Below are 275,239 nucleotides of genomic sequence, written 5' to 3' on the forward strand. Positions count from 1 at the left end.
TTCTAACAGCAGAGCTGTCTGCTGTCCCACGACAGAGACATGTGAGGGACTCTTTGTGGCATGGAATGGGCTGCCTGACACTCAGTTCCCAGGCAGCAGAGGGATGCAACCTGGAGCAGTGCTTGCTGGAGTCACACTATGAAATATTTAAGCCTTAACTGAGATGTGGGGGCATGGGACTGGTTGACCTTGTGACCTAGGAAGTTACCTCCAACCTGAAGTTTCCAAGATTCTCCAAGGTCAAAGAATTCTGGGAAGATCTCAGCAAACATCGAGACTGGCTTCCTTCTTTAATTGATTCAACAAAATGTATTGATAACACCCACTGTACAAGGGGCCATACCACATATACAAATTTATAAATTGTCCCCCTTTTCTGACAAACACTGAATTAAATAGTCTGTCTCGGTAGACGTTCCCATTTCCAAGGGCAATTAGCTCAAGTGCGAAGTGTGGCCATAAAACAATGTGACTGTTATTTCAAAAAAAACAAAAAACCACTATACTAAAATTTATATATTCAAAAGCTTGTCCCAAGGATGTTCATAGCAACATCATTTGTTATAGTAAAATACAAATGCCTATAAATTAAAAATTGGGAGTTCCCGTCGTGGCGCAGTGGTTAATGAATCCAACTAGGAACCATGAGGTTGCGGGTTCGGTCCCTGCCCTTCCTCAGTGGGTTAACCACCCGGCATTGCCGTGAGCTGTGGTGTAGGTTGCAGAAGTGGCTCGGATCCCGCGTTGCTGTGGCTCTGGCACAGGCTGGCGGCTACAGCTCCGATTAGATCCCTAGCCTGGGAATCTCCATATGCCGTGGGAGCGGCCCAAGAAATAGCTAAGAAGACAAAAATAAAAATAAAAATAAAATAAATAAATAAATAAATTGGCCAAATAAACTATGGTAAATCCACACAGTGAAATATAAATGAGGATATTAAGAAGAATGACTCACAGCAAAAAAAAAAAAAAAAAAAGGAGTTCCCACCATGGCTCAGTGGTTAATGAATCTGACTAGGAACCATGAAGTTGCTGGTTTGATCCCTGGCCTTGCTCAATGGGTTAAGAATCCGGCATTGCGTGAGCTGTGGTGTAGGCTTGGATCCCGAGTTGCTGTGGCTCTGGCATAGGCTGGAGGCTACAGCTCTGATTAGACCCCTAGCCTGGGAAACTCCATATGCCATGGGTGTGGCCCTGAAAAGCAAAAAAAAAAAAAGAATGACTGGGAACCTTCCCATTAAAGAAGAGAGCAGGACAAGAGGACAAGATAGCTTTGTTGGTGAATCTACCAAACATTTCAGAATTAACACCAACCCTTCTCAAATTCTTCTTAAAATTTCAAAAGGAAGGAATATTTCTTAAATATTTCTACAAGCCCAGCATTAGCCTGATATCAAAGCCGAACATATACAAGAAAATTACAGATCTATAGTCCTTACAAATATTAATATTAAAATTCTCAACAAAATACTAGTAAACCAAATTCAACAGCATATTAAAAGGATTATACACATGATGATGTGGGATTTATTCCTGGAATGCAAGGATAGTTCAACATATGAAAATCAACCAGTGTAAGGTACTGCAGTAACAGAAAAAAGAGAAAAGCCCTCACAATCAACTTCATTTACAAGAGCATCTACAAGAGTAAGATACTTAGGGAGTTCCCATCGTGGCTCAGTGGTTAACGAATCCGACTAGGAACCATGAGGTTTCGGGTTCGATCCCTGGCCTTGCTCAGGGGGTTAAGGATCTGGCGTTGCCGTGAGTTGTGGTGTAGGTTGCAGATGCAGCTCGGATCCCTCATTGCTGTGGCTCTGGCGTAGGCTGGTGGCTATAGCTCTGATTAGACCCCTAGCCTGGGAACCTCCATATTCCGTGGGAGTGGCCCCAGAAAAGGCAAAACAAACAAACAAACAAACAAAAAAGAGTAAGATACTTAGGAATAAACAATAACCAAGGAGACATGATTTATACATTGAAAACTACAAAATATTGCTGAAATAAATTAGACTCAAATTGAAAGACATCCAGTGTTCATTGATTGGAAGACTTGATATTGTTAAGCTGTCAATACTTCCTGAAGTGATCTGTAGGTTCAATGCAGTGCCTATCAAAATCCCAACAATTTTTCTAAGATATAGAAAAATTCATTCTATCTAAAATTCATATGGAATCTCAAGGGACCCTGCATAGCCAAAACATCTTGAAAAAGAACAAAGTTGGAGGGCCTTGAAACTTACTACAAAGCTACAGTAATCAAAACAGTGTGGTATTGGCATGAAGACAGATACATATGTAGATGGAATAGAATAGACAGCCCACAAATAAATTTTCATTTATATGGATAAGTGGTTTTAGACAAGCTGGAAAGGACAGCCTTCAGCAAATAGTTCTGGGAAAACTAAATATTCATACGTAAAAGAATGAAGTTGGATGCTGACCTTATACCACATATGAAAATTAACTCATAATGGATCAAAGACATAAAACTGAAAAATTCTTAGAAGAGAACACAGGGGATAACATTCTTCACACTGGATTTGGCAATGATTTCTTGGATATGTCACCGAAAGCACAGGCAATGAAAGAATACATAGGTAAACTGGAGTTCATCAAAATTAAAACCTTTTGTGCATCTAAGGACACTATCAACAGAGTGAAAAGGCAACCCACAGAGTGGGACCTCTGGAATTTTGTGCCAAGTATAATACCTATCCAGATACATTATTATTATTTTTAGCATGTCCAGTTCTCAGTAGTCCCCAGGGAAGTCTAAACTCTTACTCCAGTGGTGTTGCCTGCTTAAAACATGCTTTGGAATGCTCCTCTGTCACCTGCTTTCCAAGCCTCAGAGTGTTGTTTTGCTGCCCTCCATGGTAGCAAATCCTCAGGGGTGGAACCAAAATTTGGAAACAGCTCCAAGTGGTTCAGAGCCAGGTCTGGTAGATGTTGATTTTGACTAGAGAATAGATGGCATAATTTATTTATTTGTTTTCTGCCTCATTTCACCAAGGAACTGAGGTCTCAGGCTGGTCCTGGGCAATTTTCTGGCGACTTTTCACAGAGAAGTGTCCCCAAAATGTTCTGTTCTCTCTCGTGTTGTGGAAATGGGTGCACAGTCTCCTACAGTAGATTAGTCAGGATTGTTTTGGTTATAAGTGACAGTAGCCAATACCAAGTGTTTAAGTTAAAAAAAAAAAAAAAGGAAGGAAGAAAAAGAAAGAAAACTTTATTGGCCCCCAAGCCAGGAAGGACACTTGGGGAGCTCACAAAATTGAGAGAAGAGCTGTAGAACCAAGGCCCCGGGGATGGGATTTAGGACTTCCGGCTCCTCATTCTCCTCCTCTGTGGGTGTCTCTGCTTCCCCCGGTATACAGACCTCTCTTCCTCCACCTGAAAGACCTCCCCAGCGGGCAGGAAACATGGTTGCCACAGGCTCCAGTTTAGTAATCCCAGTTCCATCTATAAATTCCAGGGTAGGTCTCTGATTGGCCCTGCTCAGGTCCAGGCCCACTCCTTGAGCCAATCACTGCAGTCACAGGGATGCAGTTATAAGACTGGCTGCACAAGCTGAGTCACCTGTCCACTCGTGGGTGTGTGTGTGTGTGTGTGTGTGTGTGTAGCATTTGTTAACAAAAGAAGGGGGTGAGAAAGGAAGCTTGCAGGCTACATTGAACTAAAACAAGGACAGGGCTGCCTGGGATGTGCTAAGGATCCACATGGTCCCCCAAATTCTCCAGGAGCCTACCATCTAGTTTGGGAGGCGAGACACTAAAATAACCAGAACACAACAGCTTGCACTGACTCGAAGCCTGGATAAGAATATCTGGAACTCCCCACCCACCTCATAAGCTTGTCTCTTGGATAAGAATTAGAAACTGAATGTGAAAGGGTTTTGCAAAGACAGCAGCTTTGACAAAGCCCTTTGCAATTCACCTGGCACCTTCACACCCACCCTGGGGGCAAAGCACAGGCTCTGGTGTCGGACTGCCTCAGCTTCCTGAGCGAACAAAGGGGAGCATGGAACCAGTTCCCACCTCAAAGGGTTGTGGGAGAACTGGGGCTCATGGGTGGGGAGTGCTCAGCCCAGTGGCCCACAGTGGGAAGGAATTATTATTTGCATATTGTTACCTGAGCCTCACCAAGCCCCTCTTGGGGAGACATGACCTGGCTGACCAGTCCCACTTTATAGTCGAGGACACAGAAGAGGAGGACTTGCCTGCTTGTAGTATGTCTGCTGGTGATGGCAGAGCTAGCGTGCAAGAGCAGCCCTCAATTTCCAAGCTTTGCATTCCAAAAGGGTCAGGCCCAAGAGAGGCCTGCAGAGTGCCAGGTGGAGGTGTCCAGAGACAGCCAGGATTCGTGGAGAAGTGGGAATGTCCTTAGGGTCAGCCAGCGCCTTGTCCTAAGGAGCCTGTGGAAGACTGGTCAGCCCTTCTGGGGCTCCATTGCTGCTGGGGGCTTGGAGCATTATGGGGGTGCAAAGCAACTGGGGCTCATCACCCCAGCCTTCCTCCACCATCTGACACTCAGGTACCCGGCCCCCACCCCCAGAGCGCCTCTCCGGTGTGCTTTTTTTCCCCGCCTGATGCATTCTCCTCTATAAATACCAGCTCTGGTATTTCGGGTTGGCAGCTGTTGCTGCCAGGGAGATGGCTGGGTTGACATGAGGCTCCTGACAAAACACAAACCCCTAGGTGGGTGCGGGTGTGGGTGGTGTGAGGAGGGGCATGAATCAGAGGCGGGAGGTGGGCTCGAGGGGGAGGAAGCCAGGCAAAGTTAGTGGCATGGGGGTGAGAGTATACAGTTATAATTGTCATCATTGGAAACTGAAAGCCTTCTAGCCCCTTTCTGGAAATCACTGTTGTCTATAAGCTTGAGGCCCAAGCCCAGAGGGAAACTGAGGCTGGAAGGAAGCTGGCACCCCGGTGCTAGCAGACATAACCCAGCAGGCAGGTCTGGCTCCCATTGCTCCTTGCCCCCGGGGAAGCCCTCCCAGCCTTCCCGCCTGTCCAGAGACCCTCCTCCTCTCAGCCTGGCTTCTGGACTCCTGGTCTTTGCCTGAGCCCTCCTAAGTGCTTGCCACTTTCAGAGAATCTTGAGAAAAAACGGGTGATTTGGAGCCTTTCTTTAGAAACAGGCCTTGCTCGACATGACCCAAAATCTCTCCTGGGAGCGAAAACGAGTCCCTGTAAGTAAATATTAGCCTCTCCCCGATCACCCCCAGGAGGAAGCCGGCACCCCAAGGGCTGAGAGGGGGCCCCCCTTGGGGTTCCAGACGTGCTTGAGCCCTGGCCAAGCGCTTGGCTGGCCTGCCCATCTTCTGCCCTTCTAGGTCCATCGTCCTCTCCCACACCCTTCAGGGGCCCCCCTACCCGCCGGCCGAGGGGGCACAGGCCTCTTGCGGGGGAGCTGGCCTCCCCGCCCCCACGCCAGAGGCCGCCCTTTCCTGGCAGGACAGCGGGATCCTGCAGCTGTCAGGGGAGGGGCGGCGGGGGCTGATGTCAGGAGGGATACAAATAGTGCCGTCGGCTGGGGGCCCTGTCTCCCCTCGCCGCATCTACTCTCCAGCCGGCCGCCCGCCGCCGCCGCCGCCGCCTCCTCCTCCGCGCCGCCCAGCCAAGCCCGCGCCGCCACCATGAGCCAGGCCTACTCGTCCAGCCAGCGCGTGTCCTCTTACCGCCGCACCTTCGGCGGGGCCCCGAGCTTCCCGCTCGGCTCGCCGCTGAGCTCGCCCGTGTTCCCGCGCGCGGGCTTCGGCACCAAGGGCTCCTCGAGCTCGGTGACCTCCCGAGTGTACCAGGTGTCGCGCACGTCGGGCGGGGCCGGGGGCCTGGGGCCGCTGCGGGCCAGCCGGCTGGGGGCCACCCGCGTGCCCTCCTCATCCTACGGCGCGGGCGAGCTGCTGGACTTCTCGCTGGCAGACGCCGTCAACCAGGAGTTCCTGACCACGCGCACCAACGAGAAAGTGGAGCTGCAGGAGCTCAATGATCGCTTTGCCAACTACATCGAGAAGGTGCGCTTCCTGGAGCAGCAGAACGCGGCACTCGCCGCCGAGGTGAACCGGCTCAAGGGCCGCGAGCCGACCCGGGTGGCCGAGATCTACGAGGAGGAGCTGCGCGAGCTGCGGCGCCAGGTGGAGGTGCTCACCAACCAGCGCGCCCGCGTCGACGTCGAGCGGGACAACCTGCTGGACGACCTGCAGCGGCTCAAGGCCAAGTGAGGACCCGAAACCCCCTCTCCATGGGCTGGGGCTTGGGAGGCTAGGCCTAGGACTGGATCCAGTTGTCAGCACCCAGGGAGAGGAGGGTTGTTGCTGTGTTCCCCGAGGGGGAGGGACGCCTGGCCTTTCCCTTTGCTCGCAGTCTGCAGAGGAGGAATCTTCTTGCAGACATCATGAGGTGGAAAGGCGAGACAAGGGAAGACCAGGTGCCTCTTAAAAAGCATCTTAAGATGCCGGGATGATGTTGCAGGGAGTCAGGTATGTAGGTGGAGAGAGGAGGCCCAAGTGCAGTCGGAGAGAGACTCTCAGCCCATCTGTGATGAGGCCCTGGGGCTGGGGGTGGAGAGGGGATCTTGGCCCCTGGGCCTGGCTGAAGCTGTACACGGGGACTGGATAAGCTAGAGGAAGGGGGAGAGTGCCTGGGGGGTGCAGCTCTCAGCAAGCTTGGGAGGACTAGATGGTGGGCTCCACCAGGCTCCCAGTACATAAAGGCAGCAAGTATAGAGCAAGGACTCATGGGTCCTGCTTTTGGTGGCCCAAGAGAACAGAGTCCCTGTCCTTCCACCCAGGTCACAAATGTTAAGTGAGCACCTACATGGGTCAGGCTGGGGCTGGGGCCTGGGAACACAGAGGTGGATAAAATAGACACAGTTCTTAATCCCAGGGAGGTCACAGTCTGGTGGGGACAGAGGCTTCCAGGGTGTGGCTCCAGGGCAGCGATTGGGCCACTTCCTGTCCCCTCCCTGTGTGGGCAGGGCCTCCTGCCTCTACCCAGCAGCCATGCCTCCTCCGTGCTAAGCCCGTTCCCTGGGCAGCCCCCAGACAGTCTTCTTCATTGCCACTTTTATCCCTACCGTCTGTCCTTCTGTCTGTCTCGGCCAGGCTGCAAGAGGAAATTCAGTTGAAAGAAGAAGCCGAGAACAATTTGGCTGCCTTCCGAGCGGTGAGTCCTCTTTGGTCCCCCAGAAGCCTTGCTCCTTCTGTCCCCTGCTGCATGGGCTCTAGTCTCCCTCTGCCTTGCCAGGCTGATCAGTGACCCTGTCCCTCCCACCTGACCCCTTCCAGGATGTGGATGCAGCCACTCTAGCTCGAATTGACCTGGAGCGCAGGATCGAATCTCTCAACGAGGAAATTGCGTTCCTTAAGAAAGTACACGAAGAGGTACGCCCTGGTGAAAGCAGGTGGAAATGATGGGAACAGTGCTGGGCTCTGGGAATCGGGGTGTGAGGGTACGTTTGGGGCTTGGCGGGGGACTGAAGCCCGGCCGTACCCTGCAGGAGATCCGAGAACTGCAGGCCCAGCTTCAGGAACAACAGGTCCAGGTGGAGATGGACATGTCCAAGCCAGACCTCACCGCCGCCCTCAGGGACATCCGGGCTCAGTACGAGACCATCGCGGCTAAGAACATCTCGGAAGCCGAAGAGTGGTACAAGTCGAAGGTGGGACTCTGGCCCCTCCGTGCCCCTCCATCCCAGTTTGGAGGTGCTTCCTGTGGCTCCATCTATGGGTAGGAGGGTGAGCCTGGGGACTCTATATTCCCTTGCTCACCCCTACCTGTGTCCTGCATCCTCCCTGTCATCTCAGGACCCCTCTCTCTGCTCTTAGGTGTCTGACCTGACCCAGGCAGCCAATAAGAACAATGATGCACTGCGCCAGGCCAAGCAGGAGATGATGGAGTATCGCCATCAGATCCAGTCCTACACCTGCGAGATTGATGCCCTCAAGGGCACTGTGAGTCCTTGGCCACCTCACCTGGCCCAGCCCGCACCCTCACTTTGTGACCTCAGGCCCATCACATCCCCTCTCTGGGCTCTCTCTCCTCAGATCTATCACAGGGGTGAAAACAGACAGGTGGATGTCTGGTGGGGCTCCTGAGTGGCCAGGAGAGGGGGGTGTGTGAACAGCCGTGCTCCTTTTTATCAGTTCTGTTCTCTGAGTTTCTACATAAGTCTTCTTTTGAGTTCAGAGTTCCCTGGCTCAGAAGAGTTTGACAAGCCCTAGATGTGGCCACCATCTGGGGTTACCTCCCAGCCCCAAGCTGGAAATTTCCCCATCCTGGGCCCGAGTGTCCCCTCTGGCCACAACCACAGCCTGTCCTTGACCCTGGGCGCCCCTCCCCTGCAGAATGATTCCCTGATGAGGCAGATGCGGGAGCTGGAGGACCGCTTTGCTAGTGAGGCCAGCGGCTACCAGGACAACATCGCACGCCTGGAGGAGGAGATCCGACACCTCAAGGATGAGATGGCCCGCCACCTGCGCGAGTACCAGGACCTGCTCAATGTCAAGATGGCCCTGGATGTGGAGATTGCCACCTACCGGAAGCTGCTGGAGGGCGAGGAGAGCCGGTGAGGGGCAAGGCAGGGGCTGGCCGTGGGATCCTGGGGGCGTGCTGGGGGCCCTTTCCTGCCCCGGGAGGCTCAGGATCACCTCCACAAGATCTGGAAACAGTATTATACAAGAGGCCACCCCTCCACTAATTGCAGAGAATTAACCCAAGGCCACCTGGGTAAAAAAATGATTTAATTAATAGCTTTAGTAAAAAGAGATATGTAAGTATTCCCACATCCACCTTCAAAACTGGCATAAAACCATATTCAGCAACCAGTCATAAAACATTACTGCCAGTCAAGAGAGAGATGGGAGCAGAGAGAATGAGGAGGAAGGAGAGGGAGGGGGCAGATAGAGACAAACAGAGACAGAGGGGCTCGGACCCGGACATGATAGGCTAAGAGAAATGGTGCAGAGACTCATGCTCTGAACACATCACCTCTAGACACAGAAAACAACATACAGCCGGACGGGGACACCAGGGAACCTTCTTGGTTGGTGGAAATGTCTTAGGTCTTGATTTAGGCTGCTGGTTACATGATAGAGACATTGATCAAGACTCACTGGCTTGCATTTCGCTATGTCAACATCAATTCAAAACAGGTCAATTACTCAATAAAATGATGGCCATTGATAGAAAAGTGGTAAAATCTGATATTAAAAAAATCGGCAGATATATTTAGATACCACTTTACACAGAGAAAGATTTCAGGGGTCATAGAATAGCATCTGCACATAAAGATCCCTTACGGGAGCTAAAGCTGCATTGCACTTTCCCAGCACCAAGCGTACATAGCGGGGCTGGGGTGGTAGCTCCTGGAACTTGCCCTCAAGTGAGCGGGCCAGAGGCTCCCAGTCTGGCTGAGGATGGGTCCACAGCTGCTGCTGATACATTCTCCAGTTTTAAGAGCAAGAAGGAAATCCTGGTGCAATGGAAGGTCCAGTGGGGTTGGGGGTCCTGGTGTCATGCCAGCAGGTCAGTGATGGAAAGGGTGATCCTTCCAGAAGGGACAGTTCTTGGGACAGCTAAAGCTGGCCTTTGGCCCCATGCCCCAAGCAGCGCTGAAGTCGATGGGACTGGGACAGCTGAGGATGGTGTTGACAGTGGACCAGGGCAAGCTTTGAGGGGTGGTCACAGAGAGAGATGGAGGGTCCTAATCCATTGGGGGCTTGGTGTCTCCCCTTTCAGGATCAACCTCCCTATCCAGACCTTCTCTGCCCTCAACTTCCGAGGTGAGTGAGTGTTGGCAAATGGAGTCTGGGGGTGGGGTGGGGGAGGAGTCCAGCATGGCCACTGCCCATGGGCAGCCAGGAAGGGAGGCTAGACCTGTAAGGACAGGGGGAGAAATCGGGCTGCTCTGGATGGGTGGGGGAGTTTAGGTAGAGGCACCTCCTGACAGAGGAAGCCTTTTATTTTATTTTTTATTTTTTCATTTCATTTCATTTCATTTCATGGTGTTATACTGGCCATGTCCTCTGGACCTTCTGGGAGTACTGAGTGGCCACCAGCTTCTGTTTCCTAATATACCCCAACTCCAAGGTACCAGGGGTGTCCTTGGGGACTTGGCATCAGGAGCATCTAGAACCATATGCCCTGGGCTACGAGGCACCCCACACCCATTACCTGTTTGGAAAGTTGCCAAGCACCCTCGCTGCTCCCCAGCTGCCTGTTGAACACCTTCAGTTTGCTAGAGCCAGCCACCGGACGCATGTTTTCAAAAATGAAGCCAAACCTTAGCAAAGCCAAACAATTCAAAGAACGAACTCCTAGGGCAGTCTGCCATCCTGACATTAGTAATATGCAGATTGAGTGGCTTTCCAACCCCAGAGAGCAGAAAAACATGCTGTAATGATACATTACGAAAGCAAGTTGGAGTCCTTGGCAGCTTCGCCTTTCCTAGATCAAATCTTTTTTCGATGTTCACTTCCATCAGGAAAAAATACATGCTGTGCTCCACCGAGTTACAGTGTTCAGCACAGGCAGGTTGCCTGCTAAGGAGATTCGTGAACACCAAACTCATAATACTGAGGACCTAAATTTGACCCTTCCTATAAAACCTCTCTTTCCAGTTAGTTTATGCAGATACCAAGTGTGAGCCTTGCATGTGAAATCGCTTAATGCTTTTTCAAGTCAGTAGTTCTGAACCACAACAGGGCAAGTACCATTGTCACCATTTCACACGGTGGGGAAACCGAGGCTCGGAGGGGCAAGTGACTGGCCACCAGCACAATGAATTAGTGACTGATTCCTGTCCATTCCTCTCTCACTAAGACATCAAGGTGCTCATCTGGAGTCTTAGGGGGGCTGGGTCCCATGAGCTCTTCCGAAAGAGTGTCTTGCTTCTGGCTTTAGGGTCCTGACTGTCAGTGTGCAAATTCATGCAGGGCTCTCCTGCAGCCCAGGGTGAGGAGGTATGGGGGGGGGGGGGAATGCTGGGTGGCCTGGGCCTTGGGGATCCCCTGCCCTCCTGGACGCCCCTCACACACACCTGGAGCACCTCTGTTGGCTCCTGATCTTACCTTGGCTGTGGCACAGGCTGGGGTCTGCAGAGCCACCTCGAGGACAGGTGATGAGGTCTTGCTGAAAAAGTAATTAATGGGTTCATCTAGAGGGTGAGGGTGTCTTCTGGGCTCCACCCCGTGGGACCAGGGACGGACTCCCAGCCTCGGGAGCAGCCCAGGCCTGGCCTTGATCAGGCTGAGTGTGTGCGTGGATCCTGTTACAGAAACAAGCCCTGAGCAAAGGGGTTCTGAGGTCCATACCAAGAAGACAGTGATGATCAAGACCATCGAGACCCGGGATGGGGAGGCGAGTTGCATGCCGGGTCCCCTTCCCCGGGGCAGGGGAGGGGGGAGCCTAGGGGGTGCATGCGGGGGCTATCAGTTACGTGCCTTCCATCAGCTGTGCTGGTTCAAGCTCTGGCCTGGGGGCAGAGGGGGTCCTGCTGTGCTGGGGTGGGGGTGGCCCAGGGCCATGGCCCCATTCCTTGGCCAGCACCAGGTCGGACTGTGTTTCTCTTCCTCTCCAGGTCGTCAGTGAGGCCACACAGCAGCAACACGAGGTGCTCTAAAGCCAGAGACCCTTCTGCCACCAGAGACCGTCCTCAGCCCTACCCTCACTGCCTCCTGAAGCCAGCCTCCTTCCATCCCAAGGCACCACACCCAGCCACAGTGCTCCCCTCACAGCCTCCCACCCCTGCTCACTGACCACCCGTCACGGTCCCCACAGGGGACATGGCCCATTCCCGCCTGGGCACAGGGAGCTCCCCCCCCCCCAACTGTGTGAGGTCTGGATGTTGGAAGTGAGTGAGCCTGGCCCTTGGCCGCCCTTGGAGTGTGCTGGGCAGGGCTGGGATGGAGCCGAGCACAGCAGTGACCCTGCCCCTCCCACCTTTGTGGCCTCAGGCTCTAGCCTCTGGCTTTGGAGAAGGCTCCAGAGCAAGGTGTAGGGACCCCACAGAGTCAAGTTCAAATCCCGCGGACCTCCCCGCCCCCCTTGCCCCAGTCTGAGTCAGAGAGAAAGGGCAGAGTCTTCAGCAAGCCAGGCAGGTAACTGGGGACCTAGCCACCTACCATGGAGACCGGAGGGCTTGAAACTGACCCATGGTCCCTTACTTTCCCAGGGTGGGCTTTGAAAGCAGGGGCTGCAAGAGGGAATCCCCGAAGGTGCCAGATGTGGGAGCAGGACAGTCAGAAGGAGACAGGGTGGGCGAGACGCTGGAGAAGAGAGAGGAGAGGAGAGGAGAGAGCAGAGAGCGGTCTCAGGCAGGTGGCAGGGGTGCGCACCTCCCCGGACCTGCCCCTCCCCCACTGCAGGGGCTCTGGACAGAAACAATAAAAAGATAAGCACAAGCCTAGCATGTTGTCCCCTACTGTCTTGACTGCCAGGTCTCCTCCGGGGACCCGTCGGGCCCTGTCGCACCACTTCTTGAGATGGCCTGTGAGCTGCCCTCCTGCCTAGCCACTCTGTCCCCCAGGGCCTGTCACCCTTTCTGTTCCCAGAGCCTCCCAGGCTTGCTGCATGTGTGAAGCATATGTGGGGGATGTGGGGGGAGCTGTAGTCCCTTCCCTGGAGAAGCTTACACTCTCTTCCCACTAAACCCGCATCTTTTAAGCCCAAAGGCTGATCCAGGAAAAACAAGTCAAGGAGTTCCTGTTGTGGCGCAGCGGTAATGACCCCGACTGGTATCCAAAAGGATGTGGGTTCGATCCCTGGCCTTGCTCAGCAGGTTAAGGATCCAGCGTTGCCGTGAGCTGTGGTGTAGGTCGCAGACGCGGCTTGGATCCCGTGTTGCTGTGGCTGTGGTGTAGGCCAGTGGCTATAGCTCTGATTAGACCTATAGCCTGGGAATCTCCATATGCCACAGGAGCGGCCCTAGAAATGGCAAAAAGACAAAAAAAAAGCAAAAAAACAAGTTAAGAAAAATAGAAAGCTCTATCTTGTTCATGGAAAAGGCTCAATACTCTAAAGACGTCAGTTCCTCCTATGTTAATTTATAATTTCAGTGTACTACAATCTCAATTAAAATGCCAAAGGGAGTGCAGAGGGTTAAGGAGCCAGCGTTGTCACTGCTGTGGCTCAGGTTGCTACTGTGGCATGGGTTTGATTTCTGGCCCTGGAACTTCCGCATGCCTAGGAAGTGCCCCCCCACCCCCAAAAAAACCAAAGGGAAATTCAGGGAGAATTTGGGAAGATGGGAGAGGAATGTAGGAATGAAAAAAAGAAAAGGACATGATGGAATGAAACATTAACAATTTATGCTAAAGTTTTCTGTTGGGCAACCTTAATTATTCCATGTAGGGCATGGGGGCATTAGGGTAGCCAAGGTGTGGAGGTGGGGGAAAGGAGTGAAAGCTGTTTCTCTTTCACTCCTTCCAAAAAATAAATTACAGGTGGATCAGACATTTAGGTAGCTTGTTGGATCCTTGTAGGTCTCAGCCTTCCAGCCACTCCTCAGATTTAAGGGATTACCCTTTAGAGGTGGGACACATGATAAATTCAGAGTCTGTAGGTGAAATAAATCTAATGGGGTCTTAGTCTTTTTTTTTTTTTCTTCTCTTTTTGGCCACACTCATAGCATGCAGAAGTTCCCCGGGCCAGGGCCAGGGATCGAACCCACTCCACAGCCGAAACTAGAGCCACAGCTGTGACAATACCGAATCCCCAACCCCTTGAGCCGCAAGGGAACTCCTAATGGAGTTTTTAAAGTCCCTAGTGTACCTTTCCTAACTGGTTCTTTCCAGAAGCTTCTGAAAGCCTTTCTGATGTCTCTTTCTTCCCCTTCTTGGGTACAGCCCTCACTCTAGAGTTCCCCTCCCCCTCTAGCTTGTGCAGTCCCTCCCTCCAGGAAGGACCCCCTCACCCACCCACACAGCGTGCTATTTATCCTTCACCTTGCCCTGGGAGCCCCTGGGGCTACACCCCATCTCCTCACCCTCTGCCAGTGGTGACTCATGATCTGTTCTTTCCTTCCAATCCTCCGGTGAGCTAAATCCTGCAGTCCCCAGAACACCCCCCATTAGCGGATGGTGGAACCCCAACTGAATTTAGAAGTAGCTTTTCCTGTGTCACACACTGAGATAAAGGAGGAGGGAAGGGTGAGGGGTTTCTTATCCCTGAGCCTGTTGGGGGCCCTGGATATGAGCTCCTCTCTCTATGGGAGAAACACCTGGGTGAGGTGGGCCCTGGTGGATAAGAGGTGGTTTGGGTATGTGTGAGTAATTGCCAGAGCCTTCCAGCTCTTTCTTCTTTCCTCTGAGGGAATTCTGTGCACTCATCTACCCCATAAAGAATAAAGGGGCACATTGGAGTTCCCGTCGTGGCTCAGCGGTTAGCGAACCCGACTAGCATCCATGAGGACACGGGTTCAATCCCTGGCCTCGCTCAGTGGTTAAGGATCTGGCATTGCCATGAGCTGTGGTGTAGGTCACAGACATGGCTTGGATCCAGCATCGCTGTGGCTGTGGGGTAGGCCGGTGGCTAGAGCTCCCATTGGACCCCTAGCCTGGGAACCTCCATATGCTGCAGGTGAGGCTCTAAAAAGACAAAAAGACCAAAAAAAAAAAAAAAAAAGAAAAAGGAATAAAGGGCCACAGAGGAGTTCCTGACATGGCTCAGCTGGTTAAGAACCTGACTAGTATCCATGAGGATGCAGGTTCAATCCCTGGCCTCGCTCAGTGGGTTCGGGATCCAGCATTGCCATGAGCTGTGATGTAGGTCACAGATGTGGCTCAGATCCCAAGTTGCTGAGGCTGTGGCGTAGGCTGGCAGCTGCAGGTCTGATTTAACCCCTAGCCCAGGAACATCCATATGCAGCAGGTGCAGCCCTAAAGGGAAAAGAAAGAAAGAGAAAGAGAGAGAGAAAGAAAAGAAAAAAGAATAAAGGGACACGGAGGTCAGAGTGGGTCTTAAAGGCCCACCTTCCCCGAATAGGCTTAGGTGCAGACTGGTTGCTAAGGAGAAGGGGGATAGGAATCTTAGACTCTCACACTCAGACCTCAATGTCCCCCAAGCAGCGACCTTCCTGATGCAAGAAATCCCCTCCCCGGCCTGGCCCTACCCCTTGATGAGCAGTCCGCAAGCTCTGCTTGAGTGTTGTGGGGTCCAGGAAGACACTGCCTCCTTAGCTCTGAAGATGAAGATGAAGATGAAGATGGCTCTGAAGGTCAGAAAGGCCTTCTGAAGGTCAGACAGTCACATCTGTCCCTGTGACTGCTACCCACCTGTCCTCAGAGAGAAGGCCCGAGGGAAAGCAGAGCATTCCTGGGGCTAGAAATTCTGGTTCTAAACTCTCTGCTTGGAGTTGCTGTCATGGCTCCTTGGTAATGAACCTGACTAATATCCATGAGGATGCCAGTTCGCAGAGGTGACTCAGATCTGGCATTGCTGTGGCTGTGGCTGGCAGCTGCAGCTATGATCCGACCCCTAGCATGGGAACCTCCATATGCTGCAGGTGTGGCCCTAAAAATAAAAGATAAAAAATAAAAAATAAATAAACCCTCTGCTTTGTGTATCTCTTTGGGAGCTGGATGGCGACCTGGGAATCTAGGGCAGGGGAGACGGATGTGGTACTTCCAGACAATGGACAAAAATAAATCAAAAAAAGACCAAGGAGTTCCCGTTGTGGCTCAGCAGGTTAAGAACCCTACATAGTGTCCACGAGGATGTGGCTTTGATCTCTGGCTTTGCTCAGTGGGTTAAGGATCAGGAATTGCCACAAGCTATGCAGTAAGTCACAGATGCAGCTCAGATCCAGTGTAGCTGTGGCTGTGGCTGTGGCCTTCAGTTGTAGCTCTGATTTGAGCCCTAGCCTGTGGGAACTTCCAAAAGGAAAAAAAAAAAAGACCTGAGTCTGATGTGGTCACACACACACAACCAGACCATGGCCAAACCTCTGCCTGCTCCTCGGGACACTCTGTTGTCTTCCTCTTCAAGACTCAACACTAAGAAATAAGAGGGCTGAGAACGCTGACCCCTGGACCAAGGGGACTAGTTCCTCCATCATGTTCCATCACAAGTGATCAGATACAGTTCCCTGGGCTATACCTGACCTGAGGAGGTGGAGTAGGAAGAATCATAGAGGCAAATATGTCCCTAAGGCAAGAACTGAGGGCCCAGCAGGTACTTCCCCACCCTGTCTGTCCACTCTGGCTACCCTGTCACCCTCTGCTCCTGGAGGCAAAGCCTTCCACCCATTCCCTGCCTCCCTCATTCCCTCTCTGACCACCAGCCTGCCCAGGACACATAGGCAAATAAAAACATCACTGACCTTTGCTTCAACACCTAAAATGTCAGCTACCCAAGGGCAAGGTTTCATTCATTTTATTCACTACAGTATTCCTGGTACCTGGAAGGGGGTTTGGGTCCTAGAAGGTGCCCATCAAATATTTAAATACTTGTTGAAGGAATACCCCCTGGGCAGTTTTATTTTTAAATTTTTTTTATTATAATTGATTTATAATGGTCTGTCAATTTCTGCTGTACACAAAGTGACCCAGTTGTGCGTGTATATATATATATATATATTTTTTTTCCCCCCATATTACCCTCCATCATGTTCCATCAAAAGTGATCAGATATAGTTCCGGTCTATACAGCAGAATTTCATTGCCTAGTCATTGCAATAAATGCAAGAGTTTGCGTCTACTAACCCCAAACTCGCAGTCCCTCCCACTCCCTGGGGCACTTTTATTTATTTTTTTCTAAATTAAATATTTACCAGAGGTTTGATGGTCTCCTCTCATTCAAGGATTCAATGAACATTTACTGAGCTTTTTATTACCATGTGCTAGGCACCTGGTGCCTCATTATAACTCAGAGGAAACTCCCCACAGCCCAGAGAGGTGGGGTGAGCTGCCCAGATCACACAGCATAACCGTGGCAGAGGAGGATCAGGCCCCCTGCTCCTTGGCTTCCAGAGCCCAGATTTCTTTCCATGACACCACAGGCTTGTGATTGCAAGGCAGGGCAGACTGGCAGCACACACCCAGCCCGGCGCCAGACCACGGGGCACTGTGGGGCCATTCTGAGGGACAGATGAGCGCCTCGCAGCCAGCTGCCCTGGGTGAAGGCCCTGGCCAGGGCCTGACGGATTTCGGAGTCACAGCTAGTGCACGCTCCTCCGGGAGAGGGCGCCCGCGACCTGCAAGGGCCTGTGGCCTCCCTACCCAGGCCCAGGCACTCCTGCCCACACATCAGTAAGTGGACATTATGGACATTTGAAGAGGAGACGCACAGGCCACATCCCAGGCTCTGTGCCAGGCCTTTTTAAATAGTTAATATTCATTTAAATATTTAATATAATAATTTAAAGCCATCACAACAATGTAAGTCAGATCATGTAATTTCTCGGCTCAAAATCCTCTGAGATGACTTTCCGTTTCACTAGGAATAAAAAAGCCACGGCCTACAAGATGCCAGTTTATCTGGACCCGCTGCCTGTCTGACCTCATGTCCCTCCACTCTTCCCCCTTCTTCCTCCAGCCCTGCTGGCCTCCTGGAGCTTCTGGAACCCACAGAGCATATCCCATCTCTGCCTGAATCCATTCTGCCCAGACTTCTGCACTGTTTGCCTCCTCCCCCCTTTAAGGCTGGCTCCATTGCTCCCAGTGTGGCCAACTCCTATTACCCAGTTCGAAAATGCATGCCCCCATCACACTCCCATCTCCCTTCCTCGGCTCCATTTCCCCACAATATCCATCTCCTTCTAATGGTCTCAATAATTTCTGTATTTCTTTACATGTGTTTGTCTTCTTCTTTGAATATAAGCAACACGGGGGCAGGAATCCTTGTCTATTTTGCTCACTGCTCTATCCCTAGCGGCTAGCACAGTGCCAGGAATGTGTGTTGAATGAATGAATAAACCCTGAGTTGGGCTATCCCCGTTTTGTAGATGAAGAAACTGAGGCTTTGAGATGTTAAGTGACTTGATCAAGATCACACAGTTGATTTATTCAACCAACCAGCCAACAGGCCAACCTTTGCAGGCTGCTACCACATCCCTCACTAATGCTGAGGCACAGTGCTCTGAGGCTTTGGGTTACTGGTTTTTAAAAACTGTCTCAAATCCTTTGACCTTGGTGTTCCATCTGCTTACAATGTCTTCTCTCACCTTTTTTTTTTTTTTTGTCTTTTGTCTTTTTAGGGCCAAACCCGTGGCACACAGAAGTTCCCAGGCCAGGGGTCAAATCCGAGCTGCAGTTGCCGGCCTATATCGCAGCCACAGTAACGCCAGATCCGAGCCGTGTCTGCAACCTACACCACAGCTCACGGCACACTGGATCCTGAACCCACTGAGTGAGGCCAGGGATCAAACCCGCAACCTCATGGTTCCTAGTCGGATTCATTTCCACTGTGCCACAATGGGAACTCCCTTCCCCCACATTTTTACTTTTTAGGTTTCAATTCAGCAGCAGAGGTTGCCTGGGTTGGCAGAGGGGGTGTGGTTGACTACAAAGGGGAGGCTCAGGCCGATTTTTAGGGTGATAAGATTGTCCTGGGGTAGAAGATCCACAATTGTCTGCCTTCATCAAAACCAGGAGAACTGCACATCGCAAAGAGTAAGCTTCAATGTTGTAAACAAAAGCCAAAAATTTCATTCCTCTAGGCTTTCGGTCCCTATAATACAATGTTTAAATGGTTTCTTCTCTGTCTTCACACAAACACAGACACAAGCACACTTTGACGTGGGTCTTTCAGAACAACGATGGGGGATGCGAATACCTTTCTCCATCTCCTAAGGAAGGGCTCCTGGATCTCCCTTTGGGTCCTCTCTGCCCTTCCCAGGCTTCATCTCTCAGGGCTCAAGGTCAGGCCTGGGTCTCTCACCTGGACTTTTGAAAAATTTTTTTAACTTTTTATCTTGAGACAATTGCAGATTCACATGCAATTATAAGAAGGGATACAGAGAAATCCTGTATACCATTTGCCTGATTTCCTCCCATGGTAACATCTTACGTAACCCTAAGTACAATATCACAACCAGGAAACAGTCATTGATACAGCCCACCACCTTTCTCAGATTTTACATTTGTGCATCTGTGTGTGCGCATTTAGTTCTGTGCAATTGTATTACATGTGTCAATTCACATGACCACTGCTAGAGTCAAGATACAGAACTCTTCCATCACAACAAGTGTCACTGGGACTTTTAAAAGCAGTAATGTCCTATCTTGATGTTTCTCAAAGTATACCTTAGATGCATCACAGTCCCTGGGCAACTGTATGAGGATTTCTGAAACCTCCCAAAGCCCCACACTGAACCTGCATGTCAGGGAGCAGACGCCATACTTTGAGAACCAAAGGTTTAACTGGCCTCCTGCTCCCCCATTTTTTTTTTTTTTTGTCTTTTTGCTATTTCTTGGGCCGCTCCCGTGGCATATGGAGGTTCCCAGGCTAGAGGTCGAATCAGAGCTGTAGCCACCCGCCTATGCCAGAGCCACAGCAACGCGGGATCCGAGCCGCGTCTGCGACCTACACCACAGCTCACGGCAACGCCGGATCGTTAACCCACTGAGCAAGGGCAGGGACCGAACCCGCAACCTCATGGTTCCTAGTTGGATTCGTTAACCACTGCACCACGACGGGAACTCCTGCTCCCCCATCTTAAATCCACCCTCCATACTGGCTGATAGAGGGATCCTTCTAATGCTTTTTTTTTTTTTTTTTTGCATTTTAGGGCCACACCCACAACATATGGAGGTTCCCAAGCTAGGGATCCAATTGGAGATACAGCTGCCAGGCTATGCCACAGCCGCAAGCAACATCAGATCTGAGCCATGTCTGCAACCTACACCACAGCTCACAGCAATGCCAGATCCTTAACCCACTGAGCGAGGCCAAGGATCGAACCCAAAACCTCGTGGTTCCTAGTTGGATTCGTTTCCGCTGCACCACGGTAGGAACTCCAGATCCTTCTAAAATACAGCTCTAACTATATTATCCTACTGCTTAACGCCCTGCCGTGGCCCTCAGAGGCCATCAGGATAGACTCCTTAGCAAGCAAAGCCCTCTTGTCAGGCCCCACCTCTCACCTCCACTCATCTCACCCCAGGGTGGCCCAGCGCCTCCAAACTCCTCTGATTCTCAGCACACATCATCTATTTTCATCCTGCTCTGATTTTGGTCTTGCCGTTCCCTCTGCCTGGACCAGCCTTTCCCTCTTCTCTGCCTGTTGCAACTCTATTCAACTACTCATGTTTACAAATGATGAATTAGAGGTTGAGAACAGTTTGTTGTCACCCAGCAAGTAAGGGCAGGAGCCAATCCACCGGACTCAGTGCTCCTGGTCTTACTGTTCACCAGGGGCTGTCATGGAGCATGGGGGCGGCCGCGGGTCCCTCTTTCCCAGGCTCTGTTCACCTCCACTTGGGCCTGCCTGTCCATCTCAGACGGCTCATCCAGGACCTCCTCTTTCTCTCCCCCCAGCCGCCTGGGACTGGGAATCCGGGGCCTGAGAGGAGGGAGGAAGGGAAATGGGATGGAGCCCAAGGGTAACCCGACTCCATGAGTGGGTGGCGGGGGGGCGGGGCACACCACGGGGTAGGGGGCTTGGAACAAGTCCTCAGGGAGCCCTTTAAGCCAAGGCGGGCAATGGGGGCTCCTCGAGGCGGGGGGAAGGTGCAAAGTGGAGTCCAAGTCCCCTCCTCGGCTGCCCCCTCCCTGCACAGCTCCCTCGCAACCCGAGCCGGGGGGCCTAAAAATAGCCCCCGAGGCGCAACCGCCCGCCGCCCCGGTGACCTTCTGGGTAGCACAGGCCGAAGGCGGGCGGGCAGCAGGAAGGCAGGGCGCCGGCCCCCCAGGACTCATCTCCCAGGGCAACGTCCCCCGGGTGCCCCGCGGCCGTCCAGTTCCAGCGTCCCCCGCAGCCCAACTCGCAGAGGCCATGCAGAAAGCCCGGGGCACGCGAGGCGAGGACGCGGGCACGAGGGCACCCCCCAGCCCCGGGGTGCCCCCGAAGAGAGCCAAAGTGGGGGCCGGCGGAGGGGCGGTGGCCGGGGCGCCGGTCTTCCTGCGGCCCCTGAAGGACGCGAAGGTGTCTGCGGGCAGCGATGTGCGGCTGCGGGTGGTGGTGAGCGGGACGCCCCAGCCCAGCCTGAGCTGGTTCCGGGATGGGCAGCGCCTGCCCCCGCCGGCCCCCGAGCCCAGCTGCCTGTGGCTGCGGAGCTGCGGGGCGCGGGATGCCGGCGTGTACAGCTGCAGGGCCCAGAACGAGCGGGGCCAGGCCTCCTGCGAGGCTGTCCTCACAGTGCTGGAGGTCGGAGGTAATGGGGCGGTGGGGGCCGAGCCTGGCGGGGAGGGGAGCTCAGAGGTAGAGAAGGGCCCCCTGGGCCCCCTGGGGGAGGTACCTGTTCCTCCAGCCTTTTCCCCAGGTGCTCTGGCTTCTCAGCTATGCTGACCTCGAAGCGCCCATCAAGAGGCAAGTGCAGGGAGAAAGGGGTGTCAGGGTAGAGAGGCTCCCCACGGGAAGGTCAGAGGTCAAGGGTCAGCCTCTTGTAAGCAAAGCCTGAGCCCCCTTCATGCCTCTCTGGGAATTCCATAGTGGGACCCCCCTAGTTACCCTGTAGGGAGAGGCCTCCTGGGGAAACTGTTTTCATCAGCAATTATTTCATCAATTATTTCATCAGATAATTTGGACATGAGCCCCTTACAGGGGCCTGCATGTCTGAAGGAGGAGGGTCTGGCTGCCGTGTTGAGGGGATGGGTCAGAACTCTTTGCAGTCCATTGCTGAGGCAGGTTGGTGTGGTCAGCACTGGGCTGGTTGCAAGAGGCCAGTGAGTGGACAAGTATGAACAGGGTGTAGAGCATCAGAGGGTAGAGCTAGGATGGGGGGTGTACAGAGGTGAGTGTCTGAGAATTCAAATGCAAGAGAGTTCCCATCATGGCTCAGCGGGTTAAGAACTCCATGAGGACGCGGGTTCAATCCCTGGCCTCACTTAATGGGTTAAGGATCTGGCATTGCTGTGAGCTGTGGTGTTGATTGCAGATATGACTTGGATGGATCCTGTGTGGCTGTGGCTGTGGCGTAGGCTGGCAGCTGCAGCTCTAATTCGACCCGTAACCTGGGAACTTCCATATGCTGCAGGTGCGACCCTAAAAAGCAAAAAACAAAAACAAAAACAAAAAACCTACAGGCAAGCATGCCCGTGTGTACATGCCCATGTGTGCACATGCAGGTGCCTGTACAAGCTGTGCAGGGGTCTGACGCTACCAGCTGATGAGGGACAGGGTTTGTGGAGTTGGTATGGAAAGGGCATGAGCCATGCCTCCCTGAGGTTCAGAGGACATGGCAGGGGGATGTTCAGGCCAGTGTTTGGGTCCCTGCCTGTGTGTGTGAGGGAGTGGTTGATGGTCCGAGGCAGAAGGGGAGGGGAAGGAGACGGGGCCCATTTCTCACGGTCCCTCTGGGGCTGATGGGGTGGCCAGAGCTGAGTCTCCTTGGGTCAGTGTTGGGGCTTCCTTTTTGACTTCCTCAGTCCCTAAGCCAGTTCTTCTCTAGGCTGAAGACAGAGCCTCGGCAGACTGAGTCTTAAGAAATGGAATTCTGAGGAAACAGGCTGCAGCTGGGGGAGGTGGCAAGGAGCTTGGGGTCACTGAGTCCTGGACATTTTTGGGTTTTTTGTTTGTTTGTTTGTTTTTCTTTTTGGCTGTGCTTGTGGCATGTGGAAGTTTCCAGGCCAGGGATCCAATCTTTGCCACAGCACCGACAATGCTGGATCCTTAACCCACTGTGCCAGCAGGGGAACTCCTGTACTGGACATTTTCAAGAAGGAATTCTGACTTCGGCTGAGTAGTGTCAGGTAGGGGTACCTCCTTGGGGGCTGAGGAGGAGGCCCAGGGATGAAGGGAAAAGAGCAGCTGGAAGGCAAAGAAGGCCCCAGAGTGCAGCTGTGTCAGGAGCTGGAACAGGGGCTCAGCCTCCCTCCATCAGCATCCCCACTCTCTCTAACCCTGCCCTGCCCACCTTCCTCTTCAGTGACAGAGAGGGCCAAGGCTGGCTTCTCTTGGTTGGCCTTATACCTGGCCAGGTACAGGCTTTCCCAGCCCCAGAGTCAGGGAGTGGGGCCCATCCTGGCAGAGTTCTGAGCTGGGGAAGGATTAGACTCTTTGCTATTCCTCTTTGCTCTGCTGGCTTCTGGGGCAAAGGGGACTGAAACCAGAACAGGGCCCAAAAGATAGATTGATGAGAATAAGACTGGGAGGACAGAGATACTGGGCAGAGTGAGGAAGCACTGAGAAGGAGCATGGTGGTGTCATGATGCTTGTTTGGAGTCAGAAAGGACCACAGAGAACCACAGGTTCAAAGGCTGCCTTTTGCAAGTGAGGACACTGTGGTCCAGAGCAGAGGAAGCGGCCATAACTAGCTGTCTGCCCAAGGAGAAACAGCTAGTTATGACCATCCCAGAACTAAGAACTTTGTCCTTTTTTTTTTTTTTTTTTGTCTTTTTGCCTTTCCTAGGGCTGCTCCCGCAGCATATGGAGATTCCCAGGCTAGGGGTCAAATCAGAGCTGTAGCCACTGTCCTACACCAGAGCCATAGCAATGCAGGATCCGAGCCGCATCTGCGACCTACACCACAGCTCACGGCAATGCCGGATCCTTAACCCATTGAGCCAGGCCAGGGATCAAACCCGCAACCTCATGGTTCCTAGTCAGATTTCTACTGCGCCACGACGGGAACTCCAAGAACTTTGTCCTCTTGATTTGGGCTCTGGGGCTTTTTAGCACTTCAGTTCTGGAGGGAGGAGAGAGAAAAGGGGGTGGGAGCTGTCTGCTGTACAGAGAGTAGGCCCGTTATGGTCTTTCTGAAGATAAGCACCGCCCAGCCTGCCTGAGTCTCCTAAAGTGTGGAGAGTGACAGGATGCTAGGGTCCCCAGCCCCTCCGTTACCTGGGTGGCACGGTGGGCAGAGCTGAGCCCTGGATGGTCTCCAGGCTTCTCTGGTGGAACAGGACCCTGGGTGCTGGGGGACTGGATTGGGGACCTTTTGCCAGTCATGTTAAAACAGGAAAAGGGTTGGGCTGCAGCAAGTCACATCTGAGAAGGTTTTCATGCTGGTAACTCTCAAGAGCGGCTTTATAATGAAGATTAATTGGTAATAATTTCTAGTAGTAATTCATAGTATTATGAATCGCTACTATGCTGTAGTTGCCAGGCAACCTGCTATCATATCCTTTGCTGTATGACTTAAGTCCCACAGCAACCCTAGGGAAACTGAGGCCCAGAGGGATGAAGTGAAGCATCTCGGTTGTACTGATGGGAGGTGGCAAGCCAAGGCTGGAAGCCTGGGTCTGTTCCACTGCAAAGAACCATGTGCTTAACTACTACGCCCCTCCCACGTGACTGGCCTTTGCTTTGGTGATGTTGGGGGACTGACTGGGTGAGTCTGGCTTCCTCCTCTTCCTATTGGCTGCCCTCCACCAGTCCCTGCCCATTGACAGGTCCTGGTCAGGGGCAGCTGGGCCAGCAGCTCAGCTTGGCTCAGCCTTACTCATGGAAAACTTTCCTGGTTGGGATCAACACAGGAGGACTTCAGGGTTCTCGAGGAAGCCCAGCCAGGACCTGGCTGCAGAGGGAAGGAGGCAGTTTCCTGGCTGGGATGGCTGCCTGGCTCGGCAAGACGGGGTGATGCTAAGGTTCCTGGCACTCCTGAAGTCTGAGATGTTGGCTCAGGGATGGAGGGTGTTGGCGTGGCTTGGGGATGCTGGGGCCTTAAGACAAGTGGACTGCAGCTCGAGAGTTCGGAGAGTGGGAAACAGGAGGGTGGGATTTGGGGTGCAGAAATGAGGAAAGAATAGAAATAGTGAAGATGGCAGAGGTGCAGAAGACTTGGAGAATGTGTAACATGTATAGAGCATCTGGTCTCATTTCAGTATTTAAACTTCTAAGTCTCAGGTTACTGTTATGACGTCATACATAGGAGAAAACTGGGGCTCAGAGAGGGAGCTTACCCAAGGTCACGTGGCTAGGGAGGTGGCAGAGCCAGATCTAAAAGCCAGGTCTCCAGGTCTAGGACCACAGTGCCTGTCCTCAGAGAGAGAAGCTGAGGGCGGGGGCACAAGCAGGGTTTGTCATCATAACCATCCTTCCATCAATGTCCCCAAAGCTGTCTTTTTCCCCAGTCTCCAAGATTGGCAGGCATTCCTCTTTCTCAAAACATCAGGCTCCCATGTGCCTGGGCTCAGGAGCCACGTGCCAATCGAGTGACCAGAACAAGCGCCACCCTCAAAGCTTGGGGCTTGTGTGGCTGGAGGGGGAAGCCTGCACTGCAGGGGAGGGGGTAAGGAGGAGAGGGCACAGCCAAGGGAAGATGCAAGCTGATGATGCTCGCCGAGTTTGGCATTTAGAAGGCTCGTAGCCAGGATGGTGCCAATCAGAAGGGCCAAAGGTCAACCAATGATAGCGACTTGAAGGCATGGAGAGGAGAGATTAGAGAGAAGGAGAGGCATCAGTTTAGCAAGGGCGAAGTGGGAAACACACCAGGAATGGCGTGGAGGGAGATGCTGCCCTTGTCATCTTTTTCACCTGGAATGTGCAGAGGTCCAGATGCAAAGCCACAAGGAAACAAATATGAAGCTGGGACTGGCTAGTGGAGCATGTCCCATCCCGTCATGCCAACTCCGACTCAGGGAGAGGAGGAGGGGGCAGAACTGGAGCAGTGGGGAGCCCTGGGAGGCAAGAAAGGGAAGAACAGGCCATAAAGTCAGCCAGGACCCAGGCAGGAGAACTTTCCTGAAGCCAGGCAGGCCCTCCCAGGAAGATGCCAAGTGGAAAGTGAGTCACTTCTCCAGCTGTTTCTGGAAAGGGGTCTGGGTCAGGAGAGAAGGGAGGAAGGCTGGAGAAGGAGCTGCTCCAGGAAGATGTACAATCCCCATCGCCACCACCCCTCATCCTCCCCGGCCCCAGCTCTGTCACCCCCTCCCATGTGTATTGAGTGTCCCCCTCCATCCCCGTCCCTGTCCCCGTGCCTGTCACTATGCTGGACACTTGAGATTTATAAGGGGAGGCCATTCTGGTGAGGGTACTCAGGTTATATGTAGTAAACATAATACGTATGTGAAAATTATATAATACGTCAGAACACAGAGCAGGGTGGGCAGGAGGAAGGACCGGAGAAGACTGAACCGAGGCAGGAAAGAGAGGAGAGCGGGTATCTGGCTCAGAGGTGGGTGTGCGTAAGTGCTGAGACATGGCATGATTTGGGTTTTTCTCTCTCTAAGGGGAAATGCTGGCAGGGCAGAAGGTGGAAGTCAGGTTTGGGGAAATGGCAGGGGGGGCCCAGCTGCCCAGCCTTGGAGGGAGTTGGGGGCATCCTGGGGCCGGCTGAGGGAAGCCCACCCTGAGAGCCTACCCCAGGCCAGCCCTGTGTGGGTGAGCAGCTCAGGCCCCGTGCAGGAACCCAGAATCTCATGGGCCTCTTCTCAGCCCAGCTGTCCCATCACTCACGCCTGCTGCCCATTGGTTATTTTTGCTACGGAATGTGCCAGCCCCTCGGATTCTCCTGGGGAACAGGGGCTCAAGTTACCCCCTCTCCTCAGCTCCCCCATCTGTGAGTGGGTGTGTTTGGGGGTGGGCAGGGAAAGCGCCGGTGCGTGGCCACGGTCCTCTGGCTGGAACTGACATGGACACACAAGTGTACCCTCTCGTTGCACGGCCCTCGGCGTGGGTCTGTAGGTACAACCTCTGCTTCTGGGGGTCTGGAAGACAAGACCACCTGTAGGCACCCAGAACGTAAAAGACATGACCTCAGACTTTAAAATAAAGGGCCACAAACTCTTACAAACTCAAATAACTTCAGGAGCCAAGTAGGAACAAAATGATCAGGGTGCTGTTGTTAGCAGCAGAATCTGAGTGTGCATGCTCCATTTACAATATTGTACCGCCCGAACCAAACTCATTTGTTGGCTCTGTATTTATTTTGGACCCATGCTTTAAAGAAATTAAGTTAGGGGGACTTGGTGATCCATCTGCACATGAGACTTAATGGCACAGTGGCCAGTAACTCGGCCACAGTGCCTGGGTTAGAACCCCAGCTTTCCCATTTATTGGCTCTGTGACCTTGGGCAAGCAACCTCTCTGTGCACAGATTAAGGGAGTTCATTCATATTAAGTACTTAGCACATTGATCAGTACCTACTAGGCATGCCCTCGGTGTTAATGGCAATGATTTAGTTGTCACATCTCAGAAACCAAGATTGACACGACTTGTGCATTCTGGGGTGGGAATTCGGATCTGGGGTACATGCGGGCACAGAACCTGCGTGGCTTTGGCTACATGATAGGACCTCTCTGAGCCTTAGACATCTGCCAATTTAATGGAGTCAGTTCATAAGGGTTTCAAGCTCACGGGGTTGTTGTCGATGACGCAACATTTATAAAGTATGTGGCACTTAGTAAATGCTTAAGAAACTTAGTTATAGTGATTGTTGGCGGTGGGTATGTACAGTTTTGTGTGGGCAAAACGCGCACGATACCAAATGTGAGGAGGACAAAAACGTTTGGTGAGCGCGCTTATCTCTGAATGAGATGGCGGGTGGTATTTGCGAATAATAAAAGTGGCACTTTAGCTCGTGTGTGTGTGTGTGTGTGTGTGTGTGTGTGTGTGTGTGTGTGTGTATGCCAGGGTGCAGGGACAGAGTATGGAACTCAAGGGCCCTCTCTGGCTTTCCAGAGTAGCCCGGAGACTTTTGCGTTCTGGGTCCTTGTCACCAGGAGGACCCTTGCCCTGTGTGTGACCTGGGCGCCCCCACCCGGCGCCATGGCCCTGCGGAGAGTTGGGTACTGCCTGGCACCGCGAACGCGTGCGCATGTTTGTGGAGTGAGCCAGTGGAGATGCGGCTGACCTTCCAGAGCCGCCCCGAGGGAGGCGGGAGGGGGTGGCGTGGACGCCCGCTTTAGGCGGCCAATGAGAGAGGGGCCCGAACTCTCCTAGGGGCCACGGCACCCTCCTCTGTGCCTCAGTTTCCCCATGTGCCCGGGGCCTGGGAGGCAGATGCAGGGTGGGGGGGCCGAGAGGAAGGTGATCGCCGCCCCAGGGTGCGCAAAGGAGCGGACGAGGGAAGGGGCGCCAGGTGGGGTGCGGGCTGGCGGGGGAGGGGCGGGCTCCGGCCACCGCCACCGCCGCCGTCGTCGCCGCCGCCGCCGCCGCCTTCCCCCTGCCCGGGCTCCCGCCGCCCCGAGGCTCCTTCCGCCACCGGCGCCGGCCCCCGCCCGCTCCCCGCCTCGCCCCCGGCCCCGCCTCCGACTCCGCCCCGCCCCCGCCGGTCCCCTCCTCGCCAGGCCGCCGGCGCGGCCCCCTCCCCCGCCATGAAGAAGCTGTGGGTGAAGAAGCGTTTCCAGGTGAGGGCTCCGGGGGCGGGCGGCGCCGGGAGGGGGCAGGAAGGGCTGGGCGCCCCGGAGGGAGGGCGGGTCGCCGCGGCCGGGCCCCGGCTGGGGGCGCCGGAGCCGCGCCTGCCCCACCCCGGCAGCCCGGGCCCCGGACTGGGCGCGCTCCGGGGGGCTCCTCGGCCTGCGTCGGGCCCCTCCCCGAGCCCCAGGGCAGACCCTCCCAGCATCCGCGATCCCCCGCGACCACCCGGGAGGGCCCCGCGGCAGCCCTCGGCGTGGAGCGCCCACGGGCTTCCTTGCCATCTCGTCTGCTCTCGCCTCTGCCCAACCCCGGGCCCTCGCCCGGCTCGCCCCAGCCCCCCGCTCTGGAGCCTTCCATCTTCCGGAGCTCCCGAAAGCAACGCGCAGGGATCCGCGCTGAGCTCAATGCATTCCCCAAGCCCTGCCCTGTCCTCCGCGGACCTGGGCCTCCTTCCAGCCTTCGTGAGGCTCTGGCCCTTTGGGGGACCTTGCCCTCTGCCCCCTCATCACCCTCCCTGCCCGCTTGACACCTATCCCAGGTATCTGTCCTTCCCCCAGCAGAAATCTGTGTCCTCCTTCTTCCATCTCCCAGTCATCCAAGCATCTTCCCCCCCCCCCCTCCCGCTTCACATCAGTCAGCCTCTATCCTGGGGGTGCCACTCAGGTCACCGGTCCTCTGTCCATTACAAGTCGCAGCGTTTTGACCCTTAGTCCTCTCTCCTTCCTCCCCTGCTCCTCCCTAGAGCCGAGCTGGAGCTCCAGCTGGGAGGGCTGACAGGCAAGGAAGAGCAGACATTCCCTAAAGGGGAAGCTAGCTGCCCTGGGTCTCTGTCCACAACCCCCACCCCCGTTGGCCCCTGGAATGAGCTTCTGTTTGATCTAGAGGTTTGCGCCAGAAGTATAGGAGCGAGCCTTCCCCTCAACAACTCATTCTGGCTTTTCTCTTTCAGAAAACCGGCCACTCCCGCCGGGCCTTTGGCAGACTCACCCATGGTGCGTGGACCATGGGCTCTCTGCTCTAGCCCATGAGCATTCCTCCTCCTGGTCCATGTCCCTCCATGAGGCACCCAGGCCTTGAAGACAGCCCATGAGATGGGGGAACCCCACATGCCCACACCCACCCACCCACCCACCTAAGAAAGCCCCTCGTATCATGTAGCAGAGAAAGGACCTAGCAGTGGGGGTGGCGGGTCACTGGCACATCCCATCACGGGCCCGGACTTACTGTTCTCCATCTGTGGGGCCAGGAGGGGGTGAGATCGTTGCCATGCTCTGGCAGCCAGTCCATGGCTCTTGCTTGTCATGGCACTCAGGGAGAAACTGAGGCACAGACCCTGCCGGAATCGGGGAAAGTTAAAAAAGGTGCCCAGGGAACTTTGCACGTAGCTTGACCACTGGGCATGTTTGAGGGCCATTCAGCAGTAGAAGAGAGGGACTGGGAGGAGGGTGCCTGTCACATCATGATGCACAACAGATGAGGAGGTTTGAGGTCCAAGCACAGTGCAAATATTCTAATAGAGAGTGGGCCTGACCCCTAATGGGGGGCCTGGGTCTGTGGCTGGGCCAAGCCCAAACAGGGGTGTGTGTGTGTGTGTGTGTGTGTGTGAGTGTGTGTGTACACATGTGTGGCCAGTGAGAGCACCAGTGAAAGTGCCAAGGTACAGAATCACTGGGTGGTTGGAATAACCCACCAAAGTGCGTGGGCTCCCAGGGGGAGCCCACAGGCAGTCAGTGAATGAGAGATGCTTTGCCTATCCCAGGTGTCTCCCCACCACCACCTCAATCCCATCCCCACAGGATGTCTCTGGGCACTGGGTAGCCTCATGGTCCCTCTGTCCTGCCTGCCCACCATCCCTACCCCGCAAACGCTCTGATAACAGTCTGTCCATATCTCTCTCCTGCTGCTCCTATGGAAGCGAAGTTTTCCGCTCCTGCAGAAAGCAAAGTTACGGTAGGAAACTGGCTCCTGCCCTAGCCCTCCATCCCCCACTTCCCTGCCCGACCCCGGCCTCTCCTCACCCTGCCTCAGCTGCACCCTGATGTGTTCCAGCTGGTTTGGGGTGGAGGACAGGCTGGCCCTGCGGCTGGTCGAGTGCCCTGACAGTACGACTCTGAGGTGACTCCCCTTTGTTCTTGGGGTACCGGAACCCATATTGTAGAGCTTTGAAACCTAGGACCTTGCTTTCGGGGGGGGGGGGTCTGCACAGAACTTAAAGCGCTCCACTGACAGGGGAGGAGGGGGAGGGGCTGTGGCCCTGCAGTTCATAAAGTGGCCAGGAGGGGGTACTATTGGTAGCTTTGAGGGCACTACCAAGGAGGCAAGGGCGAGGAGTCAGGGGCCTAGAGATGGAGCTGGGGGGACCGGCACGGGAGGGGTTACCCTGAGCTGCCCAAGATGGGCAGCGGGATGTGGGGAGCAAAAGGAGGGGAGGAGATAGGTGCTGGAAGCCCTCCCGGTGGTGATCCGGAGCCGGCTGTGGAGGAAGCAGGAGGTGACAGAGGGAAGAGTTGGAGGCAGAGGGAGCAGAGCCCTGCCCACACAGACCCCTTCTCCTCCAGACTCGGAGACGGGCGAGGATGACATCAGCGATGTGCAGGGGACCCAGCGCTTGGAGCTTCAGGATGACGGGGCCTTCAGCACCCCCACGGGTGAGCTCTCTGGGGCGCTCTCAGAGCCAGCAGGCAGCCTGCCCACGAGAGGTGCCTCGCTTCACCGTGCTCCTTTCTCTAGGGGGCTCCGACACCCTGGTGGGCACCTCCCTGGACACACCCCCGACCTCCGTGACAGGCACCTCAGAGGAGCAAGTGAGCTGGTGGGGCAGCGGGCAGACCGTCGTGGAGCAGGAAGCGGGCAGCAGGGGTGGCACCCGCCACCTCCCGGGCAGCCCAAGGCAAGCACAGGCAACCGGGGCCGGGCCACGGCACCTGGGGGTGGAGCCGCTGGTACGGGCGTCTCGAGCTAATCTGGTGGGCGCAAGCTGGGGGTCAGAGGATAGCCTTTCGGTGGCCAGTGACCTGTATGGCAGCGCCTTCAGCCTGTACAGAGGACGGGCGCTCTCGATCCACGTGTAAGTAATGGCCTCACCTGGGCCCGCACTGTCCCACCTCACCATGCTGTCCTGCACTGCCCCTCACCGCTCGTCCGCCTCCACCCCATGTCCCCGGCGCCATCCATCCCTCTGTGCACTTCTTCACCACCGCCCCTCCCCCCGGCTTCTACTCCTGGCCCCAGCTACCCACTCTGTCTTCCCACATGGCTCCATCCTCCTCCTGTGCCATCACCACCCACATCCTTCTGCTCCCACCTGTCCTGGCTCCCTGTGCCATCTCCATGGTCTCATGGAGCCCTCTCTCCCTTCCTTGTCTCCTCCAAGATCTCCAGTCTACCCCCGGGCCCTCTCCCTCCTCGCCCATTCAGGCTCCAGTTGTCCCCAGGATCCCCCCCCACCCCACCCCCCGCCTCGGGGGCCCCCTCCGTGCCTGCTGTCTCAGCAGCTGCTGCCTTTTCATCTCTCTGCACATTCCTGTTCCCATGTGGGCCTTTTTCTGGGAGGAACGGAACCTTTCCGCGCAGCAGCTCCCGGGAGAGCAGGCGGGAGCAAGACCACAACCAGGAGACAGAAGAGAGCGAGGTGGTCAGGGGGTAGAGGGGGCCAGGGGCCTGGGAAATGCGGGGGTAGGGGGCGGGGGCAGGGAGGGATGGAGATGGAGCTGGGGTGGAGGCAGAGGGCTTGGAGTGGTGGAGGTGGGGGCATGTGAGGATCTTGTGGGAAACGCCCGCCCGAGGGTGGGGTTGAAGGTTGTCCTGGTAGGGGGTGGTGAGGAGCGGAGGTGTTGGAGTGAAGCTTTGGAGCCATTTTTGGAGATTTGGGGCTGGCAGACACGGCAAGAAAGGAGTGCTCTAGTGGAAGAGGGGAGTGGCTGCTGAGAGAGGTATTGGGGGGCATTTGGGGAGCTGAGGGGGCCTGATTTGTGATGGGCATGGTGTGTGGGGGGGGAGTACCATCATGGAGGAGAAAGAAGGGGCCCAGTGCGGGGAGGCCTTTTCGAGGGTGGCTGAAGTGGCTAGAGGTAGGCAGGGGAGAGGCCTGGGGCAGGCCCGCAGAGGCGCCTTTGCTTTATCTGGTTGACGGTAGCCAGGCACTCCCGTGCCCTGGACTTGCCTTTTCCTTCTCTGCCTTTCTTTGCCAGGCCTCAGCCTGAGCCTGGGGTTGCTATGGCAACTTCCGAGGAACCCATTTCCTTAGTGATGTCTGTGGTACAGAAGCTGGCCTGGCGCTCAGAACTGCCAGCAAGAGGCCTGCTCTGCTGTCTCCAGTTTATCTCCATGCCTCGCCCAGCTCCCACAGGCCATTCCTCGGGGACTTTGATGTCCCTTCCCTAGAGGAGACTCTGTCTCCCAGCAGGTGGCTGGCTGAGATTGCATCTTCCCTTGTCCCCAACCCCCAGTCAGAGGCGAGGTCTCACTCTAGGCAGTGACCCAGGTAGTTTAAAACATCCTGACACCTGGGGCGCCCCTAGAACTTCTGCTCGTGGCTGGTACCCTACTATTTCTCCTTCCTTCTGTGCCCCCAGAATCCCAGAAATTTTGGAGGGAACAAGGGCTCAGGTGTCAGACTACCTGGGTGTTTATTTATTTATTTTTTGGCCATGCCTGTGGCATGTGGAAGTTCCCAGATTGAACCTGCGCCACAGCAGCGACCCAAGCCGCTGCAGTGACAACACCAGATCCTTACCCTGCTGTGCCACAGAACTCCCTACTGGGATTTTTAATTCTAGCACCAACAATTTCCTAGCTGTGTCACTTTGGAAAGGTATTTCGCCTCTTAAGCCTCAGTCTCTTCACCTGTAAATAGAGATAGTAACAGTCCTAGCTCAGGGATTGTTGTGAAGATTAAATGACTCAATGCATTTTAATCATTCAGTACAGGTTTGGCACACAGTAAGTACTCAGTGAGCTATTTCATAAATGTTTATTAAGCTCTAACGTGTCAGGTATGAAGCTAATATCTCAGAGTCCTTTTCTTGTTAATCGCTATGTCTGATGTGCCCCCAAGTGTTCAGATGGGGGAAACCGAGGCCCAGCTCTGAGGCACCAAAGGTCTGGAGGTGAGAGAGGCCCCCTGGGCTGAGCAGCTCTCCTCTCCACCCCGCTCTCCTCCCACAGCCACTCTTCACAGCCACAAAGCAGTGGTTTCGAAGCTGAGTTAGTTCTGAGCGTACCCCTATGGGGAGCTTGTGTGTTTCACAGGGCAGTTTCTAAGCACTCAAGGTAACTTTCCCAGGGGCCAAAGTCAGAGGCCTTTACTGGGGACAGACTGATCAAAGGGAACAGGAACCCAGGTATCCTTGTCTCCCACCCGAGGGACCCCAGCTGCTACTTGCTGCGTCCTGTCAGTACTGGTGAGGGGCTCAGGGCTGAGGAGGTGCTAGGCAGCCCCAGGGATAAGGGCCCTGCTCCTGGAAGACTTGTGTCTGTTCTTCCGGGGGCCACAGTGAAAGGGGTATGTCCTGCTTTGGATGGGCAGGGCTATGGGGGCCAGCTGGGGACAGGAATGAGTGGGAGGCTGCATTCCTGAGAGGGCCCCTCCCCATCCAACCTTCCTGCCTTCCCTCACCACTTCATTCTTCAGGTCCCAAATCTCATTCTTTTCTCTCCCACCCCTCAGTTCTGTTTCTGCTGTTTCCCAGCTTCCAGGGCTGGGGGGAGGGGGCTGGCCAGAGCCCCTGGGGCTGCGTCTGTACCTGGACCCAGCCACCCGTCCGATCTTCCCCGGGCCAGAGCCGCCAGCCTCTCCCCAGCACCTGCTCTGGCTGTGCCTTCCTGGTGGCGGGGAGGGGGCGGAGGGTCTGGCCCATGTCACCCCCAAGCCTTCCCAGCATGTTCACCGCCCAATTCCCGCCACAAGCCGAAGGTCCTGGAGGGGAGCCGCCTGAATTTTCTGCCCTTCGTCTCGGTCCTGCAGCAGCGTCCCTCAGAGCGGATTACACAGGGAAGAGCCTGACCTGCAGCCTCAGCCGGCCAGCGAAGCCCCCCGTCGCCCGGCCCTGCCGCCTCCCTCCAAATCCGCGCTACTGCCCCCACCGTCCCCTCGGGTGGGGAAGCGGCCCCCGCCGGGACCCAGCGCCCAGCCCTCGGCCACTCCCACGCCGCCCCACCGGCGCCCTCGGGAACTGGTGCCGCCCGAGGACGCCGTCGCCGAAGAGAAGCGAGGGAAAAAGTCCAAGTCGTCGGGGTCCTCGCTAGCGGGCACGGCGGAGTCCCGGCCCCAGACACCCCTGAGCGAGGCCTCGGGCCGCCAGTCGGCGCTGGGCCGCTCGCCGAGGCTGGTGCGTGCCGGCTCTCGCATCCTGGACAAGCTGCAGTTCTTCGAGGAACGCCGGCGCAGCCTGGAGCGCAGCGATTCGCCGCCGGCGCCGCTGCGGCCCTGGGTGCCCCTGCGCAAGGCCCGCTCGCTGGAGCAGCCCAAGTCCGAGGGCGGCGGACCGTGGGGCACGCCCGGGGCCTCGCAGGAGGAGCTGCGGGCGCCGGCGGGGAGCGTGGCCGAGCGCCGCCGCCTGTTCCAGCAGAAGGCGGCCTCGCTGGACGAGCGCACGCGGCAGCGCAGCCCGGCCTCCGACCTCGAGCTGCGCTTCGCCCAGGAGCTGGGCCGCATCCGCCGCTCCACGTCGCGGGAGGAGCTGGTGCGCTCGCACGAGTCCCTGCGCGCCACTTTGCAGCGCGCCCCGTCCCCTCGAGAGCCCGGCGAACCCCCGCTCTTCTCCCAGCCCTCCACCCCCAAGACCCCGCGGGCCCTGAGCCCCGTCGCCGCCCAGCCGCCCCCTCCGAGCGCCGCGGGGAAGCCCGGGGATGAGCCAGGGAGGCCCCGGAGCCGCGGGCCAGCGGGCAGGACGGAGCCGGGGGAAGGCCCGCAGCAGGAGGTTAGGCGCCGGGACCAATTCCCGCTGACCCGGAGCAGAGCCATCCAGGAGTGCCGGAGCCCGGTGCCGGCCGCCACCGCCGATCCCCCCGAGACCAGGACGAAAGTCCCCCCTGGTCGCAAGCGGGAGCCCCCGCCCCAGGCCGTGCGCTTCCTGCCCTGGGCCACGCCGGGCCAGGAGGGCGCTGCTGTGCCCCAGACCTTGGAGAAGAACAGGGCGGGGCCTGAGGCCGAGAAGAGGCTGCGCAGAGGGTCTGAGGAGGACGGTCCTTGGGGGGCCTGGGACCGCCGAGGGGGCCGCAGCCAGGGCAGAGGTCGCCGGGCCCGGCCCACTTCTCCTGAGCTCGGTAAGGCCTCGGGGAGGGTAGAGAAGGTGCTGAGACCCGAGTGGGAGAGCGTTTGGGAAGAGAGGGTGCGATTTCCCAGGGGCAGCAGGGACCCAGGTTCCCGCCTGAGCGAAGGATTGTGAAAATTCCTTGTGTAGAACCTGCCGGCTGGGGAGGCAGAGCGTGAGAGTGCTTTGATGGAGACTGCGTGGCGCTGAGGTTTGAGCAGAGACCCGGTCCCCTGTGCCTGCTGGGCTCAGTGGCCTGCTGAGTAATTGGGTCAAGAACCTAGTTCCCGTCGTGGCTCAGTGGTTAACGAATCCATGAGGTTTCGGGATCCATCCCTGGCTTTGCTTAGCTGCCCAGTGAGCTGCAGTGTAGGTCACAGAAGCATTTCAGATCCCACGTTGCTGTGGCACTGGCCTAGGTTACCAGCTACAGTTCCGATTAGACCCCTAGCCTGGGAACCTCCATATGCCATGGGTGCAGCCCTAGAAAAGACAAAAAAAAAAAAAAAAGAACCTAATGTTGCTTGGAGCTACTGGTGGAAACTTAAGGAGCCCCTGCATACCCCACCTCTCTGTGGGGAAAGGGAGGGAAGTCTGGCTAAGTAAATAATTGGTTAGGGAATTCCCTGGTGGCTCAGAGGATTAAGGGTCCAGCAACGTCACTGCTGTGGCTTGGGTTACTGCTGTGGCATGAGTTCAATCCCTGACCCCGGAACTTCTGCATGCCTCAGGTGTAGTCAAAAATAATAATAATATGATAAATGATTGGTCAGGTTTTTGTTACAGGTGAGCTTTGGTTCAGCCAGCTCTCAACTCTGACCTCCTTATCCTGGCATCATCCCTTGACTCATTGTGGCTTCTAAGATCTGACCCCACCTCCCTTTGGCCTCCTCTTTCCCATCCTTGAGTCCCCACCCTGCATGGCTGAGCTGACTCTGGTCACAAGGCAGCCTATGTGTTGTCCTTCAGTCTTCCCGTGGGTGGTGGCCAGTAGCCAGAAGGCCCCTGCCCCTGACTCTGCTCAACTGAACATCAGCTTGGGGCTCAGTCCTGGAGCGAGACAGGGGAAGCCATCCTCGGTTCGCTCCCACCCCTGCTGCTTCCCCAGGCCAGATACCTCTACCCACGGTTCCCAGGACACTCTGTCAGTGTCTTTGGTTGCAGTTACCACCTTGTATTTTTTTCATCACATTGTTTTTCCCTTAGTGTTACTGCCTCAAAATCTTTAGAGATGATAAGACACCTGTTCATCTTTCTGCTAGCCGCATTATTGGGTATCCACAGCTATGTCCCAGGCATTGTGTTAACTGGGTACTTAGGGATGTCACTTTATTTTAATCTGTATGCCAGCTCTGCAAGATGTTGGGTGTCATTTATCAGTTCCATCTTACAGATAAAACTGAGACGTGGAGATTATCTAATTTGCCCAAGGTTACATAGCTAGAAAACTGTGTAATTGGGATCCTCACTGCTCTTTTGGCTGCATCCGCTGTGCTTTGTCTAGCTTATAGAATGTCAGAGTTAGAAAATACCCAGAGACTGGGAGTTCCCGTCCTGGCACAGTGGTTAATGAATCCAACTAGGAACCATGAGGTTGTGGGTTCAATCCCTGGCCTTGCTCAGTGGGTTAAGGATCTGGCATTGCCATGAGCTGTGGTGTGGGTCAAAGACGCAGCTCGGATCCCATGTTGCTGTGGCTCTGGGGTAGGCCGGTGGCTACAGCTCCGATGGAGCCTGGGAACCTCCATATGCCGTGGGAGCTGCCCAAGAAATGGCAAAAAGACAGAAAGAAAAAAAAAAAAAGAAAGAAAAAGAAAAGAAAAAAGAAAATACCCAGAGAGAGCCACGCCAGTGGAGCTTTATGATCTCTTTGTGTATACACGTATTCTGTAAGCGGGGACTGCATCTTCCTCTTATCCCCGGTACCCATAGAGAGTATGCAGCAAGTGCGGCGTTACTCTTTGGTGAATGGAAACAATCAAAGCTCATCATGAGGCCTCTCGGATGGCTACCAGAAGCACCTGCTGCTTCCTCTTTTGAATCCAGGGGCATCACTAATTTGACAGTTCACCATGTGTTGCTTTCATGTGGTGACACTATCATAGCTTAAGTCTTGGGTTGCTACTGGTTTGTCATCTGTCTGGAAGCTTGTAAAGTCTTTTACCTTTCAGAGCACCTTGAGCAGGCCTGATCTCCCATCCTCGGTGGCTAGTTTGTATAAAGACACATGCAGCACAGTCCCTGTCTTCCTCCAGAAACATAAACTACTGTAGATTCCCCGCTGCCCTGTCCTGTTTGAGAACCCTTTTCTGTCTTCCTTTATTTCCTATCTTGGGACATTCAGGAGAGAGACCCTTGGCCCCCCAACCCCTGCCTTCTACAGCACCTCCCCCCCCCCAGTTTGCCCTCTGAGTCATCCCCACAGGAACCATGTCCCCTTACTCTGTCACCCATGTCTCTGGCAGAGTCTTCAGATGACTCCTATGTGTCTGCTGGAGAAGAGCCCCTGGAGGCCCCCATGTTTGAGATCCCCCTGCAGAATGCAGTGGTGGCTCCGGGGGCAGATGTGCTGCTCAAATGTATCGTCACCGCCAACCCGCCGCCCCAAGGTGAGCTCCCCTGAGGTTGAGACAGGGAGGGGAGGTTCCTAAGTGGGAGGAGGAGGGTGGGGTGTCGGGAGGAGATCATGTGCTCCAGGGGGCTGGAGAGACTCCTGTGTGTGTGTTAGGGGAGCTTTCCCAGAATCCCCCCAGAGAGGGAAGGGCAGGTTGCGCCTAGGTGACTGAAGGGCAGTCCTCAGGATTCCCTAGGGTGGGGAGGGGAGTGCTCCGGGCTTGGTGTCGGGTAGGGGGAGATTTGCCCCAGGGGCAACCCTGTCACCTCACTCCCTCCCCACAGTGTCCTGGCAGAAGGATGGGTCCTTGCTGCGCAGTGACGGCCGCCTTCTCATCCGGTCTGAAGGCGAGCGGCACACCCTGCTGCTGCGGGAGGCCCGGGCAGCCGATGCGGGGAGCTACACGGCCACCGCCACCAACGAGCTGGGCCAGGCCAGCTGTGCTGCCGTGCTGGCCGTGAGACCTGGTAGGGAGCCTTCGGGCCCTGGGGGCCGGGTGGGGTGAGGAGTGACCCTTCCCACTCCCATTTGGGAGCTCCAGCTCTCAACCAGTGTGCAGTCTGTTCTCCTGGGCCTGCTGCTCTGGTGGAAGCATTTTAAACGGCCCTGGCCTCAGGGCAAGGGTCAAAGTCGCAAGGCGCACGCCAGGCCGGCCAATTCATGAAGTCATTGAGATTTGTCTTCAGACATCCTCTAAATGCCATCCTCCCGTGGTGTTTCCCTGAACAGGGCAAATTATCCGTTAGTCTTGGAGAAAAAGAATCTCCCAGCCCAAAGGGCTTAAAAGCCATCACGAGTCTTCTGAGGGCACTTCCTCTCTGGAACAGTCAGCCTCTCCAGTAAAAGGAGATGATTTTAAATGCCACAGGCCTCCCCGACTCCCTCGCTTCTTCTGTTGAACCCGGAGCCCTAAAGAAGGTGTAGCTTAGAGGACCTCTCTGAGGCCGAGGCTGCCTCGTTTTCTATTTTTATGAAAGTCGTCTCTTAGTGTCTCCCTCCTTTCTTTGGGTTTAAGCCCAGTTTCTTTCAGGTTCAGGGCTGGGCTGGACCGGTGTCAGTGTGCATGGCCAGTTCAAGTCCTTCAGGGTGCTGGGCCTGACAAGGTTCTGGTCCTGAACAGTGGGGGTGGAGGGAGGTGAGGCTGGGTAGAGGGTGTTCCAGAAGGAAAGAAAAGTCGCAGGTCCGACCCTGGAGGCTGTCACACTGTTGGATGATGAACGTAGCTCAGCAGACCTGGGTTGGAGGACAATGCAAGGCAGATAAACCCGGTGCCAGCTGAGTGGTCAGTCCAGGTTGTGGGATGCTGGGCTGAGAGACATCGGAACCCCGAGGAGCGTGGGAATGAGACCCGCGGGGGGAGGGGCTGGGCATGCCTGGAGGGGGAACAGCACACACTGTTCTGTACCTTGCTTTTGGCTCAGTGCTGCCGGCAACGCGATTACAGAGCCTGCTTTGCTGTGGTCCCCGGGGCCTCGGCACCTTCACAGTCAGGGAGCTGATGCTGGTATCTGACCCGAGGCCCCAGCCTGCATTCGATCCTTTGGGCTGCAGGTGTCTGGCTTTGCAGAACTGTGGGTCTTCACCTTCCTTAGCTTATCTAGCCCTCCCAGGAGCCCATGTGTTGGGCTTTCTTTTCCTGCTCGCTTCTCCTAGCACGCTGAATCATACCGTCCCTCTGCTGCGTGCTTCCGGCCTTCCATCACCTCTGGGATCTGGCTTCTGACTCAGCTTTCAGCTCCCCTCAGGGGGCCCAGGCCTGGCTCCAGGACTTGGGTCAATACCTGGCTTGGGCTGAGATTTGGCAAGGGGTGTGTGTGGGGGGTGCCCCAATACTGGCTCGGGGCCATTCGGGAGCCTTTTAAGGTTGGGAAGGAGACTCGGGGCAAGGCAGCTGTCAGCACTTGACTGGGAGTTCTGTGTTCCCCACGCCGAACCTCTCTGCACTTCGGCTTCCTCATTTGTAAACCAGAGACAATTATACCCTCCTCGCGAAGGAAAGCAAATGTGTGAACGAGCTTTATGAACTGTAAAGCTGTAGACAAACGTTAGCTGTTGGCGTTATTGAGGGGTGATGTGCACAGGAGCGAGGGCTTCCACGAGCCTCCAGGGAAGCTGCCTCTTCCTCTTCTGCCCTTTTTCTTCCAACTGTCTGTGCCTTGGGGACTCCTGCCCTGCCCTTGCGGGGTCTGCCGCCCGCGGCCCCTCCGTCTTTCCCAGCCCCTGGGTCCTCAGCCCATCGCAGCATCTCTGTGCCTTCTCCACCCCAGGCAGCCAGAAAGGCTCACCGTATTAGTCAGTGGCACCAGGCGTTTCAGCCAGAAAACAGCTCCCGTAAGTCAAGCCGGCTGGAGGGCCCCAGGGCTTGAGGGGCAGGCACGTGAGTCTAGACTGGCTGTGGTGGAGGAAGCAGATTTTCTTACCCTACAAGGCGCTGTTTGGTCCACAGCAGCTGGATGGGGGCCAGTGGACCCAGAGAGCAGCAGGAGTGGGCGGAACCAGTGGGTGGCACGGACATTTGGCAAGGGAGGGGGTCCCAGGCCTGGAGTCTGCAGGGAGTCGGGGGGTGTGGCTGAGGGTGGGGGCGGGAACCCGTTGAGGGAGGGAGTATGTGGCATCTTTTGAGGAGAGGCTTCGTGGAACCACCTCTTTTCTTGCTCCTCATGGCGCCCTGGTAACTCAGTGCCCTATTGGGGTGCACCCCCCCGCGCCCCCCCCCCCCCGCCATAGGGCAAGCTTTTTTTTTTTTTGTCTTTTCTAGGGCCACACCCTCAGCATATGGCGGTTCCCAGGCTAGGGGTCTAATCGGCGCTGTAGCCGCTAGCCTACACCACAGCCCACAGCAACTCTGGATTCTTAACCCACTGAGCCAGGCCAGGGATCGAACCCACAACCTCATGGCTCCTAGTCAGATTCATTAACCACTGAGCCACAACGGGAACTCCCAAGGCAAGCTTTTGAGAGTCCAAAGATGTCAGTTCCTGGTCGGGAACTACAGGAACAGAAGTAACTAGAAGATGTAGTTCCCTGGGTGCTGGGATGCAGGGGGGCAGTCTGACCTCACTGTCTCCGGCAGCCCCACCCTAGCGCTGGTCCCCCCCATCCCACCCCATCTCACCGAATAACTGCGGAGACCGTGGTCAGGCTCCTGAAGCGGGTATGCATTGGGGCAGGTGGTTGGGGCGTGTGAGGGACGCGCTAAACCCAAGCTAAGCATTCTCAGGGCTGCCCGCGTCCGTCTCGCAGCATTTCTCGAGTTCCAGAGGGGTGCCAGGCGCAGTGTCTCTCAGCAGTTTCTTGTGTTTGGAGGGTGCCAGATGCTTTTTTCCAAACCCTTTCACATTCCTTCCCTTACTTGAGCTATGACAGGCCACGCCGTGTATACCCCTTGGAGAGGGACATCTCAGGTAGTAATACTCCCATTTTACAGATGGGAAAATGAATGTGGAGAGTAAAGTGGCAGCACAAGGCCCGCAGCCTTTGCTGAGCATCAATCACCTGCCTCAGAATGTTGATGATTTAGGGTGATGGAAGAACTCTCACAGGAAGCAGATTACCTCACTGTGGCAGCATAAGGTAGCGTGATTAGTGAGCATGCACTGCTCGCTCCGTGTGTCCCAGGCCCTGTGCTGACTGGGTTATCACGGCTAAGCCTGCCCTGGGAGGTAGGTTGCCTTATCATACCCACGTTATACATGAGGAACCTGAGACTTGGAAAGCTTTAGCAAGTTTCTCTAGAGCATCACTGACCAATAGCACTTCCTGTGATGGCAGAAACATTCTCATGGGCACCGTCTCATAGGGTAGCCACGAGCCGCACGTGGCTGTTAAACACGTGAAATGTGACTCGTGTGACCGCCGAGCTGACGTTTTCATTTTAGTTCATTTTCATTCATGCGCACTTAGTCTCAGGCAGCTAGAGGCTACCCTGTTGGGGGGCTCAGCTCTAGGAGCGGAGGCCCCTGGGATCATGGTTTGAGCTCTGTAGCTGGGTCTCCCAAGCCTACGCTCCTAACCGCTGTGCTGTGCCGGCCCCTTTCCTGCTCCTCTGAAGGGGGTCCAGGTTCAGGGAGGATTGTGCTCAAGAGCTTCTGGAGCTGGGATGCGGGGTGGGGGCAGAGACCGTCGCTGCCCAGTGTGGTGGGTCAGCCTGGCGAGGGAGGGGGTTCTCTCCTTCCTCTCTTGACGCCCCACCTGCGCCGTGGCTGTGGCGCTGCTTTGTTGCCCTGCGTGTCTGCTGTGCTCGTGCTCAGCTCCCCTCCCCTCTCAGGCTCTGCTCAGGAGGAAGGGGATCGTTGGGGGTGAGGGGGGTCATCCACCAGACCTCCATCCTGCTGCCTTCAAGCCTCCCCTCGAGCACAGGTCTCCTATTATTTGAGACCAAGTTTCTAGCATTTGCTAGCTAGAAACTTCCCCGGAGCTGGTCTCTGTGTTCTCATCTACAAAGCCAGGGTCATGATAACTCCTGTGCGACATCCTTGATAAGATTTGTGAGGCTCTGTGGGGCTGGTGATTTAGCTAAGGACATTTGGGCCAGAGGCTATGGCTTATCAAAGCTCATTCTGGTCCTACCAACACCACCATCTCAGAGAAGAGGTGGTTTATTAGAGGTCATGAATATTAAAAAAAAAAAAAAAAAAAGGCGGGGGGCGGAAATCACGGCATCAGCACCTGTCCCCCCTCTGCTTCTGGCGCCGGTCTTGGCGGCTGCTGCAGAATTACAGAGTGTCCCTTGGGAGGGCGGTGGCTGCCCATGGAGGGGATCTCAAAATGTCACTCTGTCCTGTTCTCCATCCCTGACCGGCATTTGGACAGCATCTAAGAAAGTAATGTGGTCCCTTGACCCGACTCAGCCTCCCTCCCTGCTCCTATCTACTCGAAGCAGGTCAGCCCCAATTGGGGCTCCCCGCCAAGGCTGCCACCTCAGAGTGGGGGTCACCACGTAAGTCATCAGAAGAATGGGGACCTAATCTGCCGTGGTTGCCACTGTATCCAAACGTGGAGCAGCCCCAAGTAACACACACAGGGAATGAACCTCTTCCAGGTTCAGGCTGACCGTGTGTGTGACGTTCTCTCTTCTTCCTCGTCCGTTTTAAGCCAAAACGGAAATATTCTCAGCATGACCCTTCTCCTCTTCCAAGGGCAGAGAGAAATGGCAGCACCTGCAGAAATTCCCAGCTGCAGGCCTGCTGTGCCCTCCATCCGTCATTTGCATAGCAGGCGTTTAGAGAAATGGCCTCTAGGGGACCTCCTGGGACAGTGCATGTGGAGAGCGGGCTGTGACCTCCTTCCTCAGAAACCCCACGGAGCTCCCCTGGGCCTTCCGAGTGAAGGCCACACTCCTGGGGCCGGCCTCGACCACCTGGACCTGTGGATGACCCAGGGTGGCCGGAGGCACCTGCTCCGACCCTGTCACGTCCCACTTTTTTCTTCTTTCCCCAGTTCTGAGCCCGAAGGTTGAGCTATAGTTCTCTTCACACACCTTCTGCCTTGGAGCATTTGCTCAAGTGGTTTCCTCTGCTGGGAACACTTCTTCCTGCTTAAACCAAGCTCTTAATTCTAATACCACCCTTTCCTCTGTGGTCTCTTCTTCCCTGTGCCCAAAGCAGTGCCCTGCTCTCTGTACTCGTGTGGCTCTTATCTGCCCCTCTCTTGCCACCCTCTTCTTGCTTGCTGATACAGTCGTGTGTGTGTATTTGGCTTGTCAGTCCAACCATCCGGTAGGTTCCTGAGGACACCACCGTGCCTTTGCCACTCTCAGGCCTCCCAGCCATACCTGGAGGCCCTCCCAGACAGTCGGGGGCTGAGTGGGACCGCAAGGACTGTGTGTGAGGTGGCAGTGGGGGAGAGACCTTCCAAGCCCCTGAACAACCTAGGTCACGTGCAGAGGCTGAGCGGACCTGCATTTGCAAAGGGTGGTGAAGATCTGCCTGAGAGTGGAGGTTGGGACGGCCGGGGAGACCATAGAGCCATGGCCCTCAGCTTGTGGTCCCCAGACCAGCATTGCCATCACCTTGGGATTGCGTTAGAGATGTGTGACATCAGCCCCAGCCAGACCTACTGGATCAGAAACCTGAGGGTGGGGCCCAGTGAGCTGTGGTTTAAGGGGCCCTCCACGTGGTTCTGGTGCAGGGTGGACTCTGAGAAGCCCTGCCCTGAGGCAGGGACCTTGTGCCAGGTGGGAGGCCAGGTGGTGCTGTGGGAAGCACGTGGGCTGTGGAGCCAGACCTCCACGGTTCAGAGCCCGGCGTCAAAGTTTGGTGGCCAAGTGAGATGGAACTTGGTGATACCACCTCTTGCCACCAAACCTTTGCATGTGTAAGAATCGCCGTGGGAAGTTCCCATTAAGAACCCGACTAGCATCCATGAGGATTCAGGTTCCATCCCTGGTCTCGGGCTAAGGTTCCGGCATTGCGGCAAGGGGGCATAGGTCGAAGATGTGGCTTGGATCTGGCATTGCTGTGGCTGTGGCTGTGGCTCCAATTTGACCCCTAACCTGGGAACCTCCGTGTGCCACAGGCGTGGCCCTAAAAAAAAAAAAATCACCTGTTGGGGAACGCATTCTAACAAAGCAGTTTCCTAACCCCTATTTCAAGAAATCTAATTCTTCAGGTGTGAGTAAGGCCCAGACACCTTTTTTTTTTTTTTCTTTTATGGCCGCCAGGGATTGAATCCAGTCCGCAGCTGTGACCTACACCTCAGCTGTGGTAATGCCCAATCCTTTAACCCGCTGCACCAGGCCAGGGATCAAACCAGCACCTCTGCAGGGATCTGAGCCGCTGCATTCAGATTCTTAACCCACTGCACCACAGTGGGAACTCTCAGAAATTTATAGTTTAAACAGTCTCCCAAGCAGCCCTGATGCCGGTGGTTCAAAGACCACAGCTGATGACAGATCATTGATCAGCCTCCTTGGCCATGCAGTTCTGGGGGTACACAGGGGTGAGGGGCCGCTGCCTTGTTTTGAAAAGACCTAGTCCTGAGTGTTCTCCCTGGGCTGCTCTGTCAGCCCCCCTCTCTAAGGAACCTAAGGAACCTCCAAATCCCTTTGTCACAGGGTGTCCCTAGGGTGCTATTCCCCCAGCCACCACCAGGGGTCTCAGTCTCCCTGCAAACTCCGCCCTTCCAGCTTTAATCTCTGCAGGCCCTCCCTGGGCCCTTGCGCTGCCTCAGCATTGTCCATCCAACCTGGAGGTGACCCCAGACGTCACCACACTCCACAGCGGGGAGGGCACATTTGCCTCCAGAGGCCGTGCCAGTGATCTCAGCATCGGCTAGTGGCCAAACCCCGAGCAGGTGCTTGCCATGTGCCATCCTGACTTCCCTCTCCACCCCCACCTCAAGCCAGTCTGAATGGTGGACCCTCCTCCTTCATTGGCCATGCTGAGGAACACAGGTCACTGCTTGGGAATGTGGCCCCGGGCGGGCGTGATAGAAGGTGGGAGAAGGCCATGTGACCTCTCTTCAACAGCTCTGCAGCTCTGCTGCTGTCTCCTGGCGCCTTCCCCACCCAGTCCAGATGGGTGCTGGTTGTGAGGGGTCAGTGTGTGGGGGGGTGGACAGCCTCTGTCCTCCTGACTGTTGGCCCTGGTGGCGCTGACAGGGTGAGGGACCATTGCCAACAGAGCCTGTAAGAGGGGGGTTGGGTGCAGGTCCGGTTCCCCACGTGGCTGCGAGGCCAGACCTGCCATGGCAGGAACAGGAAGGTGGAGGGGGGATTCTGGGTCCTGCAAGTTGAGGGGGCATCTTTGCGAAGGAGGCCAAAGGTCCTGACAGCTGATTCGCAGCACCAGGGAAGACTGGGTGCGGCCCGACTCTGTAGTATTTGAGGCTTGTCAGTGGATTCCAGCGTCAGGGATCTTGGCTGTTTGTGCAGGGAAAGGGGCATCATGGGGGCTGTTTGCCATCGTACCTCCTCTGCTGGACATGCCGAAACAAGTGGGGCAGCACAGGCATCTTGGCTGCTGCAGTGCAATGCCATCCCCATCTTCCCCTGGGCACTGAGGCCCCCGCCCTTTGAGTCGAGGCGCCGTTGAGGTGGCTTTGCATTTGTCAGGGTCCAGAAGCTGTAAGGAGAGAAAAGGCAGATCCCGCGGTTTGGGAATGAGCAGGGTGGCTAAATCCAGCCGGCGCGCTCTGCCCCTCCCCTCTCCTCCCCTTCACTCCAGGGCCCAGGCGGCTTGTGGTCTCCGCAGGCACCACCTCCCCAGCCAGCTGCCTGCCTGCCACCCAGCCGGTCCAGGCCTGGCCAGCCCCCACCTCCTCCCTCCCCCTCCTCAGGCTCCCTCCCCTCCCCCAGGACCTCGTGCAGCGCCTCGGCAGGGTCAGCAGAGTAAGTGGGGCTGGGCAGGCTGGGCTCCTGCTCCCTGGGGAGCCGGGCGGGGTGGGCAGTGGGCAGGCGGCAGGAGGGCCCGGTGCCAGGACAGATTCTTCAGGACAAGTGCAGGCCGGGGTCTGCGTGCAGAGTCTCGGGGTGAGTTGGGGGGCAGCCCGGCCGGGGTACAGGGCCAAAGGGGTTTGGGGTGGGGGACTAGGAGGAGGGGCCAGGGGGCTGTGGCAGGCTCATGTCTGTATTTGGCAGTCGGATAGGAGCCAGCTCAGTGAGACTGGGCCCCTGGCCAGTTGCAGGGGAGGGCCTCAGGGCCCTGGGGACACCCCTCCCCCAAAGCAACGCCGGTGCCCCCTCCTCTTCTCCAGGCTGAGCTGCCCTTCTCTGTGGATGACTCAAACTGCTTTTCCAGCCCCTGAGAGTTTTGGGGGAGGGTGGTCTGTGCTGTAGGACTGGGGCCAACAGGTGCCCCTGGGGTATCTGGAGCGGGAAGCTGAGAAGGCAGGGGAGGGCTGGCTGGACAGTGCCGCCTCATTGGCCCTGGCACTGAGGTCAGCATGGGGCTTGTCTGAGGTGTGTGTTCCTCTACACCAGGCTCAGCTCACCCATGAAATGGGTGTCCTCGTTGCGCCACACTCTGGGAGCCTGGCGTTCTGTGCCAGGAATGTGGGTTTCCTGCTCCAGTGGCATTCCAGGACTCCCACAAGGCCCAGGAGTGGCCCCTCTGCTGCTTGACTCCTTTGTCTCAGGCCAGTCCCTTGATTCCCCCACTGAGGAGGAGCTGTAGGGTCAGGGTTGGGAGTCTGTGACTCCAGGGGCTCCAGGACAAGAACACCTGGGGAGGGTCACACGACAAGTGAATGGGAGCCCCGGGAAATGAAGTAGGACAGGGCTGGCCTATGGGAGCTGATTCAGCTCCTGGCCTCTGTTGACATTGCAGACCTTATCAGGACCTTGACCACAGGCTAATTCATCTCACCCTCAGTCTTTCTGCCCCCCATTCTCCTCTGGCATCTCTCTGTACCACTGTCTCCTTTCTGTCTTCTCTCCAGGAGGGTCCACATCCCCTTTCAGCAGCCCCATCACCTCTGACGAGGAGTACCTGAGCCCCCCAGAGGAGTTCCCGGAGCCTGGGGAGACCTGGCCACGAGCCACCACCATGAAGCTCAGTCCTGACCCGAACCGCCGTTCCTCTGACACTGGCTCCAAAGCGCCCCCCACCTTCAAGGTCAGCCCCCTGAGGCCAGCCCTCAGCCCCCTGAGGGCCCATTTCCCCATGTTCTTGGGGCCACCCCAGGTCTCCGTCAGACCAGTGTGGAAGAGGCCTCGGTCCCAGATCCACCCCCAACTCCCAGCCCCCAGGAGCCAAAGCTGGGCCCTGTCTCCCCTGACACTTTGGGGTCCCCCTTCAGGTCTCACTGATGGACCAATCAGTAAGAGAAGGCCAAGACGTCACTATGAGCATCCGTGTGCAGGGCGAGCCCAAGCCAGTGGTGTCCTGGTGAGTAGCAGCCATGACCACCACCTGTCAGCCTTCCCCTCTGCCCTGGCTTTGGGTGGAGGGCAGTGCCCCCTTCGCGGACCCCTCCACAATTGGCCCTGGAGCATCATCCCAGGCATGGCGGTGCCACTCCCCAGACATGCCCCTGCCCCCTGCCTGGTGTCCAGGCTCATTTGGGGCCTCTGCTCTGGGGACCGGTTTGGGTAACAAGTGGTCTGCTGTCTGTCTGCCTGGCGTGAATGGCCAGCAGTCATCTCACTCCTGGAGAAGCCGACCCCCGCTACCCCCGTCCCCGCCCCCGTCAGTTGATAGTAGGGTGTGTTTTGAGGCCTCTTCTGCGCCCAGCCCTATGCTTGACCCACACATGGCAATTTGTTTCAGAGCTAAACCTGGGCCTCTGCTGCAGCGCTTCACCCCAGATGCCTGAACTTTGATTACTCATTGGGCTTAGCTTTCTATTGGTTTGGGTTCTGATTTTCATTTTTAATTGATTGTCTCATCCCCAGTGTCATTCTTTAACATAGCAAATTAATTCATATGCCTTTTGGGGAGGGGGAAAGCCATCCGTCCATTCAAAGAAATAAAAACGAGACATGAAATCTGGGAATTATTGCGAGCTGGATAGCTTGGTGGTGCTTTCAGTGTGGTTGGAGCCCAAGAGGGGAGAGACCCGAGGGCAGGGGAGGTCTGGAAGCTCCTGGAGCTGGTGGGATGTCAAAGGCAGGGTGAAAACCTGGCGCCAGAACCCAGGGGAGCCCACGGTCGGCGGGACAGAGCTGGGGAAGGGAGGCCTGCGTGGCTCTGGAGCCCTGCTTCCCCGTGCCTGCAGGTCAGGACCTTGGGACTCAGTTCTTGCCCCTCTGACAGGCTGAGGAACCGCCAGCCCGTGCGCCCGGACCAGCGGCGCTTCGCCGAGGAGGCAGAGGGCGGGCTGTGCCGGCTTCGGATCCTGGCAGCCGAGCGGGGCGACGCCGGCTTCTACACTTGCAAAGCGGTTAACGAGTATGGCGCCCGGCAGTGCGAGGCGCGCCTGGAGGTCAGAGGTGAGTCCCTGACCCGCTCCACCCATCGCCCACCCTGGCCCCGCCTTGTCCCTGCCCGGTTGCCCACTTTCACCCAAGCTTAGTTATAGGAGGCCAGACCTGGAAGGGCCTTCGAGGGCCCCAAGTTTAGCTGCTCCTGCTGTAGTTGAGTACACTGAGGCCCAGAGAGGGGAGGTGATTTGCCCAAGGCCACACAGCAAATTGTTCAGTGCTCAGCCCCCTACACGGTACTACCTACCCTCTGCTTAGTCATGCCAGCCAGAGAGACCCCGCGTCCTGTTGGCAGCCAGCCTCTCCCCACACTCTTCTAAGCCTTCGTCACCTTGCCCAGTCCTTTGCTCACACCTACTCCCCCCGCTCCTCTTGCCTCCTCTACTCATCCCTCTGCTGTGCGGAAGATATTGTGGTTGGGGTGGCAGCGGGGAGACTCTGACAGTTGGACCCGTCCGCAGGGGCCCTTGGAGGGCTTGGGGCATCTCGGGGACCCCAGGGGGGCCAGGGTGGGTGAACCTGGGAAATGTGGAGAAGCCTGGGTTCCTAGAGACCAGCGTAGGGGCAGGCGGCCCTCCAGGCATTGGGCTGGCAGGCCGGGGACCGGCTGCCCTTGGGGGCTCACGGTTTTCCTCCCTCCCGAGGGCAGGCTGTCTGCCTCACCTTCACCCGCCCTTCCCTGGGGGCGGTTCAGGGCCTCCACACACTCAGCCACCACCCCTCCCTTCTTGGCAGAGGCCAGATCTAAGGGTACACCCGACCCCCTGTTGGAGCCTGGATCCTGAGAGTCTTGGTCACCTCCCTGGGCCCCACCTGCCTCAGTTACCCTCCCCCGTGCCTCCAGTCCCCGGGGCCGCCCCCGCCTCTATCTCTGAACTCTTTGGCTTTCCCTCCCTGCCCTGGCCCCAGCCCCAGGTCCCTGGCCCGCTCCTTCCGCTCCTTCCGCTCCAGGGTCTGGCCCTGCCTTGCTTCTCTGTGTTAACCCACGTCTCAGTGCTTCTCTCTCTTTGGGATTCCTCCCGACATCCCCCAGGCTTTGGGGCACACCTGATGCCGGCGTACACCTCCCCCTTGGTTGTCCAGGGCCTCCGCCTGCCCAGGAATCCCAGAGACCTGGACTCTGGCTGTCTGCCGGCCTCCCAACCCTGGGGCTGACCCTGGGGGAGCTGAAAGTGGCAGTGCCGCCCTGGCAGTTTTAGAGGGGCCCTAGCCAGGTCTGCGTGCGCGTGCGTGCGTGTGCGTGCGTGCGTGTGCTGCACTAACCTGCCGCTTGCTGACTGAGGTTTTTGTCTGTACACAGGCGAGTGAGCTCAGGGGGCCGCCTGCGCTCCCCCCGCTGCCCTCCGAGCCGCGCCCCTGTCTCAGGCACCTCTCGGACCTCGCTGTGTTTCACTGCCTCCTGCCCACAGACCCTGCCGGCCCGGACCCTGTCCCAGCCTCCCCCCCACCCCATGCAGCGTCCTGGGATAGCCCATGAGCCCCCATGGACCCTCCCCCCCAAGTGGACACATGGCTGGGCAGGCTGGGACCCCCCACACGGACTGAGTGCCAGGAAGGGGCGGCCACGAGGGGTATCGAGATCACCCCCCAGTCTCTCCCGGAAGGGGAGCACCCAGCGAGTGCATGTGCTGCCGCTGCTACAGGCCCTGTCTGTCTTTCCGTTTGTCTGTCTGTGTGTCTGTGACAGTCAGGGAAGGATGCCTCCAAGCTGGTGTGGGATGAGGCTGAGGGGGACAGGATAGGACATGGCATCGGTACGATGGAGGGGCCCAGAGGGCCAGGGGGCTGTGGACAGGGAGCTCATGGGGCACTGACCATTCCAGAAGAGGGGGGCCTGGGCACTGACCATTCCAGAAACGGGTTTCAAGTGGCACAATACTTTTTATTTCACGAGACACCACAAGCCAGAGGCCCCTGAGCCCTGTGCTGATGAGGAGGCCTGGCTGAGGCCTGGCCCCGGGCAGGCTTAGGGCCCATCTGGGGCTTCCTTGTTCACTGTCAGGGCCAGGGGTGCTCTGTCTGGGAATGAGGGAGTTAGCCAGGCTTGGCGCAGGAGTAGAGGCCTGTTGTAGTGGGTGTGGACATATTCGGAAATATGTTTCTTAGCTCAAATAATAAAGTCCAGTTTGTACCCAGCTGGTGTGCTGTGTTTTCTTTTTCCGCCGCCGTCTCTGCCCCTGTGTGGCCCTCTCAGCTTTCCGGCCCTTGATTCCCTCCCGCTTCTCCCGAGGTCACCCTCTCTGGCTGGGGTGGGACTGCCATCCTGAAGCCAGGCCTGGGAGCTCCTTGCTGTCCCGGCCTGCTGCGCGGGCGGGCTTTCCGTCTCCAAAGGAACAAAACGCATCTCTCTCTCTGTGTCTGTCTGTCTCTCTGTGTGTGCGTGTGTGTGTCTCCCTTGCTCCGTGTTTCTCTGCTCCATGCGTGCCCCCCGTGGCCGCTGTCCCCTCAGCACACCCTGAAAGCCGGTCCCTGGCCGTGCTGGCCCCCCTGCAGGACGTGGACGTGGGGGCCGGGGAGATGGCGCTGTTTGAGTGCCTGGTGGCGGGTCCTGCCGACGTGGAGGTAGACTGGCTGTGCCGAGGCCGCCTGCTGCAGCCCGCACTACTCAAATGCAAGATGCATTTCGATGGCCGGAAATGCAAGCTGCTGCTCACCTCTGTGCATGAGGACGACAGTGGTGTCTACACCTGCAAGCTCAGCACGGCCAAAGGTAACTGCCTACCTGGGCCCGAGGGCTACCCTGGGCCTCTGAGAGCTGGCGGGAGGGGAGTGGAGGTGAAGGAGTGGGGTGCAGAAAGAGACAATGGGGCTCATTCGGTGGGGCTTATTCAGACAATGCAGAAAATGGGGCTCCATCTCCAGGGAGAAGAGCAGAGGGGTGGGAAATGGTGCGGCACCTGCCTCGAAAATCAGCACTTGTCGTAGCCCCCGGGGGCAGAGTCCATGTTCGCACTTGTTCCTGTTGGGAGCCAGGTGCTGAAGGGTAGCAGCCGCACCTGGACTTGGACTTGGGTTCCAATTCTTGCCCTGCCACCTACCAGCCACGTGACTTTGGACAAGTCACTTCAACTCTCGAAGCCCTAGACTATTCACCTGTAAAAAGGGATCATGATAAAACGTACCCTGTAGGGGGACTGATAGGATTAATGAGACAATGTTCGTAAAGAACGAAGCACAGCACCTGCCGAAGGGTGGCACCTAATAAATGTCAGCCATTATTATTATTAATGACATTGCTGACCTGGTCCCTGTCCTCATTTGAAGAGCTGAGACAATGCCTCATCCGACTGTGGTGATGAGCACCTAAGGTGACACTGGAGGGGCTTTGTAAGCAGGAATGGAGCAGGTCAGCGGAGGGGGCTCTTTCCCCCAGAAGATTCTGTGTGGGGTGGTAGAGTGGGCAGAGGGGCATTTGCTCTGGGTCTGGGATGGGGGCGAGGGAGTGTGGGCACGACCCAGGAGCAGAGGAGAGTTCCAAGGGTAGGGGGACGGGGGCTGGGGCTCAGCTTCTAGGCCCTTCTCTTAGAACTGAGCTGAGAGTCATCCTGGGTGGGAAGGAGGAAGTGAGGAGGGGAGAGCCAGGCCGGGCTCTGGCCTCCCATCGTGTCCCCAGCCACCACGGTCTTCAGATCTCGCCTGAGGCTTCACTCTGGTGTCCTGGGACCTCACTGGGTTCTACCCAGGTTCCAGCCTCTGGCCCAGCCCCTTTTATAATCCTGCCCAGCTCGAGGGCAGGACCCACGGGTTGGGGAGCCTGGGGCTCCATGGTCTTCCCTCCCCATCAGATGAGCTGACCTGCAGCGCCCGGCTGACGGTGCGGCCCTCGCTGGCGCCCCTGTTCACACGGCTGCTGGAGGACATGGAGGTGCTGGAGGGCCGCACGGCCCGCTTCGACTGCAAGATCAGCGGCACCCCGCCCCCCTCTGTCACCTGGACTCATTTTGGTATGGCCCTTACCCTGCAGATGTTGGGGGACCCCCAAGGGCCAGAGGGCAGAGTCCCGGGCTGAGGCTGCTCTGCATTCCCCCCTCCGTCCACAGGCCACCCCGTGGAGGAGAGCGAGAACCTGCGGCTCCGGCAGGAAGGGGGTCTACACTCGCTGCACATTGCCCACGTGGGCAGTGAGGACGAGGGGCTCTACGAAGTCAGCGCCTCCAACGCCCACGGCCAGGCCCACTGCTCGGCCCAGCTCTACGTGGAGGAGCCCCGGACGGCCGCCACCGGCCCCAGGTACTGCCTGGGGCCCCTGACACTGCCCCGCAGGGTGGGAGGTGCGGCTCTGGGCCTTGGGCCAGCTGTGTGGCTCTTTGCAGCTCAAAGCTGGAGAAGATGCCGTCCATCCCTGAGGAGCCCGAGCAGGGCGAGCTGGAGCGGCTGTCCATGCCCGACTTCCTGCGGCCGCTGCAGGACCTGGACGTGGGGCTGGCCAAGGAGGCCATGCTGGAGTGCCAAGTGACCGGCCTGCCCTACCCCACCATCAGCTGGTTCCACAACGGCCACCGCATCCAGAGCAGCGACGACCGGCGCATGACACAGTGTATGTGTGTGGGAAGGGACCCCGAGGGCTGTCCCCTCTAGCACCCTCTTTGCTTGCAGGACCCGCCCCCTCTGCCCACCCTCAGGCCTTCCTTTTCTAGCCTGGTCAGGGAGGGGGCCTGGAGGAGGGGAGCCGAGAGGCCCTGAGTCGCTGCCTTCTCCCTCGAGTCTGCTTGGCACCCATCAGCTGGGTCACCACTGTGGGCCTTGGCGGCCCGTCAGCACTTACCGGACTAGCAGTGCAGCTGCTACTGACTGTGGGCATGTTACAGAACCCCTGTGGGCCTCAGTGTCCTCGTCTGTGGTAGGCTTGCCATGAGGATTGAATCAGTTAAGACACGGAAAGCACTTAGAGCAGGGCCTGGCAAATAGCAAGGAGTCAGTGAGCATTAACTCTTACTGCTGTTGTGGTTGCCATACACCATCATCCTTGTCGACCCAATGATGCCACTCACACCCTCCTGGCGAAATCCCAGTGAAAAGCTCCATGTGGGTAGTATCTGGCATCAAAAGGATGCTTGGTCCGGGACTGTTAAATAGCAGCTAAAGAAGCAAGAGCGGGGGAAGTAGCGTACATATTTGGGACCGTGTCCTCGCAGCCTGAGCTATTTTCTCACAAAGTAGCTCAGTTCCATCCTTGAAGGAATCTGAGTCTCATGTGAAAAGGTCGACCCATGCCCCATCAGACCGTGTCACCCCGTGACCCGTGATGGACTCCTCTCATGGCTGCAGCATGACAAACCTGGCCTTTATTGAGCGCTTCCTGAGTGCCAGGCCCTGCTTGCGAAGGGCCTGCGTGATGTTCTCACCTTTCTCACCATGGGCCTGTCAGGCAGGTACTGCTATCCCTGCTTACAGATGGGGAAACTGAGGCTGACAGAGGGACGGGGCCTTGCCCAAGGGCAGACAGAAACCGTCTGACTTCCTGACCAGGATGTCCCCTGTCACCCATGCCCCACTCTCCCTTCCCATCTCCAGGTGGCTGTGACCCTCCTCTGAGCCCCCTCTGTGGCTGTCTTTGCTCAGCCCACAGGCTTCCTGTCACTCCTTCTGCTCTGGGGCCCCGGGTGGGTGTCTGCTCTGAGCCAGCGCTTCCAGTTCTGTCTGTATCTGGGGTCAGTGGAGCCCTGGGCTTCTCATCCTTTATAAATAGTGGCAGCAGAGATAAATGAATGGGTGGCGGTTCCGTGCGGAGATAATTGCTGAGAAGGGAGGGATGTTGGGGACAGCTATGACGTCAGGAAGGAGGACAGCGCAGGTCTCGTCCCCTTCACCTCCCACTAGGGATGGCCTCTTTACCCTCATTCTGGAAGCACAGTGTCAGGAGAGAGCTTCAGAAACAGAGGGAACCAAGTTCAAGTTGTGGCTTCATTGTTTGTTAGCGTTGTGACCTTGGACAAGCCCATTCATGTCTCTGAGCTCACTGATAAAATGAGGATACTTTTGCAGGGCTGCTGAAAGAATTATGGAAAAAATGCGTGTCGAGTATCTGGCACGGGCTGGGCACAGTGCAGGCAACTTACTATCATTGATAGTCTAATGTATTTGGCACTTACGCGTGCAAGACATCAAGTTCTGGGCCTGGCAAGACCAATCAACTGTGTCTTTAAGGAGCTTCCAGGAGGCATGCCACTTGCAAGAAAAGAGGTAGGCCCACACAAAGCTGTGTGGGCCGGGTGCTGGAGGTTCTGGGGAGGGATTCAGGGGTAGAGGTGCAGAGGGGACCAGAGGTGAGGCATGGAGACGAGGCTTCTCAAGACCCACTTGAACTGCATCTTGAAGGAGAAGGGGGCTTTAGGTAAGAGAATATTCCAGAAGGGAGGAATTTTGTGAGCAAAGACCTGGAGGTGCACCTAGCATGGCTTATTCAGGGACCTGATGGCAGGTCAGGGTCAAAACGTGGAGGAATAGCAGGTGACAATCTGGACAGGAGTTTGGGTTGAGGGCTTTGGATACCAGCTGGTCGGCAGTGGGTGCCTTAAGGTCTGCAGATGGAGATCACGTGATGCTGCTGGTGGGGTGTGGACCGCCCATGAGTGGAGGCTCTTGTGGGCTCTGTGCTGGCAATGGGACCAGCAGTGGCCACGGAGATGGAGAAGAAGGGACTTGGGCACAAAGTCTTGTCGTGAACCCCCAGAGGTGAAGCAGTGAGGGGCCATCAGCAGGGTTAGAACCCACAGAGAGGGAACAGATGTGGGAAGAAGATGAGAAGTGACTGGGCCTGAAGGGCTGGAGGGCAGGCAAGAGGGGACTTGGTGGTCCGGACCTATCTGGAGTTTGCTGCTCGATGGACACCTTTCTTTTTGGTCTTTTTTTGTCTTTTCAAGGGCCGCTCCTGCAGCATATGGAGGTTCCCAGGCTAGAGGTCTCATCGGAGCTGCAACCAGCCTATGCCAGAGGCATAGCAACGCTGAATCCGAGCCGCAACTGCAACCTACACCACAGCTCATGGCAATACCGGATCCTTAACCCACTGAGCAAGGCCAGGGATCGAACCTGCAACCTCGTGGTTCCTAGTCAGATTCATTAACCACTGCACCACTCTTCCCTTCTTCCCTGTCCTTCCTTTATGGGCACCTTTTTTTGGCATCTGCCCCACCCTGTAGCGGGTGGGAGTGAAGGACCAGGACTGGGTGGGGTGGGCCCACCTTCTAAAGTATCCTCCTAGCTCAGGCCCAGTGTCACTGTCTCCCCCCCCCAGACAGGGATGTGCATCGCTTGGTGTTCCCAGCTGTGGGACCTCAGCATGCCGGCGTCTACAAGAGCGTCATTGCCAACAAGCTGGGCAAAGCTGCCTGCTATGCCCACCTCTACGTCACAGGTGAGGCAGGTGCCCTCCCGGTCAGCTGCAGTCAGTCTAGCTTCCGGCCTCCCCAGGGGCCTGGGTGAGGGAGGGGCCTCCACACCAGCTCTCTTCCCCTTGTACCCTGGGGAGCCACCTGGCCTTGCCCCTGGCCGTGGGGCTGTGCCCCCAGCCCACTGCCCCGATACTTGGTGGTCCCATGGGGCCATGGAGCCCTAAAGGACCCAGCAGATGTCTGACCCGTGGCTTTCAGATGTGGTTCCGGGCCCCCCAGATGGCGCCCCACAGGTGGTGGCTGTGACCGGGAAGATGGTCACGCTTGCATGGAACCCCCCCAGGAGTCTGGACATGGCCATTGGTGGGTCTGGGCTGCATGGCGCTGTGGGTGGGGATGGGTCGTGGACAGGGTGGGCTCAGGCAGGGGCACCTAGGGGGCCAGGAGGGGAGGGCAAGGCCCGGGGGGCATATGGGTAGGGGTGGGAGTGGAGGGAGCCCTGGGAGCGTGGCCAGGAGCAGCTTTGCTGTCCCCTCTCCACGGTGGACTAAGCCCTGGCCGTGGGTCAGGAGAGGAGACGAAGGGGGACTTCTCGAGGGAATGGGTGCCAGGGTCGTAGCGCTGGGGAACCCCTCTCCTTCCCTGTGCATGCCCCCTTCCTGCTCTGTGCCTCAGTCTCCCTACCCGAGGTAGCAGCAAAGAGTTGGGACTAAGTCAAGCTCCCTCCATGCCTGTAATTGGACCCTACACTGACACCTCATTGGCTCTGAGCTTGGCCAGGCCTGGGGCTGGGCAGGAGCAGATGGGGGACAGACAGAAGCAACAGGAGACACTGAGGCAGGTCCTCAGAGCAGACTGAAGATGAGTCCCTGCGTCCTGAGCTGGCTGAACTGGGGCGGGGGACACCCAGCAAGGCCCCCCACTAGCAACCGCCTCCCCACCAGACCCGGATGCCCTGACTTACACCGTGCAGCACCAGGTGTTGGGCTCGGACCAGTGGACGGCGCTGGTCACGGGCCTGCGGGAGCCCAGGTGGATGGCCACAGGGCTGCGTAAGGGGGCCCAGCACATCTTCCGGGTCCTCAGCGCCACCATCAAGAGCAGCAGCAAGCCCTCGCCTCCTTCCGAGCCCGTGCAGCTGCTGGAGCGCGGTGAGCCTGGGGCTTCCTGTGGGGTGGGGGTGAGAGCTGCTGGGCGGGAGGAACTGGGTGTCCATGGAGGAGGCTCCAGGCCTGGTATGGACACTGTAACTACTGAGGGTGTGGTGTGGCTGTGCTTGACCCCTTCCCATCAGAGTGGTCCCTTCTCACTCCTGGAAGCAGCTGGGCCAGACAAGCTGGCGGTCCGATCCTGCCCCTGCTGCTCCTGGCTGAATTCCCTAGACAAGTTGCTAAACTTCTCTGAACCTTGGCTTCCTTGTCTGTAAAAATGGAGCTCACCTGGGGAATGCGGGGCTCAAGGAGTAGTGGGTGCTAAGAATCTGCACAGCGTCGAGCCAGCCCTCTCCTCCCAGGCCCGCCCCTGGAGGAGGCGCCCGCCGTGCTGGACAAACCAGATGTCGTGTATGTGGTGGAGGGACAGCCTGCCAGTGTCACCGTTACCTTCAACCACGTGGAGGCCCAGGTCGTCTGGAGGAGGTGGGGCCCCATCCTGCATGCCCTGTTCCTCACAGGAGCCAGCGTGGGCTCCAGCTGGCCGGGCCAGCCTCCCTGGGGCTGGACCCTCGGTGACCTCTCTGTTGTGTGTCCCTTAGCTGCCGAGGGGCCCTCCTAGAGGCCCGGGCAGGTGTGTACGAGCTGAGCCAACCAGACGATGACCAGTACTGCCTTCGGATCTGCCGGGTGAGCCGGCGGGACGTGGGCGCCCTCACCTGCACTGCCCGTAACCGCCATGGCACACAGGCCTGCTCGGTCACCCTGGAGCTGGCAGGTGGGTGACAGCGGAACTCCTTCCCTTTCCTTCCTCTGAGGCTCATAGTCCTCTCATCACAGCCTCAGGCTGCCAATCCTAGTTCACCTGCCAATCCTAGTTCTCCTCTCTCAGGCTTGTCCATCAAATGGCCATAATAATAGCAGTACTAGTAACAACAATGGTGATAGTACTAATAAGATATGTATTGAGCACCTAGTATGTGCCAGGCTCAGTGCTAAGTACCTTACACGCGTCACCTCATTTAAAATAACCCCGTAAGAAGAAGTCAGCTATTATCCCCATTTTACAGATGGGAAAACTGAGGCTCAAAGAGTATGCTAAGTAACAAGCCCAAGGTCATACAATCTAATAAATCAGGAGCTGGGATTCTAGCCCAGAGGCCCTATTCCAAAGCCAGACAGTCCTCTTAGCTCCCGTGTTAAACACAACAAGAAACAGTATCTCAACAATAACAAGTTTGGGGATGGGGGGGGTCAAGTCAGTTTTAAAAAAAGAAGCCAAGCGAGCGCATCTTAGTGCTGGACTCCCAGCTCTGGGGGTCCTGCCTGCTGCCCTTTTGCACAAGCCTGTTTGACAGAGCTGCGCAGTCTTTGCAGTGAGGACCATTTTTATAATCTCCTCTCAAGATGTAGTCTCAGACCGTAGCATGCTTTAGGTAGTAATTGTCTTGTTTTCCGGTTTGTTAATTAACTCCAGACATATGTAACTGCCACTCAGAGCTTCGGATCAGCATGAGCTAAACAGTGTTACCTGCTGAGTAGATAAGATTCCAACTAAATGCAAAGAAAGTGACATCTTAGTTAGCACAGTCCATCTTATCGTGGGGTAATGTACATTTTCTGGTGCTTTAAAAAAATTGTTGAAGTTCCCTCGAGACCTTCTGATCCTTTGACCTTCATAGACTGACCCTTGCCACAACACCCCACCCCAACATCCCCACTAGACTAGGAATCAGATTCCTAGAGGGCAGGCCAGGCAGCTTTAAATTGGAAGCGAGGTGGCAGTGGGGTGTGTGAGGGGGGGATACGGGGACCCTACTGGCCCCAGTGTGGATGGTGGTTGGGGTGGGGCCACAGCTGATCTGGGCCCCTGGTTCCCCTTTACGTGTCCTTCCCCTTGCCCAGAGGCACTTCCTATGCGGCCACCACTTTGCACCTTGACCGTATCTCTGCGGGATTCCTCTTCCTTCCCAGATATAGGAGGAGCCCTGATGTTTGGGGAGCCCTGGCCACTGAGAGCCCCGCAGCCCGCCTGTCTGGGACAGTGACTGAGGGAGATCCTGACCCAGGTGCCAGGGCTAGAGCAGGTCTGGAGCTTGGATCTCCATCCCCTGCCACTGTTTCCCACCCCCTACCCCCTAGGCAGGTGGAATGGCCTCTTTCCACTGATGATGGTGCCACGATGCATCGTCCCCAGCATGCCCACCACCTTTATCTGTATACAGGTTGAGCTGTGTGTCTGAGCCAGTGGGGGCTTCCTGCCCAGCCCCCTCCGACTCCCCTTAAAGCCGAGACCCTCAAACATACTGGAAGGAGGGGAGGGCACCAAAAAGTCACAGGCTTCTCTGAAAAGCACAAGCACATTGGAATATGTATTTAATTCCATCATGCGAATTAGAAGCTGCTTTACCAGGAAATGACACGACCACATGATATGTGTGGAGAATAAAATCAGTCACATGTGGGAGAACTAAACTGAGAACTGGCACCCGTTTATTCATCTCGCCATCTCCCAGATGGTAGAGGGCCCCTAAAATATTTAAATAAGATTCAGAGAAAACTTCAAAATAGAGGCAGTGCCATCCGCGAACCTGATTCAGTGTCACAGACTGAGCCTCCTGCTGGGCCCCGATGGGTAAAGGCATAGAAGCCCGTGGTAGGACGGTGCCAAACGGCCACCACCCACAGGGGGCAGTGTCGGGCCACTCCTGGCTGGCCCATTAATGCAGCGAGGGAAGCAGCTCAGGACAGCCAGTCCTGATTTTCCAAAAGAGGCAGGAAATCCAGATTTCTTTTGTGTGTGAAAACCTCCTAATTTCAAAGCTGGCAAATGAATACTGAGAGCCGAACAAAGCCAGCCTGCATTCCCTGGCTTAGGTTTCCTGAGATTTGGAGAACATCAGGTTTTGGTTTCCAAGGCAAGGAACTCTGAGGTTTCCAGGCCAAGTTTGAGAGCCAGGGGCGGGGGCTGGGGCTCTGGGAGGTGGGGTGGGGTAGGGGGTCTAGTGTTCTGCCTGAGCCAGTCGCTGCCGGGAGAGGGTTAGAGAGGGGCTGAGGAGGCTGGCCCTGTGAGCCCATCTTGTCTCCCTCCCTCCCCCCCCCCAACCCCCGGGTTTCAGAGGCCCCTCGGTTCGAGTCCATCATGGAGGACGTGGAGGTGGGGGCTGGAGAGACCGCTCGCTTCGCCGTGGTGGTTGAGGGGAAACCGCTGCCGGACATTGTGTGGTACAAGGTCAGAGGCTGATGAGGGCCTCCTCGGAGCCCTGGCACGGGGCTGGCGGGGCTGGCGGGGAGTTGGGGAGGAAGGGAGGAATGATGGCCTGGAGCATGGGAGGAACGATGGCCTGGGGCACGGGAGGGGCCGGGGAGCCTGGACGGAGAGCCAAGGACTTGCCGGAAGTGTGATCAGGAGGAGGAAGCGGGACCCAGAGTGCTGGTGACACTGGTGGGAGTTTGAGGAACCTGGGGTCTAATGGGGGGTGGGGCATTTAACAGGATTCTTTGTAGGAAATACAGAGGGAGAGATGGAGCTGATCTGGGTCTGAGCAGGGCCCCTAGGGTGGGGGTAATGCTGGGCCCTGAGGGAGGGATGAGACTGGGTCTCTGATGTGGAGGTTAGAGCTGGGCCCCAGGTGGAGATGAAGCTAGGCCCCCGCCAGAGGTGACGGCCACCTCTGCAGGATGAGGCCCTGCTGACCGAGAGCAACCACGTGAGCTTCGTGTACGAGGAGAACGAGTGCTCCCTGGTGGTGCTCAGCGCCGGGGCCCAGGACGGAGGCGTCTACACCTGCACGGCCCGCAACCTGGCTGGTGAAGTCTCCTGCAAAGCAGAGTTGGCCGTGCACTCAGGTGGGCTGGGGTTCAAGGCAAAGGGCTCACCCAGGAATCCGATGTGAGCCCCCAAGTGGGAGTCCCTCGGGAGGCCCACTTCACCTCTGACCACCCCATCCTCCAGCTCCAGCTCTGCTGCCTCGGCCCCCCCGCGTTCTTGCCTCTCTTCTGTGTCTTCCATCTGCCCTCCCTGCCCAGGTCTCTGCCCTCTTCCGTCTTGCCCTGCCCCGCTAACACCAGGCATCTCTTCCTCAGCTCAGACAGCTATGGAGGTAGAGGGGGTCGGGGAAGACGAGGAGCAGCGAGGACGGAGACTCAGCGACTTTTATGACATCCACCAGGAGATCGGCAGGTGTGGAGCTAGGAGGGCGTGCGGTGTCCGGGGGCCAAGAGAGGCTGGGTCTGAGGCTCAGCAACGCCTGAGTCCCATCCTCTCCCTGTGTCCTTACCCAGGGGTGCCTTCTCCTACCTGCGGCGTGTAGTGGAGCGTAGCTCCGGCCTGGAGTTTGCGGCCAAGTTCATCCCCAGTCAGGCCAAGCCAAAGGCATCGGCGTGGCGGGAGGCCCGGCTGCTGGCCCGGCTTCAGCATGACTGTGTCCTCTACTTCCATGAGGCCTTTGAGAGGCGCCGGGGACTGGTCATTGTCACCGAGCTGTATCCTGGGACAGGCTGGGTGGGTGGGGGACACGTGGCCTGAATGCCTGGTGCTTGTAATAGCCAGTTAGCAACATGTTTTACCCCTTACAGCGCGGTCCCCTTGGCAATTGGGAGTTCTTAAGGCATCTTATAAATACTTCACAGAGTGGAGTCTGGAGACGTTATGTGAAAACCAACTTTTTGTTTGTTTGTTTGTTTGTTTGTTTTGTCTTTTTGGGGCTGCACCTGCGGCACATGGAGGTTCCCAGGCTCGGGATCCAATCAGAGCTGTAGCTGCCGGCCTACACCACAGCCACAGGAACTTGGGATCTGAGCTGCATCTGTGACCTACACCACAGCTCACAGGAATGCCAGATCTTTAACCCACTGAGCGAGGCCAAAGATCGAACCCATGTCCTCATGGATGCTAGTCAGGTTCTTTAACGGATGAGCTACAACAGAACTCCAAAACCAACACTTTTTACCTTAAATTTACGTAGCACTTGACGTATGCCTGGCAGTATTCTAGGAGCTCTACAAATTTTAATCTATTTAATCGTTATGTACACTTATCTCTTGGAATTTTATTATCCCCCCTTCACAGGTGATGAAACTAAGGTATAGAGAAGTTACATAATTCACCTGAGATCACACAGCTGGCAAAAAGTTTTTATCACGAAATGCACTACAGTGTATCTGAACATTTGAAGTGGCCCCATTTCAGATGAGCATTAATACTTGGCTTTATTTGAGAGCCTCTTCTCAGAAAGAATAGATTTTATCCTTTCCTAAGAGCTGTGGTTAAGTAAAGTCACCCTGAGGGAAGGGTGCTGGTTGGCTTGTCACTGCCACCTGTCGGGGTGACCGTGTTCAGCATACCAGCCTCCCAGCCTGCGCTGTTAGAACCCAAACCTCAGTAAAATGATAAATTAATATGTCATGGGCCTTCTGGATCTTTCTCAAATAGAGTCAGAAGTTCCATCCACGGTCAACAAAATGCTGCTCTGACTTGATCCTTGCAGATAACTTCACAGGATGGGCGAGAGGCATGTTAATCCTATTTGACACCAGAGGGAACCTGGGCTCAGAGAGGTTGGGCGACTTGCCTGAGAACCCACAGCAAGGATTGTCCCATCTGTGCATCCAGAGGATGGGGGAAGGAGGAAGACGCATTTGCTAACTGATAGCAGATGTGCTTTACGGGGAAGGAGAACCCAGTGCTCACTGGGACCCAACTTGAGCTCAGGGGGTGGAGGGCACTGCCTAAGGCGGGCTGGCAGTCGGCACTGGTCACTGTTCTCCTTGATCCAGGACTTAGCTGCACAGAGGAGCTGCTGGAGCGAATGGCCAGGAAACCCACCGTGTGTGAGTCTGAGGTGAGGGCAGTGGGTGGCAGGGGCTGGGCAGGGGCCCTGAGGGGTGTCTCCTGGGCCTGCCATCTGGGCCCACAAATAGGATGGTGGGAGTTCCCTTCATGGCTCAGTGGTAACGAACCCAACTAGCATCCATGAGGACTCAGGTTCAATCCATGGCCTCGATCAGTGGGTTAAGGATCTGGCCTTGCCGTGAGCTGTGGTGCAGGTTGCAGACGTGGCTCGACTGCCATGTTGCTGTGACTGTGGCACAGGCTGGCAGCTGCAGCTCTGATTCAGTCCCTAGCCTGGGAACTACCATATGCCATGGGCGCGGCCCTAAAAAGACAAAAAACAAACAAACAAAACCCAAATAGTGTGGTGGTGGAGAGGAGCACTGTTGGCAGGCAGCAGAGTCCCTTTCCCCAATCAGAGCAGGACCCCCCGCCCCCGGGACTTGCACTGTCCTCTGTAAATCTGCAGACCTCCCGCCCTGGCCCCTCACTCTTGTTTCCCAGTCCTCCTCACATAAAGATTCCTCAAACATTGCCCCAGGAGTTCCTGCTGTGGTGAAGCAGGTTACGAATCTGACTGCAGCAGCTCAGGATGCTGCGGAGGAGTGGGTTCAATCTCTGGCCCAATGCAATAAAGGATGTGCCGTGGCGGCAGCAGCATTGGTTGCAGCTGCAGCTCAGATTCGATCCCTGGCCTAGGAACGTCCATATGCTGAGGGTTAAAAAAACATTAAAAGAAAAAAGCAGCAAAAACCTATTACTCTAGAGGGAACCCCATCTAGATTGTTCAGGCTCAGTGCTGCCTTAACATGTAGGGCTGTACAAGTTGTGCACTGCGCAATTCTGTTTATTATCACGTAAGTGGCCCCCTCCTCTAACTGTGTCGTGCCCAGCCTGCTCAGGTGTACACAAAAGCCCTGAATCTCAGCAACCCCAAACCTATGTTTCAGCCCCCTCCACCGGCCAGCTGAAGGCCACCTCCCAGGCCTGGCCTGACTTCTTGCCACAGCCCTGGTGGTGATAATACGTAATACCCCCCCTGGACTCTGGGCCTCCTGTTTCCACAGATCCGGGCCTACATGCGGCAGGTGCTGGAGGGGATATGCTACTTGCATGAGAACCATGTGCTGCACCTGGATGTCAAGGTGAGAGGCAGGTGGGGGGTGGGGAGCAGGCAGCAGCCATGGGAGCCAGGCACCGGGGTGTCGTCCCCTCTGCACTCAGCTCCCACGTCCTGCCTTGTGTCCCGCAGCCTGAGAACCTGCTGGTATGGGATGGTGTCGAGGGCGAGGAGCAGGTGAGGATCTGTGACTTTGGAAACGCCCAGGAGCTGACTCCCGGAGAGCCCCAGTACTGTCAGTACGGCACACCCGAGTTCGTGGCACCTGAGATTGTCAACCAAACCCCTGTGTCTGGAGTCACTGACATCTGGTAACGCTGGCCTGTGGGGCCGCTGGGGTGGGCAGGGCCAGCTTCCCTCCATGCCATGCCGAGGACTCGCTCGCTGGCAGAGAGGAGCTTCACTAAGCCCAGAAACCTTCTCGGTCAGCCTGCTGGTGGCATTGCTCTGTCCCTCCCTGCCCCTCCTCTGTCGGGGCCTGAGCCGGTCACTCAAATCCTTGGCCCTGGTGGTCCTGGGTGCTGGCCCCCCAGTTACAGCCCCCTTGCCTCCCCCAGTGAGGCAGGCACTGTCTCTTGGTCCCCAGACTCTTTGGGCTTGCCAGGCCAGCCCTGACATGACCCTTGAGTCCTCCAGGCAGGTGTGGGTTCAGGGTCCTCCCCTAGAGAGGCATCCTTGTGCCCGTCTGTCCAAGGCAGTGTCCACAGCAGGGAGGACTCCTCCTCATAGATCAGTGGCAGTAAGATAACTGCTCACTTCCGGTGGGAGCCGGGCGGTCCTCTTACCCGTCTCCTCTCCTTTCCCCACAGGCCTGTGGGTGTTGTCGCCTTCCTCTGGTAAGGACCACCCCCCCATCTCCTAGCAGGCCCACCCCTAATGTTTGCAGGGCCTGGGCAAGAGAGCAGCCGAGGGGGCTGTAGCCCCCCTTCTCTTCCACACTCTGGCTCCTTCTGCCCTGGAAGGGGCTGCTGGTGCATGAGTGTGGACACCCAGACTGCATGTCCAAGCTCACATGGGCGGGCACACTGGCAGCACGCTTGGAGGCTGGACGGAGAGAGGGCAGGGCCAGCTCAGGGCCATTAGGCAGGGAACTGGCCCAGAACATGGGCTAGAAGTGGGAGGCCCAGGCTCCAGGGCCATGTCCCCTTGGCACAGACTCCTCACCTCCTCGCTGCCACGGCTGGAGGAGGGACAGAACGGGTCCTCTAGGGCACAGGCCCAGGATGCCTAGTTGACCAGGTCGCAAGGCTGTGCTGCCTCCCACCCATTCAAGAGGTTGGGTGGGGAGGGGCGGGACAGTCAAGAATCTGCAAGATTCTGCCCGGATTCAGGGGGCCTCCCCCATGCCCCTCCCCCTGTGCTCCCACCGGCCTCGGCCCCAGGGCCCTGCCCCCATCTCACTGCAGCCCTCTCCACCCCTGCAGCCTGACGGGAATCTCCCCATTTGTTGGGGAAAATGATCGGACGACACTGATGAACATCCGAAACTACAACGTGGCCTTCGAGGAGACCACGTTCCTGAGCCTGAGCAGGGAGGCCCGGGGCTTCCTCATCAAAGTGCTGGTGCGGGACCGGCTGTGAGTAAGGGACCCAAGGAGCCTCCCCCTTGCAAGGTCCCCTCATGCCACCCCTCCTCCTGCTCAAGCCTCTGCCAGGAGACAGTCAGCCCCTCAACTCCTCAGAGACCCCATTTCCCCAACATGTATGGAATGCATGAACGAATGAATGCTAAATCCCTCCTTTACTCCTCACTCCTTTCTAGGAGGCCGACCGCAGAGGAGACGCTGGACCATCCCTGGTTTAAAGTGAGTCTTGTCTCACTAAAGTGGTGGTAGAAGAGGTGGAAGGAGAGAGCATGTGGTGAACAGCTCCATTTATTGAGCCCCTACTATGTACAGAAACTATGATCTGTATTTTATTGACATAGGATCTGTTAGCCTCACAATAGGTCTGCAGAGCAAAGTATTATTGCTCCCATTTTGCTGATAAGGAAACTGAGGCTCAACTTGGGGTATTGTGGACTGCAAGGCACAGGTCTGGACCTCGCCCCCTTCCACATCCTAGGGATCCTCATCAGGGTTCTCCCTGGCGCTTGAGACCAGCCCTGGCCCTCCTCCCTCCTGGCCCGCCTCTATCCTGCCCTGGTCCCACACGCTGTGGTTGGTGGGTGGCCCGGCTGGTTTATTCTCTTGGTTTTGAGCTCCCTGGGGGCAGGACTCTCACTCATTCATCTTCAAACCCCAGCACCGCAGGGCACAGAGCCAGGCACAGGGAGGCGTTCAGCAAATAACCCAGAAAAAGCGACTGCACAAACCACCCAGTGAGCGTTGCGCTGGGTCCACAGAAGGCTGAGGTCATTCTGGTATCTGTCCTTGGAGTACAAGCCTGGTCTCTCAGATCAGAAACGAGCTCTGAAAAGGACAGCCTGGGTGGGTCAAGGACAGCTGAGGGAAGAATCTGTAGTCCAGCCCACCAAGGCTCCAGATGTCAGGGGTGCTGGCTCTCCATGGAGACCAAGGGTGAGCTGGAGAGCAGGGTTCGAGCTGGGGCGACCAGTGTACCAGGACAGGGCCTTGAACCCTAGGTTCGGCTCTGGAGCCTAGGAGCCACCAATTTCCTGCCTCTCCATTTAGGTTCAGGGCATGTGTCCACAGGGAGTCCCCTGGACTGTGGGAGTTGTTTTGAGAGATCCAAGGGACCCAGGCCCCATGCTGCTCTAACTACTGTCCCCTCCCGGGGACCTTGTCTCTCCATTGGCAAGCCTGGAGGGTTAGGGTTGACAGAGGACTTTCCCTCAGGCCCTCTTTCCTGGTTTGCAGACTCAGGCAAAGGGCGCAGAGGTGAGCACGGATCACCTAAAGCTCTTCCTGTCCCGGCGGAGGTGGCAGGTGAGTTTGGCAGGGCCCTGCCTGGTGCCTTCATCATCTCCCTCTGCAGCCTTCTCTCTGGAACCCTGCTTTTTCTACCGGTGCCTGCTTCTGCTCATCAGTCTTCATCCACTTTTTATCCTTTCGACTCCCCTTTCTGCCTGCCTTTGGCCTTTTCCCCTGGGGATGAGGTGGGCCTGAGGGGGTCGGTTCAGCCCCAGGGGCCACTCGGGTCTGACTCTAGTACCCTGTCTCCAGCGCTCCCAGATCAGCTACAAGTGCCACCTGGTGCTGCGCCCCATCCCTGAGCTGCTGCGGGCACCCCCGGAGCGGGTGTGGGTGGCTGTGCCCAGAAGACCACCCCCCAGTGGAGGGCTGTCGTCCTCCTCCGATTCTGAAGAGGAAGAGCTGGAGGAGCTGCCCTCAGTGCCCCGGCCCCTGCAGCCCGAGTTCTCAGGCTCCCGGGTGTCCCTCACTGACATTCCCACTGAGGACGAGGCCCTGGGGACCCCAGAGGCTGGGGCGGCCACCCCCATGGACTGGCAGGAGCAAGGCAGGTCCCCCTCTAAGGACCAGGAGGCCCCCAGCCCTCAGGCACTCCCCTCCTCAGGCCAGGAGCCCCTGTCTGGGCCCAGCCCCCGGCGGGGAGAGCTCCGGAGGGGCAGCTCAGCTGAGAGCGCCCTGCCCCGGGCCGGGCCGAGGGAGCCGGGCCGGGGCCTGCACAAGGCAGCATCCGTAGAGCTGCCGCAGCGCCGAAGCCCCAGCCCGGGGGCCACCCGCCTGACCCGAGGAGGCCTGGGTGAGGGCGAGTATGCCCAGAGGCTGCAGGCCCTGCGCCAGCGGCTGCTGCGGGGTGGCCCGGAGGATGGCAAGGTCAGCGGCCTCAGGGGCCCCCTGCTGGAGAGCCTGGGGGGCCGTGCCCGGGACCCCCGGCTGGCGCGGGCGGCCTCCAGTGAGGCGGCCCCCCACCACCAGCTCCCACCTGAGACTCGGGGCCTGCAGAAGAGCAGCAGCTTCTCGCAGGGTGAGGCAGAGCCTCGAGGCAGGCACCGCCGAGCTGGGGCGCCCCTCGAGATTCCCGTGGCCCGGCTCGGGGCCCGCAGGCTGCAGGAGTCTCCCTCCTTGTCTGCCCTCAGCGAGGCCCAACCACCTAGCCCGGTGCGGCCCAGTGCTCCCAAGCCCAGTGCCCCCAAGTCTTCAGAGCTTCCTGCCACCACCACACCCAGTGTTGCTGCCCAGCCCTCAGCACCCCAGCCTGCCCGAGAGAGGGCCCCAGAGTCCACACCAGAACCAGTCACAGCCGCTAAGCCTGCACAGACCCCCATAGTTCTGCAAACCCTAGCCCCCCCACTCACACCCTATGCCCAGATCATGCAGTCACTCCAGCTGTCGGGCCACGAACAAGGCCCCCCTCCGGGCCATGTTGCACCTCCGTCGTCGGAGCCCAAGCCCCACCCTGCTGTGTTCGCCAGGGTGGCCTCCCCACCTCCGGGAGCATCGGAGAAGCGCGTGCCTTTAGCCGGGGCTCCCCCAGGGCCTGCCGTGAAAGCCCGGGTCCCCACGGTGCCCCGCAGACCAGGGAGCAGTCTCAGCAGCAGCATTGAGAACCTGGAGTCGGAGGCTGTGTTCGAGGCCAAGTTCAAGCGCAGCCGTGAGTCGCCCCTGTCGCGGGGGCTGCGGCTGCTGAGCCGCTCGCGCTCCGAGGAGCGCGGCCCCTTCCGCGGGGCAGAGGAGGAGGACGGCATCTACCGGCCCAGCCCGGCGGGAACGCCGCTGGAGCTAGTGCGACGGCCCGAGCGCTCCCGCTCCGTGCAAGACCTCAGGGCGGTCGGGGAGCCGGGCCTCGTCCGCCGCCTCTCGCTGTCGCTGTCCCAGCGTCTGCGGCGGACCCCGCCCGCGCAGCGCCACCCGGCCTGGGAGCCCCGCGGCGGGGACGGGGAGAGCTCGGAGGGCGGCAGCTCGGCGCGGGGGTCCCCGGTGCTGGCGGTGCGCAGGAGGCTCAGCTCCACGCTGGAGCGGCTGTCGAGCCGCCTGCAGCGCAGCGGCAGCAGCGAGGACTCGGGGGGCGCGTCGGGCCGCAGCACACCGCTCTTCGGACGGCTGCGCAGGGCCACGTCCGAGGGCGAGAGCCTGCGGCGCATGGGTCTCGCGCACAACCAGCTGGCGGCCCAGGTCGGCGCCACCACGCCTTCTGCGGAGTCCCTGGGCTCCGAGGCCAGCGCCACGTCGGGCTCGTCAGGTGAGGAGAGTCCCAGGGGCAGAGTGAAGGGCTCCTGTGTGAGCGAGTGGGGCTGGGGTGACAGGTGCGCTGGAGAGCCGCTCTGGGATGAGGAGGAGGCCGGGGCACCCACCGCAAAGATGGAACCGATAGGACTGGAGCGGCCGCGAGGCTGAGGGGCAGAGATCCGTTTGGGAGCTGGCCAGGGTAGGGGCTAGAAGTTGGTTCTCTATTGTCTGCACTGAGATCTTCGGGCAGGGGCGCCCTTTTTGGTACCCGCTGGGCAAGCGCTCATGGGCCTGGTTCTTGGCAGCTCCTGCAGAGAGCCGAAGCCGCCTGCGCTGGGGCTTCTCTCGACTGCGGAAGGGCAAGGGGCTGTCACAGCCAAACCTCTCTGCCAGCATCCAGGAGGATTTGGGTCACCAGTATGTGCGCAGTGAGTCAGGTAATAGAGGCCTACTGGGTGAGTAGGCTCCTTTCCACCCCAGTCATAGCTGGGTGGGGACATGGCCCACCTTGGGGGAGCCCTGGCAGTGGGGGAAGGGGCCTGAAGTTAGGAAAACAACAACAATAATAGCAGCAGCTCCATTAATTAGCACTGCCATGTGTCCTGTTGAGCACATTATAGGCACTGCCTCATTCAACCCTCTCGCCTTGTTTAGCATCTGTTCTTGTCATCTCCCTATTTTACAGGTGAGGGAACAGAAGCTTAGCCGTGCTAAGTAACTTGTCCAGGTCACAGAGCTGATAGTAAGTGGAGCAGCCAGAGGGTTGGACTGTCTGACCCTCTGCAGCCAGAGCCCAGAAGTGGCTTCGGGACCTCATACTAATGCCTTTCTTTGGCCAGCCTCCTCCCCAGGAGGTCTCTGTCACTGGGTGTCCTTCTGAAGGAGTTCCTGGCACTCCAGCCCCCCTGCAGATGTGTATTGTGAGCGTGCACCCCAATTCTTTCTCTCCCAGCCTAGAGGCTCACGATCCAGGTTGTGCCCCCAATCCTCCATTTCTCTATAGCCCCAAGCGCTGGCTCACCCCTCCCTGTCCCCCTGCCCCACAGAAGGCACCTGGCATGGATAAGCAGCCTTCAGGGGTCCTTGTCATGGGGAGGGGGCTGTTGGGATACGCCCTGGTCTGTGTCTCTGCCCATTTGTCCTGGGGCTGCAGGGATAGTCTCTGCCTGGGTCACCTCAGTCCTCTACCTCACAGGGGGACAAAGGCTTCAGGAAGCCAGGGTTTCCAGATGAGCCTGCAGAAAGGAGCAGGCTGCATGCAGGACCTTTATCAATCACCAATCTGTTCTCCAATTTCCCGATAAAACTCAGAACTGTCCCAGATGGGCCTCAGCCAGGCTCAAAGTGACCGTGTCCCTCCTTGGCCAGAGGAGCTGGGCAGTGGGCGGTGAGGCTGTAGTGAGGGAAGAGGAGGGAGGGAGGCTAGCTGGTGGGGGCAGAGGTGGAGAAGGCGGGGGAAGAGAGAGACAGAAGCCAGCTCAGAGGCCTGGGGACAGCTGATCCCTGCCCACTGGGACCTCCCTCCCAACTCCGTTTTGCTTGTGCAGCTGACTTCTCGCCGAGGCCGTGTCCCCTTACTTCATCGTCTTCCCCTCCCCCCGGGAAGAAGGCTGTCCCATGTCCACTTTACCAACTAGGGCTGGCCCCTGGGGGCTGGGGGTGGGACTGGCAGAGCTGGGTCAGGGTCACCTTTCACCTGTCCTGCTTGGCTCCCCCCTCTTCCCTACCCGTTACCTTCACTTGGTCTGAAGGCGAACATTGATGACACTGTATGTATGTTGTTGGAACCTCGCTGTGGGACCCCCTCCTTGGGGACCAAGGGGGTACAGCGGGAACAGGGGCGCCCTGCTATCCTGATCATCCGCTTCTGCAGATCCTCTTCTGCCCAGTTCGCCCCCACCCCTAGTCCCTCCTGGTTTCTCAAACAGGCAGCAGCTGGGGTTCCAGGGCATCTCCCCCTAGCTCTTTCTGCCCCCATGAAGAAAATCCAGCACCCCCGCTACCACCACACCACCACCATCACTGCCACCCCCGGAATGTTCTAAAAAGGCTTTCCCAGCTCCGGAGGCAGGAATGCGAATCCTCATGGCCCTGAGGAGCCACAGGGCGGCAACGACCTGGAGCAAAGATGTTGGCCCATCCACAGCCGTGCCGTGGGCCCATTCGCCAGCCAGCTGTGAAGCCAGCTTTGCTGAAACAGCCTCTTTCTCTGGGGATCGGTTTTCTGGCTTCTCCACTGGGCATATTAACGAGATAATAATCACAACAACAATAGAAGCTAACATCTATGAGCACTTATTATATGTTCGACATCTGCTAAGCGCTTTATATGCCTCTCTGAATTCTCACAACAGCCCTGTGAGCTTGGTGTTATTATTTTTCTCCGTTTACTGACAAGGTCCAAGGTCAGATACTGTCTCTCATCCCTTCAAAAGCTCTCACCACTTAGCTGACCTGAAGGAGTGTATAGAAGGTCTAGGACCAGCTCCCCAGACCCCCCCTCCCCGCCCCCGGAGGTGGGGAACAGGAGGAGGGAAGGCTGACACATTTCCAGGGTCTGCCCCAGGTCTGCCTTGACTGCAGGTCTTTTGAGATTCCGCATTCTGATGGAACATGTATTTATTCCTGGGAGTCTCAGCTCAGGTCACCAGCTCCTGTCAGTTGCCCAGCGGTGCCCCAGAAGGAGTGGATATGGCAGGAGCTTAACCATTGTAGTTTTTCAATATTTGTTTTTATTTTATTTAACAAATGCTTATAGAGCTTTTCCTTCGCGCCAGGCTGTACTCCAGGTGACTTATAAACATACGTGCTAGCTACGTGGCTTCTCCAATAGTCAGTGAAAGGAAAAGATAGTTCTATACACAGTGAGTGCCTGGGGCAGTGATGCTTGCCCCAAAGGAAAGTCTCAAAGGCAGCGTTCTGCTTCCCACCTCGGACTGGGAAGAGATGGCCTTTCACTCTGCTCCCTGCAGGCAGCGCCAGCTCTCAGCATCATCCCCCGTCCCCCCCATCAGTGCTCAGTGAGCCAGGTCCCCGCAGGCCCATGGCTGTCTTTGCTGTCCCCGTAGACTTTCCCCCGGTCTTCCACATCAAACTCAAGGACCAGGTGCTGCTGGAAGGAGAGGCGGCCACCCTGCTCTGCCTGCCGGCTGCCTGCCCTGCACCCCACATCTCCTGGATGAAAGGTAAGGGGGTCACTTCTCCCCCAGACAGAGGGATAGGCAAGTGGCCCCAGGGCCAGGGGATGTTCAGTGGGATGTGGTGTCTGTGCTGCCTCACTCTGCTGCCCCTCCTGCTCCTCCTTTGCCCCCAGACAAGCAGTCCCTGCGGTCCGAGCCCTCGGTGGTCATCGTGTCCTGCAAAGACGGCCGGCAACTGCTGAGCATCCCCCGGGCGGGCAAGCGGCATGCAGGGCTCTACGAGTGCTCAGCCACCAACGTCCTAGGCAGCATCACCAGCTCCTGTACCGTGGCTGTGGCCCGTGAGCCTGGGGCAGGGACCGAGGTGGGGGGTGATGGGGGCTGGATGGACCCAAAGCTGGGGCAGGAACTCACTGGGGCTCCCCTTGTCTTGCCAGGCATCCCAGGAAAGCTAGCTCCTCCCGAGGTGCCCCAGACCTACCAAGACACGGCGCTGGTGCTCTGGAAGCCAGGAGATAGCAGGGCACCTTGCACTTACACACTGGAGCGGCGGGTGGATGGTGAGGAACCAGCAGGCTCTGGGGGCCGGGGGAGGGCAGAGAAGCTGGGGAGACAGGTTCCCTCCTTGGGCAAACATCCCTCCCTCACCAGGCTCCTCACAGATGGCACTGGGAGCTTGGGCCACCCCTTCTCTGGCCTCAGCCCCTCCTCCATGCTGCCTATAGGGGAGTCTTCCTGGCACCCCGTGAGCTCGGGCATCCCTGACTGTTACTACAACGTGACCCACCTGCCAGTCGGTGTGACCATGAGGTTCCGTGTGGCCTGTGCCAATCGTGCTGGGCAGGGGCCTTTCAGCAACCCTTCCGAGAAGGTCCTTGTCAGGGGCGTGCAAGGTCAGTGCGACAGGGTAGGGGGTGGCCAGAGAGTGCAGGGGACCCTGAGACCAGGGTCTGGCCCCTCCTGAAGCATGTGGTGGTATCCCCGGGGCACCACGGTAATGATTTTCTTTCTCTGTCTCCACTTAGATTCCGCAGCTCCGCCGTCTGCTGCTCACGGAGATGCCCCTGTTACCTCAGGGCCGGCCAGGGCCCCGCCTCCCGACTCTCCTACCTCACTGGCCCCTTCCCCAAGCCCCTCCGCTGCTCCTGCTCCCCCAGACCTCCAGTCAGCCCCTACCCACCCCTCATCTCCCCCAGCACCCCCCAGCCAGGCCTTGTCCTCACTCAAGGCTGTGGGTCCACCTCCCCAAACCCCCCCACGAAAGCACAGGGGCCTGCAGGCTGCCCAGCAAGTAGAGCCTACCCCACCCAGTGCCCAGGTCCCCCCAAGTAAGCCCAAGTCTCCCGTCCCTGACACTGGGACCCCGACCCCAGCCTCTGCCCCTCAGGGGGTGAAGACTTCCTCAGCTCCCTTGTATATGGTAACCTCCTTCGTGTCTGCACCACCAGCCCCCGAGCCCCCAGCCCCGGAGCCCCCTCCTGAGCCCACCAAGGTGACGGTGCAGAGCCTCAGCCCAGCCCAGGAGGTGGTCAGCTCCCCTGGGGGGGGTTCCCGCAGCTATCCCAGGCCGGAGGGCACCACCCTTCGACAGGGCCCCCCTCAGAAACCCTACACTTTCCTGGAGGAGAAGGCCAGGCAAGCAGGGCCAGGGCTAGGGAGGGGGGACAGAGGTGAGGGAGGCGTGGAATGTCCAGAACACAGGGATTCAGAGAGAAGACCAGCCTCCCTGGGCCTGGGTGGGGGGGAGGACTTGCTGAGCTCTGGGTCCTTAGGCTCATTCAGTTCCGATGTCCTCTGTGCCAGGCACCATGCTGAGTGCTTTGGCCATCTGATCTCATTTAATATTCACAGATGAGAGGGAGACACTGCATTACTCCATTCCACAGGTGGGAACACTGAGGTTAGAGAGGTTATGGGCTTTGCTTAAGGAACTGAGCCAGTGAGTGGCAGAGCTGGGACTCAAACCCAGGTTCCTGGGAGTTCACGTTGTGGCTCAGCGGGTTAGAACCCGACTAGTGTCCGTGAGGATGTGGGTTCCATCCCTGGCCTCACTCGGTAGGTTAAGGATCCAGAGTTGCTGTGAACTGTGGTGTAGGTCACAGATGGGGCTCGGATCCCACACGCCTGTGGCTGTGGTATAGGCCCACAGCTGCAGCTCTGATTGGACCCCTAGCCTGGGAACTTCCATATGCCATGGGTGCGGCCCCAAAAAGCAAAAAACAAAACAAAACAACCCAGGTTCCTGAGATTGAACTCCAGAGCCCACCCCGGGAACCACAGCACTCTTGCCCCCAGGGTCCCCCTGTGCTCCCCCCTGCTTAACCCTCACAATGCAGGTGTCCCCCTGTCTCCTCTGAGCCTGTGGTATTACCCCCAACACACAGGGGCCGCTTTGGTGTAGTGCGTGCCTGCCGGGAGAATGCCACCGGGCGAACGTTTGTGGCCAAGATCGTGCCCTATGCAGCCGAGGGCAAGCGGCGGGTCCTGCAGGAGTACGAAGTGCTACGGACACTGCACCATGAGCGGCTCATGTCCCTCCACGAGGCCTACATCACCCCACGTTACCTTGTGCTTATCGCCGAGAGCTGCGGCAACCGGGAACTCCTCTGTGGGCTCAGTGACAGGTAGCTGGGCCTTCTGGGGGAACGGGGAGCGAGGTTGGGAGGAGCTGGGCTGGGCTGTCACCATGCCCCATCCCTCCAGGTTCCGGTATTCAGAGGACGACGTGGCCACCTACGTGGTGCAGCTGCTCCAAGGCCTGGACTACCTCCATGGCCGCCACGTGCTGCACTTGGACATCAAGCCAGACAACCTGCTGCTGGCCCCTGACAATGCCCTCAAGATTGTGGACTTCGGCAGCGCCCAGCCCTACAACCCCCAGGCTCTGCGGCCCCTCGGCCACCGCACGGGCACGCTGGAGTTCATGGGTAAGGGCACCAGGCCAGCCAGGGGAAGTAGGGGCACTGCCGAAGGGGCAGCAGCCAGGGCTCACCTCACTTCACTCACTTACAGGCCATTTATTGAGTGCTTCCTGTATGCAAACAATGAATTGAGTCCTTTCTGTGGGTTTTTAAAAATTTCTCTTTATAGTAGCTTAGCCTAATAGTACCCCCATTTTACAGATGAGGAAACAGGGTCACAGGAAGCTTACGTATTTGTTCAATATCAGACAGTTATAAATGGTAGAGCCAGGATTCAATAAAGTTGAAAAGACAGGAGAATCAATTTATTAATTTATATAAATAAGGGAAACCAGCTATCATTTAACTACTTGCTAAATACTTTCTGGAGTTCCCATCATGGCTCAGTGGAAATGAATCTGACTAGTATGCATGAGGATGCAGGTTTGATTCCTGGCCTCGGTCAGTGGGTTAAGGATCAGGCGTTGCCGTGAGCTGTGGTGTAGGTCACTGACGCGGCTCAGATCTGGCGTTGCTGTGGCTCTGGTGTAGGTCGGCAGCTGTTGATCTGATTCGATCCGTGGCATGGGAACCTCCATGTGCCCTGGGTGTGGCCCTCAAAAGACCAAAAAAAAAAAAAACCTTTCTGGTCGTCATCTCTATTCCTTAGAGCCTCACTTTACAGAGAAGGAGATGGAGAGCCAGACAGGTCTAGTACATTGCCCAGGGTCCTGTTGCTAGAAGGGGCAGGCTGGGTCTAGAGCCAGCCAAGCTGATTTCAAAGGTTCTTAATCACAGTGCTGGCCACAGTCTTTGTGAATGGACGCCTTCAGAGCCGATCAAAGGGTTCTGGTGACCTTGGCTCTCAGCTCCTCTGCTATTCTGGGGACACCCCTTCATTCAGTGCTGGGCTGATTCCTCAGGTGCCCACATCTCGCCTGGGGGCCACTCTCCCTGCTGCTCTGGTTGTACCCACAGTCTGTGACTTGGGCATAGTCCTGCTCCTCAAGCCCCCAGGTGGGGCCTCCTCTGCCTCTCCCTGCGCCCTTGCCACTAGGAAGCTGGTCCAGCTTGGCCTCTTGTCTCCTTTCAGCTCCTGAGATGGTAAAGGGAGACCCCATCGGCTCTGCCACGGACATCTGGGGAGCAGGGGTGCTCACCTACATCATGTGAGTACCTCCGGGGCCCACCTTCCGCCCGCACCCCCTCCCGCTCCTGCCCTCCGTCCCCGGCCACACATCCATGTTCACACATGAGCACCCGGTGCGGGTAGCCTTGTCCTTGAGCACTGTGCCCCTAAGAACCCCCACACTAATGTCCCCCCTGGACCTGTGAGTTGACCCTCCGTCTGCATGTGCTAGACTGAACTGTCTCCATCACAGGCTCAGTGGACGCTCCCCGTTCTATGAGCCAGACCCCCAGGAAACAGAGGCTCGCATTGTGGGGGGCCGCTTTGATGCCTTCCAGCTGTACCCCAACACGTCCCAGAGCGCCACCCTCTTCATGCGAAAAGTCCTCTCAGTACATCCCTGGTGAGTGTGTCCCACACCTGCTGACCTCCCAGGCATGACCTGCCCTTGACCTCAGGCCACCCCGGCCCAGCCCATGCCTAGGTCCCCCACCTCCTCCCCCCACCCCGAGTAATAACACCACTGCTTCTGCTGCTGCTGTGGCTACTGTTATTACTACTCCTAAGTGGTTGTACTACCACCGTTTAAAACCCATAACGGAGAGGTCCCATTGTGGCACAGCGGAAACGAATCCAGCTGGGAACCATGAGGTTTTGGGTTCGATCCCTGGCCTCGCTCAGTGGGTTAAGGATCCAGCATTGCCGTGAGCTGTGGTGTAGGCCAGTGGCTACAGCTCCATATGCCACGGGTGTGGCCCTAAAAAGACAAAAAGACAAAAATTTAAAAAAAATCCATAACAGGAGTCCCCCTTTTGGCTCAGCAGTAATGAACCCAACTAGTATCCCTGAGAATGTGGGTTCGATCCCTGGCCTCGCTCAGTGGGTTAAGGATCCAGCATTGCCATGAGCTGCGGCATAGGTTGCAGATGCGCCTCAGCCCTGGCAATGCTGTGGCTGTGGCATAGGCTGGCAGCTGCGGCTCTGGTTAGACCCCTAGTCTGGGAACTTCCATAAGCTGCAGTGCAGCCCTCAAAAGCAAAACAAATAAATAAAGCCCTTAACAGCCCTGTTACATAGGCGGAAGCACCCTTGTCATTCCATTCCAGAGACTGGGAAACTGAGCCCCAGAGCTGTCCTAAATCACTCACTAGGGGTGAATCCAGGATGGGGAGTCCCGTCCCTGGGAGGGTGGGGCCCCACACCGCCCCCCCCAGGGGGGCTGTACCTCCAGCCTCACTGTCTCTGGCTTGGCCTGGCAGGAGCCGGCCCTCCTTGCAGGACTGCCTGGCCCACCCGTGGCTGCAGGACGCCTACCTGATGAAGCTGCGCCGCCAGACACTCACCTTCACCACCAACCGGCTCAAGGAGTTCTTGGGCGAGCAGCGGCGCCGCAGGGCCGAGGCCGCCACCCGCCACAAGGTGCTGCTCCGCTCCTACCCAGGCAGCCCCTAGCAGCTCTGACCACAGCCGGGCCTCGGGCTTCCCGCCGCTGCCGAGGGACATTCCAGGGCCCCTGCTGAGCCGGGTGGGCCCGGGGCTCGGACACCACCAGCAGCAACATCCGGCCGGGCTATTACCTCATGGACCTGCGGGGACAGGGACCCCAGCTTTGGCCAATGCCACCCGGCCAAAGCCAGAGCGGGAGACCCGTTGGCCAGGCTGGGTGGGGTCAGGAGCAGGAAGAGGGGCAGGAGGGGAGCGATGAGGAAAAGAAGCTGAGGAATAGGGATCGGGAGACTCTAGAAGGATCTGGGGGAGGGAGGCAGTGCATCTGAGTATGAGTGGCCGGAAAGGAGGGAAGTGGGGGAGCCCAGGGTGTCAACAGGCCACTGGATGGGAGTGTCAGTGAAGCAGGGACAGGACGTGGAGACAGTGCTGAGGAGCCAGAGCTAGTACGTGAGAGAGGGCAGTGAGGTGGGGAGGGAGAGGAGAGAGGTCTCAGGTGGGGCTGGGGTGGGCCAGCTGCCAGCATCCCCAGAAGCAGGGATGAAGGAGAAGCTTGAAGGCTGGAGGCTGGAGGTAGTGGTCACTCAAGCGGCACTCTTCTCCTGTCCCAGTGGATGCAGCTCTGGGTCCTCCATGCCAGCCCAAGGATGTCCCCATCACCTTTCCGTGGCCTTCACCCTTCTTCCCATTCATATTTATTTATTTATTGACTTTTATGAAGTCTCACTACCATCCAGTTCCTATTGCCCATGTTGTCCTGACCATCCCCTCCCGCCATCGAGCTGTCCGTGCAGCTGTCTGTCCGTCTGTCACAAGGAAAATAAAAATGGCAAGCAGCAGGACCTATGTGTGTGGTCTATGCGAAGGGATGGCTGAGGGTACAGAATGTTGGGGGCACTGGGACGGGCATTCCATCCTCCTCTGGGCCAGCAGGAGCCAAGGTCTACCCGCTAGCATTTTAGGACTTTCCTCCCTCGTCCCCTGCCCCTCACCTCTTCCCTATTCCTAGAGGGAGGACAAAGTCGATCTGTATCTCCCTCAGAAGTTTCTGGAATCCTGGCAGGACCACTCAATCCCCTTCAACCAGATGCTAGTGCCCCACCACCACCACCACCTCTTCTTACATGTTCCAACATTACAACTGGGAGGATGCTGGGCTCTGGAATGGACCAGCCCACACCCCAATCCTGGCTCAGCCTCCTGTACTCTGCTCAGGAGATGGGCCAGCTCTGAGAGTTTCATCCTAATGATTGGCAGGAGCAGGTGGCGTGAAGAGCTGTAGAGGAAACCAGGACAGGACCCCCGGCCTCCCGAGCTCTCAGTGTTAGAGCCCCAGTCAGGACGCTGGGGCCCCAGTTGCACAGGGCAGCTATGAGTGCTCTGGTCCGTGTGTCTCTGTGATGGCGCCATCAACGAGAATTTTCCTAGGGCCCCACAACACTCAATCTGGACCTTCTTGTTCCCACTGGAAGCAAGGGGGTCCACTGAGTGCTAAGGCACTGCCCCCTGCAGTGCTGCACAAGAATCACTGCGCAAGGTCCTAGAACAAGCTGCACTGCCCCGAGGTGGGAGGAAGGGGAGCCAATTCTTATGTCTGGAGGGACTGTCCCTCCCCCAGGCCCTTGAAAACCGTGTTCTTGGCAAAGTAAGAAGAATAAAGCTTTTCACCATAAGTAGAAGGATCTGGTGCTGGTGTGTTGCTGAGTGAGGTGGTGGGCCCCTGGGCTATAGCCCAAACCCTTTGCCCAGCCCAGCTTATCTGGCTTCTCAGATCCAAGGGAAGAAGGAAGCTCCACTATTATAAAAATAACAGGCTATTAAAACCAGCTGGAAGGAACCAGAAAGGCCCCTTTCCCACCTGCCTCTTAGTGATGAAGATATATAGTTTGCCTGTGAGAACCTCTAATCCCCTACACATTGCAAGTGGTTTCATATAAAAATGAGGTGCCTGAACTCATATCTTGATAAATGGTAAAATTCTTCTCCTGTCCCCCTGTCTGATCTTGAGCTTCCTGCTCATCTCCATTGGACATGGCGTGTGAACTGCTTGTTCCAAACTCAGAGGAGCAAAGGTAATTTATGTCAGCAGAGCCATGTCAAAGTTGCTCTGATCAAAAGGTGACAGCACTCTGCACCCAGGTGGGCAGTTATAATGAATGGAAGTAAGGCTTACCTGGTGCACAGGCCTGGGCAGACTGGACCTGAGGCAAGTTCCAGAGGGGTTAACTGAACCCCTTCCCTCCAGGTGGACTGATGCCCCTATGCCCCAGCTTATGTCTGGAGAAAGAGATTGGGCAGACCTACACTTTGGGAGTTATTGCCAATCTCCAGGGACAGTGTAGTCCAGCCAGACCCTACCATGTCACATAGAGTGGAGTGCCTGGGCATGAGGTGGCAGGAGGGGACGCTCTTCTTAAAAATCTCTAAGATTCCCTCTGGGTTTATACCAGTTTGCCACCAGGAGGCAGTGTGGAAATGACAACCCTAGATTCCTGGGGTCAGGGAAGTAAGGCATTTCCAGATTTGTCGTGATTGCCACGTGGATCATAATTGGCTAGATGGACAGTAAAGTCCATTGCTACTCTGGCTTCATTCAAGGACATCCCCACAAACACTCTCACCCCTTAACTATGTCCTGGAAAGGGCAGCTTGTCTCAGTGTCCAGAGACCCACCTGAGTGTATATTGCCCTAGCAGGGAGCTGAATCTCTTATCAACCAGGGGTCCTTTCTGGTCCTCCTGGGAGTGGGGTGGATACCCCTGCTCTGGGAAGGGATGAGGCCTCATCCAGCTGCCCAGCTGTCAGAATGCTGACACATAGGGCACCCCAGAGCTGCTCGGGTTCCCCCCCCCGGGGGGGGGGCTGTCCCAGTGGCTGAGCCAGCATCCCAGGCACCCTCAGGCTAAATAAGGAATCAGCCTGGGTTAAGGAGGCAGGGGCTGGGGTCCCCAGGGGCTTGGGGCAACCATGCCAAACAAGGCAAGGAGGGGAGCGATCTATAAAACCTGGGCCCAGGGGAGTTTCCTTCGTGGCGCAGTGGTTAACGAATCCGACTAGGAACCATGAGGTTGCGGGTTCGATCCCTGCCCTTGCTCAGTGCATTGACGATCCGGCGTTGCCGTGAGTTGTGGTGTAGGTTGCAGACGCGGCTCGGATCCCGCGTTGCTGTGGCTCTGGCGTAGGCCAGTGGCTACAGCTCCGATTGGCCCCCTAGCCTGGGAACATCCATATGCCACAGGAGCGGCCCAAAGAAATAGCAAAAAGACAAAAAAAAACAACAAAAAACAAAACCTGGGCCCAGGGCTGAGCACCTGCCCGTGCCCCTGCTGTGCCATCTGGAAGGGCTCCGTGCCTCTTGCTACTGAGCCAGTGGACCCAAGGTCCGAAGTCGACCCGTCATAGTGAGTCTACATCCTCAAATCAGCCGTGGACACTCCCACTTCAGGGAATCTTCTGATTCCGCAGGGGAAAGGCTGAAGGTCAGAGTCTCTGTGTCAGCCCAAACTCCTGGTTGTGTCCTGCCCCTCAGATGTCCAAAGCAGCTCCCGCCAAAAAACCGGCAGCTGCAGCCCCACCTCAGGGATGTACCCTAGATATCAATGACCCCCAGGTCCAGAAAGCCACCATTCGCATCTAGGCCTCTTACCTGGGCCACAGGTGAGGGGGACCCCTGGGGAACCTGCGGGGGAAGACAGGTGGAGTGCAGAACGCTCATTCCTGCATTTGGGGGCTGGGGAGAGGCAGAACACAGTGTCCCCGGCCACTGGAGTCACTGGACTTAAGGGAGAGTTGTTACTGAGGTGTGGAAAAGCGGCCGACAGACACAGAGTAGGTCGGGTTTTTTTGTTTGTTTGTTTGTCTTTTTGCCACTTCTTGGGCCGCTCCCACGGCATATGGAGGTTCCCAGGCTAGGGGTCCCATCAGAGCTGTAGCCACTAGCCTATGCCAGAGCCACAGCAACGCAGGATCCGAGCCGCGTCTGCAACCTACACCACAGCTCACGGCTACACCACAGCTCACGGCAATGCCGGATCGTCAATGCACTGAGCAAGGGCAGGGATCGAACCCGCAACCTCATGGTTCCTAGTCGGATTCGTTAACCGGGGAACTCCCAGTAGATCGTTTTTATCAGGGTAACAATTCAGGGGTCGCTGACTTCCTTACACACCCTTCCCTGTTTAAAGAGGTCTAGTGGGCCGAGGGGGCGGGCTGGGGGGGATGTACGGATGGACAAGGCTGCGGGCCGGCCAGAGCCGTGTCAGAGAGCTGGGCCCGCGGATAGGTCCCGGAAGGAGCTGCGCGAGAAGGGGCCGCCGCGAGTGCTGGAGCCGCTGAAGGATGTCGTGCTGATCGAGGGCAGCGCGGCCAAGCTGACTTGCCGCATTTCGGCTTTTCCGGGCCCATTCATCCGCTGGACAAAGGACGGCAAGGAGCTGCGCGACGGGTCCAAGTATCGCTACGTCTTCGAAGACCCTGACATAGTCGCACTGGTGGTGCGCGATGGCGAGCTGGCAGACCTGGGCCAGTATAGCATCAACATAACCAACCCCTTCGGCCAGTGCTCCGACTCAGCGCGCATCCTCGTGGAAGGTAGGCGCGCTCTGGGTCCAGCGCCACTGTGCAGAGCTGCACCACCCAGCGGGCGCCCACAGCCGAGTCCAGCCAGGGTTTGAGCTCTGGTCTTTTGGCTCCCAGCCCAGGGCAATTTCCAAGGCACCATGAAATGTGTGAACATTCCAGGGCTTTGATCTGCAGTCTCTCTCTCTCTCTTTTTTTTTTTGGTCTTTTTGCTATTTCTTGGGCCGCTTCCTCGGCATATGGAGGTTCCCAGGCTAGGGGTCGAATCGGAGCTGTAGCCACCAGCCTACGCCAGAGTCACAGCAACGCGGGATCCGAGCCGCATCTGCAACCTACACCACAACTCACGGCAACGCCGGATCCTTAACCCACTGAGCAAGGGCAGGGACCGAACCCGAAACCTCATGGTTCCTAGTCGGATTCGTTAACCACTGCACCACGATGGGAACTCCTCTCTGTCTTTTTTAATATTTATATAATTATTTTAAAAAATTATTATAGTTGATTTACAATGTCCTGTCAATTTCTGCTGTATGTAGTATCTCTTTTGAGCCTTCATTCACTTCTGAGAGGGGCAGGATTAATCCTGTTTGACAACTGAGTGATGAAGCCCCAGAGAAGCTAAAGATTAGCCCAACGTCACACAGCGAGCTTAAATCCATCTCGTATTTAGAGCAGGGTAACAACCCGCCTCACCTCTAGGTCCCTCACTGGGGGGAGTTCCCTTTTCCTTCGTCTAGTCCCGGAGAAGATTAAGAAGGGACCGGATAACACCAAGGCGCGCAAAGGCACCACTGTAACGCTGACAGCGGAGATCCTGGGCGAACCTGCGCCGGACGTGGGCTGGGCCAAGGACGGCGTAGACAACGATGAGGATGACAGGCGAGGCGGGGAGACTTGCCTCAAGGACAGCGCCTGGAGCGGGAGCTTGGGTGAGAGTTTGGGCGGGACCGGGCCCAGAAAATTGGCGGAAATGGGATGGGGGCGGGGCACTGGGAGGCAAAGAACAGAGCTGGTTAATTAGCCCTGCCTGGGCGCCTGTAAACTGACCCAAGGCCCTGCCCACCCTCTCTTCCCGCCCAGAGTGCTCTTCAAGATCGGCAGTACCAACACCACGCTGACCGTCCGTCGGGCCACGCCAGAGGACAGCGGCAACTACGAGGTGTAGTGGAGAACAGCCTGGGCATGGACCAGAGCTTTGCTCGCGTAGACGTGGCCTGAAAGGGACCCTCAGACCCTTCGCCCTGGCTCCAAGGCCCGGGGTGGGTGGAACCGACAACCCTCCTTCATCTTGCTTAATAAAGCTGCACTCCCTGACCCTCCGGTCTGTTCTGTTCTTTCGAGACTCCATTTCCCCTGCCCTCGCACACACTCTTATTCCAGACCAACAAACCACGGTCACAGCATGTTGGGGTCAGAATGTTTGGAGAGGGTCTCGTCCAGCGCTTCATTTTGCAGACAGTAAATCTGAGATAAGATTTCTCTCATGGTCAAAAGTTCGTTCACTTCACAAACGCACTGGCAGAGAAGTCTATGACTTCGCCTTCCCTTCTTTGTATACCTCAAGCCCCACCCTCTCCTGGGGCGGGGGGGTAGGCATTCTGGCCCCTCCCATTTCAAGGGTGGACACACCCACTCAGGTCTCCAGACTTGCTCTGCCCGGTGACTTGGCTCTCGGTTTTGGCTGCTATCCCTGGGCCTTTTCCTAGGTCCTGTTCCTAAATTCCAACTACTGCTTCTCAGGCCCCGCCTTTCTTCACTATTAGACCCGCCCCCTCAATCCCTTGGCCACGCCCCCGTGATCTCCCTTAAGTCCCACCTCCTATCGCTCGGTTAGAAAGCGAGGAACTATTAGAAACTACAATTCCCAGAAGACTTCGCGAAGGAGTTCTCGCGAGTTGCGAGAAGACACGTGCGCGGAAGGAGCAAGCAGTAGCGGGCCACAAATCTGGCAAAAGAGAGCTAGTGGTAAAGAGAGCTGGTGGAGGGGTGGTGTAAGGGGTAGAGGGCCGGGCACGGCCGGCTGACAGAGCGACTCTGCTCGCTCTCCGCACTTCCGCTGTGCTGGGTCCCACAACTCCTCGCTACGCGAGGCTAGGGCGTTTGTTAGACATAGTCAGTTGTGGGGTTCAGAGGGTCAGCAGTCAGTCCAGAGATTCAGTACTTGTCACTTTCGGTACTCAGGGAGTTGGTAGGTTCGGTGTTTGGGATGCCAAAGAAATCCGTCTTTTGATTCAGAGGTCATCATCTAGAGGTTAGTTTTAGGTTTCAGGGATTTTTGCTGGGATTTGGGATGCATCAGATGTGGATCAGCGTTAGTTCAGTACTTAGGATTCATTCTTAGGGTTGTAGTTAAATATTTGGAACTCAGCTTCAGTATTCATGGTTCACAATTGGGGTTCAGGGCTTAACATCTAGAAGGAGGATGCAGTAATGGGGACTCTGTGGGTTTGGGTTTACAGGGTGGTTTTTTTTGAGATTTGGGATCTGAGAAGGCATATCTTGCTGAGTTTCTGAGGTTGCTGAATTTGTGGCCAGAGGGAAGTCTGTTAGGGGTCAAATGGGGTGTGAATTTCAGAATTTGGTGGGATCACTGTGGGATTTGAAGGCCAGCTGGAATCTGGGTGGGATTTGAGATTTGTGGGACTTATGAGTTGATGTGTCCAGGGCAGGGCTGTGCAGGAACTTCGGATTTACAACCTTGGAGAGGACTAAAGGTTGCCGTTTGGGGTTTGGGGTTTGGTTGGGGTGTGAGTCTGGTTCCCGGATTGGGGTGTGAGATCTGAGCCTGACTTCTTTGTTGGGATTTGAGGTTTAGGTAGCAATCGACATCATGCTGAAAGCTGTGATCCTGATTGGAGGCCCCCAAAAGGGTGAGGAGCTAGGGGAATGGGGGGAGGAGGTTGGGCTGGAGTGGTTGTTGGGGTGGGGGCAGAGGGAGAAAGGAAGCTGAAATTTGCTTCTTTCTTCTCTCCCAGGGACTCGCTTCAGGCCTCTGTCTTTTGAGGTGCCCAAACCCCTGTTTCCTGTGGCGGGGGTCCCTATGATTCAGCACCACATTGAGGCTTGTGCCCAGGTAATGCCAGAGGCTTCCCTCTCCCACCTCCCTTCCTGCTCATCTTCATGCCATATAGTCCCCTTTCCCAGCTGTAACCTTCCCATGAGGCATAACTTCAGGGACCGCCATTTACAAATGACAGTGTGAATGGCGCCCCCAGGAGTTGTGCAGTGCAACTGCCCTGCTGTCTCCCCCTAACCTGGTCTCTCACCTGGCTGTGTGCTTAGATTTCACTCCTGTTTTTAAAGCATGGACTGTGAGATCAGGCAGGAACTTAAGAGACAGTTTAACACTGTAGCTTAATGATAGCAAAGCACAGAACTCATACCCTCGCTCACCGTGGAGCTAATTTCTTTGTCATTTTTGGTATTGGGACAGGCAAGGTTTCATTTGAATCCAGTCTCTGCCTGCTCTAAACACTTGAGCTAATTTCCCACCCTTTTTGAGTCTTAGTTTTCCTTATTTGTAAAATGGGAGTGATGATGAGACTTCCTGTTGTGGCTCAGTGGTAACGAACCCGACTAGCATCCATGAGGACGCAGGTTCAATCCCTGGCCTCGCTCAGTGGGTTAAAGGATCCAGCATTGCCGTGAGCTGTGGTGTGGATCGCAGAGGCGGCTCAGATCCCACATTGCTGTGGCTCTGGTGAAGGCTGGCAGCTGCATCTCCGATTCGACCCCTAGCCTGGGAACTTCCATATGCCGCAGCTGTGGCCCTAAAAAGCAATAAAATGGGAGTAATTCGACCTGCTTTGTGGGGTGGCGAAGCTTGCAATGATGTTTGTAAAGTGCCTTGTACAAGTAGGCACGTGATAAATGGTATCCTCCCCTCAAACTAGATTGACAGATAATCGATATGGGAAGGTGCGATGAATGGATGCTTACTTAACACGGCTTGGTAATCAAAAATCTTTCCTAGTGTGAGTCCCAATTCAGATATGAGGGGACAGGGGGTAACAGTAATAAAACAGTAAAAGATCGGGGGCGGAGACGTCCTCCAACTTCCTCATTTATTGTCCAGAGGGAAAAACAGGCCAGAGTGGTAGAGTGAGTCCCCAGGGGCCCCACAGCTGAGAACGAAACTGTGGTCACCAGACTTCTGGGCCAGGACCAGGGACTTCTCCCTCCTGTCATTCCCTTCTATTGGGTATTTTCCTCTCCCAACCTCTTCCCTTGTCCCCAGGTCCCTGGGATGCAGGAGATCCTGCTCATTGGCTTCTACCAACCTGATGAGCCCCTTACCCGGTTCCTAGAAGCAGCGCAGCAGGAGTTTAACCTTCCAATCAGGTGTTTGTGGGCACGTGATGTATGGGGGTCGGGGGCAGTGCCCTAAACCTGGGATCTCAGGGGTGGGGTTGAGTCAGTTTGCTGGACTGCACCCGCACACACTAGGAGGGTCCTTTTTGGGGTCTCTGAATCCCTGAGGGTATTGAGTTTCTCTGTGGGCCTTGGACAGGTGTACCCCTGGGAGCAGGAGGAGTTAGGTGCCCAGGCTTGTGCCATCTCCTCTGATCTCACTGAGCTGGCCTGGGGGGCCCTGGGGACAGGTACCTGCAGGAATTTGCTCCCCTGGGCACAGGCGGTGGTCTCTACCATTTCCGGGACCAGATCCTGGCTGGAAGCCCCGAGGCCTTCTTTGTGCTCAACGCTGATGTCTGCTCCGACTTCCCCTTGAGCGCCATGCTGGATGCCCACAGACACCGGCCTCACCCCTTCTTGCTCCTTGGCACCACGGTGAGGGGCCCAGGAGGGCTGGAGGATGCAGAGGGGGTGATCCAGGGAGGTTTCTGGAATGAGAGTGTTGGGGGAGGCAGGGGCAGCAGAGGGTGGAGGTGGTGTGGAGTGGAACCAGGGCTGGAATGAGCTAGAAGCCCCAGCAGTGGTGGAGGTGGCAGTGGAGACCGAGAGCCCTTTGGCTGCTCAGCAGTGGGGAGCTGGGCACAGCTGTCAGTTCTCACCCTTGCTGAAGGCCTGTCCGTGGCAGAGCTGCGTGCCAGGTGCCACAGAGGAGGGAAAGAAAAAGAGAAAACAGACCTCGCTGCCCTGAAGTTGGCAGGTCACCGTCTCAGTGTGTCTGTTTTTCAGGCTAACAGGACACAATCCCTCAACTACGGCTGCATCGTAGAGAATCCACAAACGCATGAGGTGAGAGCAGAGGGGCTAGCTGGGCACTTCCTCTGTGTATCGTCATTCCCCAATCCCTCTGTTCTAGAAAGTGCTGGAACACTTTGGGGTGGGCCCATCTTGTCAAACAGTTGCAGCTGTTCATCGTATATCCCTTCTAGAGAGATTGGTGAGACTGAAGGGGTAACAGTTAATGTCTGTGGGTGTGGTGCTCCGGTAGATATGTGATCAGGGCGCTATGGGAGCACAAAAGGAGGCCCAGCCCGACCTTGCATGGGCGGGGATGGGGGGCTCCCTAGACAAGGCAGGCTCTGAGCTGGGTTTTCAATTATTCTAGATGAGGGGGACAGGAAGGCATTGAAGGTAGAGGGAACAGCATGTGCAAAGGCCCGGAGACAGGAAACAGCATAGCACCTTGATAATCACAGAGGTCAGAGCATAATCAGCAAGGCAGAGGGTCTCTGTCCCTGTTTGTGCAAAGCTTCCTGCCCCTAAGCGTAACTGACTTCCATGCACCCCTTTTATTTGTTCAAGCTTTAGTATTAAAAACACATATAGGGAGTTCCCTTCGTGGATCAGCGGTTAACAAATCCGACTAGGAGCCATGAGGTTGCGGGTTCGATCCCTTGCCTCGCTCAGTGGGTTAAGGATCCGGTGTTGCGGTGAGCAGTGTTGCAGGTCACAGATGCGGCTCAGATCCTACATTGTTGTGGCTCTGGTGTAGGCTGGCAGCTACAGCTCCAATTGGACCTCTAGCCTGGGAACCTTCATATGCTGCCAATGTGGCCCTAAAAAGCAAAAACAAACATGTAAACAAGAGTTCCCATTGTGGTGCAGTGGAAATGAACCTTACTAGTATCTGTGAGGACGCAGATTCGATCCCCAGCCTCAGTGGGTTAAGGATCTGGGGTTGCCACAAACTGCGGCAGTGGTTGCAGATGTGGCTTGGATCTGGCATTGCTGTGGCTGTGGTGTAGGCTGGCAGCTGTAGTTACGATAATGACCCCTAACCTGGGAATTTCCATATGTCGCACCTGCAGCCCTTAAAAAAAAAATGAAACAAAGCAATACATATAAACACACACATACACACACATGAATTTTATTTTGAAGTTTTGTGCTAGGCACTAGCTAGGTGTGAAAGAAATAGAGCCAAAGGGCACTCCCTGCTTCTCAGGAACCTCGCACGAGTGGGAGAGACAGTCAAAAACCAACCATCACAAATGATAGAAGTGCTGCTGGTGAGGGGTGGCCAGAGGTCCAGGGTGCCCAGACCTGAGACACCGTCTCTTGGGCAGACAGGAGTGGACCCACAGAGGAAGTGCTAGTGCCAAAGCTGAGTCTTCCAGCTGAAGAGATGGGAACGGGCACTCCAGGCGCATGTGTGCAATAGCACGGAGTTGAGTGTGGAAGGGCTGGGAGGCAGGGAGAGGAGAGGCATGAAGTTCAGACTTCGCTCGAAGGTGAAGGCCAGTAGCAAGATGCAGTGTGCATTCCAGAAAGACCACCCCAGCAGCAGGGAGGACCTGGAGGCCAGAGGGTCTGAGGGGGTGGCGGCAGTGGCCTCTCCTGCACGTTGTCCTCAGGTCCTGCACTATGTGGAGAAACCCAGCACGTTTGTCAGTGACATCATCAACTGTGGCATCTACCTCTTTTCCCCAGAAGCCCTGAAGCCCCTCGGGGAAGTCTTCCAGCGTAATCAGCAGGATGGGCAACTGTGAGGCAGGCTCCGTGGCCCTGGGACCCCACGTGCCCCCAGCCACAGGACCCCCCACCCCCACCCCCCACCCGAGTCCCTGCAGGCTCCGTCTCCACCCGATCACCTTCCTTCTCCTCGCCACTTGTCATCTCCAGCCGAGCCTCCCGGTCCCGCCCCTCCTAACCTCATTCTGTCCCTCTTCCTTATCCATCCCAGTTCCTCTTCTGTCACCACCTGCCCACTCCCCTTCTGGTCCATTTCTCTCCAGCCCCGAGTGTCCCAGAGATGTCTTTCAGAACAGACGGCAACACACACACTTGGGTGCACACGGGCCTGGGTGCAGACACACACACACACACACACACACACACACACACACTCACTCACTAATTCACTCAGGCTGAGGCTTCCCTGGGAGCCCAGTGCCCCTGAGCCCTGCTTGCCACAAGCCACAGTCCAGGGGTGGTCCTCCTAGACCTGGGACTTGTCCTCTTCTGTGGACCCCTGCCTCCACCCCCTCCTCCCCTGCCCGTCTCCCCATCTCATGCCTCATTCCCTCATCGCCATCTTCTCACTCCCAGCCATCTCTCTGCTTCTCTCTCCATCTCTCTGTCTGTTTCTGCTGAGCTGGCATCTCCACCATCTCTCTCTCCCTCTCTTTCTGTGACTGTCTCTGCCCTCACCAGCTGCCTTCCTCTGGGGTGAGTCTGTCTGTGTTTCATTCCATCCAGTGAGAGGGAGGGTGAGCAGAGGCGGGGCTCAGAGGAGTGGATGCGGGGTGGGAGAGGTTGGGGGAAGCCAGGTCCGGTCGAGCTCCTTCTGGATGTGGGGCAGGGTGGGCAGCAGGTCTGTGCCTGGGGCTCCCCTGGGATGGCACCCCAGCCCCAGGAGGAGGGGGATGATGTGGGTGAGGGTGGGAGGAGAACTTCCTGGGACGAGCATCCCTTGGGAGCGGATTTGACCAGACCTGGCGAGGCAGTGGGATGCCCTCTGGTTCCTATGCTCCAGAGCCTGTGAGGCCCAGCTGGGTAGCTGATGTCAGCATCCCTTCCTCTCTGCCAGGGAGGACTCTTCAGTCTTGTGGCCAGGGGCAGGGACCATCCGCCTGGAGCAGGATGTGTTCGCAGCCCTGGCTGGGCAGGGCCAGATCTACGTGCACCTCACCGATGGTATCTGGAGCCAGATCAAGTCCGCGGGGTATGGGAGGGGCTTCTGATGATGGGGTGGTTGGGTGGCAGGGGGTGGGGCAGAGGGTAAGGTTTTGGGGTGGTGGCCACAGGCCCCACTGGCCCCTGAGTTGCATTCCATTTTGTGGCCCCCAGCTCAGCCCTCTACGCCTCTCGCCTCTATCTGAGCCAGTACCAGCTCACTCACCCAGAACGCCTGGCCAAGCACACCCCAGGGGGTCCACGGATTCGAGGTACCCATGCTGCCCCGGTTCCTAACTTTTGCCCCTCAGCCCAGCCCTTCTAGGCTCTGAGCCATGACCCCTGACCTCAGTCCCCAGCCTCCCTGAATGAGGTGTGGTTTGGGGAATTTGCCCTCAGATCTTCTCTTCTGCTTCTAGGAAATGTTTACATCCACCCGACAGCTAAGGTGGCCCCATCGGCTGTGGTAAGCCGTGGGCCAGCCCTGGGGAGGAAGGGTGGCTGTCAGGATGGGTGGGCCGACGCAGATACCCCCTGAGCTCAGAGGGCCGGTCCCTCCACTTTGTCACAGCCTGTCCTGATAGCAGGTCCCTTTCCCCTTACCTGTTCTAGGAAGGGAGTAGATTTGGGGCCCTGCAAGGCTTCCCGAGGCACATGGTTCTTCTCTTCTCCACAGCTGGGCCCCAACGTCTCCATCGGAGAGGGGGTGACTGTGGGCGAGGGTGTGCGGCTCCGAGAGAGCATTGTCCTCCATGGGGCCACGCTGCAGGTAGGCACCGTGACACACAGCAGGGCGTGGTGTCCCAAGTGGCTGAGGGGAGGGGCCAAGCCCGCGAGCTCTGCACCTCCCATCATCCTGTTTGGCAGGAGCACACGTGTGTCCTACACAGCATCGTAGGCTGGGGCAGCACGGTGGGGCGCTGGGCCCGCGTGGAAGGTACCCCCAATGACCCCAATCCCAACGACCCCCGAGCCCACATGGACAGTGAGAGCCTCTTCAAGGATGGGAAGCTTCTGCCCGCTATCACCATCCTAGGTACGCGTCCCAGGGCCCTAGGCGGGGAGAAACCTCCACAGGTGGTGATGGCTGTGCCCTATGGGAGCATGTGTTGCGTGTGCATGTGCGTGTGTGTGTTTAGTCTTTAGAAAACATTTACCAAGTGCCTGCCATGCGCCAGGTCCCGTGTGAGTCACTGGGGGCAGGAGGCCAGGGCACAGATGGGCAGGGAAGGATCCCTCCCGGATGGCGGTGGCCCCCAGCTCTTGGCCCCTCGCCTTCCCCCCCTCTCCTCCCCATGGCCTCCCCCTGCTGCCCTCGTCCACGCTGCAGGCTGCCGCGTCCGGATCCCTGCTGAGGTGCTCATCCTGAACTCGATTGTTCTGCCACACAAGGAGCTGAGCCGCAGCTTCACCAACCAGATCATCCTCTGAAGGGGCTGCCAGGAGGCCCCCCCCCGCCTTCCTCTCCTGTCCGCACCCCTTGAGGCTTCTGCCTGCAAGGCCAGCCTCTGTCCAGGAGGGACTGGAGGAAGCCAGGCAGGCTCTTCACATCGTGGGGAGCAACATGGGTGGCCGGGGGCCTCCCTCGCCACTCCCTAATAAACCTGGGTGAGCCTTGGAGCCAGCGCGGACTCCGCTTGTGCCTGGGCTGGGGGTGAGGGGGGAAGGGGGGCAGCTGAGTCAGGCCCCCCCACATTAGCATTTAAATTGGAGTCGTTGCTGCGGGCTCATGAATAATGAATCTGGAGCCCTGGTATATCTCCCCCTCCCACTGCCTCAGCCTCGCGTGCTGCTCTGGAGGAAGGCCCTCCGGGCTCCCAGCCCGCTGGCCCCCACCTTCACCCCTACCCCAGCGCCACTTCCCAGTTCCTCTTCACTGGGCCTGGCTCAGGCTCTGGAGGGGAAGGATTTCGGTCGGGTGGTGGGATGCGGGCAGCAGGCGCAGGGGTTGGGAGCCGTGGGCCCGAGGTGGCATCGCCTGGCACCCACTCTCCTGGGTTCCTGCCGAGCCCCGGCCCCGGCCCTTTTTCTGCTTTGCCAACTCCATCTGCTCCCAGCCTGGCTTGGCGAGGTGGGGGTTTCTTCCCCACTTGAGGCCTGGTGTGTGTCTCCTACTTCCCTGGCAGGAAGGGTGGGCCTGCGCCAGTACCTTTACCTGTAGAGGCGCACACTCCTGTTCTGGGAGGGGAGGGACCCTGGCCCCTTCCCACCACCCTGGCTCTGCCCTTTGCGGAGAGAGGTGGAGTGAGGTCCTAGTTTTGCTTCTACATTCCTGAAGCCCCAGGGAAACCCAGCCATCTCTCGTGTTTGCCCATGACCCCCATGTGGCCCTTCTGGCACCCCCCTTTCTCCAGCTGTGGGTGCGGAGCTTAGCTGCCAGATGAGCTGGTAATGATCGTAATCTGCTAATTGAGAGGAATCTAATTACCCGGAGAGAATGGGGGGTAGGGCGTGGGTGGGAGGAAGGAGGGGGTCCTGGCAGCAGGCAGGGGTGGCAGGCAGCAGGGTGCCGGGGCCGGCTCTCAGCACCAGGGGCTGGGACAGGGCCCAGGATTTCAGAGCCTCAGAGCTGGGCCTTTAGGAAGGTGCGCTTTCTCAGGAGCTGGGCCAGGGGCAACCGCCCACCTGTAAGCCCCGTAGGCTGTGTCCGAGCGCACGTGAAGGGACCTGGTGTTGTAGCCTGCCCTACACCCGCCTTGACTCAGCCCCTCTCCTGGTTCTCATTCCTGGTTCCTCCAGCCCATATCTGTCACCTCTGTGTGGGGTCCACAGGGACCTTCAGATGCCTACTCTGGGCCTGGGGTCAGTCCCCTAAGGGGAGGGCTGGGAAAGGAGCGGGCCACAGGGCCAGGAGCTGGGTCCCTTCCTCTCCCTCCACCCCACCCCCAGTCGTGACCCTTCTGTTCCGAGTGGTTGGCAGAGGCCATGGCAGCTTCATCATAAATATGATAATTTAATTATTTTCTCAGCAAAACACCGTGAAATCCAATAAGTCTGTGTCAGGCCCTGGCCCCCGAGACCCCCCTCCTGGGCTCAGTGGGGGTGGGAACAGGCGCTGGAAGGGGACAGGGTCACTGTTGCAAGTGGAGGGGGGCTGGTGAACCTGAGGTCTCTAGCGTGCCCCCTCTCCTCCCCCCGAGAGGGAGTCACTGTTGTATGTGTGCTCAGGTAGACAGGGGTCTAAGGAGAGAAGCTGTGAGCCCCCCCTCCTCTCCAGCCTAGTCTGCCACAGGAGGGGCCAGCACCCCTCTACTTTGGGGGGCACCCTGCCTCTGGAGGCGAGGGTCCCGGAAGCCCCCTTCACCACCCCTGGGACCTCACTGGCCCTGTAGGGGTAGGAGGGTGCTGGCCCCGCAAGAACGGAGGGAACCGGGGTGGGAAGTGGGGATGAGGGGGGAGGGATGCGGGGGAGGGGTGCGTTCCTGCCATTAGCGCTTTTTTTCGGTTTCCATAAAAAGATTATTCTGTAAAATCAGCGAGGGGGAGCGAGCTGGGGGCCGGGGAGCGGGGTGGGTCCCTGGCACCAAGCTGGGTGGGGCAACAGAGGAGAGCTGGGGACAGGGACCAGCCTGGAGAGAAATTTGGATGGGCTTCAGGAGCCAGCCACAGGGAGAGGCCGAGCCAAGAACACAGATTGGGGGGAGGCTGGCCAGGATGGGGTGGGGCGGGGGCAGGGCCCACGTCTCCCTCCCACCCGGGCCTCATTCCACCCCCATCTCCATCCCCTCCCCCTGGCACTTAGCAGCCATTATCGGGGGAGCAGATTGCAGCCCCCTCCCCCTCTCCGGGAAGCAGGCACAGCTGGGGCCCCGCCACATCTGCCGCATCAGCACGGAGCACAGCTGGGTGTGCCCAGAGCCGAGCTCCCTAAAACATGAAGTGGGGGGCAGGGGCCAAGGAGAGCACAGACCCCTGAGACAGACACACTGACACCTTTGCCAACAGACAGAGACTCCTCGAGGCGAAGTTACACCCACCACCACACGCTCCCTCGTGTGCAGAGACAGGAGAACTGACAAACATGCAATTACTCTGCCCCGCCTCCCACCCCCGCCCCTTCCTCCTCCTCCCCTTCCTTCCCTCTGGGCTCCCCTCCACCCCCATGGCCGTCTCCAAACCACCCCTCGGCTCCCGTCTGGAGGGAGCAGAGGCTTCGCCCTCCCCCAGCGCCCCCGTCCGGGAGGCTTGGAGGACAGGAGGGCAGGGTGGTGGGGAGGGGCATCTGGGTCCGAGGCTTGAACCTGGGGAAGCCGACACCCTCCCCACAAAGAAACCCTCCAAAACACTGGTCCTTGTCACCCTGGACGTGATGAGGTCTCCATCCCAGGGTGGGCTGGCTGGGCACCCTTGGCTGTTGTCAAGGTCCCCATGACACTCTGTTCCTCGGGCCGCCTCGAGGAGGCACTGCGTGTCCCGCACATCCAAGTTCTAGACAGAGCTCAGCGGCTTCCAGGGCCGGCCCCTGCCACTCCCCTCCATCCCGCAGCAATCCACCTGTGCCCTCCTCTCGGCAAGGCACCCCCTCCACTTAGCTCTGCTACCCGGACTGGTATGGGGCTCCGTCAGTGGCGGAAAAGTCCCCTTCCTCGGCAGAGATGGTCAGGAATCCCTTCTCTCCCCCCTCTTTCCCAGGCGACGACCACCATTGGCCTCTAATTAAATCCTGCCCCCCCTCTCCTTGGCCTGAGTATCTTGCCCTCAACCCTCGCCTCCCTGCCTCCCCTACCCCATGTCCCTGCCTCCCCCGCCCCTGCCCCTCGGAGCTTTAATCCCTCCTGCTGCTGTGCCGCCTTATCTGCTCCCAGCAGCTTTTGCTGCTGCAAAGCCCTCTCCCCCTCCTTCCCTGAATCTTCTTCCCCCCAGCTCTCTCTTCGCTCGGACCAGCACCCCCCCATCTCTGCCTCTCAGGCCCCCGTGATGACTCCTGGCTGACACTGGATCTGTATACCCCAATGCCCTTTGCCCTCTCCAGCCTCAGCCACCTGCCCACCACGTCCACATTTGCCTCTTCCCATCCCAACCCTCCCCCACAGCCCCACAGACTTGGTACCACTTCTGACCAGCTGAGATTTTTCATCTTCTCCCTTTCACAGCCTCCCTCCCTAGTGTCTCCAGCTGCCCCTCGATCTTGGACCTGGTCCCCTTCAATATTAGTGACCCACCGCCTCGGCTTGGGCATCCCTGAAACGAGACGCAGGGTCGTGAGTACCAGCCACAGGAAAGGGGTCAGGGCTGTGCTGGCCCCGCCCCAGGACCGGGCTGGGGGCGCAGAGTGTGGGCGGGCGGTGGGGGCAGGGCCTGGCGGCAGGACGCTAACCCTCTTCAGTTGCCTCAGATCACGTCCAGGCCTCCCCACCCCCCTCGCTGGGACTCTCATTAACCGCTTCTCCTGCCTCGTCCGCGGCATAAATAACCCAGATAAATCAGCCGCCGTCCGCCCCCCGCCCCTCGGCCCCCGCACAGCCCGTTTGTCACCGCTGCTCGCTCACCAGCCTGGCCTGGCCCAGTCCCGGCCTCCGCCCCCCCATCCGTGTCCCTTCCACCCACTTCTGTCCCACACTGGCTCACGCCTTGTTCCGCACCAGAGCCAGGCCTGGGACAGGTGTCTGGGCTGGGGCGGGTGGCCAGGGGGTGTACTCTGGGAACAGGGGCGGCTGGGGACTCTCCCTAGGAAAATGCTATCTAAGAGATGGGGGGTGGGTCGCGTCATTGACAAATGGGGCCACCCAGGCAAGAAGTCTGAGTCTCACAAATGGTGGGAAGGGGCAAATGCTGCTCAGTTTGGGGGTCCCTGCCCGGCAAAGAGGTAACCCAAGAGCTTGGGTGCTGGATTGGCCTTGGAGGCTCCTTTGAACTGCTCCCCCCACCCCCCAGCTGGATTCCAGGCGGTCTCTGAAACTACCTATTGGAGCAATTTGTGCAAATAAAACCTCCATGCCCCCTGCCAGGTGCTCCTGCCCTCCCTCCCCTCTGCCCTCCCCCATTCCCCCTGCCCTGCCCTGCCCTATCGGCTCTACAGATGCCATTCGAATCTCTACTTCTCAGTCTGTCCACCATTTTTGCTGTCAGGGAGCCTGGTTCTGCCCCCCTGGGGGGTGAAGGACTGGACTGGGAACAAACCTGGGGAATGTGGACAACTGGAGGACAGAGGGTTCCCCCCCCCCACCGAGCCTGCACCCTGATTCCCACCCCCGGAGTCCTTGGCAACCCCTCCTCCTTTGCTCACACCCCACTCGGGTCCTCGCCAGCCACACTTGGCCCTGATGCTCACTGCAGGGGGCAGTTGGTCCCTTGGGAGTGGGTGGGGGAAGCGGGGAAGAGCTGGGGGAGCTGGGGCGCAGGGCTGGGGGTGGGGGTGGGGAAGAAGCTGGGCTGGGCCCCAGGGACCAGCTGGGCAATGAGCCGGGGAAGCAGCCGGGAGGCTAAATGAGGGAGATTATCACCCAACTGCAGCCGGGCAGAGAGGGAGGCAGGCAGGGAAGCGGGGAGAGGGCGGGGAGAAAGGACGGGGGCCAGAGGGGAAGGGGGTGTTAAGGGATGGGAGGGCGGTGCACAAACACAGAAGAGGCCTGGAGGAGTCGGGGGCGGGGGGCAAGGGATGGGCTCAAAGGACTTGTGGTTGGTTGCGGGGGGGGGGGGGGGGGGACCTCCCGCTGGAGTCTGGGAGACTGTATGATGGGGACTCGGGGACAATTGGAAGCAGCTGGCTGTGGGGCAGTGGGGGGCGGTGCATGCAGCTAACTGCTGTTCCACTTCCCAGTGGCCTGGAACTCCCCTCGCCACCAGCTCCCCAGCTCTCCCCAGCTCCCCATGCCAGATTACAGCTCCCATTCCTTCTAGAGGCTGAAGGCTCCCTGACATGCCCTCGGGCGGGAGGAGGGTGTGCTTTGGGCTCATGATGGAGGTCAGGTTGGAGAGTATGACCTGGTGATCTCACTGGATGGCAGGACAATCTAGGGACACACAGAGTCCTGAGCGGCAACCAGTGCTAGGGAGAGCTTAGGGGGCGGCTCCCCGCTTCCTTGGCAGAGTCCCAGACTGAAGTAACCTTAAAAAAGCAATTAAATCACCTTTTAAAAAAACCCAGTAAAGAAAAATCAATAACAGGAGAAAGGGGAAGAGAGAGGCTGGGGAGGATAAGGAGGTGGGGAAGGAAGCGCTGGAAGGGTCTGGTGGTCTAGCAGGGAGGGGGGAAACATGGGGGGGCTGCCTGGGTAGGCGGCAGCGAGATGGGGACTGTCTGGGGTCATGTGGAGACTCCCAACTGCAAACTCAGCAGCTGCTCTCAGTGCCAACCCCTTTCTCCTCTGGGACACTGCCAGCTGCAGCCCCTGACCCCAGGGGTCTTATCTCCACAGTCTGGGGGAGCTGGCTTTGGGGGAAGCCCAGCCAAGGAGCCGCTGAGGAAGCTACTTTGAAAAGAGAGGCTGGGGACAACCCCCACCCTGGATGCCAACCAGGCCTGGGGTTGGGGGTGCTGTGTGTGGGTGGGCTCCATGCTGGGATGACTTGTGAAGGACGGGGCCTGACCTGGCCTTGCAACCAAGGGCGAACAGCGTGGTCCCCTGCCCCCCAGGGGAGCCAGCCCCAGGCCAGGCAGGGGCTGCAACTGGCAGGGCAGGGCTGCCGCAGGGGAGGGGTGGCCGCTGGGCAGCGGGTGGACCTCGGGCTCTAATCCCCAGCAGCTGCCGTTTCCCTCAGATCGATTCCCTTCTCACTTTTTTTTCAGCTGCTGGTTCCGCGGCTCGGATCGATGGAGCCGCCTCCCCCGCCCCTCTGAGCTTCCTCTCCCTGCTGCTCATTAGCGCCCCGATTAATCAGCCCCCCCTTTCCTCTAGGGGACAAGTGCTTCCTCTCCTGAGAGGGCTCAAGCACTCACACGCCTCCCCCCCCCCCCAGAGCACTAGCTGCTCACTGCGACCACCCCCAACCCAGGGGCACCCAGGCATCATCTCCCAGCTGGCCACCAGGGGCCCCACCACAGCCTGTGACAACAGTCCACATGCCCGCGTCTCCTCTGCAAGCCGGCAGCCACCCAGGGCTCCCCTGCCCCTCTCTGCCAGGCACCCCCTGCCTGTTTCTTTAGGGTTGCATTCCCTCCTTTTCAAAGCCAACACACCTCTACTCCTCCAATACCCTGTCTGGGCTTTCTCACCTCCATCATCCCTGCTCTCTGCTCCCTGGGCTGTCCCCCCGCCCTCCCCCCACCCCACCCCCCCATAACCTGGCCTGGCCTCAGATTTAGGAAACATCGGGGAGGGCAAAGTGGCCACAGATGTGTGAGTCAGCCGGGGTGCTCTCTGTTCCAGACAAATGAGAGACTGAGTCTGGGGCTGGGGGTGAAGTGGGGAGAGGGCGAGGCCAGAGGGGGTAGGGGTCTGATGGGTATTAAGTCGGGAGCAAAGCTCTAGGGGAGCCAAGTATCTCAGTGGAGCCACCATTGTCCCCTTGCCTGTCCTGCCTGCCCTCCTCTGTCCTCCCCTCCCCTCCCTCATTCAAACAAGTGGCTCTCCCAAGGAGTTTCTGGAAGCAGCCGTGACTGGGGTAGTGGGGTCAGGTGGTGGCTGGGCTCGAGTCAGGAATCCAGGAATCCGGGAGGCCAGGAGGTAGGAGATGGAGCTGGCTGACCCCTCCTGGGGCGTGGTCCAGAAAAGTGGCAGAACGAGCCGAGAACGCTGGGTGCAACCCTCTTCCCTGCGTGGCCTGGGAGTGGGGACGGGTGGGGAACCCCACGAGCAGCTAGGGTGTAGCAAGAGTTTGGGGGGCGGCCCGACGAGGTCTGGGCAGGGACAGGGGATCCCTGTCCTAGGCTGGGGGCTGCCCCCTCCCCTTGGCCTGGCTCCTGCCGCCCATGCTGCCGGTGAAACGCTGTTGACATGTCCTGAATTATTAAGCATGGGGTGGGCTCCGGAGCACATGCTGAGCGGAGCGGCTGGGGCTGCGCGGCGTGGCGGAGCAGCGCTCGCTCCCTCGCTCACTCGCTCGCTCGCAGGGACACACGCAGGGGCTGACAGCTGTGCTGGTGCTGATAAGGGAAGCCACAAGGAGACGATCGAGGAGAGAGACAAGACAAGCGGCAGCAGAGGCAGCAGCGGCAGAGGCAGCACCAGGGCTGCGGAGCTGCTGGGAGTGGGAGTGACTCCCCCACCTCGGGCCCCCACCCTGTCCCCATCCTCCTGCTGCTTGCCCTGAGTTTAGAAGAGCAGCTGCTGCCACCGCCGCCACTCCGGAGGGCATCTGGGGCTACTGGCCAGGGAGGGACGGGGGCAAGGAGGCTCCGGCCAGTCCCAGCAGCCGGGGACAGATGCCGATCGAGATTGTGTGCAAAATCAAATTTGCAGAGGAGGATGCGAAACCCAAGGAGAAGGAGGCAGGGGATGAGCAGAGCCTCCTGGGGGCCGCGCGGGGGCCCGCAGCCCCCCGGGACCTGGCCACCTTTGCCAGCACCAGCACTCTGCACGGGCTGGGCCGGGCCTGTGGCCCAGGCCCCCATGGACTGCGCAGAACCCTGTGGGCACTTGCTCTACTCACCTCGCTGGCTGCCTTTCTGTACCAGGCGGCCAGCCTGGCCCGGGGCTACCTGACGCGGCCTCACCTGGTGGTCATGGACCCTGCTGCCCCAGCCCCGGTGGCGGGTTTCCCGGCCGTCACCCTCTGCAACATCAACCGGTTCCGGCACTCGGCACTCAGCGACGCCGACATCTTCCACTTGGCCAATCTGACCGGGCTGCCCCCCAAAGACCGGGACGGGCACCGTGCCGCCGGCCTGCGCTACCCGGAGCCCGACATGGTAGACATCCTCAACCGCACCGGCCACCAGCTCGCCGACATGCTTAAGAGCTGCAACTTCAGTGGGCACCACTGCTCCGCCAGCAACTTCTCGGTGGTGAGTCCTGCCGGTCGGCCTGCGCGGCCTGGGGTGGCTAGAGGCTGGCGGAGGGTGATGGTGGTGCACGGGGCATCCTCCATGGGGCTTCCCTTCCTTCCGCCACCAGAGGCTGGCCTCGTGTCTCCCCGAAGCCTGGTGTTTCCCTCGGCTCCCCAGCCGTGGAGCAGTGGACGCTCGCGGGGGCTTACCCTCCTGCTGCCGCTCCTCTCCGTGGCTGCTGTGCTGCCGCTGCTGCTGTGCTGCCACTGCAGTGCCCAGGGCTGGGGCCGGGGGTCCTGGAGAGGGCCCCGGGGCCCAGATGCTGGTCAGCTTGCAGGGAAGGGATGGTCTGTGCAGGGGCCGGACCAACTGACCCCTGCTTTTCTCTCACCCTTTTTCTTCTGTGGCTCCTGGATTCTTCTCCCCAGCAAACAAGGGGCTGGGGAGGGGGTGTTTGGGGGCTCCGGCAAGGGAGGGTCTTGGGGCCGCCTCTGGGGATGCTGGCCCGACCGGCAGGCTGCATAGAGCTGATCTTCACATACACTGGGTGCCAGTGTCTCTTGTCTGTGTGTCTCTCACACACACCCCCTTTCACTGACTCCCTCACACATCCTTCTTTCATGCCGCCCCTCCGGCCTCTCCCGCTTTCCAGGCCCTCCCTCCGTTTCCTGGTTCTTGCTGTTCCCTTGCTCGGCTCTGGCTCTTAGGCGGAGAATCACTTATTCACACTTATGTGCCTGGATCACCCTCACTGCTGCCCAGCACACACGAGCGCGCGCGCACACACACACACACACACACAACACGTGCACACACGTGCACCCCTACTGCATGGGGACACAGTTTCCTGCACACCCTCTCACACACACTCAGTGTCCCTGTCACTACGCTCACGTGCACACCTGCACACCCACACTCCCAGAGAGCTACTCATCTCTGTGCCCACGTCCCAGCTCTTACTTAGCTGCTGAGGACAGGGTCACACTGGCTGCCGTCCCCTCTTGTGACACCCTCATCTGTCTCAAACCCTGCTCCCTGTCTAGGTGTGAATACAAACACACTCTCACGGGGAGAGGAGTGTCGGGGAGAGGAGTGTCGCCTTGGGCTGGCCTCCCGTGCACACCTCTCACAATCAGGTGTGTGAGCTGCAGGGGGTGGGGAGGTGTCTTGTACACCGTCTGTCTGTCTGCAAATGGTGCTCCATTCCACACCCCCCCAGCCACAGGATGTCTATTATCCCTGGCGCTTGAGATGCTGTCCCCGGTCCACAGTTTACTCCCGGCATTGTGTATGTGTGAGGTGTGTGTTTTCATTCTTGTGAACACTGCCCAGCGCATAGGCAAATACATGGCGTCGACATGGTGCCCATCGGGCCCAGCCTCTGGCACCAGCCCCAGATGGGGGGGCTTTCCCTTCCTGTGGCCTGGAGCCCCCACCCGGGTTCTCATTCACCCACTGCCTCAGTAGCACCAGGTAACCTACTCCAACCCTGTTCCTGCCCCCAACATGCCTGCAGCCTCTGGGTCCTCCTGCCATTGGGGGTGGGGGGAGGTGGGCAGAAACGGAGAAAGGGACTGCAAGGAGGATTGTCCTGGGAGAGAAGTCCAGGGGCGCTGGCCTGCTGTCCAGCTACGAGCCCCTTCTTCTGGGAAAAATCACCGCTCTCAAAGCAACTGTCCCTAAGGTGCAGTGTGTGAATGTGGCCTTTCGGGTCCGAGGGGCTCCTGTGTGCAGCATCTTCACCCGGTCTGAGCTGGGGGTGGGGGGACAGAGCCCAGTGTCAGCAGGTGTTGTTGGGGCAGAAATCAATGGGGGCTTTGTGTCCCTGAGCAGGAGTTTGTGTCCCAGGCCCCTGCTTGGGGTAGAAGGGGAAGGGGAAGAGTGATGAAGCCCCGGTGGGAGGCTGGGAGGGAAGGGGAGGGGAGAGATGGAGGGAAGGTGAGGGAAGTGGGGGTTCCTGCCTGGCCACCCGTAAAGGAGGGGGTGCCTGGAGGATACAGAACAGGGAGTCCCCTGATCAAGGCTGGTGAGTCCCTGGGAAGCTGGGGATGGCCGGGCAGGGGTGAGGGTGGCTGCCCCCCGGGGACCTCTCATACTCTGAGGATGGAGAGAAGAGGACAGAAGTTTGTTGCTCTCTGCTCAGGCTGCAGCAGGCCAGAGGGACCAGAGGAGAGCAAGCACTAGGGACGGAAGTCCCCCTTGGACCCTACTCCATTGTCCCCCATCCGGCCTAGTCCCCAGACCCTTCTGCCCAGACCCCAACCCGCCTCTGCTGCGTGTAGCTCCCCCTTGGACTTGGCATTCCAGGGCTGAGTCTGCTGCCCATTTACCAGGGCCTGGGGTTATGGGTTGAGACGGGATGATCCATGGCAATGGGGAAGATGGTGGTGTGTTGTGGGGGCAAGATTGGAGAAGGGGTGTGCAGACAAAGACCCGGGGGCTCTGATGAGGATGTGGGGGCCATAAGAGACTCTGTGGGGAAAACATGGAGCCCATGACAGGGACTTGGGCTCCGTGGAGGGGCGATGGATGCAGGGATCAGTGGTGGGAGGCTGCCAGGGCGTGGGCGGTGAGATGGCGAGGGACAGCGACAGGCTTTGGGTAAGGGGCTGTTATGTGTTTTCTGTTGCTTTCCCCGTTTCCTCCTTCCCACTCCCCACTCTGCTGTGACCTTTCCTCCGGAATCCAAGTTAATAAATGTCACATTTTCCAGCCTATTTTTACTCTGGGTAATGCGCCCTCCCCCAGTCCCCTCGGCTGCTGCTCTTACTTCTGCTACCACTGCAGTCGCTCTCAGCCCCATGCTCCCTAAGATCCCCTCACTGTCACCCAATCAGTCACTCAATCAACACAGAGTTCTGAGCGCCTACTGTGTGCCAGGCTCCCTGCCAGGTGTGTGGGTGAGAACAAAGAAGGGGAGCCCCGGTCTCCCGTCCCTGTCCGCAAGCAGCCTCCAGTCTCGCAGTGGAGCGGGGACAGGGACACTTAAAAGCTTAATCAACCATGCAAGAGTTAACCAGCCATGCAAGCAGCGTCGGGAGGTGCCAGGATTAATTGCCCAGCGCGGGACATGGAGAGTAAGAGCCTGAGTTCAGAGAGGCACACTCTGGGCTGAGGAGAGCAGGGAAGGCTTAAGGCATGAGGCAGGCTGAGGTCTGGGGAGGGGAGGGGCTGAGAGAGAGGAGCAGGCTCCTGGGTGGTGCAGGATGCTCCCGCCTCTCCACCCGGATTCCCCTCCACCTGGCTCCTCGCATCTCATCCCTTTCCCTTCCCGCACTCACCCTCTCATACCAGCCCACTTCCGCCTCTACCTCCCACTTCTGCCACCACCTGTATCTTTTCTGCCTTCTACCACCATCCGCTTCCCCACTGCCGTGCCCCCAGCCCCCTCTACACTTTCCCCGGCTACGGCTACAGCTACGGCTTGTGCTCAGCCTGCCCACTTACTAGAGGGCAGAAATCACTCTTTCCCTCTAGCCTTCATTTCTTCAGCTGTAAAATGCAGCTCTAAAACTGAGTATCTCCTCTCAGCTGGGGACTGCACGGTGGAGTGGTCAAGTGTGTGGGCTCTCGAGCCAGACCATCTGGATTTGAACCTCGGCTGTGTAGCCTTTAAGCTGTGTGGCCTTGGAGAGGTCAAAAAGCTGCCATGAGCCTCAGTTTCTGTATTTGTTAAACAGAATATCAGAACCTAAAAAAAATTGGAGTGGTTGTGAGAATTAAGAGATGGCTATAGGAATTCCCGTCGTGGCTCTGCGGTTAATGAACCCGACGAGCATCCATGAGGACGCGGGTTTCATCCCTGGCTTCGCTCAGTGGGTTAAGGATCTGGCATTGCCGTGAGCTATGGTGTAGGTCGCAGATGCGGCTTGGATCCGTGTTGCTGTGTCTGTGGTGTAGGCCGATTGGACCCCTAGCCTGGGAACTTCCATACACGGTGGGTGCGGCCCTAAAAAGCAAAAAAGCCAAAAAAAAAAAAAAGGAGAGATGGCTATAAAGGGCTGAGCACACTGCCTGGCACGCACATAGTGGGCACTCATTGTCAGCTGGTATGCATGCCACCACCTCAACTGCTGGCTCTCTTTAACGTGACTGTTCTCCACACCACCTGCTGTTTTCCGACCCATGTGCCAGCAGCTTCACTTCTCTCCACCACCTAGGCTTCCTCCTCTCTTGACCCTCAGGCCTCCCCTGCACCCCATTAGAGCATCCTCTATCCAACACTCCCCAGTATTCAGACTCGCTCGTGCACGTGTCTGAGGAGCGCGCACCCTCGAGATCCATGCTGTCCCACAGAACACTCTGGGATGATGGAAATGTCCTCTGTCTACACCGTCCAATGCGGTCGACACTGGCCACACTGGCCAGTGAGCATCTGCAATGTGACTAGCGTGACAAAGAGAATGAACGTTCAACGCAAACAGCCGCATGTGGCCAGTGGCGCCTATGTCGGACAGGGCGGCCTCAGGACGGGCAGGGCTCGGCATCCCAGCCGGCATCAAAGGATATAAGGTGATGGCTGGGGGCTGCGATCAGAGGTCCGGCCTTGTATCCTCTGGGCCGAGGTCTCAGGTGGAGTGGAGAAAGGGACCTGTGTCGGGACACGGAGCTGTCCGGGGACGCTGAGGTGTCTGGAAACACCGCATGGGCAGACACACCTTTCTTCCCAGGTGCAGGACGTCACCCTTGGTCTTCTGCATTCTATTGTCTGGAAACCTGAGGGAGGGGGAAGGTGGCGAATTCGCCAGGAGGCAGGGGGAGGGCCAGCCCCTCCCCATGGGGTCCCAGCAGTCCCTGGAGGGGCAGGTGACCAAGGGCCTTTGCGGGCTTCCCTGTCTCCCGCCTCACTCAGCTCTCAGGCTTCGCTCCCTCTCCCAAGCCGCCCTCCCCACAGGCTGGTGACTGCCGTGACTATTAATCACTCGCCCTGTTCTCTTCCTCTCTACTAATCAGGCACAATTAGACAAGGCCTCTTCCAGCTGGGCAGTCCCCCTCCCTGCCCTCTTCCCTCCGCTCCCAGCCCCACCCCAGCTGCCATCAGGACAGCTCCGAGGCAAAGGGAGCAGCATGCAAGCCCTCCATCACTCTCTGGCCCCCTTGGCCCCCAGGTCAAGGCTCTTCAGTGACCGCCTGCCTTCTGGCCAAGCCCCTCCTGAGTCCACCCCTTCCCTGGGTGGTCCGGCCTGTAGGAGGACCACCTACAGGCCGGACCACAGGGGCTCCTCCACAAACATCCCACTGCCACACCTTTGCCACTGGCTCCAGAGGCCTGAGGGCTGCCCCTTGCCCCCTTGACCGGGGAAGGGAGAGGGTTCCCACTGAGGTTGGTCCGGGCCTCTTATCTACCAGGTGAGTTTACCTCGGACCGCACACCCAGTCCAGCTCTCTCTGCCCTCTGGTCCCATCTTCTTCTCCTGAGGCAGGACCCTTGAGAACATTTCGTTCCGCATTGAATTCAGGGTTGGTCCTGCCTTCGGGAGCCAGGCAGGTCAGGTCAGAGAGGGCACACAGTAGGGGAGGGTGGGGTCTGAGGAGAAGTGAAGGTCACTTACCCTTAGAAGGAGCAGCTGCTTCTGAGCCCCAGCTAACTGCTGCCCTGTGGTCAGGGATGCCTGGTGTTGGGGTGGCGGGGGGGGGGTGTCTTCCAGTTTGTCCAGAGAAGGCTCAAATCTTCATTATTTTAATTAAAATTTTCCTGATGAAACAAAAAATACTTCTGAAGGCTACCTACACTTCAGACTGCAGACCCCTCCCCACCTCCCACCCCAGCACAGGCTGCCGCCCCTCAGGCCCTCCTGGAGGGGGCGCTCTGAGTTTGGCTGCTTCCTATTGGCCAGTGGAGCTGGTGGAGGTGGATTTGAGTAGTGCCGCCAAGCAGCCAAGAACGGGGGTTGTTGTTGTTGTTACTGTGGGCTGGCCTGCAAAGGCAAGGGGGGAGGGCCTGGAGGGATGCGCCCCATCCCGGCCCCACTCAGCAGCCCTGTGGCCTCTTCATTAATCAGGAATCAGCCCCGAGCTGGGCTCATTATCAGCTCAGCTTCTTGTGGCACTGCCGGAAGATGCTGATTAGCATTTGAAGAAATGGCCCCCACGTTTCCCTTCCGTCCTCCCTCTTTCTCTCCTTCCCGTGCTCCTGTGCTCCCTTCTAGCCCCCCCACCCATGCCCTTCTGCTCTCTGGGAGGTAACTGCTCCCTCTCGCGGCTGGTGGCAGGGCTGCCTCTGCTGGGCCCAGGCTGGGGACAGAAAGGATGCAGAATGCCAGGAGGAGGGGGGGGATTGGCAGGAGCACCCCCAGGGAGCACTGGGTGTGTGCAGAGCTTCAGGCTACTCAGGTTGAGGCTCCAGAGTCAGAGTGGCACAGGGCGGAGGAGAGGGAGTGGATGCGGGGGTGGAGACTGAGGGTGGTTAGGAGAGATGGACAGCCTCCCAGGAGGAGGGGATGAGAGGGCAGCCTCAGGCTCTTATCAGTGTTTCCCTCCCTGCCCTTCCAGGCTCTCTTGGCAATGCCACCTCCTTGGAGCAGCTGGGCAGAGGGGGTGGGGAAAGTCAGAGCTGTGGACAGCAGGCCCGAGGTGGTTTCTTTCTTTCTTTCTTCCATTCTTTCTTTCTTTCTTTCTTTCTTTCTTTCTTTCTTTCTTTCTTTCTTTCTTTCTTTCTTTCTTTCTTCCTTCCTTCCTTCCTTCCTTCCTTCCTTCCTTCCTTCCTTCCTTCCTTCCTTCCTTCCTTCCTTCCTTTCTTTCTTTCTTGGTAAATCCTGGTGGAGGCTTGGGGTCTTGGAGCCATCCCAGATGAATGGCGGTGGGAAGGCAGGACAGAGACCTCGGTGCTGGAGATGTGAGGGTTCAAAATGCCGCGTGTTTTCCAAAAGAGAAAGAGGGGTGTCTGCAGTTCTTCCCCGGCTCCCAGGCCCCTAGGCACAGGGCTGGCAGCGCTGAAAATCCAACCCACTCCCCCAAATGTTCACCATGCCCTTGGGACACCCGTTTGGGATTGGAGGGGGAGCAGTTCCAGCAAGACAGGCAGAGGCTGCAGCAGCCGAGGCAGCAGCGAGAGAGTTCAGAGAGGAGCCACGGGATGATTAAGGGGAAATGGAGGATTGATTTAGGAGGAAAGATTAAAGGAGCTAAATCCGTGGCGCTTGGCTCAGCGGTGACTAAGCGTGGACAGGATAATAGCTTACAAATGTGTGAAAGGTGTAAATACCAAACGGGGGGAGGGGAGGCGGCTCGGCGGGCCTGGGGAGCGGGGCCTGGGGGCTGGGCAGGTCCCCGGGAGGGCTAGGGCCCCTTGAGCGACGGCCTGGTAGAGCTGGCATCCTCTCCCGGGGCGGGGGGGCGGGGGGAGCAAACGGGGTGTTGGGGAGCCCCCGGTTCCAAGCAGGGTTTCCATGGCTGGGGCGCACCTTCGCCGGCCTGTGAAGACCTCCACGTCCCACTCCCGCCCCGCCGAGGATCCGAGGCCGCGGGTTCAAATCCCATCGGAGTCCCTCGGCGCCCCTCGGCACCGGGCCTTTCCCTCTGCAGCCTCCACTGGGGCTCCCGCCCCGCTGTCCCGAGCTCGCGCCCCCTCGCCGCTCCCCGGCCGCGGCGGGGGCGGGAGGCGGTGTCTCCCTCCGCGGTGGAAGCCTCTGGCGCGGCTGTGTGCGGAGGTCACTTTGCCGAGGAGCCGGGAGCCGGGGGAATGCAAATGAGGCAAACCCAGGGAGGAGAGCGAAGGAGCCCGGAGGAGACGGGAGGGAGGGCGCCCGGGCGCCGTGATGGATGCCTGCCCCGCGGGAGGGAGGAGGGGGGCTGCGAGGAGCGGGAGGCGCTGGGTGCCGCCCTCTGCGTGCGGGTGGGCCCGGCCCGGATGCCCAGGTGCACGCACGGGGGTGGGGGGCGATGGCACACCCATCGACCCACCGCCGCCACCTCCTCGGGGCTCGGCTCGGCTCCTGAACTCCTGCCGGGCCGCGGGAGCGATCCACTGTGTAAGCAAACTCTTAAGGAATAACTTTGCATCGAGGGCTGGAATGTCAGGGAAGGACTTCGTTACCAATTAAAAATATTCCCGTCAGCAAAACCGACGTTCTAGGGTTTAAGGCCTGTGCGGTCGGTATCTGGGAACAGGTTTGGCTGTTTACCTGCCTCCTGGAGGCCCCGCTCACTCCTCCCCCAGGGAAACGCGGCGTTCCCCGAAATCACTGTGTTCTTCCTCGGCCCCAAGCACTCGGGGATCCCAGCTCCAGCTCGGCCTCAGCCTGGAATCAGGCGGCCCCAACCGTCTCCTTCTCCTCCACCGCAGCTCACGTATTTACATTTGAACGAACATCGAGACTATTTCTTCCAAGACCCACCAGCACTTCTACCTTGGGGAGGAAACCGCCCACCTGGGTGGCTGGGGGGACTGGGGGGGCTGGGGGTGTGTGCTGGCTTTGACCTTGTGGCAGGGCTGGGGCCAGGCCTACTGGGGTGGGGGGTAGGTATTCTCCCTGTGTCTGACCGTGGATGCCCTTCCTCCGTGGCTGAGTGCACCTGCTCCGGGAACCTTTGCTCTCCAACCCAAGTCGAACCCCCGTATATGGTTAGAGGACATGGATTGGTCCCCTTGTTATAGCACCGATTGCAACTAGTAATGATTTGCCCCAATCGGGATTGTTGGTTTTGTGTGCTTTGTTCTCCACTGAAGACAGCTGGTTCATAGTGCAGGTGCTTAATAAACGCTTTGGGAATGAATGAATGAATGCCTCTGTGGCCAGACAGCCACCTCCTTCAGGGCAGAGACCAGAGATTTTATTCTCTGAATCATTCCCAGCACCAAGCACATTGTACTGGCTCAAGGAATAGGGTTGGACAAGTAAGTGTGATTTGAGCACCTACCGTTTGCTGGGGCTGTCTCAGGGGGTGTATCAGCACAGGGGCTGTGAGCACAGACTGGGTGCCAGATTGCCTGGTCCCCTGCTCTGCCCTGTCATGTGACTCTGGCCAGCTCCTTCCCCTCTCTAGACTTCCATTATCTTGTCTGTAAGATGGAGATGTTAGGTAACCTCTAGTAGAGGGTTTTTGTGAGAATTAGGGAGTTAATTTTCAGCGTAAGCCCTGAAAAACTATAAGCTGTTGCTTTTTTTTTTCTTTTCTTTTCTTTTCAGGGCTGCACCTGCAGCATATGGAGGTTCTCAGGCTAGAGGATGAATTGGAGCTGTAGCTGCCAGCCTACACTGCAGCTCATGGCAACACCAGATCCCTAACCCAAGCAAGGCCAGGGATCGAACCTGGGTCATCATGGATACTAATCAGATTCGTTTACAATGAGCCACAGCAGGAACTCCCGCTCTCATTATTATGCTTTATCTCTTTCCTTCTAACACTTCGGATGATGCCCATTATTATTCCCATATTCCCATTTTACAGATGAAAAAATGGAGGGTCAGAGAGGTTAAATGACTAAAGCCGAATCTCACAGACAGCAAGTACAGGGCTCCCTCCTCTGTGAGGACAGCCATATCTCAGGGCCTGGGGGTTTTGCCCTGACAGAATTCTGTCATCTAAGAAGCAAAATTGTCCTCTCCCAAAATTTCTGAGAGAGCTTTTCCCAAGGTGTATGATGCCCTGTGAGAATGGGCCCAGTGGGGACCCAAGATCAAATGGCTGCGCTATCTTGGTGAGCAGCTCCGTTCCCAAATGGGCGCCCCCACTTTCTTGAACACCCCCACTTTCTTGAACGTATCTCTGATCCTCACTACGAACCTAAGGAAAAAGAATCACCACTGCCCTTTTACAGAGGAGTAATTTGAGGCTCAGAAGGGTTAAATCACCATCCAAAGTTGTTTGTCCAAAGCTGGTGGCAGAGCCAGGATTTGAACCCTGTTCTGTTAGGCTCCAAAATGGGCACCCAATTTTCTACGTCATGAAGCTTATGAGGATCTGTTTCTAGCACCACATCCAGTGGTCAATCTCGGCCCCAGTTTAAGCGGTTTTTTTTGGTCTCCACAACACTCATTAGTAATATCAAGGCCTCATATATATGATTTCACCTTGCAAATGCCTCTCACCCACTTCGTCTCTTCTGAGACTCATAACCAACTTGTGAAATGCGTCTGGTAGGAATTTCTATCCCCACTTGATGCATGAGGAAACTGAGGACCAAAGAAATCAGTGCATCACTTTACTAACCAAGCTTACACCGGCTGTGGCTGGTGGAGCCAGAGCTGGGACCAGGGTCTTCTGAGGCCCAGGGGGGTGATGGAGGTTAGTGGCGAGTGCTGGGGCCAGTGGCGGAGGGGAACTGGGTTCTAGTTCTGAATTTGCCCTCTTTTTTTCTATATGCCCTCGGATTTGCCCCTTGCCATCTCCAGGCCTTTACTTTGACCTTTGTACAATGAGGGTTTGGACTGAGTGCCCTCCCAGTCCTGACCAGTGCAGGCACTGAAGGCATTTTGAGTTGGTACCATCCTCCTTGACCAGCATAGAGAAGAAGGCTTTGAACCTGGACACTTGGGCCACCCTGAGAAAAGCTGGGCCCAAGAGCCATCTGACCTGGAAGATGTACCCCATTCCACCAGCCCACCCTGGACCCCAGGACACTACAGGTTTAAGACCTAAGTGACAGGCATAGCTGGACCACATCAGGGGAGGGCTGGACCACATCAGGGGAGGGCTGATGGAATTCGGAGGGATAAAGCTGCCATGGAAAAGAGGGGTGGGAGGGAGGCGCCAGGGCCTTGGCAGAGGCGGGGTGCCCAGAAGGCAATGGAGATAAAACCCAGGCCGCAGATTAGTGCTGGGATTAGCCCAGCCTCGGCTGCTCCAGGCTGCTTCTTATCTCCTGGAGGCCCCAGCCCTCTCCCCTACAGCTCTGAGCCCTGGCCCTGCTAATTGCCTGTTAACCCCGTGGGCTCTGTGACTGCAGGGAGGATGAGGAGGTGGGTGGGGATGGAGGAGAATGCAAGCCCGCCATCCAGCTGGCCAGCCAGGGAGAGCTTTTCTAGGCAATGGGAGCTGTGGACGGATGGAACTTGAGGGACTGAGAGAGAAGCCACTACTCGGAGGAGCAAGCCCTGCACAGACCCTTCCCGGCCCCTGAACACCACACCATCAGGGGCAGACCTGGAGGAGGGGGCAGGGAGAAGGAGGGAAGGGTGCTTGCGGAGGGGTCCTTGGCTTCAGGCCCAGGGAAAAATCTAGGAGGAAGACGAGAGACAGAGACTGGATGCTTAGACCAAAGGATAGACAGAGAAGAAAGCAAACAGGATAGAGATGCAGCAGGTGAAGGATCAGAGAGGTGGGGGGGGGGGCTGGCCAATGGGAGGAAAGCTGAGGCCAAGGGGGATGGGCAGGCCCGACAGAGGGCAAGGGACGGAGACAGAGGCCAGATGGATAATTGATCAGATTCTGAGGACGGACAAGCCAGGAGGATAGAGGGGGCTTGGGGGACAGACTGAAGTCAGGGGACAGAGGCTAGGGAGGTGGACCAGGGGTCCAGGCCAACACCAAAAGAGGTGGTCTGAGAGAGACAAGCAGAGGGCTGGCCCGAAGGAAGGTGGTGGAGGGGCCTGCGGGTCTGCCTACAATGCAGCCGTATTCCATCTAGAAGCTGTGCAGCCTAGGTCCGGAGGGGTGGACCTGGAAGAAAGGGTGGAGAACGAGGTGGGGCTGCAAAGAAGGAGATGGACACTGACATGGGGACAGGCCCAGAGGCTGAGGCCTGGGGGGATGGTCTAGAAATCGCCCCTGGGCCCTTCAGTGCATGTCCTGGCCCAGGACCTGCCCCTTTCTGTGGCTGGACTCTGGACCCCAAACTCCTGTCCACCTACCCTCCTGTGGGGAGAGAGCAGTGGACAGCCAGTGGGACCTTGTGGCCGAGCAGCCGTGCCGTCTCCATGGCAGAGGCTGTGGGCTGTGCCGCCACCAGAGTTCTGCCACTTAGGAGCCGGTGGCTCCACCCGCTGCTGCCTGCCTGGCCCAGGGACTGTCTCCAGGGCAACGCTCTGCTCTGCCCAGCGGTCGGGTCTGACCCAGGCTGTGCAGGTGGCCTGGCCCTGCCAGTCTGGCCTGTCCACTCCCTGGAGAGCACTGTCCATCAGACCTGGAGCCCTTTCATCCATCTCCCATTGTCACCCCCACTCTGCATAATGGCCTCAAGGGTGGGGGTACCAGGTAGCCCCCACCCAAAGCCACTGGAGCCAAAACCTTCCCAAGTGACTCTGCAGCGCAGGACCAGGCTCAGTGCCATGTGGCCTGTGTCTGCGTGTATATGGTGGAGTTTTCACATAGGGAGCCAGCCCCAGCGCCACCCAGGTTCAGGAGCCTGCCACACCCGTTCATTCAGCGAACACCCACCAGGTGTTTTATAGGCACTAACTCCAAGTTGGCATCAGGCTCAGTTCTGCTTGAATCTATGCTGTCATGTACTTGCTGTGTGCCCTTAGCCAACACACGTTCCCTCTCTGAGCCTTCGCCTCATGAAACAGGAACAACAGTGCTTACCTCCTGTGGTTTTTCTTGGAGACCCAAGGGAGAAAACAGATCAAAAGTACCAGCACAGGAGTTCCTGTGGTGGCTCAGTGGTAACAAATCCGACTAGTATCCATGAAGACGCCAGTTCGATCCCTGGCCCCACTCAGCGGGTTAAGGATCCAGCGTTGCCATGAGCTGTGGTGTAGATTGCAGACTCGGCTTGGATCCCACGTTGCTGTGGCTGTGGTGTAGGTGGGCAGCTAGAGCTCTGATTCCACCCCTAGCCTGGGAACTTCATATGATCTGGGTGCAGCCCTTAAAAAAAAAAAAATATGGTATGTTTGATGATGTTCCCCGTGCATTGCCTCCCCCCACCTCCTTCTGCAAATTACACTAGGATCTGGGAATGCTGAGATGATGAAATGGGTTCTCAGCTCAGGGAGTCCCTGGCCCCATGGGAGGCTGTGGAGGGACCAGGCAGGGCCCAGCAGTCAGGGTCAGGTGAGGTGGTGCTGCATACCTGGGGAGCATGAGCGAGCAGCTCACTACCAGGGTCCCCCATGCAGCCCACGCTCCCAATCGGAACAGACTCTGAAAAATGGCTGCATCAGCAAGAGCTGATTCCAGCATCTTCTTGGCCTCAAATAGGAAGAAGGTAAATGCTTTGTAATTTGGGACAAATATTTATGGATTCCCCCCATCTGCCTTTCTCACACCACTGAGGACCCAGGGATCTCGACCTCAGCCCCCTTCAGGTCTCGCCTCCCTCCAGTGATGACGTGTTGTAAAAGCACGGGTCTAGAGTTGGCTCTTTCGCCGGACTTTTGCCTCTTCACCTAGGGCCTTTCCACTCAAAGTTTGGTCCTCCAGACTAGCGGTCAGTCTGTTAGAATTGCAAAATCTCAGTTCGACTTCCTTCCTGTATCAGAATCTGCATTTTTAACAAGATCCCCTGGAGTTCCCGTTGTGGCTCAGTGGGTTAAGAACCTGACTATTATCCATGAGGATGCAGGTTCAATCCCTGGCTTCACTCAGTGGGTTAAGGATCTGGTGTTGCCATGAGCTGTGGTGGAGGTCGCAGACACAGCTAGGATCCCATGGTGCTGTGGCTGTGGTGTAGGCAGGCAGCTGCAGCTCCGATTCCACCCCTAGCCTGGGAACCTCCATATGCCGCGGGTGTGGCCCTGAAAAAAGAAAAAAACAAAAACAAAAAACAAACAAAAAACCCCCACAACCACAAGATTTAAGTTTGAGAAGCACTGATCTTGGAGACCTTGGCAAATCAGCCAACTTCTGAGTTTCCTCATGTGTAGGATGTAGGATGGGCGTGAAGTTTCCATTGGAAAGAGCATATTAAGCCTTTAGTGCTGTGCCTGGGGCAGAGCGAGTGCTCTGGGACTGTCGGCGATGCCCCCTCCTGCCCCACAGATGAACGCACAGCAGGGAACTGGGGCAGGGCTGATACAGACAGGGTCAAGGACTGGAACCCAGAAGCTGATGAAGGTGCAGAAGGAGGAGGGGAGACAGGTGAGGAAGTGAGTCGGGAGGCAGTAGACATGGAGAAAGAGTGAGGAAGGTATAGAGGGATGGAGTGGAAGAGAAGGAGGGATGGAAGGAAACAGGAAGGGTGCCGAGACTGCCTTCTCATTTCAGCTGGATGGGGCTGACATGGGAACTGGGGCTTAGGGCATGGGGTCATGGGAGTCGTCATCAACATACGGGAACACCTTGCCTTGAGTCTTGCAACTCCAGGAGTTCCACCTCTCCCACTAACTAGCTGTGTGATCTCGGGGAAATCACACCGCCTCTCTGAGCTGTGGTTTCCTCATCTGTAAAATGAGGCTAATAAAACCTACCTTGTGGAGTTCCCTTGTGGCTCAGCAGGTTAAGGATCAGGTGCTACCATGGCTGTGGTTCTGGGTACAGCTGTGGCATAGGTTTGATCCCTGGCCTGGGAACTTCTGCATGCTGTGAGTGTGGCCAAAACCAAACCAAAACAAACCTGCCTGATCCCATAGCAGCTGAGGAGATGAAATGAGGCAGAAGGAGATACTGCCGTGTTTTGTAAACGGCACAGTGATTGTTTTGTGCATGCTTTGGTTTTGGGAATCTGAGGCAGGATGTGTGGGTGATAAAGGGACTTACTGGAGTTCCCATCATGGCACAGTGGAAATGAATCCAACTAGGAACCATGAGGTTGAGGGTTCAACCCCTGGCTTTGCTCAGTGGGTTAAGGAGCCAGCGTTGCTGGCTGTGCTGTAGGTTGCAAATGCGGCTGGGATCTCATGTTGCTGTGGCTGTAGCGTAGTCCAGCAGCTGTAGCTCTGATTAGACCCCTAGCCTGGGAACTTCCATATGCAACCCTAAAAAGCAAAAAAAAAAAAAAAAAAAGACTTACTGTCTAAGAGGAGAAACAGCAGTGATTAACCTGTGCTCCACAACAAGGGTTCCCCTAGGCCCCCCACTCTTTTTTTTTTTTTTTTTTTTTAAGAGTTGCACCTGGGCATATGGAAAGTTACAGGGCTAGGGAATCAGAGCTGCAGCTTCAGTCCACACCACAGCCAACAGTGGACCTACACTGCAGCTTGTGACCATGCCGGATCCTTAACCCTCGGAGCGAGGCTGGGTATGGAACCAAACGCGCATCCTCATGGATACTAGTCTGGTTCTTAACCTGCTGAGCCACAGCGAGAACTCCCCCCTCCACGTTCTTAAAACTCCTCCACTTCCCCCTGCCCTCAACCTGGCCATCTCCCTTCTATCCACTCCCTCTGGACCTAGGCATTTAGGAATCCTTTCCTTTGCACTGCTTCCTGCCTTTTCTGCCAGCTTTTACCAGTGTGAAAGTGTTCCAAGGAGAGGGGCGGGGGAGAGAGAGAATGATTGAGTGCACCGACCCTTCCCCCCAGGGAAGGTGCTGCCTGTGATAGGTTTGACCCGGGGCTGGTCTCTGTGGGGTGAGCCTGGCAGGGGGGAACTTCCATCTGCTTCTCCCTCAAGCTCCTCCCCACCCCAGCTGCTTCCGAAAATTCCCAACTGCCACTCTATTCCCAGTCGGAGCCACGGGCTTCCATCTCCGGGGCGCCAGCGCCATCTGGTGTCCATGATGGAGAACTCTCCGCAGAGGAAAAGGACGATAAGCTCAGAACCGTCCGTTAAAGCATCTCTTGGGTCCCCCTCCGGGCCAGATGCTGGACTCATTGCCCCCGTGCACCATGAACTCTAGTTGGGGGGGAATGAACATTGAACGCGGAGGCAAATAGATAAGCAAGATCATTTCAGGTCTTGATAAGTACTTTGAGCAAATCAATAAACACGTTGGTGGGGGGAGGGTGACATTGTGAACCGCGTGTGGTTCGCAGTACATCTAAAAAAGGAACACTTGGAGTTCCTGTCCTGACTGTGGTTAAGAACCCGACTAGTATCCATGAGGACTGGGGTTTGATCCCTGGCCTTGCTCAGCGGGTTAAGGATCTGGTGTTGCTGTGAGCTGTGGTGTAGGTCGCAGATGCAGCTTGGATCCCGTGTTGCTGTGGCTGTGGTATAGGCCAGCAACTTCAGCTCAGATTCCACCCCCAGCCTGGGAACCTCCATATGCATCTAAAAAGACAAAAGACAAAATAATAATAATAATAATAAAAAGATAAAATAAATTAAAAAAGGAGCACTTCCGTTCAGGCTTAAAAGATGAGCAGCTTGCCGTGCCGATGTGGGGGCTGGGAGGCGGGGGTGGGAACATGCCACGAGAGGAACCTGCATGTTCACAAAGGCCTGAACAAAGACCTGGCAAAGCAAGGCGCTCCTTAAGTTTGAATTTGTCACGGAGATCTGGGGATGGGAAGGAAGGAGAGAGAGAGGCAAAGGTCACCTCACATGGAGCCTTCAGGCAATGGAAGGAATTTGGCTTTATTCTCTGGGAGATGGGGAGCCGTCGTTGGGTTTTAAGATGGCAAGTGACGTGATTGGCTTTCTGCAGTTGAGCACTCCGGCTGCTGCACTGTGAAAGGCTTGGAGGGAGAGACAAGGACGGATGAAAGAACACCAGCTAGGAGCCTGCTGCCATGACCAAGGGAGAGGATGCTGAAAGGGGGACATGAGATGAAGGAAAGTAGATGGATTCTAAATAGGTTTCAGAAGTAGAATCATCCAGGACAGCTGCCCCAAACTGGATGCCCAGTGGCCCTTGTCCCCTATGCTAGCAACCAGCCTATAGGGAGAGGGAGATTTGGGGGATTTTGGAGAGGGTGTTCCCACTGTGCCTCAGTGGAAATGAATCTGACTAGTATCCTGAGGATGCAGGTTTGATCCCCGGCCTCACTTAGCTCAGTGGGTTAAGGATCCGGCATTGCCGTGAGCTGTGGTGTAGGCTGTAGGTGTGGCTCAGATCTGGCGTTGCTGTGGCTGTGGTGTAGGCCAGCAGCTGTAGCTCCAATTCAACTCCTGGCCTGGGAATTTCCATATGCCATGGGTGCAGCCCTAAAAAGAAAAAAAAGAAAAAGAAAAAAAGGAAAGAAACTAGTTACACAGTGGGACCCTTTACCCAGAGGAGAAAATGGGTCGGGGTCGGGATTTGGGAAGGTATCGAGAAGTTCTGCCACTGACATGTTAACTGTCAATGCCTTGTAATCATCTAAGACAGGATGTCAGTGGAAAAGATGGAGCCGAAGGGAGAGGCTGGGCTCTAGGGTGGTTTCTGGGATATGGGACAGGAGTGACCAGGCAGGTCTGGTGGCCCTCCCAGGGGACAGAGAACCCTAAACCTAAGGCATCATCTTTCATATCTCTTCCTCCTCTCTCTCACCTCCAGGTCTATACTCGCTATGGGAAGTGTTATACCTTCAATGCAGATCCACAGACCTCGCTGCCCAGCCGGGCAGGGGGCATGGGCAGTGGCCTGGAAATCATGCTGGACATCCAGCAGGAGGAGTACCTACCCATCTGGAGAGAGACAAGTACGCAAGCGGGAGAGGGACAGGGGCTCCAGCCTAGGTCCTCTGCCTGCCTGGGATGCATTTCCAAAGATCCCATCTCCACTGTGCAGACGAGACGTCGTTTGAAGCTGGCATCCGAGTGCAGATCCACAGCCAGGAGGAGCCACCCTACATCCACCAGCTGGGCTTTGGTGTGTCCCCAGGCTTTCAGACCTTCGTGTCCTGCCAGGAACAGCGGGTGAGCACCTCCAGCTGGAGCCTGGGTTGGGCACGGGGCCGGGCCTTTGGACTCAGAGAGGGCATGCTGACCAGACCTGCCCTCCCGAAACTCGCATCCCGTCGGCCCTCTCATGGACTTCGCTGGGGCAGAGGGCACTGGAGGGCAGGGCGGGACTGCTGGGCGTGACCCCATCATGCCCCGCCTCTGCAGCTGACCTATCTGCCCCAGCCCTGGGGCAACTGCCGGGCGGAGAGCGGGCTCAGGGAGCCTGAGCTTCAGGGCTACTCGGCCTACAGTGTGTCTGCCTGCCGGCTGCGCTGTGAAAAGGAGGCCGTGCTTCAGCGCTGCCACTGCCGGATGGTGCACATGCCAGGTGGGCACCCCACCCCCTGCCAGACTTCTGTGGCCACCCTGCCAGGCTCCAGAACCTCCAGGGGCAAACCACTGCTCATGGGGACAGGTGCATGTGTATGACAACACGTGTGCATGTTTCTATTCACCTGAGTGTACACAGTATGCGCTTGGGATTTTCTGCATCTTTACACATATGCACCTAAGATCGAGCACATGCATGTCTGTGTGCATGTTAAAATGCATTTATGCATAAAAGTCTTCATGTACATCTCTACTTGGGTACTTGTGGGGCCTGTGTGCCTGTGCTTGAACACGTGAATGCATACACGTGTGCACCCAAGGTCGCATCAATATGCGTGCGTGTGAATGTGTACATCTCCACGCTTCTCTGCACAAGCACGTGAACATTCACGTATGCACGTGTCTGTGCAAACACATGTGTGTGCATGCACGTGTGTGCCCACATTTGGGAATGTGGTGGGGGAGAGGGGATGGAACCGCAGACCCCAGGAATAACCTTCTCTCCTTTCAGGCAATGAGACCATCTGCCCGCCCAACATCTACATCGAGTGCGCCGACCACACACTGGGTCCGTGCTGCCTTCTTCCCTCCGAGCCTCTCTGTCCGCACCGCTCCCCCCCCCCACCTCCCCAGCCTTCATCTCTCTGTCCACCTTCCTCTTCACCACCTTGACTCCCCGCCTTCCAGTTTCTTCCTGGGGGGGGGGGTGTTTCTTCCTGGGGGTTGAGCCTTATCCCATACTTTCAGGGCTCTGAGGACCTTTGCAGGTGTGGTACTTGGGAAAGTGGAGGCAGCAGTGGGGGTGGAGGGGAAGGGGCATGGCAGAGAACCCGGGACCTAGAGGGAAGAGCTGGGCTTCTCATCTTGGTTCAGCAAATGAGCTTGCCTCTCTGGGAAAGAGATAGGACCTGTCCCTTGGTGTGGGGAAAGAGGCATTGCTGGCTACCAGTGTGGATAAGGCAACCCCATCTGTCCATAGGTCCACACTTCATTCATTCATTCATTCATTCATTCTACAGATGTTTACAGCCTGCGCTGGCGCTGGAGGTAAGAGTGGGAACAAGAGCCCTCGTGGAGCTTCCTGCCTGGCAGGGCTGTGGATGGGTATCGCAGTGCAGCATGTTAGCCCTTGTGTAGGGGGAGCTCAGGGATCTGATAGGACCCCGGGAAAGGCCTGTGGCCCCACCTGCCAGCAGGGAGGATTCCCAAGAAGAAGTGTCATAGGAGCTGAGACGTGAAGGGTGTGGGAGAGTCAGCCAGGTTGAGAAGGAGGATGTGTCCTAGACAGTAGGAACAGCTTGTGCTAAAGACCTGTGACCAGAGAGAGCACGTGCGTCTGGGCGCTGAAATGTCAGTGCCGCTGGGGGGCAGAGAACAAAGGAGGGAGAGAGTGGAGGAGGCTCTGGGAAGCCAGCAGTAGCTAAGGCAAGGCCATTGTGAGGATGTGAGGATGGCTAGGCGGGAGTAAGAGAGAAGCGGGTGATCGGTCAGGAGAGCACCACATTAATCCACAGGCTGGAGCCATGGCGATGGGTTTGAGATGCTGGGGCAGTAGAGTCACATTAAGCCGTTTTCTGTACCACACAGCAACTACCTCCGTCCACGTGTCAGCAGAGTGTTCAGTAAAGGGTCAGATGTGTGAGTGGGGATAAGGGAACCACAAGCACTGGTGAGACGCCACAGAACTAGCAACACCAGGGGCCCTTTCCTCCCTTGGGCCTGAAGGGGCAAAGAAAGAGGGCGCTACTGGTACCCAGGGAGGGACCTGTGACTGGTACCAGACAGGAGAAGCAGATTGCAGCCTCTGCCAACCTACAGCCCGCAGTGAGGAGGCCAGGGAAGACACATCCTCCTTGCCCTGTGATCCTACCTCCCATGGGCCAAACCCAACCCAGAGCCAGAGAACAGGGAGTCTAGGTGATGCATTTGGCAGAGATCAGTCTCCTGGGACAGAGCAAAATGTAGACAGTGGATCTGAAGCGGTGAATAGAAAAAACCCAGCATGAGTATAGGAATCCCATCCTTTTGTGCTTCTGGCTGTCCATCCATCCATCCATCCATCCATCCATCCATCCATCCATCCCTCCCTCCCTCCTTCCACCCACTCATCCATATGCATATGTGAAAACATGCATAAATTGCATTCATCCCAGCATCCTCTCCAAGCCCCTTGTGGGTCTGAAGTCTCATGTAGTTGATTAGCTCTGGTGGATGGCCTGTGCCCTCCCTCTGAGCCATGAGGACCTCTGCCCCAGAGGGCTGGGAGGCAGAGGGATAAGCCTGTGGGTATGTGCTGGGGGTTCCCTCCGCCCGCTTGGGTGGTCTGAAGCTGGTCTGGAAAGGACTCCCAGCCAGTCTCCTTTAGGCAGTGCCAACACTGGCCAGAACAGGCCCTCAGTGTGGATGTACCGGCCTGAGGACAGCCCCCTAAGCTTCCTCCCTGCAGCTAGCGGACCTCGGGGCCACCCTGCCCCCACTGCAGTTGGTGCCTCTGTATTGCAGACTCCCTGGGTGGGGGCTCCGAGGGCCCATGCTTCTGCCCTACCCCTTGCAACCTGACCCGCTATGGGAAAGAAATCTCCATGGTCAGGATCCCCAACAGGGGCTCCGCCCGGTACCTGGCAAGAAAGTACAACCGCAATGAGACCTATATACGGTAGGTATGTGTGTGCGTGCATGTGTGTGTGTGCGTGTGTGGTGCCTGGTGCCGGTGGAGGCTGAGAGTGAGCCACATCTTTAATACCGAGTCTTCTGCCAGGAATGCCTCTCACAATCCTTTTCTTCTAAGGAACCCCTACCATCCTCCAAATCACGTTCTGTGTCTCCACCTCCAGGGAAACCCTTCTTAGTCCAAATGCCTACAGGCTTTAAAAAAAATTTTTTTTTCTTTTTTTGGCCGCCCCGCAGAACGTGAAGTTCCTGGGCCAGGGATCAGATCTGAGCCGCACTTTTGACCTAAGCCGCAGCTGCAGCAAACTGGATCCTTAACCCTCTGTGCCCGGCAGGGGACGGAACTTGCATCCCAGAGCTCCCAAGAGGCCACCAATCCCATTGTGCCACAGTGGGAACTCCTACCCGCTGTTTGTGTGTCTTTCTGCCCCAGCACGAGGGAGCCATGCGCATCCAGTGAATGCTGTACCGGGTGGGAGTGGAAGAGATGGGGGAGAAACCAGGAGGCCGGCAGGAGAGGCTGCCCGGAGCCTGGGGTCTGGTACCCTCAGCTAGTCTACAAATGCTGGGCATCCTCTGAGTGCCTGGCTCAGTGCTGTGTCCCGGGGGAACAGAGATGATTACAACACAAAACTTCCACCACAGTTTGTGGATGAGGCCATGTTTGATGGTGTGGTGCTGATTCTTAGGCCCTGGGAGAGATTCATGCGGGTGGAGTAGGGGAAACAGGGAAGGTGTCAGCCTCTGAGGATCCCGGGTTTGGGTCCATGAGGAAAGAGGGGAGGCATCCTAGTTAAAGATCTATGGGGTGATGCCGAGACCAGCCTAGGCAGCAGGGTGGCTGTGTGGAGAGAAGCTGATAAGAAAGTAGTTTGAGGAGTTTCTGTTGTGGCTCAGTGATAACAAACCCGACTCGTATCCATGAGGACTTGTGTTCAATCCCTGGCCTTGTTTGGTGGGTTAAGGATCTGGTGTTGCCTCAAGCTGCGGCATAGGTTGCAGGTGCAGCTTGGAACACGTGTTGCTGTGGCCGTGGCATGGGCTGGCAGCTGCAGCTCTGATTTGAGCCCTAGCTTGGGAACCTCCATTTGCCACAGGTGCAGCCCTAAAAATAAAGCAGTTTGGATAAGAAGGTACAGTGCTGCTGTTCACGGGCATTCTTGAAATTCTGGAAGAGGAATTTTTTTTTTTTTTCTTTTTTGGGCTGCAACCCAGCATATGGAGGTTTCCAGGCTAGGGGTCTAATCGGAGCTGCAGCTGCTGGGCTACACCACAGCCACAGCAACATGGGATCCGAGCTGTGTCTGCAACCTACACCACAGTTCACAGCAACACCGGATCCTTAACTCACTGAGCAAGGCGAGGGATTGAACCCGCAACCTCACGGTTCCTAGTCGGAATGGTTTCTGCTGCGCCACAACAGGAACTCCTGGAAGAGGAATTTTGGAGTGGACTGTCAGACAGTAGGGAGCCACTTAAGGTTCTAGAGGGGTGTGGGGAGGAGGCAAACTGAAGGCCATATGCTGCTTTAGGGAAGGCGGGAGGGGACCTTGTAGGCCCAGGAGTCTGGCTTTGTTCTCCTAGGCCCTTTGCTAACTCTCTCTGCTAAAGTGTGAAGCTGACATGCCTCTGGGACTGCCTCTACTCACAGCCTTTGGGAGCCTGAGGGTGATGACAAGGTTCTCGGTGCAGGGGCCTCATGTCCTGATCTGCTGGGCCTGGGATGTCCCTGCAGCCGCCTCCTCAGGGATACCCTGCTTCCTGTCTCTGCAGGGAGAACTTCCTGGTCCTAGATGTCTTTTTTGAAGCCCTGACCTCTGAGGCCATGGAGCAGCGAGCCGCCTATGGCCTGTCAGCCCTCCTGGGTGAGCCCCCAGCCCTGATTCCAATTCCAATTCCATGGTGGTGGACCAGCCCAGCCTGCTCCCTCTGACCCTGCTCTCATGCTTCCCAGGAGACCTTGGGGGCCAGATGGGCCTATTCATCGGGGCCAGCATCCTCACGCTGCTGGAGATCCTTGACTACATCTATGAGGCAAGGGATGGGGGCCTGGGGGGGGGGAGGCGCCACTCAGGCAGGCAGTGGAGAGTGGAGGGAGGGGCTGGGGGAAAACGGGGCATGGTGGGTGCCGTGCAGCCTTCCTGGTGGAGCTCGACTGGCAGGAAGTCAAGTTCAGGTTCTTCGTCAGTGTCCTAGACCAGCGGGAAGGCCTGAGAGTGCTGAGGAGTCAGGAGAGGGTGATGGGTGAGGGGGACTGGGGTGACCTCGTGGAGGTTTGCTGGCGCAGCTCCTATTAGGTGGGCCTGGTGAGGCCTGTCCTCCTCTAGCAAGTTTCCTGAGCCCCCTGCTCTCCCCCACCCTGAACTCCAAGGTGTCCTGGGACCGACTGAAGCGGGCGTGGCGTCGTCCCAAGACGCCCCTCCGGACCTCCACTGGGGGCATCTCCACTCTGGGGCTGCAGGAGCTGAAGGAGCAGGTGAGGATGGCCTCTGGAGAGCAGGCAGCCAGCACCCTCTCCCAGGATTCAGTCACCCCCTTAACTTTGAACTGGCCTGTGGGAAGGGGCTCCTGCGCTCCCCTGGGGCCTCTGTCCAGGGGACAAAGAAAGGCTGGCTGGGGGGCACTGCCTAACTCTCCCTGTCCCACTCCCTCTTCACCTTGCAGAGTCCCTGCCCAAGCCGCGGCCGTGCTGAAGCGGGGGGCGCCGGCACCCTGCTTCCCAATCACCATCACCTGCATGGCCCCCCAGGAGGCCTCTTTGAAGACTTCGCTTGCTAGGATGGTGCTGTGTCCTAAAGGACCCAGGAGTCTGGGACTCCTCCCCAGACCCCCACCAGTCTCCTCCTGCTCCTGGGACAGAAGGCCTGGGGGGCAGCGCAAAGCTGAGGGGGTGGGGCGGTGCTCACTGGGAGGGTGGGACTCAGTTCCTGCTCTCACCAACCTGGCACCAGCTGCTTTGCACAAAGGTCCCTCTTGTCCATACCCTCCACCCCCAGGCTGGTGCCCAGGGAGGGCTGGAGACCAGGCCATGGGCTCCTGAGGAGGGGGGGTGGGGGGGAGAGAGGGAGGTGGAAAAGGGGCCCATGCCAGCAGGGGTGGGACCCCTCTGTACATTTGTATATATTTAGGGAGGACAGGGTGGGGGTGGGGGTTCAGCTGTAGAAGGTGGGTGGGGCTGTGGGGGTGGGTAACTTAGGGATAGCCAGAGTCCCAGCCCTAGAGCGTCAACAGAGAGGGCAGGCCCCCAGGACTCAGGACTGCTGGGCTGATCCTGCTTCCTGCTCCTCTCCAGGCCTGGCTCCCCTTTTGGTCGGGGGAGTGGGCGGCCCAGCAGGCCTGGCCCAGCTCCCAATTCCCCCTACCCCAACCCCACCCCTAGAGTCCCCTCCACAGGGAGAGGCAGAGCTTTCTGAACTTGGCTGAGCTTGGGGGTAGGGAAGGGGTCTTCTCAGGCCTCTCTGCCTCCAGCCGGGTTTTGTAAAGTGCTGACAAAATTGGGAATAAAGAGGCATAAAGAATTCTCTGTGTGTATATGTGACTAAGCTGGGAGCTGGGGCGGGTTGGGCATAGGCATGACGTGGTCCCCAGGAAAAGGAAAGCCAGGCCCCAGCCAGGACAAGGGAGCCTCCATCATCAAAGCCCTCCCTGCCCTCATGCCTCCCTTTCAAAAACTCAGAAGCACTAGTCCACACTCAGCCAGTTTATTAAGGGCAGGGAGCTTCATTAGGAGTGCAGAGGGGAGAAGTTGGGAGATGCCCACTTTCCTCTTTCAGCTCCCCCCCTTTCCCAACAACTCATCTACAGCCCAGCTCCTGGGGTGACCCTGGGAGGGACCCTGGGAGGCACGGCTGGCGTCAGGCAGACTGCACTGCATAAATACTCAGAGGCCACAGCCTGAATCAGCAGCGTCAAGGGGGCAGAGAGACCGGGTTTAGGGCAGAAAGGGGTGGCTCCAGGGGCACCTCCTCCAGGGCTTGTCCTGAGCCCAAGGCCCCCCACCCACCCACCCAGGCCAGAGAGGGACGGCGCCAGTAGGCTGCCCTGGGGTCTGAGGCTGAGGCCAGCCCTGCCCAGTGAGGCTGGCAGGTGGCTCCGGGTCGTTGGGGGAGGAGAGGCGGCCGCCTTGCCAGGGTTCCGGGGTCAGGTGCTGTTGCCCTGCTCCTGCTCGAAGAGCAGCATGGCCAGCTGGGTGCGGGAGCCGAGGCTCTCGAGCGCGCTCTGGCGGCAGCGATGGTACAGGTCCTCGCTGAGCCGCGCGCTGCACGTCTGGGCCCGATAGCGCTGCAGCAGCGCCGGCTCCACCGCCCGCAGGACGTGCAGGCTGGAGAAGCGCAGGAACAGCTCATACACATCCAGGCTCTCCAGCAGCTCCTCCTCCTGCTCCGAGGCCGCCGCCAGCCGCGCTCGGGCCGCCACGTAGTCGGAATTGTAGAAGCAGGCCTCGGTGGCCGCCTGGCGATCAAAGCGGCCTGTGTCTCGGCCCAGCTCCGGGGGTCCGGGGCCCTGGGGTGGGGCCACGGCCGGGTGGAAGGCCTGGAAGTGCATGGGAAAGAAGGCCTGCCAGCCAGAGATGGCGTGCATGCGGCAGCGGTTCAGGAAGTCGGGCGTGAGCACAGTGTCTGGCCCCGCCAGCAGGAACAGCGTGTCCAGCGGGTGCTTCTTGGAGAGCAGATCCATGAGGCGCAGTGGTGAAGGTGCGGCTGTCTGCACGCTGAGCCAGGGCACCCGGGCACCGGGGAAACGCCGCTCCAGCTCTGCCACGTGGGCCTTGACAGGGGCAAAGACATCTGCATGGGCTGCCCGCTGGGCCTGTCGTGGCTCATATAGTAGCAGCAGAGTCAGGGCTGCCGCAGCATCTCCAGGCTCCAGTGCAGCTGTGGCGAAGGCCTCCAGGAAGCCAGGGGCCAGGTCACGCTCGGCCGCAGCCAGTGGCAGCAATACAGTGAGACGTGAGGCCTCGGTGACATAGGGCACGGGCAAGATCTCCACGCGACTCAGTGGCCGTAGCAGCTGCACCCGGCGGGTGAGGGGCCGGCGGCCGCCCTGGGGGGTCAAGGCCTCCAGCTGCAAGTCCAGAGTGTACTCCATACCCCGGGCAGGATCGAAGCGTCGGTAGCCATTCACCAGCTGCTGCTTCTGAAGGCGTAGGGCAGGGTGGTATCGGCGGTTGAGCTCCTCCAGGGCTGCTCCCAGAACGTCAGCCACATCGGCCTGGTCAGCCCCACGCAGCGGGCAGCGAGGTGAGCCATCAGCGCAGGAGAAAGCGTGCTGCTCTGTGAAATAGTCCCAGCGTAGCACTTCAAAGCGGGAGGCCGGGCGGGATGGCGCCGGGATGCCCACGGGCCAGGCGGCTGCCCGTTCCCCATCGGCTGCAAGGCGGCTGGTGTTCTGCACCTCCCACTGGGTGGCAGAAACAGGCCATGAGCGAGGCATAGACCACAGGGGCCAGTATGCAGCCGGGGGGTTGGGCAGGCAGCAGCTGCCACTCAGGATGGGTCCCCAGGCCTTTGCCCACCTCTGCCCACCAAGGGCCCCAACCTGTCCTTTCCCCAAATAGAGGCCACCTAAGACTTAAGAGAGGGCTTGATGGAGAGGCTCCTCAGAAAAGGCAGAAACAGGCACTGGGAAGCAAGTTCGTTCTGTGATTCCACTGCTAAGGTTTCATTTCCCTGGGATCTCTGAGACCTCTCAGGACCACCCCACCCCTGCCTTCGTCCTCTGGCCCAGACCATACCTGTAACTCCTGGATCTCCTGGTATGTGCGTTCCAGCTCAGCTCGGGCAAAAGCCTTGTGCAGCTGGTACATGTGCACAGGGTCACGTACAGGGTGGGCCGTCAGGGCACTGCGGAATCGAGGGTCCCCTTCTTGAACAGGCTCCCCAGGGCTCAGCTCCAGGTAGCTGTAGTGTACCCCCTGGGGAGAAGGGAAGGGGTCCATAACGGGAAATGGAGGGGGACAGTCGCCAACCCCCCAGTGTGTGTCTCATCTCCCCATCCTATGACCTGTTGTGGACTTGGCGGCAGACGCCTGTGGGCTTAAGTCTATCTTGACCAGTTGTGAGCTACTGTGACCTTGGGTAAGCCTCTGCTAGCTCATCTGTGAAATGGGCATGCATCCATCTCAGAGCCGTCCAGGGACTCAAATAAGATTAACAGCAGCCAACCCTAAACACCTACAACACCTACACCTATGTACAAAGCTCCCTTATTTTTTCTAATCCTTGTAACAACCCTGAGAAATAATTACTCCCATTGGTAATAAGGATACTGAGGCACAGGAGATTCAGTAGTTTACCCAAGGTCACAGGGGTACAAAAATGACAGAACCGGCGTGGAAACCCAGGCCTATAGCTCCAACCACCTCTTTGCCTCTCAGGGGGAAGTACACTCGCCTAGACAGGAGGCACCGCTGGGGTGGTTTATCTTCCTACCTCGTGGTCGCCAGTGCAGCCCACCCCGGTGGCATCGAGAATGCAACGGCCCAGCCACTCATCCGGGCGCGCACTGACAATGTCGTTGCGACAGGCTTCCAGGTGGGGGCGCAGCTGCTGCAGCAGTGTGCGCGACAGCAGCACCCCAAAGCCACCGTGGCAATAGCGGCCTGGGGCGGGCTCTCCACTGATGAAGTCCTGGGGCCGGCCCAGATAGAGATGGGCAGCGGCTGCCAGGCTGAGGTGGCCAGCTAGGCGCGCCAGTCCGTGCGCCTCGGTGTAGGTGGCATCGGGCACGAGGAAGAACCAGTCAAAGTCGTCTCCGTGTTGCTCCAGCAGGTGGCGCAGTGCCAGGTGCAGGTGCCCAATGGGCCGCTCCTCGCCCAGCGTCACCACGGCCATGCCCGGTGGTGCCCGGCGGCCCCGCGAGCCTGTCAGGAACACCACGCGCTCTAACCGGTGCCCTAGCGTGCGGTTCACCGCCACGCCCAGTGTGGGCAATGTGGCCTGTGAGGTCAGCACTGCCACGAGCAGCCTCTGCCTGATGCCCAGCTCCGTGCTGATGTAGCGGGTCCTGGGAAGGAGAAGAGGCACCAGGTTATTAAAAAGTTAACAGGGGAGTTCCCATCGTGGCGCAGTGGAAACGAATCCGACTAGCATTCATGAGGACGCAGGTTCGATCCCTGACCTTGCTCAGTGGGTTAAGGATCAGGCGTTGCCATGAGCTTTGGTGTAGTTTGCAGAGTCGGCTTCGATCTGACGTGGCTGTGGTGTAGGCTGGCGGCTACAGCTCTGATTCAACCCCTAGCCTGTGAACTTCAATATGCCGTGGGTGCGGCCTCAAAAAGCAAAAAAACAAAAACACAAAAAACCCCAAAACAAAAAAGTTAACAGGGCTGGCAAAAGGCAGCATACATGGCTCTGGAAGGTCACATCCTCTCTGGGTCTGTTTCCCTCACCTATCAGAGGATAAGAATAACAGCTCTCTCCCCGGGGACATGAGGATTTAAGTGAAATACTGGTCTTACCTACATACTGCTTTTGGGAGATGGCACTATCCAGGCAGAGATGAGAGATACACTGTGCGTCTGATTCCCTGTTTCATTACTTAATAGTTTGGTCTTTGAGCAAGTTACTAAACCCATCTGAGACTTAGCTAGCCTCATCTGTAAACAGGGCTGATTGTTTCTTTAAAGCACTAAGCCAAATGCTTGGCATATGGGTATTCCACACATCATCATGTATATTATATTCTTTCTTTCTCTCTCCCTGTCTCTCTCTCTCTCTTTCTTTTTGCTTTTTAGGGCCACACCTGCAGCATATTGAAGTTCCCAGGCTAGGGATCCAATTGGAGCTACAGCTGCCGGCCTATGCCACAGCCACAGCCACAGCCACGTGGGATCAGAGCCTCGTCTGAGACCTATACCACAGCTCACAGAAATGCTGGATTCCCAACCCACTGAGCAAGGCCAGAGATCGAACCCGCATCCTCACGGATACCAGTTAGATTCATTTCTGCTGCACCACAACGGGAAGTCGATGTATATTCTTATTTCTAAATATATGGCATTATACCACAAATATGTCACACAAATGATGTAAAGGAATGAATAGCATAGACATGTAGTGAATGTGTTTGGGGAGCTCAGGGGTTCTAGGATCTTACCTTCCACAACACAGAAGGTAAGTTGCAGAACTGGAAATTGAACTCAATGTTACTTAGGAGAAATTAGTTCAACTCACAGGCAGAGGCATTAATGGGATGGGTATATCACCCTTCCCCCACGAACCTCACTACCTCCCCATCCAGGTCTCCACACAGGAATAAGAGAGGTAAATCCTAGTTCTCGCTTTTCTCTTTCCCTCTCTCTATACCAGTCTACACCCATCACCGAGCCAGGGAACTGAGGATCTCTGGGGGCCCGTGGTGTCAAGCAGGTTTAGGACAGAGGTGGGCAAGTTCTGCCCAGGCCTGGATGAGGCCCAGAGAGGCCTCAGATGAGCTGCACACCTCCCCGAGAAGCAGGGCTATCGGAAATTATCGGGGCCCAAAGACTTCCTGGCTAGCCAGCCCCTTCCTTCCGGAGCCTGACCCAGCCCCTGTCGGCCTCCACGGCGCGCCTGTCCAGGCCGGTTCACAGGGGGTGGGGCTGGCGAGTCTGATCCCTACCTGACGGCCTTTTTGGCGGCCTGGCCAGGCTGTGCGGGGTGATAGGGCAATACGCGCGGCTCCCAGTTCTCCACGGCTCCTGCGCCGGCCCCGGGCTTCTCGCGCTCTGCTCCAGGTTGCACCGAGTTGGGCCGGCGTGCCGCGTTTGTGTTGCCGCGCGGCGGCAGCTCAGAATCTCCGGGTTGGGGCGGGCCTGGGCCGCACGGCTCCTCCACCCAGGTGACGCTGAGCAGGCTCAGAGTGAAGCCCAGGGAGATGCCCACGGCCACTGGCCCTGCGGGCCGCAGCACCGACAACAGCAGCGATGCCCGCATGGCGCCGGGACCGCGGGCCCCGGGCCTCGGAGCAGCCCCAGAGCAGCTAGAGGAGGCTCCGAGGGGGCGGGACTGGGGAGGGGGCGGATCCAGAGGGCCCAGGGCAAGCAGGCGGCCCCCCCCACTCCGCGCCGAGCAGAGCCCGCGGTGCCAGTCGAATCCCCAGCGCTGCGTTCTGATCCCCTTCCAGCCGCAGCTCGGTACCGCTCACCGTCCCGGCGCTGGGCTCGGGAGCCTTAGCGGGGGCCGTCGCTGTCCGACGTGTCACTGGGAGGGCCCCGCCCCCGGGGTGTGGCCTCGGGCTCCAGCTACCGGAGAGGGAGGAAAAGGGGGAGGTTAAAGGGGAAGGACCCCCGGAAGTGCCCCCTCCTCAGTGAGGGAGAGGCAGACGCCGGGGGCGGAGTCCCCTAACCTCCTCTCGGCGTGGTTGGTGCGTCTCGGGTGACGTCAGAAGCAGCCCGCCCCTGCCTGGATGGTGCGCCCTGAGTGACGTCAGGAGCAGAGGCCGGAGCTGTCCATCAGCACCAAAGGCCGCGGGCGGGCTCAGGGCATGGGGCCGCGGCTCTGGGGCAGCCCAAGCCCCTGCTCCCGCTCCTTTCCCTTTCCCAGGCCCAGCCCGAGTCCCCGAACGCCGCGGACCTGGAGTGCTAGCCGGTGTTGGAGGCGGAGCGGCGACGCTGCCGCGCAGGGACCGGTCCCTCCGGCCCAGCGGCCCCCTTCCCCTCACGGCGGACTTTTACCGGACCCAAGTCGGCTGGAGCCCCTGGCGCCCTGCAACCCCGGACACGCCGGCTTCTGCACAGCCTCTTTCGCTCTGAAGCTCAGGTCGCCTCCGGCCCAGGTAGATCTTGGACAATCCCAGATTTAGCCGCCCACAGACCAGTCTTCTAGCCGCCTGCTTCTCACTGGCAGCACACTGACCTCACCTCCCCACACCCAGTTACCCTTTTAACTTCATCCCAGCTCCCTCTAGCCGGGCACTTTTGTTTCCCTTTGTCTTTTTCCCCTTACTGCAAGGATGCTTCCAGAGCTGTGTGATGTGAGCATCACTCCTTTGTCCACTGTGTCCTTGCCTAGTTCTCCCACTCCCATTCTCACTCGATCGTGGTAGAGACCCAGGACTCCTCTTTGACCCCAACTTCCTCTCTGTCAGGCTGACCTGGGAGGGTGACTCCCTCTGTTCCCAGCACTATGCCAGGCACTGCGGCGACGCTGCGGTTCCAGCTGCTGCCCCCCGAGCCAGATGATGCCTTCTGGGGTGCACCCTGTGAACAGCCCCTGGAACGCAGGTACCAGGCACTGCCGGCCCTCGTCTGCATCATGTGCTGTCTGTTTGGAGTCGTCTACTGCTTCTTCGGTGAGACCTCATCTCATCCCTCACTTGGGCTTCCCCACTGTTTCCCTAAGTTATTTTTCTGAGGCACCCTCAGCCTTCTTTAGAACTTTACCACCACCATAATAATTATCTTTCTTTTTTCTCTCTCTCTTTTTCCATCCCACAAATGTTTGTAGATAACTTAGACTCTAGATCCTAGAGAACACAAGTTTTTGAGTTAGGCATGCTTGAATTTGAACCTGGCTCTGCACTTTACTAATTGCTATGCCTTGGGCTCATTAACTGCTAAGCTCCAGTTTTCTCATTGAACAGTGGGAAAAATGATACTTGTCTCACACAGGGTTATTGCAAGAATTAGTAAGCACTGAATACATAATAGCTCTTGTGATGAAGATATGTTTGGGTTACTATGCTAGGTAGGCACCGAAAACATTTAGCAGGGTAAGTAAACATGGTCCCTTATCACCGGGCATATTGTCTGATGGGGGAAAGGCTTCTGAGCCATTTATGCCTGTGATACCTATTAGAGAGGAGCTAAATATTAGTCATACACATGGAAACGTGTGTCCAAAGCAGGTTCCAGTAATCAGGGCTGCTGCAAATAGTTGTCCAGGATGGATACTGCACAAGGGAGTTCAGCTGGATAGGCAAGTAGGGGCTGAAATCTAGCCTGTGCTCCACTTACAGAACTCTAGACCTTGGCACAAGTCTGCTTTGCCTAGAGGAACACAGTTTTTCCTAAATTGCACAAAAATGCCAAATGGTCTAGTGGACTAAATGCCCAGTGACTCCCCAGCAAGAAGATGTAGAAATTCAGAGAGTAGAGTTGGTCTTTTGGACTGGGCATCCAAGGAAAGCCTCCAGGTAGAGCATTATAGGTGGCTGGATGAAGTGCAAAGGAAGCTTGAAGTTCTGAGTTTCAGGTTGGGCAGAGGTGGGGTGGGATAGGTGGGGGGGACTTGTGCTGTGCAGACTTTATGCCTCCCCCTAGAATGGCTGGGTAGTAGGCAGGGATAGGAGCCAGATGGTCCCTCCTCTTCCACCCCCAACCTCTGGTCTGAACAACTGAAGAGTGGGCAGGAGGAAGAGCCCCTCTAAGGGTTCAGGACACATTGTAGATCTCCAAGGAGTCTGTGTCACCTCACCCCCTCCACTATTCATACCCGCTCCCTCTACAGTTGCTCAGTGCAGCTTGACATTCCCTCTCCTGGCTTCCTTGCCACCTTACACTCTTGGAGGCTCCCACTCTCCCGCTCTTGGATTCTCTGAGCCCTCGTGCATGCCCTACTCTTTCCGGCCCCCGAACCTCCCAGACTCTAATGCTTCCCCTCACTGCCAGAACTAACTCTCCTCTTTAAGACTTTTCTCTTTGGCTTTCCCTGACCCCTACTCCCCCCCATCTCTGACTTCCATCTTCCCAGCTGTTCAAGATCTACAAGTCCCTCACACTTCCAGGTACCCTTAATGGGCCTAATGGCCCTATAACCTCCATTTTTCTGAAACTCCACAACCACTATTTCCTCAACAATCCTCTTTGACTCCCTGTGGCCCCTTGTATGTCCTAAAGACCCCTAATCACCCCAGCTATCTCATTACCTTCCATCCCTCTATTTTTCCTAACATAGGGGGATTCCCCCTATGACCCTATTGTCAGATTGCCCCCCACATGATCTCAATGATTCCATTCCTCTGGCTTCAATATTACCTCTCTCAGACACCCTTTAATACTCTCAATGATTCCATATCTGTCAATCCCCTTGACCTGAAAGGACCTCATCTTGTGGACCCGTTTCTCTGTTCCCTTTGTAACCTTCTATTGAAGTCATATCTCTGAAGCCCTGTGACCCCTCAAAGACCTCATCTTTCCGACCTGTGTGACCTCACCTCTCAAGTTCTTTCCAACTTCCAAATACACCCCTCTGAACAACCCCTCCCCAAAGACCCCAATGACTCCATTGCTCATCCACTTGTGACCCCAGTGACCCCTCTCTCTGATCCCTATTATCCCAAAGACCCCGATGACCCTATCACTGATTCACTCTTGACTCCAATGATTTATCTCTGAGTGGCCCTTAAAAAAACCGACAATGACTGTGTCTCTGTTTTCCCAGTGACTCCCAATGACCTATCTTTCTGGTCTTCCTTGACCCCAGTGGTTCCTTCATTGCTTCCCTCAGGACCTCAGTGACCCCAGTTCTCTGATCTTAGTCTCCTGCTTCTGGTTCCCCTGTGATTCCACGTCCCTGACCCCTCTGACCTCCTGCCTGCAGCCTGCTGGCCTTGTTTGGCCTCTCACGAGCCCCTGTTCCCCTCCAGGTTACCGCTGCTTCAAGGCAGTACTCTTCCTCACCGGGTTGCTGTTTGGCTCAGTGGTCATCTTCCTGCTGTGTTACCGAGAGCGGGTGCTGGAGACACAGCTGAGTGCTGGGGCGAGTGCAGGCATCGCGCTGGGCATCGGGCTGCTCTGCGGGCTGGTGGCCATGCTGGTGCGCAGCGTGGGCCTCTTCCTGGTGGGGCTGCTGCTCGGCCTGCTGCTCGCCGCTGCTGCCCTGCTGGGCTCCGCACCCTACTACCAGCCCGGCTCTGTTTGGGGTCCCCTGGGGCTGCTGCTGGGGGGCGGCCTGCTCTGCGCCCTGCTCACGCTGCGCTGGCCCCGCCCACTCACCACCCTGGCCACTGCCGTGACTGGTGCTGCGCTCATCGCCACCGCCGCAGACTATTTTGCCGAGTTGTTGCTGCTGGGGCGCTACGCAGTGGAGCGTCTCCGGGCCGCCCCCGTGCCTCCCCTCTGCTGGCGGAGCTGGGCCCTGCTGGCACTTTGGCCCCTGTTCAGCCTGATGGGCGTTCTGGTGCAGTGGCGGGTAACGGCCGAGGGGGACTCCCACACAGAAGGTGAGAAGGCACAGGCCAGGGTGGGCATGAGAGAAATGGGTGGCCAGGGCTGGGTCGGGGTGCAAAGAGATTGGGGAGCAGGGGGAGGAGCTGTACACACCAGCAGTAGAAGGGCTCAGCTGGATTAGAGAGTGGGCTGGCTCAGGGTCAGGGAAGATAGGACCTTGGCGCCACCGTTCATCCCACAGCAATGGATGGAGCAGGCAGAAAACAGAAAAGGCTCCTGCCCTCATGGAGTTACATTCAGAGAAGGGGAGACAGACAATAGACATTCACACTAACAAGGTAATTCCCATTGTGTGGAATGATATGCAAGACATAAGCAGGGTAATGTGAAATATAGTCAGCGTGGCCCGGGAAGGTCACTTGGAAGAGGTGATGTTTAAGCAGAGACCCTAACAATAAGGGGCCAGCCATGCACAGAGCTAGAGGAGCAAGGACGAGGGCCCAGGAAGGACTGAGCCTGGCCTGTTGGGGAAGTGGGGCTGGAGTGGTGGATGAGGGATGCCAATTGTGTGGGCTTCGTGGGCTGACATGAAGTTTCTGGATTTCATTAGACGGGCGGTGAGATGCCATTGGAGGTTTTAAAGCAGGGAGGATAAATCTAATTTAGCATTTGGGATGCTCATTCTGGCTGCTGAGTGTTGAAAGCATCGGGAAAGGCAAGCATAGAGGGGGACCAGTGAGGAGGTGGTGAGAAATGGTGATGGCGGGTTTAGGTGAGTCGTCCATGGCTCTGGGTTGGGGGAGGGGCAGCAGCCAGGAAGCAGGAACCTATAGTCTAGGAATCTTCCATAAAGACCTTTGGAAGAAACGACCTGCAGGAGGTCCCATCTGGGAGGTGGGAGACCAGGAAAGTAAAGGAGGGAGGTTTCAGACAGGGGAATCTGGGAGCCTAGAGCCCCCAAGTTGTAAGGGGCAGGGAGGCCTGGGGTGAGAGGAGGCACTGAGCCACTTCTCTGCCCACCCCTTCACAGTGGTCATCAGCCGGCAGCGCCGACGCGTGCAGCTGATGCGGATTCGGCAGCAGGAAGAGCGCAAGGAGAAGCGGCGCAAGAAGAGACCCCCGAGGGCCCCCCCCAGAGGCTCCCGGGCTCCTCCAAGGCCTGGACCGCCCGACCCTGCCTATCGGCGCAGGCCAGTGCCCATCAAACGCTTCAATGGAGACATCCTCTCCCCGGTGAGCCCCCTGAGTGCCCCCAGTCCAAATCGGGGAGACTGCCCTAGCAGCCCAGGGCCTTCCCCAGGGCACTGGCTGCTGTCCAGAGGCCTGGTGCTTGCTTGTCCCCCGTGATAACCCCCACACCGGGAGCCTGATGGGTGGGGGAGAGGGGTGTCCTGAGTGTGCAGTGTAATGAGGTGTACTATGGGGTAGCCTCTCAGGGCTGTGGACTCTGGGTGTGGTGAGGTCCTAGGGTGACAGCAGACTGGGATGTGGCTCAGGCTGGTGACAGTGCAGGGTGAGGTCTGCCTGGGTGGCTGTTGGGGGGCAGGGTCTGTGTGACACTCTCACACCTGTGTTTCCTCCACTACCCCCCCCCCCCAACCCCCAGAGCTACATCCAGAGCTTCCGGGACCGGCAGACGGGGAGCTCACTGAGCTCTTTCATGGCCTCGCCCACAGATGCGGACTATGAGTATGGATCCCGGGGGCCACTGACGGCCTGCTCAGGGCCCCCCGTGCGGGTATAGCAATCTGGCTGCTCCTGCCCACCTAGGCTCATCGGTCACCAGCTCTGCCAGCTTGGAGAGGCCTGCTGGGCCACAACTCAGCCCACCTGGCCCTGTGGCCTTTGGCTGTCCTTTTCCCCACTCTGGAGAGGGACAGCCTGGCTGCCAGGAGGGAGGACCTATCTCAGGCTCGGCCTGGCCGAAGGAATGAGCCCCCTCCAAGCTCCCGAGGGGCTCCTGAGGGACTCCAGTGTGAGCCCCACCGGGGTGTGCTCAGGGTTGTGAGTGTGTTGCCTGTATGTGTATGTGTGTTTGTGTGTGTGGGGGGGGAGGCTTGGAGGGGCATTAGGACCCTTGCCTTAGACTTCTGATTGGGAGGGCTTCTCCAAGGGTGGCCCCACCTCCTCTCCCACTGCTGGGGTCCCACGGCCACTCTCCTGCATGTCTAAGTGGAGGAGGCCTGCCTTCCTCCCCCATCGCCTCCACCTCTCAGCCAGACTCATCTAAGGCTTCTTGTCCTTGTCCATGGGGCTAACTGCAGCAACCCTCACCCTGGTCCCCTGTCCTCTGCAAGCCACCAGCCTGAGGGCAGTGGCAGGGGATGGGGGTGGGGGTTGCTGCTCCAGTCTGGGTTAGGGAGGGAGGGTCAGGGGGAGGGGGCTTAAACGCACGGCACATGTCTGGTGCCTGTCATGCCGCCCTGGACATGCTTCTGTCTCCCCCTCCCCCACCCTGTTTTACATCTTTTATAAATGTGCCAAATTGTGTGGCTTCTGCCAGGAGTGGTGGTCTTTGGTGGCTGGCACTTCCACGGGCCAAGATGAAAGTGCTGCAGCCTTTGGTTCCCTGTGTCACTCACTGCACAGGGGCTCTAGGCAAACTCTGTCCTCCAACATCACACAGAGAGCCAGGAAAGGGGCCGTACCACTTTTATTGTCTCCCAAGACTTCTGCTTCCCCTCCCTCCCACCCCTTCCCAGGGTAAGGGCATGTGCCTTCCACGCTGTCCAAGGGCACCCGCCTGGCCAGGTTCGGTCCTCCTAGCTACCTGCAGAGGAATGACTGCGAGTGGGGCTAGGGAGAGAGTGGGTACCACCTTCTTATCCCCTGGCAGAGCCTGGGCACCCACAGAGAAGAGCTGAGTCCTCACCCTCTGCCCTACTCTTTCTAGGCCTCTGTCAAGGCTGTCTGTGGGGGCAGGAAAGTGGCGGTGGTACAGGTAGAGGTGGGCCAAGACAGGGGATGCAGAAATTCAGGTGGAAGGTGGGGCATCTCCTTTGCGGGAGAGGAAAAAATTGGGCCCAGCCCAGAAGTCCTCTGCCCAGGCTGATGTGGAGCCTCACTGAGACAGGAAGAAGCCAGCTGAGCAGAAAGCAGGAGAGCATGAGGGGCAGGTCAGGGGCACAGACCAGGGGCTGGTAGGTGGGAAGGAGAGGAACTTGGGTACAAATGGGGCATTCAGGAGAGCCAAACGTGGTCTAGAGACAAAAGGGAGTGAGGGGAAGCTCAGACAGGAAGGGGCGTAGAAAGGTGGGAACAGCTGCAGGAACCAAGTGGTTCCTGTGGAGAACACAGGCTGTCTCTCCTCCGCCCTGGCTGTGATCCCCCACCCCCCACCTCCAACACATCTCAGAGCCAACTTGCCATCTCAAGTTGTGGAAAACCTGCAGGAGGTGTGTCTCAGCCCACCAGCTCCTAGGACACCCCCTGGCCAGCCGCCTGCCTCTCTGACCTCTGCGCCATTGGCTTTACTCACCCTCCACCAGCAGCTGTGTGTGGGCACTGTCTGCGCCGGCCTGGCAGCAGTAGGTGCCCTGGTCCTCAGGTCGCACGTCATGGATGACCAGGCTGTGGGTGGCGCCATGGCTGCGCAGCTCATACTTGTCTCCCGGGCACAGCTCGACCCCCTCCCGCAACCAGCACACTTGGCCCCCCGAGCGGGACACGGTCACCTCCAGCACCGCCCGGCGGCCGACCAGAACCGACTTCTCGCGAGGGGGGCGGCGGCACATCTGGAGAGGCAGTGCTGGGGGTGGAGGACAAGGGCTCCAGTTACTAGGGACACGCAGGGTCCCTAAGAGGAGAGACGCATCTTCCTTCCGCTGCGACCTCCACTCCCGGTCTTAGATCTCTATGCCACCAGCCCGTTTCTCTCTCCCCTCTACCCAAAGTCTCCTCCTCCCCAGGAAATGCACTGCCCTCTGTGACCCGCCCCAGAAGAGCCCCGCGAGGAAGGGGTGGCGAGAGGCAGGGTTCCTAGGATCAGCCGCCAGCCTGCCAGTCCCAGGTGGAAATGGTGCCCACTCCAGGCCGTCCCCGCCCCAGTTGCTTACCCTCCACCTCCAGCTGAGCCACAGACTGGGCGGATCCCGCCTGGAAGCGGACCTCACCAGCGTCCTCCGGGCACAGCTCGCTCAGCACCAGAAAATGTTTCTTTCCTGGGGGTGAGGAGGGCGCTAGCGAGGCCAGAGCCGCCTCTGGTGGGGGTTCGGGGATGAGGGTGTGGCCAGAGTAGGTCCCCGGGTCGGTTCGGACGCGGTAAATGAGAGCGGGGCTGGGCGGAATTGGGATGCCAATGGGGAAGAGGCGGTCTGGGACGAGAGCCCAGAGCAGGGGTCTAGGAAAAGACCGAGAGACCGCTCCTTGGGTCGTGGGGCGGGCCCATTCGAGCTGGAGGTGGTACTTATTCTAGTAGGGCGGGGTCTGTCTGAGCTGGGGGCGGCGCAGCGAGGGGCCAGAGTGGGTAGAAAGTCGGCCAGACCTTCTTGTCGGATGCGGATGCGCCCTCCGGGTCTCAGCGGGCGGCCTCCAAGCTCCCAGTTCCCGGTGGTCTCGACCTCCGACAAGGTGCACTCGAATGTGGCTCCGTCGCCTTCTCGAGCGTGCACCGACCGGAGTTCCGAGAGCACAGACACCTTGCGCTCTGGGGCGGAGCAGGGGGCGTGAGGCGGGCGGGGTGGAGAGAGGGGGCGGAACCCTACCACGCCCACGCCCCGCCCCTTCCCTAGAAGCACCAAAGCTGGTCCCCCTGGCAAGTCAGATCCGCAGAGCCCTCACCCACAGCAGTTCCCGGCCCGAGCAGCTCCCCGTACCCACCGCGCACCACCAGGTGGACGGGCCCGGCGCGGGCCATCCCCACGGTGCAGCTGTAGTTTCCGGCATCCATGGGACCGCAGCGCCGCAGCTGGAGAAGACGGCGTGTGCCAAGGGCCTGGAGCCTGAGCCGAGGGCTGGGAGTGAGAGGCCGCCCGTCCTAGGGGCCGGAATTGCAAAGGGTGAACTAGGCTGGGCACCAGAGGGCCGCAGCCCCGGTAGGCAGCGGCGCCCCCTGTTGATGCCAAGCGGTTTCGAGGCACGTTTATGCTATGGGGTAGAGTTGTCTGCCTCTTCCAGGTGGCGCCAGGAGTCTCACTGGGAAAGTGTCACCCTTTAGGGACGTTAGGGCTGAGAAGGGGCTCTAGAGGGATGGGCAGCCTAGCATCCTGTCCCGATCATACCAGCCATGAGCGTGGATTCTGGAATCAGGAAACTCGGATTCAAATATGGGCTCTATGTCGGCCCCTGGGCAGTGCTTCACCCCACTAAGCATGTCTCCTTATGGATAATATGGAGATAATATGACCTGCTGCCTAAGGCTGCTGTAAGGGTTAGAAGGTTAAATGTAAAGTAAATATTAGCACAGTGCCAAGCACATTGCTCACTGAGTATTAGCTATTCTGTTGGGGAGTTGTTATTGCTGTTATGATGCCCAAGTGGGCATCTGACCTTCTCCCAGGTGATGCCCAGGTGAGATCTGACCTTCTCCCAGGTGATGTCAGCCAAGGCCTGGGAAAGCTGGCACTCGAATGTAGCTGTGTCGCCCTCGGTCACTTCTAGGTCCTGTGGCCCCTGCACAATGGTCACTGGGGCCTCTGGGGGAAGGAGAAGGAGGATACACTTGGGCTCAAGGGGTCATTTGCGGGCACCTTTTAGACAAGTTGATCACTGGAGGGACCAGTGAGTGGGGGCATGCTGAGACAAGTGGTCCAAAGCAGACGCCACTCAGTGGTGGTGGTGGTGTGTGGGGGGGGGCACAGAAGGATCAGACTGGTCAATGGGGCAAGAATGGCCAGACGAGGGTCACAATTAAGGTGGTCAATGGAGGACCTGCTGGGGCTAGAGAGGCATGGGGGAAACTGGAGCAGAGATGCCAGTGGAGTTACCCACAGGCAGGCATGATCAGTGGGGACACGCTAGTCAGAATAGGCAGGAGACCCTGGCCAGCGGGGGATACCATAGGGTCAGAGGAGCAATGGGGGACCTGAGAGCTTTGTGGTCAGTGGGGAACACACCAGGGCTGGAAGCATGACTGGGGGACACTGAAGCAGAGTTGCTAGTGGAGTCACTCTCGGGCACAGTCAGTGGATCTTTGGGGTGGTCAGAGGGGCCACAGCAGGCAGGCACAGTCAGTGGGCTCACATTCAGAGCGGTCATGGGGGCCACAGTCAGGCAGGCAGACAACAGGGACCACACGGGCATGGGCATCTCACAGTGGCGCAGTCAGTGGTCCACAGGGGTGGGAAGGTCAGTGGAGTCACACTTGGGCAGGGCAGTCCCTGGGGCCACACATGGCCAAAAGGCCAGGGGAGTCACACTCTGGCAGGGAGGTCAGTGAGGGCCACACTGGGACAGGCAAGGTGAGTGGGGGCCACACAGGTAGTGCGATCAGGAGAGTCACACCCAGAGCAGTCAGCAGGCAGGCAGCAGTTCCAGAGGCAGCACCTCTCACAGTGAGTCTGGCCGCACAGCGCAGGGCATCCGTGGTGAAGGAGATACAGCCGGAGTCGGCCAGGCCCAGGCCACTGAGTACCAGGTGGTGAGTGTGGCCCTCTGTGTGAATTTGGCACGTGGGCCCCTGCTGCAGCCGGACGCCGCCCCGGGCCCACTCCCCGGTCACGCCCTCCTGGGATAGCTCCAGCTGGAAGGTGGCGCTGCCCCCCTCCGTGATGGTCACATCCTCCAGAGGCCGCAGCACCCTTAGCTGCCTTGCTGGTGGGGGGAGATGGGGAAAGAGGGAGGGTGATGCTCCAAGTCTGGGCAGGGATTCCCGGGGCCCCACACACGCCTTGGCTTGGCCCAGTCTTGTAAGGCCCAATTGAACCAAGTTCAGAACCAGGGACGAGAAAGAAGGGAGCAGAGCCGGTTGACTTGTGAGGAGAAAGGGGCTTAAGAGAGTTAAGAGAGGGGGACACAGGAAGGGGGTGATGTGTGGTTAGGGGGGGGTGAGAGGTTTGGGGGGGGGCTGTGATACTGGAAGGAGAACAGAATTGGAGGCAGACACATCAGGACTGGACCCTAGCTCTGCCACATGTTTGTGTGCTATGTGATCTTTGGCAAACTGCTTGGCCTCTCTGGGCCTTAGTTTCTCCAGCTGCGCAATGTTAATAGCATTGAGATATGGGATTTATTGTGATTAAATGAATGAAATACATTCAGAGAATACAAGTCACCCCCCAAAACCATTTACGAAGCTCTGGGTGAGTGTTTCTCATATTATCACAGTTAATGTTCCCAAAGCCTCTTGAAGTAAGGATCAGCACGGTTTTCAAGACCTGTCTCAGAGAGGGTAAGTAATTTGCCTGAGGTCACACAGTTAATAGAGTGTGCTCTGTCTTGGGGGTAGGGGTGCCCTTTGCCAACCATCCCTGCTTTCCAGTTGGACCCGTGCGTCCTCGGGCAGACAACTGAGGGATAAACACGGCAAGTCTTTCTGGAGTATAATATTTATGTTTATAGCAAAGCCAACTTGGACATATGAAATGGAATGCGAAATTCACATGCACTTCTAAGGTAAACAGAAAACATTAGAAAAAGAAAAGTTTTGCTTTGGGCATGATGCTTCAGGTCACACTCCTGGGGGTCAGCCAGGGCTAACTTGCCTTGCAGTGAGGGGCACTTTGGTGGGGGTCTGAGGGGCTCTGGGCCAGCCAGGAGAGGCTGTGCCATGGGGCAGGTGTGTGTTAGGAGAGGACGGGGCACTCACGCCTGACGCTGAGCCTGGCCAGGGTGCGATCGTGGTGGCTCTCGCAGCCATAGGTGCCCTGGTCGGCTGGTACGACGCCATGGATGAGGAGGCGGTGGACATGGCCATCCTGCGTTGTGGCCAGGCGGGAGTCGGGGGGGAGGGGCACCCCCCCTCGCACCCAGCGCACGGCCCCTGCTGCACCCACTCGGCCTGTCTCCACTTGGAGGCACACGTCCTGGCCTTCCTCCGCCCGCACATCCTGCAGGCGCCGCAGGAACAGCAGCTCCGTTTCTGGGGAGGAAGGAAGAGGGGGCCATAGAACTTAGAGGAGCCTGGAAGCTGACCCCCTCCCTGCTCCCTCTTAGGGATCTGTCCCCCTGCTAGGGCTGGGGCTGGGAGAATAGGTTCAGAAACAAGACCATTTTGTCTCCATCAGGACCAAACCTCGAACATGGAGCCGGGCACTTGTGGCTGTGCCCCCTGCTCGGGCAGTCACGGTCCCTGCGTCCTCAAGCTGGCAGCCTCGCAGAGTCAGTGTGCGGCTTGACCCATTCTGGGCCATCTCTAGCTGGGGCCCTGGGGTGACAACAGCCCCATTGCGCAGCCAGGTGACATCGGCATCTGGTGGGGAGACTTCACACCGGAATGTGGCATCGTCACCCTCGTGGACAGTTAGGGGTGTCAGCTCTGAGATCAGCTTCACTGGCGGTGGTTCTGAGGGGGCAGGGCCAGATGGTGAGGTGGGCTGGGTCTTCCTCCCTCCCTCCTTCTCATCCCCACCTCCGGATACAGGCCTGCATCCTCCAATTATTAAACAAAACTTTCCTGAGGACCTGCTGTGTGTCAGCCATGAGATGTCCCAAAAGACAAGATGTCAACTCCCTGCCACTCCTAGCCAGCTCCTTTCAATGCTGCCCTGGCACCCACCTCTCTGACCCCCTAATAATAATGGATGGTTTACCATGGTCCCAATTTATCTCATGTAACTGTCATGACAGCCCTATAGGACAAGCACTCTCTCCCCACTTTGGAGCTGGGGCTCAGACAGGTTAAGCAACTCGCCAGTGTCACACAGCTACTGGGAAGCAGAATCCAGATTGGAACCTGGGAGCTCTGACTCCAGAGCCCTGCTTTGAACCACTGGGCTGGGCTGCCTCCTATTTGTAGGTACCTGGGAAAGGGAGCCCTGAGCTCTCACCCAAAGCTATGCATGCATGTGGAGCCAGAGGTAGCGAGGTGGGGTGGGGGGTGAGGGGACCCAGAAGGGTACAGGCTTGCGGTCCTTTGGGGGCCGGGGCCCAAAGGGTGTGTTACCTTCCACACTGACGAGGAAGATGCGGCTGTCCTGGGGCGTGTCGCACAGGTACTCCCCAGCGTCCCTGCTCCGTGCCCCCCGCACCCGCAGCACCTGCCTGGCCCCGTCCTGTTCCAGCTGCACCCGCCCCTGGCTCGCCAGGCGCTCCCCGTCCTTGTACCAGCGCACAGGGCCCCCCGGCCCGGAGAGGTGCACTGCCAGCTCTAGGTCCCCGCCTGGGGTGCTGCGAACCCTGGTCTGGGCCGCCTCGGGGGCCACCACCCGCACAGGGGGCTCTGTGGGGTCAGAGCTGGGGGTCACAGTGAGGAAGCGATTCAAGGGCTGGGGGCGGGCAGTGGGAAGCAAAATGGGGAAAGGGACTGAGAGCAGTGGGGCAAGGAGGGCAAGGTGCGCTGGAGAAGGGGAGACTCATGGGTTTGGGGGTGCAATTCTCAGGTTTCCTGCCCAGGCTATACTCACCAGCCACTTGGACAGTGAAGCTGAGGCTGGGAGCCCCCGGGGCTGCCCCGGACTGGCAGGTGTAGAGGCCCGCATGGGCCGGGTCTGCAGCCCGGATGCAGAGGATGCGGCGGGGGCCCTCGGCATGGAGCTCCAGGCCCTCGCCCTCCTGAACTGGCCTCCCGTTGTGGCTCCAAAAGACAAGGGCGCCAGCCCGGGACAGTTCACAGCTCAGCACCACCGGATCCCCGGGGGCCACACAGAGCGGGCTGGGGGCTGCCTCTGGGGCAAGGAACTGGACAGGGGGCTCTGGACAGAGAGAGGCGGTGGTGTTGACTCGGTAATGCCCCCGCCTCCCCCCTCCCCGGGGCTGGCCAGGAGCACCCACCAGCCAGGCTGACATTGAAGGTGACAGCTTCATCACGAGTCTCACACACATATTCCCCGGCGTCCTCAGGCTCAGCATGGGGCAGGGTCAGGGTGCGAACGGGCCCCTCAGCACCCAGCTGCAGGACGTCTGATGCTTCCACCTCCAGCCCATCCTTGTACCAGCGCACCTGGGACCCAGCTGGGGCCACCTCGCAGCGAAGCTCCACACGCCCTGGAACCCCGAACTGCAGGTCCAGGGCACGAGCTGCTGGATGCACAATCCTCTCTGGGGGGGCTGGGGGGTGGACCGAGACGGGTGAGTGGGCTCCACCTGCCTCACCGCTAGGTTCTCAGCCCTCTCCCTTTGCAGTGCAGCTCTTGGGAACAGAAGGACCTTCAATTCATGGGCACTTAACTGTGGGCGGGCCTTGTGCTAAGCACACTGCAGCCCTTTTCTCAGCTACCCCTGACACTCCCTCTCACTGGCACTTATTTATTTATTTATTTGTTCATTTATTCATTTATTGCTGGCCTCTAGGGCCACATCTATGGCATACAGAAGTTCCCAGGCTAGGGGGTGAATCAGATCTACACCACAGACACAGCAACGCCAGATCCAAGCTGCGCCTGTGACCTACACCACAGCTCACAGCAAGGCCAGATCCTTAACCCACTGAGCGAGGCCAGGGATCGAACCCGCATCCTCATGGATGCTAGTCAGATTCGGTAACTGCTAGGTCACAAGGGGAACACCACTAGTTGGGTTCTTAACCCACTGAGCTGCAATCGGAACTCCCAGCTTCTCTTTATATACGAGGACCTGAGGCATCTTTATAGGGAACTGACTCGCCCAAGTTCACATGGACAGAAAGAGGCAGACCCACACTCACAGCCAGATCTGACCCCAGTGCACAGCCCCCCCTACCTGGCCCCCACTTCCTACCCCCTTTCCCTGCTTTGCCTCCAATGCACTGATCACTACCTGAAAAACCATCTATTTTACTTATTTGCTATCTGCAAGCTCCATAAACACGGGTTTCTCTTCTTGGTTCGCTGCTATATCTCTTAGCATCCAGAACAGTGCAGAGCACAAAGTATTTGTTGAATAAATGAATGGACGAATGATCCTGATTGCTGAGCTCTCCGCCAGGCCTCTGTCACTGTCCCCCCCCCTGCTCTGAGCAAGCCAGGGCTCTCTGATGGCTGAGAAGGAGGGCCTGGGGGAGGAGGGAAGACTGGACAAAGGGAAGGCTGTGCGCACCAGCTTGGGGGCCTGGTGGGGAGAAGGCGCAGGAAGTGGGAGGGTTGGGTATCTGTTCCTCAGCCTCCTGCTTCTCTACCTCCCTAGGGTGTCTGTCCCAGAGATTGCCCACCTGTGACGGTGACAGTGAAGAAGGCTGAGTCATCTCCGGCGTCACACACGAATTCGCCCCCGTCCTCCGGCTGGGCAGCGGGCAGCACCAGGCGGCGGCGGGGGCCGTCACTCTCCAGCACCAGGGCCTCGCTCTCCTCTACCTCCAGCCCATCCTTGTACCAGCGCACGGGGGCATCCTCCCGAGACAGCTCACACATCAGCACCACACACTCCAGGCTCACGGCGACCAAGGTCACCTCGTCCCGGGGGTATATGATGCGGACTGGGGGTTCTGCAGAATGGGGGCAACCACAGGCTGTCACAAACTCACTGTCAGCCTCCCTGGAGCCGTCCAGTAGCAGGGAGTCCCTGTCACCCACAACCACAAGAGTAATAAGGATAATAATAACAAGGAACAATAGTCCACAATCTGAAGTCCCTGTTACAGAATCCAGAATGCTCCTGGTTCCAGAAACGGTGCATTTATCATATATCACTTCCCTCAGCCCCCATGGCGACACCCCTCCATAATCAATTACACTAACACTTCTGCAGTGTAACATACAGACATATCCGCCCTAAGCAGGATAACCGAAAAGTGGCAATAGTTTCAGAGAATTAAGCTCAGGTTTTCCTGAAGTGGCTTTTGATACCAAATTTACAGAAAGCCTTTTGATTGCGAGGCTTTTTTTTTTTTTTTTCCTTTTAATTTCAGAATTGTGGCTAAGGGAAGGCCACAGCCACACACATGCCAGTCCACACTCGGCCTCCGCACAAAACACGCTTGCAGGTGGCATGGTGACTTTTCCCAAGGCCCTTCTTGACCTCCTGCTCTGTCCTCTTGAGTCCTCAGCCCTTATGTGCTACTTCCTAAAGTTCCAGGAACAGTTGTAAGTAGCACCTTACATCCTCATAGCAATCCTAGGACGTAGGTATAATTTTTTGTGGGTTTTTTGCAGGGGGCGGGTGGGGGGCTCATGGCATGCATAAGTTCCTGGGGCAGGGATTGAACCCGAGCCACATCAGCGACAACTGAATCCTTAACCACTAGGGCATCGGCAAACGCCAACATAGTCTTATTCCCATTTCCCGGATGAGGAACCTGAGCCACAAGAGCGGCTAAGTAAATTCCTCAAGGTCGCAGCTAGCTATACCTACTCAAGGGCAGGAGGGAGAACTACTGTCTGGTAAAAGAGGCTCAGACTCTATAAGCAGTGGCAGGGATTCCAAGCTAAGGCATGCAGGAAACTCAGTAATGAGCGTAGGAGTTGCCAACATCTGTCTAAGAGTTCCCCGAGGGATGTTAACCGCTGATTCTAGGAGTTCATCTCCAACTCCCCTGAACTGGCCAGTCTTCCACAGAAATGAGCCATGTCAATGTTGGAGGCGATCCTGGAGCTGAGCCCAGGGCATGCCCAAGCTTCCACGCCTCAGAGTTCTTCCAGAATCAAGTCTCCAGGACACTTTAGCGCTCCTTTAACATTTCGCCCCCTTGTGGCTGGGCTGTGGAACTGCTAGCTTCCCCATCTAGGTCGTTACAGAGGCACGTGTAGGCAGATGTGCCCACAGCCTTGCCTCTGCCTCCCTAAATGGGCTTGTTCTGAGAGTCTAGAGGATGCAAGCTGGTTCTCTGGGGCCCGGTAGGGGCGGTAGATTGCAGGGTGAGGCTTCCTGAGAGGTGGGGTAGATGATGGAGGCAGTGGTGTGAGGACAGGGTGCAGTGATGGGGCTGGGGTACCTGCATGGCCGTGGGGTCTCAGCTTGGCATCCAACTTGATTCTCCTGGTCCACAGCCAAGGTGGTGTGTTGTGTGAGCTTCCCCGTGAAGAGTCTGGTGTTTTGTGCGGAGGCCAAGTGTGGACTGGCATGTGTGTGGCTGTGGCCATTATGTCTGGCCAGGGCTTAGGGTGGGAGATGCTGAAGGGACTCACTATAGGGAAGAATGTGTGTGGAAAGGTGTCTCTGATGTCGCAGCTTGTGCGCATCAGGCTGCACTATCTGGGGTGCAGGGAGTCGGGGGCCCTGAGGAGCCCAGCTAGACAGGGGAGAGGACCACCACATGCTGACGGTGCTAGCAGCAAGAGGTCACTCCAGTGCAGCCAGTGGGATTCTCCTGTGCCACCCAGACCTGCCTAGGCACACACTCCCCACCCCGTCACATACACACTGGGACTGGCGCTTTGGGCTGCAGCCCCCAGTTTCCGGCACTGAACCAGCTCTGCCGCAGTCATCCTGGGCTCTCCCCACTTTGGATATTCTCTCCCCACCTTTTCAGCCCAAACCCTGACCGCCACTCAGCTAACTCGGCCCCTACTCCAAATATCTGAAGACACCGTCGGTCCACTAAACACTTAGCAGCCCCCAGCCTTGGGCTCTCACTGCACCCTATGGGGACACTGAGCAATCCCCACTCTAAGACCCTCTATTGTGCCTGGCTTTTCTGCCAGAGGTGTGCGTGTGTGTCTGTGAGCCAGGGCTGATGCCTGCAGGTGGCATGGTGACTTTCCCCAAGGCCCTCCTTGACTTCCTGCTCTGTCCTCTTGAGTCCTCAGCCCTCACAGCACTTTGTCACGAGGTGTCGCTGTACATTTATTTGCGTGTTTATTGGTTAAACGCAGGGGTCGCAAACTCAAATGCCCACAGCGGCCAGGTAGGTAGGTTAGGTCAGTGGCTGAAGCGATCTGGGGGGAGGCAAAAAAGGAACGGCGGGGAGGATGGGACCGAGGAATGTGGGCCCCCTGTTATGGGGGCAGCTGCTACTCAGCGCCAGCTGCTCATCGCCACGGGGGGAAGCGGGACCAGAGACGCCGGCTCTTCGGCTTTTTCAAGAGGACGCATAACTCCGGGTTGTTATTTGAACTGTCCTGACTTTGGTAAGACTCTGCAGGCCAAACAAAACACATCTGGGCGCTGGATGGGGCCCTAGGGATGGCCCGTTTGCGACCCCTGGTTAACGGCTGCCTCCCCAGCTAGACGGGCAGCTCTCTGACAAGAGGGACCACAGCTGCCTTATGCACCAGTGACCTGCACCGCCTGATGCAGTGCCTGGCACATGGCAAGTGCTTGGTAAATGAGCCCATGGAGCACAGCTGCTCTTGGCCTTGAGCGAGGAGAGGAGGCTGCTTACTCACACAGGGACCCTGGGCTCTTCTGGCAGAAACCCCAGTCCATGCACCTGCAGTCCCGCCCCCATCCTCCCCAGTGTCCTGGCTAGGGGCTACGGCCAGCTCCCCCAAAGGCTCAGAACCGCTCCCCTGGTGACCCTGGGCAGCTGGGGTGGGTCCACACCTGTGACAGTGACGGTGAAAGAGGCAGATTCATCATCGATTTCACACAAGTACTCGCCGGAGTCCTCCAGCTGGACGGCGGGCAGCACCAGGCGGCGGACGGTGTCCTCCTTCTGCAGGAGCAGCGCCGGACTCTCCACCACCTCTTCACCATCCTTGGTCCAGCGCACCTCGGCCCAGGGCCGGCACAGCTCGCAGGTCAGCACCACGCGCTCCAGGCGCACGGCTGCCACGTATACCTTGCCACTGGGGTACACGATCCACGAGGAGACGTCTGGAGGACAGGGACAGCGCGGCCGGGCATCAAGGGCAAGGGCCGAGGTGCCCGGCTGCCCCACCTGATCCACGCCTGTTCCCTACTCCTGCAAAGTGGGCTGCGTGTTGAAGAAGAGAGGCCTCCCTTGGACCGTGGCTCACAGCTGCTTGGACCCATAGCTGGAGGCATGACCAGAGTCACATCAGGGTCACAGCGGCCCAGTGGGGACCATGGTGTCAGCCTCAGCTCTAGAAACATGACATTCTTTGGCTTGGGACAGGGACAGTATGAAGGGCAGGACTGGGGGGAGGAAGGTTGGGTGCCCAGATGGACTGGGTCTCCTGCAGGCCCAGACCCCTTCTAGTGCCTGGACTCAACCGCCCCCCCCCCCCACCCTGCCCCATGGTAGCACTGCCATCTCTAAAGGTCCCTCCACAGGGGTCTTCAGAACACAGAAGGTAGGCTTCCCTGTGCGATGACTTGTGTGGCTGTGACTGGTATGTTTATGACAATGCATTTTCTGTAGGTGACTGAACCTCAGGGTGCAGACCGTGGGTTGGGGAGGAAAAGGGGAGGGCGTGTGATCATCTAGGGGGAAGGAAGCAGGGACAGTTGCGGGGGGCAAGGGCAGGGGACACCTTCCCCGCCCTCAGCCCACCCAGAGCCCCACCTGTGATGGTGACAGTGAAGTAGGCGCGTTCGTCCCCAGCAACGCACTGGAACTCGCCCCCGTCCGGAGGCTGGGCAGCAGGCAGCACGAGGCGGTGATGGGCCCCCTCGTTCTCCAGCACCACGAAGTCGCTCTCCTCCACTTCCTGCCCGTCCTTGTACCAGTGGACAGGGGCGCCCTCCCGGTCCACCTCACAGGTCAGCATGACGCACTCCGATGTTATGGCATGCACAAACACGTGCTCCCGGGGGTCCAGGATGTGCACTGGGGGGTCTGAGGGGGGAAACAGAGATGGGGTCACACAGACACCCACACGTGGGAGACAGGAGCCCATGCTGGCCACTTGGCCAGGAGACAGTCTCCCGGGAGGACACTGGGAGGGTTAAGGCCAGGCTGTGCAATGACATGGAATACTGAGGGTGCGACAGGTGAGGTGGGACTGGAGGTCACGTGGCACCTGAATGCTCTGTGAGTCCCCAGAGGCTCAGAGGGGGCTGGGTGGGGACACAGAAGGCCTTTGTCTAGACTGTGAGGAGGTCTCCGTTGCATCACATCAGGGTCATGCTAGCTGCTGCTTTTACAATGAAGCCCCCAGTGCCTGGCCCCAGGTCAGGCAGGAGGTGAGAATGACTTAGCAGTGCTACAGCGGGACAGTGCTCCCTATCGGTAGTGAGTTCCCCATCACTGGGGCCATTCAGGCAGGGGTCAGAGGACCTCCTGGCAATGGGGCTGAAACAGGATTTCCACTCAAAGTGAAAAGATCGAGTTGTCTTCTCAGAGTGGATTCCATGCTGGATATTCTGGCTCAGGAGGCTGGAAGACCCTGGGGCTATGCACTTATAACAGGCTTTCAGGGTGTTTCTGAAGAAGCCAGAACAGAGACTGGCTTCTAGAACTTCTGGACCACTGTATCTAAAGCTTCCCTTTGATTCTGGCTGCCTGGGGCGGTGGAATAAGCAGTTCTGGATGTGAACCCAGCTAGGGTGTTTTCTGTCTGTGTGCCATTGGGCAAGATACATAACCTCTCTGAGCTTCAATTTCTTCCCCTGTGATTGGAGCTATATTGCCACGCATCTAGTTGTGAAGATTAAGTGAGAGTGTACTTTCTTAGTATTCAGCCCAGGATGTGGCTAGCAGGTGCCCAACAAATGTTGGCTCTCACCTCCCCCTCCCCTTAATTGAATGGAGTTTCCCCCACTCTTCCCCAGCAGAGGGTATGTGGGGGTCAAGTGTGCTAGAGGGCCACGCATGAGCAGTGTGATCTGAAATCATATCCCTTAGCCCACCAGGGCACCCCTTCCCCAGAAGGGACACCCCACCCCAAGCAGGTAGGCCAGGGCGCAGGGGTCACACAGCCTCAGGATCAGCTTCAGCTGAGGGAGCCCAGGCTACTGTGGTCCCTGACCTCGGACCGTGACGCTGAAGAAAGCTGAGACCCCTTCCGTTCTGCACTCAAACTCGCCGCTGTCCTGGACTTGGGCCTCGGGCAGAATCAGGCGGTGTTTGCGTCCATCCATCTTCACTACCAGCGACTCACTCTCCTCCACCCGCTGCCCGTCCTTGTACCAGCTCGCTGGGAAGTCCACCCGGGAGAGCTCACAGGTCAGCACCACCCTCTCCGAGGTCGTGAAGGTCAACGACACGTTGTCCTGGGGGCTCAGGATGTGCACCGGGCTCTCTGCATAGAGAGGCGTGGTCACATGCAGTGCCTTAGCCGCGCTCCGCTACCCCAGTAAGCACCCCCTCCGGGGCCTGGGTTCAGGGTAGGGGGGTGGGCACATCAGGCCAGGTGACTGCTGTTGATGCATCTGAGATTTAAAAAATAGTTTTGCTGGAGTTCCCGTCATGGCGCAGTGGTTAACGAATCCGACTAGGAACCATGAGGTTGCAGGTTTGGTCCCGGCCTTGCTCAGTGGGTTGAGGATCCGGCATTGCCGTGAGCTGTGGTGTGGGTTGCAGACACGGCTCGGATCCCGCACTGCTGTGGCTCTGGCGTAGGCAGGCGGCTACAGCTCCGATTCGACTCCTAGCCTGGGAACCTCCATATGCTGTGGGAGCAGCCCTAGAAAAGGCAAAAGACCAAAAAAAAAAAAAAAAAGTTTTGCTTTTACACACCAACTCTTCAGAGCAGTGGTTTTAGTGTGCATAAAAATTCTCAGGGAGGCTGCTAAAAATTCAGATTCTTAGGCCCCTCCCCTTGAGCATGCAAGGGCCTGGGAATCTGCACTTTAAACCAGCCCTCCAGATGGCTCTGATGTTGGCGACTCTGGGTTGCATTTTAGTTTAGTTTAGTTTTCTTTCTTTATTTTTTGCTTCGCCTGCAGCAGGTGGGAGTTTCCGGGCCAGGGATCGAACCCATGCCACAGCAGCAACCCAAGCTGCTGCAGTGACAATGTCAGATCCTTAACCTGCTGCGCCATAGGAGAATCCCCCTGGGTTCCATTTTAGAAATGCTGCTCTGGTTGCTGGTTATTTCTTACTCTGCCCCCCTCACGGGATGCTGGCAACTTACTGCCTCGAGGCTCCGCCTGTGGGCACTGAGGAATTCCTTGATTGGCCTTACAAACTCCAGCAATGGTGCAGTGGCAAATGCTAGACCCCTGCTTTTTGTTTCGTTTTGTTTTAATTTATTTTTTGCTTTTTAGAACTGCACCCATGGCGTACAGAGGTTCCCAGGCTAGGGATCCCATCAGAGGCTACAGCTGCCAGCCTATACCACAGCCACAGCAACATCAGATCTGACCCGCTTCTGCGACCTACACCACAGCTCATAGCAACACTGGATCCTTAACCCACTGAGCAATACCAGGGATCAACCTGCAACCTCATGGTTCCTAGTCAGATTTCCTTCCGTTGCACTACGACGGGAACTCCCCAGACCCCTATTTTGAACTGTTGTCCTTAAGGAAACCTTACTCCCTCACCCTCCCTGTTTCCCCAGGGGACAGCGTGTGATTCTGGAGCCAGACACCCTGGGTCCGTAATCCAACACTAGAGCTCATTAGCTCTGTGACTTTGGCCAAGACCCTGAAAGGTTCTGTGCCTCAGTTTTCCCATATGTAAAATGGGATGACAAAAGAGTCCATCCTGAGGGCTGCGGAGAGGACTGTGCCAATTAACACACGTAAAGTGCCTAGGGCTGTGCCTGGCACACAGGAAGTTGCTCTGATAGCATTATTGATTACATGACAGGACACGAAGCAGTCAAGGACCAGGGGCCTCCTGGGTCTGTGTCTCTGAGATGACAAATATGACAGAATTTTGCAAACCGAAAAGTGCTCCCCAAAACGATGCTGATGAAAATGACAAGCAGTTTCCTCTATGCTGTGCATGCGCTGGAATCAGGCCTTCTGGGTCACTAAGCTTTCTATCGGAGCTCACCGCAGGTGCTCTGTACTCTCCTTGCCCAGATGTGAAAAGTGGGACCAGCATCTGCCTCATTTTGCCAAAGGGATTTCTATGTCCTTGATCCTGTCTGCCCACCCTGGTCCCCACCAGCACCAACCTTGGATGGTGAGGGCGGCTGAGTCCTGCACGCCTGGGCAGCTGAAGCCGACCAGGGCCCCGCTGTCCTGGTGCTTGACAGCTTGCAGGATGAGTCTGTGCTGCAGGCCCTTCTTCTCCACACGGTACCGCAGGGCCCCAGGCTCCACCTCGCCCTCTGGCACATGACTCTTGAGCTCTTCCCCATTAAGGAACCAGGTGCCCTGGATGATGGTGGAGAGATGAAGGGAGAAGACGGCATCTTCCCCGTCATATACCTGCACGTCCTCTAGACCAGCCACCAGGCGAGCTGTGGGCACTGAGATGGGGACAGATTGCAGCCATCAGAACCGGGGCAGGGGTGGGGGGGGGCGCAGAGGGGGAAATCGGCAGGTAGAAGACAGATAACAGGCCAAGGACTGAGGGCCAGGGAAGGGAGGAGGGTGATGGGGAGGGCAAGACTTGGGGTACAGCTGCTGATAGGCCGGGCTGGCAGGACCGACTCACCGAGGTGAGCAGACCCGTGGAACACAACGTGGGGACTGCGGCCGTGTTCGCTGACGGTGCAGATGCGGAAGCGGTAGTCGCCCTCGGAGGGCACACAGTCTCCGGGCACCTCCACAGCGCCAGCTTTCACAATGCTGAAGCACTGGATCCAGTCTTCTGAGCCCACTTCCTGCCGCTCCAGCCGGTAGATGAAGGGGGTCTCAGGAGCTGGTTCGGGAGGCTTCCAGGTCAGTAGGACTGTGTTCTTGTGGCCCTTAAACATCTCCACCAACAGCGGGGGGCCAGGAGGGTTGTGCTTGATGCCTGAGACAAAGGCAGGGTTTGCATCTGAGCCCTGCTCCGGCCTCCCACAGCCCTCTGACCTTAGATCTGCTTTACCAGCCCCGCCTCTGGCATCTGGTCACCCGCTGGCCCTGACCCTCTGTCCAGCCCTGGAGGAGTCTGCCTAGGGGCTCTCATGCCCTCACATTTGACTCTGAGCAGAGTGGTGGTGTGGGAGTTGCCCAGGCTGAAGGTGACCTCGCCAGCATCCTCTCGGGTGACCCCTGGCAGGACCAGGGCATGCATGTGGCCGGAGCTGCTCTGGCAGATGGCAGGCAGGTCCTCCCCATCTCGGGTCCAGCACCCTTCCACCCCAGCCTCGCCCGTCTCCACCAGCAGCACCGCGTTCTCTCCTTCGAAGACGTCGAGCTTCCGGGGCAGGCGCTTCAGGATGGGCCCTGAGATGCAGAGGGGAGGCCATCAGCTTGCGGTCTAGGCATCCGCCTGCCTCGGTCCGGGCTCCTCCCGCTGGCCAGCCGACCTTTGACCGTCACGTTGGCCACGGTGCGCACCCGGCCACGCATCTCGCACAGGTAGACGCCCTCGTCATCCGCCTTCAGCCTGTGGATGATGAGACGCCGGACGGCGCCCTCCTCGATCTGCTCGTACTTGCGGCAGGGCAGCAGCCGCTGGTCCTCGCGGAACCAGGCCGTGGGAATGCGGGAGTTGGGGACTTTACACTCCAGCACTGCAATCCCATGCTCCCGGCCCTCCACGTCCTGCAGGGGCCTGGTGAAGCGGAAGCGGGGCTCTGTGGAGAACGGAGAGCCGAGAGAAGGCTCTGGAGAGGGCCAGACCTGGAGAAAGACTCTCCTCCCATCAGCCACTGCCTAAACCCACATTAGCTTAGGCCAGTTTGCTCTTCTCCCAGAGCCAGCAGGCACTGTGGCATCACAGAAACCCCCAGAAGGGAAGTCAGATGACCCCAAATTCTCATCTGACCCTAACACTCACTAGCCATGTCCACCTTGCCTAAGGCCATTTTTGGGATTCTGGGCCTCAATTTCTTTACTTGTAAAGCAGAGAAAGGGATGGAAAGGCTTGGACCACATCAGTGATTTTCAAACTGTTTCCTGGGGCCCCTCACAGGCACGCCACAAAATTCTGCAAGGGTTTGAGCTGCATTTCATTGTGAAAGCATTTTATCTACTTTCAAAACTGCATTTTACAAAAAGAAAGCATGATGGTGGGACTTCCTGCTGTGGCTCAGCTGTAATGGATCTGACTAGTATCCGTGAGGATGCGGGTTTGATCCCTGGCCTTGCTCAGTGGGTTAAGGATCCAGCTTTGCTGTGAGCTGCAGTGTAGGTTGCAGATGTGGCTTGGATCTGGTGTTGCTGCGGCTCTGGCGTAGGCCGGCAGCTGCAGTTCCAATTCAACCCCTAGTCTGAGAACTTCCATATGCTGCAGGTACGGCCCCCCAAACAAACAAACAAACAAAACCAAACAAAGGAAAAGCATGACGATAGAAATGGCTGGTGGGTTCAGGTGGGCTGATGGGGGAGCATGACTGTCTTGCCAGGTGGCTCTGGAAGCTCTGCCTTCACCGTGGGCTATTTTCTGTCCAGGGGGTTAGTTTGTGCACATTGACTGTACCTGAGAGGCCACCAGGGCAGCACAGGTGCTGCACGCCTGACTGCATGCCAGGCAGGGCTCAGGGGATGTGCCAACTTTTTTTCCTCTGAGGGAAACCTTGGGTAATAACTAGTGAAGGTATAATGTTGTGAGTTGGAGAGGTTTAACTTATGGAGAGCTTTAACTTTCACTGTGAGTGTGGAGAGGTTTTTTTTTTTTCCCCCTCCTGAATTTTTTATTTATGAGCAAGGTAAGCATTTATTAGACACTGATGGGGACTCAATTTTGAAATATAAATTTCCTCTCCTTCACTTTCCTCGTCTTGCAAAACTGGAGAGCAGTCTAATGAAAGAATAGTCAAAAACTGCAGGGCATTTTTTTTTTTTCCCCTCGCTCAAGTTGTCCTTTGTTGTAAATCAGCAGTTTCTCAATGTGAGGCCTGCAGCTAGGCCTTCCCCACAGGGCTCACAGACTAGACCTGGTTATGGATGTTAAACTGTATATTCAATAAAAAAGACCCCTTGTTCTCACTGGTTCGTTTTGTAAATACATGTTCTACATTTGGACTGAGAAATCTTTCAGAGATTACTTCCTGGCTCAGTGGAAAAGAATCTGACTAGCATCCATGAGGATGCAGGTTCGATCCCTGACCTTGCTCAGTGGGTTAAGGATCTGGCCTTGCCCTGAGCTGTGGTATAGGTTGAAGACACCCCTCGGGTCTGATGTGGCTGTGGCTGTGGCATAGGTTGGCAGCTACAGCTCTGATTTGACTCCTAGCCTGGGAACCTCCATATGCTGCGGGTGTGGCCCTAAAAAGCAAAATAAAATAAACTGATCCTTTCATCTGCCTTAGATAGTGGGGCCCCAGATGGGATTTCCACTGGGGGTTCAGTGAAAATAACAAAGAGGTTGAAAACCACTGGACTACAAGAGTTCTGGGCCCCTCTGGGTCTGTACATCTATCATTCCTTGAAGTCCTTTATTAAAGAGTGGTTTTCCACTTTCTGCTTCACAATCTTGGGGAGGGGGGGGCTGCTAAGATGTTCTCGGAGGACTTGGAGGCCAATTAAATCGGAATCCCTGGGGGCTGGGAGGTGGGTGGGAAATGGCATTTTAATATTCGACCTTCCTTAGCCCCGCCATCTTCTGGGCAGTGAGTGGGATTGGAGTGGGAAGGGTCTGGGAGGACGCTGGAGGTCCCTCCCCAGGGCTCTGGCCGCCCGGGGGCGCCGCGGTACCTTTGACGTGCAGCTGCACAGCACTGAGCGTCTGGCCCGCCGAGTTGCGAGCGGCGCACACGTAGAGGCCGCGGTCCTTGGCCTGGCAGTAGAGCACCTTGAGCACGAAGCCGCCACCGCGGTCGCGGTACATGAGGCGACGGCGGTCGGGGAGCAGCGGGCGGCCCTCCCAGTGCCATTCGATCTCGGGCTCAGGCTTGCCCATCACGTAGCAGCGGAACTTGGCGTGCTTGCCCTCGTTTACCCAGAAGGTCTTGGGCGCACACTTGAGTGGCTCCACCACGGGCTTGGGGACCTCGTCGGGGTCCTCGGGCGGGCTCTCGGGGGGCTGGTGCACCTGCAGCAGCGCGCCGGCCCGCGCGTGGCCGTGCGCGTTGCGGGCGTGGCACACGTAGACGCCCGAGTCCGGCAGCCGCACCGCCAGGATGCGCAGCGCCAGGCTCGCTCCTGGGCGGCCCTCGGTGCGGCCCGGCTCGAGCGCGAAGTGGCTGCTGTCCCACACTTCGTCCAGCGCCATCCCGTCTTTCTCCCAGTACAGCGTGGGCTCGGGGAGGCCCCCCACCTGGCATTCCAGCACCACCTCCGCCCCCCGCAGCACCCACTGGGACCGGGGCCCCGTCAGGAACACCGGGGCGCCCTCTCCGGCCCCGGGCGGCGGCAGCGGGCCCTCGGCGGGCTGGGGCTCGGGCTCGGGAGCCGGCGGCTCCAGCACGGTGACGGCAGCCGCTGCATAGGCCTCTCCAGCCGCGTTGCGGGCGCGGCACACGTAAACCCCCGCGTCGGTGGGCAGCGCGCCGCTCAGCAGCAGGCCGTGCTCGGCGCCGTCCGCCGGGAAGCTCAGGCGCTCCGAGGCCGCCAGGGGCTGCCCGCCCTTCTCCCACACGACAGTGGGCGGCGGCTCCCCCAGCACCACGCACTTGAGCTCGGCCTCCGCGCCGCTTAGCACCCGCACGGGCCGCGGGAAGCGCAGGAAGCACGGGGGGCTCCCCTGATCCCCCGAGCCCGCCTTCATCGCAGCGGCGGGAGCCCGGGAGGCGGGGCTCGCCTGGGACCGGGTGACGGGGCCCGCGGAACTCTCCCCTGGCCGCCCGCTCCCGGCTCGTCTCCTTACCCTCGGCCGGGAGCTGCGGCTCTGCGGTGGCGGCGATTCCCGGGCCGGGGACCCAGGGCTCAGGGGGCAGTCCTTCCTGTTTGCCTCTCCAGCGAGGGGCCCCGCAGCCTCCTTTGCCTGCGGCCTGGCTTCCTGCTCTGGAGAGCCAGTCTTCCCAGTCCCCTCCCACAGCCAGGGCCCCTTCCCCTCCTCCCTCCCACCTCCAGCCGCCAGGTCCCCAACCGCCCGCCAGGCTTGGGCCTGAGTGGCAGAGGCGCCTGCAGCTGCCAATCCCAAAAATATTCTCTGATGACACAGCTGGAGGACAAGAGCCCAGACAGGCTCCTCCAGGCTAAGTATAGAGCAGGGGGGACCTCCTGCCCCCCACCCTACCCCCAGTTCTAGCTCATGCCCCAGCCCTTCCCCCCAGGACTGGCCCAGCAGCTGCCTGGTTGAAAGGAGACCCTGAAGGTCCGAGGGCCTGGCTTGTCCTATCTTCCTGACAAGTAACTTTTTTAGGAGTTGGCAGACCCCAGCTTCCAGACTCCTGTCCCACCTGATGTCACCTCTGTGCTGGATGCTGGGTTGTAACTTTGTGTGTGTGTTGAGGGAGGGGGGGCAGGGAGTTGTATGTGTGGGTCAGGTCACTTGGGGTGAAAAGCCTCACCCGCCCCCACCCCCACCCCCACATTCCTGGCGGGAGTGGGAGATAAGGCTCAGGGCCACAGACATCTGCGTCAGAGATAGGAGGTCTCAATGCCATGGGCAGGGGCAACTCGGACTGCAGGGCGTGGGAAGGGCTGGGAAGACTGGGGTGAGAAAGGTAGAAGAGGGCGGCTGGTGGGATGGGGAGGGGAGATTGGGGAGGCCCTGGGCAGACCCTGACAGAAGGGGCACAGGGCTGGGTGTGGGTTCACCGTTGGCAGGGCCAAGTGAGCTATGTGGCCTCAGCTGCTCCTCTTGCTGTTGGCCCCACGGAGTGGGCATGGCTGCCAGGGCCCGGAGCTGGACCGGGAGCTTGTCCTGGCCAAGGTGAGGGCTCTGTTCCTGGATGCCTTGGGACCCCCGGCAGTGACTGGGGAAGGTGGGGATCCTGGAGTCAGGCGTCTGCCCCGAAGACATGCTGTGGGGGGCTTCATGCGCAGGGGCTCTGAGCCCGAGGAGGAGGATGTCTCCCAGGCCATCCTTTTCCCGGCTACAGGTAATGAGGGTGGGGAACTGGCACCTTGACTTTGAGAAACAGTGTGGCATACCATGGGCTTGGGAGCCAGGCCTGTTCGGATTTGAATCCCAGACCTGCCACTCAACTGGCTTTGTAACCATGGACCAGTTACTGAACCTTGCTGAGCCTCTGTCCCCTCTTCTGTAAGATGGGCGGTAATTCCTACCTCTCAGGGTGGAGTGAGATGGGGCATCTAGAGTGTGTGGCTCATCGGGGGCATGTGGGAGACAGTGGATTGGGTGGCCAAGAGTCCCTAGAAGGAGATATCTGGGTGTGGGCCCCTTCCTGCCATCTTTCCTTCTATCTTTGCTTTTGCTCCCCACTCCAAACACTGTTTCTTTAGTCCCAAGTAACTGAAACTTGAGAAGGTATCTAGAATGCAGAAGAAAGATTAGTTGGGAAGCTTGGGAGTTTCCTTCTCACCTCCCTGTGTTCCACTGACTCAATGAGTAAAGCCCCCCTTTGGCTAGACTTTCTTGTTTATTTACTTATTTATTTTTGTCTTTTTAGGGCTGCACCTGCACTTGTGGCATACGGAGGTTCCCAGGCTAGGGGTCGAATCAGAGCTGTAGCCTCTGGCCTATGCCACAGCCCCAGCAATGCAGAATCCGAGCAGCGTCTGTGACCTACACCAGAGCTCACGGCAACGCCAGATCCTTAATCCACTGAGAGAGGCCAGTATCAAACCTGTGTCCTCATCGATACTAGTCAGGCTGAGCCATAGTGGGAACTCCTGGATAGACTCTCTCATAATCTGGTCCACTTTTCTCTCAGAGAGTATTCCCTTTCTCCCTGCGCTTCTGACACCCGTGAGGCACAGTGAGTGAAAGTGCGGCTTTAGGGGGTCAGGCAGAATCCCAGCCTGGCCACGTAGTGGTTAAGTGGCACTTCGTCTTTTTAACCCTCAGTTTTCTTATCTGCAAAATGGATCAATTATTGTGAGGTTTATTTTATTTGTATTTTGTTTGGAATTTAAATCCGAGTTATTACTTATTTTTGAGGGATCGACTTTATTTTTTATTTTATTTTATTTTATTTTTTATTTATTTTTATTTTTTGTCTTTTTGCTATTTCTTTGGGCCGCTCCCGCGGCATATGGAGGTTCCCAGGCTAGGGGTCAAATCGGAACTGTAGCCACTGGCCTACGCCAGAGCCACAGCAACGCGGGATCCGAGCCGCATCTGCAACCTACACCACAGCTCACGGCAACGCCGGATCGTTAACCCACTGAGCAAGAGCAGGGACCGAACCCACAACCTCATGGTTCCTAGTCGGATTCGTTAACCACTGCGCCACGACGGGAACTCCTATTTTTTATTTTTTAAAATTACAGTTGATTTACAATGTCCTATCAATTTCCGCTGTACAGCAGAGTGACCCAGCTTTAAAATATATACATTATTTTTCTGTCGTGAGGTTTATAATGAGATAATCCACTTAACAGTGCAGCTTCAATTGTCAGTACTTCAGCTAGTGCTGGTTCATGACTGTTTGGTACAGTCTATATGCCTTTCAGGGTAAGGATGCCAACTCTACTTTCTTAGGAAGAACTGTCCTTTATTCTGAGCTGTATCCTTTCTCCTCCTCCCTCTTGCTGTTAACCTGCTCTCTTTCTTTCTTTCTTTCTTTCTTTTTTTTTTTTTCTTTTCTCTATGTTGGCTGCCTCACAGCATATGGAGTTCCCAGGCCAGGGATCAGATCTCAACCATGGTTGTGACCTACTCAGTAGCTACAGCAACACTGGATCCTTAGCCCACTGTGCTGGACTGGGGATTGAACCTGCATCCCAGCTCTCCAGATACATTGCCCATCCTGTTGAGACATAGGAGGAATCCTAACTGGTCTTTTTAAAGAATTTCTTTTCTTTTTTCTTTTTGGCCATGGCGTGTGGTGACTTGATGTGGGATCTCAGTTCCCAGAACAGAGTTTGAACCTGGGCTGCAGTGGTGAAAGCACTGAATCCTAACCATTAGATCACCAGGGAACTCCCTATTTTAAAGAATTTTCCATGCAATATTTCTGACATGTAAAAAGATATAAAGACTAATACAGCAAATGCCTGTGTACACATCATTCAAAGTACCATTTCATAGTCTCAGATGAACAAAAATTTAAATCCAACTAACAATTCCAGGCATTGGAGAACGGAGAAAGCGCCTACATATCGCTGATGAAAATATTGATTGCTAAAACCACTTCAGAGAGAAGTTGGAAATGTATTTTTTTTTTCTTTTTTTTCTTCTTTGGTCTTTTTAAGGATGCATCCATGGCACATGGACGTTCCCAGGCTAGGGGTCTAGGAGTTGAATCAGAGCTACAACTGCTGGCCTACACCACAGCCACAGCAACGTGGAATCTGTGGAATCTGAGCCTCGTCTGTGACCTATACCTCAGTTCTTGGCAACTCCAGATCCTTAACCCACTGATCAGGGCCAGGGATCAAACCCGTGTCCTCACGGATACCAGTCGAGTTTGTTACTACTGAGCCGCAGCAGGAACTCCCTTTTTTTTTTAGTTTTTATTATTATTATTTTTTTACGTCTGGTATTTTTAAAGTCCCTTGATAATGGAATAACAAATGGGGAGCGGGCGCGTCCTTCCATTCTCCCAAGACTTGGGCAGAACCGAGTGCTTGGCAGGCTCCTGAGTGGCAGCCAGATCCTGCCTGCTGAGGAGGAGGGGTCCCAGGTTCTGCCAGTCAGGGCTGCCCTCTCCCTTCCTTCTGCCTCCTGCAGGTGCCAGCTGTGGGGACGAGCCAGCTGCTGGAGAGCTGGCCCGGGAGGCTGAGGAGGGCCTCTTCACATATGTATTCCGGCCGTCCCAGCACACACGCAGCCGCCAGGTGACTTCAGCTCAGCTGTGGTTCCACACGGGACTGGACAGACAGGGGATGGCAGCCGCCAATAGCTCTGGGCCCCTGCTGGACCTGCTGGCACTGTCATCCAGGGGTCCTGTGGCTGTGCCCATGTCACTGGGCCAGGCGCCCCCTCGCTGGGCTGTGCTGCACCTGGCCGCCTCTGCCCTCCCTTTGTTGACCCACCCAGTCCTGGTGCTGCTGCTGCGCTGTCCTCTCTGTTCCTGCTCAGCCCGGCCCGAGGCCACCCCCTTCCTGGTGGTCCACACTCGGGCCAGGCCACCCAGCGGAGGGGAGAGGGCCCGACGCTCCACCGCCCCTCTGCCCTGGCCTTGGTCCCCCGCCGCGCTGCGCCTGCTGCAGAGGCCCCCGGAGGAACCCGCTGTGCACTCCGACTGCCACAGAGCTTCCCTCAACATCTCCTTCCAGGAGCTGGGCTGGGACCGGTGGATCGTGCACCCTCCCAGTTTCATCTTCCACTACTGTCACGGGGGCTGTGGGCTGCCAACCCTGCCCAACCTGCCCCTGTCTGTCCCTGGGGCGCCCCCTACCCCTGTCCAGCCCCTGTTGTTGGTGCCAGGGGCTCAGCCCTGCTGCGCTGCTCTCCCGGGGACCATGAGGTCCCTACGCGTTCGCACCACCTCGGATGGAGGTTACTCTTTCAAGTACGAGACGGTGCCCAACCTTCTCACCCAGCACTGTGCCTGCATCTAAGGGTGTCCCGCTGGTGGCCGAGCTCCCACAGGCACCAGCCTGGAGGAAGGCAGAGTTCCCACCTCCCCTTTCCTTCCGCCTCTCCGCCTGGAGGCTCCCCTCCCTGTCCGCCCCTGTCCCATGGGTAATGTGACAATAAACAGCATAGTGCAGATGATTTGGTGCGTATTCTCAGGCTTCTCTGATGTAGTCTGTGTGCTGGGGGGAGGTCTGGGTCCCTGGAGCACAGGATTGTGGGATGTCAGGTTGCTCAGCCTCACTTGACCAAGGAAATCCGCGGTTCGAGAGCTATAATTCGATGTATATCTGGTGGGAAGCTACAAGGGTTGGGCAGAGGGACAAAAAAGTGCTCAAAGCTCCAGACTGCCACTCTGGAAACAGAATTGGCTCTCACACAAGCCGGACCTGATTGTCAAGTGGGTTGCCTGCCCCTCATAGAGCCTACCTCCAAGGGGCCCTAAGCCCCTCCCCTGCCACACTCTACCCTAGCTGCCAGACATCTAGCTCAAGGTCAGGTGATTTGCAGGCTGACTAGAGATCATGACTTTGGGGGCCCCACTGAGATAGATGTTCAGAGCTGGTCGGGGCCTTGGGGCAGGGGGGAGGTAAGGGAAAGGCCAGTTGACAGCATCTGAAAGTTGACAAGGGCAGAGAAACAGATATGAAGACCTGAGAATTCAATTTGCCGAGGGTCCTGGGACAGCCTTGAATCTCCCACTGGCTCTTGCTGTAGGTTCTGTGAGGCCGGCTGTACTGGGATTCAGGAGCTTGAAACTTTGGCTCTCCTGAGGTTCCCTGGGTATCTTAACCCCTTAACTCAGCTGCTCAGAAGATGCTACCAGGATCCAGTTATAGGCTCTACATCCTCTCAGGCAGGTAGGGGGCTCCATCCCAGGTCCATGGGAGCCTGGGCCATCCCAGGCTCCCATCATCACACCACTTCATCTAGCAGGGGGGAGACTTCTTACAGAAGTCCCAGAATTGGGTCTTGATGGCCTGATTGTCCTGATTGGGGTCATGTGCTCCTCCAGCAAAAGGGGCCCAGGGAAGAGAACAAGTTAATGACTTAGATCGTGTGTTCTACCCTGGAGTCCTGAGCTTAAAACACAAGGTGAGTTTTTGTTTGCTTCCCTAAAGCGGGGTGCAGTTACCACACGAAGGTGGGGTAGATGCTGAGAGAAGACGACTGGTGGTTCCTCCTCCTGATTATCTCTCAGGTCAAGCCCTTTTTCTCTCTCTACATATATTTTGCCGTTTAAGGGGCAATAATTTAAGTATAGAGTAAAGTGATGCAATCATTCACATGTATATATTTTCAGATTATTTTCCATTATAGGTTATCGTAAAGTATTGAACATATTTCCCTGGGTTATACAGTAATCCTTGTTGCTTATCTTATTTATATATAGTAGTTGGTATCTGTTGATGCCATACTCCCAATATATTCCTCTGCCCTCTCTGTTTCCCCTTTGATAGCCACAAGTTTATTTTCTGTCTATGAGTCTGTTTCTGTTTTGTATATAGATTCATTTGTATTATTTTCCAGATTCCACATATAAAGGTATCATATGATAGTTCTCTTTTCTCTGTCTGACCATATATATACACATGGTATATTTTCTAGGTCCATACATGTTGCTATAAATGGCAATATATCATGCTTTTTTGAAAAAGTTTATTGAAATATAGTTGATTTACAGTGTTGTCAATTTCTGCAGAGTGATTCAGTTAAACTATACATTCATATTCAGTTATACTATACATTTCATATTCTTTTCCATTATGGTTTATCACAGGATATTTACAATATTTCCCTGTGCGATGTAGTATGACCTTGTTGCTTGTCCATTCTATATATAAGAGTTTGTATCCACTAATCCCAAACCCCCAATCCTTCCCTTCCCAACCCCGCCTTGTTGGCAACTACAAGTCTGTTTTCTATTTCCATGAGCCTGTTTCTATTTTGTAGATAAGTTCATTTGTGTTATATTTTAGGTTCTACTTGTAAGTGATATCACATGGTAGTTGTCTTTCTCTTTCTGACTTACTTCACTTAGTATGAGATTCTCTAGGTCCTTCCATTTTGCTGCAAATGGCAATATTTCATTTTTTTTATGGCTGAGAACTATCCCATTGTGTGTGTATGACATACATACACACACACACACTTTTTTTTTTTGTCTTTTTGCCATTTCTAGGGCCACTCCCGTGGCATATGGAGGTTCCCAGGCTAGGGGTCTAATCGGAGCTGTAGCCGCCAACCTACACCAGAGCCACAGCAACGCAGCATCCAAGCCGTGTCTGCGACCTACACCACAGCTCACGGCAACACCGGATCCTTAACTCACTGAGCAAGGCCAGGGATCGAACCCGTGACCTCCTGATTCCTAGTCGGATTCATTAACTACTGCGCCACGACAGGAACTCCAGTTTTTTAAAAATTCTTTTTATGGCCGTACCTGCATCATATGGAAGTTTCTGGGTTAGGAGTCGAATCGGAGCTGCAGCTGCCAGCCTATGCTACAGCCACTACAACGCTGGATCTGAGCCACATCTGTGACCTACATCACAACTTTCAGCAACACTGGATCCTTAACCCACTCAGCAAGGCCAGGGATCAAACCCACATCCTCACAAACACTATGATATATATATACACGCACATATATATCACATATATATACACACACACACAAACACACACACACCACATCTTAAACCAATTATCTGTTGATGGACATTTAGGTTGTTTCCATGTCCTGGCTATTGTAAATAGTGCTGCTATGAACACTGGGGTGCATGTATCTTTTCAAATTAGAGCTTTCATCTTTTCTGGATATACTCCCAGGCGTGAGATTGTTGGATCATATGGTAGCTCTATTTTTAGTTTTTTAAGGAACCTCTGTACTGTTTGTTTTCCACAGTGGTGGTACGAATTTACATTCTAAAGGGCAAGTCTTGATTGGGCAATTCAGCAGCCTCCTTAACCAGTCTCTAGCAGTCACTCCCTACCTCTCCAATCCATGTCCCACCTCTGATTCCAATCTGGTAGCCAGAGGATGACTTCTTTGTTGATCTCGTCCCTTAGGTGACTTAAGCACTTGTCTACACAAGTTCAACTAGCTTTGTGTAGCATAACAGCCCTTTACAACAGACCCTAGATCTATCCTTTTTTTTTTTTTAATTTCTCAGCTATCTTCTACACGTTTGCTAGCTTAGAAATCCCAAGTGAAAACAGCTGACTCATACTGTACAGAAAACACTCTTTTTTCCTCTTCCTTATCCACCTGCCCTTCTTATTTGTCGTTGGGCAAACCCTGCAGATAATTCATGAGACATTAAAGTTCCTGAGATGGTCCCCTTTGGGGACCTTTGGTTATAGCATACCCCTGAACACTAATATAACCCTCAAGGGGAGGGTGGATCTAGTGTAGACTTATTTCTAACCAATGGAATACAGTAAGGGTGATGGGATGTCACTTTTGTGATTAGTTTTATTTATTTATTTATTTACTTATTTATTTACTTATTTATTTAATTTTATTTTTTGTTTAGCACTTTTCTTTCTTTCTTTTTTATTACTCAATGAATTTATTACATTTGTAGTTGTACAATGATCATCACAATCCAATTTTATAGGATTTCCATCCCACAACCCCAGCGCATCCCCCCACCCCCCAAGACCCTAGATCTATCCTTGCAGCACTTCTTCCCTCCTGTCTTCTCCTCACTTAACCACACACACCCAAACTCTGCTGATACAAATTCTTGTCATTCCTCAAATACATCCTTTTATTCTCAAGCTGGCATGTCTATAACATGTCTCCTTTCCTCAGGCAATGCCTCTTTAAGATCCAATTCTGGAGTTCTCTCGTGGCTCGGCAGGTTAAGGATCTAGCGTTGCTACTGCTGTGGCTCTGGTTAAAGCTGTGGCATCGGCTGGATCCCTGGCCCAGGAATTTCCGCATGCCGGGGGCATGGCCCCCTCCCAAAAAAAGATCCAATTCTGATGTCACATTTTCTGTGACTTCCCCTGAGACCCAAGATGGCAGAGTCAACCACCTCTTCCTCACTACTTTCTGGGCACTTCATTTTTTGATGTTGATTTTTGCGTGTGTGTCTTTTTTAGGATGGCATCCATAGCATATGGAAGTTTCCAGGCTAGAGGCTGAATCAGAGCTATAGCTGCCAGCCTACATCATAGCCACAGCACACGGGATCCAAGTTGCATTTGCAACCTACACCACAGTTCACGGCAACGCCGGATCCTTAATCCCCTGAGCGAGGCCAGGGGTGGAACCTGTGCTAAACAACAATGGGAATTCCTTGACGGTGATTTTTTTTTTAAACAATGTTATTTGTTTTTGACTTCATAAGTAGAATAATATATAGTCTCACAGTAAGATTCAAATATTAAAACTAATGCTACAATGGGAATATCACAGGTTTACATCAATGAGCTATACTGTCTAATCTTTGTGGAACAAAAAAATTGTTAAACCAAAAAAAAAAAAATAACATGATCTGACTAGGAAAAACAAAACAAAACAAAACAAAACTACTGCTGAGGTTCTTCTCAATCATTTCTTCCAATTCCAGTCCCCTCCACAGAGGCAAGTATGGTGCCAGACATGTTTCCGTGAGTTTACATCATGCGCATATCTTGTGGAAACAGTCTTTTCCCTCAAAATGGTATCTGTCTTATGTATTGTGCTGCAAGTCTTTGACTTTCTTTTTCTTTTTCTTTTTTCCGCCATGTCTGTGGCACATGGAAGTTCCAGGGCCAGGATTCCTGGCTCAAGCCACAGAAAGTGATCACACCAAATCCTTAACCTACTAAGCCACTAGGAAACTCCAGGAATAATCTTCTCACTCTGTATTATGACACTGAGAAAAATGATTTTGCTGTTCTGCTGGGATCGACCCTTCTATCCTGTGGCAGTTCTGGTAGCACTCCAAGTATTAACACACCTAGCACAGGTAAACCCACCTTCTTGAATTAACCAGGCTGCTGGAGAAAGGTGAATTCCCATCCTGCCCTTAGCACATTCAAGGCAGCTGGCAGTGAGTAGATATAACAGGCTCTTCTGGAAGCACTTCTGGAAGTAGGGTGCTATTTACTGTAACCAATACCTAAAAATGTGGATGTGGCTTTGGAATTGGACAGTAGGTAGAGGCTGGAAGACGTTTGATGAGCATGACAGAAAGAGACCAGATTGCTTGGAATAGATCTTAGTAGATATATGGAAGTTAACGCTAGTGAGGGCTCAAAGGAAGTAAGGAGCATAACAGACAATACCTAAATCACCGCAGAGAATATATACATCATTTTGAACAGACTGTTAGCAGAGATAAGGACATTAAAGGCACTGCTTGTGAGGGCTCAGAAGAAAATGAAGAACATGCCATTTGAAACTGGAGGAAAGGGATTCTTATTTTCCAGCGGCAAAAAACTTAGGTGAATTGTGTCCTGCAGTTACATAGAAAACAAAATTTGTGGCGTTCTCATGGTGGTTCAGCAGGTTAAGAACCCGACTAGGATCCACGTGGATGCAGATTTGATCCCTGGCCTCACCCAGTGGGTTAAGGATCCAGTGTTGCGGCAAGCAGCAGCCGTGGTCGAAGATGCGGTTGGGATCCTGCATTGCCATGGCTGTGGCCATGGCTGTGGTGTAGGCCAGCAGTTGCAGCTCCAGTTGGATCCATAGCCTGAGAACTTCTTATGCTGCAGGTGCGCCCCCACCCCCACCAAGAAAAAAGGAAAAATGAAAAAAAAAATAAAGATTACAAAATACATGAGAAACATATATTTAGCTAAGGAGATTTCCAAGAAAAGTATGAGAAGAATAGCCTGCTTTTTTCTTGCTGGTTATAGCAAAATGTGAGAGGAGATTGATGGATTGAGAACAGAACTATCAAATAAAAAAAGCCGTTTGGGAAATTCTCAGCCTACCCAAAAGGCAAAAGACACTAAAATAAGAGATTCACTCTCATGAAAGCTTGCTCTAGCAAAAGAGATGAGGGTGCAGCTGTACAATATTTTCTTAACATCTCAGAAAAATCACAAGGTCTGAGTATTCAGTCACTCAAAGGCTCTTTGAAAGGTTTAAGTGTGTGACTCATAGATCAACCTCAGCCATCTCATAAGAAGCCAGAGATAAAGATGGTACCATCCATGGAAGATCTGTGGAGGAGCCTCCTGTCTCCCATTAGATGCAGAGGAGGCCCACAAGTTTCTTGAGAATGTTATACCAGTAGAAACACTGCCATTTTAAATGGAAAGGGTCAGAGAATGCATGAAATGAAAGAAGGTAGTTGGATGCCTTCCTGCCTCCTCCTCATTCCACAATCAAGAAACAAGCTGCTAAAAATGTTGTCTATAAACGGTGCCACCTTCCATGAAAAAGAAAAGATGCTCTGAAAGGGAGTCACAAACCCAAAGGATGGAGCTGCAAGCCACACATTCCTCCCAGGCCTTGAAACCTAACTGAGTGCGCCTTGCTGGATTTTTAAGTTGCTGGGGGCTGGTAGCTCCTTTTCTCATTCCATCTTCTGCTTTTTGAATGGGAATGTCTGCAATTGTTAGTCTGCGTCTGTCCTACCAATGTATTTGGGAGTAGAGAACTTGTTTTACAGGTTCATGGGTGCACAGATGGAGAGGTACTGTCCCCCAGGAATTATACCCAAATCCTCACCCATACTTGATTTAGATAATTTAAATGACAAGATTTAGTATTTTTAAACTGGTGGTAGGACTTTGAGTTGACACTGTCATGGACTGAGACTTTTGAATACCTTTGGGAAGCGTGGATTTATCTGGGGATGGAGTGAACCTATGGGGAAAAGGTGGACTGTGGCATGCAGAATAGTGGGCCTCCAAAAATATTGTCTTCGAATCCCTAAATCAGTAACTATGTCACCTTACACAGAAAAAGGGACTTTGAAGGTGTGATTAAATTAGGCACCTTGAGATATAGACATTATCCTGGATTATCTAGGTAGACAAAATGTAATCACTAGTGTCCTTGTAGGAGGGAGGTGGGGGAATTAAAGTTGGTCGTAAAAGATGTCAGGTTTGTGGTTCCTGTCGTGGCACAGCAGAAACGAAGCCAACTAGGAACCACGTGGTTGCGGGTTTCATCCCTGGCCTCGCTCAGTGGGTTAAGGATCCAGTGTTGCGCTGAGCTGTGGTATAGGCCAGTGGCTACAGCTCCAATTAGACCCCTAGCCCAGGAACTTTCCTATGCCGCAAGTGCGGCCCTAAAAAAAAAAAAAAGGATGTCAGGTTAGAAGCAGAGGGTGAGGTGATACAGACCTGAGCTAAGGGATGCCAGCAGCTTCTACAGATTGGAAGAAGCAAAGAACAGATTTTTTCCCCCCTGGATCCTCCTGACAGAGCCTAGGATATGTTATTTCATAGCAAAGAGACTTTGAAGATGTGATTAAGGTTGCTAAAGATCTTAAGGTGGCGGGGAGAGATAACTGTGAATAATCTGCCAGGGGGCCCAATTTAATCACGCACGTCCTTAAAAAGAGAGACTCTACCTTGGGTGTTGTCAGAGAGATGTGATGACAGAGAAGAGCCAGAGAGATGCACTGTTGCTGGATTTGAAGATGGAAGAAGGGAGCCAAAAGCCAAGGTAGCCTCTAGGAGCTGGAAAGAGAAGGAAATGATTCTCCCTTAGAGCCTACTGAAAGGAACACAGCCCCACTCTTAGTCTGATTTTAGCCCTGTGAGACCCATCTCGGACTTCTAACCGACAGAAGTAAGATCATTAATCTGTGTTATTTTAAGCCACTATTGTAGTCATCTGTTATGGCAGCAATAGAAAACTAACCAGGAATAGTGACCAAAGATGAAGTGGTGTCTGGGAAGAAAAAAACTTTTCTATCCTTCCTGAGGTAGTCGGCGTCATCCAGGAAATATTTAGTAGAATTTCAAATGTTATGCTGGTCAGTCTTTAGATCCAGTATGTCTGACAAAAAACACATTCCTGAATTTCTACACTAGTTTTGTCTTGGAGTAGAATATATTCTGAGTTGAGCGGTTAGAACAGTGTTAAGTATATATAGTGGGTCCCCTAGAAAAATGTGTTGAGTGAATAAACGAATGTGATCAAGACAGGCTCTGAAAGGGATTGCTACTTAACACATCTCGAGGAGTGCCAACCTTAATGTCTTTTTTGTTTCTATTTCATGACGATCTTAGCTCTACGGGTAAAAATGCCAAGCTATATTTTTTTGATACTAGAAATATACCTAAATCAATAAGTAAAAAGATGCATAAAATCTTAAGAGAAATATTTATCGAATAATCAAACTCATTCAATCTTGGAATATAAATACTTTTCAGTATATATCACGAAAACCCTTTCGACTTTGACAAAAAGATTTCTTTCTTTCTTTCTTTCTTTTTTCTTTTCTTTTCTTTTGGCCATGCCCATGTATGCAGAAGTTCCCAGACCTGGAATCCAACCCAAGCCATGGCATCAAAAAACAAGGAGTCCTTAACTGCTAGGCCACCAGGAAACTCCAACAAAAAGATTTATTAATGGCTGTTGGTCAATGCAGCATTGAGAAGCTTTAATGCAAATTTTACCAAACCATTTATCAAGGGTTTTGTTCATTTTTTCTCTGCAAATAAACGTTGTTACATTAACACTGAGCATATAATAAATTGGTTTGCCTGGATGTTTAAAAATTATCAACATAAGCCAACCCTGCAACTAAAAACTCAAAACATATTTATCTCAAGTTCTATTCCTAGTCCAAATGTATCTGTATTAAGGCTGGAAGATAGAATAAGGATAAAACCAGAATGTATTATAAAAGTAATTAAAAACTAGTCTGATTGTTTTTATGCTGGAAGTATTTTTCTTATTAATATGGCATATTATCTTTGCCATCTGCTACTGCATGGATAAGAACAATATTACTTTAGTTGCTGGAATATCACAGCATAAAGAATATGAGTTTCTGTCATGCCTCAGTGGTAACGAATCTGGAAGTATCCATGAGGACGCAGGTTTGATCCCTGGTCTTCTTCAGTGGGTTGAGGATCTGGAGTTGCCATGAGCTGTGATGTAGGTCTAAGATGCCACTCGGATCTGATGTTGCTGTGGCTGTGGCATAGGCCAGTGGCTACAGCTCTGATTCGATCCCTAGCCTGGGAACCTCCATATGCCGCAGGTGTGGCCCTAAAAAGACAAGACAAAACAAAACAAAACAAACCCCAATATCGGCTTCTTGTGTCAGGCTTTTATCAGTGAGCTCTCTGGAAATGAAGTCACAAGAATTAAGTCAAGAGTTGCAAACTCAGGATGGGACTGGATAATAAAGTCTGGAGCACCCTGGACCCTGTGTGTACTGTTGAAACTTTGTATCGAATGACCCTGATCCGCTAACCTGATGGGAATTTTTCTTAAATGAATTGTCAGCAGGAACAACTGCTGACTCCTCTTCTGGGAAGGAAGATGTACCGACTATTTCAGGCTTAAGGCATCCAAGTTTTTGCTTTCTCTACAAAAAGCCTTGAGCCTTATTCTAGGTTGTACGTATTCCTGATCTTGATGATCCTCCATACTGAAATTCACTTGGCCCCCTTGAACCAGCTGTAGAAGCTCCTGGGGAATTTCTTTTGAAATCTTCTGCCAGCGATAACTCCACTTTTAAAGATTTCTAATATAAGTTGTTGAATTTCAGGCATGCATGCAAAGAGTCACCTTTCTCTTAAGGGACTCCAGAAATTGAGCAATTGTTGGGTCACTGTAAGGTCTTGATTTTCTATCATCTAAACTGAAACTGTTTGCTTCACAGGTTAAGCAGAATCTGAACATTTTGCAGCTGATTTTCTCCATAGATACATTCAGATCACTTACAAAAGGAACAATCGGGGAGTTCCCATGGTGACCTATCCAGTAAGGATACAACTAGTATCCATGAGGATGTGGGTTCCATCCCAGGCCTCGCTCAGTGAGTTAAAGAATCTGGTACTGCCACAAGCTGTGGTGTAGGTTGCAGATGTGCCTCAGATCTGGTGTGGCTGTGGCTGTAGCTGGCAGCTACAGCTCCCATTAGACCCCTAGCCTGGGAACTTCCATGTGCTAAGGGTGCGGCCTAAAAAGACAAAAAAAAAAAAAAAAAAGGAATGATTCATTCCATACCCTCCATCTGTAGATATGTCATCACCCAAAGCTCTTGAGACTTCATTGAGAGGCACAGTCCCATGTTCCCTAGTCTCTTTGAAAAGATCACTCACAGTCTTCCCAGGAGACCGAATTATGTGTAATCTACTGTACTCACGTTCACTTGAATACAGTAAATGGATGGAACGATGGTCAGTACCTTATACAAGTGAACATCTCCGCAGTGGTGGGAAAACATGTGAGGTGGCTTTCATGGGGTTTAAAGACTGCAATTTAAGGTCTATCAGATTAGGAAGACTTGCATTTCACATCATCTTTATACAATTCTGCCAAAGCCAGTTTTTTTTTCTTTTCTTTTCTTTTTTCTTTTTTGCTTTTTAGGGCTGTACTCGAGGCATATGGAGGTTCCCAGGCTAGGGTCGAATTGGAGCTACAGCCGCCAGCCTATGCCACAGCCACAGCAACTTGGGATCTGAGCTGCGTCTGCGACCTGCACCACAGCTCATGGCAATGCCGGATCCTTAACCCATTGAGTGAGGCCAGGGATCGAACCTGAAGCCTCATGGATCCTCGTCGGGTTTGTTAACCTCTAAGCCACAAACGGAACTCCCAAGGCCAGTTTTTTTTCTTGATACATCATCACTTTGGTCATTTTCAGGTCTCCGTGCAAGCTCTTCATATTCTTATCAAATTCTGCAAATTCTGGGCTTTCAGAGGTCACAGCCCTCAAGACCGCCTCTGTTACTCTGTGGACTAGGTGCTGCCTTTGCCTTCTTCTGCCAGCTCCCCGGCTTTTTATCCTTTTAATGTTTCTCCTTTATTCCTCTTTTTCCCCCCATTTTGTCCTCTTTAGTTTGAACAAATTTACTAAAGTCTTTGTTCACCATTGCTTTTTGCCTCTCACTTTTTTGGGGGCTCATTTTTCTTAGTATTGATCTATCCTCTTTTATTATTTATTTCAGAGTAAGTCTGCAGGTGATAAACTTTCTGAGGCCCCCACAAATAAAAAAGTCTTGTATTTTCACACTTCAACAATAGTTGGGCTGTGTATATAATTCCAAGGTCAAAGCTATTTTTCCTCTGAATTTTGAAACACTCTCTCCCTTTCCTTTTTGTTTCTTATATCCTGTTTTTCAGTGAGGCTTAGTATCTGTACGATTCTCATACCTTTGTAGTTCATCGATTTTTTTTTTTCTTCATTGGAAGTGTTTAAGAGTTCCTCCTTACCAGGGCATCTGAAACTGCATCACAGTTGATCGGCATGTTAGTTTGAAAAACCAATCCCAATTGGCATTTGATGGGCCCTTTCAAACCGAAGAGTCATGTTTGTCTTCAATGCTGGGATATTTTGTTCTTTATTTATTTGAGTATAACTTCCTCTCATATTCTTTGTATTTTCTCCTTCAGAACTTTACTATTAGCTGATATTGCAAGTGTTAGATCACTCCTCTGTGTATTTCCGCTTTTTGAAAAAATAGACTAACTTGCCTATTTTGTTTTGTGCTATGTGATAGAAAAACATATTTCCTCAGTCTTCCTGATCACACACGTACCGTTTAACTGTGCCCATTCTGGTCATTCTTGTGAGGGATTTTTAGTGTTTCAAAATCATGTTCAATTTTTTTGGTTAATTTTTAAAAAATCAAGGAGATATCCATTTCCACCAGAGAATGTATAATTATTCTTGCTCTGTGATCTATTTCACAGCATGAAAGTTCTTCTATGCATTGGATTTGATATTTCTTTTAAGATGTTGACTTTCTCCCAATGCTTGGGAATTATTTTAGTTGAAAGCTCATCCTTTATCTCAGATGCCTGTTTGATGTTTTCCTTCTCCATTGTACATGACCTAGCAAAAGGGGTATGAGACAGGGTCGTGGTTACATTATAATCTTCTGTCCATAACTGTCTGGCAGGGGGATATACTAAGGGGTAGGGTGTTTTGGCAGCTCATCTTCTGCATGTGGGTGCTTCCTTCTCCTCCCATGTGTCAACAGTCACCAGGAATACTGTCCTTTCTCTCCACCTAATGATCTTATACCCACTGCTCCCGTCCGAAGGCAGGTAATCCTGCTGGAATCTCTTGACCCAAGGACACAAGAAAGGAGAGTGTGTGTGGAGTGGTTGATATGCTGTGGCGTGCTGAATAATCAGTGCCTTGTTGGTGGCTCTTGAGCCTGGGATCTCCCAGGATCCACCCTCTCTGGGCATGGCATTCTCTTGGTGTTCTTTAACTCCTGCGGCAGTCTACTGCTATGCACACTTTGGGCTGCATTTTTCATTTCTGGCCATTTTCCACCTGCCATCTATCTTTTGGGGATTCCTCAGGGTTTCCAGTCCACCCGGAGCTCTCCTTGTTGTCCAGGATGATTATGAATTTATTGACTTACTTGTATATCATTCCTGTTCTTTCTAACCATTCAGGGTGAGAGGGAGAACCTGCAGCATGTATTCAGTTTGCAGTTTGGGACGGGAACCATCTCCAACAGCACTGTCTTTACCATAATATGCATCATATTCGTGACAGGCAGCATAAACACCCCTTCCTCCAAAGATATCTACGTCCTAATCCCCAGAGCCTGTGCAAATGTTACATGTACAGTCTAAATTCACACAATTGTTATCTGTCAAATTTATTCAATTAAAAAATGTCACGCTACATGGCGAGGGAGAATTAAGGTTGCAGATGTGGAGTTCCCCATCGTGGCTCAGTGGTAACTGAACCCAACTAGTATCCATGAGGATGTGGGTTTTTTGGTTTTGTTTTGTTTTTTCATCTTTTTGTCTTTTTAGGGCCACACCCGTGGCATATGGAGGTTCCCAGGCTAGGGGTCTAATCAGAGCTGTTGCTGCTGGCCTATGCCAGAGCACAGCAATGCCAGATCCGAGCCGCCTCTGCGATCTACACCACAGCTCATGGCAACGCCAGATGGTTAACCCACTGAGCAAGGCCAGGGATGGAACCCGTGACCTCATGGTTCCTAGTCAGATTTGTTTTTTGCCACGCCACGATGGGACTCCAGGATGTGGGTTTGATCCCTGGCCTCACTCAATGGGTTAAGGATCTGGCGATGCTGTGAGCTGTGGTGTAGGTTGCAGACATGGCTTGGATCCTGTGTTGCTGTTGCTGTTGCTGTGGTGTAGGCCGGCAGCTATAGCTCCGATTCAACCCCTAGCCTGGGAACCTCTGTATGCCATGGATACAGCTCTAAAAAGAAAAAGCAAAAAAAAATTGCAATTGGAATTAAGGTTGTTAATCACCTGACCTGAGATTAGGAAGATTATCTTGGGTTATCCAGTGGGCCCAGTATAACCACAAGGGTCTTTAAATGTGGAAGACGGAGGCAGAAGAGTCAGTGTCAGAGTAAAGCAATGAGAGAAAGACTCATCAGTCATTGCTGGCTGTGCAGATGGAAAGGGTCATGAGCCAGAGAAGCAGGCAGCCTCTGGAAGCTGGAAAACACAAGAAACTGTTTCTCCCCTGGAGCCCCCAGAAGGGAACAAAACCCTGCTGACACCTTAATTTTAGCCCAAGGGGATCCATTTTGGACTTCTGACCTTCAGAATTATAAGATAATAAATATGTGTTGTTTTAAGCAATTAGGTTTGGTGTCATTTGTTATAGCAGCCATGGGAAGCGAATACAATGTTGTGATGTGACTGCTGGTATCTCTCTTCCACCACCCTGCCAGTTTCTTGAGAACAAGAGCCATACTGTTGTTGCCTGTATTCACTCGGAATCCAGCATAGGATCTGGCACATATTCAAGGCTCAGTAAATATTTGTTGAACGAATGAAAGACTGACAGGTTGCTGTAATTTTGAGGTTCTATAAAGGCTCTGAGATTCCAAGGCAGCCTCTGCCTTTCCTTCCCCTGGTCCTGGAGACCCTAAGGCCTCTGATCGCACTTGTCTTTTCACTTTGCAGGTTTTATTGCTATTCTACTTGCAGCTTCGTTCCTTGCTGTGGACCAGGTCTCTCCTCTCTCCAGCCCTGTGTGTAGGCAGGATTGAGAAGGAAGACAGTTGTCACATATGTGCTTGACTTTGCCAACAGGCCTTCCATGTGTTATGGCTGAAACAGTGACTTTTTCTTCCTCTCCAAGATTCTACCTGCTTTCTTCTCTTCACCATAGCCGCCTTTGCTCACATTTCCTATCACACTTTTGCCGTTTCCCCACCAGTCTGAACAGGGAATGCAGCTTTCATCTCATTGTATCATTTCTATGTCCTGAATTAAGCCCAAGGTCGATCTTTCTTATATCCCTTCTAACCCCCTCCTCAGATGATTCCATAGGTTTCCAAGATAGATAATGAAAAGAATTAAATGCACCCTTGGATGACTTCACGTTTACTCTAAAGCTGCTCACTGTATTTTGTGCAGAACTGCAAATTCCTCTTGGGCTAGGTGACAATAGCTGCTGCTTGGTCACTGAAATACTGTTATTTTGTGGCTTTTCAGCCAGCCATTCCCAGGCCCTGGCTTCTCTGATTTCACACTGAACTTGGCTTCTGCCTCTCTGGCTTTCCCTCTGTGTGCCTCACACTCAGTCTGTCCTGGAGTCAGGCTGGATGGGCTTGCTTGGTCTCCACCCAACACAGAGTTCTCATGCCAGATCACCAATGCTGCTGACTGGTCCCATATGTTTGATTTGGGTAACTCGGTCAATTCCTGGGCCAGTCGTTTGTGGCTTGATCTGGCAGCAGAGCCAAGAAACATGATGTGTGGTTACGTAGAAAGAACGCTCTCTGACCACTCAACCCTGGGGCTATGGGTGCCAGGCACATAGTCTTCTTTAGTACCAACTCTTTTAATAAAGCCCACTTTTGGAGGTAATATATGCACCTCTTCTTCCCTTTTCCTCCTCCCCCCACCCCCCGCCCCCTACCTTCCCAGGTACATGGAGATACCAAGTTGATGAAACAAGTCAATCATCCAACTTCACCTTCCCTTCCCACAATGCAACTTCAAGTGTGAATTTTCTTTCTTTTGGTCTTTTTAGGGCTGCATCCAAGGCATATGGAAGTTCCCAGGCTAGGGGTCTATCTACAGCTGTAGCTGCTGGCCTACACCACAGCCATAGCAACAGATCAGAGCCACATCTGTGACCTATACCACAGCTCACAGCAATGCTGGATCCTTAACCCACTGAGCAAGGCCAAGGATTGAACCCGAGTCCTCATGGATACTAGTTGGGTTCGTTACCGCTGAGCCATGATGGGAACTCCTGAAATTTCTTTGGTAACAAGCATTTTGCAGATGCTCCCCAGGGAACTTAGGGGTGCCAGGGAAGCTACCAGCAGCCACTTACAATTCACTTTTCTCCTCAAATAATAACATGAAGGTGAAGCCTGAGGCACACTTCTGATTTTATGCAGAGTGTTATTCTTGGGGAATAAACTCAGAAGAGCATAAATTAAGAGCATAATATCATGCTATTCTTTGAGAAACACAATTTCACTCATGGTAATGTGAAATTATGCAGTAGCAGGCCCTACATATTATATTACTTTCTACAGACAATTTTTTTTGCAAAGAGATTGTATGTTTTTTGTTTTGTTTTTTCAACGGCCATACCTGTGGCATATGGAAGTTCCTGGGTTAGGGGTTGAATCAGAGCAGCAGCCGCCAGCCTAGGCCACAACATCCCAGCCACATCTGTGACGTATGTCACAGATAGGGCTGGATACTTAACCAGCTGGATACTTAACCCACTGAGGGAGGCAAGGTATCAAACCCGAATCCTCACAGACATTAAGTAGGGTTCTTAACCCGCTGAGCCACAACGGGGATTTATGCATGTCTTTTTAATAAAGATAACAATTCTTTAAGAAGTAAATTTGAACTTCGAAGAGTCCTTAGATTTAACTTTTAAAACAACGTTTAGCTCTTTAATCCTGGAATTTAATGCGCATGGTGTAAGGGAAGGACCTTAGTTGTTTTTTTTTTTTTGTCCCCAAACTATTGAACAACTCGTTTTTTTTATAAAATTAAGGTCAATTCTATTTTGGATAGTAAAAACAAAACACCTCCTATGTAATCTCTGTTGTTTCTGTCAATATTCATCTATCTCTTTGTCAGTATCATGCTGCTTTGATTACTGTGTCTTTATAGCACATTTTGCTATCTAGTAGGGCAAGGCCCTTGTAACCGCCTCTTGTTCTTCTTTCCCTCAGTTTCTTGGCTGTGCTCATGTGTTTAGTCTTCCAGAAGACTTTTTAGAATCAACTTGTCAAGTTCCAAAATCTTCCCATTGAGATTTGCATTAATGGAAATTGCATTAAATTGACATCATTATAATACTGAATCTTCTCATCAGGAACATGTTATCTTTTCATTCACTTAGGACATTTCCAACATCCTTAAAATGCTCTGGTTTTCTTCATATAGATATGGCCTGTTTCTCAAAACGTTCTTTCTCTCTTTTATTCTGTTATAGTGAATGGGTAATCCCCCCCCCCCTTCAGACTTTAAATTTTTGAAAAGGTTTTATCTTAGTCCAGGGTCTTAGGGTAGCGCTTTACAGAAATACACTCAAACCAACTTAGGGAAAAAAGGGGGAGGGGTGGGGAGAATTCTTTGGAAGGTAGCCAAGGCCTCTCCTGCCCGCCAAGGGCAGAAAGGGGAGTGGGCCTCACAGAGGGCTGGAAAAAAGAACTGCTTAGTTTCTTGCTGCTGCTTCTCTCAGTAGATGTTTTCTTAGTTTTCTTTGCTTTGTCCCTTTTTTGCTTTCAAGGGGCTGCAGAACAAATCTGGGTACAGGGGTTATCCATGAATGGTGCCAAACTCTATGGGCTAGGAGGCACCCTTGAAACTAATCAAAGCACTGCAATGTCAGAAACCTCAAAAGAATGTCTCTTCTTGTGTGAAAAGTTTAGAATTAGCAGTAACAGTATAAGAAAATCTGCCCTCCCAAGTTCCAGGTGACTGATAAACAGGGACTGACCATCATCACCCTTATGGGATTAATAATTCAACAAAAATATATTGAGGTCCTACTTCTATTTTCAATTCATAAATACTGTTCACCATGTGCTTCCTTTTAGTCCATTTCACTGCATTTAGGATTTTGGCTCAGAGTACACATAGAATGTTATACCTGCCAAATCGTATGCTTTAGTGGTAGAAACTGCCATTTCAAATATCTTGTCTTCAGAAAATAAATCCTTCAAAGTTTGCAACTTGGTATGAAGATGACTATGACCTTATTCCTACTCTCAACTGCCTTACGATTACTTTGAAAATAAGTCAGAAAATTGAGTCAGAAAATTGAGCACTACAAACCAAACAAACAACTCCCACAAGCCAAAAACTGTTATGAGACATTATTTTTTACTTAATCTAGTTCTGTAGTCAACACTGGCCTTTGACCCGAAGCCAGGTGAAAGCTACAATGGGAACCTGGAGCCAGGAAACTTTGCAGTCTTGGCGCTTTTTGTTACTTATTGAACGACCTTCGCAAGTAACCCAGGCTTTGTGAATCTGTTTTCTCATTTTCAAGCCCCAAATAGTAACAACTTTTAGATTCAGGTGTTAGGAGGCGAAATGCAGTAAAAACAAAGTACAAGGTGAACGTGAAGAGTTTCCAGTCGCTAAAGTGAGAGCGCGATACTGACAGAAGAAGGAATAGCAGGTCTGGAGGGAGATTAAGGAAAAACCGTCAAAGGAACCCTGGAAGAGGCACCTCCGCCAGCCCCAACTCTTTCACAGATGTCAAAAAACTCCTATGGCGGATACGCTCTCCTGTAATTGGAAAACGGTGTTCGCTTTGGACGAGCCTCTTTCTTATTAGCAGAAATTTCCTCTTCTCCAAACTCTGCTTCCCCGCCTAGTCTGCAAACAACGAGTCAAGTTTCCCTCACAGGCCTAGATGGGCCCCCGGCCGAGCCCAGCGGGAGTCTCAGGCAGTACGGGGCCCACAACGTGGCGGGGGCGGCCGGGGGCCCAGCTCCGGGATGGGGTCGGGCTGGAACAGCTGTGACCGCAGAAGACCCGCCCCCGCCCCCACCAGCGGGCACCGCCCCCATCCGACACGTTCGCACGACTTTAGGGCGCAGTTTCCGGCAGCGGAGGCCTGCTTTTCGTCCGCCCTTCGGAGCGCCCATCTTCCGGGGCGGGACTTCCTGTCCATTATTGATAGGCGCCGGGCTGCAGAGGTGGTGGGAGGATCACCCAGGAAGGTCAGTCTGGCCGAGCAGGCCTTATATTCCTTGAAAGGGCACCAGGGATAAGCTCTTTATCGCTCTCTTTTTTGCTTTTTTCTCTCTGCGAAGCTCCGGCTTGCCCAGACGTTCTGGCCTTTTGGCACGACCATGCACCTGAAGCTCTTCCGCTTCCTCTTTCCCCAGGCTCCGCCCCCAGCGTCCTGTGGCCATGACGACCGCCCCGCGGGACTCCCTGGTGTGGAAGCTCGCGGGGCTGCTGAGAGAGTCTGGTGAGTGGACTTCCGGTTGGTTGGGACTGGGGCGAGATGGGATGCTTTCTACCTCCCAGGGACGTGCCCTTTGAAGAGTGCTGGAGTTCATTCTGGTTAGGTTCGCGAACATTTGGGTGTCAGAGAATTCATTTCTTTACTCCTCCGCGATTTATTTGCCCTGTTGTCCTTTATCTTTCACAGTCTAAACCTTAGCCATCCTTCAGGGCCAAACTCTTGTGCACTTCCTTCATGAGTTATCTGATACTCTCAGAAGGAAGTGATCCTTACGTGGCTATAAGCCCCTCGAGACCAAGAACTGGTCATCATCATTGTTCAGTCAAAAAGCACGAGATTTGAAATCAGACCCACCTGGGTCGGAATCCCAGCTCTTTCAAACTTGACCAAACTTTGTTTTCTGAGCCTCAGTTTTCCTCACTAGCAAAATGGCATGATTGTACTTAACTCAAAGGTTGCTATGGAGATTAATTTCGATTCGCATAAAGCATGTAGAACAATGATGGCATATATAGTAAGTGCTCAAAATGGGTTGTAATTACTATAATTTCTTTTGGAGCCCGGACGCAGTGGAGCCATAGTAGTTGTTGGGTAGTGGTTGGCATTCGTTGTGGTAGACCAAGTCCTGGCATTAACATCAGATGGAAGTAGTAACTTCCTCGCAGCTCTATGATCTCAAACTAGAAGAACTTCTCTGAGTGCCAATTTCCATATTTGTAAGGAGGTGTTACAGTGGTTTTTAGAAGATTTTCATAAAGTTTAAATGAAATAACATATACCTGGCACATCTTACTCAATGTTGCTGCCCTCTCTCACTCTCTACTCCATTTTTACTTTCTGGCTCATTGTATTAACCTTGCACATGTCTTATCTCCTCTTCTAGACTGGGAGGCTCTTTGAGGGCTGGGGGGAGTCCTTGAACCATGTCTATATCTATCCTTAGTGTCTAGTACATAGAAAATCCTTCGTACAAGGTTGTAGGATTTGATAATTTATGGAGCAAATATCTGACTTGGTTCCAGGAGTTAGGGATGATGGCGTGTGTGTGCGCACGCACAGTGTACACATGCAATTAATAGAGGTAGCAGAAGGGAGGGTATTGTAGTGATGGAATGGTTTTATCCTGATAGTGGTGGTGGTTACCGGAGTCTACACATAGCAAAATGTCATAGAACTGTATATACACATTGTACCAATGCCAATTTCCTGGTTTGGATATGGTACTCCATATAAAATGTAAACCATTAAGGGTTACATTTTAAAGGTTTGGGGATCTTTTTATACTACTTCTGCAAAACTCTTCTAGTCTTTCCTTATATTTTCAAAAAACTTAAAAGAGATTCTCCATGTTTCCCTTGTAGTTGTACTTTTTAAGGGGTAGTTAATGAATACCAAAAGGTGCCTTCAAAGAGTCTCATTGGAGAAAGCAGTTTTAACCTGGAGAGTAATAGCAATATCTTAGTGCTATACCAAATAGTTATTTCTGTGACATGCATTTCAGTGTTGATTGAAAGTTTCCATAAGTGTGCATGTTACTTTTGCAATCAGAAAAAGAAATCCACTCCATCCAATTTTATGTAAAACGAGTGATTATAGTGAAAAGTTCTGCAGTGTCATGTGTCAAGAAAACTTCCTGGAGAGCTGGGCAAAGAGGAAGAGGGGGTGTCTCAGAAAATGAGGAAACTGGGAACTAAGTTGACTGTATTTCTAGTACTGTGAATAGACTAGGCTCTTTTGAGCAGAAGGGAAGGAAAACTTCAGTCTTGTAGTGAAGCAATCTTTACTATTAGGCTGGAAAGTTAGGATTTTTTCGAAGATAGAGAAGAGCCGTTGGAGGCTACTGAGTGAGGAAAAGATATAAAGTTTGATCCTGCAGTGGAGGATCTACAATCTGAATTGGAGGGGGTGTATCCTGGGCTCACCAGAGCCTTTCCTTATGTCCTCCTTCTGTCTGCCCTTTTCCTTGCAGGGGATGTGGTCCTGTCTGGCTGTAGCACCCTGAGCCTGCTCACTGCCACATTGCAGCAGCTGAACCACGTATTTGAGCTGCACCTGGGGCCATGGGGCCCTGCCCAGACAGGCTTCGTGGCCCTGCCCTCCCACCCTGCCGACTCCCCCGTCATCCTCCAGCTTCAGTTCCTCTTCGATGTGCTGCAGAAAACACTTTCGCTCAAGGTTCTGGGGTGGGAATGGGAGAGGATGCACCAAAAGCCCAGGAGAAAGTGGAGGCGGGGCTGGGGGTCTGGCAGGAATGCATGGTGTCTGCGGGGCCCAGATCCAGATGGCGTAAGAGCTGTGGTTGGCTGTGCTGAGGAAGAGAGGCCAAGGAAAGGGATGCGTGCTGGGCCTCAGTGACCCGAGGGATTTTTCTTTTAGCTGGTCCATGTCCCAGGTCTTGGCCTCCCAGGGCCCATCAAGATTTTTCCCTTCAAGTCCCTTCGGCAGCTGGAGGTACGGGGTTGTTGGGGGATGTTGGTGCATCTTGAGCAGCCATTTGGGGAGGGGAAGGAGGTGGCCTCTTTTGGTGGAGGGATGCAGGGCAGAGCTGAGTGTGCTCCTGGCTCTGCAGTGACATGCTACCCACTCTCCTTTCCATTTAATGCTGCCCTGAACCATAAGCAGCTTTGTCATCGTTTCCCTCCACTCTGTCAGAGGAGGTGGGGATGAGGGCTCTGTCTTCTTCCCTTGCTCCAGCTCCGAGGCGTCCCCCTCCACTGCCTCCATGGCCTCCGTGGCATCTATTCCCAGCTGGAGACCCTGATTTGCAGCAGGAGCCTCCAGGCATTAGAGGTGAGGAGAGTGAAGAGTGGGCCCAAGTGCCTTGTCCTGAGGGTCATGGAGGGCCTGGCTCTGACATTGCCCCCTCCCTGCAGCCTTCCTTGCCTCCCTCCTCCCTCTGGACAGTGTCCTTGCTCCCTCTGCTGAGCTCCCCCAGCACTCTGTGCCTGTCCGTATATTTACAGTCCCACCTAGCATACTGTATTCGATATTCTCGCGTCTGCCTCCCCACTCTCCCCACAGTGAGCTCCTGGGGGACGGGGCCCTGGGTTTTCTTTAAGTCTGCATCTCCAGACCCAGCTCAGTATATAAAGAATGAACGAATGGCCGGGTGATGGAGTGTGGCCTTGGCAGGTGGGGCGCGGGGAGTGGAGGTAGCAGCACCCGCCTGCCCACACAGGAGCTCCTTTCAGCCTGCGGTGGCGACCTCTGCTCTGCCCTGCCCTGGCTGGCTCTGCTCTCTGCCGACTTCAGCTACAACGCATTGACTGCCCTAGATAGCTCGCTGGTGAGTGAGCCGCAGAAGGGGCTTTGGGAAATGACAGAGATGGGCCCTAAACGAGGAGGGCCAGCTCTGCCTGGGGGCGTCTGATTGTCTGCTTCCTCTTCCCATCCCCACAGCGTCTCTTGTCAGCTCTGCGCTTCCTGAACCTGAGTCACAATCAAGTCCAGGACTGTGAGGCCTTCCTGATGGTGGGTATGAGCAGCCTGGCTGGGCCAGTGCCCTGGGACCTCCGGTCATTCTGCTCTGACCCTCTCTCCGGGACCCGTTTTGCTCCCACCTTGCCCTGCACCACCCCCTACCCAGCCCTGCCCCACCCAAATGAGCTACATCCTGGGGGGCAGTACTGTTGGGAGGCACAGCCTCTAACACAAGATCTCAACTCCCGATCCCTGTGTGACTTGGGGCAAATTAAGCTTTCAATTTTTTTCATTTGTAAAGTGCAAATCATAGGAGTACCTTTTTTTTTTTTTTTTGTCTTTTTGCCATTTCTTGGGCCATTCCCACGGCATATGGAGGTTCCCAGGCTAGGGGTCGAATCAGAGCTGTAGCCACCAGCCTACGCCAGAGCCACAGCAACGCCAGACCCGAGCCGCGTCTGCAACCTACACCACAGCTCACGGCAACGCTGGATCCTTCCCCCTCTGAGCAGGGCCAGGGATGGAAACCACAACCTCAGTGTTCCTAGTTGGATTCATTAACCACTGAGCCACGACGGGAACTCCAGGAGCACCTGTTCTTATAGTATTAAAGTGATTGTGAAGAGTGTCTAAGGTTACTTAGAGCAGGCCCTAGCTCAGAAAAGGGGAGCTTTTGCGGTGAAGATGAAGACTGCTTCTATATCTCCCTGACAGAGCTAAAGCCGGATACTAGTTAAAATGGTAGTAAACTTGTGAGATTTAATTAGTAGTAACACTTTTAGTCAGTAATAAATAGTAAATTTATTTCAGTCAGCTTAGCTGACTAAGCTCAAGTTTGATTTGTTCCGAGGTGGGAGTTTTCAAGGGAAAGCGGGGGTGGGGGCGTTGGCGGGGGCTTGAGCAGATTCTTTCCTTGACCACACTCTAGTTGGGGTCCTCCGAAGTTAATAGAAATTTACAAAAAGCAGGAAGGGGGCATTGGTTCACGTGCAGCCTGTCTGGGTTGCCCATTGGCACTGGCGAAAGTTAGGCTCTTACCCTCCTGTGGAGGCTGGGAGACAGGGGCCCTGTCTCTAGGTGCTGGCTGGAACAAACTAAATTCTTCTCGCAGCCTTGAGTTTTTCTGGGCAGCGATGCAAGGGGGCTGGAGTTGTTGTTCTGGAGCTGGTAGAAACTGATCAAGGAGTTCCTGCTCTGGCGCAGTGGGTTAATGATTCAGCTTGTCTCTGAGGAGGTGCCCCTCTGTGGAGATTCAATCCCTGCCCAGCACAGTGGGTTAAGGCCCCGTGTTGCTGCAGCTCTGGCTTGGATTCGATCCCAGGCCCGGGAATTTCCCTATACCTTGGGGGCGGCAAAAAATGAAAAAAGAGAAACTGGTTGATTTGTTCAAGTCTCTTAATGTGGGGGTGGTAGAGGGGTAGATGAAAGTCATTGGCGCTGAGAGTCTGCAGTCTTTTTAGGCCAAGGTTGAGGCCTAGTCGAGAAGAGGGTTCAGAGGAGCCCGGCTAGAGTTTGGTCAAGGAAGGACTCTTTGTCACCCCACCCCTGCCCCCTCCTAGGACTTGTCTGAGCTCTGCCATCTGGACATCTCCTATAACCACCTGCGTTTGGTGCCGAGAATGGGACCCTCGGGGGCTGCTCTGGGGACCCTGATCCTGCGAGGCAATGAGCTCCAGAGCCTGCATGGTATGTGGGCGGGGGGTGGTGGAGGTGATGGGGGGCCAGGATGTAGGGGAGGGCGGGGATGAACGTGGAGGGGAATGGAGACGATGTGAGACCTGGGCTGGCCTTTCTGCTGTGCCCTTCCCCAGCAGCGCCCCCCCCCCCAACCTGGCTCATCCACATTCGCGTGCTCCCCTCTGCCCTCTGCGCTCACCTGCCCCCCCCCCCCGCCCCAGGCCTAGAGCAGCTTCGGAACCTGCGGCACCTGGACCTGGCTTACAACCTGCTAGAAGCACACAGGGAGCTGTCGCCGCTGTGGCTGCTGACCGAGCTCCGCAAGGTGAGGAGGGGGAGCCCGCCTCACGCCCCTCCCTCCCCTGCTGAGGTGGTCAGCGCCCTTCCTCACACAGGGAGGCCGAGGCCCGCCTCAGTCTCTGCTTCCTGCCCGCCAGCTCTACCTGGAGGGGAACCCTTTGTGGTTCCACCCGGAGCACCGAGCGGCCACTGCCCGGTACTTGTCATCCCGTGCCAGGGACGCGGCTGCCGGGGTGAGTGGTCTTCCCGCATCCCCGCTGCTTTCCCTTCCTGCCCAGGCCTCCCCCTCCCCTGCCCGTGCCCCCGTGCCCTCTTGCCTGCCCCCCTCCCCCATCCCCAGGCGAGGGGCCAAAGGCCTTGGACCCCCTGCTTATTATGCTGTTCCCCCCCAACCCCCAAACTCGGTGGTCCTCAGGACTAGGAGGGCTCCCAGCCCCGGCTTGGGCCTCCCAGGGTATGTGCTCCCCACCCACACCGCCCCCCCCTTTTATCTTCGCTCAGTTCCTTCTTGACGGAAAGGCCTTGTCACTGACTGATTTTCAGGTTCGTGCTCTGGGGGTCATTGGGATCGGTTCCGGAGGACGTGAAGGAGGGGCGGGCTGGGGAAAGCAGAGCGGTGTCTGGGGAAGGGTCTTCCGGCTCAGCTGGAAAGGGGGCTCCCCGGCTCTGGGCGTCCTTGGGCAGGGCCCAGGTACCCCTTCCTCTGACCTCTCCCTCCTTCCTGTTGTCCTGTGCCAGACCTCCACATCCTCAGGGCTTGGCCCCGCGGCCCCACCTCTGCCCTGGCCAGTTGGGAGTACCACCGAAACCTCCGGCGGCCCTGACTTGAGTGACAGCCCCTCGTCAGGGGGCGTTGTGGCCCAGCCCCCGCTTCGTAAGGTTAAGGTAGATGCTATCGTGGGCCACCTCATGCCGGGAGTTGGTGCCTTCACTGGGGCTCTGGGTTGCCTATGCTCCGGGAACAGCAAGGGCTTATCCTTGCTTGTGGGTGGGTCTTTGGGGGCCGTAGGCTGAGTGGGTGGCCACGGCCGGCCAGGTGGGAGGCCCTGGCTTTCACAGAACGTGGTCTCTCTATTCCATCTCAGACTCGAGTCCGTGTGAGGCGGGCAAGCATCTCAGAACCCAGTGATACGGACCCGGAGCCCCGGACTCTGGGCCCCTCCTCTGCTGGTGAGCAAAACCCACCCCCAGCCCCCGGCCCCAGTCCCGTGTGCTCCCGTGTGCTCCCCTCTTCTGGTCCGGAGGACTTTTCTATTTCTGGTGGGATGGAGCATCATGGGGGCGGCCTCCTGGTCCCCCTGTTTCCTTTCAGTCTGGGGAAAGGAGAACTGACTGCCTCTGGGCAGCAGTTTCCAGAGTGTTTTTCAAAGAACGTTAATGTTGTGGGCTGTTGAAAGGTCATATAACAGAAGGGTTCCATGGCCTGCTAGTTTGGGGACAGCTAGGTTAAGCAGAGTTACATCGGTGTCCTCCCTGCAGGACGTCTCAGGACCTTTAACGTGCTACCTTGTCCCTCAGGTGCTGCGTGCTTCTGAGTTGCACGTGACTGCAGTGTGCCATAGAGCACCCTTGGGGACGTCTGCCGGTGGGAGGCCTCTGGGCTCCCTCTGACCTCCCTCTCCCCCTGCCCTTACACCCCTTTTACTTCACCCTGAGGAGCGCGCTCAGAAGAGGCCAGGGCCATCGAAGGTCGGGGCGGGCTCGCTGAGCTGTGTGCTCCCCCACCTGCCCAGGAAGGTTCGTGGAGCAGCATCGGGAACTGGAGCTCATGAACAGCTTCCGGGAGCGGTTTGGCCACCACTGGCTGCAGTATAGGAATCATCTGGAGGCCTCTGGGACCCATATCCTGGTGACTTCGGAGACCCCTGCCCTCAGCACGCAGCCCCCGGACGCCCCGAGTGCAGAGCCCGTGGCCGACCCTCTGCCCCCTGATCAGGAGCCACCACAGGAAGTGGCAGAGGAGGTCAGGGTGGAGCCGGAGCCACAGGAGGAAGAGGAGGTGGAGGAGCAGGGAAAAGAGGATGGAGGGAAGGAGGAAGAGGAGGAGCAGGAGCAGAACGAAGTGCAGGGTGAGCGCTCGGTGGCCGTGGAGTTGGGTGGGGGGGCTCTGGGGCCGGGTGGTGGCAGCATGTCTGGGAGTTAGGAGAATCGGGATATGGGCTGACGGACCCCTTTGGGACGGGGGGCCAGAGTCTTGGCTGCCTCGCCCTATTTACAGGGTTCCTCTCCGGGTCTCTCTTCAGTGGAGCTCTGTCGCCCCATGTTGGTGTGTCCCCTGGAGGGGCCCGAGGGCGTGCGTGGCAAGGAATGCTTTCTCTGGGTCACTGCTGGCCACCTGTTCGAGGTGGAACTCCAGGCGGCTCGAACCCTGGAACGGCTTGAGCTCCAGAGTCTGGAGGCAGCTGAGATAGAGGCCGAGACCCAGGCCCAGGGAGAGCTGGTGCCGGAGGTGAGGTTCTGGAAGAGGGGCTGGGCTTTTTTCGGGAGCCAACTCTGACAGCACGGTGTTGGGGGCGAGGAGCTGGGCTCTGTGTTTCCCACAGTCCCTTGCTGAGCCTGGCACCAGGGAGGGGTCCTGGGGGGCCAAGGGCAGGGCCCCAGGCGGCTTGGGAGGCAGGGCTGAGGAGCAGAGCTTCAGGGCTGGAGCGCAGGGTCGTCAGCAAAAGCACTTTAACGGAGTCCAGAGCTACTGTGTCTTTCCCTGCCTCAGTTTAACCCTAGTCCCTCTGACCCGCTCTTCTGCGCAGGGGTCCGATCTGCACGCCGGGGCTCCCGTCCTTACCCTCCGCTTCTCATACATTTGCCCTGACCGACAGTTGCGTCGCTATGTGGTGCTGGAGCCGGATGCCCAGGAGGCCGTCCAGGTGACCAGCCTAGCTTGGGGCCAGGTGGCTGGGGGTAGGTTGAAGCTGGAGGGCTGGGGTCCTGCTTACAGCTGTGGCCGGCCCGCCCTGCTATAGGAGCTGCTCGCTGCATTGACGCCAGTAGCTACCACTCAGCATCAGCTTGGGGAAGCGAGGGATCCGCCAGGGAACAGACTCCAGTGTCTGCGTTGCGGCCATGAGTTCAAGCCAGAGGAGCCCAGGTTGGGACTGGACAGTGAGGAAGGCTGGAGGCCTCTGTTCCAGAAGACAGGTACAGGCCCTGCCCTTGAGCTCCCTGCCCACACGCCTCTTGTTGCTTCAGGAAAACTTGCTTTGAGAGCTGGAGTGTGGAGGGGGAGCTCTAGGGGAAGAGTGGGGACCTACTTTTCCCCCGGAGGAAAAATGAAAACCTTCTTGCCACATTTACAAAAAATTAAAGGAGAAGGAGAAATTACATCCTTCCCCCCGCAAAAGTTAGGGAATACAACATCCGTAACTATTTAAGCATACTATTTTTTCATAACTTGGAGACCCTCCCCCCTTGCTGGCTGATGTTTTAGAAACGACATCAAACCTGCTGAGCCCTGGCTGCAGTGCTGGGTCTTCTGGCTATTGAGTAGGATGTTTAGGGAGTTGGCTTAGATCGTCCTTGCCTGACTGACCTTGTCAGCTACTTGATACCGAGTTGTGCCTCGTGGCATCTCTGCACGTTCTTTTCTTTAAGATGGAGATTTTCTTTTGTAGACCAACCAAAAAGCCATGTCTTTGAAGAGACTGAGGAGGAAATATTCTTTATTCTTTTTTTCTTTTTTGCTTTTTAGGGCCACACCCAGGGCATATGGAGGTTCCCAGGCTAGGGCTCTAATCAGAGCTATAGCCGCCTGACTACACCACAGCCACAGCAACACAGGATCTGAGCCGCATCTATGATCTACACCACAGCTGACGGCAATGCCAGATCCTTAACCCACTGGGTGAGGCCAGGGATCAAATCCGCAACCTCGTGGTTACTAGTCGGGTTCATTTTTGCTGCGCCACAATGGGAATTCCAGAGGAGGAAATATTCTTGATAATACCTGTGTTGAAATGCATGATTTCTGTTAGTCACTTGTCTTTTCTTGCCAGCGGCTGGAGCAGGGTTTTACCTTTTAATTCAGAAAACTCAGCCCTCTCTATCCGTGAGCCTGAACCTGCTCTGGCAGCCTTGGGGCCCTGAGACCCAGCAGCACAGGGTGTGCAGTGCAAGGATCCCCACCTTGTCCTGGACCCTGTCTGTACTCCAGGGGGTCACATGGCCCCGGGGGTCCCTTCAGTGGTGGCACGAGTCATGAACGTCCTGTGTGCTCCATTCTCCTGTGATATTGAGCCTCAGTTACCTCATCTGAGCAAGAAAAAAATGTACCTGCCCTGTGATGTTAGGAGATGTAAACGTGACAAAAGGGCACCAAGCACAGGGCCGGGCACGCAAGGGTCCTTCACGCACGGCGGCGGCCAGCGTGACCCCCGGGCGCACCGTCTTGGGCAAGGTGTGTCAGAGCTTTGATCTCTGCTCTGCTCACCTGCAGATGGGGTCAGGAGAGTTTAGATACCGCTGTCAGAGGTCTAGCATGTCCCCAGCACATCGCAGATGCTCAGAGAATGTTTCTTGTCCCCGATCTGTGTTCTTTACCCGAATCCATTTACTCGTCCTGGCAACCTTCTAGGATAGTCGCTGCCATCATCCCCATCTCACCCATGAGGAACTAGGCACAGGGCGCTTAGGTGACTTGTCAGAGCTGCTCAGGTGACAGCTTTCAAGTGGTGGGTCCTGGGATTGGATCCTTCTCTGCCACCCTGCCTTCCCAGCCTGTTAACGTGGGGCTTTCAAACATCAAGTACATTCCCAGCCCAAGGCTACGGAAAGGCCTGGAGCCAGGCCTGGCTGAGTTTGGCGCTCTCTTAGGCAGCCTGAAATGAGAAGGTGGGGTGTTTCGGAGGAGGTTCCAGACTCATTCATCCCTCCCTGGGGTGGGAAGCAGTCGGTCAGCAGGCGGGCCTGCAGAGGGTGTCGGGTAGGTTGGGAGCCTGGGAAGCTGGAGTTGGGATCCAGGTGAGTCTGAGAGTGAGGCGGGATCGCTTTGGGCACCATGTGGGGTGTGGTGCTGGCGGGGGGCGGTGCTCACGGGGCCTGCCCATCTACTCTCCCTCCAGAATCGCCTGCTGTCTGTCCCAGCTGTGGTAGTGATCACGTGGTTCTCCTGACTGGGTCCCCCGGAACTCCCAGTGGGGAGCGGAGACAGGGGGAGCAGTTGTCAGCCTCCTCGCAGTCCCCGAGCGCTGTCCAGGACCCTCCTGGCTACAGCGACCTCAGCAACAGGGCCAGTGGCATCTCATCTCAGGCAGTGGGCTCACATGACCGCCACAGTTGGAGCCTCAGCCCCCGTGAGTATCGTTGAAGAGATGGGTGGTTGGGGGCGGGGGGTGGGGGGCCTGCGGGCTGGGCAGGCTGACGGCCCCGACTCGCCCCCAGCCCCTGAGCACCATGGCCTCCGCTCTGTGGACCACAGACTCCGGCTCTTCCTAGACGTCGAGGTGTTCAGCGAGGCCCAGGAGGAGTTCCAGTGCTGCCTCAAGGTCTGTGCCAGCCCGGCTCTGCCCTCTGCCCCCACTGACCAGGGCACCCACTTGTTTCCGCTGCAGCAGACCTGCCCCAGCAGTCGCTCTGAACCCCTGGGTCTGGGCCCCGGCAGCTGCTCAGTGAGGCTGTGCATGCATCCCTTGTATTCAGGTCTGTGTTGTCTCCCTTCCACCATGGGGAGGATGTGGAGCCCGTGTCTGCGGCCAGCCTGGCATGGCCCTTGGCACTCAGGAAACAGGGATTCTGCCATTACTGTAAATGCATGGCGCTATGGGGCCTCTCTGTGGAGCTCCTAGCATTGGCAGGATGCCAGAGGCCAGAGCACATCAGTCTTGCCCCTTGTCTCCTGCTGCGAGGAGCAGACAGCCGGGATGCCGTGTGAAAGTGCAGGACTCAGCTGAGGCCCGAGGGAGGCATCCGGTCCAGCCGGCATGGGCCAGGGAAGCCTCCCCGTCCTGCAGGTGATGGCTCAGGCAGGTCTTGAAGATGAGTTGCAGAGCGGGGAGGAAGGGGTGTTCTAGGAAGACAAAGCAGCGGATGCGTGGAGGCCGAGAGAACAGCTGATGGGGAGAACTGGCCATGCTCGGGGCAGCCTGGGCATGGGGACAAGTGTCCCGAGAGGAGTCTGAGCCGGCAGGCAGGGTGGTTCAGGAGCATCGCCTTTTGTCTGCCAAGGAGTTTGGACTTGATCCCGAGTCACCGCAGGCTTGGAAGCAGAGAGTTGGTGACTGGTTTTGTGTTTGGGGACAGTCGTTCTGTCAGAGGGTAGAGGGTGGGTTGGAGGGGGCGAGATGCCAGGCAGGGAGACCTGGTAAGGGCCTGCGGGATGGAGGGCAAGGCCGATGGAGAGGCTGGATGGGTGCTGGGGCCCAGGGCCTGTCACTAGCACTCAACCCTCAGGCTGGCCATCGCCTCACAGCCCTGTTACTCATCAACCTCCTCCTCCCCTTAGGTGCCACTGGTGTTGGCAGGCCACCCAGGGGAGTTTCTCTGTCTTGTGGTTGTGTCTGACCACAGGCTGTATGTGTTGAAGGTGACAGGGGAGATCAGGTGAGTGAGCGGGGCCTCGGCCAGGGAAGGGTCCAGGGCCCCCGTGGTCTCAGCCTGTGCTCACTGCTCTCTGCCACTCCGCCCTCACTGTGTCCACAGAGGGCCTCCGGCTGGCTGGCTGCAGCCGACCCTGGCCATTCCCCTGCAGGATCTGAGGAGCGTAGAGCTGGGCCTGGCAGCACAGAGCCTGCGGCTGGAGTGGGTAGCAGGGGTGGGCAGCTGTGTCCTGCTGCCCCGAGATGCCAAGCGCTGCAGGGCCTTCCTGGAGGAGCTCACTGGTGAGAGAGGGAAGGGGGAGGAGCGGGGCGGGCCAGGGGCTGAGCCCCATTGCCCTGTTCCTGGTGCCTGTGGTGGAGACAGCTGGGTGACAGGCCTCATCCCTCTCCACAGTTGGGCGGTGGGAGGATGGGAAGGTGTTAAGAGGTGGGGCTGGGAGAAATAGAGTCTTCGAGGGCTCCCTGGCCCTGGCTGGCTCTGTCCAGATGTCTTGCAGTCCCTGCCCCCCACCCGGAGGAGCAGCATCAGCGCCACAGAGGAGGAGGTGACCCCGAAGCACCGGCTCTGGTGAGTCGATGAGGAGGTGGGAGCCAAGCCAAGGCTGGGACGGCTGCCCTGGGAGCATAGGCCTCTCTCCATGAGTCCCAGCCCCGCTAGGGCCCTGAATGCCTGGGCCTCCTGACCCTGGCCTGGCCTCCTCCCTGCTCTCCGCCTTGAGGTCCATCCCACTCCCTGGCTGACCACCTCTCCCGGGCCTGTCGCCTTCTCCCCAGGCCATTGCTGGAGAGAGACTCCTCCTCAGAGCCGCCCCAGTTCTTCTACCTTCGGGTGTTCCTGGTCGAAGGTGAGGCAGCTGCCCAGCCTCCAGCCCTCCACGTGCCCCTGTAGCAGCTCTCAGTTTGGGGATGCAGACTTCCTAGCCAAATAGCAGTCTCGGCATTTCTGGCCTCTGGGGGCCAGGAGGTGCCCTGAGGCCTCTGCTGTGCAGAGACCTTTGCTTGTGGGCCAGGCTTTCTCTGAAGTGGAGCAGATCTTCTAGGAGAAGGGGGGAGCTGGTCTTTCTTTCTGATGGGGTGGGTGGTGGGGCAGGTTCCCTTTGTCTTGGGCCTCAGAGGTTTTGGAGGCTGGAGATCCGTGGATTTTGGGAAAGGGAGGGTTTTGGCCCCCAGCGGCACAGGCCACATTGTGGCCACCTCAGTGCGGTCACTCCTCTTCTCCCAAGCAGCCCAGGGTCTGGGCTCCTCTGTGGCCTTCTCTCTGACCTCACCCCGTCTCTTTCCCTCCAGGCCCTGCTACCTGCCCTGTGTCCCTGTTGCTGACTCGGTCCACCCTGTACCTGTTAGAGGAGGACTGCATAGGGTCCCAGGCAGAGCCCCCGCTTCCAGCAGCATCGGGTGAAGCCTCTGAGAAGTCCCCACCCTCCGGGCCAGGCCCTTCAGTGCACGTCAGGGAGCAGCAGCCACTCAGCAGCCTGAGCTCCGTGCTGCTCTACCGCGTGGACCCAAAGCACCTGCGGCTGGTCTTCTACGACGAGGTGTGGGAGCTTGTGGCGGGGGGGCGTGAGGGTGAGAGGAAGGCAAGGCATTGGGGCTGAGTGGACCCCGCCGTGGCAGTCCTGGTGGGAGCACCCAGAGAATTAGGGTGCAGGGAGAGGGAGGCGGTCACTGGGTTTGGGCGGTAGGGAGGGGGGCAGTGGAAACTCCCTGGACTTGGCTGGGGCTGGTGTTAGCTGGGAGGCCCTAAAGAAGCCCCAGTGACTTTGAGCTTGTGTTTGATGGGGCCCATGTGCAGCCAGGTGGCTACGGCCTCCACGTGAGGAGGTACTATGATTATTAGTCCAACTACAGGTGAGGCCACTGAGGCTTGGGGATGTTACCCAGTGTGCTCAGGTCACAAGTAGTAGAGCCAGGAACTTAACCCCAAGCAGTTAACTCCTTGGAGCTGACATTCTAGAAAGAGGGAAGAGTAAAGAAGCCAGACAGTAAATGTGAACCTTCAGTCAGGGTTGACTGGGTTCTGTTTAAAAAGCTGAGTCAGGGAGTTCCTTGGTGGCCTAGCGGTTAAGGATCTGGCATTGTCACTGCTGTGGTCAGGGATCAGTCCCTGGCCTAGGAACCTTCCTGTGCCTTGGGCATGGCCAAAAGAAGTCAGTCAGGACCTGGTATGGGGGGGAGGGGGGGTGACACGGGCTTGGGGACAGAAGAGGCTGTGAGCCAGGGAGGAGTGTGGGTCCTGCTGAGGCCCCCCTGCCGCCCGCCCCTGGCGGGACCCTCTTGAGTGTCCCCTACCACTGCTTGTCTGCCAGGTGTCCCGGCTGGAGAGCTTCTGGGCGCTCCGTGTCGTGTGTCCAGAGCAGCTGACGGCCCTGCTGGCCTGGATCCGGGAGCCCTGGGAGGAGTTGTTTTCCATTGGACTCCGAACTGTGACCCAAGAGACGCTAGACCTTGACCAGTGAGGCTGCCATGCTGGCCCCATCCCCCACTCTGGGGCCACAGCGACGGACGTTCTCTCTCCAGACTCTGGCTGCGGCCTCCTCTGGCTTTGGGGCGTTGGTTGGCAAGGCCCCGACGACTCAAGGCTAGGGTGAGAGGACTGGTCTGGCCTCCAGACGACCTGGCCCAAGGGCCAGGCTGAGTGATCCGTAGGAATGTTTCTCCTGCACTTTTTCTCAGGTATCAATAAAGTGGTTTCCATTCCAGATGTCACGGGTGTACTTGGACATGTCACTCGGGAGGCCTGCCGTCCCCTGCTTCTAACAGAAACTGCCCCACCGTTGCTCTTCTCCAAGGACAGGTCCAGTGGCTTTGTTTGAGCTGTGAGACCTGCTCTTTAAGCCTGCGCTGCCCCCGCTGATGGGATCAAGTAGGATTCCTGCCCGCGGCACCGGCGCCGCTCCTCAGCCACTGCGGGTCACATGGCCGGGTGGGTGTGGAAATCACTGCCTAACAAACAGCTGGACCGGTTAGAGTCTCACCCTCTCAAGTTTCAGTTGAGAACTACTGAGAATCTCCGGAGATCGGCAGTGGAGCTGAATGAGTGTGCCAGGCGGGCTGTGGAGGGAGGGCGGGGATCCGGTGGCTTCCATTCCTCCCTTCTCCTCTCAGCACTGCTTCTGTCACCCAGAGGCCTGGCTGCCTTGACCCTACTCCTCTGCCTGTGTCTCCATGGCCACAGTGACTGGTTCAGGGACGCCCCTGTGGCCAGGTGTGGTCTTACCAAGGCCCAGTCCTGGTCTTTTACTGGAACCACCAAGAAGGAGGCAAGTTTCCCCCACGAGGGCTGCTGAGAGCTCACGCCTGCGGCTGCAGGCCCTGAAAGCAGGTGGAAGCAGAGGGAGATGGAGCTGACAGGTGGAGTGAGCGGGGCCAGGTCCTGTGCTGTCTGTGGAGTCCCTGGTCCCCTGTGCCTGGAGGCAGATACTCCAGGAATTTTAGGTTATGTGAACTGAAGCCCACCCCCTGCTTTTTAATTTTTGGCTTAAGCTGATTTGAGCCAAACACGAGCCACTGAAAGGATCTTAAGTGCACGCAGCCTTATTCTCAGTTGAACCAGCCTGAGTAGGGGTCTGTTGCTTGCACCCAAGATGAACAAAAGGTGGGTAGCAGCACCCTCGTACTTGTGTCGAGAGGCCCTGGTCAGAGGGTTTGGGGAGGGAGTGTTGGGACTGCTTTGAGCCCCAAAGCCCAGCCGGGGCTGAGTGTGGGGGGGTGGGAGTTCTGAGAACTAACAGGTGGGTCTCAGTTCAGGAGCATGTACACGCCTGGCACTAAGTTCACTGCTCCGTGTCTGCTCCACCCAGGGGTCCCGGGAGGCGGTGGCATCTTGTTACAGGTGAGGAAACTGAGGCTCAGAGGAGGTGAATGACTTGCCCAAGATCCCATCTGTATGTGGAGGAGGCCCGATAAGTCCAGGCTGGTGTGACTTCAAACCTGAGCCATCAGCAAACCACCGAGTGCCCTGCCTCCCCCTGTTCTGCAATGCCTGGGCCTCTGTACCAGCCACGCTTAGGGAGGGGTGGCCGCCCACCCTGCGCTGGGCCGGGGGTCTCTGAATAATCCTACACTTGCCCAGGACAAGCAGGCCCTGAGGTGCACTGTATTTGAAGTTTCTCTTTCCCCCAGAGTGTGATGAGATGTTAGAAGCATTCATTCCTGAGTGGTTTTCACCCTCCTCCCACCCCCCATCCCCAGGTGAACTGGAGAGAATAGAGAGGCTGGATTTTCCAGTTTTAAGTGAAAGGGCTAAGCCATGAAGAGAGATTCGAAGAGAGATTCGAAAGGGATCAGTACTAGATGAGAGGTCTGCAGTGGAGGAGGGGAGGGTTTTTAGAGAAGAGTATTAGAGGCAGCATAGGTGCCACCCCCTTGACATTGGGGGGCTCTCAGGGTGAAGGACCCTGGGGAACTAGTGACCTCTCAGATACTCTGCAGGCCACTAGGGAAGATAGAGATAGGGCAGAGTTTGGAAGGCTGGAGACACTTGCCCAGATTTCTCTTGACTGGAGAAGGGAGGTGGCCCAGAGCTTCCTGTGGGCCTGCAGTGGGGCAAGGAGTTAGCTGATGGGGTCCTGGACTCAGTGCCAGAGTCGCTGCAGGAGCACGGGTAGGCCCAACCCCCAGATGGGGAAGTCACTGAATTAGACTTGAACTGATTGAGTTTATTTTTATTTTTTGTCTTTTTAGAGCTGCACTTACAGCATATGGAAGTTCCCAGGCTAGGGGTTGCATTGGAGCTATAGCTGCTGACCTACACCACAGCCATAGCAACACCAGACCCAAGCCATGTCTGTGACCTACAGCACAGCTCACAGCAATGCTCAATTGTTAACCCACTGAGCAAGGCCAGGGATCGAACCTGCATCCTCATGGATGCTAGCCAGTTTGCTACGGCTGAACCACAAGGGGAACTCCTGAACTGATTGTGTTTAAATCACCGAGTCGGCTGAGTTCCCTGGAATGTTAGCAGGCTAACCTTTCTGTTTGATTGGAGATGGAGACTCATTACAAAGACCAAGCTGAGTTACTGAGAAGAAAGTTCTATTTTTACAGACCCAAATGTGGGGGGCCACCACATTTCTGGAGTTCATATCTGTTACCACTGGAAAGGGCGACCTTGAGGGCTAGAGCACAAGGAAAAAGGTTCTTTCCCAGGGGTCTGGGGGGACTCTCTTCTCCCCATTAGAGACCTTCAACCCCGGGTTCCTGGGGGGAGGGGTGTGTGCCTCACTGTAAAGCTTTGGGAAGTCCAAGGTGGGACCTTCTGGGGCAGGGAGGGTGGTTGTAGCAGGCTGGAGAAGACTTAACTCCTCCTGAGGTCCTGTTCCGCCCTTGACCCTGCCAGCCCTCTGCAAACCTGAGCCACCCCCATCCCCCGGGGTGGGGTGGTGGCTGGAACCAGGTAGGGTGGAATCCGCGCTGCAGATGACAATCCATCAGCCTCAGCCTTCCTCACAGTGACTAAAAGTCCCACGTGGAGGGCGCTGGATTCCAAGGAGGGCCCCAGCAGGGAGAAGGTGGTAGGGTGGTTAGGGCCACTCTTAGCAGCTCTGCTTTTCCTTTTTTCTTTTTTCTTTTTTTGGCTGCCCTGCAGCATATGGAACTCCTGGGTTAGATCAGATCCAAGTCGAGCTGCAAACTAAGCTGCATCTGTGGCAATGCCACCAGATCCTTAACTCACTGTACTGGGCCAGGGATAGAACCCATGTCCCAGCGCTCCCAAGATGCTGCCGATCCTGTTGTGCTATAGTGGGAGCTCCCAGTTCTGCCTTTTCTGACCTCCATGTGGGTCAGCATTGCTCCTCTCCTGAAGCATGTGTTACGTACTTATTCATAAATACGCTGAACAGCTGCATTTATTTTCTATTCCTTCGCCTGACAGGGATTAATAGGACACAGGTTCTCCCGCAGAGCCCATTAGCGCCTATGTCAGGGTGGCAGGGGTTCCCCAGTGGCTCATAAACTACTCCCACAAAACAACTACTTTCTCTGGGCCAGGGCTGCACGGAGGGAACAGTGGGGCTAGTATTTAAGTCTCTGTTGAAGACTTATAGAGGAACACCCATAAATAGTGATGAAGATGGGGAGTTCCCTGGCAGTCTAATGGTTAGGATTTGGTGCTTTCACTGCTGCCCCGGTTCAATCCCTGGTCCCATGCCAAGCCATGGCCAAAAATTAAAAAATAAAATGATGATGAAGATAAAAATCCAATAGCTGTGGCTTAGTGGGCTTTTGCTCTGTTCCTTGCATGGTTTAAAGCATGTACTCTCCCCAACTGTTTCTCATATTCCTTGAGTCATAAGATACAGAGCCAGTAAGTTCAAGGCAAGAGCCCATAGGCACATGACCCAGACCTGGAAGGCTGGTGCTGAGGCCCTAGAAACAGGGTTTTCCTGTCACTTGGGGCCAGATGGTTTCTCTCTCCCCTCCCAGCAGGGCCCTGGTCTGGTCTGGCGGGACAGTGGGGCTCTTGGAACTGGCCAGTTGGGAAAATGCTGGCCGGGATGGGGACCTCTCGGTGGGAAGGTGGAGGGGCCAGTAAGGACAGGGCTGAGGTTCAGGAAATAAGTTCACCTACTTCTGTTGTGCTTGGAGCTGGCCTGAATTTTTAATTGAAGCAAATTAAAACTTCCCAAAAATATGAGTCTCCTTTCTTGGCAGTGTGCACACCCCCTTCCCTGCAAATGAGAGCCAGTGCTGGGCCTGATGAAGGCCGCATCCAGCCTCTGGCCCAGAGCTACCTTCCATGAAGGCTGGGCTGTTTCCTTCCCGGAAGCCCTGTCGGGTCACAGTGTGGGCTGGGGTGCAGAATAGCCTCCAGTCATTTTAGGGTATCTGGAAGGCAGTGGGAGGCTGGGGGTATTGAAAGAGGAGATTTCCCATTTCTGTGTGCTCAAAATCTCTGGGCCCATCTTTGTTTTCTGTAACAATTCAACCATGTCCTCTGCATCCTTTGTCCTGCGGGTGTTCTTTGTGTGGTGAGCCAGAAGACAGAGATGCTGGTGTTGCCGGCCAAGGCCATTACCACTCCTGGGTCTCTCTGACCTTTAGGTGCTGGGACACTCTTCCTCTTCGGACCCTGCCACACCCTGAGCAACTGGGGAAGCTTTGCCACTGACACCTGTACAGAGACATCAGTCGGCGGGACTTATCTTACACACCTGGACTGACCTCAGAGATGGATTTGTCTTCTGAGTGTGGCTTTTCTGCTCCAACGAGGGTTTATCGATGACCTGTCTGGCCTTGGGCTTGCTGGCAGTGAAGGCCTGAGGTAGCAGAGGGAAAAGATTCTTTCCCTGTGATTATATATGAGTACTATGCTGCATTTTCTTTTTATTTTTTCTTCTTTTTTTTTTTTTTTTTGGCTTTTTGGCTTTTTGCCATTTCTTGGGCTGCTCCCATGGCATATGGAGGCTCCTGGGCTAGGGGTCTAATTGGAGCTGTAACCGCTGACCTACACCAGAGCCACAGCAACGTGGGATCCGAGCCGTGTCTGCGATCTACACCACAGCTCACGGCAATGCCGGCTCCTTAACCCACTGAGCAAGGGCAGGGATCAAACCTGCAACTTCATGGTTCCTAGTCGGATTCATTAACCACTGTGCCACGACGGGAACTCCTATGCTGCATTTTCTATAGAAACCAGGTTGGGGGGGGGGTAAAATATATATTCGCATTTGTGTAAATAAATTTGTGTAGGAGTTCCTATTGTGGTTCACTGTGGTTTGATCCCTGGCCTTGCTCAGTAGGTTAAGGATCCAACATTGCTGTAAGCTTCGGTGTAGGTCACAGATGTAACTTGGGCCCTTTGTTGCTGCAGCTGTGGCATAGGCCTCAGCTGCAGCTCAGATTCAAACCCTAGGCTGGGAACTTCCATATGCTGCAGGTGCAGCCCTAAAAGGAAAATAAATAAATAAATAAATTTGTATAAATATTTGTGTAAATACATTCTGGAGGGAATAAATGGATATTGGTGGTGGGGGGTTGAAGATGTTAGGCAGAAGGGGAAGAGGGGTGATACTGAGGTGGGTTTTTTTGGTTCATTTTGGCCACATCCACAGCATGTGGAAGTTCCCTGGCCAGGATCAAACTGGCACCACTGCTGCAACCTGAGCACTGCAGTGACAATGCCAGATCCTTTACCTGCTGTGCCGTCAGGGAGCTCTGAGGTGTTTGTTTTTGTTTCACGTTTTAGCTGAGAGATATTTTAAAATCTCAATGTATTTTGATTCAAAAATTATATTAAAAACTTCTATGAGGCCCTGTTGGGGGGTGGTATGGTCAGTGGCCAAGCTGAGTGGTGTAAACTTCAATTTCTAAGACTTTGGAAGAGGGGGAGCAGGTCAGCTTGGAGACTCACCTCCTTTTTCTCAATGGGAGAGGGTCCACCTTTGCTGATGAGTCACTTCACAGGGAGTGAGGGGTGACGTCCTTCCTCCTCCTTTGCCAAGATGCCACCCAGATTGATGAGCTGTGGCTGGATGTTCAGTCCAGGTTCTGTGTGGCTGCTTTCCGCATTTTGGATCCTCGTACTCAAGAGTCAGTGGGTGTGATGGTCATAGAGGAAAAGGCACAAGGGATGTAGAGCCAAAACCAGGATCATGCCTGAGTTTCGTGTCTCTCACTGTTTAACCACAGGCAAGCCACTTGCCCCTTGCTGATCCTTGGCTCTTTTTTCTACAGTGAGGAGATGAAATTAATCAATGCCGTATCCAATTCACAAAATTGTTGAGTCCCATGATGTACATATAAGTGCTATGTGAACTGTAAATTAAATAAATGCTGTGGGGTTTTTTTTTTTTTGTTTGTTTGTTTTAAAATAACCTGCCTGTTAGCTGTTAGGACCTGCTTTTGTTGCCTAGAAATGCCCTTTGTAAGCAGAGAGGGAAAGCCCGCACCTTCCTGCCCGGGTGTTTCCCAGTGACTGTTTCTCCAGTGTGCTTCGGAGGGAGCCTCAGACATTGCCAGAGATGCAAGCAGGCCATGGCATGTTTTTTCCTGGCCCATCCTCGGTCATTTGATCACCTTGGACTCAGTGACTTCTATGCCCTGCACAAAAACATTCTTCAGTTTATTAGTTACTATAATTACTTGTGTGCTTGCCTTCATGGCCACAGGTATTATTGAGCTCATAAAGTGTGCCAGCCTCTCTGGAGCAGAGGGGGTGGGATAGGAGGATGAAACACACATGCTCCAGCTCTCAGGGAGCTTACTGCCCTGGGAGGGAGTGAGACAAGGCACCAGGAGCTGGGTCCTGAGGATGGGAAAGACTGTATAGGAGAATATCATCATAATGGCCATTGTGGAGCATCTGCCTTGTACGAATCATTTCACTCACATCAGTGCACTTGGTACAAGCCTGCAGGAAAAGTGTGATCTCTCTTTTTACAGGTGAGGAAGCTGGGGCTCAGGTTAAGAAAGGTGATGCTCACTGAGTGGATGACTGGATCTCAAAACTCGGGCCCTCTTTCTTTTTCGCTGACATTGTGTTGCATCTTAAACCTTCTAGAACGCCCACCCTGGTTCACCCTCTGGTCCTTCTCAATCTGTCCCCTTGTGGCACCAGGTTCTGAGGATACCACATCCTACCAGGAAAACACGACCCAGATCCTCAGCACCCAAATAACCGCACAGATCCCATTCTTTCCTGCCACTGGGACTTTCCTGTGCTCTTCCTTCTGCCTGGAATGCCGTCCCCTCTCCTGCTTCCCCGACACACCCCTCGCTGCCTGGCTGATTCTTTTGTACCATTCAGGTCTTTGCTTAATTGTCCCCTCCTTACAGAGCATGTGCTTAACTATACCACCTGGATGTTCTCTATAAACGTGCTCCCCCTGCCCCCCGGCACTTGCTATGTTTCATAATTATCAATTTATGTATTTGCTTGTTGTGTGTAACCTGCCCAAGGGCAGGGACCATGTCAGGTTTTCTTCACTGATGTAAAACCCAACACCTGGAATTCCCATCATGGTGCAGCGGAAATGAATCCGACTAGGAACCATGACGTTGCAGGTTTGATCCCTGGCCTTGCTCAGTGGGTTAAGGATCTGATGTTGCTGTGAGCTGTGGCGTAGGCTGGCAACTGTAGCTCCGATTAGACCCCTAGCCTAGAAACCTCCATATGCCATGGGTGCGGCCCCAAAAAGCCAAAAATAAATAAATAAATACAACCCAACACCTGGCATGGAGTGTAGCGTGAGTGTGTGGCTCTTGGTTTACACACTTGGGAGTGCAGGAAACACTGCAACACTTTCAAAACAATCTTTTATTTCAAGCCCCCATCGCCTGGGGCTGGCAGGACTCACTGATGTCCCCCTCCCCCACATCTCAGGTTGTCTGGTTGGGTTGGGCCATCCTTCTACTTTGCAGATTGGAGAGGACAAAATCCTCCACCCCCCCCACCCTCCCCCAACTTCTGGGAAGACACTTTGGGTCTTGCTAACCCTTTCTTTTTCCTCCTCTGCAAACCTCCCTAGGTTTTCAGAGACTTTGGCTCTGGATGAACAAAAGGCAGAAAGGCTTGCCGGCTTTCTTCCAAAGCAACAAAATCTAAAGCTAACAGCTCGGTGGGAATAGGGGGAGGAGAGTGAAAGGCCCTAGGTCATATCTCATGATCAAAATGTCATCCTAGCACAGATGAATCTGCACCTCTGGAGCCAAAAGAAAGGTGGGCTCCGAGGGGCAAGAGAAACTTCAGGGTGGTGCTGTCCTGGGACTAGGTCTATTTCAAAGCTGAGTCCAGGTTTACTGAGGAACACATGGCTTATGATGGGATAAACCCCTGCAGAGTAATTTATAGTAAATAAGAAGAATGACATTTGGGAGTTCCCACCATTGCTCAGCGGTAACGATCCCAACTAGTATCCATGAGGATGGAGGTTCAATCCCTGGCCTCACTCAGTGGGTTAAGGATCCGGCATTGCTATGAGCTATGGTGTAGGCTGGCAGCTGGAGTCCGATCGGACCCCTAGCCTGGGAATTTCCATGTGCTGCAGGTGTGGTCCTAAGAAGAAAACAAAAAAGACATTTATTGAGCATTTACTCTGTGCCAAGCATTGAACTAGTACTTGTATATAGCATCTCTAACTCTAGAGTCTGGACTGTTTCTCAAAGCCATGTTACTTCTCTTGTAAAAATAAAATAAGGTCTTACCACAAGGCCAGTGGACAGCATAGCACACTGAGTGCTCTGTTCTGGGTAGCAGGGAGGAGATACTCTTGGAAAGACAGAATTCCAGGCAAGGCTCAGTGACAACTTGGGGCTACCTGAACCCACCCCCTACTTTCTTCCAGAAACTCCTCAGCTGGCCACGTTAGGAATACAAGTGTAAAGAATGGGTCATTGGCCAAATCTACCCTCGTGGAGGAAAAGCTGTCCTGGATCTTTCTGTTTTCTTTGAATTGGTGTGGTTGGGATCCTCAATTTGGCTGGAAGACTTCCTGCCCTTTGAGATATAAACCAGCCTCTGCTTATTTCATGTGTGTACATTTCATCATTTTTCAAACTGCAAGTTACCTGAGGCCTTTCTGGTGGCTTCTCTTTGATTTGTAGTGATATGAAAAGGAACAACATTTCTCGAGCACTGACTATGTGCCAGATACTCTTCCAAGTGCTTCACACACATGAACTCTTGTCATTCTCTCAATAACCCTGTTCTTGTTGCCATTCTGCAGATGGGGAATCTGAGGCTCATAGAGAGTAAATAACTTGTTCAAGGTCATGCAATTATCAATGGCAGAGCTGGGCTATGTGCTTGCACTGCCTGATCACGCCCTTATATGGCTTCTATAGTAGCAAAGATGCAGCCTCCTTAAAAATTCACCTGGGAAGTGAGGCGTATGTTTCAGCCTGTGCTCATGGCAGGGAAGGTTTCACAGCAGTGGGCGGGCAACCAAGGTTGGGGGGTGGTGGTGGGGTCCCTGTAGCACTTGCAGGTAAACATTAGACATGAAGCCAGAAGCCCTTGGGTGTGATTCTCAGCCATGCTGCCTGCCCACAAGCCTTAGACCTTGGGCAAGTCATTTAAACTTTCGGAACCTTGTTTTTCTCACCTGTCAAATATGATCAAGATGCTCTATGCCGAGGAGGGCTGTTGTGTGCTCATGAGAATACAAATATCCGAGAGGTTTGTATCTAAATTTAAGGTAATGAAATGATTGTGGTTGTTAATTCTAGGATTCAAGGATGGAGACGGTGAGAAATGTAGTCATAAGAGAGGCAAAGAAAAATGTGCCTTTGGGTTGAGCTGAGACCCAGGTGAGGGCAGGGCCGGGAGAGGGTAAATTACATTTCCAAGGTCACAGGGTTAAACCTCTTCCCCCACACAGAGTCCATCACCCTGTGCCTGGGGCAGGCTTGGTTTCCCTCTCCTGGGCCTGGCCAGTTCCACCCTCCCCTGTCTTCAGCTGCATCCTGGGTTCTCCCCCCACATCCTCCTAAGTTCGCCTAAGGATTCAGGGACGTGGCTTCAACAAATATCATGGAGGAACTATTAGGGACACGGCATTGTGCTAGGTGTCTGGTTTCATCCAGACCCTAGAGGGTCAAACTGGGATTCAGTCCTTCCTTTCAAAGACCTTTCCGCTTGGAAAAGGGGCTGTGACCTCAGGGAGTGGAGGAGGGAGAGAGGGGGTCTGGAAACTGAGCCGCAGAATCCTAGAGCTCGACGGAACTTTGGAACACTCCGATGCCCAGGCCCCGCTGGCTACGAAGGGGAAACCGAGGCCCAGGGAGGGGAGGTAACTGCCAAGGTCAAACGTTGGGCGGTGCCTAGTGGCAGAAGGCCGGCATCTGGGGCTCTGTCGGGACCGACAGGACAGGTGGTGGGTGCTTCCCCAGCCCTGCGAAGCTCAGTTTCCGACGTTGGAGGGGCTGGCGTCTGCGGAGGGGTCGCTTCCAGGGCTCTTGCAGGGAGAGGAGGCGAAAAGCAAGGTGGTGCGTGAATCTCGGGATTGTGGGCGTGGGGAGCGGCGCCCCCGCCCCCGGCAACGCGTGGGGCGCGGGAGAAGGGGCTGAGGGGGCAGGTGGGGTCCTGCGGGGGCCCGCGCGTGGGGGCCGGGCCGGCGGGTGCGGGGTGAGTCACCGCCCGCCCGCTCCCATTGTGCGGCCCCGCGGCGGCGGCGGCGGCGGCGGCCGAGCTGCAGAGCTGAGCGAGAGGAGGTGGAGCCGCGGGGCTGCGGGCTCCGGCGCCTGCGTCCGCCCGGCCCGCCAGGCTCTCCGCGGCCGCGGGCGCCTCCCGGCCGTCCAGCCCTGCGCGGCGACAGGCCCCGGAGCGAGCGCAGGAGGGAGATGGGGCGCGGCGGCCGGCCCGGGCCCGGCAGGCTCCGGAGCCCAGAGGTACCGCAGGGCGGGGCGTCGCGCGGCGGCCCGGGCTGGGCCCTGGGTGTTTCGGGCGTAGCGGGGCCTCTAAGGGTGCTCGGGCGGGCTGGAGGGGCATCGGGCATCAGGCATCGGGCATCGGGCTCCGGGGAGGGGGTGGGGGCGGCGGCGCGAGGCTCCTGACCCCGCCTTCCCTCTCCAGGGTTTCCCACTAGGTCCCCGCAGCGCCCCCTTCTTCTCACCCGGGCCAAGGGTCGTTCAGTGAGTCAGAGCCTTCCAAGCCACCTCTCCGGACATGGCCAACGGAGTGATCCCGCCGCCCGGGGGCGCCTCCCCCCTACCCCAGGTGACTGAGGCTCGCAGGGGTCGGAGGAGGGGGAGGGACCTCAAGGAGGAAGCGGGGCGGGGTGGGGGGGGTGTCTTCTGATCAGTCCTGGGACCCCAGACACAGGGATGGAGCTAGGCTTGGGATATGGAGAAAGAGGGGGTCTTACAGGTTATTTTTCGGAGCTGTTGCCCCTTCTCTTCCTGGGAAACCCAGGAAGCCTGGGAGGTTGACCCCTTCTTGGGCCACAGGGAATGGAAGATGGAATCTGCCGGGGCTTGAATTGGGGTGGGTGTGGAGTGATCATGGGTCAAGGGTGCTTAGGAGAAGCTGTCTGAGTCTGCAGGTCCGGGTGCCCTTGGAGGAGCCCCCTCTGAGTCCAGACATGGAGGAGGAGGATGATGACTTGGGGAAGACCTTGGCCGTGAGCAGGTTTGGGGACCTCATCAGCAAGCCTCCGGCCTGGGACCCTGAGAAGCCCAGCCGCAGCTACAGCGAGCGGGACTTTGAGTGTGGGTAGCCTGGGGACCCCTAGCGTGGCCACCCTCACCACCATCACCTTCATTGCCACCATCACCGTGCTCACCACTGGCTTGGTCACCCGGTGCCATCTTATGCTGGACGCTGTGCTGGACGCTGTGCTGGGCCACCATGCCATGTTAAGTCATCCTGCCTCACTCACCCATCACCTGTCTGCCTGTCAGGGGAGCGGGGGCCCGAGACACAGGGGAGAGGTAGGGAGATGGGCCTGAGGACTCTCTTGGTGACCTTCATCGTCCCAAGGCTGTCACACTCTGCCACCTCTGTTCTCTCTGCCACCTCCTCTCCCCTCCTGAGCTCTGCCGACTCTCCCTTTCCCTTCCTTGCTGTATCCTCTCATCCCCCGACCCCCTGCCGTGACATCCCCTCTCCATCTCTCTGCTCTACCAGGCCTTGCCCATGACAGGCTATGATACAGGTGTTGGGAGGAGCCTGACCCTGGAGGAAGGACTAGGGTGCCCTTGTTAGAGGCCTTGAGCTAGAACAAGGTGTGTGTGTCCCTGGGGGGGGCGAGGGACCCCCTTCAGCTGTGGGGCCCCAACCGGCTCTCCTGCACCCTCCCCCCCAGTTCACCGGCACACATCCCACCACACCCACCACCCGCTCTCGGCGCGCCTGCCTCCGCCCCACAAGCTGCGGCGACTGCCCCCCACCTCTGCCCGGCAAGCCAGGAGGAAAAGGAAGAAAGAGAAAACCTCCGCGCCCCCCTCCGAGGGGACCCCTCCCATCCAGGAAGAGGGAGGCATCGGCGGGGATGAGGAGGAGGAAGAGGAGGAGGAAGAGGAGGGGGAATCTGAGGTGGAACCTTCGGAGCCCCCACCCTCAGGGTCCCCACCAAAGGCAAAGGTAGGGTCTCCCCCTAAAGGGGGGCTGGCTGCTCAAGGCGGGGGTGCGGGCAGGAAGGGAGGGAGGCCTGGCAGCGGGCAACCGAGGCAGGGCTAAGTGGGGGGTTGGGGCTGAGTCGGAGCAGGGACCCAAGGCGTGTGCGGTCCATCCGCAGTTCTCCATTGGAAGTGACGAGGATGACAGCCCCCTCTCGGGGAGGGCCGCCTTCGCCAAGCCCCTGCCCTCGGTGGTCCCACGCTCCGACACGAGCCCCCAGCACTCAGTCAGGTACTGGCTCCCAGCCCAGCCCAGAGCAGGTCCCAGGTTCCCCCCTGAGCTTGGGGAGTGTCCCCAGCTCTGACCCCAGAGAATAAGCGAGGAGGAGAGGCGTGGGGACAGAGGAGATGGGGGCAGGGAGTGTGCCCCTTCTCTGTCCGCATGATCAACAAGGACAAGGGAACTGGAGGGTGTGCAGGGAGGGTCCTCCAGGAGAGGGAGGTTATTTGAGGGAAGAGGAGGATGGGGTCAAAGAGGACTTGGGGGCCAGTGTGATGGGGACAGGAAAGTAGGGGTGAGCTTTTTCTCTGCCTAGGAGGAGCCCGTGTTTAGTCCCCAGGGGACCACTTTTGGCCCCCTCCCAAGCTGGGGGCGGGCACAGGAAACCCCTAACCTGGCCCATCTCCACCAAGGTTACCTGCCAAGTCTAAGGCTGCCATCTTGCTTCCTCAGCTCCCCTAGTCCCCGGGCCCGAGTCTCCCGAGTCGCTGGAGAGAAGAGCCGGCCGTGGAGCCCATCGGCCAGCTATGACCTGCGGGAGCGGCTGTGCCCAGGCAGTGCCCTGGGCAGCCTGGGTGGTCCGGAGCAGCAGGTGCCCACTGATGAGGCAGAGGCCCAGATGCTGGGCTCCGCGGACCTGGATGACATGAAGAGTGAGTGACACCCTCTGGCAGCCCCCATGGTCTGCTCCCAGGGATGCCCAGTGTGTGAGGGACCTTGGAGGGACTCAGCGTTCTCCCCCGCCCAGGGCTGAGCCCCTCTATGGTATTCCTGTCTGTTGGAATGTGGCCAGTGATGGGAGCTCACTACCTCACCAAGCCACTCCTCCGGTGCCAGAACAGAGATTTCCCCTCATGACACCTATGCCCTTCCGTCCTGATTGTGTCCTCTGAGTCACCCCCGGAAAAAGGCAGCCCTTCTTCCACGCGACGATTGGAGACATCATTGTACCCCCGCACCCCGTCCCGGCCTCTGAAGCTCCTCTTTCCCGGGGCAAACTCTTTTTACCCGATTTGAACCAGCCCCCTGAGTCCTAGCAACTCTTCCAGGCCCTGCCCCTCCCCATGTCAGGGGCCCCCCATTCCCCCGACACCACCCTTGGCCGGGCCTGGCTGTGATCTCGGCACATTCCTTCCATCTTATCAGTGCCCTGGTTTCTGTGCCACCTGTCATCACCCACAGGGCTCTGTGCCCAGGCCAGGGGCATCGCAGACCCCGCCCTCCTCCCCCTTGGAACCACAGTGTTTGGGGGGGGGGAGGGCGGGGGAGGGCTTGGAGCTCAATACGTCATGGAAAGTTGCCAGGGCCTGAGGACAGGGACAGGAACAATCCGATGGCAGCGGCAGCAGCAGCAGCGGCAGCGGCAGTAGTGGCAGCGGGATGGGGGGCGGGGGGGAGGGCGTGTTTACAGACCCAGGGCGAGGGCTGGAAGCAGGAGGAAGCAGGCTTGGGGACTTGGGGAGTCGGGGTCTGGAGGCCCGGCCACTTTCTGGTTGGACAGAGACCACTGCAGTCCAGGCTCCTGCCTCGGAGGGAGCAGGGGTTGTGGCCTTGGCCATTGGGGAAATGACGAGCCCGCTGGAGGAGGGCACAGAGTCCAATGGTGCACCGAGCCCCGGGCCCGGGGACACTGAGGGCCAGAGCCCTGGGTGGGCTCCGGCCCCCAGCCCTCGAGACTCCCTGGTCTCAGAGGACTTAGAGATGTTCGTGCTGGACCTTGAGGACTATGACCTGTGGGAATCCATCAGGGGCCTGCTGAGCCCCATGGCGGGGGGACCGGCTTGTGAGTAACTGGACGGCTGCCTTCTGCCAGCTGCTGGCCTGGAAGGAGGGGAGGAAGGGAGGGAGAGAAGCTGTGCCCGAGTCTGCCTGGATGGGTACCCGTGGGGGAGGCATGGGTACCGAGAGGGCCCAGGGAAAGCGCTGAGGGCTCAGGGCCTGGCAACTTACTGGGGCTCATGGTGCGGCAGAGTGAGAGGCAGTGGCCGTGGCCGGGGCTGTGGACAGAGGTGGGGAGCTGCCTTTTTACGGTGGCTTCGCCAGGGGTCCCCTGTGTGACACTGGACTTGTCCTTTCCCCTCTGTGGGCCTCAGTCTCTTAATTTGTGAAATGGCCATGCTGGACGATGTGGTTTTGTCAGCGTGGCCCCCGGGTGACTGTGGCTTCTCCAAGTAGACTGGCTGGGCAGTGCTGCAGGGGCTGGCCGTGACCCTGAGGCCCTGAGCTGGAGTCCCGGGACTGCCAAGCCCGCCTTCTCCGCAGGTCACCGGCTGGAGGATAACCCTGGGGTGCGGCGGCATCTGGTAAAGAAGCCGTCTCGGACGCAGGGCGGGAGGGGCAGCCCCGGTGGCCTGGCCCCCATCCTGCGCAGGAAGAAGAAGAAGAAGCAGCTGGACCGGAGGCCTCATGAGGTACCGGACCCCGAGGGGGAGGGCTTTTGGCTTCCTCCAACCTCTCCTCCCCGCCTCCCTCCCTGCCTGGCCTGCGGCCACGTCCCCAGGACAGCTGGTCCCACCCGGCGGCCCCCAGGCCCTCACCCTTGGCGCCCACCCCAGGTGTTTGTGGAGCTGAACGAGCTGATGCTGGACCGCAGCCAGGAGCCCCACTGGCGGGAGACGGCCCGATGGATCAAGTTTGAGGAGGACGTGGAGGAAGAGACGGAGCGCTGGGGGAAGCCCCATGTGGCCTCGCTCTCCTTCCGCAGCCTGCTGGAGCTCCGGAGGACCATTGCCCACGGTAGGGGCCCTGCCGGCCTGGCCCGGGCACTGCATGCCCTCTTCACAGACCCCAGAGCTCAGCCTAGACCAGGCCGCCCAGCTCTGGGGTGGGGACTACTTCCTGGAGCTCTGGGGCCAGGCGAGGTCTGGTGGCCACTTTGGGCACTGTGGGGCCAGCTGCCTGAGCTGCTGTAAGCTCTGAGGGACGGGGCCATGCCCCGGAACCTGGCACGGTACCTGAGGCACAGTGGGTGTCCGTCCACATGCAGTCAACCAACAGCTGACCCCCTCTCTGGGTGAGGAGGGGCTGTGCCCTCACCCCTGTGCTCCTTTTTGCATCCCTCTCTGGCTGGGCTGTGGCCCCATGGAACTGTGTGTCCACCTGGGCACACTGAGTGCTTGGCTCACCCGGCACGTTTGCTGGTCCTTGGGGAGCAAGGCTGCTGGGGGTGGGGTTTTTTTTTCCCTATCTGATGGGACTGTGCCCCACCCTCCCCGACTATGCCCCCAGGAGCTGCCCTCCTGGACCTGGAGCAAACCACCCTGCCAGGCATCGCACATCTCGTGGTGGAGACAATGATTGTGTCTGACCAGATCCGGCCGGAGGACAGGGCCAGTGTCCTTCGCACCCTGCTACTGAAACACAGGTGCCAGGGTGGGGTGCCTGCGGCGGGTGGGGGAGCGGGGGGCTTCAGGTTCAGCTGCCCTTCCAGGAGCACAGATTCTCCCGAGTGGCTTTCCAGCCTCTGCTTGAAGACCCCGCATGATGGGGAGCTTGTTCCTTGTTTTCCTTTGGATGGTCCCAACCATTAGAAAGTTCCTTCTCATACCAAGGTGGAAGGAACCCTCTTTTTCTCATCTCCTCATGTCCGGGGGTCCAACAAAGGCCTCTCTTGCTAACCTCCCCTGGCTCCTCTGCCTTCTCCTCAGCCATCCCAACGACGACAAGGAAAGTGGCTTCTTTCCCCGAAACGCGTCCAGCTCCAGCGTGAACTCGGTCCTGGGGAATCATCACCCAGCCCCCAGCCATGGCCCTGATGGTGCCATGCCAGCCATGGCCGATGACCTGGGGGAGCCAGCCCCGCTCTGGCCTCATGACCCTGAGGCCAAGGAGGTCAGTCGCCTTGCTCTGACCTGGGCTAGGGGACAGAGAGGGCTTCCAGTGTCCGTGGAGGCCACGGATGACTTCATTGGGTGGATCAGGAAGGATGGATGCCTGGCACCATACTGGGTATGGGGGGACCTATGGCAGACAGGAACCCCTGCCCTGGAGAAATAGGAAGTTAAATGGGATGACGGGGCAGAGCCAGGGGAGCCATTGAAACAAGATAAGGCTGAGGTGAGAGGAGGGGGGCTGGGAGGAGGGCTCTAGACCCAGGGCTGGTCCCCTCCTGATATGGGGCACATCACCGGTAGTCTCAACCTTGGCTGGGGGTGGAGGAGGAGAAAGCAGGCCCAGATCCAGGGCTTGGAGGGCAGAATCCAGGCATGGAGCATAGGATGGGAGGGCCTGCCACGGCCTGCGGTCTGGGTCCCAGCCCTATTCCAGTTCTGCGTCCTCAGAAGCCCATCCACATGCCTGGGGGAGATGGTCACCGGGGGAAAAGCCTGAAGCTGCTGGAGAAGATCCCTGAAGATGCCGAGGCTACTGTTGTGCTCGTGGGTAAGGAGGGCTGGGCCCTGGGGGCAGGGGCTATGGGGCATGGGTGCCTCTGCCATGGGATTGACCTCTGGCCTATAGGCTGCCTCTTCCACCCCAGCCAGGCTTCCACCTTACCCCTGCTCTTCCTCTCCACCCATCTTGCCCCCAGCCCTTTCTTCCTTAATCCTCTCTCTGCCTGTCCAGTTTTCTGCTATCTTGGACAGCTGTTCATATAGCACCTTTGTGAGAATTAGAAAGAAAACACTTCTTCCTTAATACCCATGATTTTCATAACATTGGTAAAATAACATTGGTAAATTGTTAGAAATATACAAACATAAAGAAATAGAGCTTTTTTTTTAGAGTGGGGTTTCTTTATGCAGTGCACAACCTGCTCAACTGTACATGATCCCCCAGATATCCCCTCCAGGGCTTGCCTTGACTGCTGTCCTTTGCCCAGCACCCTGTGCCTTACTCTCCCCCCAGGCTGTGTGCCTTTCTTGGAGCAGCCAGCGGCAGCCTTTGTGCGCCTGAACGAGGCTGTACTCTTGGAGTCTGTGCTTGAGGTCCCTGTGCCTGTTCGTTTTCTCTTTGTGATGCTGGGGCCCAGCCACACCAGCACTGACTATCATGAGCTTGGGCGTTCCATTGCCACCCTCATGTCTGACAAGGTGGGTCTGGAAGCCCCTTGGACGGGGCGTTCTTGGCCTGTGCCCCTGAGCCCTGCCTGTTCCCTGTCCCTTTCACTGCAGCCAGTGGTGCCCAGGGGTGCTAGAGGCCCTCCTGGGTGGGGACAGCGCTCCGGAGTGGTGGAGGAAGCTCTTGGCTGAGGGAGGAAAGGGAGCCCTGGGCTGGGGCTGTGGAAGGGGGAGGGAGATACAGGGGAGAAGAAGCCCACATTCTGAAGTTTTGGATGTGACATGAGACATGAAAGGGAGGTGGATTCTTCTGGGCTTGGACAGGAGGGTCCTCTAGCCAGGGGTAAGGTTCAAAATACTCACCAACCTATGCCCCAGTCAGAATGGCCCCTGCATCGTGGACAAGTCTGGAGGTTCCCAGGGGATAGAGGGTACTCTCGGGGGTGGGGCTGGTGTTCAGGGCTGTGGCTGCACATCCACCTTGCCTCTGGTTCTCTGATGGCTCCCACACATACCTCCTCGCCAAAGCCCCCTCCCAGGGTCTCCCTGGGCCTTGAGCTCAGCCCCTGTGTCTCCTGCCCCCAGCTGTTCCACGAGGCTGCCTACCAGGCGGATGACCGACAGGACCTCCTGAGCGCCATCAGTGAGTTCCTGGACGGCAGCATCGTGATCCCCCCGTCCGAGGTGGAGGGCCGGGACCTGCTGCGCTCGGTGGCTGCCTTCCAGCGCGAGCTGCTCAGGAAGCGGCGGGAGCGCGAGCAGACCAAAGTTGAGATGACCACTCAGGGCGGCTACACGGCCCCTGGAAAAGGTCAGACCCTTTGGGGCCCGGAGCCCCCCACGGCAGCACACAGGCCCCCTCCACAGCGCTCAAGGCTGTGACCCCAACCCCGCTCCTGACTCCTGAGCCCTGTGCCGGCTTCCCTCCCTGACCCAGTCTCTGTGCCGCGTCCCAGGCTGGGACAAACCGTGGCCTAGCAGCCCCTTGTTCCCCCAGAGCTGTCACTGGAGTTGGGGGGCTCTGAGGCAGCCCCTGAAGATGACCCCTTGCTGCGGACTGGCTCGGTGTTTGGGGGGCTCGTCCGGGATGTGAAGCGCCGGTACCCCCACTACCCCAGCGACCTGCGGGACGCGCTGCACTCGCAGTGTGTGGCTGCCGTGCTCTTCATCTACTTTGCTGCCCTCAGCCCTGCCATCACCTTCGGGGGGCTGCTAGGTGAGGGGGTTCAGCGTCACCAGCAGGGTTTCTGGGTCAGGGTGTCCCAGCGATCAGCTCAGGGGGCGGGTGGGTGAGAGGGGACTGCCTCCCGTGTGGCCCTCACGAGGAGCTGCTGGATCGGGGGTCCCAGCGATCACTCTTGGGAACCGCCACTCTGGGGGGCTGCTCCATGTTCCTTGGGTCCCCAGGTAGGGAAGCTAGATGAGGAGGAGGGGCCCCGTGGAAGGAGCCAGGCCAGGGCCATCCCACTGACCTTTGCCCACCCCAGGGGAGAAGACGGAGGGGCTGATGGGTGTTTCTGAGCTGATCGTGTCCACGGCTGTGCTGGGCGTCCTCTTCTCTCTGCTGGGAGCCCAGCCGCTGCTCGTGGTCGGCTTCTCTGGGCCTCTGCTTGTCTTTGAAGAAGCCTTCTTCAAGGTGCCCGCCACCCCACTTCTCCCTCCCTGGGGGCTTCCTGGTCCATCCCTTGCCCCTGGCCTTGGTGATGGGCCCCTGCCGTCTCTCCCTTGGGGTTCACCTCCTGCCCGTGCGTGGGGCACCGGCATCCAGGGCAGATGGCTGTGGGTGACCCCCCCTCCCTCCTGCCCTCAGTTCTGCCGAGCCCAGGACCTGGAGTACCTCACGGGCCGGGTGTGGGTTGGCCTCTGGCTGGTGGTCTTCGTCCTTGCCCTTGTGGCCGCGGAAGGCAGCTTCCTGGTCCGCTACATCTCGCCTTTCACCCAGGAGATCTTCGCTTTCCTCATCTCACTCATTTTCATCTATGAGACCTTCCACAAACTCTACAAGGTGGAGGCCCAGAGAGGTCTTGGGGGTGGGCGTAGATAGGGGCTGGGCAGCGCCCTGGGAAGGAGAGCGTGGGTAGGGTTGTGGGGACAAGGAGGAAAGCCCTCTTGGGTGCAGATGCAGTGTGGGGGCGGGGGGCGGGGGGTGGGGGAGGCAGGGTGAGGATGCCCTAGGAGAGGTCCAAGCTCAAGGTCAGGGAGTCAGACCCAGAGGGTTGAACTCCAGGCTTCACCTGCTCAGGTATGTGATGGAAGCAGGTCAGTGCTCCAGGGGTCCTTGGGTCACTGAATGCAGAGGAGGGTTATGTGTGTAGCTGGATGTCCTGTGTGACGAGGGCAGCTCAGGTGTGGGAGGGGCCAGCCCTCTTCCTCACAGGTGTACTGATGGTATGAAATCAGGGTCACTTGCCCAGGTGAGCGCTAGGGCAGCCCTGTAACCCACACAGGTGTTCACGGAGCACCCACTGCTGCCATTCTACCCCCCGGAGGGAACCCTGGAGGCGGGGCTGGACCGGAATGGGAGCGCCCTGCCCTCCACCGAGGGGCCGCCGAGTCCCAGGAACCAGCCCAACACGGCCCTGCTGTCTCTCATCCTCATGCTCGGGACCTTCCTCATTGCCTTCTTCCTCCGCAAGTTCAGGAACAGCCGCTTCCTGGGTGGCAAGGTGTGTGGCCGGCGGGAATGGGGCCTGTGGAGCCCCCATGGATCTCCCTCAGTTCCCGCTGTCACCGCTAGGCTGCGCTCCAGAAGGGGCCGCCCCCTTCTCCCGGTCAAGATCAACCCGTGGACCCAAACCAAGCCCGTGCACCCCCACCCTCTCACCCCACTGTCTGAAGCCTCAGAGAAGTGCAGTCAGGAGAGGAGTGCCCCCTTGGGCGGGGCTGGCACCTGTGGCGTTTAAAGGGACAGGTCATGGGACTTCTGGCTCCCACTCAGACCCAAGAAGGGTCCGTGTAATAAACCCCCATGTTAGTCTCCTGACCTTCACCTCCATCCGCCTTTCCTCCCACCCCCCGCGTGGCCCCTCTCTCAAGGCTCGCCGCATCATTGGGGACTTCGGCATCCCCATCTCCATTCTGGTGATGGTCCTGGTGGATTACTCCATTACAGACACCTACACCCAGGTGAGTGCGTCCCCATCCCTCGGGCAGCTGGCTCTCGCCCCAGGGCCTTGAGAGGGAGGTCATATCCCCAGCAGCCAATCCCCTGGAACCCAGCTTTCCTAATGGAATGGTTCTGTGTGGGGGCTGCACAGAGGTGGGTGCGCTGGGGGTTTCAGAAGCAGCCATGTGGTCCAGCTGAGGAGGCCAGCCAGCCAGAGGGGCTGGGGCCGGGTGGGACCCTCCATCAAGACTCCCGGATGCGTCCCATATGGGGCTGGGGGCGTAATGGCAGGTGCCCCCACATCAGGCCTCCTGGCATCTCCGCGGCTCAGGGAGAGGGTATATTATGTCCCCCTTCCCTTCTGGATCCTTGGAGAAACAGTGACTTCAGAGGATACAAAACTAACTTTCCCCAAACCTGTTCACACCCAAATTCCCTGGAGCTGGGTGGGAGCAGCTGCAGGGGGAGTTCCTAGCGTGGGGAGGCAGTGTCCCTGAGCCTGATTTTTCTTCTGGCTGTGCAGAAGCTGACGGTGCCCACGGGGCTCTCAGTGACCTCCCCCCATAAGCGCACGTGGTTCATCCCGCCCCTGGGCAGTGCCCGTCCTTTCCCACCATGGATGATGGTGGCAGCCGCCGTGCCCGCCCTCCTGGTCCTCATCCTGATCTTCATGGAGACACAGATCACTGCGTGAGAAGGCTGGGGGGACCCTGGGCGGCAGAGGTAGGGGAGGAGTGGGGAGCAGACTGTACATGGACGTGGGACGTGGTTTGCCCGTGGTGCTTTGATGTGGTATCTGTCTGTTGCCACCACCACTTGCGGGTGGCACTTGACAGTCCTCAGAACACCCTGGCAGTGTGTTCTCTCACTGAGTGATGCTCATATGTATCTCATTTTGGTTAAACCACAACAACGTGGTGAGAGCTGGCATCTGGCTTTTGTGGTGTTTAAAATATCCGCAGTATGGAAATTTGGCTCAAATTTGCTTCAATGTGAGAACTTCAATTTGAGAACTTGAAAGAGGAAGCTGGCAGGTCCTGGGAGAGCTCTGCTTTGCATGTCCTTCCCCCACTGCACCGTCTCTGCTCTGCGTGTGCCTGGCCCCGCTGCCGGCCGCTCACCCCTGCCTCCTGTCCCCTCCCTGCAGGCTCATCGTCAGCCAGAAGGCACGGAGGCTACTCAAAGGCTCCGGCTTCCATTTGGACCTGCTTCTCATCGGCTCTTTGGGTGGGCTCTGTGGGCTCTTTGGGTTGCCCTGGCTCACGGCTGCCACCGTCCGCTCGGTCACCCACGTGAATGCACTGACCGTTATGCGCACTGCCATTGCGCCCGGCGACAAGCCCCAGATCCAGGAGGTGCGGGAGCAGCGGGTCACTGGAGTGCTCATCGCCAGCCTTGTGGGTGAGAGCATCTGCCTCTCGAGGGTCTGGCCCCCACTCCACAGACTTGTCTGCTTGGACCTTAAATCCTTTCTCCTTTTCAGGCTTCACCCAGGTCCCTTCTGAGTTTCCAAATGACTGGCCCCTGCTCTGACCGCCCCCCCCCCCCCACCAACCTGCTTCTTGACATTTTATGTGCCTTTTTTCTTGAGCCCTCTGTCTTGGTTCTCTATCCTGCTCCGCTCCATCTTCTCTCTCTCTCTCTCTCTTTTTTTTTTGTCTTTTTAGAGCCAAACCTGTGGCATATGGAGGTTCCTAGGCTAGGGGTCTAATCGGAGCTGTAGCTGCCGGCCTTCACCACAGCTCACAGCAATGCCAGATCCTTAACCCACTGAGCAAGGCCAGGGGTCGAACCCGCAACCTCATGGTTCCTAGGTGGATTCATTAACTACTGAGCCACGATGGGAACACCTCCTGCTCCATCTTTTCTTGGTCAGAGTGATGAAGCCCAGCTCATCCTTTCCCCACCAGCCCTGTCCATCCTCCTGGGGACTGTCTGGGGGGTCATGTAGGTCTGTGTCCCCTCCTCCAGGCCTGTCCATCGTCATGGGGGCTGTGCTGCGCCGGATCCCACTGGCCGTGCTCTTTGGGATTTTCCTGTACATGGGGGTCACATCGCTGTCTGGTATCCAGCTGTCCCAGCGTCTGTTGCTCATCCTCATGCCGGCAAAACACCATCCTGAACAGCCCTACGTGACCAAGGTAGGGCCAGGAAGCAAGGAGCTGGGGGACAGGGCAAGGGGGAAGGGGTTCCTGGGAGGCCCCAGGCCAGAGATGGGCAGGATGACCGTGGAGGAGAAGCTGGGACCTGGTGAACGGAGCACCTCCAGAATGTGGTGGGAGCAGGCCAGGTGCTGTGTGGTGAGACCTGAGGTCTGTTCCCCAGGTGAAGACCTGGCGGATGCACCTGTTCACCTGCATCCAACTGGGCTGCATCGCCCTGCTCTGGGTAGTCAAGTCCACGGCCGCCTCACTCGCCTTTCCCTTCGTGCTGCTGCTCACGGTGCCTCTGAGGCGTTGCCTTCTGCCCCGGCTCTTCCAGGACAGGGAGCTGCAGGCGGTAAGGGATGCTGCTTGGGGACAATCTTAGGGGAGCCCTGGGTGCCAGTCTCTGCTGTTGTGTGGCCAGAGGCAACTTGCCTAACCTTCTGCAATCTTCTTCTCATGTGTATCATGGGGCTACTCATAGATTCACTCTTTTAGGATCGTGGTGAGGATTAAACATGGAGTTCAGGTAAAGCAACGAGAAGGGTGGTTTGGTGTGAAGTTAAGTCCAAGGCTGCCCTAGACAGCTGTGCAGGTTGTGTCCTGAACAAATGCATGCAGCTGAGGGATGAGTCGGGGTAGGGTGGTACCAGAATCCATCCTGAGCCCTGCTTTTGTCAGCTAGAGGGAGGGACATCTTTTTGAAAATCGGCCACCCACACACGGTGTACCAAGGCACCACAGGAGCTTAGAGCCCCAGGAGAGCACTTCTGGGTCGTAGCTGCTATCGTTATTATTAGGAGGTCCCGCTGCAGGGAGGGGGCAGGGGGGTGTGTGACCTGAAGGTTTTGGCCAGAGGCAAGTTCTTCAACCTGGGGCCATGGTTCCTATAGACAGTGAGGTCTGGAAAGGTCTGTGGGCACTGAGGGTTTCCGGCCAGAGGAGGAGCTGGGGATGGGAGGCGGTGAGTCCGCTTCCTCACCTGTCCCAACCGTCCACTCCCTTCTGCAGCTGGACTCCGAAGATGCTGAACCAAACTTTGATGAGGATGGCCAGGACGAGTACAACGAGCTGCACATGCCCGTGTGACCCTCCACCGTGGTGCCCCTTGGAGACCCTGACACCTTTAGTGATTGTCACCTGGGCCCCAGTCAGAGCCCAGCCCCAGGGCCAGCGGACTCCTCATGACCCAGAGACGTGCCTGGAACCACTACTGATGCCGTGGCCAGAGTGGCCCCCTGACTTCCCGGGGCGCTGACCTCGTCTCACCCAGGCCCTTTCACAGACCAGACCGGCACAGGCTTTGAGCTCATTATAACCACACTCCTTGTCTTGTGTCCGCCTCACTTTCTTGGTTCCATCTCTGGCTTCTCAGGTCATATTTAGCCGTCTGGCATTGGAAGAATTGGAAGAATTCTATTTTCAGGGTCATCAAAATCAGGGAGGTTTGAGGCAAGGACAGATTTCTTAGGGGCAAGGGAGAGAATCAAGATCACAGAGGGGCAGAGCGGGGCCTTATCATCCCCCGCAACCCCCCTGAAGTGCAGTTGAGGATCTGGGGGCTCAAGGTCTGGCTCAAGGTCATACGCCCAGTTAAGCCAGCCCCTGCTTGGAAGGGGGAGGGAGAGGGGGGAGGGAGGAGGTTGCTCTGCTTCAGCCAGTGGGGAAATCAGTGCGTCCCAATGGCTGTGGGGCTGCAGAGGGGAATAGAAAATGTTTATTTTCTTTTCCTGATCCTTGGTATTCCAAAGAGCAGGGGCAGAAGCTGCCCAATCCCCTAGACGCCAGGGTGGTGCTGGATTTGGGGTTCCTGGACCATTTTAGATTCTCCAGGCTTAAAAGAGAGGCAGATCTGGGATTCCTGAGGCCACTCCTTGTGCAACAGTCTGTTATACCAGAAATAACCTGGGAGGCCTTGAGGAGAGTGCAAAGTGGGAGCCCATTGCGTCACAGTTGCCAGGCAACCAGCGGCGTGGTAGCGCGCTTGTCCCTGTGTTGCCCTCTGGTGGCCGCACTCTCACACTGCGGGCTCTGTCCCGACCCGGCAAGGGGTAGCACTGCCACCTGGTGGACTCGCTGTGGTCACGAGAGCCCATTCAAGCACCTTGAGTTCCTCCTTGGGAGACAAAGGGGTGGGGCAGAGAGGCTCCGTGGACTTCTACAGCCTCGTTAGCCATTTTCTCTGGGCCTGGTCCTACTTTTTCCTTATCCTTTTCCCCAGTTTCCTCCTAGGCGTTCAGGCCAACAGCTAGAGCCCTGAAGTTGGTCAAGAAAGAAGGGGCAGACCGCTGTGAGGCTGTTTGTTTTGTTCGTAAGGAACAGAGGCTCCCCAGCTGTCCTGGACTGTCATTCAGGCTTAAGCCGTTCAGACCAGTCAGCCCCTTTGGTCTCTGGCGCCACGATGGCCTTCAGCTTCATCTGGCCTCCGACTGATTCCCCCTGGCCTACGTGAAGACAAGATTACTTTCCCCTGCGATTGGCCAAGGCCGGGTGGAATTTCAGAAGAACTTTGCCAAGGAGCAAAGTGAAGGTCAGACACAAAAAGCTAGAACATAGATGTGTGCAGAGCAGATTCCAAATGCAGAGATGGCAGGAGCCACATACACAGAGAGATAGGCTGGGCTGAGAAAAGGCACACAGGACTGTGTTCCTTTCCTGAGCCCTAAGTCAAGTTGCCTGGTGCTGGCTCCGGGCCTCAGGGTGGTCGGGCTTCCCTGTCGGGTCTGGGGGATGCAGAGACTCTGTAGGAAGGAACCTATCTTCTTCCAGAGGCCCTGCGAGGAAGTAGTGACCTGGTCCCTGAAGACTCGGCTCTTCATTGGACACAGGTTGTGTCAGTCGTCTCTGCTTGGCGAATAGCTGAGGACTATGGGCGTTGCTCAGCTGGAAAGAGACACACCAGAGGGCGGGGGCTTTTGAAACAAGGAAAGAGTCTTGGTCCTGATTGGTGGGTCAGGTGGCCTTCGGTATAACTAGGCCTTGAGGCTTCAGAGTAATAGGTGAACCAATTTCAGCGAAAGGTCAATCCGGATACAACTTCTGACTATGAAAATTACCCGCAGTGGGAAAGGACATGAATAAGGCCCAAGAGCCTGGAGCTTTAAAGACCACCGCCTTTACCCTTCCTCACCCGCCCTCCGCCCCTTATCAAGGGAAGGCAACCTACGTTTAGTGACGTAGGAGGCCAGAGTTGGCCAGCACACGTATGGAGCTGGGCCTGGTTAGGGGGGATTCTTCCTCACCCAGGGTGAGGGCCTGTGGAGGCTCCAACAGGACTTAGGGGGGCTGAACAACCTAAACATCCCTTGAGGGGTGGCAGAGGACAGGGTGACCTTGGGGGCCAGAGGAGAATGAGAAGTGATGGAACAGTGGCAAACCCACAGAAAGACACTGGCCTGGTCTTTCAGCAATGGATTCAGAGCTCGTTACATATGGGGCTGTTCAGAGTGTATCCTGAAGCTTCCGTAGCCTCTGTGGTTTCTCTGACTTTCTCTTCATTGACCCTCCACCCTGATCCTCCTGGGGGGGCTGCAGCTTGACTGAGGGCCCCTTCTTCCAGGTGTAGAGGGGAGTTGACAGCGGGTAGCCCCATCTGGCGCTGGTGGCACAGCTCTGGGGGACTAAGGGAGGGTAGAGGCCATGGTACTTATTCTTTTTCTTTTTTTTTTTTTCTTTTTAGGGCTGCGCCCATGGCGTATGGAGGCTCCCAGGCTACAGGTCAAATTGGAGCTGTAGCTGTCGGCCTATGCCACAGCCACAGTCATGTGGGATCAGAGCTGCGTCTGTGACCTACACCACAACTCACAGCAAGGCTAGATCCTTAACCCACTGAGCGAGGCCAGGGATCAAACCCACATCCTCATGGATCCTATTCAGATTCGTTTTTGCTGCGCCACAACAGGAACCCCAGCCATGGTACTTTTGAGTGACAGACCCCACTGCTGTCTGCTTTACTGTGGAAGCAGCTTGGCCAGTGGGCACATTCAAGGCGATGCCAGGCCCTTCCGATAAGCAGGGTAGCGGGCCCCTTGTCCGCTTAGCCTTCCCCTTGTGGCTTTCTGAGCAAGGTGATAGCTGCATCCTGAGCAGCCGCCCCAAGCTTTCCGTAACCTTGGACAAGTTCAAGGCCACTTCAGGCCCTGGGAAGTGCTAATTCATTCTTCTGCTTGGAGCAGCGAGGGCGGCTGGCATTTCCTCGTTCTCTGCTGAAGATTCAGCTCCCTCATGAGTCTGATGCCCTTGTGAAAGCTTCTGGCTGTCAGAGCTCATGGACCATCTGCTTGGACTGCCCCGGCCCCTCCCTTAGGGCACGGAACCTGGCAATAATGTGTCCTGTTTGGCAGCCCCTGTGACAGCGCTTCTTGTATCATATCAGGTGACTCAAAGAATGGTCGTGCCTGTTGACACTTAGAGCTCTCAAAGGGAATTCGGAGCAGCAGTAAAAAGATGAAACAGACCTCAAGGGCGCTTGCGCCAAACGCTGCCAGTGCAGCTGGCACTTAAGCCACTGCTGAAAATAACAATCAGATAGGTTCTGGGCAAGCATTGAATGGGGGATTGAATCTGGTGTGGCAAATAGGAAACCCAGAGTGAGGGGTTTGGGTTCCAAATAAATAAATGATAAGATCATCTGAGAGAGATCTTGATCAGTTGGGCGATTCACCACGTGTCCCAAGAGGAAACGTCAATGTTGGTAAGATTTATGTTCTGGAAGGAAGATTTAATATTTGTGGCCTCTGCTGGGATTATTTTTTATTTAGTTGGACATGTTTCTTTTTATTGGACAACACTTTATCAACTCCTGCCTAGGCAGACTGCCATGGGGATGTTTTCTGGGTGGTGGGTGAGTCCCATGTAGATCTGGGAAGTTAGGGGGTTGCTCCAGTGCCTCTTAAGTGGACCTTGTTCTTCCAGCCAACCTTGGCCTGGTCTGGAAGGTTGGTTACCCCTAGACCATCTCTGGGAGAAGGTATAGGCTTAAGAACTTTTTACTTAGGCTTGCCAGGTAAAAGGGAGCATAGATCTTGAGGGGAGCCTACTCTTCCATTGCCAGGGGACTTAGGAACTCAGGGACCAGAGCCGGTAAGGTAGGGTGAGGAGGTGGAGCTGAGCGATGCCCTCGGAGAATGACTTTGGGATTCATGCCTAAATAATTAGACAAAAGCTCTGAGAGATAACCAGCATTCAATTCCATAAAAGTTTAATATCCATGAGAATTGTGCAGTCCCAAGGGAGAGGAAGCAAATGGAAAGAAGGCAGGATTCTTCCCCGTTATGTGGAAAAATATATAGTTACAGACTTTAGAGTCAAATAAATACAAAAATCAGGTGTGGATCTTGGAGGGGGGTGATGAACTGGACTCTGGTTTGAAAACTAGTAATCAACCACTCATAGCTAAGGGAGTGGTCTCCTCAGCACCTCCATCTTTCAGTCAGGAAATTAGAGACTGCAAATAGGTCTTGACTGGTCTGTAGAGTCACCAATAACGACGTAGGTTCTGAGCCACATCTACACCCTACACCACAGCTCACGGCAACGCCCAATCCTTAACCCATTGAGTGAGGCTAGGGATTGAACCAACGACTTCATGGATACCAGTCGGGTTCATTTTCACTGAGCCACAACGGGAACTTCCTATTTATTTTATATCTAGTAGTCTGTACTTCTTAATCCTCTTCCATCTTGCCCCTCCTCCACTCCTCTCCCCCTGGTGACCACTGGTTTGTCCTCTGTATCTGTGACTCTCTCTTTTGCTATAGTTATTCATTTGTTAATGTTTTTATTATTATTATTACTTTTTTTTTTTTTTTGCTTTTTGGGGCTGCAACCACGACATATGGGAATTCCCAGGCTAGGTGTTGCATTGGGGCTGCAGCTGCCATCCTACGCCACAGTTACAGCAACTTGGGAACCGAGCTTTGTCTGTGACCTCCACCACAGCTCATGGATCACACCACAACTCACACCATGCAGGATCCTTAACCCACTGAGCAAGGCCAGGGATGGAACCTGCATCCTTATGGATACTAGTTGGGTTCGTAACCAGCTGAGCCACAACAGGAACTCCCCGTTTTATTTCTTAGATGCCACATATAAGTGAACACATAGAGTATGTGCCTTTCTTTGACTCATTTCGCTAAACATAATACCATCTTGGTCCATCCTAGTTGGTGCAAATTGACTGTCTTGTGTCTTCACATAGCAGAAGGGAAAAGGCAGATCTCTGGGGTCTTTTATAAGGGCAATAATTTAACTCATGGGGGCTCCACCTTCATGACCTAGTCATCTCCAAAAGCCTGCCCCCCATATCATCACTTTGGGAGTTAGGACTTCAACATATGGATTTTAGGGGCTGGTCACAGATATTCATTCTAGAGTCATGCAATTTTAAAGAGAATTTGGCTATTAGAATAATAGACCTCTAACTTCTTTTTTTGTGTTTTCACTTGAAATTTTGTGTTTTGATTGAAATTTGTGACTTTTAAGCTGAAATCTAAGTTTACATATAGATTGGAAATTTAAGAGAATTTAAGTTTGATTCATGTGCTTAATTTATTAAATCTATAGGAGTCACTGTTGTACTCGAGACGGTTTGTCAGTCAGATGAAGTACTTAAAAAGGAATTGAATATATTAAATTTATAAATGCTGCTTAAAATGTTAAAGAGGTTTAATTAACTAAGTGTATCAGTGGGACTAAACATTAATCAAAAGCCCTCTCAAAGTAATTGTTAATATTTGCCAGACTTATAAATAGGATAATAGGATTCCTAAGCTGATTTTAGAAGCTTAAGGAAGAGCCTACATTTCTAAATTTACACACTGAGTAAATCAAATTCTAATTTTCAAGACCCAAGGAAAGCTATGAGTGGTCTTTCCTGTGCACAAAAGCCACTCTCAAGGACATAAAAACCTACCTTCTAACCAGTGAGCTGGTCTTCACTGGTGCAGGGGTGGGGTGGGCTGGGAGGAGAGTGAGTGGGAAGTGGAGAAGAGAGAATTTTAGCGTCTTGGTCCCAAGGTCAGGCCAGTCAGTGTGTTCCACCCAGTGGCCAATAGCTCATCTCACAGGGAGAGACAATAATTATATCATTACGTCTGTGCTCAAGCTGTGGGGGATCAGAATAGCTGGGCGGGGGGTAGAGGGGGGCATCTGGCAGCCAAGATAGTCAGTTTCGACGTGGTGGCTTTGGGTTCCTAGTAGCCCCTCTTGGCAGCCCCTTCTAGGTTGGGTTCCACTGCTCTGTTAGCTGTAAGTTACTCTCCAAATCATTTCCCTTGAGCAAGAATAAGGACGGTTGTTGGTAGAGGCTGAGGTTTTTGTCTCCCAGAGGGCTTTACAGCTGAGAGCCATTGGAATATGCAATGGTCAGAATCCTTATATGCAACCAGCAGAAGCCAGATCTAGCCAATTTAAGCAGAGACAGAGCTGTTGAAAGTCTGGGAAAGTAGGAGAAGCCACATCAGAAGTGACATTGGCCAGAACCACAAGGACATGTCATAGGAAAAGTTTGGTGAGGAGTTCCCATCGTGCCTCAGCAGTTAACGAATCTGACTGGCATCCATGAGGAAGCATGTTCGATCCCTGGCCTTGCTCAGTGGGTTAAGGATCCGGCGTTGCCGTGAGCTGTGGTGTAGGTCGCAGATGAAGCTTGGATTCTGCGTTGCTGTGGCTCTGGTGTAGGCCGGGGTCTACAGCTCTGATTAGACCCCTAGCCTGAGAGCCTCCATATGCTGCGGGAAGCGGCCCTAGAACAGGAAAGGAAAAAAAAAAAAAAAAAAAAGACAAAGAAAAAGTTTGGTGAGAACGATGCCATCACTGCTGAGCATGAGAGGCCACAGTTTGGGTCCTTGGTGGTGGATGCCATCCTTGATATTGTTGCCCCTGGAATGGCTGCCAGGAGGGTCTGCCCCTATCCTGCTTCTCTGTGTTGCTAGTGCCCGACCCAAGGTCTCAGATGGATGCATCTGACTGGCCAAGCTTATATTGCGTGCCTGTGCCCAAGCTCGAGGGGAGACCAGGAATGAAAGTGCATTTTCAGCTTTAGTGGTGGGAGATGGTCTCTGACTCCCACACCATGGCAGCTGGATGTTGGAGCCAGCTTACAAGAGCAGATTGCTGTAATTTTAGGGACTTGTGAGCTGGTTGTTGAACACAGCCTTTATTAAAAAGTAAATTGCAGTAGGTGTACCCTCCCCTACTCCTCCTGCAAAGTACAACGACAACTAGCTTCCCTGGATATTGTATATATAAAAAACACAGGAGTTCCCGTTGTGGCTCAGTGGGGTAAAAACCCTATGTAGTGTCCACGAGGATGCGGGTTTGATCCCTGGCCTCGCTCAGTGGGTTAAAAATCTGGCGTTGCTACAAGCTGTGGCATGTGGGGTGCAGATGTATCTCCGATCTTGCGTTGCCATGGCTGTAGTGTACACCTCTGCTGCAGCTCCTATTCGACCCCTAGCCTGGAAACTTCCATATGCTGCAGGTGCGGCCGTACAATGGATAAAAAAGAGACACAGGAAAACGCCAAAAGGACAAAAGAAGGCAGATCAGGAGAGACTTTGGGACCTGAGGAAGAACACATCAATGAGTTCCTTGGGATTTTTTTCCCTCATATTTCCCCAAAATTGGCTTGAAATCAGCCATAGGAGGAGGACCTACACCCCCAAAATGGGCAAACACTGAAAGTTAGGTCTCCCCGCCCTGTATAGCAGGTTGTTAAACTTTTACCAGGACACCACTGCTTATAAGGTAAGGAATTTCCTTAACATAGAAAGTGGCTTTAGATACTGGGTGACCAAATAACAAATGTCTATCAAAAAATGAATAATGAGGAGTTCCCGTCATGGCTCAGCGGAAATGAATCTGACTAGCACCCATGAGGATGCAGGTTCGATCCCTGGCCTTTCTCAGTGGGTTAGGATCTGGTGTTGCCATGAGCTGTGGTGTAGATCACAGATGTGGCTTGGATTCCCTGTTGCTGTGGCTGTGGCGTAGTCCAGTGGCTACAACTCCAATTTGACCCCTAGCCTGGAAATTTCCATATGTCGTGGGGCAGCCCTAGAAAGAAAAAAAAAAAAGGAAGAAAGAAAAAAAGAAAAAAGAATAATGATTCAGATCAGTTATGAGAGGAGGAGGAAGCTGGGCTCTTTTCAAGGCTATTTCCTCTGTAGTTTATTGCTACTCTCATTTTATACCAGACAATTATGGACAGTAGGGGAGGTGGGTTCAGGGGAAATGAAACTGTATCTGCGAATAATCTTCTTCTTTTGAGTATTCAGCAGAGAAATGGCAAGATGGTGGAACTACAAAAAAAATGGAATCATATGAAAGCTCAGACCTCATCGTACTTTTCCCTAAGCAAAATCCTCTCCAATTTTTCTCCATCAAATTCTGATTCTTTCCTTTTTTAAATGATTTTTATTTTTCCCATTATAGTTGATTTACAGTGTTCTGTCAATTCCAACTATAGAGCAAAGTGACCCAGTCATACACATATACATACATTCTTTTTCTCACGTTCTCCTCCATCAGGCTCTATCACAAGTGACTAGATAGAGTTCTCTGTGCGAGACAGCAGCATCTCATTGCTTATCCTTTCCCAATGCAAGAGTTTGCATCTATTAATTCCAGATCCCAGTCCATCCCACTCCCTCCCCCTCCCCCTTGGCAAGCACAAGTCTGTTCCCTAAGCCCATTAGTTCCTTCTCTGTGGAAAGTTTCATTTGTGCCATATATCTGATTCTTTCTTTAGGACCCTAATCTAGAGCCTGGATAACTAGCTGGTTTTGCTCTTCCAGCAAATTTTCCCTTTCTGTGTGTCTCCATTTAGCTATAGGTGGGGTGGGAGTAGGGGGTGAGTGGTCCCTGGATAGGGATGTCCACCATTCTGTTCCATATTTCGGCCATGGTGACTGGTCCCAAGGATAGGCACACAGCCAAGGAATTATGCGGACATTCGGTATGAGTTCTCTTCATCCACTGGGATTCCTAAATTGACACTGGCAGCACCCATGCCCCCTGCCACCCAGAGAGAGCCTCTCTGCAGCCAGAATGTGGCTGGCATAGAGCTAGGCAGGGATGAGACTGACAGGTACACACACAGACAGAGTACCATTTGAGCGGAGTCCCTGGGAGCCCCCAAGGCTCTGGTCCCTGCCGTTCATTCTTCCTAGCTAAATTCCATTTTTGGCCAAAGCAAACTAGTTGAGTTTTTTTTGGCACATGCAACTGAAAAATTTCCAGATAAACACACATTCCTTATAGAGTCTCCATGGCTTCTGCTCCTTTTTCCTGCTCTTGGTCTCTCTCTCCTCCATTTGGAATTTATAGATGGGGTCCCGAAACAGCCAGTGACAACCTAAAACCGTGGGAAACATTTCTCCACCTAGAGATCTGGTTAACTTGCAGATATTAATTCTCCAGAGGGCCCCTGAGAAAACTGCTTCTCTCCTCTGAATGTCTTTGGATGCTGCCACCAGCCTCAGAGTTGCGTCACAGGCAGGGTAACAGCGTGTGATTCTGCTGGTTTATGGCCTGAAAGAAACATTTGGGCAGGAATATATATATATTTTTTAATCCAATATAGAGGAAACCTCCAAGAATCAAGCCAAATGGTTTTTGAAACATTTGACAGTGGTAAACTGATTGGGTGCTAAGACACCTCCATCTTCGGCTCCCATATCCCCTGATTTATCTTGGCACCAGCACATCTATAGAGCCACCATCTAGCCACATGTTCATTTCTTTTTGTCTATGCAAGGGTGTAAACTGCATATGCTTTATTTCAATTAGCTTAATTGTTTTTCGTGTTTAATACTAATTGTCTTAATGAGCTTCCAAAACACAACAATGCCGACAATGGTAATGATGACATCTTATCCATATGGTTACAGAAGATGAATGACTCCATCTCCCATCCTCAGGCTGTGTGAGTCCCAGGACGAGGACCTGGCAGATGTGCGGAGAGGATGATGGAACTCCTCCAGAGAGCTGACCTGGCCTTGAACGCACAATGTGACTATCAAGAATAGATGAGGAGGTGACAGACAGGGGAATAAAACAGGAGAATGAAGGATTTATGGAGGCTTTGGGTCATCCTTTTTTTTTTTTTTAAATGTTCATACCATGGAGTGATGCTGGGTGAATAATAATAACAAATTTCATGGTGCCAGCAGGCTCTATGGGCTCTGATCTGAAGAGGCAGTGTTTGAAGACCAAATTGCAGGAGACTGAAAGTGAGAAATGCCCCGTAGTGCAATCTGTCTTGGGAAAAGCCGGTACCACTCAAAACCTGGATGACATTTCTTGGGCAAATCTGGCTTCGAAGAAGTTCATAGCCAGTGCCTGGCGTATAGTGGGAGCTTAATATATGTTTTAATCAGCGCCTGTCAGGAAATCCTTTGGGCTCAACCTTCTAAGTCTGTCTAGAACCTGACACTTAGTACCTCCTTAACTGTCGCTTCCTGCTCTGATCCACCATCATTTTGACCTGCCAGCCCCCACCAGCCTCTCAACTCATCTCCCTGCAGCTACCCTCAGCCCCTACAGTTTATTTTCAATGAGGCAGCCAGAGGAATCTTTTAAAACAGAAATCATCTATCACTGCTCTTCTCAAAGCCCTGTGACGGCTCCCATCTCACTGGGAATAAAACCTGGAGTCCCTGTGAGGACTGGCAGGGTCCATCCACCTGACCTGCCTTATCTTTCTGAGCTCATCTGCTCGTGCTTTCTGCCACTCTCTCCACTGAGCCCGCCCTCAATATCCCTGGCACGTCCTCGCTTCAGTCCTGCCTTGCCCAATTCCATACCCACCCGCCCCGTGTGGCTGATGTGATTCTCATATTGGACAGGGGAGTGTTTCCACCATCACAGACAGTACTGCTGGGCCCGTAAAGCCCTGGGGACTTTACTCTGGCTGGAAAGCTCTGTCCAAAGACATCCTGGAACTTCCATATGCCACGGGTGTGGCCCTAAACAGAACAAAGCAAACAACCCCCCGCCACCAAAACCAAAGACACCTGTAACCCAGCAGGGTCCTGTGGGGCTTCTGGGCACAAGAGCCTTTCTGTGTCCTCCATAACTTTATTCTTTTCTTTTCTTTCTTTCTTTTTTTTTTCTTTTTATGGCCATGCCCCCCAGCATATGGAGGTTCCCAGGGTAGGGGTCAAATCGGAGCTGCAGCTGCCAGCCTACGCCACAGCCATAGCAATGCCAGGTCCGAGCCGCATCTTCAACCAGGGCCGGATCCTTACCCACTGAGTGAGACCAGGGATGGAACCTTCATCCTTATGGATACTAGTCAGATTTGTTTCCGCTGAGCCATGATGGGAACTCCATTTATTTACTTATTTATTTATTTTTGTCTTTTTTTTTTTTGGCTTTTTAGGGCCACACCCTCAGCATATGGAGGTTCCCAGGCTAGGGGTCCAATTGGAGCTGTAGCCACCGGCCTGCACCACAGCTACAGCAACGCCAGATCCTTAATCCACTGAGCGAGGGCAGGGATCGAACCTACGTTCTCACAGATGCCAGTCGGGTTCACTAACCACTGAGCCATGATGGGAACTCTGATTTATTTAACTTTCCATTTCTCGTTTTTAGGAAATGGGCCTCATTCAGCCTCCATGGCCTTTCCTGAGATCCCAGAGGCAGGTTCAGACAGTTGCTGACCAGGGAAGGCAGGAGATGCAATGACAAGGGAGGAACAGTCAGGAGACAGTCGTACAGCCCTGGGGCAGATCCTGGTTCCCTCTCAAGGGATGCACATAATGATGCAGGCATCTTATGCCTCTAAGAGAAAAGTTATATTCTTCACACTTTTTTTTTTTTTGTAGAAATGAATACTTTAAAATTGAACCGCTTAGAGTCCCTCCTTGTCCTTCTCCCTGGCTCAATTGCACCGTAAACACAATCACCCCATAAGCTAAAGATTAGGCACCCTGAGCACAGTTGCCAGTGGGTTAAAGGTTATTAGCACATGAAGTTTTTCAGGAACTTTCCTAGTTTATTCTACTCTCTGATCAATATGGCCTTTTCACAAGGACTGTTATTCTAGGCAATAACCCAGAAGACCACCACCAGGATCATGCCGAGCTCTCCCGATGTCAGCGTTGACGACTAAGATTCCCCCAGAGAAAGAAGAATGCACGTCTAAGTCTATCCCAATCCTGATTCCTATCTGAAAACCTCTTCTCCTTTTGCTATAAAACTCCCTGCAATTCTTCCCAATGCGGGGGCCTGGTCTTTAAGACATGAGCCTGCTGTGGGCTCCTTTGCCTGGCAAAGTGGTAAAAGCTATCTTTTTCTCCTTCGCCCAAAACTCTATCTCTGAGTTTCTATCTGGCACCGGTGGACAGAGGCCGAGTTTTGGCCACACTCTCATATTAGACATTGGAGCATACCCACCATCACAGGCAGTGCTCCTGGACCCTGCTGCCCTGGGGACTTTACCCTGGCTGGAAAGCTCTTTCAAGACATCCACAAGGCAAATTCCCTCAAATCCTGACTCTTTGCTCAAGTGTCACCTTTTCCAAGAGTCCCACCCCCTCCACCCGATTTAAAATCTCACCCCTGTCAATCATTCCTGCTCTACTTTGTCTATAGCACCTCACGCCTCTAGCAGATTTTATACTGTAGTTATGTATTATTCTCATAGATGAGTATCAGTCCCCACATGAAAATGTATGCGCCAAGAATAGGGGGTTTTGCCATTTTTGTCTGCTGCTCTATCTCCGGCATCCAGGAGAGTGCCTGGTGCAGAGTAAATACTCATGAAATAATTGCCAAAGGGCTTAGTCAATGGGTGAAGATATTTTTTTGATCACTGGCTGTGTGCCAGGCACTGGGAAGACATAGAAGAGTAAAGTGGACGTTGTTCCTGCTGCCATGAAATTCCTAGTCTGGTGGGAGAGGCAGGTAACCAAACAATTACCGAAAACAAATTCTGGAAAATTCTATAGAAGAGACAAATAGGGAGCAGAAATAGAGAACAGCGTGTGTGTGTTGGGGTGGGGAGACTTTGATGAGGACAGGCCAGCTGTATAATAAGGGTGGAGGGGAGTGGTTGTAGGGAGAAGGTGAAGAGTATTACAGAAGGAAGAGCACGTGCAAAGGCCCTGACACAAGCAGACGTGCAGGCAAAGGTGAATGAATAGTATATGTGAGGTGACCGGAATTAGGGAGCATCATACATCAGTCCCTGAGCGGGGGCTGCCTTCTGTGGCAACTGTGCTCCTCACCGTGTGATCTTGAATGAGCAGTGTTCTAATCATCTGGGATCTTGTTAGAAAGACAGATTCACAGGGCCAACCCTACACTTGGAAATCTGTGGGTTTTAGGTTTTGGTTTTTTTGGTCTTTTTAGGGCCACACCCACCACATATGGAGGTTCCCAGGCTAGGAGTCCAATTGGAGCTGTAGCCACCGGCCTACGCCATAGCCACGGCAATGTGGGTTCCGAGCAGCGTCTGTGACCTACACCACGGCTCACTACAATGCCGGATCCTTACCCCACTGAGCAAGGCCAGGGATTGAACCTGTGTCCTCATGGATGCTAGTCAGATTCGTTTCCACTGTGCCATGACGGGAACTCCGGATATCTGTGTTTTAACAAGCCCTTCAAGTGGTCCTGATGCTTACTGTTCTTTAATGCTGTGGCCCTTTATAGAATTTAAGCTCGTAAAGGGCACCCAGGACTGTTGGTTGAATGAATGAGTGAACGATGGGGGTATATGTGTAACAATCACTACAGAGCCCATTCCTTTTTATGTTCTCATTTTGTGGCTGAGGTTCAGATGACAATTAACATGGAATACAAAGAGATTCTTTCTTGACTGAGCCAGAGGGCAATCGTTAAGTGCAAGAATGAAAAAGAAGGACATACCTGAGTGTCATGGGAATTCAGAGAGTTGTCTTTCGAGATGAGGGTGAAAGACATTCCTGGCGGAGGAAGGCAAAGATTTGAGGCTGAGAGGAGCGTACCTTGTTCATGGCAGAGAGAAGGAGGCCACCAACCAGAAAAGGCCATTTGTGTGTGAAGTAGTGAGGAGGGAACCGAAAGATGCACCCGTCTTTCCTGCTGGTGCAGCAAGTACACAGGAGGTGAGAGGAGCTGGCCTCTGGATGTTTCAGGAAGGTAGTGTCGCCATTCGTGAGGCGATTGGAGTGCTAAAACACAGTGAGTGGTCTTGGCCTTCCTTACGGAATACCTTGGCTATGTGTTTAGTGTTTAGAAGAGCAGGAAGTTACTGGCACCTTCTAGAGTGTTCTATATGCCACACGCTGTTCTGAGCATTTTACGTGCTTGTGCTTATTTAGTCCTCACGGTTCAGTGAGGTGGCTTTTCTTTTATCTGACCAATGAGGGGCCTGTGGCACTGAGAGCTCAGTAACTTGCCCAAGGTCACCCGGCCTGTAAGTGGTGGAGCCTGGATGGAATCCAGTTGATCTGGTTCCACTGCAATTTGGTGCCTGGACTACACTGTGAGTCTGGCCTTGCTGCTCACCAGTCCCCTCGGAGACCCTCTTGGGGCTTCAGATAATCCCTCATTCTTGGCTCCTTCTTCTTCCAGCTGGTTGTCCTCTCCCTGGTTGGGGACCCTCTACCCTCAGGGTCCTTTGGTCCTGGGCAGGATACTGCAAGCAGGAAGAGGTGGCTGGGTGGAATAGAATTTTATAGGGTCTGAAGTTTATACTATCTTGGGAGTTTTTTTAAGAAAAAGAATACAAAAATGTCTTGCTTTTGCACATTTTATAAAATCATTGACCTTGTGAGTTCTTGTCGAGGCCTCTTCCCCTGCCACCCAGGGTTTCAGAAAACCTGCCTCTGGGTCTGGGGCTGGTTTTTCCAGCCAACCAGAGCGGAAAGATTAGTATCTTTCTCTTGTTAATGTCTATCTCCTCTTAGAGCAAAAGTCGAATGCATGAATATGCTCCTGGAATCTCTTTTTCTCACTTTACCCAAAGCCTTGGGGTGGCCTTTTATCACCCTAGCTTAGGAGAGAGAGAGAGAAAACCCTATCCTGCGTCCTTTAGGAGAAGAGGTTTATTAAAGGGCAAGGTGGTAGGAGGAGGGCTCTGCAGAACTTATTCAAAATGAGGACCTCACTGCTGTAAACCAGGAAACGTGGACTGCTTGCCAAAAAAGCACCTGGCATTCTCCTGGCTGGGCTCCGAGGGACAGGCTGCCATCAACTATAGCAAATGACCCCAATTCCTTCCCTTTTGCTGGTTTCCTACTTATTTTAGCCTGTTTCTGCACACGTTTTGTAAACATGTTCAGTCAAGCAGTGGTCGGGCTGGCGCCTCAGCAAGGACCTAGTTTTATTTTATTTTATTTTATTTTATTTTTTGGTCACGCCCAGTGCATGTGGAAGTCCCCTGGCCAAGGATCGAACCCATGCCACAGCAGTAACCAGAGCCACAGCAGTGACCTTGCCAGATCCTTAACCCACTGAGCCACCAGGGAACTCCCAGACCTAGCTTTTTTTGTCGTTTTGCCTTTTCTAGGGCCGCTCCCGCAGCATATAGAGGTTCCCAGGCTAGGGGTCTAATTGCAGATGTAGCTGCTGGCCTACGCCAGAGCCACAGCAACACAGGATCCAAGCCGCGTCTGCAACCTACACCACAGCTCACGGCAACACCAGATCCTTAACCCACCGAGCGAGGCCAGGGATGGAACCCACAACCTCATGGTTACTAGTTGAATTTGTTAACCACTGCGCCACGACGGGAACTCCACAGACCTAACTTTTTATATGAGTCATTTAACAGGTAGCACAGCTAGATAGGTAGCTTCTATAAGCAAGCCTTTTCCAGGGCCCCATCTAGACCAGCAGGGCTACGCCAGAAACTGGTTCTGGTCTGTCCTTAAAACAGGGACCCGATCAAGGTGGGTTTAGAAGTGCTAATTGAAGGGTTTGGACAGGATTCAAGCCAGGAGAGGCAGAAGACAAGCCAGGGCATGGGATAGGGACCTGAGGGTGAGGGTTGAGGCGTAAAGCTGGGAGTTACCTGGGGACGGGGTATCAGGCTTGAACACTCTCTAACATCGCTACCCACTGCGGCAGATTCTAATGATAAGAATGCGTGCTGCTCCAAAGGGCATGCCCTCTGGTCTCCACCTCAAGGTGATTCTCCTGGGACTCCATTGAAAGGGCTCACTTGATATTTAAATATTCTCTCTTCATTTTCTTCTCCTCTCTCTCTCTTTCTCTCATTCTCGGAGGAAATGGACTGTAAATGGCAACTTCGCAGACAGTTCTGAGCTGCAAATTAGAGCTAAGGTAGCAGTCCTGGGATTCACAGTCATAACCTCATGGAATTGAACTATTAACTAATCCAAACACAAGTATGTCAAGTTGCCAACCCTGGCTTTGGCAGTTACCAGAGGTCCCTCTTCAGTCAATAATTCTAAAATGACTGGAGTTGCCGCCTCCTCTTTCATCAGGTCTCAAGCTGGGGGATGCAGAGAGGCTCATTTTTTTCTACCTCCTTTATGTTTTCTTGAAAGAATTAAAGGGACCTGTGTGGGATGTCTTGTCTTGTCTCTTCCTTCTTTCTTTCTTTTTTTTTTTTTTGTCTTCTTGCCTTTTCTAGGGCTGCTCCCGAGGCACATGTAGGTTCCTAGGCTAGGGGTCTAATCAGAGCTGTAGCTGCCAACCTATGCCAGAGACACAGCAACGTGGGGTCCGAGCTCCGTCTGTGACCTACACCACAGCTCACAGCAGTGCTGGATCCTTAACCCACTGAGCAAGGCCAGGGTTCGAACCTGCAACCTTCTGGTTCCTAGTCGGATTCATTAACCACTGCGCCATGACGGGAACTCTGTCTTTTTCTTTTCCTTTCCTTTCCTTTCCTTTCCTTTCCTTTCCTTTCCTTTCCTTTCCTTTCCTTTCCTTTCCTTTCCTTTCCTTTCCTTCCTTTCCTTTCCTTTCCTTTCCTTTCCCTTCCCTTCCTTTCCTTTCCTTTTTTTTGCCTGTACATGAGGCATATGGAAGTTCCTGAGCCAGGAATCGAATCTGAGCTGCAGCTGTGGTGTAGGCCATAGCTGCAGCAACACCAGATCCTTAACCTGCTGCACAGGGCCAACGACTGAACCTGTGCCGCCACACAGACCGTGCTGGATCCTTAACCTGCTGTGCCACAGTGGGAACTCCTGGGTTGTCTTTTTTTTTTTTTTTCCCCCATCCCTCAAGGAATCATGTGATAAGCCTTGGAGCCTGAAGATGGTAAAACTGAAAATTAAGGGCTAAATGTTCAAATGTCTCGAAATGTGTCCTTTTCAGAAGAACCACATGATTTGAACAAAAAGCAAATAAGCAGAGTTCACCCAGAAACTGAGATGACTCGTGAGTTGTAAAAGAAATACTTGTTCGAGGTAAGAAGTCAATAAGGGTGATTGACCTTGAGACAAGGATTTGTTTTTCTCAAGGTCTCTGTGTAGCAAATACTAGTCCTGCCTCCAAATGTGTGAACTTGGGCTGGCATGTCTCCCTTCTGATTCAGGTTGCTCCCAAGCAACGATTGCTAAGGGGCGGGGGTTTTAGGTGGTGGATGTACAGCACTGAGTAACGTCATGAGAAAGGGATTCTGGGAGTTCCTGTCATGGCTCAGTGGTTAACGAATCCAACTAGGAACCACGAGTTTGCGGGTTTGATCCCTGGCCTTGCTCAGTGGGTTAAGGATCCAGCGTTGCCGTGAGCAGTGGTGTAGGTCGCAGACTCGGCTCGGATCCCATGTTGCTGTGGCTGTGGCTCTGGCATAGGCCGGTGGCTACAGCTCCGATTCGACCCCTAGCCTGGGAACCTCCACATGCCGAGGGAGCGGCCCAAGAAATGGCAAAAAGACAAAAAAAAAAAAAAAAGGAAGGGGATTCTGTTTAGAGTCATATTGGCTTGAGTCCTGCCTTCACCATTTGCTTAATCTCTGTGTCTTTGTTTCCACATTTCTCAAGGGGTTGGGATTGATTACTGACTTTTGGGGTTGTCATGAGAACTGTGCCTGGCAGATAGAGTTGTAGAGGGTTTATTGTTATGATGATGAATTTGTTTTCAGTGATTCTGGTTAGAAAGAAGGTCTCAGTTTGAGGCTCAGCTATCTTTAACACCCTCTTTGGGCATTTGCTAATTTCTCTTTAACAGAGAGCCAGGCTTGGTTTCAGAGTTAGCTAGGATGTGATGAGATTGTGTTTCATTACCTTTATTTTTATAGTTACCTCCTATTTATATGGCAAGTAAAACTGGTTTGCGCTTTATAACAGTGACATAACAAAAATTAAAAAAAAATTAATTGAAGTATAGTTGATTTACAACATTGGGTTAACTTCAGTGATTCAGTTGTACATAAATATTTTTTTCTGATTATTTTCCATTATAAGTTACTACGAGATAGTGAATAGAGTTCCTTGTGATATATAGTGAATCCTTGTTGCTCATCTATTTTGTGTATAGCAGATTGTATCTGCTAATACCACACTCCTATTTTATCCCCTCCCACCATCCTTTTTCCCCTTTGATGATTGTAAGCTTTTCTGGTAACATAACTTCTTTTTAAAAGTCCCTTTACTTGAGTAAAATGAGAGTAGAGGAACTCCTGTCGTAGCGCAGAGGAACCGAATCTGACTAGGAACCATGAGGTTGAGGGTTTGAGCCCTGGCCTCGCTCAGTGGGTTAAGGATCTGGCGTTGCTATGAGCTGTGGTGTAGGTCAAAGATGCGGCTCAGATCCTGCGTTGCTGTGGCTACGGTGTAGGGTGGCAGCTGTAGCTCCAATTCCACCCCTAGCCTGGGCACCTCCATGTGCCATGGGTGCGGCCCTAAAAAGACAAAAGACAAAAAAAAAACCAAAATAAAGTGAGTAGATTCAAACAAAAATATTAAGAAAATGGTAGAGGGAGTTCCCCTTATGGCTCAGTGGAAAAGAATCTGACTAGCATCTGTGAGGATGAGGGTTCAATCTCTGGCCTCCCTCCGTGGGTTAAGGATCCAGCATTGCTGTGGTTGTGGTGTAGGCTGGCAGCGGCAGCTCTGATTGGACCCCTAGCCTGGGAACTTCCATACGCTGAAGGTGCAGCCCTAAAAATAAAATAAAATAAAATAAAATAAGATAAGATAAAATAAAATAAAGTCCAGCACAAAAATGTTGAGATTGGTGGCAGCTCAGGTGAGTTTAGCAGCGTGTTTCCTCTGGCTTCCTCCTGGTCTCTTTTTGTCGTTCATTTGTGTCCACAGAGACGAGTCACTGGGTCAGTCTAGCGACAGCCCCGTCCTGTGACCATGCCCTCCTCATGACCCTGCCCCCTCGGACGGCTGGGAGGGAGGCTCCCAGGGGAAATGGGCAGACACTGATCCTCAGTGCAGGGCACTGGGTGTGTGTGTGTGTGTGTGTGTGTGTGCGCGTAAGACTCTACATGGGAAAGTGGGATTTTGAAAAACTGATCATTCTGATCAGTAGTGAACAACTGATACTGCTTGGTTAAGCCTGAACCTCTGGTTTCCCTTTCCAGACCCCAGCCTCTGACTTCTAAATAAGAAAGACAGGTCTGCTGGGTGTCAGGAGAGCAAAGGGATCTTTGCTCCCTAGCACTGGCTATTTCCACTGAGCGAGGAGGCTGGGCAAAATTAGATGGAGGCAGAAGGACCTAAGAATATGCGTTTTTTTTGGCTTGTTTTTTTTTGTTTGTTTGTTGTTTGTTTTGGTCTTTTTGCCATTTCTTGGGCCGCTCCCTTGGTGTATGGAGGTTCCCAGGCTAGGGGTCAAATCAGAGCTGTAGCCACCGGCCTACACTAAAGCTACAGCAATGCAGGATCCGAGCCGCGTCTGCAACCTACACCACAGCTCACGGCAACGCCAGATCCTTAACCCACTGAGCAAGGCCAGGAATCGAACCCGCAACTTCATGGTTCTTAGTTGGATTTGTTAACCACTGAGCCACGATGGGAACTTCAAGAACATGTGTTTTTAGACACCACAGATGTACTGATTTAAGAAGACGGAAGTTTAAAATTCCGAAATGACATGATTTAACTTCGTTATTGTAAAAAAGGCAGATACGGGGCTCATTTAAGGAAAATCTGGGTAAAACAAGACATAAATTAATGGCTCACATGAGTGATTGAAATATAGACCTTTATTGGAGTTCCTGTTGTCGTACAGTAGAAACGAATCTAACTAGTAACGATTAGGTTTCAAGTTGGATCCCTGGCCTTGATCAGTGGCTTAAGGATCCAGCATTGCCCTGAGCTATGGTGTAGGTCTCAGATGCAGCTCAGATCCTGCATTGCTGTGGCTGTGGCAGATGTACCTGCAATGAGACCCCTAGCCTGGGAACTTCCATATGCTTCAAGTGTGGCCCCCAAAAGCAAAACTACATGTGTATTTTTAGGGCTGCACCTGTAGCACATGGAAGTTCCCAACCTAGGGGTCCAATTGGAGCTGCAGCTGCCGGCCTACACCACAGCCACAGCAACACCAGATCCAAGCTGCACCCGCCACCTATGCTGCAACTTGGGCAACACTGGATCCTTAACCCACTGAGCAAGGCCAGGGATCGAACCCACATCCTCATGGATATTGTTTTGGGTTCTTAACCTACTGAGCCACAAGGGGAACTCAGAAATAGAGGACTTTAATGAAACCCCCAACGTAAGATTTTCTCTTTCTTTCTTTTCTTTTTCTTTTTTTTTTTGTCTTTTTAGGGCCACACCCGTGGCATACACGTGTTCCCAGGCTAGGGTTCAATCGGAGCTAGCACTGCTGGCTTACGCTACAGCCACAGCAACGTGGGATCCGACCTGTGTCTGTGACCTACACCACAGCTCACGGCAAAGCTGGATCCTTAGCCCCCTGAGCAAGGCCAGGGATCGTACCCAAGTCCTCATGGATACTAGTCAATTTCATTAACCGCTGAGCCACAATGGGAACTCCAAGAATTTCTGATTCTAAAATGATACCTTGGACCTCCCCCGCCACAGGCCAGCGTCATCCCCTTAGGGCTCCATCCTAGGTCTTTTGTGCCAGCTCTGGATGGGTCCTATGCAAGGAGAGGCAGGCTATGTGTCTCTACTAGACTGTCCCGCTGTTACTATAAACTAAGTATCCTTTCTCTTCCCCTCCAAACCCCACATCTGCATCCAGTGTATTCCTGTTATTTAGACCCCGAGGTTTAAAACCTTTGAGGCCAGGGTTCAAATTCCCTTCCCTTCCCTTTTACTTTTCCGTCCAGCCAGTTATTGACTCCTTAAATATTTTTGAGTGATTATTATGAGCTCAATATCTTTCTTTTTTAAACAAATTAATTAATTTTTGTCTTTTTAGGGCCGCACCCGTGGCATAAAGAGGTTCCCAGACTAGGGGTCGAATCAGAGCCTACACCACGCTGAATCCAAGCCATATCTGCGACCTACACCACAGCTCACGGCAATGCCAGATCCTTAACCCACTGAGCAAGGGCAGGGATCGAACCTGCGTCCTCATGGATGTTGGTCGGATTCGTTTCCACTGAGCAACGATGGGAACTCCCTCAATATCTTTCTGTAATATCTTCCTGTTCACACTACTGTCTTCCCCAGCTGATTCTTCATTCAATAAATACCAAGGGCTTAATGCGTGCTGGTGCATAACTTGCGTCATCTTATGCCTGAATCCTTTTTGTAAACATTTATTAATTTTTTAAATTGAAGCATAGTTGATTTTTACAGGTGTACAGCAAAGTGATTCAGTCATACACACACATACATGTCTATCTATTCTATTTCAGGTTTTTTTTCAATTATAGATTGTTACAAGTTATTGAAATAGTTCCCTGGGCTATACAGTAGGTCCTTGTTTTTTTTATCTATTTTATGTATAGTAGTGTGTATCTGTTAATCCCAAATTCCTAATTTATTCCTCCTATCCCACCATTCCCTTTTGGTAACCATAAGTTTGTTTTCTCTATGATTTTATAAGAAGGTTCATTTGCTTCATTTTTTTTGAGAGTCTACATATAGGTGATATCATATGATATTCGTTTTTCTCTAACTTACTTCATTTAGTATGATAATCTCTAGGTGCATCCATGTTGCTGCAGATGGCATTGTTTCATTCTTTTTTATGGCTGAGTAATATTCCATTGTACGTATGTACCACATCTTCTTTATTCAGTCCTCTGTTGATGGACATTTAGATTGTTTCCATGTCTTGGCTACTGTAAATAGTGCTGCGATGAACCTTGGGGTGCATGAATTTTTTGAATTATGGTTTTCTCCAGATATATGCCCAGGAGTGGGATTGATGGATCATACAGTAGTTCTATCTTTAGTTTTTTAAGGAAATTCCATACTGTTCTCCATAGTGGCTGTACCAATTTACATTCCCACCAACAGTGTAGGAGGGTTCCCTTTTCTCCACACTCTCTCCAGCATTCATTATTCACAGGCTTTTTTTTTTTTCTTTAAATTTTTGGCCACACCCCAAGGCATGTAGAGGTTCTTGGGCCAGGGAATGAACCCCCACCACAGCAGCGACCCAAGCCACAGCTGTGACAATGCCATACCTTTAAACTAGTGAGCCACCTGAGACCTCTTTTGTGCAGACTTTTTGATGATGGCCATTCTGACTGGCACGAGTTGATACTTCATTGTAGTTTTGATTTGTATTTCTCTAGTAATTAATGGTACTGAGCATCTTTCCTTCCTTCCTTTCTTACTTTTTTTTTTTTCTTTTTAGGGCTGCACCAAGGCATATGGAAATTTCCAGGCTAGGGGTAGAATTGGAGCTATAGCTGCTGGCCTACACCACAGCCGCAGCAATGTGGCATCTGAGCCTTGTCTGCGACCTACACCACAGCTCACGGCAACGCAATGCCAGATCCTTAACCCATGGAACGAGGCCAGGAATTGATCCTGCATCCTCATGGATACTAGTTGGGTTTGTTACCACTGAGCCATGACGGGAACCCCTGAGCATCTTTTTATGTGCCTGTCCGTATGTCCTCTTTGGAGAAATGTCTATTTAGGTCTTCTCCCATTTTTTTTTAATTGGGGTTGTTCTTTTTTTTTTTTTTTTGATGTTGAGCTGCATGAGCTGTGTGTATATTTCGGAGATTAATCCCTTGTCCATCACATCACTGGTAAATATTTTTCTCCCATTCTGTAGATTGTCTCTGAAACTTTGATTACAGTGCCAGGCACATAATTGGAGCTAGGGAGGTACTTATTGAATGAATATAAAGGTGTTTCAGTCTTCATTCTTTTGCTGGGGATGTTTTTGTTGCCTTGGTGGGAAGAAAAATGCCCTCTGATACCCTGGTCCAGCCTGAATCCTTAGGACTTCCCTGACACTGATGTCTACTTTAGGACTAGGTCTGGGGACCTACCCTTCCTTGTCCTCCTAAAAGTCCTATTCTAGGAGTGTGAGAGCACAGCTGGACATCCATGGAACTTAATTCACTGGGTGCCCAGATGGTCAAACAAATGACGGTATGAATCTGCTGGCCACTGAGGGGTAGAGTTGCAGGGTTACAAGAGAGACTCTGTTTCAGGTCCTTGAACTTGAAGTTAACCCACCCTCTGCTTTCATTTTTAATTAGTTTTCAGACAATATTTTCCCACTGGGGGAACCCAAGTTATTAGCATTAAATTTTTTTTTATTATAGTTAATTTATGTTCTGTCAAGTTATTAGCATTTTAAAATTACGAAAGGTAATTGACAAAACATAGGAAGTTATTTATATACTTAAACTCAATCCCTGTGTGGTGAAACACCTTGCTGAGGTAAGCAGGGGGGCTTTATTATAGACTTGTCCCTTGTTTGTTGAATAAATAATCAGACTTTAGGGAGTTCCCTGGTGGCTCAGTGGATTAGATTCAGCATAGTCACTGCTGTGGCATGGGTTCAAACCCTGGTCTGGGAATTCTTCTTTCTTTCTTTTTGTCTTTTTGCCATTTCTTGGGCCACTCCCGTGGCACATGGAGGTTCCCAGGCTAGGGGTCGAATTGGAGCTGTAGCCACCGGCCTACAGCAGAGCCACAGCAACGCGGGATCTGAGCTGCATCTGCAACCTCCACCACAGCTCATGGCAACACCAGATCCTCAACCCACTGAGTGAGGCCAGGGATCAAACCTGCATCCTAATGCTGAGCCATGACGAGAACTCCCTGGGAACGTCTTTATGCCACAGGTGCAGCCAAAAGACAAAACAAAACAAGAAAACAACAACCAAAAACCCCTCAGACTTTAAAGCTGGGGCCGCACATTAGCGTTGAGAGGAAGATGGCCCTTCACTTTTTATTACACAGTTTTCAATAGACTCCCCTTGTGGTAAATTTTTTTTTTTATTCCAGAATACTTTGCCATCGAGTTTACAGAAAAACTTATTCAACTGCAAAATGGTTGTGTTATTTTGATTACATTCTCACTCCTCGGTAATTGTCTCATTTCCTTTTTGTAAGAAGAATGCTGACACCTAACACAATTGTGCCTTGACATCAATTAGGTCGGTGGGAAGACTTTCGCTGATAGAATTCAGTGGCCTGTGAATACCTTCTTTGTCCACATTTGGTTTCCTCAAATCATCCGTGATTCATAGGAAGCGCAGATGTTCCCAGCTGCTGGAAAATGAAGCCTGACGTTCATGCCGATAAGGAGAAAAATACCTAATTCAAATTCCAAGAATTATTTGACCTAAATCAATTTCAGCTTGAGAAAATGGGGTCAACTCTCTGTACCCCCAGAAGAACCACCCTGGTGATTAAAAAGTAAATCTTGAAGAATTAAATTATGTTGCTGTTCTGCTTTCATATGCACACTTAGGAAAAAAAAAAAAAAACAACACCCAGAGCATCAAAGGCTGTCGGAATAACTCAATTTAGTGATGGTGGCAAAGCATGGCTGAAGGAAGACTTTCTAGGCAGCGAGCTTTGCTCCAGGGAACTGCTACCCACTTCAGTTGGTATCCGAGAGAAAAGGAGAAGTCTTTCAAATGAATAATTTTAAGACTTTCAGTCACACACATACTGCTTGAATATCAAATTATTATAAATGAGGACTTCAAGAAGATCTACCTGTTAAATGAGTAAAAAGCTCTCAACAGCTGCCTAACAGAACAGAGATACAGATTAAAATGTCAAATGGAGAAGGATCTGGGGTGGGACACTTTGGTGCCAGGATTCCCAAGCCATGTCCAAGGTAGAGATTATCCTCTGATGGACGGGAGAGAGGCTTGACCTTGGCGTTTCAGAGATAATCACATCCAGCCCTCCTTTTACAGGTGAAAACACTGAAGCCAGAACACAGGTGTCCTGCCAGACCCCATCCCCAGCCTACTCCGTGTCTTGTCCAGACTCGCCCCAGGTTTGTGTTCTCTGAGTAGCATGGAGGAAAGTTAGTGATTAACTTCTCTGGCTCTGAGATTAGCCAAAGACGGTGGTTTATGTGTCTGTTTTTTGAGATGACTTTTTTTTTTGTCTTTTTGTCTTTTTAGGGCCGCACCCACGGCCCATGGAGGTTCCCAGGCTAGGGGTCTCATTGGAGCTGTAGCTGCTGGCCTATGCCACAGCCACAGCAACACCAGATCCGAGCCGCGTCTGCAACCTACATCACAGTCCATGGCAACGCCGGATCCTTAATCCACTGAGCAAGGCCAGGGATCGAACCTGAATCCTCATGGTTCCTAGTCAGATTCATTTCTGCTGAGCCACAACGGAAACTCCTATTTTATTTTTATTTTTCAAAAATGTTATTTATTTATTTAGTCTTTTTAGGAACTGCACAAATGGTACATGGAGGTTCCCAGGCTAAGGGTCGAACTGGAGCTGCAGCTGCCAGCCTACACCACAGCCACAGCAATGCCAGATCCACTGTGTCTGTGACCTACACCACAGCTCACAGCAATGTCGGATCTTTATCTACTGAGCGAGGCCAGGTGTCGAACCCACATCCTCATGGATACTAATCGGGTTTTTAACCTGCTGACCCACAGTGGGAATTCCAGGAAATCCTATTTTAAAAAAGAGCTTCAATATCTTTAACCCTTAGCTCATTGCTAAGACAGGGATTTTTCAGGCACCCTTCACCCGTCTTTATAGCAACAGGTAGATGTGTACATGTGAAGGTGTCTACTGAGTGCTGCAGAGGAAAAGCTATGTTGGTCTGGTGGTTGGAAGATGCACATTCTTGTCTTGAATCTGCCACCAAAGAGCCATACGTGATCCTGGGTAGCTGCTTTATCCCAGATGAACTTCTGGGGAGTTCCTGTTGTGGCTCAGAGGGTTAAGGACCTGACATAGTGTCCGTGAGGAGGTGGGTTTGATTCCTGGCCCTGCTCAGTGGTTTAAGGATCCAGTGTTGCTGCAAGCTACGACAGAGGTGGGATCTGGTGTGGCTGTGGCTGTGGTGTAGGCTGGCAAGTGCAGCTCCGATTGGACCCCTAGCCTGGGAACTTCCTTATGCCACAGGGCAGCAGCAAAAATTAAAAAAAAAAACATGGTGAGTTCCCGTCATGGCTCAGTGGAAACGAATCTGACTAGCATCCACGAGGACGCAGGTTCGATCCCTGGCCTTGCTCAGTGGCTTAAGTAAGGGTCCAGGGTTTCCCTGAGCTGTAGTGTACGTCACAGACGAGACACGGATCCCTAGTGGCTGTGCCTGTGGCATAGGCCAGCGGCTGCAGCTCCCATGTGACCCCCCTAGCCTGGGAACCTCCATATGTCATAGGTGCGACCCTAAAAATGCAAAAAAAAAAAAAAAAAGAGCTTCTGGAAACTGAGCATGTGGATTTTTCACCCCAGGTTTCTTCTCCCTCGGGGAAGTAGTGAAGATGATACAGTCTCATGAAAGCTAAAATGCTCTGTGAACTGGGAGATGTGGTGGGAGGGCGAATCGTCTTTTTATTTTGTGTATATCTATCTATATATCTATAGATATATAGATGTACATTTTGTGTGTGTGTATATATGTGTGTATGCATGTATGTATGTATTTGGCCACACCTGTGCATATGAAAGTTTCTGTGTCAGGGATTGAATCTGACCCACTGCGACCTACGCCCCCACTGTGACAATGCCGGATCCTTAACTCACTGTGCCAGGCCGAGGATCAAACCCATGCTGCCACAGAGACAATGCCAGATCTTAACCCGCTGCACCACAGTGGGAACTCCTTTATTTTGTACTGTTGAGGCTTTGCCATCCTGTGGCCTTGCTGACTCTGGAGAGACTTCCCTCCCAGGGATAGCTTTTTCCTAGAGATAGCAGATGATTCACCATCAGCCCCCCAGTCCAGAGCCCAGACCCCTAACCACCTCCTGTATCAAATGCTCATACTCTGGGCCACGAATCTCCTGCCCTAATCACCCGAGGCCCAGGTACCAGACAATGAGGGACAGCCCATCTGCCCCAGCGCCAGTGACTCATTCAAATCAGTGCTAAGCCTGCTTACCCTGCCTCACCTGTTTCTTCACATGGAAACCACAAGAAAGTCTCTTGCCCAACTTCCCCCTTGCTGTTTCTGCCTCCTGACTGACCCTGGAGTATCCCTGTGTGTCCCTCGGTGTCATGACAGGACCTCCTTCTTTTGGGACCTATGAGTGTAACAAACTATTGTTTAAAAATCAATCAATTGATTGTTATGTTAAACTTAAGACTTTAAAGAACAATTAAAAATCCAGGCGTTCCTGTCATGGCTCAGCAGTAATGAACCTGATTAGGATCCCTGAGGATTCAGGTTCAATCCCTGACCTCACTCAGTGGGTTAAGGATCCAGCGTTGCTATGAGCTGTGGTGTAGGTCACAGACGCAGCTTGGATCTGGCATGGGTGTAGTGTAGGCTGGCAGCTGCAACTCCCATTCAACCCCTGCCTAGAGTGTGGCCCTAAAAAGCAAGCAAGCAAACAAACAAACAAACAAAAAACCACAAAAAAAAAACCCACAGTAACATTGAGGGGAAGGTACAGCAATTTCCCACATACCCTCAGCCACCATGCTTTTACAGCCCCTTCCACTATCAACACCCCCCACCTCCACAGTGTTATATCTGTTACAGTTGATGAACCTCCAGTTGACACATCGTAATCACCCAAAGTCCATGGTTTCCCTTCCCGTTCACTCTGGGTGTTGTGCATTCTATGGGTTTGGACAAATGTATAATGACATGTATCCACTAGTATGATATCACACCGTATTTTCATGGCCCTAAATTTCTATTGATGGGGTTCCCTTCGTGGCTCAGTGGTTAACAAACCCAACTAGGATCCATGAGGATGTGGGTTTGATCCCCGGCCTCGCTCATTTTGTTAAGGACCTGGTGTTGCAGTGAGCTGTGGTGTAGGTCAAAGACTCGGCTTGGATCCTGAGCTGCTGTGGCTGTGGCATAGCTCAGATTCGACCCCTAGCCTGGGAAACCTCCATGTGCTAGGGGTGCGGCCTTAAAAAAAAAAACAAAAGCGTTTTCTGTTGCTTAATCTAGTCATCCACCACCAGCTCTTTGTAGCCACTGATCTTTTAATTGTCTCTAGTTTTGCCTTCTTCAGAAGGTCATATGGTTGGAATCATACAGGGTGGAGCCTCTTCACATGGGCTTCTTTCACTTCGTAGTATTCACTTCGGGTTCCTTTCTGTCTTTTCATGGCTTGATAGCATCTTTCTTTTTTAGTGTTGAATAATATCCCACTGTCTAGATGTACCACAGTTTATTTATCTATTCACCCACTGAAGGGCATTTTGCTTGCTTCCAAGTTTTGGTAATTATGAGGAAAGCTGATGTAAAAATTCATGTGCAGATTTTTTGTGTGGACATACGTTTTCAACTCCTCGGAGGGAGGTTGAAAACCTAGGATTGCGGTTGGTGAATCATACAGTAAGAGTAATGTTTAGTTTTATGAGAAACCCCTAAAGAGTTTTCCGCAGTGGCTGTACCACTTTGCATGCCCTGTGAGAGTTCCAGTTGTTTCACATATCCAGTGTTTGGCATTGTCAGTGTTCTGGATTTTGGCCATTTTAATAGGTGTCTGGTAGTATCTTGTTTTTTAGTATTTTTATTTTGGGGGGAGGTTTGTTTGTTTTATTTTTGGTTTGGCTTTTAGGGCCACACCTGAGGCATATGGAAGTTCCCAGGCTAGGAGTGGAATTGGAGCTGTGGCTGCTGGCTTACACCACAGCCACAGCAATGCCAGATCTAAGCTGCGTCTGCAAACTATGCCTCAGCTTGTGGCAATGCCAGATCCTTCAACCCACTGATTGAGGCCAGGGATCAAACCCACATCCTTGTGGATACTAGCGGAGCTCTTAACTCCCTGAACCACGATGGGAACTCCAGTAGTATCTTTTTTTTTTTTTTTTCCCGCATTTCCCTGATAGTATATGGTGTGGAGCATATTTTCATATCCTTATTTACCATCTGTATATCTTCTTTGGTAAGCTGTCTATTGAGATCGTTGCCCATTTATAAGTTAGGTTGCTTGTTTTCTTATTGTTGAATTTTGAGTTCTTTGTATATTTTGGACAGCAGTCCTTTATCAGAAGTATCCTTTGCAAGTAATTTCTCCCAGTCTGTGGCTTGTCTTCTCATTTTCTTGACATTATCTTTCGAAGAGCAAAAGTTTTAAATTCTAATGAAGTACAGATTGTCAGTTATTTCTTTCATGGATCGTGCTTTGGGTGTTTTATCCAGAAAGTAACCCCCATACCCAAGGTCATCTGGGTTTTCTCCTATGTTAACTTCTAGGAGTTTTATAGTTTTGTGTTTTATGTTTAGAGCTGTGATCCATTTTGACTTAATTTTTATGAAGGGTGTAAGGTCTGTGCCTATGGTGCTTTTTATTTGTTTGTTTTTTTAACGTGAATGTCCAGTTGTTTCAGCACCATTTGTTGAAAAGATACAAACTAGTTTTTTCAGTGGCAGTCATCACCTGTTCTGTTGGCTGTACCATATCTAAATAATACTCAAACCTATACTGAAAAGCAAAGATCTGAGTTTCACTCAGCTGGGATGGGAGGCTGCTTCTGTTAACAGCAATGCCTTTGCTGCCCAATGTCTCCTTTTCTTGTTCAGCTCCCAGGTCAATCTTGGGGGCCTGAAGTGCAACTTGTCCTCAGGGAGGAAGTGGTGACGCAGAGCTGGATGATGGGCAGGTAGCTCAGCTCCTGGAGTAGATGCCTGGAGTCTTGGGCCCCCCAGGAGAGCACCTACAACCACACTCTCATTGGCCTAGGAAGAATTCCGTGTTCTGCCTTCCCATCTCTGTTTCTGTTTTCTCTTTTATCTGGTTTCTCTGATCTCTATTCTCCGGTGCCATCTGTGTATTCTTCCATTCTGCCTAATCACCTGCCCAGCTTTTAAAAATTGATGGAAGGCCCTCATTAGCATTTTAAAGGTCTTCTTCATATAGGTTCTGCACATTCCTTATTAGGTTTATTCTTCAATTTGTTTAGACTTATTGACTTTTTTGGGTTGCTTCTTCTTTCTTTCTTTCTTTCTTTTTCTTTTTGCTTTTTAGGGCCACACCCGTGGCGTATGGAAGTTTCCAGGCTAGGGGTCGAATCGCAGCTGTGGCCGTCCGCCTATACCACAGCCACAGCAACACAGGGTCTGAGCCACATCTGTGACCTACACCACAGCTCATGGCAGTGCCAGATCCTTAACCCACTGAGCAAGGCCAGGGATCGAACCCTCATCCTCATGGATCCTCGTTGGGTTTATTAACTGCTGAGCCGTTGAAGGGAACTCCTGAATTGCTCCTTTTTAAATGGGATTTTTTTCTTTCATTATATTTTCAAATTAGTTATGTGTATGTAGCAAGATATTGATTTTTCACATATAAATTTTTATAGCTAGGCATCTTATTGAATTTTCCCATTGATTTTAAGGTTTTTTTTTTTTTTTTACTTGATTCTTTTTGGTTTTCCAGACATAGAGTTAAAACTAGCTACAAACCAACAGGAACTCCTGTGTCTGGCATCCTTTCACAGTAATGTTAAATTACAGCCGCAAGAGCAGGCATTCTTCTGCTTGGTCTTTCCGTTTGGTTTCTCTGGAGGATTCTGCCTCTCTGGTTCCGTTATGATCTGGGATACCAAGCCTGAGTTCTGACCACGTGCTCTGGCTCTCACTGGTTGGCATTTAAAGGCGTTAGGGGCCAGGATGTTCTCGGGGCTTGGAATCCACATGGCTGATGGACCACTTAATCTTCTTCACATCTCCAACATGCATTCCTGCCCCCTTCCCAACTTCTTTTTGGAAGTTCCTCCAGCTTGACTTGTTTTTTCAGAAATGTAGCAAGTCATCTTAAGGGAAAGGAACCACAAAAAAGGGAGTAGTTTCAAAACTAGCATTATTTCAATGAATTGAGTAATTAGGCATATTATGGATGTATTTCTAAGTATTTTTTAACCATTCAACTACTTTTTAAGCATTAGTGACAGAAATTGAAATCCAATCAGATTAAATTAAAAAAAGAGAATTTCTTTAAAACATTTTTTAAATGTACACAAAATAGTACACAAAATAGTTGATTGCCATGTTGTGCCAGTTTCTTCTGCTATACAGCCAAGTGACCCAGTCATACAAAAAGAGAATTTCTTTCTTTTGAGGACTGCCCCTACGGCATATGGAGATTCCCAGGCTGGCCACAGCAAAAACAGAACCCAGCCCTGTCTGTGACCTACACCACAGCTAATGGTAATGACGGATCCTTAAGGAACTGAGCAAGGCCAGGGATTGAACTCCCAACCTCATGGTTCCTAGTCAGATTTGTTTCCACTGTGCCATTAGGGGAACTCCACAAAAAGGGAATTTCTTGATTCCTATAACCCAGCTGCAAGGAGGCTGGGTTGCTCATTTCTTCCTCCTTTGAGGACCGACGGACCCCTAAAGCTGGTGCCCGTGGTGTAGGCAGCTCCGGAGATATCTTTAAAGTAATAACAACCATCAGCGGCGCTCTTCCGGAGTCCAGGCACTATTCTAAGCACGTGACATCCATTCTCTTTTAATCCTCAGCACAACCAGGTAAGGTGGGTGTGGCTATCCTCATTTACAGGTGAGGAAATGGAGGCCTGGTGAAGAACCCGCACAAGACTTGGAGTCATTTGTATACACTCTGCCCTCCCTCCTCTCAAGAGCCGAGGGAAAAGTGAGCTCTTCCCATGACCTACAGTTGAAACATTCTCGAGCGTGTGCTCTGATTGGTCATTTGCTTATCCCTGAGCCAATCACTGAAGTCAAAAGGACCAGCTACTGGGATTACCCGATCCTGAGTCCCACGTTCATTCTAGGGCTATAGAGAACCAAATAGGGAAGGAGCTGTTCCCCAAAGAAGGTTTGGGCAGACAAAATAATAAATATCCTCTCCAGCTCCCAAACCCAAACCCAAAGGCTCCACTCCAGGTAAGCCAGCCATCTTGATGCTCGTGGAAGGAGCCTGGCATGTTGGTGCCTGCTGTTCCCTCTCTCTGAAATCCCCTTTCTCCTCATCCCGGGTACCATGTCCCTTCTCTCTATGTGTAATACCTCTCATCAGATTGCATCAAGCTTCCTCCCTTCCTGCTGATTTTGGGGAATAGTTCTCTAGATTTCTCCAATCATTTGACTGATGACAAGGTGATTTTATTTTCTTGGGGAAAAAGAAAATCTTCCTCCATTCACTCTTCTAAGGTCTCTCTCACCCCTTCAGACTTTCCAGCTGATAGAAAGAACTTAGCTGGGAATTGAAGTAGTTCAAGGTGTCTGTGCCAAGATATTAGCATATATGGCCCCTGGCAAAGACACCACTGGCGCTCTCCATCTGTTTTGCCAAGTTCTGTTATGTAAGTGACAGCTGAGGGAACCTTTTAAGAAGTGCAGTGTTTGTGAATGATGTGTCTTAATAGAAGAGCAATGAGACACACCAGCATGCAGAACTCACTTTGTGGGAGCAGGTTTTTGGCCCGAGGGTAAATTGGAAGTTTAAGGATGGAAGGAGGAATGGCAGTCGGGGTGGGGTGGTGGGTTAGGATGATGACAGGACGGATCTTTTCATTCGTGAAGTATTGTTGGCAGCTGAGGCTCCTCTGGTGCGCCTGTCTTGGGACAACGTGGACTCATTCTGGAGAGACAACCCTGAGGGGTTTGTGGGGGCCACTTCACCCTCTTCTCCCACCAGGTGGGAGACGGTTCCATGTCTGGCCCACCTGTGGCTCTGGATAGTCTCTCTAAGATTAAGAGCGGTCATGTTCACGTGGTCAGTGTGGGGGTTGTAAAATGTGGCTCCATTGTGTCTCAGTGGGTTAAGAACCGGACTAATATCCATGAGGATATGGGTTCAATCCCTGGCCTCGCTCCGTGGGTTAAGGATCCAGCATTGCCGAAAGTTGTGACATAAGTTGCAGATGTGGCTTGGATCTGGTGTTGCTGTAGCTGTGGCATAGACTGGCAGCTGCAGCTCTCCAATTCACCCTTTAGCCTGGGAACTTCCATATGCCAAAGGTGCGGCCCTAAAAAATAAAATAAAATAAAACAAAACAAAATAAAATAAAACGTGGCTCCAAACTTCCTTGGCACTCTTCCTAGCAAAGAGTGGGGTCCATGTCTCTTCCTGTTGGTTCTGGGCAGATTGTGACCACTTTAGCCAAAAGAATATGATGGAAGGGCTAGGAAAGGCCAGGAGGCTTCCACCTTGTCCTCTTGCAATGTTGCTTCTCCAGAGACACCCCCCCCCACCCCTTGGGAAGCCCCCTCCTGCCTTGTTGTGAGAAACTTGGGTTGCCAAGTGGAGAGGCCACGTGTAGGTAAGTGTTCTCACCGGTCCACTAGCCATCCCAGCCCAGGTGCTAGACGTGTGCTGCCAAAGCCAACTTGGATGCCCTAGATAATCAGGAAGAAGAAAAGAGCCAAGCCTACTGTGCCTGAATTGCTGACCCACAGAATCTGTGAACAAAAGAAAATGGTGGTTGTTTTAATGCCATTCAGTCCTGGCTGTTTATTATAAAACAAAGACAACTGGAACAGTCAGAGTGTCTTGGTATCTACTGCAGCTAAAGGCCCCGGGACTTTCTTCAGCTGGTGCTGATGTGTGTTCTATGCAGAGTGGGATTCTTTGCAATAATAGGATCCCAGACTGTCTGGTGTTATTTTATAAACCTTCCAGAATGTAAAAATAAATGGTGCCATCTCGTCCAGGAGTATTTCTCCAGCTTGCAGTCTGCTTTGACATTTGGGCACTCTACCCTTTTCTATCAGACTTGATGGAAAATTCCAATGGGACTTTTTCTTCTATAGCTATATTTAGTTTCTAAGAAGCAAGCTCCAGCACCCTATTTCCAGGGTTTGCCAATTTGTATGGAAGATGTGACCTTAATACCTTTTTTTCTTCTGTCATATTATTCATCTCTTGGTCACTGAATAAGAAACAAGGTTTAGAGCATTGAAGCGTGAAGGAGTTCTATTAGTCAATCAACAAACAGTGGCAGAGTGCCTGCTCATTTTTAAGTGCCTGAGGAAGAAATAAAGAACTATGTGACTTTATCCACATTCTCAAGAGCTGGAAATTTTTTTGGGGGAAATAAGACACATATATGGAAAGTAAAATAGTCCAAAGATGATATTTCCTGCATTTAAATAGCATGGGAGTGGGTAGCAAGTACTTTCTTCACCTTTTTTGAGTCCGATGAAACTGAGGGGCTCCTTTATAATTTACAAAATTATAAAGGAAATCAAATATCTTAAAATACAGCTCTGCAAATGCGAAAAACCTAAATGTAAACCAAAACAATCTGAATGTAGTATCCGCTAATCTTCTGTATCATTGATAAGATTTAGCAACAACCTTATAACCACTGTAATTTTGAAGTAGCAATGCATACAAACTATATACTGGAACGTGGGAGATACTGTACCACAACTGTAATGTGATACAAAATAGCTGTGCTTTCTACTGATGACAAAAATCTCAGGTACTGTTAATATAGCCAAGGTGAAGGGGTTTGTGCCACATTTATAGTTGAGGGAGATGCTAAATTTTTTTCTTCCTTCTTTTATTGGCATATAGCTGACTTACACTGTAGTGTCAGTTTTAGGTGTACAGCAAAGTGTATCTATCTATCTATCTATCTATATATATATAATCTCCATTCTTTTTCAGATTCTTTTCCCATATAGGCTATTACAGAGTACAGAGTAGATTTCCCTGTACCATACGTAGGTTCTTGTTACTCATAGATTTTGTGTATAGCAGTGTGTATATGCCAATCCCAACCTCCCACTTTATCCCCCTGCCCTCTGCCCCGTGTTTTCCCTTTGGTAACTGTAAGTTTGGTTTTGAAATCTTTGAGTCTGTTTCTGTTTTGTGAATAAATTCTTTGGTATCCTTTTTTTTAAAAATTCCACATATAAGTGATATCATATGATATTCGTCTTTCTCGGTCTGACTTTCTTCACTTAGTATGATAATCTCTAGGTCCTTCTATGTGGCTAGAAATGGCATTATTTTGTTCTTTTTTATGGCCAAGTAATATTCCATTGTATATATGTACCACATCTTCTTTATCCAATCCTCTGCTGATGGACATTTAGGATGTTTCCATGTCTTGGCTATGATAAATTGTGCTTCAATGAACATTGGGGCGCATGTATCTTTTTGAATTATGGTTCCCCAGGATATGTGTCCAGGAGTGGGATGACTGGATCATACTATAATTCTACATTTACTTTTGTAAGGAATCTCCATACTATTCTTCATAGTGATCGAGCCCACTTACATTCCCACCAACAGTGTAGGCGGCTTCCCTTTGGGAAAGTTACATTTTAATTAGGAGGTTAATGCAGACAAAAAGGGTACATGGTCTCCAGCAACTTTTTAAAAAACAGCAAAATTGAAGTCAGTTTTGATTTTATTATCACTATGCACCATCAATTTTAAATAATATCAGTGATAAAACATTCCTGCAGTGGCCAGAGTGCCACTGCCCTCCAGTGTGCCACTGAGTAAGCGTATAGTTTTTTCCCTGTTCAAGTTCACAGACTCCTGAGTTCTACCCCACAGGCCCCCTTTCCAGTCTCAGATCCCAGGTTACAGATCCCTGTTGTGTGTCTTGTCCTGTGTCAGAGTAGGGGCTTTGGAATCAGATAGGGCTGGGCTTGCTTCTGCTGTGCTAGGTATGTGACTTTGAGAAAACTTCCCAGCCTCCTAGAGGATCAGCTGCCTTCTCTGGGAAATGGGATATAAGAACGGCAATTATCTCACCATTGTGGGGTGGATTCATAGAGATCAAACGGTGGGCGAAGTGGCTCATACACTGTTGGTGGGAGTGTAATTTGGGGCAGCCATCGTGGAGAACAGTATGGTAGTTTCTCAAAAAACTAAAAATAGAACTACCATGTGACCCAGCAATTCTACTCTTGGGTATGTATCCAAAAACACTCATTTGAAAAGATACAAGCAGTGTTATTTACAATTGCCAAGAAACAACCTAAGTGTCCATCAACAGATGAATAAAGAATATGTGGCATATATACAAAATGGAATACTACTCAGCCATAAAAATGAATGAAATTTTGCCATTTGTGGTACCATGTGTGGACTTGGGGGGTATTATGCTAAGGGAAAAAAGTCAGGACAGAGAAAGACAAATATATGTTACTTATACATGGAATCTAAAAAATATAACAAACTAGTGAATATAACAAAAAAGAAATAAACTCACAGATACAGAGAAACAACTAGTGGAGTTCCTTGGTGGCCTAGCAGGTTAAAAACCTCACGTTGTCACTGCTGTGGCGTGGGTTTGATCCCTGGCTCGGGAACTTCTGCAGGCTGTGGGTGAGGGTAAGAGAGAGAGAGAGGACAAACTGGTGGTTACCAGTGAGGAGAGGGAAGAGGGAGGGAGAAGATAGGGATAGGGATTAAGAAATATAAACTTTTAGGTGTAACATAACCTATAAGCATATATTGTACAACACAGGGAATATAGCCAGTCTTTTATAATAACTGTGAATGGAGGATAACCTTTAAAAATTTTGATTCATTATATTGTACTCCTGTAACTTACAGAATATTGTACATCAACAATATTTCAATAAAAAGCCCAAATTGGGCAAAGTGGTGAACACTGCACCTGTTCCGAGGAGGGAGCTCCATGAGTGGTGGTGGAGCTGGTGGTCTTAGCAACAGTTGAGCTTCCCAGTGGCTCTGGGAGAAAGGTACTGTTGTCCTGCTTTATTGGGTGAGAAAACCAGGTCTTTACTTCTGCTGAGGGGGTTCTGATGGAGTGGGACATGGTTCTGCGCTACTGTCACCCACCTGCCAAGGACCATTGGCCTTTCTGATGGTGTTTGCCTCTCTACCGTCCGTGTCCTTGTGTCCCTTGTGGGCTCCAGCTCCTAGCCCTGCTCAGGCTGGAACAACCTGGGATGAGGTGGATTCTCCTAGACCTTCTGGTACAATATATTGGGTTCCAGTGCCCATTGGGAAGGCTGCACGGACCTGGCAAAGCCCAAGTTCCTCCTTACCTGAAGCCCCTGGAGCTTGGGGATCATGGCCCTGTTAGATCTTTTGAAGTCCTCCTGGTCTGGGCCACTCAACTGGCACTTAATGGACCTGTGGCTCTGGTGATTTTTCTTATTCCAGCCATTCTCTTTGGTTAGATTATAAGTGGACTGAGGGCAGAAAACTGCAAGATAATTCCTCTGGGTGGAAGGATTTTTTTTTTCTATTTTGGGTGCCCCATGGCATATGGAGTTCCCAAATCAGGGGTCAGATCCCAGCTGCAGTTGCAGCTACCCCAGATCCTTTAACCCACTGCACAGGCCAGTGATCCAACCCGCACCCTGGCATTGCAGAGACGAGGCTGATCCCATTGCACCACAGCAGGAACTCTGGAAGCAACTTTTTATCTTCTTTCTCCCTCTCCAGCTGACAGCCTTGCACTTAATAAATGCTTAATGAATGTTTATTGGATGGACAGACACATCAGTGGGGCCAGGAACTAGCCACATCTTGAGGGCACTTCTCAGAGCAGCCAGCTCTGAGCCCAGGTCTGTGTGTTGGGCAGACTGACCACATCATAAGCTCAAACAGCTGGTTAGGTGTGGTGTCTCTAGAGATATGACTCCAAGAAAGGTGCGTTTTTCATTTCACCTTGAGTGCAGCTGGGAGCTAACCCCCCTGATGCTCGGCCCCCATTCCCCATTCAGCTCTAAGCAGTCTGGGACGGGGTCCCCTAAGTTCCTGCCAACCCTGGCTGAGGACCACTGCCCAGTCCTCATGTGGCCGGGGTCCAGGCACTGTGGGGGCTTTTGTGGGTCCGAGTGCTGGATTCCCCACCTGCTACCTATGTGACCCTGGGGAAATGACTTAACCTCATTGAGCCTCGACTTCCTCATCTGTACAGTGGGGCACTTGGTGGTACCCTGCCTCTAGGGAAGTCAAGAGGGTTGAATGATACCACACATGGAATATTCTTAGCACCTCTTAAATGCTCAATAAATGGTCACTGCCGTTATTATTATTGTTGTTGTTGTTATTTTGCTGATTGGTATGAGTGAAGGTGGAGAGGGTTTGGGCCATAAAGACATCCCTGCCTTGACTCCCTCCTGTGCTGTGGTTTTGCATCAACTTGAATCCAACAACCCAGAGCACGTATAGACCCTGTGCTGTGCTCGTCTCGGGGCAGGCAGTGTGGCTGCCTTTGCCCCTCTGTCACAGCCGGCCACAGAGGTTTGAAGCTGCCACCTGTCATTTATTATCCAGGCAGAGGAATGTAAAGCAAGGACTTCTGCACTCAAAGCACTTTGACTTTATTAAGAGCCTTTCAAACGTAAAAAAACGCTCACACAGTCACTTTCCGTGGCAGCTGCATTACCATTATTTCCAAGCTCTGAGGACAAAATGAGATTAGGTGTGAGGCAAGGGCGAGGTGGGAGGAGGATTCAAGGGCTGGATTTAAATCCAATTCTGCAGGGTGAGCCCGTGTTAATGCAATATTATAGGATTTCGAGGCAAGGGCCTCTGCGGCTTAATCCAAGGTTTCTCCAACATCTGGGTCATTGGCAATGTCACTGCTGCTTTTATTCTAACTACATCAAGGGGATACTCAGAGAGTCTTAACTCCCAAGTTGCTTGCCTTTAAGGCACCAAATAGACACTCCTGCCAGGCAACCTCCCCTGATCACAGGAGACCTGAAATAGCAATGTTTTAACCCTTTCTGGTGATGAGACAAGGCACAGAAACACACATACCTGGTATCTTTCCACGCCAACCAGATGATGAATTTCAAACAGGAGAGCTCAGACATCAAAGAAGGATGTAGATTTGATTACCCCACTGCAGCCACATATCTGCTCAGCCTGCCGGAGGCCCCAGAGCAAGCAGCTACATACACACGTTTGCTGAGCGCATATTTATCAAAGTGTTATGTGCTGGGCCCTGGGAATGGTTCAAGGATTGAGAACCCCCTTCCCAGAAGGGGTTCAGGGTTGAGCACATGAAAAAGTGTGATAAAAAAATATGGCCATCGAATCTGACAGCACTTATGACTTGAACCTAGCCAGAACCCAGACTGGGACTCGAATCCAGCCTCTACCTAGATTGGGACTTGAACCCACAGTTTTTATTTTTTTATTATTACTATTTATTATTATTATTATTATTATTTGTCTGTTTGCCATTTCTAGGGCCGCTCCCGTGGCATATGGAGGTTCCTGAGCTAGGGGTCGAATCAGAACCATAGCCACCGGCCTATGCCAGAGCCACAGCAACGCGGGATCCGAGCTGTGTCTGCAACCTACACCACAGCTCACGGCAACGCCAGATCCTTAACCCACTGAGCAAGGCCAGGGATCGAACCCACAACCTCATGGTTCCTAGTCAGATTCGCTAACCATTAAGCTACAACAGGAACTCCCCACAGTTTTTAAATGAGAATCACTCACCCAGAAGTTCAGGTTTTTTGTGCCTCTGCACAGAATTCAGCAAGAGACAAAGTGATTGGCAAGAAATAGATTTATTGAGATAGAATGTTGTGAGAGATGCAAGTGGGCAGGCAAGGAGGCTCTGTCCCCAGTTTACAGTTTTATCATCCAAGGGGAGTAGGGGTGGGAAAAAACCCCCTCTTCTCTTTCTTCGAGTAGTAGCTCCTCCTTGGCATCAGTAAGAGAGTATTTGACACTCTAAGGTCAAACTAGGACTGTCATGATGCTTATTCAAATCCGCAGAAGGGTGGTCCTTAAATTCCTGCCCTTGGTCTGAACCTGAATGCAGGCGTCACCCTACCCGCCACCCAAAGACCTGAAGCATATCTCGTGCTTCCACTAATTAAGTAAACTTGCCCATTCCAATGACCCTCTTGAGCAATTATTAACTTACAGTGATCTCCCAAAGTTCCCTAGGTTTCTCTCTCTATCTTACGGCCCCTACAACTACCTGTATAATTATCCTGCTCCATACCCATCACTAGCACCAAGGCCTTAAGAGCGCAGGACAAATGTTCTTCCCTGGCTGGCCTAACAGTCATTATTAACTCCTCTCTCTCTTTTCTCATCTGCTCTAGAGACTGTCATTACAATGACAATGTCTAGAGACTGTCATTACAATTACAATGTCATTTCCTACCTTCTTCTCCAACTAGAAGTGGTTGGTCATGCGTTTGGGGGCATAAGTCGTTATGTAGAAGCCTGCCGGTGGGTTGCAGGAAAACTTCTGTTTTCCTGAAAAAGGAGAAGAAGAAGCTGCAAAGCAAATATGATTTGTCTGGAAAGCACATCTGATGCCTGGATGTGCAGCAGCCATCTTGCAACCATGAGGCAATGACCATGAGACAATGGCCGCTGTCCTAGGTATTGTGAGTCCTTTCAAAGCTGGCAGCTACCTTCCTTGAGACTTCTTGCTATGTGAGAAAAATAAATCCCTAAGCTGCAGTAAGTCAGCTTTCTACCTCTTGCAGCTGAATGTCATCCTGATGGACACAGAACAGTACAGATGAAGTGTCAGGGGCCTGTCAAGGCGGGAGAGGTGAGCTGGCACAGGAGGAGGTCAGAAAAGGCTTCAATGGAGGAGGTGGCATTTGAGCTGAGACCTAAAAGCCTTCAGGGTTTCATGTGTAGAGATGGCAGGGGAAAGCTTTAACGTGAGCAGAGGCAGAAGCTGGGAAAATTGGTGAATTAGTGCTCTTTCTGCAAGTGTCGGAAACCAAACCCAAACTAGATTAAATAACAAGGGAGGATTGTTGACTCGTGTGATGGAAAGCCCAAGAGTTGCCTTGCTTCAGGTCTGCCTGGATCCAGGAACATAAATTATGTGAGCAGGTGTTTGCTGTCTTTTTTTTGTCTTTTTTTTTGTCTTCGTGCCATTTCTTGGGCCGCTCTCATGGCATATGGAAGTTCCCAGGCTAGGGGTCAAATCGGAGCTGTAGCCACCGGCCTACACCAGAGCCACAGCAACGTGAGATCCGAGCTGCGTCTGAGACCTACACCACAGCTCACGGCAACACCAGATCCTTAACCCACTGAGTGAGGCCAGGGATCGAACCCACAACCTCATGGTTCCTAGTCGGATTCGCTAACCACTGCGCCACTATGGGAATACCTCTGTTGTCTTTTATTATTTTTTATTTTTTTACTTTTTTTTTTCTGTTTCAGATTTTTATTCCATTGTGCCTTAGCCTCAGAAGAATTGTGTACCCATCTTTTTTTAATGATTTTTTTTTCCATCATAGCTGGTTTACAGTGCTCTGTCAATCTGCTGTCTTCTTAGCTCCTTCTTGATAGGTTCCCAGGAGGATAGAGATGGACCCCCACCCCACCCCCCCAAATGTGGCTGTTCACCTTGGAGACGTGCTGTGGACATGGGTAGGGCCCAGCCCAAGATGGAATGTGGAGCATAGATTAACCACCTACGAGGGTTAACTGCCCTCTATCACGGGACTCGACCACTTCCTCCTCCCTTGGCCTTCCCCTTCTCCTTCTTCGTCATTCCTGCTACACATTTCCGCCAGCCAGATTCCTGCCACAGATCTTTTGTAAGCTTAGCCCCTCCTCACAGTCAGAGCTGGTGCCATCCTGAGCTCAGTCTGTGTCCCTCAAATGCCTCCAGAAATCTCTCTTGCTTTACCAACTTGGCCTCGTGCGTTCCTCCCTTGGCAACCCTAACGCTTCTCTCTCTGGTTTTGTTCTTGGAGAGCAGTATGGGTGTCGTGGACAAGATGACCCACGGAACAGATGCACACCAGCCTAGCTTAGAAACCTCCGGAGAAAGAGACGTTTGGCTGCTTACTGTTCACATATCAGGCCTTGGCAAGACCACTCTTGGCCTTGTTTGGGTCATTTCTGATGGATGCAGCGCAGACAAGGAATCTGAAAGGAGGGATCAGCCTGAGCAGGGGCCCCACCTGTGAAGCCACAAGGGGACCTCAGGGAGTGAGGCATGAGTTCCCCAAGGGACCAGTAGACAGTAGGCAGGCAAAATCCACGGTGACCGTAGTCCCTCCATGAGACATTTGTTCGGATACAATTAGCTTGGAGAGCCCTTGTCTCAGGGTCTCCTATTCTGAGGCAGCCACTGCCCCTCCTTGACTGAAACTTGAAGAATATGAGCCCAGGAAGGCAGGACTTGCCCCGCTGTGCAGATGCTACACGGTTTCTCCTGAGGCTAGCCTCTCCCGATGTCTCTTCCACACATATCACATTTTGCCCTCCTTTGCCAGCCCTCCAGTTGGATGCGAGACTACTTTCTCACTGTTAAGGACACACGTCTCTCTCTCTCATTCTCTCTCACATAGAAGCAAGAAAGGCACGGGAGGGATGGAGAAGCAGCAAATTCCAGGCTGATTCCATTACCTCTGGACTGAAACAGAACCAAACGTGGTAAAAAATTATTTATTTATTAGTCTTTTTGGAACTGACAAATGGTACATGGAGGTTCCAGGCTAAGGGTCGAACTGGAGCTGCAGCTGCCAGCCTACACCACAGCACAGCATGCCAGATCCACTGTGTCTGTGTGACCTACAACCAACAGCTCACAGCAATGTCGGATCTTATCTACTGAGCGAGGCCAGGTGTCGAACACATCCTCATGGATACTAATCGGGTTTTAACCTGCTGACCCACAGTGGCATTCCAGGAATCCTATTTTAAAAAGAGCTTCAATATCTTTAAACCCTTAGCTCATTGCTAAGACAGGGATTTTTCAGGCACCCTTACCCGTCTTTATAGCAAAGGTAGATGTGTACATGTGAAGGTGTCTACTGAGTTCTGGCAGAGGAAAAGCTTGTTGGTCTGGTGGTTGGAAGATGCCCATTCTGTCTTGATCTGCACCAAAGAGCATACGTGATCCTGGGTAGTGCTTTATCCAGATGAACTTCTGGGGAGTTTCCTGTGTGGCTCAGAGGTTAAGGACCTGACATAGTGTCCGTGAGGAGGTGGGTTTGATTCCTGGCCCTGCTCAGTGGTTTAAGGATCCAGTGTTGCTGCAAGCTCGACAGAGGTGGGATCTGGTGTGGCTGTGGCTGTGGTGTAGGCTGGCAAGTGCAGCTCCGATTGGACCCCTAGCCTGGGAACTTCCTTATGCCACAGCGGCAGCAGCAAAAATTAAAAAAAAACATGGTGAGTTCCCGTCATGGCTCAGTGGAAACGAATCTGACTAGCATCCATGGGACGCAGGTTCGATCCCTGGCCTGCTCAGTGGCTTAAGGGTCCAGGTTTCCTGAGCGTGTAGTTACGTCACAGACGAGACACGGATCCCTAGTGCTGTGCCTGTGGCATAGGCCACGGCTGCAGCTCCATGTGACCCCAGCCTGGGAACTCCATATGTCATAGGTGCGACCCTAAAAATGCAAAAAAAAAAAAAAAAAGAGCTTCGGAAACGACATGTGGATTTTTCAACCCAGGTTTTCTTCTCCTCGGGAAGTAGTGAAGATGATACAGTCTCATGAAAGCGTAAAATGCTCTGTGAACTGGGAGATGTGGGTGGGAGGGCGATCGTCTTTTTATTTTGTGATATCTATCTATAGATATCTAGATGTACATTTTGTGTGTGTGTAATATGTGTGTATGCATGTATGATGTATTTGCCACACCTGTGCATATGAAGTTTCTGTGTCAGGGATTGAATCTGACCACTGACCTAACGCCCCCACTGTGACAATGCGGATCCTTAATCACTGTGCCGGCCGAGGTCAACCCATGCTGCCACAGAGACAATCCAGATCTTAACCCGCTACCACAGTGGGAACTCCTTTATTTTGTACTGTTGAGGCTTTGCCATGCCTGGCCTGCTGACTCTGGAGAACTTCCCTCCCAGGGATAGCTTTTTCCTAGAGATAGCAGATGATTCACCATCAGCCCCCAGTCCAGAGCCCAGACCCTCTAACCACCTCCTGTATCAAATGCTCATACCTCTGGGCCACGAATCTCTGCCCTAATCACCCGAGGCCCAGGTACCAACAATGAGGGACAGCCCATCTGCCCAGCGCAGTGACTCATTCAAATCAGTGCTAAGCCTGCTTACCCTGCCTCACCTGTTTCTTCACATGGAAACCACGAAGAAAGTCTTTTGCCCACTCCCCTTGCTGTTTTCTGTCTGCTGACTGACCCGGAGTAATCCCTGTGTGTCCCTCTTGTCATGACAGGCCTCCTTCTTTTGGGACCTATGAGTGTAACAACATTGTTTAAAAATCAATCAATCATTGATTGTTATGTTAACTTAATACTTAAAGAACATTAAAAATCCAGGCGTTTCCTGTCATGGCTCAGCAGACTGAACACCTGATTAGGATCCCTGAGGATTCAGGTTCATCCCCTGACCTCACTCAGTGGGTTAAGGATCCAGCGTTGCTATGAGCTGTGGGTGTAGGTCACAGACGCAGCTGTGGATCTGGCATGGTGTGTGTAGTGTAGGCTGGCAGCTGCAACTCCCATCAACCCTGCCTAGAGTGGCCCAAAAAAGCAAGCAAGCAAACAAACAAACAAAACAAAACACACACAAAAAAAACCCACAGTAACATTGAGGGAAGGTACAGCAATTTCCCACAACCCTCAGCACATGCTTTACAGCCCTTCCACTATCAACACCCCCCACCTCCACAGTGTTATATATGTTACAGTTGATGAACCTCCAGTTGACACAGTACTCACCCAAAGTCCATGGTTTCCCTTCCCGTTCACCTCTGGGTGTTGTGCATTCTATGGGTTTGGACAAATGTTAATGACATGTATCCCTAGTATGATATCACCACACCGTATTTTCATGGCCCTAAATTTCTATTGATGGGTGGTCCCTTGGTTCAGTGGTAAAACCCAACAGGATCCATGAGGATGGGGTTTGATCCCGGTGCCTCGCTCATTTGTTAAGGACCCGGTGTTGCAGTGAGCTGTGGTTGTAGGTCAAAGACTCGGTCTGGATCCTGAGCTGCTGTGGCTGTGGCATAGCTCAGATTCGACCCCTAGCCTAGGGCAACCTCCATGCTAGGGTGCGGCACTTAAAAAAAAAAAAAAACAAAGCGTTTTCTGTTGCTTAATCTAGTCATCCACCACCAGCTCTTTGTAGGCCACTGATCTTTAATTGTCTCTAGTTTTGCCTTCTTCAGAAGGTCATATGGTTGAATCATACAGGGTGGAGCCTCTTCACATGGGCTTCTTTCACTTCGTAGTATTCACTTCGGTTCCTTGCTGTTTTTCATGGCTTGATAGCATCTTTTTTTTATGTTGAATATATCCCACTGTCTAGATGTACCACAGTTTATTTCTATTCATCCTCCAAGGGCATTTTGCTTGCTTCCAAGTTTTGGTAATTATGAGGAAAGTGATGTAAAAATTCATTTGCAGATTTTTGTGTGGACATACGTTTTCAACTCCTCGGAGGAGGGTGAAAACCTAGGATTGGTTGGTGAATCATACAGTAAGAGTAATGTTTAGTTTTATGAGAAACCCCTAGAGAGTTTTCCGCAGTGGCTGTCCACTTTGCACGCCTGTGAGAGTTCCAGTTGTTTCACATCCAGTGTTTGGCATTGTCCATGTTCTGGATTTGGCCATTTTTAATAGGTGTCTGAGTAGTCGTTGTTTTTAGTATGTTTATTTGGGGGGGGTTTGTTTGTTTTTGTTTTTGGTTTGTTTAGGGCCCACACCTGAGCATATGGAAGTTCCCAGGCTGGGTGGAATGGAGCTGTGGCTGGCTTCACCACAGCCACAGCAATGCCAGATCAGCTGGTCTGCAAACAGCTCAGCTTTGGCACTGCCGATCCTTAACCCACTGGTGAGGCCCAGGGATCAAACCCATCCTATTGGATCAGTCGGAGTTCTTAACTCCCTGCCACGATGGGAACTCCAGTAGTATCTTTTTTTTTTTTTTTTTCCCCGCATTTCCCTGATAGTATGGTGTGGAAGATATTCATATCCTTATTTACCCATCTGTATATCTTCTTTGGTAAGCTGTCTATGAGATCGTTGCCATTTATAAGTTAGGTTGCTTGTTTTCTTATGGAATTTTGAGTTCTTTGTATATTTTGACAGCAGTCCTTTATCAGAAGTATCCTTTGCAAGTAATTTCTCCCAGTCTGTGGCTTGTCCTTCTCATTTTCTTGACATTTCTTTCGAAGAAGCAAAAGTTTTTAAATTCTAATGAAGTGCAGATTTCATTTATTCTTTCTGGATTCGTGCTTTGGGTGTTTTTATCCAGAAAGTTACCCCATACCCAAGGTCATCTGGTTTTCTCCTATGTTAACTTCTAGGAGTTTATAGTTTGTTGTTTTATGTTTTAGGCTGTGATCCATTTTGACTTAATTTTTAGAAGGGTGTAGGTCTGTGCCTATGGTGTTTTTTTTATTTGTTTTTTAACGTGAATGTCCAGTTGTTTCAGCACCATTTGTTGAAAAGTACAAAACTAGTTTTTCAGTGGCAGTCATCACACTGTTCTGTTGGCTGTACCATATCTAAATAATACTCAAACCTACACTGAAAAGCAAAGATCTGAGTTTCATCTCAGACGGGATGGGATGGCTGCTTCTGTTAACAGCAATGCCTTTGCTGCCCAGTGTCTCCTTTTCTTGTTCAGCTCCCAGGTCAATCTTGGGGCCTGAAGTGCAACTTGTTCTCAGGGAGGAAGTGGTGACGCAGAGCTGGATGATGGCAGGTAGCTCAGCTCCTGGAGTAGATGCCGGAGTCTTGGGCCCCCCAGGAGAGCACCTAAACAACACACTCTCATTGGCCTAGGAAGATTCCGTGTTTGCCTTCCCACTCTGTTTCTGTTTCCTTTTATTGGTGTTCTCTGATCTCTATTCTCGGTGCATCTGTGTATTTTCCATTCTGCTATCACCTGCCCAGCTTAAAATTGATGGAAGGCCCTCATTAGCATTTTAAAGTCTTCTTCATATAGGTTCGCACATTCCTTATTAGGTTTTATTCTTCAATTTGTTTGACTTTTGACTTTTTTGGGTTGCTTCTTCTTCTTTCTTTCTTTTTTTTTTCTTTTTGCTTTTTAGGGCCACCACCCGTGCTATGGAAGTTCCAGGCTAGGGGTCGAATCGCAGCTGTGGCCGTCCTAACCACAGCCACAGCAAACAGGTCTGAGCCACATCTGTGACCTACACCACAGCTCATGGCAGTGCCAGATCCTAACCCATGAACAGGCCAGGGATCGAAACCCATCCTCATGGGCCTCGTTGGGTTTATTAACTGCTGAGCCATTGAAGGGAACTCCTGAATTGCTCCTTTTAAATGGGATTTTTTTCTTCATTATATTTCAAATTGTTATGTGTATGTAGCAAGATATTGATTTTTCACATATAAATTTTTATAGCTAGGCATCTTGAATTTTCCCATTGATTTTAAGGTTTTTTTGTTTTTTTTAACTTGATTCTTTTTGTTTTCCAGACATAGAGTTAAAACTAGCTACAACCAACAGGAACTCCTGTGTCTGGCATCCTTTCACAGTAATGTTAAATTACAGCGGCAAGAGCAGGCTTCTTGCTGGTCTTTCGTTTGTTTGGTTTCTCTGGAGGATTCTGCCTTCTGGTTCCGTTATGATCTGGGATACCAAGCTGAGTTCTGACCACGTGCTCTGGCTCTCACTGGTTGGCACTTAAAGGCGTTAGGGGCCAGGATTCTCGGGGCTTGGAATCCACAGGCTGATGGACCACTTAATCTTTTCACATCTCCAACATGCATCCTGCCCCTTCCCCCCACTTCTTTTGGAAGTTCCTCCAGCTTGACTTGTTTTTTCAGAATGTAGCAAGTCATCTTAAGGGAAAGGAACCCACAAAAGGGAGTAGTTTCAAAACTAGCATTATTTCAATGAATTGAGTAATTAGGCATATTATGGTGATTTCTAAGTATTTTAACCATTCACCTACTGTTTTAGCATTAGTGACAGAAATTGAAATCCAATCAGATTAATTAAAAAAAGAGAATTTCTTTAAAACATTTTTAAATGTACACAAAATAGTACACAAAATAGTTGATTGCCAAGTTGCCGATTCTTCTGCTATACAGCCAAGTGACCCAGTCATACAAAAAGAGAATTTCTTTCTTTTGAGGACTGCCCCTACGGCATATGGAGATTCCCCGGCTGGCCACAGCACAGCAGAACCCAGCCTGTCTGTGACCTACACCACAAGCATGGTAAGACGGATCCTTAAGGAACTGAGCAAGGCCAGGGATTGAACTCCCAACCTCATGGTTCCAGTAGATTGTGTCCACTGTGCCATTAGGGGAACTCCACAAAAGGGAATTTCTTGATTCCTATAACCCAGCTGCAAGGAGGCTGGGTTGCTCATTTCTTCCTCTTTGAGGACCGACGGACCCCTAAAGCTGGTGCCCGTGGTGTAGGCAGCTCCGGAGATTCTTTAAAGTAATAACAACCATCAGGGCGCTCTTCCGGAGTCCAGGCACTTCTAAGACGTGACATCATTCTCTTTTAATCCTCAGAGCACAACAGGTAAGGTGGGTGTGGCTATCCTCATTTACAGGTGAGGAATGGAGGCCTGGGTGAAGAACCGCACAAGACTTGGAGTCATTTGTATCACTCTCCCCTCCCTCCTCTCAAGAGCCGAGGAAAAGTGGCTCTTCCCATGACCTACAGTTGAAAACATTCTCGAGAGGTGTGCTCTGATTGGTCATTTGCTTATCCCTGAGCCAATCACTGAAGTCAAAAGGACCAGCTACTGGGATTACCCGATCCTGAGGTCCCACGTTCATTCTGGGCTATAGAGAACCAAATAGGAGGGAGCTGTTCCCCAAGAAGGTTTGGGCAGACAAAATAATAAATATCCTCTCCAGCTCCCAACCAAACCAAAGGCCCACTCCAGGTAAGCCAGCCATCTTGTGCTCGTGGAAGGAGCCTGGCATGTTGGTGCCTGCTGTTCCCTCTCTGAAATCCCTTTCTCCTCATCCCGGGTACCATGTCCCTTCTCTCTATGTGTAATACCTCTCATCAGATTGCATCAAGCTTCCTCCCTTCCTGCTGATTTTGGGGAATAGTTCTCTAGATTTCTCCAATCATTTGACTGATGACAAGGTGATTTTATTTCTTGGGGAAAAAGAAAATCTTCCTCCATTCACTCTTCTAAGGTCTCTCTCACCCTTCAGACTTTCCAGCTGATAGAAAGAACTTAGCTGGGAATTGAAGTGTTCAAGGTGTCTGTGCCAAGATATTAGCATATATGGCCCCTGGCAAAGACACACTGGCGCTCTCCATCTGTTTGCCAAGTTTGTTATGTAAGTGACAGCTGAGGAAACTTTTAAGAAGTGCAGTGTTTGTGAATGATGTGTCTTAATAGAGAGCAATGAGACACACCAGCATGCAGAACTCACTTGTGGGAGCAGGTTTTTGGCCCGAGGGTAATTGGAAGTTTAAGGTGGAAGGGGAATGGCAGTCGGGTGGGGGGTGGGTTAGGATGATGACAGGACGGATTTTTTCATTCGTGAAGTATTGTTGGCAGCTGAGGCTCCTCTGGTGCGCCGTCTTGGGACAACGTGGACTCATTCGGAGAGACAACCTGAGGGGTTTGTGGGGGCCACTTCACCCTCTTCTCCCACCAGGTGGGAGACGGTTCCATGTCGGCCCACCTGTGGCTCTGGATAGTCTCTCTAAGATTAAGAGCGGTCATGTTCACGTGGTCAGTGTGGGGTGTTAAAATGTGGCTCCATTGTGTCTCAGTGGGTTAAGAACGGACTAATATCCATGGGATATGGGTTCAATCCCTGGCCTCCTCCGTGGGTTAAGGATCCGGCATTGCCGAAAGTTGTGACATAAGTTGCAGATGTGGCTTGGATCTGGTGTTGCTGTAGCTTGTGCATAGACTGGCAGCTACAGCTCTCCAATTCGACCTTTAGCCTGGGAACTTCCATATGCCAAAGGTGCGGCCCCAAAATAATAAAACAAACAACAACAAAACAAAATAAAATAAAATAAAATAAAACAAAATAAAATAAAACAAATAAAAAAACGTGGCTCCAAACTTCCTTGGCACTCTTCCTAGCAAGAGGTGGGTCCATGTCTCTTCCTGTTGGTTCTTGGCAGATTGTGACCACTTTAGCCAAAAGAATATGATGGAAGGCTAGGAAAGGCCAGGAGGCTTCCACCTTGTCCTCTTGCAATGTGCTTCTCCAGAGACACCCCCCCCACCCCTTGGGAAGCCCCCTCCTGCCTTGTTGTGAGAACTTGGGTTGCCAAGTGGAGAGGCCACGTGTAGGTAAGTGTTCTCACCGGTACCTAGCCATCCCAGCCCAGGTGCTAGACGTGTGCTGCCAAAGCCAACTGGTGCCCTAGATAATCAGAGAAGAGAAAGAGCCAAGCCTACTGTGCCTGAATTGCTGACCCACAGAATCTGTGAGCAAAAAGAAAATGGTGGTTGTTTTAATGCCATTCAGTCCTGGCTGTTTATTATAAAACAAGACAACTGGAACAGTCAGAGTGTCTTGGTATCTACTGCAGCTAAAGGCCCCGGGACTTTCTTAGCCTGGTGCTGATGTGTGTTCTATGCAGAGTGGGATTCTTTGCAATATTAGGATCCCAGACTGTCTGGTGTTATTTTATAAACTTCCAGAATGAAAAATAAATGGTGCCATCTTGTCCAGGAGTATTTATTTCTCCAGCTTGCAGTCTGCCTTTGATTTGGGCACTCTACCTTTTCTATCAGACTTGATGGAAAATTCCAATGGGCCTTTTCTTCTATAGCTATATTTAGTTTCTAAGAAGCAAGCTCCAGCACCCATGCCAGGGTTTGCCAATTTGTATGGAAGATGTGACTTAATACCTTTTTTTCTTCTGTCATATTATTCATCTCTGGTCACTGAATAGAAACAAGGTTTAGAGCTTGAAGCGTGAAGGAGTTCTATTAGTCAATCAACAAACAGTGGCGAAGTGCCTGCTCATTTTAAGAAGTGCCTGAGAAGAAATAAAGAACTATGTGACTTTATCCACATTCTCAAGAGCTGGAAATTTTTTTGGGAAAAGACACATATATGGAAGTAAAATAGCCCAAAGTATATTTCCTGCATTTAAATCAGTTACATGGGAGTGGGTAGCAAGTACTTTCTTCACTTTTTTGAGTCCGATGAAACTGGGGCCCCTTTATAATTACAAAATTATAAAGGAAATCAAATATCTTAAAATACAGCTCTGCAATGCGAAACCTAAATGTAAACCAAAACAATCTGAATGTAGTATCCGCTAATCTTCTGTATCATTGATAAGATTAGCAACAACCTTATAACCACTGTAATTTTGAAGTAGCAATGCATACAAACTATATACTGGAACGTGGGAGATACTGTACCACAACTGTAATGTGGTACAAAATAGCTGTGCTTTCTACTGATGACAAAAATCTCAGGTACTGTTAATATAGCCAAGGTGAAGGGGTTTGTGCCACATTTATAGTTGAGGGAGATGCTAAATTTTTTTCTTCCTTCTTTTATTGGCATATAGCTGACTTACATGTAGTGTCAGTTTTAGGTGTACAGCAAAGTGTATCATCATCTATACTATATATAATCTTCCATTCTTTTTCAGATTCTTTTCCCATATAGGCTATTACAGAGTACAGAGTAGATTTCCCTGTACCATACGTAGGTTCTTGTTACTCATAGATTTTGTGTATAGCAGTGTGTATATGCCAATCCCAACCTCCCACTTTATCCCCCTGCCCTCCGCCCCGTGTTTTCCCTTTGGTAACTGTAAGTTTGGTTTTGAAATCTTTGAGTCGTTTCTGTTTTGTGAATAAATTCTTTGGTATCCTTTTTTTTAAAAATTCACATATAAGTGATATCATATGATATTCGTCTTTCTCGGTCTGACTTTCTTCACTTAGTATGATAATCTCTAGGTCCTTCTATGTGGCTAGAAATGGCATTATTTTGTCTTTTTTATGGCCAAGTAATATTCCATTGTAATATGTACCACATCTTCTTTATCCAATCTCTGCTGATGGACATTTAGGATGTTTCCATGTCTTGGCTATGATAAATGTGCTTCAATGAACATTGGGGCGCATATTTCTTTTTGAATTATGGTTCCCCAGGATATGTGTCCAGGAGTGGGATGACTGGATCATACTATAATTCTACATTTACTTTTGTAGGAATCTCCATACTATTCTTCATAGTGATCGAGCCCACTTACATTCCACACCAGTGTAGGCGGCTTCCCTTGGGAGAAGTTACATTTAATTAGGAGGTTAATGCAGACAAAAAGGGTCATGGTCTCCAGCAACTTTTTAAAAAACAGCAAAATTGAAGTCAGTTTTGATTTATTATCACTATGCACCATCAATTTTAAATAATATCAGTGATAAAACATTCCTGCAGTGGCCAAAGGTGCCACTGCCCTCCAGTGTGCCACTGAGTAAGCGTATAGTTTTTTCCCTGTTCAAGTTCACAGACTCCTGAATTCTACCCCAAGGCCCCCTTTCCAGTCTCAGATCCCAGGTTACAGATCCCTGTTGGTGTCTTGTCCTGTGTAGAGTAGGGGCTTGGAATCAGATAGGGCTGGGCTTGCTTCTGCTGTGCTAGGTATGTGACTTTGAGAAAACTTCCCAGCCTCCTAGAGGATCAGCTGCCTTCTCTGGGAAAGGGATATAGATGGAATTATCTCACCATTGTGGGGTGGATTCATAGAGATCAAACGGTGGGCGAAGTGGCTCATACACTGTTGGTGGGAGTGTAATTTGGGGCAGCCATGTGGAGAACAGTATGGTAGTTTCTCAAAAAACTAAAAATAGAACTACCATGTGACCCAGCAATTCTACTCTTGGGTATGTATCCAAAAACACTCATTTGAAAAGATAACAGCAGCGTTATTACAATTGCCAAGAAACAACCTAAGTGTCCATCAACAGATGATAAAGAATATGTGGCATATATACACAATGGAATACTACTCAGCCATAAAATGAATGAAATTTTGCCATTTGTGGTACCATGTGTGGACTTGGGGGGTATTATGCTAAGGGAAAAAAGTCAGGACAGAGAAAGACAAATATATGTTACTTATACATGGAATCTAAAAAATATAACAAACTAGTGAATATAACAAAAAAGAAATAAACTCACAGATACAGAGAAACAACTAGTGGAGTTCCTTGGTGGCCTAGCAGGTTAAAAACCTCACGTGTCACTGCTGTGGCGGGTGGGTTTGACCCTGGCTCGGGAACTTCTGCAGGCTGTGGTGGAGGGTAAGAGAGAGAGAGAGAGGACAACTGGTGGTTACGTGAGGAGAGGGAAGAGGGAGGGAGAAGATAGGGATAGGGATTAAGAAATATAAACTGTTAGGTGTAACGTAACCTATAAGCATATATTGTACAACACAGGAATATAGCCAGCTTTTATAATAACTGTGAATGGAGGATAACCTTTAAAATTTTGATTCATATATTGTACTCCTGTAACTTACAGAATATTGTACATCAACAATATTTCAATAAAAAGCCCAAATTGGGCAAAGTGGTGAACACTGCACCTGTTCTGAGGAGGGAGCTCCATGAGTGGTGGTGGAGCTGGTGGTCTTAGCAACAGTTGAGCTTCCCAGTGGCTCTGGGAGAAAGGTACTGTTGTCCTGCTTTATTGGGTGAGAAAACCAGGTCTTTACATCTGCTGACGGGGTTCTGATGGAGCGGGACATGGTTCTGCACTACTGTCACCCACCTGCCAAGGACTGTTGGCCTTTCTGATGGTGTTTGCCCCTCTACCGTCCGTGTCCTTGTGTCCCTTGTGGGTGCTGGGTCACGGGCTCCAGCTCCTAGCCCTGCTCAGGCTGGAACAACCTGGGATGAGGTGGATTCTCCTAGACCTTCTGGTACAATATATTGGGTTCCAGTGCCCATTGGGAAGGCTGCACGGACCTGGCAAAGCCCAAGTTCCTCCTTGCCTGAAGCCCCTGGAGCTTGGGGATCATGGCCCTGTTAGATCTTTTGAAGTCCTCCTGGTCTGGGCCACTCAATGGCACTTAATGGGTGGCTCTGGTGATTTTTTCTTATTCAGCCATTCTCTTTGGTTAGATTATAAGTGGACTGAGGGCAGAAAACTGCAAGATAATTCCTCTGGGTGGAAGGATTTTTTTTCCTATTTTGGGTGCCCCATGGCATATGGAGTTCCCAAACCAGGGGTCAGATCCCAGCTGCAGTTGCAGCTACCCCAGATCCTTTAACCCACTGCACAGGCCAGTGATCCAACCTGCACCCTGGCATTGCAGAGACAAGGCCGATCCCATTGCGCCACAGCAGGTACTCTGGAAGCAACTTTTTATCTTCTTTCTCCCTCTCCAGCTGACAGCCTTGCACTTAATAAATGCTTAGAATGTTTATTGGATGGACAGACACATCAGTGGGCCAGGAACTAGCCACATCTTGAGGGCACTTCTCAGAGCAGCCAGCTCTGAGCCCAGGTCTGTGTGTGGGCAGACTGACCACATCATAAGCTAAACAGCTGGTTAGGTGTGGTGTCTCTAGAGATATGACTCCAAGAAAGGTGCGTTTTTCATTTCACCTTGAGTGCAGCTGGGAGCTAACCCCCCTGATGCTCGGCCCCCATTCCCCATTCAGCTCTAAGCAGTCTGGGACGGGGTCCCCTAAGTTCCTGCCAACCCTGGCTGAGGACCACTGCCCAGTCCTCATGTGGCCGGGGTCCAGGCACTGTGGGGCTTTTGTGGGTCCGAGTGCTGGATCCCCACCTGCTACCTATGTGACCCTGGGGAAATGACTTAACCTCATTGAGCCTCGACTTCCTCATCTGTACAGTGGGGCACTTGGTGGTACCCTGCCTCTAGGGAAGTCAAGAGGGTTGAATGATACCACACGATGATATTCTTAGCACCTCTTAAATGCTCAATAAATGGTCACACTGCCGTTATTATTATTGTTGTTGTTGTTATTTTGCTGATGGTTGAGTGAAGG

The 275,239-nt window shown here is 54.3% G+C and overlaps 11 protein-coding genes and 1 pseudogene across 39 annotated transcripts; 9 read left to right on the forward strand and 3 right to left on the reverse strand.

Moving 5' to 3' along the window:
- The first annotated feature begins 5,545 nt into the window (after positions 1–5,545).
- On the forward strand, positions 5,546–12,411 carry DES (desmin). Its single transcript, XM_047773581.1, has 9 exons — positions 5,546–6,222; positions 7,109–7,169; positions 7,292–7,387; positions 7,504–7,665; positions 7,832–7,957; positions 8,351–8,571; positions 9,744–9,787; positions 11,281–11,363; positions 11,584–12,411. The coding sequence occupies exons 1-9, from the start codon at positions 5,642–5,644 to the stop codon at positions 11,623–11,625; spliced, it is 1,416 nt and encodes a 471-aa protein (XP_047629537.1). The 5' UTR covers positions 5,546–5,641; the 3' UTR covers positions 11,626–12,411.
- An 8,380-nt stretch (positions 12,412–20,791) lies between these two features.
- On the forward strand, positions 20,792–79,118 carry SPEG (striated muscle enriched protein kinase). Of its 8 annotated transcripts, XM_047773585.1 has the most exons (43): positions 28,315–28,392; positions 29,352–29,394; positions 30,323–30,352; positions 30,961–31,050; positions 31,133–31,469; positions 34,368–35,668; positions 38,121–38,264; positions 38,554–38,736; positions 47,648–47,823; positions 48,008–48,096; positions 48,964–49,139; positions 51,580–51,840; positions 52,916–53,074; positions 53,171–53,360; positions 53,444–53,667; positions 56,368–56,487; positions 56,723–56,827; positions 57,409–57,615; positions 57,978–58,101; positions 58,218–58,393; positions 60,735–60,847; positions 61,296–61,464; positions 61,702–61,798; positions 61,900–62,100; positions 63,401–63,458; positions 64,516–64,593; positions 64,701–64,879; positions 65,378–65,404; positions 65,993–66,145; positions 66,331–66,373; positions 67,388–67,456; positions 67,694–69,674; positions 69,967–70,098; positions 72,730–72,846; positions 72,975–73,142; positions 73,239–73,361; positions 73,527–73,694; positions 73,827–74,436; positions 75,186–75,425; positions 75,505–75,728; positions 76,795–76,870; positions 77,084–77,233; positions 78,090–79,118. In XM_047773585.1, the coding sequence occupies exons 1-43, from the start codon at positions 28,360–28,362 to the stop codon at positions 78,280–78,282; spliced, it is 9,537 nt and encodes a 3,178-aa protein (XP_047629541.1). In that variant the 5' UTR covers positions 28,315–28,359; the 3' UTR covers positions 78,283–79,118. The 8 variants fall into 8 exon arrangements, with proteins under 8 accessions (XP_047629542.1, XP_047629545.1, XP_047629538.1 ...); XM_047773582.1 differs by lacking the exons at positions 28,315–28,392; positions 29,352–29,394; positions 30,323–30,352 and adding an exon at positions 20,795–21,316; XM_047773583.1 differs by lacking the exons at positions 28,315–28,392; positions 29,352–29,394; positions 30,323–30,352 and adding an exon at positions 20,795–21,316 and having other exon boundaries at positions 69,976–70,098.
- Positions 79,119–81,805: 2,687 nt separating this feature from the next.
- Positions 81,806–84,162, forward strand: SPEGNB (SPEG neighbor). Its single transcript, XM_047770491.1, is given in 5 exon segments — positions 81,806–81,933; positions 82,559–82,866; positions 83,595–83,736; positions 83,938–84,017; positions 84,020–84,162. Coding segments are annotated over 5 exon segments (714 nt in total). The 3' UTR covers positions 84,076–84,162.
- Positions 84,163–84,743: 581 nt separating this feature from the next.
- On the forward strand, positions 84,744–96,106 carry GMPPA (GDP-mannose pyrophosphorylase A). Of its 10 annotated transcripts, XR_007134091.1 has the most exons (15): positions 84,763–85,108; positions 85,667–85,727; positions 85,833–85,930; positions 87,095–87,198; positions 87,459–87,645; positions 87,997–88,056; positions 89,622–89,752; positions 90,421–90,435; positions 90,797–90,931; positions 91,057–91,154; positions 91,302–91,348; positions 91,559–91,651; positions 91,750–91,918; positions 92,213–92,490; positions 95,976–96,106. XR_007134091.1 is itself a non-coding variant. In XM_047773595.1 (14 exons), the coding sequence occupies exons 2-14, from the start codon at positions 85,688–85,690 to the stop codon at positions 92,311–92,313; spliced, it is 1,278 nt and encodes a 425-aa protein (XP_047629551.1). In that variant the 5' UTR covers positions 84,763–85,108; positions 85,667–85,687; the 3' UTR covers positions 92,314–92,502. The 10 variants fall into 10 exon arrangements, 9 of the variants coding, with proteins under 9 accessions (XP_047629548.1, XP_047629549.1, XP_047629547.1 ...); XM_047773595.1 differs by lacking the exon at positions 95,976–96,106 and having other exon boundaries at positions 92,213–92,502; XM_047773592.1 differs by lacking the exons at positions 92,213–92,490; positions 95,976–96,106 and having other exon boundaries at positions 84,744–84,822; positions 91,750–92,192.
- A 3,016-nt stretch (positions 96,107–99,122) lies between these two features.
- On the forward strand, positions 99,123–124,400 carry ASIC4 (acid sensing ion channel subunit family member 4). Of its 2 annotated transcripts, XM_047773602.1 has the most exons (10): positions 99,123–100,768; positions 117,993–118,137; positions 118,227–118,354; positions 118,547–118,709; positions 119,223–119,279; positions 121,214–121,367; positions 123,155–123,246; positions 123,336–123,415; positions 123,753–123,857; positions 124,046–124,400. In XM_047773602.1, exons 1-10 carry the CDS (start codon positions 100,187–100,189, stop codon positions 124,157–124,159), a joined length of 1,620 nt encoding a protein of 539 aa, XP_047629558.1. In that variant the 5' UTR covers positions 99,123–100,186; the 3' UTR covers positions 124,160–124,400. The 2 variants fall into 2 exon arrangements, with proteins under 2 accessions (XP_047629558.1, XP_047629557.1); XM_047773601.1 differs by lacking the exon at positions 119,223–119,279.
- Positions 124,401–125,066: 666 nt separating this feature from the next.
- Positions 125,067–130,359, reverse strand: CHPF (chondroitin polymerizing factor). Its single transcript, XM_047773603.1, has 4 exons — positions 129,983–130,359; positions 127,813–128,386; positions 127,116–127,295; positions 125,067–126,781 (listed from the first exon to the last, which is right to left on the reverse strand). The coding sequence occupies exons 1-4, from the start codon at positions 130,294–130,296 to the stop codon at positions 125,522–125,524; spliced, it is 2,328 nt and encodes a 775-aa protein (XP_047629559.1). The 5' UTR covers positions 130,297–130,359; the 3' UTR covers positions 125,067–125,521.
- Positions 130,360–130,553: 194 nt separating this feature from the next.
- TMEM198 (transmembrane protein 198) lies at positions 130,554–136,961 on the forward strand. 3 transcript variants are annotated; one of them, XM_047773604.1, is made up of 5 exons: positions 130,554–131,137; positions 131,450–131,653; positions 133,949–134,524; positions 135,502–135,704; positions 136,078–136,961. In XM_047773604.1, the coding sequence occupies exons 2-5, from the start codon at positions 131,488–131,490 to the stop codon at positions 136,213–136,215; spliced, it is 1,083 nt and encodes a 360-aa protein (XP_047629560.1). In that variant the 5' UTR covers positions 130,554–131,137; positions 131,450–131,487; the 3' UTR covers positions 136,216–136,961. The 3 variants fall into 3 exon arrangements, 2 of the variants coding, with proteins under 2 accessions (XP_047629560.1, XP_047629561.1); XM_047773605.1 differs by having other exon boundaries at positions 131,484–131,653; XR_007134092.1 differs by lacking the exon at positions 136,078–136,961 and having other exon boundaries at positions 133,949–134,809; positions 135,502–135,567.
- Positions 136,962–137,161: 200 nt separating this feature from the next.
- Positions 137,162–158,693, reverse strand: OBSL1 (obscurin like cytoskeletal adaptor 1). 7 transcript variants are annotated; one of them, XM_047773610.1, is made up of 22 exons: positions 158,657–158,693; positions 157,011–158,258; positions 154,679–154,948; positions 154,344–154,595; positions 153,877–154,179; positions 153,392–153,688; positions 151,292–151,564; positions 149,887–150,159; positions 148,962–149,234; positions 145,693–145,965; positions 144,339–144,614; positions 143,972–144,259; positions 143,512–143,787; positions 142,642–142,911; positions 142,216–142,488; positions 140,955–141,221; positions 139,992–140,104; positions 139,290–139,446; positions 138,955–139,116; positions 138,527–138,631; positions 137,950–138,219; positions 137,162–137,671 (listed from the first exon to the last, which is right to left on the reverse strand). In XM_047773610.1, the coding sequence occupies exons 2-22, from the start codon at positions 158,020–158,022 to the stop codon at positions 137,652–137,654; spliced, it is 5,703 nt and encodes a 1,900-aa protein (XP_047629566.1). In that variant the 5' UTR covers positions 158,023–158,258; positions 158,657–158,693; the 3' UTR covers positions 137,162–137,651. The 7 variants fall into 7 exon arrangements, with proteins under 7 accessions (XP_047629566.1, XP_047629563.1, XP_047629564.1 ...); XM_047773606.1 differs by lacking the exon at positions 158,657–158,693 and having other exon boundaries at positions 137,163–137,241; positions 157,011–158,299; XM_047773607.1 differs by lacking the exons at positions 143,512–143,787; positions 158,657–158,693 and having other exon boundaries at positions 157,011–158,299.
- Positions 158,694–158,845: 152 nt separating this feature from the next.
- On the forward strand, positions 158,846–163,047 carry INHA (inhibin subunit alpha). Its single transcript, XM_047773614.1, has 2 exons — positions 158,846–159,301; positions 162,058–163,047. Exons 1-2 carry the CDS (start codon positions 159,040–159,042, stop codon positions 162,888–162,890), a joined length of 1,095 nt encoding a protein of 364 aa, XP_047629570.1. The 5' UTR covers positions 158,846–159,039; the 3' UTR covers positions 162,891–163,047.
- Positions 163,048–172,479: 9,432 nt separating this feature from the next.
- On the reverse strand, positions 172,480–174,298 carry LOC125121992 (UBX domain-containing protein 2B-like; annotated as a pseudogene).
- Positions 174,299–181,131: 6,833 nt separating this feature from the next.
- Positions 181,132–196,091, forward strand: STK11IP (serine/threonine kinase 11 interacting protein). The gene is made up of 25 exons (XM_047773615.1): positions 181,132–181,215; positions 181,384–181,469; positions 183,436–183,641; positions 183,843–183,917; positions 184,161–184,256; positions 184,645–184,752; positions 184,866–184,937; positions 186,446–186,572; positions 186,785–186,888; positions 187,001–187,096; positions 187,365–187,406; positions 187,602–187,748; positions 187,949–188,033; positions 188,597–188,932; positions 189,107–189,312; positions 189,611–189,727; positions 189,824–189,998; positions 191,918–192,148; positions 192,237–192,340; positions 193,297–193,394; positions 193,494–193,672; positions 193,877–193,958; positions 194,165–194,235; positions 194,678–194,925; positions 195,697–196,091. The coding sequence occupies exons 2-25, from the start codon at positions 181,409–181,411 to the stop codon at positions 195,844–195,846; spliced, it is 3,216 nt and encodes a 1,071-aa protein (XP_047629571.1). The 5' UTR covers positions 181,132–181,215; positions 181,384–181,408; the 3' UTR covers positions 195,847–196,091.
- Positions 196,092–206,019: 9,928 nt separating this feature from the next.
- SLC4A3 (solute carrier family 4 member 3) lies at positions 206,020–220,263 on the forward strand. 4 transcript variants are annotated; one of them, XM_047773617.1, is made up of 23 exons: positions 206,020–206,320; positions 206,907–207,050; positions 207,376–207,541; positions 208,138–208,415; positions 208,570–208,682; positions 209,124–209,323; positions 210,933–211,081; positions 211,226–211,406; positions 211,899–212,034; positions 212,318–212,501; positions 212,951–213,050; positions 213,516–213,700; positions 214,253–214,478; positions 214,665–214,883; positions 215,155–215,303; positions 215,478–215,672; positions 216,115–216,333; positions 216,704–216,793; positions 217,297–217,463; positions 217,921–218,174; positions 218,745–218,914; positions 219,099–219,272; positions 219,929–220,263. In XM_047773617.1, the coding sequence occupies exons 2-23, from the start codon at positions 207,000–207,002 to the stop codon at positions 220,004–220,006; spliced, it is 3,684 nt and encodes a 1,227-aa protein (XP_047629573.1). In that variant the 5' UTR covers positions 206,020–206,320; positions 206,907–206,999; the 3' UTR covers positions 220,007–220,263. The 4 variants fall into 4 exon arrangements, with proteins under 4 accessions (XP_047629573.1, XP_047629572.1, XP_047629576.1 ...); XM_047773616.1 differs by lacking the exon at positions 206,020–206,320 and adding an exon at positions 206,569–206,722; XM_047773620.1 differs by lacking the exons at positions 206,020–206,320; positions 206,907–207,050; positions 207,376–207,541 and adding an exon at positions 207,566–207,763.
- Positions 220,264–275,239: the final 54,976 nt, after the last annotated feature.

Source organism: Phacochoerus africanus, chromosome 3 (genome assembly GCF_016906955.1).
Source record: "Phacochoerus africanus isolate WHEZ1 chromosome 3, ROS_Pafr_v1, whole genome shotgun sequence".
NCBI classification, from domain to species: Eukaryota; Metazoa; Chordata; class Mammalia; order Artiodactyla; family Suidae; genus Phacochoerus; species Phacochoerus africanus.

Bases quoted from the DNA above. Each gene is read 5' to 3' on its own strand.
- INHA (XM_047773614.1), top strand. From the start codon at position 159,040: ATGTGGCCTCAGCTGCTCCTCTTGCTGTTGGCCCCACGGAGTGGGCAT. The intron at 159,302-162,057 runs GTAATGAGGGTG...TGCCTCCTGCAG, and splicing joins CATCCTTTTCCCGGCTACAG to GTGCCAGCTGTGGGGACGAG.
- GMPPA (XM_047773592.1), top strand. From the start codon at position 85,688: ATGCTGAAAGCTGTGATCCTGATTGGAGGCCCCCAAAAGG. The intron at 87,646-87,996 runs GTGAGGGGCCCA...TCTGTTTTTCAG, and splicing joins TCTTGCTCCTTGGCACCACG to GCTAACAGGACACAATCCCT. The intron at 91,652-91,749 runs GTAGGCACCGTG...CCTGTTTGGCAG, and splicing joins TCCATGGGGCCACGCTGCAG to GAGCACACGTGTGTCCTACA.
- OBSL1 (XM_047773610.1), bottom strand. From the start codon at position 158,022: ATGAAGGCGGGCTCGGGGGATCAGGGGAGCCCCCCGTGCTTCCTGCGC. The intron at 142,912-143,511 runs GTAACACACCCT...CTGCCCCCTCAG, and splicing joins CTTCCTCGTCAGTGTGGAAG to AACCACCGCCAGTGAAGCTG. The intron at 138,220-138,526 runs GTAAGCAACTGG...CTCCACCCCCAG, and splicing joins GGCTCAGCTGGAGGTGGAGG to CACTGCCTCTCCAGATGTGC.
- STK11IP (XM_047773615.1), top strand. From the start codon at position 181,409: ATGACGACCGCCCCGCGGGACTCCCTGGTGTGGAAGCTCGCGGGGCTG. The intron at 193,395-193,493 runs GTGAGTGAGCGG...CTGTGTCCACAG, and splicing joins AAGGTGACAGGGGAGATCAG to AGGGCCTCCGGCTGGCTGGC. The intron at 194,926-195,696 runs GTGTGGGAGCTT...CTTGTCTGCCAG, and splicing joins GGCTGGTCTTCTACGACGAG to GTGTCCCGGCTGGAGAGCTT.
- ASIC4 (XM_047773602.1), top strand. From the start codon at position 100,187: ATGCCGATCGAGATTGTGTGCAAAATCAAATTTGCAGAGGAGGATGCG. The intron at 119,280-121,213 runs GTCCGTGCTGCC...TCTGTATTGCAG, and splicing joins GTGCGCCGACCACACACTGG to ACTCCCTGGGTGGGGGCTCC. The intron at 121,368-123,154 runs GTAGGTATGTGT...CTGTCTCTGCAG, and splicing joins CGCAATGAGACCTATATACG to GGAGAACTTCCTGGTCCTAG.
- TMEM198 (XM_047773604.1), top strand. From the start codon at position 131,488: ATGCCAGGCACTGCGGCGACGCTGCGGTTCCAGCTGCTGCCCCCCGAG. The intron at 131,654-133,948 runs GTGAGACCTCAT...GTTCCCCTCCAG, and splicing joins AGTCGTCTACTGCTTCTTCG to GTTACCGCTGCTTCAAGGCA. The intron at 134,525-135,501 runs GTGAGAAGGCAC...ACCCCTTCACAG, and splicing joins GGGGGACTCCCACACAGAAG to TGGTCATCAGCCGGCAGCGC.
- SLC4A3 (XM_047773617.1), top strand. From the start codon at position 207,000: ATGGCCAACGGAGTGATCCCGCCGCCCGGGGGCGCCTCCCCCCTACCC. The intron at 214,884-215,154 runs GTGAGGGGGTTC...TGCCCACCCCAG, and splicing joins CACCTTCGGGGGGCTGCTAG to GGGAGAAGACGGAGGGGCTG. The intron at 219,273-219,928 runs GTAAGGGATGCT...TCCCTTCTGCAG, and splicing joins AGGACAGGGAGCTGCAGGCG to CTGGACTCCGAAGATGCTGA.
- SPEG (XM_047773582.1), top strand. From the start codon at position 20,938: ATGCAGAAAGCCCGGGGCACGCGAGGCGAGGACGCGGGCACGAGGGCA. The intron at 48,097-48,963 runs GTGAGTAGCAGC...CCCCTCTGACAG, and splicing joins CCCAAGCCAGTGGTGTCCTG to GCTGAGGAACCGCCAGCCCG. The intron at 63,459-64,515 runs GTGAGGGCAGTG...CTGTTTCCACAG, and splicing joins CCACCGTGTGTGAGTCTGAG to ATCCGGGCCTACATGCGGCA.
- DES (XM_047773581.1), top strand. From the start codon at position 5,642: ATGAGCCAGGCCTACTCGTCCAGCCAGCGCGTGTCCTCTTACCGCCGC. The intron at 7,666-7,831 runs GTGGGACTCTGG...CTCTGCTCTTAG, and splicing joins AAGAGTGGTACAAGTCGAAG to GTGTCTGACCTGACCCAGGC. The intron at 9,788-11,280 runs GTGAGTGAGTGT...ATCCTGTTACAG, and splicing joins CTCTGCCCTCAACTTCCGAG to AAACAAGCCCTGAGCAAAGG.
- CHPF (XM_047773603.1), bottom strand. From the start codon at position 130,296: ATGCGGGCATCGCTGCTGTTGTCGGTGCTGCGGCCCGCAGGGCCAGTG. The intron at 127,296-127,812 runs GTAGGAAGATAA...CCTTCTCCCCAG, and splicing joins GCTGCACTGGCGACCACGAG to GGGGTACACTACAGCTACCT. The intron at 126,782-127,115 runs GTATGGTCTGGG...TCTGCCACCCAG, and splicing joins AGGAGATCCAGGAGTTACAG to TGGGAGGTGCAGAACACCAG.